This window comes from Rhineura floridana, chromosome 11, assembly GCF_030035675.1.
Source record: "Rhineura floridana isolate rRhiFlo1 chromosome 11, rRhiFlo1.hap2, whole genome shotgun sequence".
NCBI classification, from domain to species: Eukaryota; Metazoa; Chordata; class Lepidosauria; order Squamata; family Rhineuridae; genus Rhineura; species Rhineura floridana.
The window spans coordinates 61,898,081-62,186,438 of record NC_084490.1 but is presented as its reverse complement, the minus strand read 5'-3'; the positions used below and the strand labels follow the sequence as shown (position 1 = coordinate 62,186,438).

The 288,358-nt window shown below is 41.7% G+C and overlaps 3 protein-coding genes, 1 long non-coding RNA gene and 1 other non-coding gene across 11 annotated transcripts; 1 reads left to right on the top strand and 4 right to left on the bottom strand.

The window, feature by feature from the left end:
* Window positions 1–19,290: 19,290 nt before the first annotated feature.
* CENPC (centromere protein C) lies at window positions 19,291–68,551 on the bottom strand. Of its 2 annotated transcripts, XM_061590252.1 has the most exons (18): window positions 68,363–68,550; window positions 64,520–64,566; window positions 62,048–62,106; window positions 58,712–58,800; window positions 52,298–52,394; window positions 48,522–48,648; window positions 47,138–47,338; window positions 44,733–45,983; window positions 43,450–43,488; window positions 40,444–40,481; window positions 38,919–38,984; window positions 38,119–38,223; window positions 30,673–30,765; window positions 28,249–28,341; window positions 27,722–27,876; window positions 24,150–24,240; window positions 22,380–22,452; window positions 19,291–19,444 (listed from the first exon to the last, which is right to left on the bottom strand). In XM_061590252.1, the coding sequence occupies exons 1-18, from the start codon at window positions 68,372–68,374 to the stop codon at window positions 19,432–19,434; spliced, it is 2,649 nt and encodes an 882-aa protein (XP_061446236.1). In that variant the 5' UTR covers window positions 68,375–68,550; the 3' UTR covers window positions 19,291–19,431. The 2 variants fall into 2 exon arrangements, with proteins under 2 accessions (XP_061446236.1, XP_061446237.1); XM_061590253.1 differs by lacking the exon at window positions 43,450–43,488 and having other exon boundaries at window positions 68,363–68,551.
* A 4,770-nt stretch (window positions 68,552–73,321) lies between these two features.
* On the bottom strand, window positions 73,322–162,076 carry UBA6 (ubiquitin like modifier activating enzyme 6). Of its 4 annotated transcripts, none has more exons than XM_061588048.1 (34): window positions 161,820–162,076; window positions 156,138–156,197; window positions 152,250–152,344; window positions 151,554–151,582; window positions 148,827–148,921; window positions 147,114–147,225; window positions 142,534–142,614; window positions 138,103–138,225; window positions 136,859–136,982; window positions 136,311–136,414; window positions 135,421–135,483; window positions 127,450–127,526; window positions 123,598–123,664; window positions 122,636–122,728; window positions 121,282–121,425; window positions 117,465–117,532; window positions 113,209–113,287; window positions 112,583–112,663; window positions 111,810–111,887; window positions 102,408–102,589; window positions 100,240–100,345; window positions 99,368–99,457; window positions 99,085–99,165; window positions 98,321–98,449; window positions 89,179–89,230; window positions 89,028–89,091; window positions 86,118–86,187; window positions 85,163–85,234; window positions 82,410–82,527; window positions 80,055–80,248; window positions 78,866–78,993; window positions 78,358–78,445; window positions 77,620–77,714; window positions 73,322–76,788 (listed from the first exon to the last, which is right to left on the bottom strand). In XM_061588048.1, the coding sequence occupies exons 2-34, from the start codon at window positions 156,176–156,178 to the stop codon at window positions 76,653–76,655; spliced, it is 3,159 nt and encodes a 1,052-aa protein (XP_061444032.1). In that variant the 5' UTR covers window positions 156,179–156,197; window positions 161,820–162,076; the 3' UTR covers window positions 73,322–76,652. The 4 variants fall into 4 exon arrangements, with proteins under 4 accessions (XP_061444032.1, XP_061444029.1, XP_061444030.1 ...); XM_061588045.1 differs by having other exon boundaries at window positions 161,770–162,073; XM_061588046.1 differs by lacking the exon at window positions 161,820–162,076 and adding an exon at window positions 161,097–161,187.
* On the top strand, window positions 161,492–167,060 carry LOC133365799 (uncharacterized). The gene is made up of 2 exons (XR_009758321.1): window positions 161,492–162,119; window positions 166,861–167,060. It is a non-coding gene; the product is annotated as an uncharacterized LOC133365799 (long non-coding RNA).
* A 1,155-nt stretch (window positions 167,061–168,215) lies between these two features.
* Window positions 168,216–284,118, bottom strand: LOC133365798 (transmembrane protease serine 11E-like). Of its 3 annotated transcripts, none has more exons than XM_061588049.1 (10): window positions 283,846–284,118; window positions 267,683–267,804; window positions 263,835–263,953; window positions 233,853–233,920; window positions 215,017–215,180; window positions 195,349–195,387; window positions 188,828–189,017; window positions 186,756–187,015; window positions 180,211–180,353; window positions 168,216–168,553 (listed from the first exon to the last, which is right to left on the bottom strand). In XM_061588049.1, the coding sequence occupies exons 1-10, from the start codon at window positions 284,007–284,009 to the stop codon at window positions 168,392–168,394; spliced, it is 1,431 nt and encodes a 476-aa protein (XP_061444033.1). In that variant the 5' UTR covers window positions 284,010–284,118; the 3' UTR covers window positions 168,216–168,391. The 3 variants fall into 3 exon arrangements, with proteins under 3 accessions (XP_061444033.1, XP_061444036.1, XP_061444035.1); XM_061588052.1 differs by lacking the exon at window positions 283,846–284,118 and adding an exon at window positions 282,182–282,252; XM_061588051.1 differs by lacking the exon at window positions 263,835–263,953 and having other exon boundaries at window positions 283,846–284,005.
* Window positions 208,758–208,876, bottom strand: LOC133368091 (5S ribosomal RNA). The gene has a single exon (XR_009758583.1). It is a non-coding gene; the product is annotated as a 5S ribosomal RNA (ribosomal RNA).
* Window positions 284,119–288,358: the final 4,240 nt, after the last annotated feature.

Sequence of the window (288,358 nt, the reverse complement as noted above, 5' to 3'; positions counted from 1 at the left end):
ATGGAGATGGTCAGATGTTTATTGCTTGACTCTAATCTTCCTAAAAAAATTTGGGGAGAAGCTGTGATGACAGCAATATACCTGCTAAATGGGTTGCCAACCAAGGCAACAGGCAGGACACCCTTTGAACTGTGGCACTCAAGAAAGCCCAATATGGGGCCCATCAGAGTGTTTGGCCTATGCCCATGTACTGAAAGAGAAGAGATCCAAACTAGATGTCAGAGCTGAGGAAAGCATGATCATTGGCTATGAGCCAGAAAGCAAAGGTACAGGACACTGAACCCTACTACAGGGAAAGTGAGAAGTATCGTTTATTTTGATAAAACTGAGAGAATCAGCACAAGCCAAGCTACTGCAGAGTGCCCAACACAAGAGGTAGAACTCAACTACCTACCAGCAGGCAAACAAGTCAGAGAAGAGGAAATGGAATGCTATACCCGGGCAGAAGGGGGTATACAGCGAGCAGAGAGATGTCTGAAGCCAAAAGTCTCTACATCAGCAAATGGGGCTACTGAACAAGAATCCAGACTTGGTGTACAAGAACCCAGACACTCATCTTGACTCAACAGAGGAATCCCACCCACACAAGTGTCCTAGCTTCCAAAAGCAGCAACAGTACATGAGCCCTCAACATGGGAAGAAACTGAAAGAATCCCTGCAGCTGAAGCATGTGAGTGGAAGAAGGCTGCACAAGAATAAATGGCTGCACTACACCAGAACCAAACCTGCCAGCAGGCAAGAAGCCTATAAGATGCAAATGGGTCTTCAAAGCCTAGACAAATGCAGAAGGAGAGATACAAAGATACAAAGCAAGGCTAATTGTCAAAAGCTTTTCACAGAGATACAGAGAGAATTACAATTAGACATTCACTCCTGTAGTGAAATAAACCACAATAAAGATATTCCTAAGTATTGCAGCATCACACAAAATTGAGCATCTGGATGTAAAGACTGCCTTCCTGCATGGAGAAATAGAGGAGGGCTACATGGAACAGCCTCCTGGATTTAGAAAAACAAGAAACAAGGAACTTGTCTGTAAACTACAGAAAAGCTTTTATGGTCTCAAGCATGCTGCCAGAACATGGAATGGAAGCCTGAACCAGTTACTTATCAGAGAAGGTTTCAAGCAAAGGAAACTTGATCTCTGTTTTCACACATGATACAAAAATGGAAAATGGACTTATCTAGTAATTTAGGTTGATGATCTACTCTTGGGTTGTGGAAACAAAACTGTGAGGACATTGTACAGCACTTAAACCAAGAAACACAGATAAAATGACTGGACCTCACTCACTGTCTTGGGATCCAAATAGAAAGAGAGGAATGTGGGAATACCTAGGGCTTACAGAAGCTCATCCAATGGCAACGCCTATGGACACAAACTACCTGAAAGGGGGAGGAGACAGTGAACTCCTTTCACAGAATGATTAGTACAGAACAGCTATTGGAAAGTTGCTGTACCTGGCCACCACAACCAGGCCGGACATAGCCAGAGCAGTAAGAATACTGTGTAGAATCACCAATTCAGCTACAAAGACAGACTGGAGCACTGCAAAGAGAGTGGTCAGATATTTAAAGAGGACTGCACATCTGAAACTGAGGTTGCAAGCCACCAAGAGTCCCATACTAGTCACGTACACAGACGTAGACTGGGCTGGGGACACAGTAAGTCTCAAATCTACTAGTGGAACTTGTTCTTTGAAAACACAGCAATTGGCTGGATTAGCAAGAAGCAACCAACAATGGTGGCCACATTCATGGAAGCAGAGTACATTTCAGCTGCCTTAGCACAGCAAGAACTAAAATGGTTATCTGAGTTACTAAAGGACTTTGGAATAGATGAACCAATGCCAATGCACATCCTGGAAGACAACCAAAGCTGCATAAAGATTTCTCAAACTGAGAAAATCAGTGTACACACCAAGTACACATTGATGTGAAACAACATATAATAAGAAATGTGTAGAAAGGACTTATTGAAATGCAGTATTGACCAACGAAAGATATAATAGCAGACTGTCTCATTAAGCCACTTCCTAGAAACCAGTTTCAGCTTCAACGAGAGAAAATGAACCTTGTGGACTTTACCAAGCGTGGATGAGAAGGGGTGTTGGAATAGAAGACAACAGCACTTGTAGTTTGGTACCTGAACCAATGTGTGTGGGGGTGGGTGGGTGAGTAACGTTTGTGCTCCTCTCACTGACCCTCTTGTGACTTGTTTGTTTTTTGAGCCGCTCTTCCACCTTCTTCTCCAACCACATTCCTTCCATGTTGTGAGGACGTGCCATCCTTAGCTCTCACCCAGAATGGCTATGTATGCTAGAAATAAATAAACCTTAACTTTTCTTTCTCACCTTTACCAGCGGCTTTAACAGACTGGTTTGTTGCAACGGCTGTATAACTCTGCTGACTTTCAATGACTAGCATCTTGCTCAAAGTGCATTAACTCTGTCCATTTCAGCTGCTGCAGTTTAATCGGTTCACTTTGTGTTTCCTGAGCATGTGAGGTTCTCAGCAGGAAACGAATTAAAATGGCATTGTTAGAAACTTTCCCCTTCAACTAGCTGCATTTGGAGAAATAAAGACAGAAGCTATACATGTGTTCCGTAGATTATCAATATACTTTTCTCCATTATGCCCTCTCTTAAGAAGGCAATTCTGTGATACATATTTAAGTTAGTGTCTCTCACTGCCATGGCTGCCATCCTACATGACAGAAAGCAAGGAACTATTACTGTGAAATTGCCTTTACCTCTTCTGCACAGGAGGCAGCAACTGGCTAATAGTTTCTTCAGACAGCTTTGGCAGATGTGCCAGATTTCTATGCAACTGTGCCCTGCGTGTCAGTGCAATGCCTGAGATAGTCCCTTTTATTAATGTCCTGAGCTGTAATTAATCCCCAGCATCATTTGATACTGTCAGCAACACCATATGGGCTAAGCATGGTGTTCAAGGACTAGCTATTGAGCAATAGCCACACCAGAAAAATCAAAGCTCAATGCCTGATTGCTCTGCATCAGACAAGAGAAGGAGGGAGATCCCACAGCTACGGAGCTATTGACTTAAGCCTTGCTCCTTTGGTACAGGCATTTAAGGGAGTGTTAAGGACCAGGGTCAGCTCAAAACTTTTTGCTGCCTGAGGCAAAGGACAAGATCATCCCTTTACCATTCCACAATTAGGCACAACGAGACTGGCAACTGAATCTTACTTCAATGCTGGCTTCAATGGAACAGCATCCTCCCCCACATCTGAAGGCTGCAGACTACCTTAGATGGTGCAGGGCAGGCCATGTGCCACACATAATTCTGCCCTCCAAACTCCTCACCTCCACTTCCCTCCCCAGCATACACCATCTGAGGCAACAGTTTCTCTCTGTTTAATGGCAGGGCTGGCCCTGTTGAAAACATACCATTTCACAGCTACCTTGAACTAAGGGTGTAAATGACTTAACCAGAGCAGTTTTCTTCAGCAATATGCTCATCTTTCGTGTGTCTCTGTATCAGGTACCTCTCCCATTACTTGCTAATCCATGCCTTAAGATCTGCTGGTTAGGCTCTGCTGTTAGTCCCATTTTTAACTGTGGCACATTCCACAGAGACTGGTTCTCTGTTGTCATGTCCCGGCCCTGGAACTTCCTCTCATTAAAAATATCCTTGTCCCCCGTGTTGACATCTTTTCAATGTTGGATAAAGATATAACAGTTTCATCTGACCTTTGGAGACTGAAGAGATGGTTGGCCAGTTTCCATTGAATGTGACTTTTGTATTATTGCCATTTTGTAATTAAAGTGTGTTGGATAATTTTATGATTTTATGTTGCATTTTACTGTATTCTTTCTGTACTGTCCTGATAGCTGCTGCTGCTGCTTTCTTACCTGCCCTTCACCAGAAGGTCCCAGGACAGGTTACAACAATATAAAACTACAAGATTTAAGGTCAGTTAAAACAATTTACAATCAAAAGAATAGGGTGGGTCTGAAAAAAATGTACCTCAAGTATCAAAGGTCAGAATAAAAATGTGCGTCTTTAGCATATGACAAAAGTTACACAATGAAGGTCCCAGATGCTCCTCTGTGGGGGAGGGAATTCCACAGTTTAGGGGCTGCCCCAGAGGGCCCCCTCTGCTGATTTTTAATAACAACAATGTTGTGCACCACCTCAATCTCCAAGCGGTGAGAGATTTCCAATGGTCCCTACAGTTGCCCAGGGTTTGGTTTGCTTGGAAGAAGGTCAGCAGACTCTGTGGTGTCTTTATGAAATGTGGTTTATTTACACATGTTCACAGCCTGAACATAAGATGGAGGTGTTCAAAGTATTGGCAGTCCAATAGATCTCGCTTTTCCACCAGGCTTATAGGAGGCATCCTGAAGCCGTCTTGCAGGGAGCAGGCCTCTCTGTGTTCCCAGCTTCTCCAGGCTAGACTAAAAACACAAGCCTCTCTTTGGCTCTCGGATGGGGGAGGAGGAGGGCCTCTCTCCTGAAAAGAATTCCAGTAACAACAGCATCTCTCTGCCCAAGATCTATTCACCTGTTAATGGACACTTGATAGATCCATTAGCTGACCTGGCCACTCTATTAGATTAACGAAGGAAACTAGTCTGACCAGCAGAGCGGGTTTCTTCCTTTGCAGATCCCAAATCAGAGGTTAGCAAGAGGATTCACCAAAATCATCCACCTTGCCCCCCAAATCTCATAACAATAGCAATGTACTGTACCTCTCTTATTTATTTGATATGTGTCGCTTTGTGAGGGTATCGCTCTGAAAAGCAGCCTATAAATAATTTTGTGATAAAAAAAAGGAAGAGGGTTCCACCATGTCTCAACAGGCCTTGCTTCAGCATGTTCGTCACTTGGTAACGGTAGCACTGAGGGATGGCTTGCATGTGTGAATGAACTATCACAGAATAACCATCAACAGAAGTTTTGTATCAGCCTGCGATAAACTCAGGCACAATGACAAGTTTCTGTGGAGACAATTCATGGGTTGAGCTTTAAAGTTATAAGAGCTGAGTGAGTGAAGTGACTCAAATGAAATGGGGGCCATGAATGAGCTCTACAAAACTGTTTCTCACCACACATTCAAAGCATTCACTCTTTTGGCAACTGCAAGTGAAGGATTCCCTCTCAGGATGCTTCACAGAAACAAGCTGCCATGTGCAGACTGCTTGAGCCCTACATTGTGTGAAGGCTGCTTCATGTGACTAGGCATTTTTGCCTAGCATGTTACCACATATTTCCACTGCTCACCTTATGGAGCCAATGGGAAATTTCCCCCAAATAAATGCCAGCTTCAGAAAAGGGCTTTTCCTCTGGATCACAGCAGGAGCAGAAAGAGTTATATTTACTCTACATGCCTGCTCTGGTCTATTAATTCCCAGGTTCAGTCTCTGACATCAATTAACAGGATTCTCAGGAATCAGTAGGGCTGGGAAAGTTCTCTCCTTTAGTCCTTTGGAGATTTGCAGTCAGCCAGAACAGACATCACTGGGTTAGATGAACCAATGGCCTGACTTCATATACAGGCATATGTTCAAAGACCACTACTAGGAGTACTGTTACCAATTCGGCACATCAAAGAAATGTTTTTTTTAAAAAATGCTTGTATTATAGAGTGCCTTTTAAAGCCAGTTAAAATAAAGGAGTTGCAATCTCTTCAGTTGCTGCCATTAATATATATAATAAATACTGCACAAGAGGCGTTGTTTGATTTATCATGCTTTGCTATTCTCATATATCTTATTTTTTGTATGTTAAAAAAATCAGCAACATTATCCCTTTGCGTGGAATGAGATCCGGACATCTATATTTGTATTGCTCAGTTCCATGTCCTGTAAAGATGACAGGTCTGTTATAAAAGATTTGTTATTCCTTTGCAAAAAGGAGCCTATGCTGCAGTTTTCATCACAGTGCTCAGGAACTAATTAAGTATGTTAAACAACATAAATACTCTTAAAATGGGTGTGGGTGTTTACAGTAATATAACAGCTCAATACACTGGACTGCAAACTATCCCAGCAGTTTCTGAAAGTCTTCCATGCTGCAACTAGCCCAGAAAGCAGTTGCTGACCTTCTTATGTGAATGAATCGCCAGGAGAATGTTGTGTTCTCATGTCTGCACTGGTTATCTGCCTTATTCTGGGCTCAGCTCAAGTGCTGACTATAAATTACAACACTTTAAATGGCTTAGGCAAAACATCTTAGGGCTAATGCAGACATGATGCCAATGGAAGCTTCCCTTCCTGGACCAACATCACCTGGAGGGGGTACTGGTTTTGTTGGGGCCATGGAGGGGAGGAAAGAGGTAACCCCCACGTTGATCCCCATGTTATCATCCCAGCAAAATTCTCCCATGGCAACTCTGAAGTGTAAAAGAGAGAAGAGAGAGAGCTGTAAGTGACAATTTAAGAAAGAGAGCTTTAAGGACCGAACTAGGTGGGATGCTAGAGACTTTCTTCCTTGCATCCCATGATGATCTCTGAAATTCACTAAGGATCTCCTCTTAAGAATTCCATCTGTTGCAGGTTTCCCATGGGCAACAGGTTGGCCACTGTAAGAACAGGATGCTGGACTAGATGAGACATTGGCCTGATCCAGCAGGTTCTTCTTATGTAGGTGCACCAAACACATTCAGGAACTAAGGCATTTTCATTCAACCCCTCCTCCTTCCACCTAATAAAGACTTTCCAGTGCACAACTCTAGGACCTTTCAGAAATGTTATTAAGATCAATTTATTTTGGCTGGTCTTTCAGGTTCAAGGTTAATGTAGAGAGAGGTTGTGGGTTTTCACTGAATTGATCCACTCTATTTTTATTTATTTATTTTCTTATTTTTGCTTTTGTTTCCTGCCCTAGACCTTCAAAATAAATAAATATGTACTCCACTTCTCACAGTATGACTGCTACATGGGAACTTAAATACACCCCTTTGTGGCAGAAGCACCAATGGGCCATTTTGTGCATTTCTCAGCGATCAATCCTCACTGCATGCTTTGTCTCTCAGCCGCTGGTGCAAATGGCCAGCAGGGACATTTGGTAATGACATGGAGGCAAGCCATGTTAATTCAAGTGGTGATTCAATATATGGAGCTGCTTCATATGATATGTCCATGGAAACGGGGACCCAGGAAATTACAGGCTTGTTAGCTTAGTATCTGCTCTGGATCAACTGATGGAAAGCATTATTAAATGTAATATTACTAAGTAGTTGGTAGAACAAGTCTTGTTGCAGTAGGATCAGCATGGCTCTTGCAAAGTCCTGTCTTACCAAATGTTTGGTCAAAAGTCATATAGATTAAAGTGATTTGGAATATGCATTACAAGTGAACTTCCAAAGCGCATTTAGCAAAATCCCATACCAGAGGTTACTGAGTAAACATAGTAACCATGGGATAATGTGCAAAAATGGTTTTATTTTTACAGACTTTCTCCAAAAGATGAATTAACTTGCAGATGATAGATGATAGATAGATATGATGGTTTCATCTGTTTTCACTTGTTTTACTTTGTGTACCATTATGATATTTTGGGATGTTTAGCAGTTTATAAATATTCCAAAGAGATGAATAACAAGACCACTCTAATCATTTGGAAGTGGTTCAGCAACAGAAAGTAGAGGATAAGGCTGTGAGCACACTACTAGTCACCTACAGCAAAGTGCTTCTATTGGCCACACTTGGAAGGGCAATAGGTTGATCTGCTAATCAGTTGTGAAATCTGTATGAAGCTGAATTTTTTTTTAAAAAAAGCACTCAAGCCGTTTCCACCAGATTTTATAATAAAAGGGGGCAGGGTTTGACTAGTATAGAAAAGAGAGGTGAAAATGCACTGGAAATGGCAGAACAGTAAGTGTATCTCTATCCTAAGAGTCAAAGAACAGTTCTCACAGTGGAGAGAAATGAGCTGTGGTATCCAAGGATCTGGATTTGGGCAAGTGCTGTTTAATTTATCTAAAAATGATTTGGAGGTGAGTAATGGTGGCTAAATTTGTGGATGACACGCAGTTATTCAGGATGATAAAAACCCAAGCAGACTGTGAAGAGCTCCGGAAGGATTTCTCCAACGTGGGTGAATGAACAACAAAATGACAAATGAGGTACAATATCAGTAAGTGTAAACTGGATGGGAGAATCCCAAACTCCCCATATGTACTGATGGAACTCCAAGAGATCTTTGAGTTGTGGTAGATAGCTCAATAAGAATGTGGTTGCCACAAAAAATGTGACTTCAGCATTAGGGATGGGGAAAGAGATTGAAAAGTAACACCTAGCATTGTAATGACTTTATCTAAAACTATGGTGTTGCCACATCTGGAATACTGTGTGCCATTATCTTCAGCCAATCACAAAAATGATAGCTGGAAAAGTTGCCAAAAAAGCAACCAAAATTTTCAGGGATTTGGAGACTTTAAAAAATAAGATTTATAACATTGTGCATGATGTAGAGCACGCGGTATTTTTGGGATGCTTCAGACTGTTGCGATTTCAGTGTAATATATTTTTCCATTCCAAAATATTGACCTATATTGAATATTCATAAATCACATTGAGTGGAACTTCATGTTACAGAGAACATGGTGCTGCCATTTAAAACAGCCACACACCATCAGTTGCCTGCTCCCACTCCCTAATATCTAGTATAGGTTGATTCATCTCCTGACATCATTGTGTTTTTCCCTGCCCCCAGCAGTGGCCACCAATGATGTGGCACGGGGGTATATAGACAGCAGAAAGGGAGAGAGAAGGGAGCTTGATATGGGGTGTTCTTTGTAACTCCATCCTTCACAACTCTTGTTTCACTCAGGTCCTGATTGTGGGCTTCCTACAGGCATCTGATTGGCCACTTTGAGAAAAGGATGTTGGACTAGATGGGCCATTGGCCTGATCTAGCAGGGCTCTTCATATGTTCTTTTGTTATGTTTGTTTTCAATCAAAAGATTTCTACTGTGCATGAAACGGTGAAAGAGGGCTGAAATAAACTATTTGTAAAACTCTGCTTTTTACTATGATCTCACTAACATTTATAGTAGACTGATAATTGCTCCTCATTTTAGATTTTTAGATGCCTTGGCCATAAGGGTTTTCCTTGTTTGCTAAGTATGGTTGTTTTTCTTCCTTGGGTCTCAGCTTAGCTTTTAAGTAAGCTGCAGTACCATTATTTTGCAGGAGTTTGATCTGAACTGGAGCAATTGAAGGGGTGTCCTGTTAAGACCAGCAACTGTCTCCAACTGTCCTTGATCAAGGACAGCTTCATTTTATTACCCTACCCTGTGTGCTACCTGATTAGACTAGAAAATCTTTAATCGCTAAATGAATTAATAAACCATCCTTGATTTCAGTCATCAGCATTCTCTAATTAATTTTAAGTACTCCATGGGTGGATATTTTTAAATCAGTGAAAAAAAATGGCACTAACTAAATGAACTATGAAACAATATTAAACCAGATCATGGAATGGGTAGAGAGAACAATGGAAGACAACCTGTAGATGTTAGGAAAGATTCAGCTATTGGTCAAATCAAACTTGACCAGCAGCTTTGGGGTTAAATCTAGAAGACAGTATTAGCCAAGCTGACTAAGGTTTAACAGTGTAAGCTAGGAGAGTCCAATGAAGACTGAACACTGAGGTTCTGAGGTAGAAAACTCTTGTAGGTCCGATCACCTAGAGGAAGGATTTATCTAGAAGGATATAGGTAACTGTATTAAATCTAAGTGTACATACCATCAGGATACACATTTCCCACCTCAGGTGATTACAAAGGTATGAGGTGTGCAGATAGGATACAGTGTGGAAATGTCTGCTGGAGGTCATGCTTAATGAGTACTAATGTGACTACCATTGGTGGCAGTTCCTCAGGCATGGAGTTTCCTCCACGACAGCTCTAAGTAGGGTGACTTATTTAGGTTAAAGGTCAGGCAAGAAAGAACGCTATTTCTGAGTTCTCATTCCCCTCTGCATGGCTAGCAAGTTCCTCACAGACCGATATTAATCAAGAGCAGCAAATTCAGATAACCTCCTTGCCCTGGGTGTCTCCGTCCTCGGCTTCATATTCTACTTACAGGCAATGCGGAGATTTTTATGGAGTCAAAGTGCTAGGCATTGCATTCAATGGGACTTAACTTCTGACTAGACATGGTTAGGATTAGGCTGTAAGCTCCATATTAAAAAAAAAACCCTTCAGGTTGCAAGTACAGTAGGTACAGTAGGTGTTCACATAATAAATGCTCCTTGATATTAACGAAAAAACCTCCCTCTACATAGAAAACTAGCATTTCGGGTAGACATTCTTCCCCTTAAACTGGCTTTGACTTGCCAGCAGCGCAGAGGGTTCATGTTGGACTGCACCCTAGGCATAATGGTTAGGGAGATGGTGTCTGGAGCATGGATGGGAAGATCTGCCAAGTTCAGTTCTCTACCTTTCTGTTTTCCAATCTTAAATTCAATTCTCCACATTTCTGCTACAATTGGCAATTTTTCAAAAAACAGAAATCCTCATGAAAATTCTTCAGCATTTTAGTATGAATTTCTCCTAACACATTTTTTTTGTAGGGAGTTTTGACTCAAACACATTTCTGCAAGCCATTTCTTGTCATCGCATGTTATTTCCCCCCAAATAAACATTTTTATGCACGCTTTCCCCTATCTGCATTTTTGTAAATGTTTGGTTGGCAACTGCATTGTAAAATTCAAATAAATGCAAACTTTGAAGGATGGCTGCATTTTGGTTCTTATATTGTTTTGGAAAGTGCAAAGTTGATACATTCAAATTGAAATGTCAACTGAATAGAAATTGTCACCCATCTCTAGCTTTGAGTTGGGGATGTCAGGGTGAAAATACCTTATCAAGGTTTCCCCTTCTTCCCCATAATGCGTGCGATTACTTACCCTTGTGACATTATCATGTTGTGAGTTTCCTTGCAGCAGCATGCAACATGGTATGGAAGTGGCATTGCATGGGAAACACACTGCATGAGTCAAATGTCCCTGTGCTTTACAAGGGAGATGCACACATAACACAGGGGTTGTATTCAACTAAGTCCTGCTCAGAGTAGATGCACTGAAATGAATGAACCTAAGTTAGTCATGTTTGTTAACTTCAGTGGGTTTACTCTAGAGTACGACTAGCACTGAATACCACTCAGGGATGCTATTTTCAGTGACATCCTTATATTGCATGCAACATGAGATGCACACATGACATTGCTGTAGGTGTGCTCCTAATATATTTTTAAGTGTACACTTAAAAATGCAGGGTTGGATATTGTGAACAGAAGGAAGCCATTAATGGTAACTGCAGCTTGTGCAAAATACAGCAGCCAGATTGGTAACAGGGACCAGACGGTCCAAACATATAAAACCGATTCTGGCCCACTTGCATTGGCTGCCTGTATGTTTCCGAGCTCAATTCAAGGTGCTGGTTTTGACCTATAAAGCCTTGGGACCACAATACCTGATGGAACGCCTCTCCCGATACGAACCCACCCGTACACTATGTTCAAGATCAAAGGCTCTCCTCCGGGTGCCTACTCCAAGGGAAGCTTGGAGTGTGGCAACAAGGGAGAGGGCCTTCTCAGTGGTGGCCCCCAAATTATGGAATATTTCTGATGAGGTGCGCCTGGTGCCAACACTGTTATCTTTTTGGCGCCAGGTCAAGACTTTCCTCTTCTCCCAGGCATTTTAGCATGTGTTTTAAATTGTTTTTATATTTTAAATTTTAAAATTGTGTTTTAAATTGTTTTTAAAATATGTGTTTTAAATTGTATATTTGTTTTAATGTTTTTGATTGCTGTAAACCTCCCAGAGAGCTTTGGCTATGGGGCGGTATACAAGTGCAATAAATAAATAAATAAATAAATGCTTATGCAAGAGTTTGTGCAGTGCTATTGCATGTGAATTCTATAGCAGTTATCATGGCTCTGCAAAAGAGGCTATGGAAGCTCTTGTGGAAACAGAAGAAATTTCTTTGGATTAATAATCACTATTTTCATACAGACTTCCCGTACAAGGTGTAAAACAGCACTTCCATGAGCAGCAGATGTTTCCCACACACAGAAAGTCACCTTTGGACTAAACCCCTTCATTTATGAATGAGAAAAACATATCGTTCAGGCTCCTCCATCAGAACCAAGGTTCACTACAATATCCTGCAAGGATATAGTTGGGTACAATTAATTACTGATATGTGGATTGGCTCTTAAATACATTTTCATGGCAGAGCCTGGCACAAAGCATGTGTCCTTCAAGGCATTTTATCCTAACAGTGTTTTTTTTGTGTGGCAGTACTTACTGGTATAGAGTACCAACATCTTTTTTTGCTGCCCATGGCAGCCATTTTGTGCAGGCACCCACTGCACTTCAAGATGTGAGTACCGGCACCTCATTTATTACTCAAAAAAGTGGGTGTGACGGCCACACGCCTTTCAGTTTCCCCCCCTCTCAAAAGTCAATATTCCATGGACACTGAACATGCTCTGTCCTCACTGGGCTTTTTTTTGGGGGGGTGCTCCCCTTAGAGCTTTTCCTAATTTTTTTTTATACTCCTGCAAACCTCAGGTAGCCCCCCATCTGATGACACCTCCCTCTGATGCATGGATATTGCTGTTTTGGCTACCATGGCCAGCTTCATGATAAATAGCACTTTGGGTGAGCAGTGCCTTTGGCGACCCCCCAGTCAGCTTTGCAGGGCCACCCAGACATTTTATATTGGGCCCCCTGATTCTGCCCCTTACAAGGAACCATGCATGTGTGTACAAAGCTGGAGATCACATGCAGTTCAAAGTGCTGGTTTTGACTTACAAAGTCTTATATGGCTCAGGACCCTAATACCTCAAGAACCACCTCTCCCCCCATGAACCAACCTGGGTACTATGTTCTTCATCTGAGGCCCTTCTCCGTTTGCCCCCTCCGAGGGAGGTATGGCAGGTGGTGACATGAGAACAGGCCTTTTCAGTGGTGGCTCCCCACTTGTGGAATGCTCTCCCCAGCAACAAAATAATCAAAATCATGCAAGAACCTAAGGGAATGAAAGAGATCCCTTCAACAAGATTACACGCAGAATTTGCAAATGGGGGGGTAGTCAAGAGGAAGGGAAAGACGGGTAACAAGTGAATGGAAATTCGTTCATTTGTTGAGCGTTTTACAGAGTGAGGCTTCATGGACATGTCGAGGGAGATGGCACCACACAGGAATTGTAGGAGGCCATTCCAGACATAAAGGGCAGCAAAGAATGAGTAGAGTCATTTAAGGGAGATGAGTGGATAAGGATGGTAGAGTGGAAATCAAAGATAAAATCAATATATGTGAAATCAATAAAAACAAATGAAACCCATAAATATCTGGCATCATCTTCAAGTGTCCCTGCTCGTTCTTTGGAAAAATAAGACCACTGTGTATGAAGGAATGAATTGCTGCACACAGGACTAAAAGCCATTTGCTCTCCTAAATATGTATAGAATATCCTCTCATTTCTGCAAAGCTTGAAAATGTTGCCTATAATGGGCATAGAATATGCAGACTTATTTGTGGCACACAATCCACTGTCACAGGTTATGAGAATGAGGAAAGACACTTCATCTGACTTCAGCTGATTCTGAATGAGATGAGAGTCTTAACAGCAACCAAGTTTTTTCTTAACATTGTTCTACAAAAACTGAAAAGGGACAATAGGCAATTTAATTCCACTTCCATGAGAAAGAACCCCCCCCTTCCAATGTTGAGGTAGAAATTGAACATCTGAAATAAAATATGTAGGAACACAGAAAGCAAAAAAGGACTTGGCATTTTGCAGGCAAGTGGGACATTTGTTCTCTGACATTGTACTGTCCTCTAGTGGTAGTTTGGGGATATATTTCCAAAGGCTGAATTGCATTTGAAATACAGTAACAAATTCCAGATAATTTCCAGGTCAGCTACTTTAGCAAAACTAAGAGGCTATTGTAGCATCTTAAAATCTAACAACATTAATTTATATATCACCTAATTGCCAATCTAAGTGACTTTCAAGTATAAAACCAATTAAGGTAAAGGTGTCCCTGCACATGTAGTGCGAGTCGTTTCCGACTCTTAGGGTGACGTCTTGCGACATTTACTAGGCAGACCGTATATATGGGGTGGGATTGCCAGTTCCTTCCCCAGCCTTTCTTTACCGCCCAGCGTATGCCGGTACTCATTTTACCGACCACGGATGGATGGAAGGCTGAGTGGACCTCAACCCTTTTTACCGGAGATTCGACTTCCTCCTTCCGTTGGAATCGAACTCCGGCCATGAGCAGAGCTTCGGCTGCATTACCGCCGCTTACCACTCTGCGCTATGGAGGGACTCTGCGCTAATTAAAATGTAGAATAAAACAATTTCATCAAAACATTAAAATCAACATCCACAATTAAAATGTACAAAAAAAGCCAATTAAAACAGAAATTAAAACAATTTAAACCAGGAGAAGTGCTTGTCTATACAGGTGTGTCTTCAAAAGCCGGCAGATTGTCAGTGCTGATGGGGTCTCTCGTATTTCAGCAGGGAAATAAACCTTAAGCCACCAACAAAAAAAGTTAATTCATATATGAATTAACTGAACATAATTTCTAGAAAGGTTTATCTTCAAGAATTGGGATCTGGAACAATCACAGCATTTTGTGTGTAACCACCATTTTAAACACACCCTGCACTTTGTTTGCAAACTGCTTGGTAATAAATATTTTACCAAGCTTTGGGGGTGAATTAAAATGTATATCAAAAATTCATTAGATGAACTTTGCAATAGAAATGAGAACTTGTTAAACTTAGTCATGGCTAAAGGCATATTTTATTAAGGATTATGTAAGACCAAGAGGGAGGGAGGTATGGGAGCTCACCGGCAGCATTGGAGTGGCTCTCCCATACCTCTCCCTCCCCCTTGCAGTGAGCGGCAGTGAGCCACTGTGTTCGGCAACCAGGAGAGCAATGGTACCCCTCCCACACTGCCTCACCAGACACTACTGCGTATTGGGCTTCACATGGGGCTGCTTTTGAAGACTGTTTAGAAACTGTAGTGCAGAATATGTCTGCTCTGTTGCTGACATGCTCAAGGTGAGGTGATCATATAACACCAACCTGGCACTGCTGCATTGCTGCCTGAGGTTTTGACCTCTACAGGCCTGTATGGCTTAGGACCCCAATATCTTCCAGAATACCTTTCCCAATATGAACCTACCTGGACTCTTCATGTAAGGCCTTCCTCCAGGTGCCCCCTCTGAGAGGGTTATTAAGGGAAAGGGCCTTTTCAGTTGTGGTTCCCCACTTGTGGAATGATCTCCCCAATGAGGTCTGCCTGGCACTATCATTAACATCCGTTTGGCACCAGATAAAAACCTCTCTCTTCTCCCAAAATCCAATGGCTTGTGATAAATGTTCTGCTTATTATTAACTGCTTTTTGCTGTTGACTTGCTGGATCCTTTATGGGTCGTAATCTTTTCATTGTAATGTATTTTTTGTTTTTATGCTCTGCCTTTGGCTATTAGTCTTTTAAAAGTTGCTTAGAGACTCCTCTGTAGTGATTTATAAGCAGAGCTTGAAAGTAATTCATTACTTTTTTGAGGAACGAGTGGGTAATTCCTTTACATTTTGATTGTAATAGAACTTGGAGTAATTGTAATGTTTCCAGCATTACTTTGGGGGAGGGAGCAGGGGAAGTCTTCTGCTCTTCTGATTTGTGGATGAAAATCATGTGCCTCAAACTGGCCTTCTGTGCAGCATCACACTTCCCTCATGCTTTGTGGGTGGATAGGAGGCAACAAGGGAGGAGGTGGAGTGGAGAAAACATTTTAAAAAATGGATGGTGGTGGTGAAGAATGGAGTGGAGGGGAAAAAGGAGCCGGAGGATAAGAACATGGATAAAGGAGGCAGCAGCGGAATAGAGATAAAGAACTGTGGAGGTGAAAGATAACAATGTGTGTATGTGCTTGAACTTGGCACACAAAGTGGCCTCCACCACCCTCTCTGGCTACTGTGCTGCATTTGCAGTATTTAAACTTTTTTGCATCTCAGGGAAAAATGTCTGGTGGGGTGGTGGAGGCGGCACTTGGTTTGACGTGCAAAGATCTGAGTTGCGGCCTCTGCCTCCCTCCCCACCTCCTTTACCAGCAGAGAGATACCATTGGTATCTTATGGATAAAAAGAATTATTTTACTACCTCTGTATGTGTGTGTTTATTTTTAATGTTGTTTAGGCAACTTAGATGTGCAGCAGCCAAAGCCAGCACCTTGTAGGCGGTTTTTTTAAAGTAACTGAAATGTAATTGTAGTGATTACTTTTGAGAAAAAGTAATCAGTTACTTTCAGAGCAATCGTAATCGCAACAGTAATTACTACTTTTTTGGACCATGTAATTGTAATTTATTACTTTTTAAAAGTGATCTTTCAAGCTCTGCTAATAAGTCAAATAACAGTAACGTTGTTCTTAGACATTGTCCTTCAGATCAACAATTCTGCAATCATCATTTAATTCCCAGGAGAATATTCTATGTATACACTGACTGACATATTGTTCTAAACATCCCACGCAAGGACAGATTAAGAGAGCAGAGTAACACAACGTTTATAAGCGTGCCACAAGAAACCTCTCAATTTTCCAAATATATGTTTAGCTTGCCCTGAACATCATCTTCCATTTTTATTTTTTTTATTTTTATTATTATTTAACTTGTATAGCAGTTTATGTTTTAAAAAATCTCAGTGGTTTGCATTTCAACAAAAATCAATATAAATTCTACATTAAGTAGTTGCTAGTAATAAAAACAATAACCCATATTTTAAGTACCATAATTGAGCAATAAATCTGTAAACAATATACAGAAAATGAAAACAAGTTAATCATATACAAAACAAAAATTTATAAAAATTATAAAATATATCTAAAAATTCACGACTATTACCAAAAAAAAGCATTCTCGCATCTAATAATGCATATCAGGAATTCAAAAAATATATCCTGTTAGTTGTCTTGCACTGTGTTTTTAATATGGCTGTAAACCACTTTCAGGGAGGACAATGATGATCTGGAGAGAGCTGAGGTATATATTGGCAATAGATGCCCTGGTGATGCTCACAGTGGAGAGAAGGGGCTGGATAACTTTCCCCATTTTTAAGGACTAGTTTATTCACGTGGCAGAGTTGTATAGTCAAATGGACTGTACCATGGCAGCCTGCACATGTAGAATCACATATCTGTATTCTCCTTTGGATTAAAAGGGTCCTGCACGTATAAATTAGCAGTTAGGAACTGGATAGGTTCAAATGGCAGTAAAAAATTCAAACACAAACACAGGACACCCCCTTTCACCAAATTTGGTCTGAAGATGACAGGATCCTATAGCATATGTACAGATACCCACACAATGAACAGGTAGGGATCCTTGAGGAATTTGATCACTTACTGACCTGATCCACAACGCCTGGGCTAATGTGCATGTCTACCAAAAGCTTGTTTGTCGGGTGAGTGTCTTGATTTGCAGGCAGGCGATCCTTCTTAATCTGCAATCTTTTTTTTATATTACAGCTCATTTTAATGAGAACAAATGATAACTGCAAGCTACTATCAAGGCCCGCTTGAATTTTGACCTCTTCGTTAATCAGAGAATATATTCACATATTAAATCATTGAAACAGTTTAATTGTTTGCTCCCCCTGCCGGTCAAATGTAGCCCTGTTTGCCTCTCTGGAAGGTTTATTTACCTGTGGCAAGCCATTGTGTCTCCAGCTACTCGTGTGTCCCACAACTGGGATCTTTCAGCCTTTGAACAAGAGTGACTGTGGAGCTAATAAGATGCAGCCATAACAACAAAAACGTAAGAAAAAGCTTCCAAATCAAAAGGTTTCCTCTGCAAGTAACCCAACACTAAAGGAAAATCCTCAAGATTGGTGGGTTTCCTATGCATTTTTAGAAACAGATTGGAAAGAATTGGGATTATTTTCATTTTCTAAACTGTAGTTAGATGGTACACTATAGTATTAGCATCTAATAATTTAAGCACTAAGATACTCAATGTAGGTGAAGAAACTTACAGTATTTGTAAAAATTAGTTCTTAAAGTTGGAATGATGTAAAAATCCAAAACATTTGCAAGCTATATATTAGTTCCCACTGTCAAAGGTAAGTTGAAGAGTGGTCAGTTAATCCATACTAAAGCTGGAAGCTTTTAATGTGAAGTGTGCTGGAGATATGGTACAGAGAACTGGTCTTTGATAACATCCAAGTTGAAATAATCATTGTAAGAGTCCTCTGACTTTTGGAATTAGGCCAAATGTTAGAATCAAAATCTCTATCTTCTATGCAGCTGAAAGTCTTTGTCTTCATTCCCCATTATAACTAAGCCCAGGTGCTACAACTAGACTGGACACAATTTGAAGATCTAAATGGGCTGTTGCTGATCTTTATAGTGCAGTAGCTATAAGACAGCCTGAGAAACTCCCCATGACTCAGCTGACAAAATTGATTCCAGGAGAGCAGGGGCTCCTTCATCTTGACTGATGTTGCATTGCCTATGGAGCTGAGAGACGGCAAATGCAAGTCAAACATTTGACGATCTCTAAAAGCAAGTTAACAACATATCTGAACAACAGCATTTAATTTTAGGAATCCCAGCCAAAACATTATACAGCTGTTGGAATGGTGAATCCCAAGCCAGCTGAGACTAACTGGCTTATAACATAAACCCTTTGTATGATGTTCCCAGCAGTACTGACAGCCTATGACTGAAATTTGCAGAATAAAATGTTACGCTTCTGAAAATAGTACGACTTGAGGAATCAAACCACATCTGTATGATTACAATTTTATTAACATGCATAATTTATATACAAAGATTAACAAACGGACAAAAGGAAGGTATCTGCTTCATCTGGTGCTGTACTGAGCAGGTATGGGAAAAATGCAGGATCCAGCACTGCTATTGCTATACAGACACAGCAGATGCATCATCTATTATTTTCCCCCAACTGCAATTTAGGAGCCTTCAGAGTAGCCCTGTCTCTATGTCTAGTACTGCACTAGTATTGCATCAGCAAAACAGAGCAGCAAATTGCCTTGAAGGTTAGCACACCAAGTTCGGCTCCCCTTGCCCAGCACAGGGTGGTATTTTAGCTGCAGTAACACTAACCTTACATTATGCCACTGAAGCAATTAGATTCTGACACCCTGTCCATTCTTTCAAAGAAATCCTTCCAGATGTTGGCTAAAAAGATTTTTTTCCCATTTACGGTTATAACAAAATCAGAAGAGAGAACTTGTGAAATATAATTAGAAAAAACATACAACTTAGCTATAACAAAATCATTTATTTTGTTGTCTTGGAAACAGCATAACTGGAAAGCCAATTAGGGCAGTCAGAAAAGAGATTTCTTCCTTTTTTTCCCATGAAACAGTCTTTGCTCCAAGAAATAGTGATACAATGGTACGTTTTATTAATTTTCTGGCCTGAAATGAAATAAAATTGCAAATCTTTCACAAAACTTTATTTTCCAACTATGCCATTACCCTAACAAAATCATTAGGCTATAGAGTAATTTAGAACTTTACAGTGAGTTACCTGCACCAACTAAAAGTAAATGTGTACTCAATATGGCCTTGTGGCTAAGTATGAAACAGGCAGGAACAAAAGGGAACAGGCACCAAACTAGAGACGAAATGGAGAGGCAAGCTCTGGTGCCGAGTAAAATTTATTGTAGTGCTCTACGCGTTTTGGAAATACTTTCCTTCCTCAGGAGCTAAAAACATTCAAACAAACTCAAATTAATGTCGTGAAGACAACACCATGGTCTTAAACACAACCAGAGTACTTTTAGAGACCACATTCTGTATAAATCACTTAAAAAACATTTTAAAAATATTTCGTTATGATATATCCCTGACCATTGACATCAGACTGGCATCTTATAAAACCATACTATATGGCTCAAATTGAACACAATCTTGTAATGCCATTACAAAGCAGCTTAAACATAAAACTCCCTCATCCCCCCCGAAAAACACAAAAACACTGCCCTGTACTGACCTGTGGAGCTATATCTCCTTAGCTCTGTCAAAGCTAATTCTTTATCCAAGCCCCACACTGAATACAAACCAAACTTAAAGGCTGCTAGTATCCATACTAAGTATATAAATCAGCTCAGCTTACTATTCGGATACAAATATTTTGTTGATATGCTCCAGATAACAAGATATTCGCTTAAGTTTAAACCAGGGGAAGGACTCAATTTCAGACAATCCACTACTGTTTCGCTATCTTGGATTCAACATGGAGAGATTATCCTTCCTTTTCCCAATGCTTTAATGTGCTATTTATTATTTTATTATCATAATTGTGATTTCTAAGCTGCTTTTCAGCAAGATGTTATAGGTCAAGGAACATCTGCAGATTACGACAAGACAACAATAGGGAAAGCAGATTAATGACAAAATCTGTAGCAGGCTCTTGCCCTCCAGCTATCCCTTATGCAAGCTGCGAGCATTAAGTGGGAGCCACTGCACTGCAATGGTAAACAGGAATAGAAGTGGGAGATCAGGCACATCTCAAAAGCTAATACAGCATTTTCACTGGTGGCCTCATTTATGGAATTCCCTTTCATCTGACACTCGAGTCCTTTTCTGTTTAGGCAAGCATTTAGTTCACAAGCATGCTGAAAGATTAGCAATTTCATCTGAAGTGAAATTGTGAGATATTGTAGTGCTTATTAGCAATGCAGTATAGAATAGCTTGACCATTTCCCTTCCTTTACTTTTTGCTAGGGGAAAAGTTCATAGATAAAAGGCTTATTTAAAAAAACCCTCGTTTGCCTATGTAAAAAAAGAAACCCTCTTGTTTGCCTATGTAAAAACTCGCCTCCCCACAGTTTTCATGCAAGTTATATTTAAAGATAAATCTCAACAAAAGAAACAGCAGTGTTTCCTTTCCCCTTTTTAGATAAGTGAACCTCAGCTATTCCACACTATTTGGGGCAAAATAATTGTTATCGTAAGCTCAAAGTCAAATCACTAGGACTGCTGTCAAAGCATGGCAAAGGCACAGAAAGTGTAACTGATGCACTCGCCTGAAAAGTGCAGATTCTCTTACAGTAATATATGAATAAATATATCACCATCCAGCCATTTCACCCATTATCCTAGCCCCAATTAATATCCATGCATGTTGGATGAGTTTTGTAAGAAGAATTCCACGCTGCATCTGAAGGCCTTTGCTTGATGCAATCACTAAATGAAAGGTAGCTTCAAGTTTTTTGGCTTATGGCTCCACCTGCTGGTGCATCTTTAAAACATTTCTTTCAATATTTTCATTGCATTACATTTATTTCCCAGAGAGCCAGTGTGGTGTAGTGGTTAAGGTGTTGGACTGTCAAATCCCCACATAGCCATGAAGCTCACTGGGTGACCTTGGGCCAGTCACTGCCTCTCAGCCTCAGGGGAAGGCAATGGTAAAGCCCCTCTGAATACCGCTTATCATGAAAACCCTATTCATAGGGTCGCCATAAGTTAGGATTGACTTGAAGGCAGTCCATTTCATTTTCACATTTATTTCCCAACTTTCCTCCAAGGAACTCAAGGTGACATATATAGCCCTTTCCCCTATTTTATCCTCACGGTGCCAGAGCTTGGAAAAGTTACTTTTTTGAACCACAACTCCCATGAGCCCTAGCCATCATGGCCACTGTATTGGGCTGATGGGAGTTGTAGTTCAAAAAAGTAACTTTTCCAAGCTCAGCCACAAACACTAAAACAGTGACTGGCTCAAGGCCACCTAGTAAGTTTCCCAGCTGAGTGGGGATTTGAACTCTGTGCTCCCAGTCCTAGAGTCTTAACCTCTTAACCAGTATACTTGTTATGTACTAAAAAACAGTGATGCTTATTGAGAAGTTACAGATCCGCTTTTGCTTTTCTTTCTTAACAGTTATCTTTACAACATTGTCTACAATAAGTATTCATAAAACTGCTGTTGTCTATGTTCCTAACAATTGCTGTTCTGGAAATACAGATGAATCTTCACTGGACTGCTCCCTCTCCCACAAACAGTATAAAGGAACCAGATGTTTCTGTGCTTTAGATTTATAGTCTAAAAGCAGGTACTATTCACTTATGTCCCAGTATATGCCAACAAGCACTATGACTAGAAAAGGAACAATGAGTTAGATTTCTGCATGCCGGCTTCTGTGACAGAAACTTAGACCCCATAATGTGCTTGGGAGCAGAAACATCTGGTGGCAAGAGCATCACATAAAAGGTGGAAGAGAAAGGTTAGAGGCAAAGATACAGAAGACACTGTCAAAATTAGAAGGGGGTCTCATATTGCAGGTTGGGATGAAAGAGGAGTCATGTGTCTGAAAAAGTTGAAGAACCCCCCAAAATACATTTTTCTTACCTGCTTCCCTTCAGCTGTGTGAAAAGGACAACACATTCTTTATTCAAGAGATTACGTATGTTGTACACATTCCCTACAACCAAACAGAAGGTTTCCATTAACAGAAAAGGTCTACTGTTCTATACATTCAGAAATCAGATGTTTCATATTTCAGTTGTAGTTGAATATTTGTAGGGCATGCCTCCTAAATCTTTCACTATTAGGTGAATCTCACCACTTTGACAGAATGTTATCCAGTGCTTAAGAATACTGGAAATGTTTTCAAGTCAATTGCAAAGAGATCTGGTGTGAACAGAAGGCACCTCAAATGCATGTGGCCTCCCCCTCCCCTGGATGATTGCCTGATATTTTGACAGGTACATAAGGGGCTATCGTGGGAATGGTACTCTACTCACAGTTCTTCGGATACAAACCTCTTACTTGATTTGTATTGAGAAGTCAGAGTCTTCCACTAATCTTGAGACCCAATCTTCCTTCAGGGGTCCCTTCTACTGCCTACAACCCAAATCCAGTAAGGAGTGTGGTTGTGAATGCATATCGAGAGCTATAGGCTAAATACTGGTCCTAAACTTGTTCAAAGTGTTGAAAACAGAGTCCTACCCAATGGGACTGGATAGGGTGACCTCCCTTCAATTCTAAAAGTCTTAAGATCGTTTATATGCAGAGCTGTGCAGATGCTGCGATTCTGCTAGACTGCAGAAAAAGCAGAATGTAGTACTGATTGTAGAAATAATTTCCCCTGAAAATCCACCCTTTAATTAACAGGAACTAAAATAGGTTTCCATTCCATATGCTTAAACATGTGTGGGCAAAGTCTGTTGAAAGTTCAAAAGCCACAAGAGAGGCTGAATAATGTTTCTAGCAATGCAGAGAGGTCTTCTATGCCCTTGCACTGTCCCCTCCCTATGGCGGATTGAAGCAGAATTAGGCAAAATAATAATGTACATTTGCCTATGTCACTTAATTTACAGTGGATGGAGAATTCAGGTTCTCAGCATAGAATTCATACTTTTTTTTAGCATGGAACACACACAGCTCTTTTAATATGGTTATGCCACAACGTCTCATTCAGCTGTATTATGATTTAAGCTGAAAAAAGCCACACTGGAAGGGGAGTTAAGAGTAGCAGTTTTACCAATTATGTCCTGTCAGGATTCAAGTTACTCTACAGAAGTCATCTAACTCTTACATGATCCCTGTCTTGGATGTCTTATACCAAAGAATGGTTTAGACATTTTAAAAAAGAAATCAAACAGTGCTTGAGATATTTGTGTGTGTATTATTCAAAGGAGGAAGAGGCACCCCTGTCTGCACAAGTGGAACATCACAACTGGAACATCACAACTGGATATTATCAAAGAATTTTATATGAACTTTTCAGTAGCTATCAACAGAATGTTACTCTCCTCCTGAGGGAGAGGCAGTGGAGTGGCAATGAGGGTGAGTCCTCTTAGAAGTAGCAAAAGAGAAAGCATAACAATCTTCCTCTTGTCTGCTTCCAGGTGTTGTGCAGAGGGGCAAGGGAAAGGCACATTCTTCCAGTCCAGTGACACAACATGCACCTTTACTTTTTACATGAGACTCAGAAGGAAGCATTATTCATGCTTCTCTTGCTTTTTCTCTGAGTTATACATAACGCCTCCAACATTGTTCAAGAAAACAGAATTATTTTCTTCCGTAGATGCTTACACTTCCCCTTCTACATTCATCTTCATTTTAGCCCTTCCCAATCCTGAAAAGGCTCATTTAGGAGAAGATCTGCACACTTACCTGGTGGAATAAAGAAATAGTCGCCGGCAGTCAGATGATAACATTGGTCATATAGCGTCAAAAGAAGTTTACCATGAGTAATGTGGAAAACCTTCAGAAATTAAAGCCATAAACATTGCTTCAGTGGCAAATATTTCCTTTGAATTTTAAAACCTCTCTCTATAAAATATAAACAGGCCCTCAATATTTACAAAGGCTCATCTTTCTGCTGTACTTAATAAGCCCTGGTAACATTTGTCAAATCTCGGAACAGCAAAGGATTATCTTTCATACACAAAAATGACTAACAGGCAGGAGTAAATATGTTGAATGGTATGATACAGTTTAGTTGAACATTGGAATCTTGTATCCAGGTGCCTCCAGTAGCTCACTCCAGAGACCTCTGAAATTAGGAGTGTGCCAATTAAAATTGTCTCCCTGTTTTTCTACTGAAATATTTTACCCTGCTTGTGGTTTTAGCTAGGAAAGTGATTTTAGTGATTTGAACTGGTTTATTGTGTCTTATGTATTTTGTAGTTTTTTGGTAAGCCACTTTCCAGTTTTTTTATAAAGAAAAGTGGGGTTTAATTTTTTTCAGGATACCTGAAAGACCATCTCACCCATTATGTATGGGCACTGGCTGCCCATTTGCTACCGGGCCAAGTTCAAGGTTCTAGTTTTGGTGTACAAAGCCTTATACAGCTTGGGACCAGGATACCTGAAAGATCGTCTTATCCCTTATATACCCAGTCGATCACTGTGCTCTGCAGGTGAGAGCCTCCTGCAGAAACCATCTTATCAGGAGGTTCATTCTGCACAATATAGGAAACTGACCTTCCGTGCGGCAGCACCTACCCTGTGGAATTCCCTCCCTTTGAATATTAGGCAGGCACCATCTCTGCTATCTTTTCGGTGCCTTTTGAAGACTTTCCTCTTTCAACAAGCCTTTTCAGTTGAGACCTATCCCAGTCTGCATCTGTGTTAGAATTGCTTAATATGTTTTTTAATAATGTTTTTAACCCTTTTTTAAAGTTGTTGTTTTTTAAAATGTTTTTAACACTGTTTTGTTTTAATGTATTTTAAGATCTGTTTTTATGATGTTTTAAAGTGTTTTTAGCACTGTGTTTGCCGCCCTGGGCTCCTGCTGGGAGGAAGGGCGGGATACAAATTAAATAATAAATAAATGTATCTAGTCGATCACCTCACTCTGTAGACAAGGGTCTCCTGCAGATACCATATTACGAGGAGGTTCGTTCCACACAACATAGGAAGCGGACCTTTACTGTGGCGGTGTTGTGGCACCAATACTTTGGAATTTCCTCCCCTTAAATATTAGACAGGTGCCATCTCTGTTATCTTTTCGGCACCTTCTGAAGACCTTCCTCTTTCAACAAGCCTTGAGACCTTATCCCAGTCTGCATCTGTTTTGAAACTGTTTTTAAGGTGTTTTTAAAGATTTTAAAAAAAACATGTTTACAAGATGTTTTATTTTTAACATGTTTGAAGATGTTTTGTTTTTGAGATGTTTAAGAGCCAGTGTAGCGTAGTGGTTAGAGTGTCAGACTAGGATCTGGAAGACCAGGGTTCAAATCCCCACTTGGCCATGAAGCCCACTGGGTAACCTTGGGCCAGTCACTGTCTCTCAGCCTAACCTACCTCACAGGGTAGGATGAGAATAAAATTGGGAGCGGGAGAACAATGTTAGTACACCACCCGGAGCTCCTTGGAGGAAAGGTGGGATACAAATGTAATAAATAAATAGTAAGATGTTTTTAGTGTGTTGTCCTTCATTTGCTGCCCTGGACTCCTTCTGGAAGGAAGGGCGGGATAGAAGTTTAATAAATAACGTTAGCAATAATTAATCATATTGAACATAGTTCTAATGTTTTCCACTCAATTTAAGCAGTAACCAAGTAGTGATTACTCCTTAAAAGTAACAGGAAACAAAGACTATCAGCAGAGTATGACATACAAGATACTGATGCATTCCAAAAGGATTTCTGTGATTTCACTTCAGTATTCCTCTTCTGCATTCCTGGATATCATGTTAGTTTTTCCTTGTAAGCACATCAGACCTCCATATTTTCAACCAGCAGATTGGCAGGGTAGTAGTTCACTATTTTGGTCAAACATTACTTTATCTCACTCAACAAACAGCCATCAAGGTGTTCAAACAAATTTGTGCCTGCACAATTACCATCCTAAGCAGGTTAGAATTTGATGCTTCTGACCAGAACTAGACATTGTGGCAGAATGAGGTCACCAAAACAAGCAGGTCTCGTTCCGCCTCACCCCATGGTAATACCTAGTATGCATGATGTTGTTACACTCCTGCCTCTCTAAGCAGAAGCCAATAAATTAACTCATGTAAGGGTAGTGCGACTGCATTATAAGGAGACCAATTTTCAGTGGCAGCCTCAGGATTCTTATTATGTCTAGTTCTGGCTTCAGTTCATTTGTTGGAGAGGCTATCCTTCATGCAAGCTTCTTGTCTGGAGACAGTACAAAGCCACTCTTGGACTGGGGACATAAGCAAGCAAGAATTGGTTCTGCAGTAAGTCTATTGCAGTGGCAAAGGATTGCCATGCACTGCATCCATTCCATGAGCAAAAAGCTCCAGTGCTACTGAAGAATAGTGGAAGGAACCAATATCCTGAACAACATCCCTTGACAGATCTCTCCAGTCCCCACTACTCTGCACAGAATCAATACACTGGAGAGGCATCCAATCTCTGTACACCTTTACCTGCTGGCACTGCAGTATGAGAGAAAATATGTTTTCTTTTAAAGAAGAAATAAGCTGCAGCTGCTTCAAGGGGAAAATCTGTAAGTAATGAATTATTAATACAGCACTAGGTGCTTATAAGGATGAAAAGCCTGAGTAAATACATCACGCACTGCAGAGTGTGATGGATTCATTAACATGTACAGTAATTTTTGACATGTACTTATTTATTGAAATATTTTTAATCCGCACCCTGAAAATACAATATATCAAGGCAGTAACATGTAAATGAAAGGGGGAGGGGAACAGAGTTATCTTTGCCACATCCACAGCCTGAGACCCCTCCAGTACCTTTCAGGATTGCATAAAAGGGGGGGGGGTTTCCTATCACCGATCTACAGTGAAGGAAGGTGCCACACCTAGCAGTTTTTGCTCTTACACAGCTCATAACAGAATGTCTTGAACTGTCAATCTTAGAACTAAAACACAGAGTTCTACAATTCACAAATTATAAACAATCGTTACTTTTTTTTCACATTTAAGACAGCAATCAAGCATCTGCTCACACAATGGGCCTTGTCCTCTCTCTCTTCCCTCCTGGAGCCCTCCCCCATCTGCTCAAAGTATATTCAAGGATCCCAATATGCCCTTTGGAAACTTCTACCCTACACAGCCTTGAGGTACTTAACCATACAAATGCACAACATGTAGATCAACAACTAAGAAAAAATGGTTGCTTCCTCCCCTAAGGAGAACATTAACAAAACTGGCAAAGTACTGATATGATACTAAACATAACCTGGAAGAGCTTGTAAACAGAATCAATTCTATCATGCAAAAAACATATGGAATAGTTGGTAGTACTCACCAGTGTATCTGTGTGGGAATACTGGAATCCCTTTTCTTTTAATGGCTTTAGTATCATTTTGCCAGTAGAAAAGAAGGGGGTCGTCAAATGTTTATATATAGATACCATTTCATTACTAATGAAAAGGAGATGGGAACTACCACTGCTCACGCATTCTGTTATAAAACCAGAAGGTAAATACTTAATATTCATAGGAGATAGCAAGGTCAGATAATACATACTGTAATATAATATACACTTTTAGTCATATACAAAAACCTTATTTCATTGAAAGGTAATCCCACAAGATTCTGCAGGGCATCACAGCTGGCATCATAGACAATGTCACAACTAGAGATTTGTAATATTTGAGGATACGTATACTGTATTTAAAAAGTGAAATATGAAAAGCAGAGGTATGATGGAAACTGGCTTCTCACAGCAGGAATAGGAGCCACATGATCATCATGCTTCCTGGATGAACCAGGACTGGAATAGTTTCCCTATACTTGCCATAGAAATCTTTAAACCTGTGTTGTATCACTCACCTAGAAGAACCTCTTGATTGGTAGCTGTATCAAACACAACAGCTGGCTGAGAAAGATTTTTCAAGGAAACAGCTGAGTTATTGGGTATATTCTCTGGAAAACAGAAGTACAAACAGAACTGGGTCCCAGGACATATAGTGACTATCTCCTATAAATAGACAAGACTTAAAGCCAATCTCCTAAGCGGTGGCTCAGGGTGAAGACAGACATATTTAGAGAGAGGTCACAGTCAATTCTAAACCCTCAGTTTGCATAGTACATTCTATCAAGTCAAATGCTCAGGAAGTGTTTTGGGGTGAGCGGCACTTTTGTGACACTGTAGATGTTAGTCAATTATCACCATGCACAGCAGGTTTTATGCAGAATCAAACCTGCTTCTCCCCAAGCTCAATACCAGTGCAAGAAATATAGTAAATGTAGGAATGGCGCTTTCAAACTAGCCCCATTGCTACACAATGTTAAATTCTCATTACCCTGAGCCTCTTGGGATGGTAGGTTCAGCCAACCTGACAACACCTTTCAGTATTTATATTACACTAGACATCCACTCTTGGAACAGGACATTTTCAGGATTAAGTCCATGTAGTATATCAGTCTTCTCTGCAAGTCTCCTGAAATCCTCCTTTAACTGCAGATTACCTAAGCTACATCTCTCATCTTTTGCTCTGTAATAAGGTGACCGTCCCCAGAGCAGTGTACTACATCCAGATGGGGAAGTACTTGTACTGGGTGAATAGGTTCTCCCTGTTCAAGACAAATCGGACTCAGGGTATGAAGTTGGCCTTCAGAATACTTTTATATCTAAGGATATTAAACCCTTGGAATGACCTCTAGTGTTCAGATAACTATTATTATTATATAAATCATTTATGGACTGCCTTTCACTGTAAAAATAATAAGACAGTTTACAAAATAAGTAATACAATAAAATATACAAACAGATATGCAAGGTTCTGTAGGGCAAGTACTAAGGATCAGTGCCTGGGAACGCCTGTGTGAATAGGTAAGCATTTACCAGCTGGCAGAACACCTGAACCATTGCTGCCCATCATGCTTCTAAGGGGAGATTGTTCCACAATTTAGGGGCCACCACAAAGAAGGTTCTCCTTCGGGTTGTCATAAGATGCACCTCCACTGGACATGGCACAACTAGAAGGGCCTCCTCTAATGATCTCAGTTGATGAGCTGGTCCTTATGAAAGGAGGTTCTCTCTCATATATAGAACACAACTTTAGGTATTCTTCTTCTTGGCGATCACTCGTGACAGAGTAACATTGTCTTCCAAAATATAGTCTTTAACAATGGATCCATCTGAATCTGTATCCACCACCGATCTACCAGACCATGACTAAGGGCTTCTGGATTTCACAGTCCTGCCCCCATCGCCATTTGCCAATCGCCACGGGACTTTTGTTATGGAAGACGCCCGTGCGTGAATTTGTTTTATGTGGGGAGATCGGTGCACTACAATCAACACACAATCTTGACAGAAAAAGGCTTTGATCCAATGGCATGGGTACCATGACGATTGGAAGTCCTTTATCTGCTGCAGCCTTCATCTGCCTTCACAGTAAGAATGATTGTGCTGTTAGGAACATGGCACCCTTCCAGAATCTGTGGTTCTTGCCCTGCCCTTTTTGTTGCAAAATGAGAGGGGCCTATGGTTTTTTACTGGCCTTCAAATCTAGCCAACACCACACACTCTGAATGGCATCAGGATCTTCTTTCTGACATTCATCTTGAGCTCTGGAAATGTTCAGAAGCTCGCCATGCCTGCTGGATAGATCTATTCCTCCTTTTCTGTGCAGGAGCTCATTCCTTCACTTGTGCGGAGCTTGAAAGCAGTGGGACTGTCTATTTCTGCCAAAGCTAAGCAAAAGATTAGAGCTGAGCCCCGCCAATATCTCATTTTGGACTGAGACAAATGACAGAATAAGAAATACACTTGTCATTGACAAACGTATCTGTGGATCTCTGAAAACAGATCTTAAGCACTGAAGGACCATGAATCAATTGCAGGTTGACTCAGGTAAATTCGTAATATAGGTTAGCCCTTTGCCTGGTAGCCCAGTATAGCTCTAAGCTTACAGAGAAATTGCTTTGATTAATCTTCACTAATATTGGAAAAGTGGCTTAATAGCTATCTTTATCTGAAAAAAAATTATATCCACCATATTTTAATTAAGCATACCAGTTAGCATATATTGTGCAATATATTTATCATTTGGGCTTTCTCTTTAAGAAAAGGAAAAAGAGTTGCAAGGAAGGACCACTGTCTTTCCATTTGAGCAAACAGTGTTCTGTACAATTAGTTTTTAATACTAGTAGCAGCATTTGAACTATTACTATGGAGTATATTTTTGGTTTCTGTTATTTTCACTCACACTCACTCACTCACTCACACACACACAGTGATGACTATACCTGATTCCAAAATAGGTTTTATTGTCCTTTTAGGGTTTGGTTTTCTGGGTTCTCTCTGTTCAGGTGATATTATCCCACCAACCACAAAACCACCTGAAACAAAGAATTTAAGAAGTCATTGCTCGTAATAACCGGTAACTTTTTTTGTATGAGTCAAGGGAAAATGGAACAACTGGTGACCTACAGCAGATTAGTTCTTATCAAGACTATGAACTGATGAAGAAAGTGGCTTCCCATTAGGATATCTTACAGGAAACAGTCTGCCTCTAAGTGCTTCTTCCCAGGGCTGTGTCTATTTCACAGTTCCTTGATAACACCTCTCAAACTGATATTGGGCAAAAATGGCAGATCGTGAGATAGTTTTCTGGAGTTAAAAAGGACCCCACCTGTGGCAGATGAAGCCCTGTCTGAGAATTTCCTAATTTACAGTCCTGTACAGTAATGCCTCAGTTAACACAGTAGGTGCGTTCCTGGACATTACTTCTGTAACAAAAACTTTGGTACCAGAGGTAGGAATAACATGGAAAGAATAGGGATAGCTTCCTACACCCGCTCATAGATGGTGGGGACAGCTTCAACAGGGGTTTTAAAGGGTGCCTACCCAGCACCCACCCACTCCCCCACAATCATATTGCATCCTTCCCTCCCCAGCACTGGGAAAAAGCAAGAGATCTCTTTAAGGGAAAGCAAACACATAGTCTTGTCAGTTTCACCCTAGCAAAGCAAAGGCTTATCAATTTATTGATAGCAAAGACACAGGCTGGTCAGTTTCACCTTAAAGCAAAGGCACAGGCTTGAAAGTTTATCCATAGCAAAGCAAAACTGGTCGGTTTCACCTTAAAAAAGCCTTGGTTAAAAGGAGCTTCATTCCTGGAGGATTTGTTAACTGAACTATTACTGTACTTTGAAGTCATAGACTGTTTCACCTAAATGTATTAATTTCCCCTTCCAGCTGCATTCTCCAAACAAGCATTTTCTTCCTGAAGTACAAGGCACACAGATTTTCTAATCATTAGCACCTCTCTTTTATGCTCTAGCTTGATTACAATCAATGCAATAATTTGCAATAATTCTGATTAAGTTTGCAATAATTTTGATTAAACACACTATCATCAAAGTAAAAATAATATTGGCAACTGATAATGGAAACAGATGAAATACAAACAATTGCTATTTTAAACAGCCTCTCTGCATAGGAATTACGCAGACATGTTATCAAAACCTAAATTGCTACTTAATATAGTTTCTGATGCCTTTGAAATAAAAATGAGATGTTAATTTCTTTTTACTTTAGAAAACTTGTTTTTTTAAAAAAAAACATGTTTGTGGGTTGAAAATATGTTCATGAGTGCTGGCTTATCTGAAGAGCGAGAGCTTGGTGTCTGACAGTTTCTCTCTCTCTACCAAGGTCAGAAGTTTGAGTCTTTATTCTTTGTAGAGAAAGGAAAGCTGTGTCTTGTGTCGGTGGGGGAAATTTGGGTGTCTAAGCTGACCCAACACCTGCTATGAGACAATCTATCATTGCTTGTACCAAGCAGGCAGGGAAATCTGTGACACACCGCTTCAAGAAAGAAAGGTGCCCTGACTGGGGAGTGTTGCAAAGTAGAAATGGAGACATGGAAGATACACTGTCAATACCATATCAGTGCGTGGCTGCTGAGAAATTAGCAGTGTTCAGCAAAGACAAGGGCCATGCCATCAGTGACTTGAATGTGCTAGCAGCTCCCCATGCCTCCATCTGCAGTATCCTCTAAGTACGGCCATCCAATCCCTTGCACTTCAACTACTGCTCAGGAGTGGAAGCCTTTTAATTGGACCCCGATACTAGCCAGAGAATTCTGGATTCCAAGGATCAAAGTCTTCATTTGAATTTTTTTGAAAACAAAACAGAGGATCCTTATAACGCTTAAATTTGAAGTGTTATAGTCAAATGTCTCGTGAAGTCACAGAAAGTAGGTGAAGTGGGCGCTTACCCAAGCAGAACAAGGGTTTAACAAAAACAAATATATGCCAATATTCATCATTTGCTAATTTATACACATCACCGAATTTAGCTTTTCCTAGCACAGAATCTGGGTACCCCGGTATAGAATTTTGAGTGTTAAAAATACAGTGTATATATAAGCTTTTCTATCCCTTCACTATGATTTCAGAAAGTAACAGTTAACTTTGGCTTAACGTAAGAGCTGAGCTTCAAGTCAGATCCAATGACAATGACCCTCTTCCCATATCTCTTAGAAATGCATACTTGAAGCCAGCAAACTGGACCAGAAAAACACAGGAAATCTACTAATCTATAATTGACAACTGAACAAGCATCAGAAACTGGAGCAGACACTGTCAACAGGATCTGCAGAAGTACCAACGGAGAGAAAAAAAACCTTGGCAGTAAGTGGGCACTGGAACAATTTTGTGGTTGGAGGCGAACAGGTTACACTTGGCAGGACGCTGGAACAGCTACACCAGGAAGAGCTCAGTGAAGAGCATCAGCTGCAGTTATGTACTGCCTTTGGGGATCATAATGTTCCTATTCTTCTCTCAAGCATGATTAAAAATCAGAAACAGGTAGCAAATTACCACTCCAGATCCTTGGCTTCTCAGTTCTCCTTTTCTATGTAAATAAGTATTTGTAAGTCTTAACCACAGGTAAGCATTATATTGGCACCCATGTTAAGCATTATAAAGATAAAGCAGAGTTTTCTCTCAGGCAAGATTGTAAAACCATAAAAGCATAGAATAGTAGAGTTGGAAGGGACCTATAAGGCCATCAAGTCCAACGCCCTTGCTCAATGCAGGAATCCAAATCAAAGCATTTCCGACAGATGGCTGTCCAGCTGCTTCTTGAATGCCTCCAGTGTCGGAGAGCCCACTACCTCTCTAGGTAATTGGTTCCATTGTTGTATGGCTCTAACAGTTAGGAAGTTTTTTCTGATGTCCAGCTGAAATCTGGCCTCCTGCAACCAAGTTGAAGCTGATGAAGAAGGAACCACAGTTATCCTCCCCCTTTAGGATGCACACCTTAACATGGTGAGGGGGTTTGAGAGTGTTGAAGAAGCTGAGAGCAATGCCATCAGGAGTCTAGACCAAGAGGCTAGACTCCTAGCAGGGGCACCCATGGCGGAATGGTCAAAGCTGAGACACCAGACTAAGATGCATCTAAACTCAGAGGAAGGCAATGGTAAACCACCTCTGAATACCTCTTACCACAAAAACCCTATGAACAGAGTATCCAAAATGCAACACGAGATAGTGCTGGAAGATGAGACCCCCAGGTCAGAAGGCACTCATCGAGCTACTGGGGAAGAACAAAGGACAAGTACGAGTAGCGCTATGACTAATGACGCAGCTGGGTCAAAGCCGAAAGGAAGCCCAGAGGCTGATGTGCACAGATGCGAAAGGAGAGTCCGGAGTTGTACGATGCACACAATAAGAACATGGAACATGAGAAGCATGAACCAGGGAAAGTTAGAAATTGTCAAGCAAGAAATGGAGTGTATCAACATTACAATACTTGGTGTGAGTGAATTAAAATGGACGGGAATGAGACATTTTCAATCAAGCAACTACAAAAAATTTTATGCAGGAAATGAGAAATCAAGAAGAATCAGGGTTGCTTTAATAGTGAGAAGTGATGTAGCAAAAGCAATTAGGAGCTACAACGCAAGGTATGAGCGAGTGATATCAATGAGATTAAACGGGAAACCTATTAACATAACCATCATCCAAGTCTACGGTCCAACATCAAACGCAGAAGAAGAAGAATTGGAGAGATTTTACGAAGAACAGGAGGAAATTGATCACACACCAAAACAAGATATGATGATAATCATGGGGGGCTGGAATGCAAAAGTAGGGAACACAGCAGAACTAAGAATTGTGGGGAAATGGGGCTTAGGAGACAGAAATGAAGCAGGAGAAAGACTTAATGAATTCTGTGAAGCCAATGATTTGTTTCTTGCCACCACATTTTTTGAGCAACCAAAAAGACGACTGCACACATGGACATCACCAGATGGTCAATATAGGAATCAAATTGATTATATAATTGGAAACAGAAGATGGAGAAGTTCCATACTTTCTGTAAAAACAAGACCAGGAGCAGACTGCAGTACAAATCATGAACTGATCGTATCGAAAATAAGAGTAAAGCTAAAGAAGAAGAACAAAGCAATCATAATGCCAAAATAAAATTTAAATAACATCCCAGAAGCATATAAAGATCAAATAAGGCACACATTTGAGGCTTTAAACTTAGTTGACAGAGAACCAGAAGAACTATGGACGAGTCAGGGACATTAGCAGGGAAGTATGCAAAAAGACAATATCCCTAGTTAAAAAGAGAGAAAGACCTCAATGGATGACTGAAGAAACTCTTCAAATGGTTAAAGAGAGAAGGAAAGCAAAAGCAAAAGCAAACAGAAAATGGTCAGAACCCTAAATGCAACTATACAACGACTACTATGTAGGGACAAAGAAAACTATTACAATAGTTATTGTACAGAAATAGAAAAGGACAAAAAATGGGAAGAACGAGAGCCCTATTCCAAAAGATTAGAGAAATGAAAGGGAAATCTAAACGAAGTGTAGGGATGTCCTGATGCGTAACCTATACACTGGACAAGAGGCTACAGTAAGGACAGAATATGGAGAAACCAATTGGTTCCCCATCGGAAAGGGTGTGAGACAGGGGTGTATTTTATCACCCTATTTGTTTAATCTATACGCAGAACATATCATACGGAAAGCGGGATTGGACCAAGATGGTGTGAAAATTGGAGGAACAAATATAAAATTTAAGATATGCAGACGATACCATACTCTTAGCAGAAACCAGTAATGATTTGAAATGAATGCTGATGAAAGTTAAAGAGGAAAGCACAAAAGCAGGACTACAGCTGAACGTCAAGAAGACTAAAGTAATGACAACAGAAGATTTATGTAACTTTACAGTTGACAATGAGGACATTGAACTTGTCAAGGATTATCAATACCTCGGCACAGTCATTAACCAAAATGGAGACAATAGTCAAGAAATCAGAAGAAGGCTAGGACTGGGGAGGGCAGCTGTGAGAGAATAATAATAATAATAATAATAATAATAATAATAATAATAATAATAATAATAATAATAATCTTTAATTTGTTAGTCGCCTATCTGGCAATTAGAACTAGAAAAGGTCCTCAAATGCAAAGATGTATCACTGAACACCAAAGTCAGGATCATTCAGACCATGGTATTCCCGATCTCTATGTATGGATGTGAAAGTTGGACAGTGAAAAAGGCGGATAAGAGAAAAATCAACTCATTTGAAATGTGGTGCTGGAGGAGAGCTTTGCGCATACCATGGACTGCAAAAAAGACAAATAATTGGGTGTTAGAACAAATTAAACCAGAACTGTCACTAGAAACTAAAATGATGAAACTGAGGTTATCATACTTTGGACACATCATGAGAAGACATGATTCACTAGAAAAGATAATAATGCTGGGAAAAACAGAAGGGAGTAGAAAAAGAGGAAGGCCAAACAAGAGATGGATTGATTCCATAAAGGAAGCCACAGACCTGAATGTACAAGATGTGAACACGGTAGTTCATGACAGATGCTCTTGGAGGTCACTGATTCATAGGGTCACCTTAAGTCGTAATCGACTTGAAGGCACATAACAACCACAGTTATCCTTAATTAAGGTTAAAGTTGGTGCTTTCTAACATTTAGCTTAACTTGCAGAGCCACATTCTGTATATACTGGCAGTTCTCAAACTATGGTGTTAGCCTTTCTTGGGCGCAGGGGTGGGGTGGGGGATGATGTTCTAGCAAGCGAGAGGATCCTGCAGCAGACTTTTTGTTCCCCAGCTGCAGAATTTTAGCATTGCAGCCAACAATACTACTAAGCTAACCATGAAGCTGCAGGGAAACAGGGAACATACATGAACTTCTGGCTATAGCCATTTCTCCCAGTACTGTCTTCTTCCTTGGCTGAGGATTTTAGAAGGGAGTCAGAGGTGCCGTGGCCAATTCCTCCTTCTAATGCTAGTGTCAGACTAATGCACGCAATGACAGATTTTTGTTTTGTTTTGAAACACACCAGAGGGCTGCACACCTGTGAATTGTGTACCAGGACTCTATGCATTTGCCTGCCCAAGAGCGGTCCCCCAGTGGATTGGGAGAATAAGTTTATCAGAGGCCAGAGTTCAAGGTTTTTGACTAGCACTGTACAGATAATACTAAGAGAATGCTCGAAGTCCACATATTGATGTGGTTTTCAAAGAAAAATATAAGAAGGGTCTGCTGGATCAGACCAATCGCTCATCTAGTCCAGCATCCTGTTCTTACAGTGGCCAACCAGATGCCCATGGGAAGCACACAGGCAAGACTTAAGCAAAACAGCCCTCTCCCCCCCCCTGCAGTTTCCAGCAACTGGTAGTCAGAAGCATAATACTGCCGACAGTGGAGGTAGAACATAGCCATCACGGTTAGTAGCTATCAATAGCCTTGTCCTCCAAGCATTTGTCCAGTCCTCTTTTAAAGCCATCCAAGTTGGTGGCCATCTACCTTTTGTGAGAATTCCATAGTTTAACTATGCACTGTGTAAGTAGTACTTCCTTTTTGCCTGTCCTGAATCTTCCAACATTCAACTTCATTGGATGTCCCTGAGTTCTAGTGTCACAAGAGAGGAAGAAAAACTTTTCCCGATCCACTTTCTCCATGCCATGCATAATTTTATACACCTCTATCATGTCACTTCTTACTTGCCTTTTCTCTAAGCAAAAAGCCCCCAGTGTAACCTTTCCTCATATAGGAATTGCTCCATCCCTTTTTGGTTGCCCTCTTCTGAACCTTTTCCCATTCTACAATATCCTTTCTGAGATGAAGCGACCAGAACTGTACACAGTATTCCGTGTGATCGCATGCCGCATAATGAAAAGAACATCTAATAAGAGGAAAAATATATACCCTCTTCAAGCCTCTCACATGACAAGGGATGCCCTTGCCACCCTCCCAAGTGCCGGAGGGCAAATGTCTGCAGCAAGCAGCCTGTTGTGCTCATGTAGACTCCCACACAATTTAGAGACCTGCATGATAAGTGTTCTGCATTGCATGGGGAGCCTATGTGAGTTCAGCAGGCTTCCTTCTGCAGATGCCTGCTCTCCAATGTGTGGAGGGAAGCAAGGATGAGCATGACGATGCAACAGAGGGGGTGAAGCAAGCACATCCTCCTCCCTCCATAATTCTAATCATGTGAGGGAAACTACTGCTATATACAGCTATAGAAATTGAATAAAAATGAGAAATCCAAGTGATAGTCTAATGCCACATATGGCTATAGTATTGTATTTTACTTTGTTTTGACTTTCCCTTTGAAAACATCCCCACAGGAATGTAGGCTGCACTACATTTGCCATACCCAGATAAAATATATGTATCATGTAGAGAAATTAACACCTGAAGGTCTCGTCTTGTAGTCCACACGTTCTCCTCGCCAATACTCCAATGGCCTAAGCCGCATTCTTTTGGTCCGACGAACATTAGGCGTGTTGGTAGGCAACACTAACAAACAAGATATACACCAAAAGCAGATTTAAGTAAGGCAAGCCCAGAAGCAGAACAAGAAACATGAACAAGAATGAACATAATCTCTGGACCTCTGACTGCTGTAGGCCATTCCTATACAATACACCTTATAATGAAATTCAACAACTGCAACACATCCTCTGTCACTAACAAATTAAAATGTCTTTGAACACAAAATAGTTATTCTTATGGGGGGGAAGACATGACACATTGCTTTATCTCTGTCATTCTTTGTGTGGTCCTCTTTGTACAGTTTGTGGTATATGAACATAGCAAGTAACTTGTTGCCTCTGTACAGGAACATGAAGATTCCTTCTTGTTGGAGATATCCAGCAATGGCAGCCACACATTCTGTGAAGATTCTGGAAACTGTGGCCAGGACCAACGGCAGGACTCCAAATTGAAAACAATAGTCTCCGAAAGTGAAACGGAGAAACCAGCAGCATTTGGGCTAAATGGCTATATGAAAACATGAGGGGAGCCATTGTGGCCGTGCAGTTTGACTAACTGAACTGCCACAACAGCAAACATTTGCACCAGTTCAAAATAAATGCTCATAAATATTGAAATTTATCCCAGTTCTAGGAAAGGTGTTCTTATTCTGCCATATGGTAGAGAGATCACAATTCATTTTATTCCGTTTTCATTCTTTTTGAAAAAAGAAATCTTACCCAGTTTGTGCTTCAGTGTATTTGAAACAGATTCATCTAAATCCTCCTCCAAGTCTTCAGATTCACCTGAATATAAAATACAAATTCATTCATATTTTTATATCTCATCCTTCTCCCCATCAGCAGAGGGTGGCTAACACAAATTAAATAAAACAATTGTACAATAAAGTATCAGAACCTCATCAGTTTTGAGCCATCTACAAGTCTGATAAGAATTCCCTTTAGCCCTTTATCAGGGATAAAAATATTGAAGAGTATCAGGCTCAGAGCATTGCCTTGTGGAGCCTCACTCCAACGTGATGAGGAACCATTGATGAGCACTATTTGACTCATTTTCCAACCAGTTGTGCATCTACCTAAGGTGTGGGGAGCCTTTGACCGGTGGGCAGGATCCCTAATTTCCCCACTGCCTGCAGGCCAAATTTGACAGATGCGCAGAACAGTCCACCTGTCAATCATCTGACATCATAATTATGTTAGGTGATTTGACCTCATCTGAGTTTAAAGAAGGGTGCTGTAAATGCCAATAAGTAGTTATAGCAAGTTCTGTTGGAGACGTGCTTTCAGCACCACTCAACTGTTCCTTTGCAGCACACCCGAAGTTGTCCCATACCTGACATCAGATATATAATATATACCTGACATCATGGACAGGTGGGTATGGTTTCTGGATAATTGCCTGGTGGATCCAATTGGGACCTGCGCTGAGTCCAATTAGGTTCAAGGGCTGGATGTTTCCCACTGCTGATTTACATATTTATCTACAGAAGAGGTAGCCAATATGGTGCTCTCCAGATGTTGTTGGATTACAGTTCTCATCAGTTCCCGCCAGCATGGCCACTAGTCAGGGATGATAACAATTTTTGTACAACATCTAGATAGTATCACCTTGGCTACCCCTGCTGTACTTGATGACCTGGGCCTCACTGACTGACTCATTCATGGGGTATCAAAATGGTTCAAATACTTTCCTATGGTGTAGAGCCTTGATATTTGGCATGCATGTAGTTCAAGACACCCATATTATTGGAAAAATATAAAATACAAGTTGTATAGGTTTCAAGTAGGTACAATATGGGTTGGCATACATGTAGCCCAAGCCTGCTGAAAACACTGGAAATTGAACATTTTTGCACCAAATAATCAAAAGAGAGGATTACATTTACCTCATAATAGAGGCCAGCATAGTGCAGCCAAAGCCACACAGAAAACCAAATGTTAAGCAGTTGAGATTTCATTCACTCTGGGCTCCCACTGGGAGGAAGGGCGGGCTATATATCCAACCAACCAACCAGCCAACCCACTCACTCTTGAGGCTTAAGCCTGGGACCACTTCCAATATCAACTAGGAACATGCATTTACGCTTGCAGGATGCCAGCATCATTTGCTGGTATGAAATACAGATATAAATATCTATATCTAGATCTATCTATTACACAATAGCTATGTCTATTTATAATTATGTACACAGATATACAGGGAAAGAAACAGAGAGTGTACAAAGCCAACATTGATAAAACTTACCTGAACCTGAATCCTCCCTATGATTAGAAACTGGACCACTTTAAAAAAATTAGATGAGGTAAAATTATCACAGAGCAGAAAACTTCTAACAAAATTTTACAACACATTTTATTTGTCACATAAATTAAAAGTGTCATAATAGAAGAAAATGCTTGTAGAATATAGCACTCTTGAAAATATATAATGTCCCTTCTAAAAAGGAAGTACAAAATGAATGTCACAAGAGCTGTATTAGCAGACTTAGTCAGAGCTTGGAAAAGTTACTTTTTTGAACTACAGCTCCCATCAGCCCAATCCAGTGGCCATGCTGGCTGAGGCTGATGGGAGTTATAGTTCAAAAAAGTAACTTTTCCAAGCTCTGCTTAGGATATGTATTTGTTCCTCAAATTAAGTAATGCAGTTTTTAGGAAATGCCTCATGTTCCTACTGCTTGTCAGAGACAAATGGGCTCCTACTGGAAAGGTGGGATATAAATAAATAAATACAGAATGAGCAGAAAGGGTCTCTGGTTTGTGATGTAGCAAATCAGTCCCTTCTTATAAAATGCTGTTCTACACCACAAGATCTATATAAGATATTCCTGCCCAGCCTTTCCTGCAAAACATTAATGGAATGAGATACTGTTAACACCTTCTAAGGCAGTGTCAAGAATGCCTGGAAGGAAATGTCTTGCCTGAAATGGGGCCTCTGAGAAGGCCATGAGTTTGCAGTTCTCACGGCTGAAGCTAATTAATTAGTCTGCAAACAAGAATATCTGCTTATCAGTGGAGACTGGTACATCAAGGCCAAGCGGACTGGGAAGGTTGGTGAGTGTGGGACAGTTAGGCACGAAAGCTCCAGAAGGTTTCATCATCAGAAAGCCCCCTGATTGGCTAATTAATTCTTGGTTGTTGCTGGGCATTTTTTCCATAAGAATAGGATTCAGACCTTAGCCTTTGTCCCTCAATGTTCAGGGTGCTACCCGATGTTGAGGTTCCATATTCCATCTCCTATCCAGGCTATGCATCTCTGGGGAGATGTGGAACCATGAGGTGGTTTGCTGTCTACCTCTATTGCAAGTATAGATAAGGCTAGATGTTTTGTTATTTTTATCTGTGACTGTAACTCTCTGTATTTTACCTAGCCCTCAGGGGTGTGGGTTTTAAGGAAGTATTTTGCTGCTATATTTGTGCACTTATATTTTATTTAATAAAGCTATAGGTTCTAGTTTTGGTGTACAAAGCCCTACACAGCTTGGGACCAGGATACCTGAAAGACCGTCTTACCCCTTATATACCCAGCCGATCACTGTGCTCTGCAGGTGAGGGCCTCCTGCAGATACCATCTTATCAGGAGGTCTGTTCTGCACAACATAGGAAACGGACCTTTAGTGTGGCAGCACCTTCCCTGTAGAATTCCCTCCCCTTAAATATTGGGCAGGAGTCATCACTGCTATCTTTTCGGCGCCTCTTGAAGACTTTATTCTTTCAACAAGCCTTTTATGTTGAGACCTATCCCAGTCTGCGTCTGTGTTGGAATTGCTTTTTAATATGTTTTTTTAAAAAAACATTATGTTTTTTAACCCTTTTTAAAAGATGTTTTAAAAGCTTTTTTTTTTAATGTTTTTAAAGTTGTTTTGTTTTGGTGTATTTTAAGGTCTGTTTTTATGATGTTTTGGTGTGTTTTTAGCACTTCTGTTTGCTGCCCTGGGCTCCTGCTGGGATATAAATCAAATAATAAATAAATAAATCTACTTCTTATTTACCAGTGTGTGTTCATTGCAGGGGAGATTTGGCTCTAAATCCAGCACTTTGGCCAATTCGCCACAGACTACCATATATTTGGGCATTTTGCCAAAAGGCTCCAGGACAAGGAATGTACCTGTGGCTCTTGTCTTTGGAATCCTTGGCAGGTCTTTTTCTGGCACTTTGGATTTCCCCTTGGCCCAGAGTGGGAGACCAGGATTAAGGGGTGGTGGCAGTCTACCTACCTTGAAGGGTTGGTGTTAGTTTACTCAGCCCTGGTAAGGGAGGCACAGGTTGTGCCTTGCCAGGATCAATTGCCCTGGGTTTGGGAACTGAGTCCTGGGACTGAACTGGCGGCAGCGGTTCATGACAGGCAGTACATTCTATTGATAAATTGCTGTTAGAATTAAATATTTAACTTTTCTCTACTTCAAATCTGTTACTGCTTGTCCTAATCTTAGGCAAACAAAAACCAGCAATGGTTAATGCAAAACAGGTGAGATCTCAGTCTAGGATTTTAAAAGAGCTTCAAAGGGATTCAGATCTTGTTAGACATGCACTTTGGCTAACTTGGTGAAGACATAACAAAACATGGCTAAGAGTAGAAGGAATTTAGATGTAAGTGCAAGCCCTGCAACCCACTCTCAATCTCTAAACACTGCTTAAGAGGTCAAGGATGAACTGCAGGACTGAAACTCTTAATTTGAAGCTGGCTACAAAATCCTAGGTTAGAGTAAATCTGGGTTAAGAACTGGCTAATCTGTACCATCCTTCAGAATTTAGGCATAATTTTAAAAAATCTTAATATTTCACATTCAAAGTGTTTGCCGAGCTTTGTAGCTGCTCCTATTGAGATTGGATAGATAACTGTTGATAGTTGATTTGGCCCAGTTCCTGAAGCAATAGCTGAGCTATTGTGTGGAACATGGATCATTCACTCAATTCAGGGTGCTGGACATATTGTACTGATCCACTTCAGTCAGGCTGACTAAGGATAGACTGGGTACCATTTCCACAACAGAAATCACTTCTCCACAGAACAATGTCTGCACATATACATTCTCATCTCATTAATAGTGCCAAAGGAAAACTATACTATCACCCCAGCAAAAACAAGAAGAAAAAAATCCAGCTCTACCGCCAGGTGTATTTACAAAGCAATATTTAAATAGCCTCTCAGAAAGGTGGACATACACACACATAATATTAGTTCCCAAGTTACTGATACTTCTCAAAGAATTTCTAGGTTTAAAAAATAGACAAAAATAGAAGGAAAAAGTACCTGATATTATTCATGTTAACATCTGATGTACAAGAAACTCTAAAAGAAATTAAATAGTTAATAAGCATGCTAAGACTAAGTAACACCTCATAATCAGTATATGAAAATTATCACAGGCACAGGAGACAAACTACCCAGGTGCTGGAGGCCTCTGTCCTAAACATCCATCACTGCAAAGGCTGGGCCATAAGGATTTGAGCGTAAGGGTTTAGACAAACTTTCCCCAACCTTCAGTGTCCAGATGTTGTTGAACTGCAGCTCCCAACATTCCCAGCCAGCATGGCTGATGGTCAGGGAAGATGGACGTTTTAGTTCAACATCTGGAGATTTAGGGACAGTTGATTAACCCAAATCCATTGCCATCTGAGAACGCTATTCACGCATTGTCTAGTCAATAGAAATATTTTATTACTTATTTATTTATATCCCACCCTTAATCCCAGCAGGAGCCCACATATCTGCAACTGCTTGCCCAATCAGTGTCATCTTAGTTTCATGGCTCCCCATCTGAATGCAAAGATATAGTCTACCATAGCAGTGTAGCAGCTAAAATACAGCAGCAACAATTTTTAGAGGGCTACCCATGTTGTTCCATGAATAGCCTTGTAGCACCCTAAAACAGATTTATTGTGGTATAAGCCACTGGTAGCCAATATGGTACCCTCCAGATGTTAACAATTCCCATCATCACTGGTCATGCTGGTTGCAGAGTACTGTGTTGGCTACTCCTGGCAGAAATTTTCATGGATGAGTCCACTTCTTATACCACAATAAATGTCAGTCTTTAGAGTGCTACAAATCCATTGGCTTTCGATTTTAATGAACATCACCTTGCTGACTTTATTTTATTCATTTTAATTTTTCCTGTATGATAAAGCATTAAAAAGGCAAGTGGTGGAGAACTTGCTTCAGCCCAACACGCTGCTCAAAAGTTCAAAATGAAACCAGGGTTTGAGAAGGAAGCAGAGAATATAAAAATGGGAGGGGACTAGGCTGATCACCTTAGGAAGAATAAAAACAGCAGAAAAGTAAGAAGGGTTAAAAACATATTTAGCCTGAGGTTTAGAGGTTTTGAATACATCTGGCAAAAAGTACAAGAGGACTGAGAGCATTCTACTCTTTTCTCAGATATAGAGAGAAGTGGATCATATGCAAGCTCCCCCCCCCCCATTTTTAGAAAAAAACACAACCCATATAATACCAATGCAGCAAGAACGTATTAATTTAATATTTATGCCCCAAAGTCGTATTAATATACAACAAAAAAGGATGCAAGAACTTACTGCGATGAAGGTGTATTGCTGTTTTGTTGTCTCATAGAAGCATTTGACCTTTTTTCTGCCACATACAGTTCACAAAAATCCTCTGGGTAGAAGACACTTCCATTGTCTTCAGAACTTACTAAGTCAGTCTGTCTTACTTTCTGGGGCAATGTCTTCCTTGAATCAGTTATTTCCTCATGAGGACCTTCATCCCTTTCATCACATATGCCTTCAGAGCTCTCCTCTGAAACCAACCGCCTGGCTCTTCTTCTGGTGGCCCTAACAGCAGGTCTTCTAACATTATTCATCTGGGTTTCCAATTGTTTTTTAGATACTGTTGTTTTTGGAGGCTGTTGCCTGCTAACTGGTTTGTTGCGGGATGACTGTTGGGCTGTAGGTACAATGTACTGCTGGTGCTTTGAAAAACCATGCTTTGGAACAGGAACAGAGTCCTCAGAGTGTAGGTGTGTATTTGTAGACACTTGGCAATCTTGTGAGGGTGTGGCTACAGTTGTGTGCTCTTGGCTATCTTCATACATTTTTACAGATGGTTGCATTTTTGAATGTATTTGCTTCACAGTTTTTTTACTGCAAAGTAATTGCTCACCTTCAGACAATGGAACTTTTGAAAAATCATGGTCACATTCTAAAACAGCCACCAGATTTTCTGAGTGCACGTCTGTGCTTGCAGAATGTTGGCAACCTACACCGTACGTTTCCATCAGAAGCTTAACTTTTGAGCACTTCTGCTTCAGAGACTGCTTACTCTGAGACAACCGCTGCATTGAAAAATTACGATCCTTTACCAGTAAAAGTGGAAGATCCTTTGAGTGGTTTCTACTTGCAGATGCTTCACTGCATATTTCCTCACTGCATATTTCTATAGATTGCTTTTTCTTGGAATGCATTTGCTTTCTTGCTTTTTGGATGATATTTATATTCAACTGTGACTGGCCATCTACAACTGTGATTCTTTCATTAGGCCTTGAAGCATTCTGTAATCCATCAACAGTTCTTTCAGCAACATTAGTTAATTTAGGTTTGGTTTGCTTTAGTGGAGCTGACATTACATGTTTCTCTGATGCCCTTTTACTTTTTCTTCTTACATTCTGCTGCTTAGCTGCCTTTTTTCCTTCAAATGACGATATTAAACTAATGTTCTTTGGCTTTTGATTTTTTTTGGATGCTGAAATCCAAGATGTGGAAGGGACTCCAAAAGATTCGTCTATCAAAAACTCACACTCATCTTCTGGCTCCACTCTGGCTGAATTTCTAGGAAGGAAAGACAGGTGTTTGACTGCCTACATATCACCAGCAAAGGGAAAAAAATAAAACAACCCCACCCACCTCCAAATGTTATTCTCAGAGATGCTTCTATTTTGAGAATATACCCAGTTATTTTCCAAATCAGTAAACATTTGTATTAGTCTACGCAAACATTTAAAAATGTCTTCACATGTCTGGTACCATGGCTTCTGATTTAAATTTCTGCTAATATATAAATCCAGTTATTGATATTAAAAACCAGATGATGGATTGATAGCCCCAAATTTAAGCACCTGGTAGCAGCAAGAAAACTAATTCAGTCAGCACCTTTCATTTTTAAAAATTGTGAATGAGTCCTCCCTCCCATTATTAGTCAGAGAAATACAATATATCAAGCAATTTGCAAATGTTTGACACAATCAGATTTCCTAAGTTAAGGAAAGAAAAATACAGGTTCTTTATTTAACCTCGTAGAGCTAAAATTGGGAGCAGGTGTTCAGTTCCTCCACTTGGGCAATGGAGCAAATGCTTTCCTGCTCTGTTCTTTCTTCACTGCTGTAGAGATCACATCTTGCCTAAGAGCAAGGATATCTGTAGTAGGGAAGGTAAGCAGTTGTGTTGCTGTATACTAAGCAACTTGTCGTCTTTATGGTCTCTGAGCAGTCACACATAAGGGAAACCCATACGACAAGTACCTGGAGATGGGTGCAAGAATTAAGAGAACAAGCTGCACATAATGGTCTATGTGGAAAGAGGAAGTCTCTAGTCTGTGCTAGTTCCCATGTGCATGAATGTACAGAGACCACAAAGAGAAATTGCTTGAACTTCCCAGTGGCCAACATCAAGTTCTTTTCCCAAGGTACCCACACAGACCTCTCTTAGATGAAGGGAAGCTACAGAAGGCTTCTGCTCCATATAGGGACTACAGACTACCATGGTGTTGCACTTTGCATGCAGTGAAGTGGTGGGCTTAGTACTGGGACAGATCCAAGAGTCGCATCACTCCTAGCAACTGCCCAAACCTCAATCTAAATACTTGCCAGTTGCTTTAAATGCCACAACAGTAATTCAACAGCTGTGTTTCCAATTGTAAATGCTCTAATACCTTACACAAAACAACTAAACAGTGATCATATACTTTTAGTACCCCACCGTCTCACCGTTGTGTAAAAGTTCTTGTTACAGTTTCTAACAATGCTAAGGACTCAGGTATCTTTTTTTGACAGGAAGATACAGCAAAATTTTGGGGATCTTCAATGGAAAGTTCCTTTGTTTCTTTCCTTGCATGATGTCCCTCAGACTCTCTAGAATCTCCACTGCCCTGGAAATCTTTATCAATTGCCTCTTCATCAAAATGTAACCTACGTGGAGGGAAATAAAGCTTATATTTTGGTTTTCCAAGTTTATATTAACACTCATCATACAATCTTCTCTGTAACAGCATGCCTCAGAGGTTTTCTGGAGGGAGAGATCCTTACACACACATTACATTGTAAGCACCAACTATTGACTACAAACCCCCTTTCAGCCCAGCTGCATTCTTACCTGCCCCATATATAATGCCAGGTGAAGGGTAGGTTGGCTTGGCTGAAATGGGGAGGGCTGGATGCAGGTTTCCCACCACCCCTCTAAATTAATGTCAATTTCTCCTGCCCTTCTTTCTGTGACTTTTATAATTTGGCTGTGGTTTCTTAATTCTGGGTATGTTTGTACTGATTGCATATTGGTTTCATTTAGCTTCTGAGAGCTACCTTGGGGCCTATGTCAGCACCAAAATGTGCAGTATAAATATTTAACTAACTAAAGAAAAATAACTGTAAGTAGCTACTCTTGAGCTAAGGAGGTCCTTGTACAGTAAATAGATAGCAACTGAAAGTGTGGGTTAGAAGTGAATGTGACAGCAGTTATTTACATTTCATTAACTCTAAACCCAGAATTAGTACTGGACACTGGAGTTAAATAATCGGGGGGGGGGGCAACTAAGAATGCAAGCATCATTCTAACAATAGCCACTGAGCTTAACAAACGTACAGGGATGTGCAATATATAAGCCATGGGCTTGGCTCTACAACATTTTCAGTATGTGAATCAGAACGAACAAGGGCTATTAAACATAGGGGTCTACAAATGCATTTGTCAGTGGTGACTGATTTCTTTCTTCTTGCAAGATCTGGCTCCTATTAGAGATGTGAAACCCCAGACAAACCACAACAGAAAAATTGGGTGGGGGGGAGGGAATGGAAAACCTCTTGAACTATTTTCTCTTTTTACTCCCTAAAAATGTTTTCTAATAGCTATGCAAGAATCTACAGGACAGCTTCCTTTAAAAAAAATCATAGTTTTTTGGTACACTTGGACAGCCTCTGAAACTCATTGCATCATGACAGACAAGATCAACTCCCTTCTTTTGGATGTCTAATGAAGCCTACCAATTAAAAATAACCGCACAGTGGAAGTCGACCATTTATTTATTGATCAGTGAGAAGTTATGTGGGAATCAAAATATTGCTGTGCTTTATTTCACTTTCATCAGAATTAACTTACATTTCTCCACATGATTTTTCTTCCTCTTCTACGAGAAGAGCAGGTGATCCTAAGGACATCACATGAACATACTCATCTGCAGAATTCACAGGTCCGTTGCTTGGTGTTTCAACATCTTCTGATATATCTGTTTTGATGGTGGAACAAGCAAAATAAACTGAATAGCAATATATTTACTATTTCTAATGTGAGAACTATCTTCATTCAACACTATCACAACTTATAGACCAGTTTCACTACAGATTTTAAAAGGATGTTTACCGTGCCTCCTTTTTAAAAAAATGAATTTGCATTCTCCTGCTCTCCTCCAAGACAAGAGTGTAACATTAAAGCATATTTAAAAGCAAAAGTTGCAAAGATGATTAATATTTTCTCACTTGAGCAAAACTATACCGCTGATTAATCACCCTTCCCTATTCTTTGGAGGCTCTGTGCCTCAAATGGGCTGGCCCATTCTATTTCTGTCCCCAAGGCTTCCATGAATTTGTATGCCTTGATAGAAGCAACAAGATGATGATGTTGCCAGATGTGTTGCTCGTTTGTCTTTTGAGTAGTGGATGGTACATAATTTCTTTGTGGTAGGGGAGAGGAAGCATGAAGAGAGGGCTTGTAGCAACTCTGAATAGCCAAATAAGTAATGGGAGAGGGGGCAGCTGCATCTAACTAGCCACTACTGGAAACAGGATGCTACCATGGGTGACTATTTAATAATAATAATAATAATAATAATAATTTAATTTGTGGGTCGCCTATCTGGCCAATGGCCACTCTAGGCGACGTACAATTTAACAATACATTACATCATAATAAAATACATCATAAAATACAATATAACAATAAAACAATAAAACAGTTCCTGTACAGAGTAGTAGGCTATTCGTCGTAAAAATTTAACCCTCCCCGTAAGTCCCAAAGGCCTGTCTGAACAGCCAGGTCTTCAAAGCTTGGCGGAATACATTCAGGGAAGGGGCATGTCGAAGGTCATACGGGAGGGAGTTCCAGAGAGTGGGGGCCGCCACTGAAAATGCCCTCTCTCTTGTCCCCACCAACCTAGCTGTTTTAGTTGGCGGGATTGAGAGAAGGTCCTGTGTGGCTGATCTTGTTGGGCGGCATAATTGGTGGCGCTGGAGGCGCTCCATCAGATAAACTGGGCCGAGACCGTATAGGGACTTAAAGGTTAATACCAACACCTTGAATTGGGCCCGGAAAATAACTGGAAGCCAGTGTAGGTCGAACAACACTGGGGTGATGTGTTCCCGGCGGCGACAGTTTGTAAGCAGTTGAGCCGCAGCATTCTGTATAAGTTGTAATTTCCGGACCGTTTTCAAGGGTAACCCCACGTAGAGCGCATTACAGTAATCCAACCGAGAGGTGACCAGGGCATGTACCACCAGTGGGAGCTGATGAGCAGGAAGGTAGGGCTGCAGTCTACGAATGAGGTGCAATTGATACCAAGCTGCCCGGCTCACTGCCGAAATCTGAGCCTCCATGGACAGCTTGGAATCAAGAACAACCCCAAGGCTGCGGACCTGGTCCTTCAGGGGCAATTTCACCCCATCGAACACCAGGTCAACATCTCCCAACCTTCCCTTGTCTCCCACGAGTAGCACCTCAGTCTTATCAGGATTCAACTTTAGAACAAGTAAGGTTAATGTGGGATGGAAGGAGCGGCATCTAACTGGCCACTGGTGGGAACAGGATGCTACCATGGGTGACTATTTAGAACAAGTAAGGTTAATGTGGGATGGAAGGAGCGGCATCTAACTGGCCACTGGTGGGAACAGGATGCTACCATGGGTGACTATTTAGAACAAGTAAGGTTAATGTGGGATGGAAGGAGCGGCATCCAGCTGGCCACTGGTGGGAACAGGATGCTACCATGGGTGACTATTTAGAACAAGTAAGGTTAATGTGGGATGGAAGGAGCGGCATCTAACTGGCCACTGGTGGGAACAGGATGCTACCATGGGTGACTATTTAGAACAAGTAAGGTTAATGTGGGATGGAAGGAGCGGCATCTAACCGGCCACTGGTGGGAACAGACTAACCTACAAAAAAGTTTCTTCTTTTTCTTATTCGATTAATGTCCCACCCTTCCTCCTAGTAGGAGCCCAGAGTGGCAAACAAAAGCATTCAAAACACTTTAAAACATCATAAAACAGACTTTAAAATATATTAAAACAAAACATCTTTAAAAATTCTTTTTAAAGGTTTAAAAACATCTTTTTTAAAAAAAGGTTTAAAAATATCTTTTTTAAAAAAAACAATTCTAACACGGAGACTGGGATAAGGTCTCAACTTAAAAGGCTTGTTGAAAGAGGAAGGTCTTCAGTAGGTGCCAAAAAGATCACAGAGATGGTGCCTGTCTAATATTTAAGAGGAGAGAATTTCTAAGAGTAGATGTCACCACTCTAAAGGTCTGTTTCCTATGTTGTGCAGAACACACCTCCAGATAAGATGGTATCTGCAGAAGGCCCTCGCCTGCAGAGAGCAGTGATCGACTAGGTATATAAGGGATAAGATGGTCTTTCAGGTATCCTGGTCCCAAGCTGTATAGGGCTTTGTACACCAAAACTAGAACCTTCAACATGGCCCAGTAGCAGAAGGGCAGGAAAATACGCCTCAAAGAAACAGAAATTGCCCTTTTGTTCTCTCTTCCAATGACGTTTGGAATATTTTAGTGAATATTTCAATAAAGATTTTCTACCAATAGGTATTGAGGACATCTTACATTTCTAATATATTGTATTTCTGGTCTATTGACTGTAATATACACAAACACACCTCTCTATCTTACATTTCATTTAAAAGAATACAAAGATAAAACATCAAAATAAATCTAAGACCAGAAACAAATAAACCAGCAACAATAAATACCCAAAATGGAAAAGGGATCTCCATATTAGCAATCAAAGGCCTACAGGATAGGCTTACCCTGTTACCTATAAGTAGCACACTGTGTGAGTGCAAGGGAACATATCTGGGGAGAGTGTTGCAGACAGGCACCACCAGAGAAGGAGCCCTGTCCCTTGGAGCCACCTGCCTAACCTCCAAATGTATCAGGGCCTCAAGGGATCACCTCAGACAGATTAGTTTTATATATACAGGAAAACATGGTTTATACCGGAAAAACAGTCCTTCTGATAAAGATACTCAGGCTTTAGGTGAAGCTCCAACAAAGGCTATTCCATAGTTGTGAAGCAACTGTCAGTTCACACGTGGCCACTATGTAAGTCCTATAATCAATAGCTAAAAGACTGAACTTTCAGGATCTCACACTTGTACAGAATAGGTTATTCAGTGTGAATTGGAACTTTAAGCATGCAAATTTGTATGTAAATAGGCTGCTCCATTGGCCTCCCCCAACATCATTTTGAAAAGTAAAATTTCACACCACTTCAATGTGCTCTTTTCCCATTTAGTTTCTTCTTTATTGCCCTCAGAAATCACAGGCTGAAATGTGCTTCTCTTACATTTGTGTAATAAAACTCACCTCTCTTCCCCCCTTTCCTCACTTCTTCCCTCTTTCTCTTTCCTGCCTCAAGCAACAGGAGAGGAAAGCAATACCCACTTGGGGTATCCAAGTGCCCACTGGAGAATGGGGATATAGCAGAGACTGGAACAGTTGTTACTTTCGCATTTTAAGTGATGTGGAAATGTCCTACCTTTTTTTATTTTATTTGCACTTGAGAAAGCAGCAGTAACACCGATAAAAAGTCTGACATTTTTAATATCCTTATCCAAATGAATAACAGTTCAAAAATAATTTTCCCTACCTGAAGTCCTGTCATTTTTCTCTTGTGATGGTAAGGAGATGAAGGTATTAAAGACATTCTTCACATAGTTAATCTTATCTGGCTCTGGCTGTGCTTCCTGACAATCAAAAAGGCAGCAGTAATAGAAAAAGACACTGTTAATAACACAACAGTAAAAACAAGCCTTGTAAACAAAACACTGTTTCTCAGATTTGGGCTGCCTCATATATGATGGTTTTCTTATACAGGATAAAGCAGGAGAAAATGCATATGTTGTCAAGATCCACACTGAGACTACCTTGTTGTGGACAACTCTGGAGTTCATGGCCACTATCATAATCATGGAGCTGTCCCAATTTGTCACCAGTCCAACACATTTGGCAGGCCACACTCTTGATTTACAAAGGTAGATAGAGATCTTATATGTGATCACTATTTACCTCTAGTGAATTGCAACTAGAGAGAGCACCTTCTTAGTGATAGCACCCTATCTGTGGAATTCCCTCCACAGAGAGACTCATCTATAGCCAAGAATTATCTTTTTGGTGTTAGGCAAATGTTATTCTCCATGTTTTTTAATACAGAGTTTAAACATGCTGTTATTGTATTTAAACTGTCTGCTTATTGTGAATTGCCCAGGAAGTTTTGCTGAAAGGTGATATTTAAATCTTTTAAATAGAAACTTCTGTGAAGTACATCATGAGTGAAATTTTCTAAAAGTACATCAGCCAAAGCACACGGTAATTTCCCAATGAACATATTACCAAAACCAACACATACTTCACTTCACAAATAACTGTACACATAATTTTGTCTACATGGAAATAATCTCAATGTAGTAAGTATCATGTGTAAAACAATGATAAGTGATCCTTAGAATAATACTATGTGGCTCCCATCACTCTTTCTTACTTCAGCTAAAATGCTGACTATGAGTTTTGTTCCCTAGATCTTTCCACAGGATTCTGCATAATAAATGGTACAGATATCCAGAACCTAGACTGGAACCAGACAATGTGGCAAATGATTGGCACCCAGCTGACATGGGGAAGGGAGATCCCTTCAAGAAGCCACAACTGTAATCAACTGCTGTCAGTGGTAATCAAGTATCCTTGGGCATTTGCAATAACCTGTGGGCTCCCTAATTTCTGGATAGTACCTTTGAGGAGTAGGATTAGCATTTATCTTATTAGCACACACACCAGCCCTCCATGGCTTAGATCACCAAAGAGCCAGGCATTCAGTATTGTGAGGCTGATTTTGTGGAACTCCCTCCCAGCTAAGATCAGACAGACCCCCCTCCCTGTAGAACTTCAGCTGCTTTTTTTTCAGCAGGCATTTTAAGTAAGCTTTTCTGATTTTATTGTTAATTTTAACTGATTTTATCTATGCTGTATCTCTTGTATAACCACGCTTTACACGGCTTAGAAACAATGGTATGAAGTGGTATGTAAAATGTTGAAATAAAAAGACATAAATAAAATTTAACCTCAGATTCATCAAACCAGATGCTGAAGTGAAGCAAAGACTATTGAAAATATCTATGCATCGCTGCATTATGGATTCTGCTTCAAATAAAGTCAATGGCAAGTATTGTGACTTCTTAGGTGTTGCTTACACAAGAACAATCACTTGGTGCCCTTCTATGTCTGTCTCATACTTGTGTTCTAATCATTTTTCTTGGAATTCAAGGAGCAAGCACACCCATAAAAAGATAATAAATTGAGCCAAGCTGTGTACTCCTTTCTGGCCTTTAATGGCACAGATTTCTAACACCAGTCAAATATACACCTCATGTCTAGCAGGTGACAACTGAAACATTTCAGTTTTTATTACTTCATTTTTAACACCCGCTTTTCTGCCAGTGACATCTTATAGTACAATAAAAATACAATGAATTAGATACTCATTTCCCTTCCATAGCCAGAACTGAATTGTTCATGGAGTGGAATTTTCCTCTTCCCACTACATTCCCCTCAAAATCTGCTCCTGAGGTCTGAAGGACCCTTGGGAATTATCATCATCATCATTTATTACCTGCCCTTCATCCCAAAGTCCCAGGGTGGGTTACAACAATTTTAAAATACAACATTAAAAATAATTTAAAAACAATCTAAAATCCCCCAATAGGGTGGGTCCTAAAAATGTCTCAGGGGTCACCTAAGGCCAGGGTAAAGAGGTGCATCTTCAGCATACACCTAAAACTGTACAGCGAAGTTGCCAGATGCACCTCAATGGGGAGGGAATTCCACAACTTAGGGGCCACTACAAAGAAGACCCTCTCCCAGGCCAACAGCTGCCGAGCTTCTGAGGGTGGCAGAAACACCAAAAGGGCCCTCTCTGCTGATCTCAACACCTGAAAGGGTCTGTAGGCAAGGAGGCTGTCCTTGTTTAGGACTTTAAAACACTAGCATGAGCACCTTATATTGGGCCTGAAAATGAACTGGCAACCAATGCAGCTGTTTTAAAACAGGGGTTTTAGAATTTGGGTGGGAGAATACATGTGCCTGCTGTAGAATGAAAAGGTGGGGAAAACAGTGAAAAAGAATTATATTGTTCACAATGTTTTCCTTTTGTAAAGGAAAGGGGCTTCCTCTCTGCCCAGTGCCCGCCCGTCCAATCTCCTCCCCTCCCCCTGTCCCAGGTCAGTGTCACCTATCCTAAGCATGATTGCAGAGGAGTAAATCCCACTGAACTCAAAAAGACTACAAATGATCAAGCCTGCCCTCCTCACCTCCTCCCTATTCCCTCCCTCCCCCCTTCTGCTCCCCCATCCCCTTCCAATCCCCTCCTTCCCCCTCCCCCTCCCCCATGGTCAGTTTTACCTATCCTAACCATGACCGCACAGAGTAAATGTAATCCCGTTGATCTAAATAAGTATGCAAATGATCAAACCTGCCCTCTCCTCCTCCCTCCCTCCCATCACCTCCATTTTGCCCCTTCCCTCCCACTTCCTTCACCCCTCCCCCTCCCGTTCCAATCCCCTCCTTCCCCCTCCCCTTCTCCTCCTTCTGCTCCCATCTCTCCCTTCTCTCTACCCTCCCCTCCCCCCCCCATGGTCAGTTTTACCTATCGTAGCCATGACTGCGCAGGAGTAAATCCCACTAGTCTCAATAAGCATGCAAATGATCAGACCTGCCTTTCCCCTCCTCTCCCTTTCTTCCTCGCCTCCCTCTCCTTGGTCAGTTTTACCTATCCTAAGCATGATTGCATGGGAGTAAATCCCACTGAACGCAATAAACATGTGAAGGATCAAGCCTGCCCTCCCCCTCCCCCTCCCCCTGCTCCCATACCCCTCCTCACCTGCCCATCCCCTGTGGTCAGTTTCACCTACCCTAAGCATGATTGCAGGGGATAGATAAATCCCACTAAACTCAATAAGCATGCAAATGATCAATCCATTCTCAGCAGACTTGCACAGGATCTCATTTCTTACCTCCTGGATTAAAAAGCAGAGAAATTCCCTAATAGGCAAAAAACCTTGTGGTTTAAGAATATACCTATAGCCAACAGATGTTTTTATCATACTTTAAAAAGCAAGGAAATTGGGCAGCTATAGGTAATACACCAGGGGAGCAGGAGACCTGACCTCCTCTCTGCGATATTGTACTGCCCTACAAATTTGTCAAAATGCAAACACCATTTGGGTTGGTCTTTCACAGTCCAATCCACTTCCTGTGTAGCTTGAAAGAATTGGGTAACATGTGCCTCTGAGCATAGGGTGAGTGGTGGCAACACCTGCAATCAGCCCAAATAGAAACAAGATATGTCCTGTACTGATCTTGTTTTAGCAGGGAGGAAGCAACAATATTAAAACAGTTGATCTAGTTCAGATAGTCACTTTTAATATGTTTGATTTACTTTGCAATTTTAGTAGTTTCCTATAGTAAATCATTCTCGTTTGCTTCTGTTTCTGTGAATATGTGAACCATAGCAACACTTCGCAACACTAAAGAAAAGCTCCAAAGCCAATTGTGGAATAATGGCACTGACTATTCTGCAGAACAGTTTTCAATGGACATGAGGAGTTTGCACCAGATAAAACAGTGGGAGGTGAAATATATTCTAGCAAAATTCTAGCTGTGTTCTATGCTTTTAATTGACCATGCCCACCTTTCCTTAAATGGAGTAGTTTAAGCATAGCAAGCTAAAAACATGCATCTTGAGCAGGCCAAGTTTGTTTTTTCCAACAGCTAGAGTCATTGCTTAAGTAGCAACATATTGTAATCAGTCTGATTTTACATCAAAGTACAGTTTCAGATTCAACTGTTAATGCACCCAAAATAGAAATAGAACATAACCTCCAGTTTGAAACACAAAGGCTGTCTTCACTATCATATGACATCGACCAATAACAATGCTTTGAAATTGGTAAAAATAAATTTGACACAGATTTCTAGGATGAATAATGAGAGAAATATAATTTTCTAGGTTAGATTCTCTGTAGAAACAGTAGTAAAACAGGAAAGAAGCAAAGTAAGAACACCAACAAACATCCAAAAATGTAATTCTCCATCTTTGGAGATGGCGGGTATTGCTATCACTCACCATATGCTCAGAGGCACATGTTACCAAATTCTTCCAAGCTACATAGGAAGTAGATTGGACTGTGAAAGACCAACCCAAATTGTGTCTGCATTTTGACAAATTTGTAGGGCAATACAATATCACAGACAGAAGGTCAGGTTTCATGCTCCCCTGGTGCATTCACTATAGCTGCCCCATTTCCCTGCTTTTTAAAGTTTCATAGAAATATCTGTTGGCTACAGGTACATTCTTAAACTACAAGGTTTTTGCCTATTAGTGAGTAAGATTCTCTCTTTCCAAGTGGGAAGGCAGCTGCTTGAGCACACATCTCCAAAGTAGAGACACTATTTGCGCATCCATAAGCAGTGATGGATCTAAGAGTACCTTTAATCTTAACCTTTAAGAAAGTGTAATCCCATTTATAACAGTTTCTATACTGGCATTAGATCAACAGCTCATCCATAGTACCCCTGCCTTATCTGGATTCAGCTTCATTAGCCCCCATTCAAAATGTTACAAACTCACAGAGACAAAGAATGGCTGGAATTTTCTTTGAAAAGTAGCAGGGGCCCCAGCCTACTGGTCACTTTTTCTCAGATGTGACCAGTAGATCAAATGGGAGGAGGTCAGAAACATCCTAACTCCAAGAAAGCTGTCGTGGTCCTAAACCGGTGTCTGGCATCAGTGGTGGATTGGATGAGGGTGAACAAATTGAAGCTTAATCCAGACAAGACAGAGGTGCTCCTGGTCAGTCGAAAGGCGAATCAGGGAATAGGGATTCAGCCTGTGCTAGATGGGGTTACACCCCCCCTGAAGACGCAGGTTTGCAGTTTGGGTGTGCTCGTGGACTCAGCTTTAAACTTGGAGGCCCAGGTTTCTACGGTAGCCAGGAGTGCTTTTGCAGAGTTAAGATTAGTGCGCCAACTGCGCCCGTTCCTTGAGCCGTCTGATCTGGCCACGGTGACACATGCCTTGGTTATATCCCGTTTAGATTACTGTAATGTGCTCTATGTGGGGCTGCATCTGAAGACTGTTCGGAAACTTCAGCTGGTGCAACGAGCTGCGGCCAGAACGCTAACTGGGGCTGGATACAGGGATCATACAGCTCCACTGGCTGCCAGTTTGTTTCCGGACACAATTCAAAGTGCTGGTTATGACCTATAAAGTCCTATACGGCTTAGATCCAGGCTATCTGTCAGACCGTATCTCCCTATATGAGCCTGCCCGGGCCCTGAGATCCTTAGGAGAGGCCCTTCTCTCAATCCCCACATCTACACAAGTACGTTTAGTGGGGACGCAAAATAGGGCCTTTTCGGTGGCTGCCCCTAGGCTCTGGAATTCCCTTCCTAGGGAGGCAAGAATGGCCCCCTCTTTGCAATCCTTCCATTGGCAGGTAAAGACTTTTTTATTCCAACAGGCCTTTGGAGCTGACGGTTCCTAAGGTCATGGCTTGAAGAGGGTGCTGCGTTGTTATTGTTTAACTGTACTATCTTAAACTGAGGTGATTTATTAAGTGTATGTTTGAACGGTTTTAATATTGCAAATAGTTTAATCCTATTTATTTTAGACTATTGTATGTTCTTAATTACATGTATTTTTATCTGGAAGCCGCCTTGAGTTCCAGTTTGGAAAATAGGGCAGGGTAATAATAATAATAATAATAATAATAATAATAATAAAAGGGCTAAATAAAAACACCAACTGTCCTTGTATGAGTAACACAGGTTCAAAAGGAAACAATATTTTAAAACCAGCAACATAACAGATACTAAGAGAGAGAGAGAAAAGGCCACTTTTTCAACTAAACCAACTTCAGCTGACCAAACATGACTGGATTGGTTAAATTACACAACATGCATGGACAATCTCAAAAGGATTGAATATACTGAACTAACAGAACTAGCTTACCTCTTTCCTTGGAGACTGAACTTGATCATAGTCAGTGGATGAGGAACATGATGTGCTTGGGGAGTAGACTGTATATTCCTTGGCACAAGCTAAAGATGAAAAAGCTATATGCTGTTAAGTGCACATAGTACACATTACTATGCTCTTTTAGAGAGATGGGACATAATTATTCTAAGTTAAATATCCCTTTAAGTGATCCACTATCATCATCATCATTTATATCCTGCCCTTCTTCCCAAAGGAGCCCAGGGTGGCAACTGTGTCTGCCAATCTGCTGGCAGCAAAAATTTGACGATTCCTCAGAAGCAAAATGACTATGTATCATGAGGCTTACAGAACAATTCAACATACAGTTTGGCAAGCCCACTGATTTAGTGGGTTTAGGTACATCTTATTCTTCACAGGACTCGGCTGTTAGCACAGGAGCAGGCAGCTGTTTTTTGCAGCCCATGCATTGTGTTGCTGTTTGCCCAATAAAAGGAGGAAGAGGTACCACTACAAAGGTGGAGGTAGGAGAAAGAACTAAAATGGAGGGTTTTGTAGGCATACAGAATTCAGAAGCACTGCTTAGTCTAATATTGTCAGCAACAGCAGTAGCAGGAAGAGGCAGGCAGAAGCTTTAAAAATTGACATTTTGCAGCATAGGTACAACCAGAAATTGGGTTTGAAGGGAGGCTATGCCCCTTTGCCCAGCACCACCTAGTGGGGGAGCTAGGAAATGGAATGTTTTGCAACACCCATGCTTGCTTGTCCACCATTCCCTTTTCAAGCATGCTTCACTGCCAGGAGCTGCCTTCATGCTTGACACAGAAAATGGACAGACATAAGTTGTCAGGGGAATAAAGTGTACTTCTTGATGGCTGTGTCCTTAATAAATTTGCTGAGGCATGCGACACAAATGATTAAATCTAGATGTGTAGTGGAGAGATTCTAATTCACAACATGCAGATCAATCCTACAACTGTCTACTCAGTTGGGTACTTTTTCTGATTTGTGTTTATTTTGCTCAATTTAGTATCATAGGCTGTATTCAGACATCACACTAAACTTGTATAGTACAACATGAACAAACCTACACTCCTTATCTCACACAACTCAGAACAAGAGTTTGGAAGCATTCTTTTTTAGTTAAAGACAGCTTGCCATGTTGTCAGACCTAGAAAATTTTGAAATCTGATTAAATTATTTAAAAATCCGATTTAAAAGAAATCCAATTTTTAATTTCTTTTAAATCATTGATTTTTATCCACCTTAGATTTGGCTCACGGTTCTGACTTCAGGGTCTGATTGGTATAGAAACTGTGGCAGGTAGTATTGCAGTGGAATTGGACTTTATTCATTTATTTATTAGATTTATATACCGCCCGACTAGCAATAGCTCTCTGGGCGGTGAACATAAAATAGCATAAAAATACAATAAATAACAAAATAATACTAAACAATACAATCAAAAATCCAATACAATAACATTTTTAAAAGTAAATCAATTTAACTTAAAATGCTTCAGAGAATAGGAAGGTTTTGACCTGGCGCCGAAAAGAGAGCAGAGTCGGCGCCAGGCGTACTTCCTCGGGGAGACTGTTCCATAGTTCAGGGGCCACCACTGAGAAGGCCCTAGATCTCGTCACTACCCTCCGGGCCTCCCTGTGAGTTGGAACCCGGAGGAGGGCCTTCGTAGCAGAACGTAGTGTACAGGCCGGTTCATATCGGAAGAGGCGTTCCGCAAGGTATCGTGGTCCCACACCGTATAAGGCTTTATAGGTCAATACCAACACTTTGAATCTGGCCCGGAAACATATTGGCAACCAGTGCAGGAGGGCCAGAACAGGTGTTATATGCTCGGACCGCTTGGTCCTTGTCAGCAATCTGGCCGCCGCATTTTGCACTAGCTGTAGCCTCCGAACTGTCTTCCAAGGTAGCCCTACGTAAAGCGCATTACAGTAATCCAAACGTGAGATTACCAGAGCATGTACCACTGCTGTAAGGTCCTCTTTACTCAAAATAGGAACGTAGCTGGGCCACCAACCGAAGTTGGTAGAACGCATTCCTAACCACCGAGGCTACTTGAGCCTCAAGTGAGAGGGAAGAGTCTAAAGAGACTCCCAGACTACGAACCCGGTCCTTTAGGGGGAGTGTAACCCCGTCCAGGACAGGGTATATATCCACCATCCGATCAGAGAACCCGTCCACCAACAGCATCTCAGTCTTGTCTGGATTGAGCTTCAGTTTGTTAACTCTCATCCAATCCATTGTCACGGCCAGGCAACGGTTCAGCACATCAACAGCCTCACCTGAAGATGAAAAGGAGAAGTAGAGCTGCGTGTCATCAGCATACTGATGACAACGCACTCCAAAACTCCTGATGACCTCTCCCAAGGGCTTCATGTAGATATTGAAAAGCAAGGGGGACAAAACTGACCCCTGCGGGACCCCATATTGGAGAACCCGCGGTGTCGAGCAATGTTCCCCAAGCACTACCTTCTGGAGACGACCCGCCAAGTAGGAGCGGAACCACTGCCAAGCAGTACCTCCAACTCCCAACTCCGTGAGCCTCTCCAGAAGGATACCATGGTCGATGGTATCAAAAGCCGCTGAGAGATCAAGGAGAATCAACAGAGTTACACTCCCTCTGTCTCTCTCCCGACATAGGTCATCGTACAGGGCGACCAAGGCTGTCTCAGTGCCAAAACCGGGCCTAAAACCTGATTGAAATGGATCTAGATAATCGGTTTCATCCAATAGCGCCTGGAGCTGGCCAGCAACCATTCGTTCTAAGACCTTGCCCAGGAATGGAACATTCGCCACTGGCCTGTAGCTGTTAAAATTGTCTGGGTCCAAGGAAGGCTTTTTCAGGAGTGGTCTCACCACTGCCTCTTTCAGACAGCCTGGGACCACTCCCTCTCGTAAAGAGGCATTTATCCATTCCTTGGCCCAGGTAGCTGTTCCATTCCTGCTAGTTTTTATCAGCCAGGAGGGGCAAGGATCCAGTACTGAAGTGGTTGCACGTACCTGTCCAAGCACCTTGTCCACGTCCTCAAGTTGAACCAACTGGAGCTCATCCAACAAAACAGGACAAGACCGTGCTCCGGACATCTCACTAGGATCAACTGCTATAACTTGAGAGTCTAGGTCCCGGCGGATACATGAGATCTTATTCTGGAAGTGATCGGCAAACTGATTACAGCGGGCCTCCGATGATTCCACCGTGTAGCTGGCTAGCAGAAAATAATGGTTCACTACCAGTCAAAGCTGTAATTTGTGGAATCATGATCCCTCTACTTCATCAAAGTAAATCACATTTATTGTATATTGCATTGTAAACTATTGAGAACTTACTTTCAAAGCAATCCTGTATATATTTCAATACATTTTCTCCTTGTTGTATATCACCTTGTCTGGCAGGGGGGGAAAAGGCAAATGAAATGAGCCACTTCAAAAATTATTCCAATCTGCAAATATTGCCTTATCAGGAGTGCACTCGAAAACTTAGTCAATAATATTATCTGAATAAAAAGTGATAAGCTGCTTTCCATAAGACAGAGTTTTAAGCCCAAACTACAGTGTCTTGATTTCATGATGGGGACATGCAATAACTGAACCGTATTCAGAAAATGGACGTGCAGCCCTGGATTCAGACAAACTATCTACTCCTGTCCAACACATCCATGCCAGAAAAGACTATCTAGCAGCAGTTAGAGATTCTAGAAGGATGTGGGGAGGGGAAGTGGAGAAAGAAAGACTGTGTCAACACCCGCAGTTTTTCATACAACCCACTGCTGATATCCATGCAAGGAGATGATGCAGTTTTCACAGATTCCTGCAAATTTGCTTCCTTGTATATTTAATTAATACCTTATATTACTGTACATCTAAATATTCCTAGTTGGGTTTTTTAAGTTTTAAACATACAACAAACAGATTCATTAAATCAAAACCCAGTTAAAAGTGAGTGTATGACTGTCAATATGTTTAAAATGTCTTGTTGAATAAAAAATGCCTTGGCCTAGCATTAAAAAAATGTTAAAGTTGCTGCCAAGTGAACTTTCCAAGGGAGAGCATTTTACGATTGGGGCACTATCACAGAAAAAGTACCTCTCTTGTTAAGAGGGATAAGTGATAGCTGCAGCAGGGTGTTGACTGCTGATCTTAACACACATGCACTTTGCTGGTCAGCTGGTTTCCCCACAAAAAAGCAAGCACCTCAGAAAGGCATAAGCACCTTAATGACTGAATCTCTCATTATCCTCTTTCTAGCCATTGTTCTTTTTCAATACCAGAACCTATTTGCACTCTGTCGCATGGCATGTCAAAACCTGACTATTTAAATTCTGTCTGGCCACTCCATGAACTTAGAAATTGGCTTCATCACAATCCCATCTCAAAATCTTTATCCTCTTCCCCCCCTCCCCGACTTCCCCTCCCCTAACATACTGCATAAACTTCTTGCAAGCTGCTTGGGGGCACACATGCTGTGATGCTAGTTCAACCGTTACCAGTAAAGACCACCTCATCATACAATTCTGGAAGAGAGATGCACAGCACATTTCTGTACTTTTGTTCCCTATAGAAAATGTGAAGTTTCTGTTAGCGTGTTTGCACAGTCAGCGGGTAGAACAGAATAATAGCCAGTCATACAACGTAGAGCTTCAAGTAAGAAGGACTTTATTTGCTTGCAGCACAAATAGGTCCTATGGTAAGAGTTCAGTTCACTCACTTGCTTGTTCACCAGCACACACATCAAATTCCTTTCTCCTTACCCCCACACAGCCTGCTATCTCTAGTCCTCATTTATTACGCTAGGTGCTAGCAGATAATCTCCTGCAGCTGTGTCTCTAACAATTACTGAGAGTTACACCCAGTCTACTTTCTCTCCTGTATTTCTCTGAGGAGCAAAAAACCTTTAACTTAAAACTGAAAGTCATCATTACTATAGGTAACAGTTTCAGGCATAAGTATGAGTCACTATAAATGTAACACATGGAAATAGAAAAATAGGACAAGGTAATGTAAGCCCAGAACATAAACACAGGTGAGAAAAGAAACAAAAGGAGCCATCTAGAACCACATCAGAATAGCAATGCATACAGGGAGCCAGTATTTACAAGGGAGTGGGACCTGATGTTGTTCCCAGCTCCTATCAGCCCCAGGCAGCATAGCCATAGTCAGGGAACTGTAGGCCAGCAACAGGTTTCCCACCTGATATACAGAGGAATACTCATTTGCATCAGCTAGCTGGGCAATTCCTTATCCACAGAAGGAATGCAGTTATGGAGCTGTCCCTGGATTGCAATGAATGGGGCAACTCTTGGAGACAGGAGAGCTTCCCCATGCATGTATCAGAGGACACTAAGAAAATCACTACTTTGGGGTAAAGCTGTTTTCATCATAGATGATATGAAACAGCTCTAAAATCTCAGAGCACAGGTTTGAATAAAAATACAGATTTCTAACACTGCAATCCACACTAAATATAATATGTACTGATTACAGATGAGATCCAGTTACTTTAGGCATGCCCAATAAGATTTTTTAACTTTTTATTCAGACATTCCATGCCATATGACAAATTATTTTTAGGAGTCTCCTTGTTTTAAAAACAAGTTTGCTATTTATTAAGGGTGAGGGGATATGTTCAAGAAATATAAGCTCAAACATACCAAATTTCTTGAGTGTGTAGAACTAATCTCACAATTCTTTGGATCCTATCACATACTCAAGACAAACCTTACTAAATGAAAAATTATCTAAATTATCTACAGATAATTTACAGAATAAACAATCAAATTTTAAAAAACAAAAGTTAATTACCCTTCTTTGTAGCAGTATCTCAATCTGTACTTATCTTTTAAGTGATTCTGTTGACACAAAAAATGATTATGAAGATGCTTCTTGAAAAGGAAAATAAATTGAAATATTTTTATAGCAATTTATATACTTACCATGCTATATAACACATAAGGCAACACAAGGCTACACACAATTCACAATATAACCAAACAATAAGGAAGTGATGGTTTAAATCATCATAAAAAAGGCAAAATTAAATCTTCACTGATAAAAGCTGCCCTGCATTTGACAACCGACAGGGCCTGCCCTATCATTAGATATAGTCAGGCAGCTGCCTCTGGCAACTAGGGGCTCATAAAAGGGCATCAAATTGTTATTTCATTAATTATTGTTGTATTTTAATTTACAGGAAGGAGAAGCACTTGCAGAAAGTTCTGTCTCAGGTGCCAGTGTAACTTGACTGAACTTGTGGATGGGAATGTTATTTCCTGCTCTGCCTCAGGCTGCAAAATGTTTTGGAGTATATTATAATCTGTGCTAAATCAGCTGCTTTACTTTGAATATAGGTTAAATTTTCAACGACATTTAATCTGGAGAAGAGAACCAGGTAAGAATGTCCGCTTTCTAGTTTATCAGGGTAGATTAAAATCAGTGGTGTTTTTTAAACAAATTTGAAAAATAGATTTTTTAAAATTTAAATTAAATTTAAAATTTAAATAGATTTTTTAAATTTTACATTGGATTTAAATATAATATCTAGGATATTATACATCAAGGCATGGGGGTGGGGAAAAATAAATGAGATTTTTAAAGAAAATTATAGGAACAATTAATGCATGGCTCACCAATGCAGCACCTATGGGCACAAATATAATTGCAGAGACCTTCCCTGGCATCCACACATTTCCAATCACTCCACCACCACCACCACCCTGCTGAAATTAGCCTAAATGTGGTACAGAAAGAAATGGGGGAGGGTGTTTACAGCTGGGGAGAGTTAACTTTTCCCCTAACTGTGACTCCAACAAATTTTCCTAATAGAACAAAAACCCCTTTGTTTTAGAATCCTGTTGAGTTCAGGGGTTAAATCCTGTTGAGTTTGGCTTCACAACCAACTCAGGATTTAAGCCCATCCTCATGCCCATCAGATGACATGAGTGACATCAGCTGATGTGCATGGTTTTTGGGGAAACAGCTTTGTGGACAAACTTATTTTATTTTTAATTTATTATTACATTTATATCCCACCTGTCCTCCAAAGAGCTCAAAGTGGCATACATGGTTCTCATTCCTCTCCATTTCATCCCCACAACACCCCTGTAAGGTGGTTAGGCTGAGACTGTGCGTGGCCCAAGGTCACCCAGTGAGCCTCATGGATGAGTGAGGATTTGAACTCTGGTCTCCTAAGACCAATAGGAAAGGTATTGAAAATAAAACAGCCGATATCATAATGCCGTTGTATGAATCTATGGTGTGGCCGCATTTGGAATACTGTGTACAGTTCTGGTCGACTCTTCTCAAAAAGGATATTATAGAGTTGGAAAAGGTTCAGAAGAGGGCAACCAGAATGATCAAGGGGATGGAGCGACTCCCTTACGAGGAAAGGTTGCAGCATTTGGGGCTTTTTAGTTTAGAGAAAAGGCGGGTGAGAGGAGACATGATAGAAGTGTATAAAATTATGCATGGCATTGAGAAAGTGGATAGAGAAAAGTTTTTCTCCCTCTCTCATAATACTAGAACTCGTGGACATTCAAAGAAGCTGAATGTTGGAAGATTCAGGACAGACAAAAGGAAGTACTTCTTTACTCAGTGCATAGTTAAACTATGGAATTTGCTCCCACAAGATGCAGTGATGGCCACCAGCTTGGATGGCTTTAAAAGAAGATTAGACAAATTCATGGAGGACAGGGCTATCAATGGCTACTAGCTGTGATGGCTGTGCTGTGCCACCCTAGTCAGAGGCACCATGCTTCTGAAAACCAGTTGCCGGAAGCCTCAGGAGGGGAGAGTGTTCTTGCACTCAGGTCCTGCTTGTGGGCTTCCCCCAGGCACCTGGTTGGCCACTGTGAGAACAGGATGTTGGACTAGATGGGCCACTGGCCTGATCCAGCAGGCTCTTATGTTCTTATGACCTAGTCTGACACTCTAACCACTACACCACAAAATTGAACCCCTTGTCAGGGCAAGATTGACTAGCAGGCCGGAGGTTCCCCACCTCTGATACAGTGCATACTGCATGTCAAATCCATTTTAACATTTGAAAATGCCAGAAGATAAATTAAAAGAAAGAGCAACATGGACCTGCTTTCCCAATCCTCATTAAAACAATGAAAGTTATGTGGATAAATCACATGTCTGTACTGTGATCACAGCATGTCCTATCAATAGTGAGCATGATTATACTATCTGCAATATGGAAGGCAAGTAGCAGGCAGACCTAGCTGTAAACAGGCTAACTGCAAACATTTAGGCTATTCCTATTTACCACAGACATTTCTAATTCCTGTCTGTTATAATCACTTTCCCTAGTTTGCCTTTTTTTAAAAAATGTTAGTGTGTGAACACATACCAAAAGTCTTCTGTTTCAAACCCCTTCCCAGCATGTAGAAGTGGAACTGTGAGGTGCGGCAAGGTGGCACAGGAAGAGATACAACTTAAATCTAGTGCATATGCATGCAAATGCACAATAACTAACACCAAATACCAGAGAACAACTTCTACACACAAAACAGATAATAAAACTGATCAAGTTTTTATTATAGAATTATTAGCAAAATGTCTATCACATATACATCGATAGACTCCATTTATCAGGCATGCGCCCTATTTTCTGCTGCTTGTCTCTATATTGTGTGTGGTTGCTTTTAGCTACACCACTGTTCCTGCTTTGGCTTTTAGGGAGATGTCTATTTAAAAAGAGTGTACCAGTTTCCCTTTCAACCTCCTAAAGCTAACCTGTTATAATAAATGCAACTGAACATGTTTTGAGCTGGAGATATTTTACTTGAAACATGAACAACCTGATCTGTAGTGAAAATTAAGACATTCTATTAGTCATCCACAAGATTAAAAAATAAGAAACTGTTAGAGATTAGTTTAGTAATATATTTCCTTCAGAAGCTAGTTCAGGGCAGATGATTACAGCAAATTAACTTTTATTGTTTTAACCAAAGTAGCCAATTTAAGAGAATACAGAGGTAAATTAACAGAAAAACCTTTAGCAAAGGCAGGGTGGGTGGCTTCAGTCAGAGTATGATCCCTGCTGTAAAACAGGAATATATGAATGATATTTGATTTTTGTTTTCTCTCTTCCCCTGGAACATACTGGAGGCGGCAGCGAAGAGCAGAGATGGGAAACCTCAGGCTGGGGAGTTAAATGCAGCCCACAGATCTCCCTATCTGGCCCCTGGGACTCTCCCTAAACCACCCCCCTGTGCATTTGTCAGGGCAGAACAAACTCTGATCATGCCTCTTACTCTCCTGAACGGAAGATAGACAGCGGTGTCTGGGAGTCTATAGGAAGTAGCCTACTATACAAAGGTAAAATATACTCTGTCCACTTTTGCTTCTGGCCCCACCAACCCCTGGCATGTACTCCTCCTCTCCAGGTTGCCCAGACAGGAATGCAACCCTCAGGTAGGAAAAAACAACCTCCTCTCACAGCTTAGCAGGCCCAGTCCTAACCATGTTTTGACTTTGATACAAGTCCCACGGAAGTCAATACGCCTTGCCTTCTAGCAAAGAGAAGATATAACTACGGACTAGGGCTAAAAAAAACCCGAATAATTCTCCTCCCCCCCCCCGCATTATCTTACAAAATTCTTGAGGAGGCACTGGGACGCCCCCTCTCCCTTTTTTTCTTACCAGAGAGTCCATACAGTTGTCCCTCAAGTCGCAGGCTGCGACGACAAACAAAAACTAAAGACGCGCGAGACTAAGGCCCTCCTCCCATATTTGAAAACGTCGCTTTATCCCGCGGCGCACGCGCACCAGTAGGGGAGGCCTTTCATTGGCCAGGAGTCTCTTGGCGTCACAAAAAGGCGGAGGGGGAGGGAAAGGATAGAAGGAGAACGGAAGTTTTTTAAAAAGCTATACTTGAAGTAGACCAGCGCAGAAGATTAACTTGTGGGTTTACTTTGGCCGCCGGGGCGGAAGTGGAATGTGTCCATAGACAACAGAGGAAAAGGCTTGGATTTTAACGTGACCGTGATTGAACAGCGGCACGTCTTCACCACCCCAAAACAGCACTAAAAACAGCGGTTTCTGTTGTAACTTAGGACTTCCTCTGTATGAAAGTTAAGATTTTTAAAAAGAATTTTAAAAAATTGACGGGGAAGTCTTAAGTATATCTACTCAGGAGCTCTCATAGAAAGCATTCTATCGTGACAGCCAGAAATGCAGCGTGGCAGAGGGGCGGGGGAAGAACAGGCCCATAGCTCAGTGACACAGCATCTGCTTTTGATGCAGAAGGTCCCCGGTTCAATCCTCAGTCCCTCGGGTAGATCTGGGAAAGGCTCCCTGCCTGAAATCCTGTCAGCGTGAACAGTACTGAGCTAGATGGACCAATGGTCTGACTGCGTATAAGGCGGCTTCCTATGTTCCTAAATCAGAGTAGGGCTAGTCATGTGCCTTGCAACTAAGGGATCTGAGCCGCGAAAGAGCTCTGAGGGAGTAATTTAAGGAGACTGGCCTTTTCCGGCAACCTGAGGAGTAGTTCGTATCGAAGATGTTTGGCTGCGAATCCAAACCAGCCTCAGCCCCAACTCTAACTTGCAACATTAGCGGGTGGCTGCAGTGCAAGGCTGTCAAATCGCATTGCCCCCTCCCCAGACCTGCAATGTAGGAATAATGGGCCGAACTGACAGTTTAAGGGCAATTTTTTAAAATATCTAAACGCTTTACAGAATATTTTTCATACAGAAAAAAAGACCTGAATTAGAAAGAGCATTAACTCCGAAAGCTGCAGCTGATACAAAATGAGGCAAGGTATCATCAATATGTCACCCTGCTGCTGAAAGAATTGCGCTGGCTATCTATTAGCTACCCGGCTAAGTTCAAGGTTCTGGTTTTGATGTATAAAGCCCTATACAGCTCGGGACCAGGATACCTGAAAGATCGCTCACCCCTTATATGCCCAGTCTATCATTGCGCTCTGCAGGTGCGGGCAGGAGGTACCATCGTATCAGGTGGTCCATTCCACACATCATAGGAAGCAGACCTTTAGTGTAGCAGCACCTACCCTTTGGAATTCCCTCCCCTTAAATATTAGACAGGCGCCATCTCTGTTATCTTTTTGGCACCTACTGAAGACCTTCCTCTTTCAACAAGTCTTTTAAGTGGAGACCTTATCCCAGTCTGTCAGAAGTGGTTTTTAAGATTTTTTAAAGCTTTTTTAAAAAGTTTTTTTTAGATGTTTTAATATATTTTAAAGTCTGTTTTTATGATGTTTTAGAGTGTGTGTTTTTGTTTGCCACTGTGAGCTCCTACTGGGAGTAAAGTCAGGATATAAATTTAATAAATAAATAATAAACTCCTATGCTGGCTATGGGGGGGGGGAGGAAGGGGGGGGAGAGATTAAACACTGTTGCCCAGTCTCTACAAGGAGAAAACCCTGGATTTATCAAGTATCATTCATTAATTTTTCTGCTTTTTAATCCAGGTGTAAGAAATGGGTTCCTATGCAAGTTTGCTGATAATGGATTAATCATTTGCATTCTTATTGAGTTAATAAGATTTACTCCCCTGCAATCAGGCTTAGGATAGGTGAAACTGACCACCAGAGAGGAAGGGCATAAGGGAGGAGGGGGGAGGGAGCAGGCAGGAGGGGGACAGAAGGATGGATGAAGGGCAGAGAGGAGGAGGGGGATGGGAGCAGGCAGCAGCAGGGGAACAGGTTTCATCATTTGCATGCTTTTTGAGTTCAGTGGAATTTACTCCCATGCTCAGGATAGGTGAAACTTACCACAGGGGAGGAGGACAAAAGCGGCTGCGAGGAGGGAGGGAGGGAGGGGAAAGGCAGGTCTGACTATTTGCATGCTTGAGTTCAATGGGATTTACTCTCATGCAATAGTACTTAGGATAGGTGAAACGGACCATGGGGGAGAAGGGAGAGGAGGAAAGGAGGGTAGCATAGGTTTGATTATTTGCTGATTATTTGACTGTTAAACCACTCTAGCCACTGAAGGAGGGGATAGGAGCCTCCTAACAACTCTCAGCACCCTTCACAAACTATACTACTTAGGATTCTTTGAGGGAAGCCATAACTGTTTAAAGTGGAATAAATGTCTGGTGTGGATGTGGCCCCAATTAGCCAAGCCAAACAGCTGTTAGTCTGGCTTCTAGCACACGTGACAGTTGGTTCTTTCTGAGCATGCCTGCATTATCAGTCTAGTGTTAAATTTCTTAAATTAAAAATCAGCCATGCATTTTTTAAACTTTTAAACTGCAGAAGATGAAGGGGCAATGTCAGTAATAGGATTACAGCTACTCTGAATATAGCTGGTTTTTAATTAATTTTAACAAATTATAAGACCATTAACAGAAAAAAGTCAAACAGGGGTCTCAATTTTTTTCCTATTACCACCATGATGGCTACTACCATGATGGCTGTGCTCTGCCTCCACAGTCAAAGGCAGTACACTACTGAATACCAGTTGCTGGAAACTGGAGGGGAAAGTACTCTTACACTCAGGTCCTGGTTGCAGGCTTCCCACAGGCATCTGGTTGGCCACTATATGTGAACAGGATGCTGGACTAGATGGCCCACTAGCCTGATTCAACAAGCTGTTCTTATGTTCCTAAGGAACTCTGCACATGCTCAATAGCATATTATCCATTTAGATTCTTGTTCTGCTCAGGAAGAGGTGTTAAGCTCCGTCACATAGAATATTCCTCTATAACATGCTTCTCAGCCATGCTCTGGGGGAGAAGAGAGCACAGTGTCCCACATGGAATTGGCTGTCACTTACCTGCAATGCTATGGCTCAGGAACATATTATTATAGGATTGGGGGGTTGATATGGATTGTCTTTTGGTCCCCTCCAAGCCTATAATTCTGTGGCTGTAAGGATGGAATTTTTAGTGGAAGGAACCTGCTAAACTGGTCAAACCCATCTGTTAGGGTAATGGGTCTGGTCAAGTTCATCAAGTACCTTATTTGCATGTCCAAAGACTTGGTCAAGAGCAGACGTGTTGCCATAGGAACTAACTGAAAATGCTTTTTCTGTGTTGAATCCCAAGCTATAGCTTTGGGAACTCCCCTAGGAACCTAACGGAAGCTTCCGTCGCCATGTTAAGACCTTTTTATTTCGGTTAGCTTTTGAATTGTAATGTGTGATATATTGTATATTTTTTATAATGTTTTATAACTTGTTTGGTATGTTATACTGTACTATGTTGTTTTATTATGCTATTGTTTGCCACTTAGAATTCCTTGGAACTGAAGCGGGATATAAACTTTTTAAATAAATAAATAAATATCTGGAGTATTAATGCTGGGAACCATTCAATCTTAGCTCAGGTTGTATATGTATGTCTCTCATCGCTCAAAAATTATGATATGAACAATATGTCCCAGAAGCACAAGCCAGTTATCAAGATGGCTTTCTCCTCCCATGCTGGGAAACAAAACAGCTTCAGCTCAAAGTGGCAGATAGGTTACCTTTTTCTCCCTTGGCAGGAAGCACAATAAATCATGGAGTGTGTGTGTGACAGCTCAACTATGAGCTCTAAGAAGACTTACCTACTTGCCTGGCAGAAGTTGGGTAGCCCCTTCCCTTGGTATCCTAGCAGCTGTGCCTGTAGCTAAGAGGTGCTATTCCAGATGTGACTGACTTGCTCTTAGCACCTCCAGAGAAAAAGGATACTTCTAAAAGTTTTTTTTAAATGGCTTTGTTACACTGGTAGCTGGTCCAATACCAGCAAAACACAGAAGTAAACCCACAGCAGTCAATAGTGCAAGAATTATAAAGGAAAGAACTTCTGTAACACCAACTTGTATAGCAGGTGAGAACCTCTGGCCCTCCAGATGATACTGAACTCCAACTCCCATCAGCCCCAGCAAGTATGACCAATGGCAAGGGATGCTGTAAGTTGTAGTTCAGCAACATGTGGAGGGGCCAAAGTTTTCTCACACCTGTGAAGAGCATTCCTGGCCACATCCTCATTTACTATCTCTCACTGGTAATTTTCCCATACTATCCTAACTAAGACACCAAAAACATTGTGACTGCAGGAACAGCACAGTGATTTTTACTCTACCTAGTTTAAATACACCCCTCTCCCATGCTGGAGGATGACCAATGGGACTGATAGAACAGAAGGCAGGAAGACCAATAACAGATGGCACCACTTCCTGCCTGGTTGTAAGAAAGAAGACGGGTAAGTCAGAGTGAAGGTTAGTGGGCTAGTGCCCCATTTGCTCTAACGGATCAGCCTCCACTGCCTTCCCCACATACAAGGTCCAAGCACAGTCCTAGAAATAAATGACAATACTTCCCTTGAGACCTCCCAAGGCCCAGAATTCAAAGCATGCTTGTATAATTCACACACACACACCCCATAAAGGGTACAAGAACTGCTGGAATACTATACTATTTCTGCCCAGCTGCTTTAGATTTTTTTGGGTATAGAATTACCCTGTGAAGGCGTGAATATATGTTGTAATACCAGGGCATGATCTCAGTTTCACACATCTTCATAGAATGACATGCCCAGTTTTTGGCATGTACTGTTGATAATAAATGTATTTTCAATGAACCACACACTTCATATTGCAACATACCCCACTGTGAGCTACTGACAAAGCTGTGCACATTTTGATGATATGTTTTCAAATTATTTAATATGAAAAAGACAAAAAGCAGTTTTCATAACTGCTTTGACTGTACATCATATTTTGTGTACACAAAACCCACTCCCACTTCAAAATGTATTGAAATAAATTCATAGATAACACAAAATGTGGAAGTATAGAGTCTACATATATATTTCTTTAAACAAACCATTCTTTATTTGAGATCACTTATGTGAGCAGAGTAATCCTCAAGGTAGACTAAGGGGCTTCAAAACACGTAGGAGCATTTGTGTGTTGACTCTGCTACCTGTTCTCTAATTTTGTATACTTAAGATCTGCAAGGAAGACTTGCTGGAAAAGGTTCTTCGAGTTTCAAGCCTACTGATGTATGACATCAAATGCAATTTTGCAAATGCAAAGACAGTCTAGTTTTTACTTTTGAACACTGATTAGTAACACACCCCTAGTCAATTTTTTTTAAAAAAATGTTAGCACAAGAAGTGATCACATCCAGACTATTTAAAAAAACACTCATTATATTCCACTGGAATTTCATGACAGCAATTCCTTGTTTTATTTCTACTCATCCTATATAGCTTTTTGAGTTCACAGTACTTTGCCTTGTCTAAAACAAAAAGATGAAAGGTTGTATTTGAAATATATACCTCTATTGCCACTATGGCAATATACACAGAGACTTCAGAGCCCCTCCTCCTCCTCCTCCTATCACAGGGCATCTATCCTCCCTGCAACCCCCATTGGCTTTAAAAGTATTTTTTGTTAAATTAACCATCCAGTTGTTATATCAAATCCATTAAACTATAACAAATTATAAAATGTAACCTGTATATTTAAAAAAATGCAATACTTCTGTGTAGTTACTTTATTTTAAGAGTAATTCCCAAATATTGGAATAATTTTCTATTTCACAGAATAAGTACGCATTTGGTGCTCATGTGCCTACAGAAATAAGAAAACAAAAACTGTAGTCGTAATGTCAAAAAAATATTGATATAACCAGGTATGATGAAGGAACGTAGTTGGAAGCCATTGTAGACTTCTGGTGGTGTTGTTTTTAAAGAACTAAACATATTGAATGTGGATTTGACTTCTCTAGTAAGGGTACAATTCAAGTTGTATTTGCGCCGGGCTGGGGGGAGTTGAATGCAGCAGGCTCCCAGCTCTGCCGGGCTCCACTGACAGAAACCACTTGTCTCAGTTGAGCCGCGGCACTGCTGGAACCCTACTGGCTCAGCCAGGGATGGACAGCTAATAGAAGCCCCAAAGGACAGCGGGCACAAGCCCTGAAAACAGGGCATTTGGGAGCATGGCAGAGGAGCAGCCAGGAGGGGGGACTTCTGCGGCATCCAACCTCCCTTCAGAGCGCTTCTGTGGGTCCCAATCCCAGCAGTATTTCCACTGGGCAATAGGCTGGCAGAGTAAACTTATTTCAATGCCTGTCAATGAGGAGTGCTTACTCCCCAGTAGGGGTATTCGCAGCAGCCAGCTTTCACCTTCTGGGTTCTGCATGTGGCTCCTGATCAAGCCAGCACTCGACCAGCCTGGCAGCTCCCAAATAGCAAGTGGATGCTGTGGAGCTTCCCGCCGGCTTCTCCTCCACTGCCCCCTCTCCCACCAGCTTTCATGACTTGAATTGCTCTGTAAAGCAGGAAGGGGAAGAAAATATAATAAAGCAACAGCTACCCATCCAATACTACATACATGAGGAAACAAAAAGTGGACCAATTATATTTCTGTAGCGCACCATTATTTCACGCAAACTGCTATGGCCAAAGTGGTTTCTCTGTTTGCCTCCTAGTATACTTTATACTGGACTATTTAAATGTCTAAGTTGTTTTGTAATTAGACATTTAAACTGAATCATGATATTTGTACTCACATGCCTAACAGAACTACAATATTGGGGGGGGGTTGTTTTAAAAGAATAGACATCCCAACATAGAACTGATTACATTTAATGCTCTTGATCTGGGCTTAAGCATGTCAAGGTCCATGTTGGGTTATGGCCAGTGTCTGCAAAACCTTCAAAAAGCTGCCAGGAGCCTTATATTCAACCCAACAGCACCAGTTGCAGAACAATAGCAATGATGGTGTAATTCAGTTTCTTGGACATGTAAACTGTGTGTTTGAATCTGCCCTATTCCATAAGAAGAATGGGACATGGTGTGGGGGTCCAATTTTCACAACAAAAGAGGTGTGAGCAAAGACTGCAAAACCCTCTTCTCACCAGCTTAACTTTGTAAGTCTATGCCGTCAGATGCTTTTCTCCTGAGCCAAGCACCAATACAGCAAGTGAGCTTGGTTCAATGTAAATGCTTGGGGTGAGTAGCCTGCAGGAAGAAAAACAGAGGACGGAGATGGATGCACTCCATCATATATTCCTTTTGCTATTTAAATAGGACCCATCCCTTTATATGTATGATTGGGCCAGAGGTTTAGAAAATATGGGGTTTACCACCAAGTGTTCAGTTTGGCCGTACATGGCTAATATGTGACTGTCAGGTAAACATCACAAAGTTCAAAGCTGTCTGAAGGATGTGACAGTTAACATGCTCCAGCTAAAAGCTCCTCACTTGTATTTTCAATTCAGATCAAGGTGTCAGTCAGACTCTTACACAGCCTGAATCACCCAGCTTCTTTAAAACAGTATGAACAAGCAAACCAGTCCTGACAGCCTACATTGTTATAAACATGTGCCTAAAACAGCCCTGCATTTTCTTCATGCTGTGTCACTTCTGGTATAGAAGGAAAGACAGAAACTTTTTTGGAAAAACAGAAATCACTTTACAAGAGCTTAGCTTCCTCTCACTGTGAATCTTTTCCAAAGCAAATTACAAGTGTTTATCTGCTTCAGAAGGGAACAATAACAAAGAAAAGTCATGTTATTGTAATGGAACATCACCAGGATGAACTGGCTTAGGGGCCAAGATGCAGTAGGAAAAAAAACAAAAGAAAAAATCAGTTTTATGGTGATATAATTGGCAGTTTCTCCAGATCTCAATTGCCACCTCTTTTAATGCTCAATGTCTGCAATCAGATTTTATATTTGCAATTCTGATCTTCCTGCAGTTATTAATAAGTAAGTTTTCTTCAAAAAGAACCATCCTTTCCAGCAAGCTTCAAGTCCTCCTTAGGTATAGATACCTATGAAAATGCTACATACAAGTAAATTGTAAATCCAATTTGCTATAGAGCTCCACAGTACATCTCACCAGCTTCCACTGTTTGTTTCTGAATTAAGGCTTCACCAAGTATATAGTACCACTTAAAAATAATAAAAGGATGGTGTGCCACACTCCTTTCATGTGGTCCTGTTATACTGTAAACAGTGCACCTGCATCAGTTATTTTCATGAGCAAAATAGTATCTCACTGGTGGTCCTGGCAAATCTTCTTCACCATCTGTTTCTGGAGCAAATGACACTGTGAGGTCCACATATTTCTTATTTGCTGCTGGTTTCACAAGTTTTTGCATCCTACAAAATAGGATTCAAATATTAAGTAGAAGCAATATATCATAAATAAACCAAACTTTTCTGAAGGACCAAAAACAAATTCAAATTAGAATCCCCAAAGAGCATTTTTAAAGATGCAACAAATTCTGGATCAGGCAAGTCCACCATTATAAGAAAACATGGGTGTATAGGGATATACTAAGGTCAATTCTGAAAGGTGTTAATTAAAAGATAAATACAAAGATAGAGCAGTTCTACGAGAGAGATGAGAGAGCTTTCTTAATCCTTTTGGATTACCATTCCCATATGGAAGGAAATGCTGCATTTTGCTCAATGATTTCTCTACCGAGGAAGGGCTCCATGCTTCCTAGACCAGCCTCACAACAAGGAAGCAGATCTGTATTCCTAAGAGATTTCTGTTTTTAAACATGTATATATTTTTGTGAATTGTGGGGCTAGAAAAGGGTGCCTGCTTGGGTTAATTAATTAAGTTTTCTTAATTAAGTTATCTGTTTTTGCTTTGTTCTGTTTTTGTTATGTGTTTGGGCAAGTGATGCAACTGGGAAGGATAAGATGATGAGATTCAGTATGTACGGAGAGGGAGATATGGCAATGAAATCTGACTAGCAAAAAATAAGGGGGCATGCTGTAACTGCCATGCCAGGAAAACATTTGAGAGTCTTAAGGTACTACTCCTCAAAACACCAGATTGGTGAATTGGAAAACATCTGCCATTCAGAATCTGATTCTCAATCAACAAGCTGGCATAGTATGCATATGGGAAGAATCGTGTTATTTGTGAACTAACATACTGCATACCATTCTCAGCTTTATTATTTAGTTAATACTTACGTCAGCTTTAATCTTTTGACATGCCCAGGCATTACAGGAACATACAGCATTTTAACTCCCTGAACCACCATAGTTGGCTCAATTCCATATTTCTCCTGTAATACATATATGCAACAAGTTGGAAGTGAACCACACAGTAAGTGAATTAATTAGAAATTTAGGAGAAATCTTGATCCAGTAAGATTTTTTTTAACATTTGCATACACTTTACAGCAGCGACAGGCAGAAATAGATCAGGAGGTACTCTTAGATCTCTGGGTGAGTTTCAGCAGATTGGCAAAGGTTTCCAACTCCCAATTGCCTAGGAATAGTAACAAAAATGACTTTGCCCACCTAAATTGCTCAAATGAAAAAACACTAACTAGGAGTAGACTTTTGTGTGAAAGGGCTGTAAGCTCAGTTCAAGTTCTGGTACTGATAAATTCCTAGGCTCAGAATGTGCTCAGAGGAACCTGATCTTTAATTCCAACCATAAGCCTTTTGCCCCTGGCTATGGTTCATAGATTGAGATGTTCTAAAAAAAAAGTATACCTAACAAGCCCGAAGTCTGCCCACCACTGCTTGACAGTATGCTCATGTGTTTTCCCAATATACTAGTGAACACAAACCTCCATTGACAGGATGGATTACAGCTTTTGAAAATTATGGTCTCTACACCACACTGCAATCTGATAGAATATGAAAGAGCAACACTGTATTCCAGATGTCCCTACTGCGTATTTAAAACAAATATCTTACTTTGACAGCATTTATGAAGTCCAAGAGTGTGAAATCATCTTTCCCGTAAACAGTCCATCGATCCCAGATTGTAAAAGATATCCCATTTCTATTGCAGAATAAGAACGTAACATACTTTTTTTATCCAAGACATATTGCTGCAACACATTGTCAACCACTTAATATAAATACAAATTTAAAATGTAAGCAAGTTGGTAACCAAGCATACCAAAGGGGAGGAAACGTTGCTTGCCTGTAAATTCCCACTCTTGGGGGTAGCAGTTGGTATCCTAGCAACTTGACCCTGCCTATAGTGCAACAACTGCCTCAATCTGCCACCTCAGGATAATGAGTCAGATTTATAAGAAATCAGTTAACACAGCGTGTGAGCATTTCTTACATTTTTCCAGTTAATTAGTTTTACTGCAAATATATATTTTAGGGTTTGGATTTTCTTGGAGCACTAAATTTGACATTAGCTACCTGGAATACACCTCATTTTGAAAAATGATTCATTCATGCTATTTACCTTATTTCTGTTTTTCTCACTTCAGCTGCTTCTGTGAAGACAATTATTGGAATGGCCAAGTTGAAAAAGCAATTCTTATACGCTTGAAAAGGGTAACCACCCACAATTTTGATCAATTCCAAAGCAACCTGGGAAAGAAATGTAAGAGCTAGAAAACTTTTCACATATCGGAAGCAGTTGTAGCATATTCTGATCTGTACAATATGCAACATGAAACAAGTTATTTGGAATCAGTCTGTGGATAGTAGAAAAATATGAATTTAAGCACCATTACAGTTTGTCCCAGGAGACTCTTTAGTTCATTAACAGTTACAAAGGAATATAGTGATCCCCAGGAAAAACTGTAGTAAATATTGGTAGTTCTCCTGTCATGAGGACACAAGTGTTGTATTTCCAGCTGGTTTCTTTTGTGTGTTAAAAGGCCACCTCACACATGATGAAACTCCTACCAAAAGCCACTTCTGCATAAAAATTCAGGTGACAGATTCTAAGGCAGGTTGCATCTTAACACATTATAAGACCATAAAACACCGTAAATAGCTAAAACATCAGCTCAAACATAGAAAATAATAATATAGAGTAAGACTGCAGCAGACCATCAACAGTAGTCAGTGGAGCATTTGCTCAGCTGCCCCAAATTACATGAATAAAAAAAGGTGCATTTCTGGCAGCGTGGAAAAGCAATGTTGCCTGCCTTATTCCAGAAGTGTGCAAATCATGATAAACTGCACAGATGTTTAATAATATTTCTAATCTGTCACAGCAAAGTGTTGTGCATTCTGGTTGTTGTTCAGGTCCTTAGCTAGAAGGGTATTTATTCCATTTTCTTTTTTGTTTAATTATATAAACGTGAAAAGCCTCAGTAGAGGCTATTGAGCATTTTACTATAGTAACATGGACATGTGGATGTTTCAGAGTTCATTCCAGACTATAAGATATTGTCTGTCCCTTACCCCAACATACCTTAACATAACCCCAGTGAGCACACTATCTCCACCAGAGGAATATTAAGGCCAAGAATTAAAATGGGACTGCATCCTTGTCCCGTGGCAAGTTAAAGGATTTTTACTAACAGGAACAGAAGCACCTTCTGCCTATCCACCTTTGGCGAATACAGATCTAACAGAGGAGCTAGCATTCACAGTACTTTTAAGTTCAAGTAAGGAAAAATGCACCCTCACTCACTCACCAAACCAGAGACAGCTGCTGTAGAAGTTGCAATGGCAGGGATAATCTTTCCAGCAATCCGTTTTGTTTTGAGTCTATCTGCTGGGTCAATGTTATACATTTTGGCTCGCAAATTTGAAGCTGCTGTTATAAAATCTATGTGCCCATTAGTGTCATCATCCTTTTCAAAAGAAAGTTCCTTCATTTGTAAGTCATCTGTTCAAAAACAAAGCCATTTATTGTTTGGGAATTCCTGGTGTCTTTAGTTCATTTTACTGAAAAGCTTCTTTTCATCTTCTTTAGGGAAGTTGTGAGTAGATTTCTTGACTATTTCATTAACTCATCATAATACTGGGGCTGGAAAGAGGGTAAAAATCAATGGGGAATCAGTGGATGGATAAGGAAGGGATAGAACCCTCATTTCTTGAAAAAGCAAGGGAAGGGCTGATTTTAAAATGAAAGAGATAAAGGAGCTTCGCTGAGGCTATTATTACATTAATGTAAATGTACTGCCTTCAAGTCGATTCCGACTTATGGTGACCCTATGAATAGGGTTTTCATGAGGCTGAGAGGCAGTGACTGGCCCAAGGTCACCCAGTGAGCTTCATGGCTATTAAAATATTTGATTGGAGCTTTTAACAACTCTTTATAAACAGTATGAGGAAGAGAGTGTGTTGTAACGAAAGCTACAATACCACAGTGTATGAAGGGATGAGATTCCTTGGCTTTTCTTGTAGAAGTTCCCCCTCATATTTGATTGTTAAGTAAACCACCCAGAGAATTTGTTTGGATGGGCAGTTTACAAATGTAATAAATAAAAAGGAAAATAGTTTAAGTCTTACTCATCCTGAACTGTTTGGATAGATCAATCTATTAATATAAACATAGCATAAAACATCTACTCATTCATGTTTGGTCTGTTTTAGACAGGTTTAGCACTCTCCAGGAGAAACCAGGTTCAGAGTTTGGGAGGGCTTCTTTACTTGGTCTTGCTCCTGGATTCTCAGGAGTAAGCTGTGACCAGGAGTACTTTTGTCCAGCTTTGAGTCCTGTGTGAACAGTACCCATTCCTGGGCAAGACACATTAGGCCACAGCCACACATGCTCTAATTGCATCAAGGTTTGACTACTGCCATGTGCTCTACATGCAGCTACCTTCAAAAACCATCTGGAATCTGCAGCTAGTTCAGCGTGCGCAGTTAGACTGTTGATAAGGGTTAGTTTCTTGGAGCATGAAACTTTTCTATACCCACCTTCACTGGTTGCCCATGCTCATTTGTTTCCAGGCACTATTAAAGGGCTGTTTATTACCTCTAAAACTCGAGCTCCTAGCAGCCAAAAAATACAAAGCCGCCGCCGCCTAGGTAAAAAGGAAGCTGGCGGCAAGAACAGGCTTTGCAGCGGGCTCGTAATAGAAGGAAGCCGCCAGCAAAGGTTGCAATAAAAACAGCCGCAACGCGAGCTCCTAGCAGCCAAAAAAAATCACAAAGCCGCCACACCTGGGAAGAAAGGAAACTGTCGGAGCGGGCTCAGCAGACGAAGAAACGACTCCACCTGAGGGGAAACGGCAGCTACCGCTGCCCCCAGAACAAAGAAAAGGTGAGGAAAAGGTAGGGTGTGAAAAAATGGGGAAGACCAAAACAAAACCCCCAACTATATCAGAATAAGAACAGTGAAAGAGAGGGGAGGCAAAAGCGGAAGCACAAACTCGCAAGCACAACCCAGTCCCACACTCTCTCACGCACAACATTCACACACCTTAACTCAGCATGGATATAACTGCCTTGGACGAAGGCAAGAATGAACTGGAGTGGGCGGGGCTTGATGCCCCTGGTCTTGACTTCAATACATTCTTGCCTTCGGACGCTAGATGGCGCTGTTACCCACGTGATGGCATGCTACCTGGGGAAAACTCCTAACAGCATGTGACCAAGATACCCAAGGGATGGCCTCATCCTATATGAACCTGCCTGTCCACTAAGGTCTTTGGGAAAGGCCCATTTGCTGTTCTACCACCATCTGAGGTGTGGTTGATGGGAGGGCCTACTCTCTAGAACGCTTCTCCTCGAGAGATCCACACTGCCCTCTCTGATACAGTAACATTCTGCCATCACCTAAGAGTTTATTTTTGCTTCAGCACATGTTTGGCCTAAGTTGTGATTTATTTTCTTTTGCTGGCTGTTTTTCTTTTTCTTATACCTCTTGGTCTCCTGAACTTACATTTTCTGTTTGTTTGCTATCTTTTCAATTTGTTGCGAATTTAATGTGCTTATGTTCTTTAATGTTTATATTCACTGACTTGAGTGTTTCTATTTGAGCTAGTGGTTTTATTTGAGCTAAAGAGATGGGATATAAATATCTAATAATTAATACTCGCCTTTTTTAGCTTCATTGGCCAATATAGCAGTCTCCAGCTGGAGTACAGCATTCCTTTCATCCTCACTGCTTATTGGAATAGGATCTGGTTTCCTCACTGTTTCATCTGTTTGAACAACCTGAAAACATCAATAGTAAACAGAACAAACATTACTGCATAAATCCATTTATGTACAAGATTCTGATTTATTAAGGCAGATTGGATGATATGCTTTCCCTACATTGTTTAATCATCAATAAAAGCTATCTAGGGGCAACATTTTTGTCAAATAGAGCAATAAACCAACAGTACAGCATAAGCAGAAATAACAATTACAAACCTTGGGGCAGATCTGCATGTGCATTTAATACATCAGACTCTGTAAATGTGGTACTTGGCACACCTTTTACCTTTACAGCACATGCGTCCAATGATTTTTGGAAGCACACTTCCTAAGAACATACTAAAGGAGGTTTATGCTGAAGAAATATAGACAACTAAATTTTTATTCCGTTTTCTACTGTAAAGTGTGTATACTGTCTGAATGAAGTTACTCAAGTTCTTGACTCAATTTTAGCAACACGTTTTGAAAAAAAATACCTTTTTTTTATAAGAATATAACCAAAGAAGTATTACAGGATAAGAAATCATACAAAACATCAAAATTGACAGGAGTTATTGGGGTCGAGTAATACACATAACAATTTATTATATAAATATTACAAAATGTTAAACATCAAGAGATTCAAGTAATCCAAAGGGATTTAGCGGCATTAATATATGGTCTTGTACATCATTTTGTGCAACGTAATCAATAAACATCCACCAAGTGGCGCTAAAGGTTGAGGATTCACCAATCCCTATAGTAATAGTACTTCATCAGAAATCTTCTCCATAATTGCAATATGGCATATTATTCCTATACTATGCTGATTTATCAAATCCATCCAGTTCCTCCCACCTTTGAACTATATCGTCTATCTAGCAACGAACAGTAAATGGTAATAAATAGTAATACTAGATAGTAATAGATAAAGGTTTTGAATTTCAGATCTAAATTGACACCTATAAATAAAAATAATACAAACAAATTGGGAATGATGAACCGCAGCCCAAAACATGCTAACCTGAGGGCATACCCACCAAAGGTGAAAATATGTACCCTTGGTGCAACAGCCCCACCAGCAATAGGCATTTATAGATGAAAAATCTGAACTGGCATCCTATACCATCAATGAAAAAAATTTAAACTAGTCTTCCTAAGGGTTGCCGACAACGATTTATTATATTTACTAGAACCTTGGTTGATCCACTCAGGCCTATCTATCTCAAGCTGCAAATACCTACTCCTAGGAATAGCAAAATGCAGTGTCACATAAATGCACTCCAAATGTCTTACCAATGTCCACATGTACATGGGGAGAAATGCTGAAATGCATAAACCCCAACTTATCAATACTGAGCTATTCTAGTTCTATTTTCAGTGCCCCCACTGGTTCTCCCAGCATATCATCTGCATGCATATTTAACAAATGCTCTTCACACTCCCTCTGGAATCCCGATGTTTTTATTTTGATGTAATCATTCCACCAAGGGTTTCAGGTAGAGGGCGTAGGGCAATGGAGACACTGGCCAACCTTGTTTAGTCCCTCTCCTGATCAGAATAGGAAGGGCATCTAAATTCTTAGTGTGAACCACTACACTATTGTTGGAGTAAAATTTGGAGACAGAACAAAGAAAGTTTTCTCCTAGACAATATTTTGCTAGAACCGCCTCCAAGTATCCCCATTCCAAACAATCAAACGCCTTGGACGCATTCAATAATAACAAGGTGAAAGATCTTCCAGTTCAGGTGTCATGATGTATGACATCTAGCAACCTGCAAATTGGATCCAAACCATGCCTATGAGGCATAAATCCCATTTGGTCCATATAAACCAGATCTAATATATCTTCATTCAACTGAGATGCCAAAATAGATGTAAACAGTTTTTGATCTTGGTTTAAAAGAGTAATGGATCAGTAAGACCCTACTAGTTTCCTGACTCTGGCTGGGTTGGAGAGGACCACAATGCATGAAAAATAACTATTTTCAGGAACTGGACCTCCAGACTATATTGTTTTAAATAAAATGGTGATATGTGGAATTTAAGTGTTTAAATTTCTTATAAAACATACTATTGAAACCATCTGTGACCGGGCCTCTGTTAGGTCTAGGTTTCTGTATTGCCAACTGATTTTAGTAACACTTAATTTAAATGTTGGAAATATATATATGTTAGATAGTGATACTTTAGAACAGGGATGAGGAACCTGTGGCCCTCCAGATGCTGCTGGACTGCAGTTCCATTCATCCCTGACAATTGGTCATACTAGTTGGGGCTGAGGCGAGTTTGAGTAGAACATCTGAAGGGCCACAGGATCCCCACCACTGTTTTAGAGTACTCCAGGCCCTCACATACAGTATCTCATTTACAACCATCCTATAAGGCAGCTTTTTCCAACTACAATTCCCATCATTCATGACCCAGGCCATGCTGGCTGGGGCTGATGGCAGTTGTAGTCTACCAACATCTGGGAACCCAAAGATTGGGAAAGGCTGCTATCATGTAAATCAAAGGCTAAGAGAGAGTGATTTACCCTATGAATTCATAGGAACTGCTACAACAGGAAACTAGGAATCAGCCTACAGAACCTCATGCATAGGGCAAATAAATCACTAATCATCAAGAAAAGGGGAAGAGTGAAGAGACACCCTACTTAGCTGAACTTACTTTGTTAGAAGGTCGAAATTCTTGAATCTTCAGCCCGGAAATTATCTTTAAAATGATTTCTTCTGACATATCCTATGTTTTGTTAAAAATAGCATCAGTTGTTATGAAATGGATGAAACGAGGGGTCATCTACTCCTCAGCATTAAGCAAAAAAAAAAATTAAAAATCAACAAGTAAAAAGCTAAATAGAAAGAATTCACATTTGAGATTTACTTAATTCTGTTCACTTCATGATTATGAGAACAGCATGTACCCCAATAAACAATGAAGGAAATCTATAACTTATCAAGAATATGGCTCATGAACATTTCATAGTAAATATTTCTACAATATCTGAATCTTATACACCTTGCACACATTTCAAACAAAATTCATTTTCTAAAAATGCATGTGTACAAATTGTAATAATTATGGCTAAAATAACATACACTACTTTCACATGAGAAACATAAATATACACAAAGGTAAGTTAAATGGAGCAGGCCAGAACTGAACAGCTAGGTGAAAATTACACTTGTCAAACAAGGCAGGAAAAATGGACTGACACTCTGGGGAAGGGGTACCAGAGAGCTTCCTGCGGAGTGTTTTCTCCAGCCTTAAGCAACAGGAGGAACATATTGCCCACTTAGGGGTGTCCCAATGCTCACTGAAGAGTAGATTTCAAGTCATCTGCCAAAAGACATTGCAAGAAAGAAATTCTATCAATCAGGAAGAATAATTCATAATGGAGGGATATATGATTCAGTAAGTTGTTTGAAGCACCTCTGGACATAGTGAAGATTCCTGAGATCACCCACTAGCCACAAGTAGTAGAAATGCTTCATCTAAAGGCTGGATTTTGAAGTATAACTTTCCTCTACCTGTCACAAAAATGCCTCACTTGTCATAGTATTTTGAAAAGTTAACAGCAAGAGCTAGACAGTGCAAATACTAAATCCTCCAACTGGAGGCTTACCTTTTCTGTAAAAGGGATACAGTAAACTATTGCAAATAGTTTTGCTGTACTCAGTATGAAGCTGTAGTGCCTGGAGGAAAAATGAGAAAATGGTGTCGCTTTTTTACTCCCTTTTCCTGCAACCAGGTATACTGTAAACCTAGCTAATCTCCTCATGGCCAGTGACTTTAATGCCTATTTGGGACCTGATGATTCTGTACTAGCAAAATCTCGATATCTTCAAGGAATTGATCATATGATAGGCCAATCTCCCTATATCAGACATTCTGAAGATGTTACAAAAAATTTTGCTGGTGCGTGTTTAGGTTTTTTAGCATGCTTGCACAACAAAATAATTTTGAATGGACAACCAAACAGATAGTGATCATTAGTTACTTTAATAAAACCCTTTATCAATATTTGTTTTCTCACCGGACCTCCACTGCTGGACTTTTCCTCACTCGTTTGCGAGAAAAGGATTAAATGGGCAAATCTGCTTCTCTTACAGTATCCCTAGCATGTTTGCAACTTTACCAAAACATCTTCGTTTCAGCTGACAAAAAGAAGCTGTACTATTATGAGGCCCTTACCTCTGACATCCAAAGGACCCTAGCGGAAGACAGTAATTCAGCTGGTGTTAAACATCTTAGAAGCAAGAGTTCGTTTGCTCGTGATTGTGTGTTGCTCAAGAATCACATCAATCAAGTGTATTCCATCTATCATAGTGAAGGAGCTAAATGTTTACCCGAAGCTTATTATAAATTGAAACGTGAATATAAAACACTTATTAACACACACACAAAAAGCTGAAGAGAGGAGAAAATGGAACTTACTAATATCTGCAACTCAAAAGAAGGATAGCAAATTGTTTTGGCAGATTGTCAGAGGCCATGGCACATCCCCATGGATTCTCTGCTTATTGTGTTTCATCTTACGAGTGGGAAAGGTATTTTTCTGCAATTCTACATGATTTCAACAACACTTTTACGTGTAGTTTTCAACTATCTCCAGATGTTCCAGAAGGGCAACCTGTAACTCCTGGTGAAATCCTCGATTTGATTTTAGAGAAACTTGGGAAAGCCCCTGGGCCAGATTCTGTAACCCTGATTGGTCTCCGTTACTCTCAACTCTTTTTATGTTTACTAATAGAACTGGAAAACCCCAGAGATCTGGAGTAAAGCTGTTATAGTTCCTATTTTCAAAAAAGGTGACAGGACCAACCCAGCTAATTATTGCTCCATCAGCCTTCTCTCAGCAATTGGGAGACTTTATGCTAGGTATCTGAAATGTAAGCTTTTAACCTGGATGGAAGAAAACAGCATAACTGGTGAAGAACAGATTGAGTTTAAAGCTGGTTGTTCAACCTTAGATCACTGTTGTGTATTAGCTCATTTAGCTGAGAAATTTACTTTAGTTCCTGGTGGTAAGCTTTTAGGTGCCTTTATTGATCTCAAGTCCGCTTTTGATCTGGTTTCAAGAGATCTGTTAAGGTTTAAATTACAGAATTACAGTATGGACAAGAGTTTATTATTTCTTATTAAATTTCTATATAATCAGACCTCTAGTCAAGTTAGATGTGGGGAGCAGGGTCAAATCACTAATCCAATTTCTGCTACTAGGGGGGTAAGACAGCGTTGTATTTTGACCCCTTTTCTTTTTAATTTATTTTTAAATGATTTGGCCCCTTTTCTTCACAGTGTTGACTCTCACACTCCTAAATTATCTAATGTTAAAATACCATTGCTTTGGTATGCTGATGACGTCGTATTGTTGTCCAGAATAGGGATAAATCATTTATTATCCACGTTTGGCATATACTGTTCTAATAATAATCTGATTATTAATTACTGTATATCTAAAGTTTTAGTGTTTTCTAAAGCCCAGAAATAATACAAATGGATTTTAAATGGTAATGTTATTGAGCATGTTTATCATATAAAACGCTTAGGGATCCAAATGAAAAGTTCTGGGCTTTGGTCAGAACAACATAGGCAGGCAAATGATTCAGTGAGTTTTAGTCAGCAGCTATTCTTAAGATTCTTTTCTATGCAAGGTGGTCAATACATTCTCTCTGCTATTTAAACTTATAAAGCAAAAATCCTGGCCCAGCTCACTTATGATATTCCGATCTGGATCCTGGATTTTAACTCTCAAATGGAAAGAGAAATTAGGAAATTAGGAAATTACTTGGTTTCCCTCCTTGCGTGGGTAATGCAGCTATTTATTTGGAAGTAAGTATTTGTTCAGTTGCTTGTAAAGTTTGGATTGACGCCCTTAAATGATGGTTACACTTACACTTCTTAGTAGCTGCTGGTAGTTATCTTTCCTTACCACTCTTGGACTCCTTTGTGAGTCACTGGATGTGTGAGATGGAGAAGAAAATAACAAAGATGGGCTTCCCTGTAGTGTTGGGTAATTAGGGGCTTAAGAAGGCCCAGATCTCTGTTGTCCAAAGACTAATAGACCTAGATCTGCAGCATTTGAGAACTGCTGCTAATAAATCTTGCTCACCACAACTCTATGTTAACTTTAACAATTACGGAATCATGGCAGCTTCTTATTTGTCTTCACTGACTATTCCAAAGTACAGGAGAGCATTTAATCTTGCCCAATTTAATATGTTGCGATCAGCACTGTTGAAAGGACGATTTAATAAGATAACATATCTCTGGTTATATTCAAGGAAATTACAGTCAAGAGAAAGCAAGTCCCAAAGTTAGATATTATTTAATTTGGGTGGGTTTTATATTTCAACACTCAGAGCTCATTACAAATGTCACTGAAGTTTTGAGACATCATATTTTATGAAATCTTCTGATAAGAAACTTGTATATGAATACCAACACAGATGAGTCAATATGCCAACAGGCATATCATATAACATTCCTTGCCCCTTACAATAACAAAGTCTAAAGAGACACATTTACTTACAAAGGATCATTGAAATCAAACTGTATCGGAAAAGGTGGCCTCTTTGGAGATTGCCAAAATAAACCTGGTGGTTTGAAAGAAAGCATATTGAAACTAAAAGTAACAAAGTTAAACACATTTGAAAATTAATTTAAACATTTACGATACTTACTGCCATCTTTTAATCGTGTATCAAGGGGAAATGAATGAAGTAACTGGAGGGCCTACATGGGAAAGAAATATTTTCAATGTAGTCAGCTTATCACACATCAGCATTCTTTCACATTACTGCAGCCTTGGAATTCTGCTGCTCTAAAGCCAAGCTTATTTTTAACAGAAAGGCAGAAGGTAGCCTAATTAGCTATTAAAATATACAACTGCAGAACTCTTAACTACACAAAAACTGTTATGAGCTCAGTATCCACACTAGTAATCAAAGTGTGTCTAGCAAAACAAGATGGCCAACACAACTGACATAATTTCAATAGAAAAGATTATTTAATTCTAGCAAAACCACTGGGATCTTCCCCTCATGTTAAATAAGTTTAGACGACAGCTTAAGAATACACCAATGAGCAAAGTTATTCTCATTCTGGTCAGTCGATGGAGGTTATCCAGGAGGCAAAGCTATGAATGTGCTTGGTCCTCTGGAAGTGGGATGAGCCTGTTTTGTGACAAAATGCAGCCAAACTGACACACACAGACACACATGTGTCTTGGAATCCATTAACCTTTATGGCAGTAAATTATAAATGACTGGGTATTTTAACCTCACAAAAAAGAGAGATAAGACAAAATAGGAAGTCATCCCAGGACACAAAACTAATTTAAACTATTGATTCAGGGAACTAAAACACATCCTCAACTATGCTGCAGGAGCAAGATGGTCTTGACAAGAAGAGAAAAGGAACCCAACTTCCATCCACTGAAGAGCATAAACATTCAGTGTGACTGCAACATTCCTTTCTTATTCAATGAGAGAATGCTAAACAAATGGAGGAGACTGACAACAAAGTGGCTGCCTTTCAGGTATCTATGAGAAGTATGTTAGTTCCAAAGGAGACAAGAGGACCTGATCTCTAGAAGTTATGCATTGAGGCCGGATAAGACCTAACAAAACCATGCCTTATATCCCAAGTGATGTGGCTTTTATGCACCTAGCCATAAAAGTGAGCTCCCAGATTCATTTAATATGCAACCTCCATGTTAATATACAGTTGTTCACAGTGTGCTCTGACTTATGCCAAAAACTATTATAATGCAGTCTTTTGGCTGTTATAGAATAACGGACTGATCTTGGAAACAATCCCCAATGTGACTGAACAATGAAGGGGCATTGTTTCTTCCTTGCGGAAGGGTCAGATTATAGCCACCCCAAACAAAGCATTCACATGTAGAGGCTTACAGGATGGTGGCCTCTAGAAGCTATTTATAAGAACTCTTGAGAACTTTCTGCATATTTGTGAATGGCTAGGGGTCACCACCATGGTGCTTTCAGGCACCAGTGTGCCCACCATTACTGTCTATGGCACCCAAAAAAGGTCTCAGTAATTATCCCCTCAAAAATCCACAATACTTGAGAGGCTTTTTGCTCTTTCAGATCAGTTCTTATTTGCACTGGTGCAGCCTTTCCTATATTAAACACACTCCCTTAAACGTACCTATGTTTCCTTGGAGGCCAGGATTGGACACCTGCCTTCCTGTATGTTCTGAAGGGGAGGCACAAACAGCTTCCCTCTGAGCGTGAGCAGGCAGTTACTGACATACATGCCTTTTCCCTCACTGATAGGCATGGCATGCCTCTTTTTCAGTCACATGCCTTTTTGTGCTCTTTCAGATGAGGCAACCATTTTGTGATTGGCACCTACAGCATTTTCTCAAAATTGTGCCCACTGGCCTAAAAAGATTGGTGACTTCCTGGGTCCAGTAGAGAAGATCCTTTACAAGTGAAAATAACCAGAGATTGAAGGTGTTTGGATTAAGAACTTGTTCTAGAACTTTTCCAAGAAAACTTGTAGTTGTTACTGGCCAACTCTTTCAGAAGATAGAATATCCACTTCCCCTTATTATAGGAAAGGTATTGTAGAATAGGCCTTTCAGTCTTCAACTAGCAGAGTGGAACCAGGCTGAGTAACAAGAAGCCTTGGGATAGATGTTCAGGAAGAAATGGGAGCATCAATGAAGGATGAGAAAAAATGGTGCTCTTCTTCCTGATAAGGACCTACTAGAATTTCATCTGCACTGTACATCTATGGTTTCTGCTATATTGCAAATAAAAGTTGCAAAGAATCTATTGGTTTTGTTCCAGTTCCAGGTTTGGGGCTGAAATTGCTTTTGTCACTCTAGCAGATGACTTGCACCAGGAGGAGTGCAACCCTGCTAATAATCTTAAACTTTTCAGAAGCTTTCAGTGCGGTAGACCATCCTTTTGAATCACCTTTTTCCCCCTGCTCTTTAAATGTGTGTTTTCAATATTTGATGAACATGATGAGGGTAAGTTCATTTAAATTCAATCCAGGAAACCCAAAACTGACAATAGTTGGGAACTCTGTGGACTGGTTGGCTGAGGAAATGCATGTTCTGGACAGAATTACAATCACTTGTAAGAGTCAGGTTTGCAGTCTGGGGTTACTATGGGACTAGCATTGTTTGATGCCCAGATTGTAGCTGTACTGAAAAAAGACATTTGGTCTTACCATGAAGCAGTCTTCTCTGTGCGTATAAAGATGATCTCAGGTGGGTAACTACCTTCACCTAGCAGGCTGAATGCAGAAAGAGCTCTGTTCGATTTGCAGAGGCTTCCCACTCTCCCTGACTACATGTCACAGTTCTCTGATGACAAGCCCACTAGATGAGTAAAATCACAAACTGGAAAACACAAAGAAAAAGACACAGAACGGAACTCACAAGCTCTCTGCTAATAAAAGAAAAAACAGAGCTTGGCAACCCAGCACCTCATAGGGAATGGCCCTGAGATCATCTTTACATGTACAGAGAAGACTGTTTCATGATAAGACAAAATGTTTCCTCCTGTGCATGGAAGATGATCTCAGATGGGACATACCAAAGCTGACCCATGTAAGGTGGGAAAGAATGAAGACGGGCTGTACAATGCTATTTTCCTGGGAGAACGTGCTGTAGTACTCTCCTCCCAAAGGCAGCCTCTGCTAATGCGTAAGCATCTGTTTTGTGATGTTTGATAAAAGTGTTAGGGCTAGCCCAAGTTGCTGCTCTGCAGATCACATTAAAAGGAGCACTGATGGAAAAGGCTGCAGATGTCGCAGATGCACTGGTGGAGTGTGCCACTATATTAGAAAGTGGTGTTAATTTCAGAGAAGTATACGCTAAGGCAATGCACGCCTTAATTCACCTGGATAGAGTGGAAAAGGAAATGTTATTTCCTAATGAAGCTGGGTGAAATCAAACAAACAGGGCATCCGTTAGGCGGAACAGTTTAGTTCTAGATATAGAGCCCTCTGCACATCCAGGAAGTGTCATGCCCTCTCTATGGGATGAACAGCGAAAGGATAGAAAGAAGGTAAGACATGTTCCTGTTGACAGTGAAAGTTAGAGACAACTTTAGGATGGAAGAAAGGGTTAGTGCAGAGAACGACCCTATCCTTATGAAAAAAAATAGCAACTCTTGTCGACAGACAAGGCATTCAACTCAGACACTCTTCGTGCAGAGGTAACAGCTGTAAAGAACACAACTTTAAAGGAAAAGAGATGGAGAGAGACCATACCTAGTGGTTTGAAAGGGGGCGTCTGAAGGGCAGTTAGCACCTTGTGTAAATCTCAAGTTGGATAGCCTGCTGGGTAGATGGAGTGAATATTGTGGCTCCATGCAGAAAATGCCTAACGTACAGATGAGATCCAATTAGTTTCTCTGGATCTTTAGAAAGAATTGTTGACAAGGCTGAAGCTTGGCACCTCAAAGTGTTGGGTCTGAGCCCCATGGACAGACCATCTTGCAAAAAGGCCAGGATGTCAAAAAGGCCAGCCTTTCTAGGAATTAGTTTCCTATTTTGGGACCAAGTAGAAAAAAATTCCACATACCCTCATAAATCCAAACAGCAGAGGCACATCGGGATGCCATCGTAGTATCCACTACCAGTGATGATATGTCACTTTTCAATAATCTCCTTTTTTCTATCCTTCCCGTTCATCCCATAGAGAGGGCATGGCACTTCCTGGACGTACGGAGGGTTCTAAAACTTTATATATCATACGTGACAATCTAACCACCCAGGATCAGGATGGCTGAATTGAGAGGAATCTCTTCTGAGAGGAATTTTCCAAAGTAGTGTACTGTGAGATTGAAAAGGTCAAAGAACCATGGTCTTTTCAGCCAAAATGGAGCACCAGGAGGACCGCTGCCCTCTCATCACAGATCTCAAATCCATACAGGCATCCTGGGGGCCAAGGGGACATGAGAGCATCTACTGCCTCTGCTGATGAAGACACATAGTGGGAGAAGAATCTCTTGATCTGACAGTTGATGTGGGAGGCACACATATCTACACTTGCTCTGCCAAAGCAGGCTGTAATCTCTTGAAAAACTGCTGGGTGAAGCTTCCATTTCCCCTTGTTGTACAAGTAGCCAATCCACTTGTACATTGTCTTTTCCTTTCAGATATTCCATAGTGATCAATTCCAAATGAGTCGCCACCAACTGAAAAGTTCCAAGGCCTCCCATTGAAGTTGAGCTGACTGCGTGTCCCCCTGCCAATTCACTTGGGCCTTGGCAGTCATGTTGTCTGTTCTGACAAGCACTGCCCTCAATTGTCTCAGAGTGGTACAATATCTCAAAGCCAGATGGATTGCTCAGATCTCCAGGAGGGTGATAGAGAGTTCAGCCTCCTCCATTGACCAGAGCCCCTGCACTATCTGCCCCTCACATATGGCTTCCCAGCCCATCAGGCTGGAATCTGACATGTCCATGGAGGATCTTGAAGAGGAATGCCCTTCTGCAGATTGAATTTCTGTACCCATCACAGGAGAGACCAATGAACCAATGAAGGAAGCGCCACTTGACAATGGCATCTGGCAGCAATGTCATTCTGGAATGGAAGACGTGCCCACTAAAGTGGTCGAGAGTGATGCTGTGCCCAGGGGGTTGTCTGAAATGTTGATACCATCAACCCCACTGCTGCTGCCAGTTGCATACGGTCCACTGACTGAAAAGGAAGGATGGATAGTATCACTGACTGTAATATGTTCACTCTGTCCCGTGATAAGGCTATAATCCCTAGTTTCATATCTACTCTTGTTCCCAAGTGCGTAATGTGATAAGATGGGGCTAACTGGCTCTTGACACGGTTGACTATGAAGCCATAATCTTTCAGGCATGCTAACATCACAGAGACCATCCTAGGTCTTCTGCAGAGAGGCAGAATTAAGAGGTCATTCAGATAGGGATACACACGCATCCCTTGCAGTCTGAGGAACACCATCAGGGTAACCACTGTCTTTGTGAATACTCTGGAGGCAGACGATAGATCGAAGGGCATGGTGCTGTACTGGAAGTGGTTGTCCCCCACTAAGAACCTGAGGTAGCACCTGTGAGGTGGAAATATTGGAACATGTAAGTAAGCCTACTTTAAGTTGATGAAAGTGAGAAAATCCCCCTTATCTCAGGACCTCTTTGATGGATGTTAAATTTCCATACGAAACTTGTGTAGGAGACATACTTGTTCAGATTTTTCAGGTGAAGGACCGCCCTGTAGGAGCCATCTTTCTTTGGAACAGTAAAGAAGATGGAATAATTTCCAGAGAACCTCTCCCTGGGGGGCACTGGCTCTGTAGCTGCAATTTGTAGAAGATGGATAACGGCATCCTGAAGCCTGTCCCTTTTGTCCAGAGAGGAGGACGGGGTGAAAGGACAGACCTCAGTAGAGGAGAAGTGAACTCTAATCAAAGGCCATGATGTAAGGTCTATATTACCAAGCGATCTGATGAATTCCCTATCCATCAATGAGAGAACAGCTGGAGTCAACCTCCCACCGCAGCAGTGCTAGCGTGAGAACTGGTATTTATTTCCCCAGAACTAGGACCGGGAGCCAAATTTATTTGAAAATTTCTGCTGGCCCTTGATGGGATTGCGTTATCTGTTCCAGAAGCAGCAATTGGATTGACTATCCCCTCTTCCACATTGTCTGAAGCCTCAAAAGGGTTGAGAGTATTGGCAGGGATGAAATGACCTATGAAAGAATCTTCTGTCATCTCTTTTCCTGGTAGGGGGCATTGACTTCTTCTCCTTTGATTCCAGCACTCTGGCCAGAGTGACATCTCCAAATAATTTGCCTCCAACATAAGGCTCAGAGGCCAGATTGGAACGAGCAGTAGGGTCGGCTTCCCAGTGCCATAACCACAAAGTTCTCCTGGTGAGGACTCCAACTACCAATGTCGTTGAAGAAAACTGCATGGCATCCATGGCTGCATCTGCCATGAAAGTAACCACCCTAGAAACTTTTAGCAGATACTTACAGACTCTGGCCCATGTTGCAGCCCATCCATTAAGTCCTCCAACCACAGGAGACATGCTCAAGCAAATACTGAAGTGGTTGCTGCTGCACGGATCAATAACGCACTAGCCTCATGGACTCTTCTGAGACCCTGGTCCATTTTACACTTCACTGTATCTTTAAGGTGAGCATCCAAGTCTTTCAGGTTCAAAGATGGATTCAACAAGATCACAATGGAGGCATCCACGAGGGAACTTTCAATTGATCCATGAGGGAATGTTCAAGAATATAATATTTGTTTGCTGCAGGCACTGACTTTTTGAATTGTAACGGCGCATTGAACTCTGATTTAATCACCTTTGGAAGTAATGGAGGTAGTTAAAGGACCTTTGATTTAGGTTTTGTGCCCGGACACAATGCCGCCACACTGGAGGTCGAAGGAGGTGTTGATTCTTCTGAAGAATTCAGATTCAATGCCTCTATAGTCTTGCAGAAAAGGGGGAGAAAGTGAGCCTCTTGAAAAATCTGGTTAGTGGAAACCTTGTCAAATTCAGATTCCCTGCTCCATTCCTCTTCATCCAAGACAATTAACTCGTTATCTGTATCATCAATCTTTTCTTCAGGTGCAGGAGTGTGCCTACCCCAGGCTACAGAGTGAGGGTCTGGCAACTAAGGATGAAAGTGTACTTGTGGACTGGAGAATGAAGGAGGCTGAGCAACCTGCTGTGTCCTTTGCGTCCTGAGCGTGGTGATCTTGATGATGAGGTAGGAGTCAAGGGACAGCCCTATTAGTAGCCACTAGCTGCTGTGGCTGCTGCAATGGATCAGCCCCTTGCGCACCACTTTGTTGTTGTGGGGTAGCCCCATAAGGCATGGTAGAGGAGGCTGTCAGGTCTCTGGCAAAGTCCACAAATAGCGCATCCCTCAGTTGTTCTTTCAGTTGTTGCAACGTTTGTGGTGAAAACTGTATAGGTAATACATGAGAACATGAAGACTGACTTCCCATGGTCAATGGTGAGGTGGAATGAACCACCCATGGTGAATGAGTAGCTTGTACCGAATGTGCCACCTGTACATCTTGAGAGGGTGGCTGAGATACAGATGAAGCCTGAAACCCCAAAACTTCATCAACGAAGATCTAGTAGAGAAGATAGTTCCTATTCCCTCTTCCCCATCTGAAAGGGGCCCCTGATCGCTCTGGGATATGACATGCTGTGAGAACCTCTTGACAAATGATGACTATCAGACAAAATGGTGTCTCCCCCGGCGCTGCCCAGATTTCTCCAAGATCCCCACAGAGGCATCCAAACACCCCTCTTCCACCCTGCCCTGCTCCCTCCAATTCACATCCGTGCAATGAACTGATGAAGCTTGCATCCACGGAAGCCACCCTGCCTGCCACTGACAAGATTGCCTCAGCACCCTCCTGCCTGATATTAGAGGGGCAGATGGAAACCGCCTCCATCAATGGGTTCTGCAAAATGATGGTTGTTGGTGGCTGAAAAATTGACACAGGTGGTAATGGCAGCAACGGAGCTGAGACCGGAACCGTCGCTGGCTGTGCCAATTTAGCAGATGACTTCCCTACAGTGAAAAACAACCAGCTTGGCAGGTGTTACGAGAGTAAGCAGTGAGCAGGAGAGGCACTTGAGCGTTTGGTGCTGAAAAGTTCATGGAGTTGCAGCCACTCTGGAGGCGGGAGGGCGAAACCAGCCACTCTGGAGAAGGTGAGGGGAGAGCAGCCTGGTGAAGACAGTAGTCTGCTGAAGACTTGAGCACTTGGATATTTGCTGATGAAGTGCCCACAGAGCTGCAGCCACTCCAGAGATTGGGGGGGGGGAAGAAAGTCAGGGCACTTGGTGGAGAAGCGCCTACAGAGCTGTGGCTGCTCTGAAGCTGGGGGGCCAAGACAATGAGAGTGGCCAAAGGATGGTGAAGGAAGGGTGCTTGGCGATGAAGCGCCTACAGAGCTGTGGCTGCTCTGAAGCTGGGGGGCCAAGACAATGAGAGTGGCCAAAGGATGGTGAAGGAAGGGTGCTTGGCGATGAAGCGCCTACAGAGCTGTGGCCACTCCAGAGATGGGGGGAGGGGAAACATAGGTGAGTAGCAAACAAAAGCGGAGAACAATCCAGTACGTTTTGTTTTTGTTTTTTTAACGAAGGAAATACACTGACCAAACATAGGGAAAAAACAACAAGAGAATAAAGGACACAAGAAACAGAACCAAATACAGGCCTGAACCAAAGGTAAGCAGAGAGCAGAATCAACAGTCTTTTGTGAAGGCAGAAAGAGAACTGTAGCATATAGCCAGGGACAGCGGGAAGCCTCTGCAAATTGAACAGCACTCTTTTTGCTTTCAACCGCTAGGCGGAGCGAGTTACCCACCAGAGATAGTCTTCCTTGCACAGGAGAAGTACCTTTTATTGGCTTTGGCTGATTTACCAGTGTGCCCACTACTGTAAGATAAAGATATGGTGGCTGCTATCATTCATGTTTTTGTGACTTCTGGGTTAGATTATTATAATACGTTCTATGTTGAGTTGTCTTTTAAAATAATTCAGAAGCTTCAGCTACTGCAGAACACCACTTGCTTTCTGATGGATTTGAGTTGGCAAACATATTGTGTTTTGAAAAAACTTTTTGAAAAAAGTAGTATAAAACATTTTAATGAATAAAAATATTTAAGTAGCTTCAGTTCCTCAAGTTAGCCTGAAAAATATAGTTTCCTTCCTGTCACATGTATGTAGAATTGAAAGAGACAGATTTCTTTCAAGAAACACACATTGCATTTTCTTTAAATTGTCAATTGGTAACATCAGCTGCCAGATTAAAACTGATCTCAGTGCTCACCTTATGATTAAAATATTTCTCAAATTTTAATCTTGCTAATTCAACACACTGGGGCCAGCTTCTTGGCCTTCTACTAAGGCATTTAATCACTTGAAAAGAGCCTTCCAAACTCTCGCCAGACTTTATTCTCTAGGAAAGGGAAAAGAAAGGGTGAACACATACTAGTCAGCAAACACATTATTCTTTACAAAATATCAGCCAAGTCACAATTTAATTCTTGCTTTCACTTAAATGGGAATTAGAAAACTGCACCAACCTAGTATAGGGGTAGCCAACATGGTGCTCTCCAGATATTTTGGAGTACAGCTACCATTACCCCTAAAACTGGCAAAGCTGGCTGGGGCTGGTCAGAGTTGTACTCCAAAACATCTGGAAGGCACCACTTTGGCTACCCCAATATACTGGAATAATGTAAAACACAGCCAGTGCTTCAGACTAACAGTGAAACATACAGAGACTAGAACTGAAGTTATAAAAATGAAGATGCTCAGAACGCCCACACCAGGTCCTTGAAGTAATTCACAATAAGCTTAAATCACAATTTTTACCCCATTCACATTCCAGTTTAGATAGAATTAAGTAGCAACCCTAGTGCAAACCTTTGGCAATCTGCCTGGAACAGTATGAAAATATAAGGGTTTGAAATAGCATTTTACCACATTAAAATCTATCAATACCAGCTACCTACAAGATTTGTCACAGTAAAATTGTAAAAACACCCCGAGCATCTTCACATTCAATATGCAACATAAAGTTACCATTACCTGTAATACCTCTTCTGCTGATGGGTAAGTTTGCCAAAACTTATTAAACAGCGAAGGCTTGTGTGAAAAAGCACTTTCAAACTGGGGAAAAAAAAGAAGTTATGAGAAATTAGTATTGGATCTCCTTCCCATCACACCTGATGGCAGGGAGAAGGGGGAATCAGTGCCCTTACCTGAAATTCAGTGCATTATTGCACTTAATTTAATTCTCCTTCATTTCAGTACAAAATAATTTTTCACTGAATTGTGCCCATAATATATCATGTTTATTGTAAAAATTTACCTTGTCTCTTGCCCACTGTATTGTGTGTTCAGTGGCCGCTGGGAAAGACTTTAAAGTACAAAATGGTATTTCTTCTTCAGGTGGATCTCGCTACATATAAAAAAGAGAGGCATAAATTTATCATAAACACATACATTTGGATGTTTTATCTCTAGCATTATTTCTAATGCCAGATCAATTCCTTTCCATACTTCCATTCAACATATACTAATGATGCTACCTATATATCAGGGATGGGGAACCTGTTGTCTTCCAGATGTTTCTGGATTACAAGTCCCATCATCCCTGATAACTGGTACCTCTGACTAAGGTTGGTGGGAGCTGGATGTCTTAACATCTGAAGAGCCACAGGTTCCCCATCGACTATAAATACTTCCCTGGGTGTAAGTCCCAATGTACTCAACTGAGCTTACTCCGAGTACTCACGCATAGGCCTGCACTTTTAGTATAGGACTAGAGGGGCTCTGCTCACCAACCTTCCACTCCGTGCCACCCCCTGGGCAACCCCACTTCCCTTGTCAATCCGCTTGCTTCACCTGCTCCTCTACTGCTGCTGCTCCACCCTACTGCTGCTGCTCCACCCTACTGCTGCCCTGGTCAAACACTGCTGCCACCCAGTGCACCGAGGCCGCACATCAGACTTTCAAAAGTAGTAGGTGGTATGACACTAGAATTTGTCATTCAAAATTTAAAAACCTGGGGGAAGGTGGGCAATCACATTGCAGCCCGCAAGTACACTTAGAAGCAGCTCTCTGATTCTACAGTATATCTACAAAAATGTCCCAAAGGAACAGCCACTTTAAAGAAAATGAAGAGGAAGATTTATAGATTCAGCAACCCAAGTACATTGTATTTGTAGATGGATCACTTACATGACTGTTATAAGATTCTGTTAGGTGAGGCACAATGACTTCTGTATGCCCTTTAGTTCCCATGGTTCCTGAATCTAAGAGAGGACGCAGACTTGCTAGACAGCGGCTACCAAAAAAAAAAAAGAACAAATCAGAGTAGATGCCATATAGGCCCCAATGGGGCATAGGGGGAAAGACAAAACTATGATATGATCTCATGACATTGACAAGAATCGTTTAAAACGGGATTTCAGTTACTGTTGTGGGACCCAACTAATGGCAAATTCCTAAAACCAAAACCAGTATTATTTACACCCTTTTCATTGAAAAAAATATGCTTACAAAATATATATATCATCAACAATAAATTAAGAATTGCCACTAAATCCATTATAGATTCAGTGGGTCAGGAAAATATCTTCAACTTGACAGGCCAAACCCGGCCAAAAAAGGAAGGCCTTCATAAGGCAAGGGGGAAGATGAGCCTTCCTAGGTAGAATTCCACTGCTTGGACACAGCCTCAGAGAACTTGCCACACCTCCTCTTCCAATAGTGCAAGTAAGAGCCTCTCCAGTAGGTCTTAATGAGAACACAGGCTTATATGGAATGAAACAGTCCTTTAGACATCTTGGGTCTAAGCCCTTTACTGCCATACAGCATTATAAAACAACATTAAAGAAAAAAAGGTTAAAGATCAATGTTTATGTAACATAGACATGATTATCTGCCTCTCCTTCCTTTGCTGCTTTTTGGCACCAATTGAAGGTTTTCTCCCCATGCAAACTGCAGAGGCAGGGGCCAATCTGGATCACAGCACAGGTGAGACAAACAGTTAAATATTTGGCCCCCACTTACATCCCAATCCAGATTGGGGGCTAGCTGAATTGGTTAGTCCCCAGTTGTGCTGGCTATTTTCTCTTTTTAAAAACACCTATTCAAATAATGGCTATGTGAATGGTACTGCATCAAGTCTGGTCCTTAGATTTATAAACTGCCAATTCATTCATAGCTGAACCATATAGGATATACATGCAGTGAGGTTCTGGAGTGAGCCTTGGGCTTGTATGCCATAAGTATAAACTTGTTAATACAACATTTACTTACTTACTTATTTTATTGCATTTGTATACCGCCCCATAGCTGAAGCTCTCTTCGGAGGGCCTTTGATGTTGAGCGTAGTGTACGGGTGGGTTCGTGTTGGGAGAGGCGTTCCATCAGGTATTGTGGTTGTAAGCCATGTAAGGCTTTATAGGTTAACACCAGCACCTTGAATCGAGCTCGGAAACATACAGGCAGCCAATGCAAGCGGGCCAGAATCGGTTTTATATGTTCGGACCATCTGGTCCCTGTTACCAATCTGGTCACTGCATTTTGCACAAGCTGCAGTTTCCGAACTGTCTTCAAAGGCAGCCCCACATAGAGTAACTTACAGGTTACCAGAGCATGGACAACTGAAGTGAGGTTATCCCTGTCCAGATAGGGGCATAGCTGGGCCACCAACCGAAGTTGGTAGAAGGCACTCCGTGCCACCAAGGCTACCTGAGCCTCAAGTAACAGAGATGGTTCTAGGAGAACCCCCAAGCTACGAACCTGCTCCTTCAGGGGGAGTGCAACCCCATCCAGGACAGGTTGAACATCCACCATCCGGTCAGAAGACCCACCTCAGAAGTTCCAGTAAAACTACAGGACAATAATTCATAATAGTAAAATTTGCTTAAAGAAAGCTAATGCGGCATTTTCTCAAAAAACTGACATGCTGTGATCAACTATCTCCCAGGCATTTTAACAGCATTTGAATTGCATGTGTTTTTAACTTGCTTATCGGTTTTTATGGGTTTTAATGGTTTAAATTTGTATACTTGTTTTTAATGTTCTTAATTGTTGCAAACCGCCCAGAGAGCTTCGGCTATGGGGCAGTATATAAATGCAATAAATAAATAATAAATAAATAAATAATATATATATATAAAAATTTAAACACAAAACAAATTTATATAAACCAGGAGATTAAAAACATGGTTTGAAGTGAGTTTGTAAACCTCAATTATGAGACAATTCGTTTTGAATTAACCATAGCTTGCATTGATGTACATCCAACATAAACCCATGATCAAGAAAGCAAACTTAAAATTACTGAGGGGTGGCAAAAGCAGAGGCAATACAATGTATCCCTCAGATCATGAACCTACCTGTCAATGTATCTCCGTGCTTCTACATTGTCTAATGCAGTAACAACTACATCTTGCTCGTTGTAGAAATCGTCATTGTACATGTTCTCAGTTGCTGGGCAGACTTTGTTAAGGTATGGTTCTATCTTCATCTGAGGATTGATGTTAAGTGTTGCTGTCGCTGCAGTACAACTTTTGGGCTTCTAACCAAAATTAAATATTTTAATTTTGGTTAATATTCTTGCTGGGAACAGGCAATTGTGAGGCACCAGAAAACTTCAAATTACTGACACTGATTCAAGAACATCAGCTCTTTAGTGAAATATGAGTATGCATTAGGAGCAAACTTGAACAGAGACAGGGCACAAAACATTTTGCTTTACATTACACTCTTTAATTCTGGAAAGAACAACCTAGCACAAAAGTTAATCACAGTTCTATATTGAAGCTGGTGCAAACACTTCCTAAAGTAAAATATTTTGTGGCTCAAAAGCTCAGAAATCACTTATATAGTGTATACATGTGTATACCAAGCTGGTTTGAGACCAATGATGCGTTAGCTTCTGCAGTTGATGAATGGGAGCTATGCATGAAGAATACATTCCTGTTGGCTCTTGATACAATTAACTAGGGTGTCCTTGTGGACCATATGATGGGAATTAATCCTTGAGACATAGTTAGACAGTGCTCCTGGTTATTCCTGGAAGACAGTATTCCAGAAAGTATTTCAGTGAACTGTTGCTCATTTCTATGGTTTTTGGCATGTGGGATGCATCTTGTCCCCCACATTTAACATCTACAAAAGATTGCTAGGAAAGGCAGTCCAGAGATTTAGGTTGTAGTATCATCAATACACTAACGGGACCCGGCTCTATGGTCCAACATAGGCAAACCAACACACCAAGTGGGTCAGGTTTTCTACCATATTTTTCCTTGGTTGGTTTTATTAGTGAAAACGTAGTATGATGTTTTTCTGCTATGAATTCTAACACATGGTAAAAGATCAGGGCTTTATCAAGTGGCAGTGTTTTTCCACGTTTACTACTTGGTAAATTGGTTGTCTAAATTAGTAGCCCACGACAAGTAACATCGACTGGGGAAGATATTCCCCCAAGCTAGAGAGTCTCGTGGCTAGAGTTATTTTTATAGAACTGTTTGTCTTTTCCAAGTGTTTAAAAAAATTACATGGTATTTTAAAAATATTCACTTACGTTTTAGTGCATTTTTATAGGAACACCTTTTATTATAAAAATAATACTCCTATTCACTTTATTTGTAGATTAAGGAAACTGGCTGTTTCTTGCTGGCATACATTGAGCAGAAACTGAAAGGAATTGGGGGAAAAGTCTAAAGGTGGAGTCAGCCCATAATAGTAAGAGCTTCTCAATTTTACTCAACATTGGTCATGTGTGTGTTTGAGGGTTTGTTTTTAAGCAATCAACTATAGTCATAACTTTGAAGTTACACTTCCATCTGTGTTGTGTAATAAGGAGAGCTGGGTGGGTGGGATGCAGGTATATGATTAAACTTGATTCCAAGGGGTAAAATCTCACACAACAGGCTGTTTCACCTGTTGAAAAGAATACAGAGAACATCACAAATTTAAGAGCCACCTTATTTTTAAACAGCAAAACTTCCCAAACAGAGAATCTCTGAAACACCATCATCACTATGAATAAACATATTGAGATTTTGAGAATGTATTAACTATCTTCGTTAAACAAAGAAGTGGAAAATATTTAACAGTATACAGAGGGATTGGTCTTCACTCCAGAGTAACAGCACATCTTAGAAACTAGGGGTGAAGCAATAGCAGTCACATAATACTACAAAGTCAGCCATGATCATCTGTATCACTGGACTTTGGACTGTCTTCAAGTCAATCCCAACTTATGGCGACCCTATGAATAGGGATTTCATGGTAAGTGGTATTCAGAGGAGGTTTACCACTGCCTCCCTCTGAGGCTAGTCCTCCCCAGCTGGCTAGGGCCTGCTCAGCTTGCCACAGTTGCACAAGCCAGCCCCTTCCTTGTCTGCAACTGCCAGATGGGGGGCAACTGGGCTCCTTGGGACTATGCAGCTTGCCCACGGCTGCACAGGTGGCAGGGCACGTAACGAAAGCCACTCCCTGTGGGGGGTGATCTTTGGCTGGCCCTTAACACACAGGAGACACGAGCGGGGATTTGGACTCACAGACTCTGGACTCCCAACCAGGCTCTCCTCCCCACTGTGCTATCACTGGGCTTAAGCACACATTTAAGTTGTGGACAAGCACCCCCAACATTTACAATTGGCAATTTGGTCACGCTCTTTTCCACACAATTCCAGAGGGATGGAACCGTTTTACTCACCAGAAAGGTGTTTCTCAGTGGGCGCCAGGACACCGCCAAGTGGGTATTGTGTTCCTTGCTAGTGCTTGAGGCAGGAAAGAGTTAACACTCCAAAACGACCGTTAATGCGGCCCCTCCCACGGAGTGCTAGTTCGCCGTCTGGCCAAGCTTAAAATATAAACTTCTACATATCTAAAAAACTGTGACAACATTAACTGTAATTATCATGAAAACATACGTTGTACACTTAAGTTGTAAAAATAACTATACAGTCTCTACTCAGAGCGACTGCCAACTCCACTGAATGATACATGGGATAGGAGTGATCATTGACTGTTCAGTGTCCACCCGTTTTATTATCATGTTTCCTGTCGTGTGTATCCCAGGGTGGGCCTTGGCGGTGTCCTGGCGCCCACTGAGAAACACTTTTCTGGTGAGTAAAACGGTTCCTTCTCCAGTGGGCACCAGGACACCCCCAAGTGGGATGTTCCAGAGCTGACGTATTGATTGGGTGGGTACATAAATGTTCAATGATCACTCAGGACCTGCTGAACAACTCGCCTCCCAAAGGCTGCTTCAGCTGAAGCATAAATATCTATTTTATAATGTTTAGTAAAAGTATTAGGGTTTGCCCAAGTGGCCGCCCTACATATTACTTGAAGAGATGCATTTGTTGAATAAGCTGCAGTGGCAGCTGCTGCTCTTGTGGAATGAGCCATGATGCCTGAAGGTAATGGTATGTTGAGAGAACTGTATGCTAAGGCAATGCAGCCCTTAATCCATCTCGCCAAAGTAGAGGAGGACACTCTTTTACCGAGAGTAGTTGGGTGGTAAGAAACAAACAAAGAATCAGTTTGCCTTATTGGCCTAGTCCTATTTATATATACTTTAAGTGCTCTCCTCACATCCAATGAATGCCAAGCGTGTTCTAGAGGATGCGTTGGCGAAGGACAAAATGTTGGCAATACTATTTCCTGCTGACAGTGAAAGGCTGAATTAACTTTTGGAACGAAAATAGAATCTGTTCTCAAAATGACTCTGTCAGTATGGAAGATACATAGATGTTTTGCCACCGAGAGAGCTCCAAGTTCAGATACTCGTCTAGATGATGTTATTGCTATGAGAAATAATACTTTGAAGGAAAGTATTCGTAACGTATGGCAATGGTTCGAATGGCAGTTTTTGAAGAGCTGACAAGACCTTGTGAAGATTCCACGTTGGAAAACGATGATGGTGCTGACAATAGTGAAGCCCCTCTTAGAAATTGTTTCAGATAGGGATGAGCTCCCAGTGATGCATAAGAAGATTTAGACAGGACTGTTGACAACGCAGATGCTTGTCGCCTCAAAGTATTGGGTCTCAACCCATTCTTCAAACCAGCATTTAAAAAGGATAACACCTCTGCAAATCCTGACTTCCTAGGTGTAACATGATTCCTATTACACCATTTTAAAAAGGCCGCCCAGGTATACTGGTAGCTTCTTATTGTGGACTGTCTTCTAGATGCCAATATTGTGGTTACCACTTCCGTTGGTAATCCAGCCCTCAGCAGTTTGCCCCGCTCAATTTCCATGAAGTTAAGCTCAACCATTGGAGATCGGGGTGACGAAGCAGTCCTTGTAGCAGCAAATCTGGTTGAAGAGGCAGACGCCATGGGGGCTCGACAGACTAGCTCTGAGAACCATGGCCTCCTTGGCCAATCTGGTGCTAGTAGAACAACATTGGCCCTCTCCATCCTTACCTTTTTCATTACCCGAGATAGCAATGGAAAAGGAGGGAAGAGATACAGTGTTGCCTTCGGCCAAGGAGAATTTAGGGCATCTACACCCTCAGCTCTGAGAGATGGATAGCGAGTGTAATACCTCTTCAGTTGATGATTGACATCTGAAGCGAAAAGGTCCACATCCATCCTTCCGAACCTTCTGCATATCTGTTTGAACACATCTTTGTGCAACTGCCACTCTCCCGGCAACATCTCCTGTCTGCTTAACCAGTCCGCTTGGACATTATCATTGCTCCCAAATGCTGTAAACGTTGTTGAGGGAACAAATGACTCTTGGGGATGTTGACTAAGAATCCGTGATTGTGGAGAACTGCCAGTATGGTGTGAATGTCCTGATAAGCTGACTGTGCTGTGTGTGAACGAATCAGAATGTCGTCTAAATATGGGTAAAGATTCAACCCATGTTGACGGAGATGAGCGACAAGGGTCACCATAATTTTTGTGAAGACCCTCGGCACTGACGCCAAGCCAAAGGGCATTGCCCTGTACTGATAGTGTTGATTGTTGTAAACGAAGCGGAGGAACTTGCGGTGCTGCGGATGGATTGGCACATGTAAATATGCTTCGGTTAGATCTATGGAAGCTAGGAAGTCTCGAGGCTGAATAGCTTCTTTTATGGACACCAATGTTTCCATGCAAAATTTCCGGTATCTGACAAATAGAAATTTTAGATCGAGTACCGCTCTCCAATTGTTTCCTTTTGGGGGGGGGCACAAGAAAGAGAACAGAATAAACCCCTTGAAATTTCTGGTGCTGCTGAACCGGTTCTATGGCTGCTATCTGCAACAGATGTTGTATTGCCTGTTGTAGTAGCCTGCGCTTCTCGGGATGTGCCGACACAGGTGACGGGAGAAATCTGTTTGGAGGCGTAGCCTGAAACTCTATCTGATACCCATACTGGAGAGCATTCTTTAACCAGCGGTCTGATGTTGTCAGCTGCCAAATGTGTGCAAATTTCATCAGGCAGCCTCCCACTGGTATCTGCAATAAGTCAGAATTGTCTTTGTTGTCTTCCACCTCTGTGGGTAGCTGAGAATGTATTTCGTGCTGCTGATTGTTGTTGGTTGCGCACTTGGAATCTTGGACGACTCCAAACTTGTCTGTTAACACGGAAATCTCGCCCTCTGCCTCCAAACCTAGAGGGACGAAAGGACTGGTATGGCTGAAAACGGCGAAAAGGTCGCCTGTCATCTCGTCTTTTACTTGTTACTGGCATTGCCTTCTTCTTGTCTCTTGTTTCAACTAGTACTTCACTGAGCACATTTTCACCAAATAATTTCTTGCCTGCATATGGTTCTGTCGCCAACACCATGCGAGAAGAAACATCCGTCTCCCAATGACGAAGCCACAAAATACGCCTAGCTACACTTCAGCAGCCATGGCTCTAGCTGCGAATTGAGTAGCATCCATTGTTGCATCTGCAATGAAAGCCTGTGTCCTTGATACCTTCAAAATTGTTTTCCTAAGTCTGTCTTGGTCTTGATCTGGATTTTCCAAAACTTCATCTAACCACAATAATGCAGCCCTTGAAAACACAGATGCTGCTATAGATGCACGTACCGACAAGGCTGACGCTTCATGGACCTTTTTAAGTGCCATATCATAACTTTCATTCTGTAAGATCTGTCAATTGAGCATCCCCTTCTCTCAAAAGGAAGTTTCTAGAAACTAAGGCAGAAATTGGAGAATCAATATCTGGAGTTTTCAGCTGCTCCATAAACTCTGGGTCCAGTAAGTATAGTTTCTTAGCATACGTCAGTGACTTGGTAGACTGAACTGGTGAGTGCCATTCAGATTCCACTATTTGTCTGAGCAGTGATGGTACCTTAATGACCTTATCGGTAGACTTTGGTTCCGGAAGGACAGATGCACCTCTGGAGGTAGAAGGTGCCTGTTCTGTAACATCATTCAAATCTAAAGCCGCCATAGCCTTGCATAGCACAGCCATATAGTAAGTGCTATGAAACAACCTATTGGAGTGGTGCTCTTCCGGTTGTGAAGTATCACTCCATTCATCTGATTCGTCTTCGAAATCAAGCACTGAATCATCGTGCATAAACCATTGCCTAGCAAACTTAGATCTGTCTGGTCTGTCAGCTAATAAGCCCTGTGCTCTACCCCTGACCACATCATGTGGATCTGGTGATCCATTTGCAAGGTCAGTGTGGAGCTGCTGTTGCTCAACTTCAGGGAAACCTGCCTGATTCATCTGATCACTGCACTGTCGTATAGTGTGTTGCCAGTGACTTTGTCCTGGTTCATGACTGCGCTGTTGTGCCTGTACAGGAACCACTTGAAAAGATTGGCGAAAAGCAGCTAGTTCTGCTGATATATCACCCATGAGAGCCTTTCTAATATAATTTAATTCTGCAGCTCCTAAATGAAAAGACTTCACCTGTTGAAGTTCCTGATCTGAACACGAGGTGGCAAGAGAGGCCATCTGTGTGGAGTTGAATTGATGCTGGTTATGATTAGTTCTGTCACGCAAAACTCTGTGCTGCTGTTTATGACTGTGCCCATTAGGCGCAATATCACTTACAGGCTCTATAGCCCCAGTGCTCTGTGGAACCTCAGGGTGATGAATATTAAAACCTGTAAATTCCTCATCATTTTCCTCAGAATCTGAGCAAAAAAGGACTGAAGGATCTGGAATCTCCTCCTGCTGTGAGGGAAATTCAGCATTTACTGTACTCAACTGCTGTGATTGCTGTCCTAGATACAGCGCCCTTCTGGTTTGTAAGGAAGCATTTTTCTTATATTCTGTGGCTCCCTCAGCAGCAAATCTTCCTGATTGCTCTGTTGTATGGCTAACTGTATGTTTTGTTTAGTCATATGCTTGCGTCCTGATTGCTCTGCCACCGCAGTGCTGACAGGCTTTTCTGCACCTTTAACTGCTTCCATACTTTTACGTCCTGATTGCAGAGCTACCGCACCAGCTACAGGGTATGCAGTACCGTTAAGTGCTTTTAAATTTTTCCACCCTGATTGCTCTGATACCTCATCGCTTACAGGGGAAAGAGGTGCATGTTGATTAACGGCCGTTCTCTGTGCTACCGCAAGAGTAATTGGGCCGTGCGGTGCCTGTGAGGCTGTTTGATTAAAATGGCAACCGCCTTTGAGAGCGCTGCAACGGCTCGTCTTTTTTAACTGCTGGTTCATGCGAGCGAGCTGTAGGTGCTACCGCACCAAGCGCTGCAACCGTTCGTTTGGAAAGCCTTGAAGAGACACTTTTTTGCTCCTTAGGCATTTCGCTTTCAGCAGGAAAGACCAATTTATAATGGGAAGAAAACTACTGTTCAAATCAGGAAACGAGGGAAAATCACCCCAAAATTCATTAACGTAGGGAAATATCATTAACAGAAAAATCCACAGAGAAATTTATTACTGAGGAAAACCTCCCCGGAAATTCATTAAATGAGGGAAATAGTAACGGAATGCATAAATAGAAAATCACAGAGAAATTCATTAATGAGGAAAATCTACCCGGAAAACCATTAAGTGAGGGAAATATCACTAAGGGAATGCATTAATTGGAAAAAATCACAGAGAAATTCATTTCTGAGGAGAAACATTGTACCAATTAATCTTAGGACTAACACCTATATACAACACTGAGAGAAGAGTTAAGTGAACATTAACTGCTAATAAATAACATAAATAGAGAAAAAGATAAAGATATAACTCAGCCAGACTGAAGAGCAAGGCGAAAATCAGTACTGCTCAAGCGAGGCAGGAAAACGAACTAGCACTCCATGGGAGGGGCCGCATTAACGGTCATTTTGGAGTGTTAACTCTTTCCTGCCTCAAGCACTAGCAAGGAACACAATACCCACTTGGGGTTGTCCTGGTGCCCACTGGAGAATGTGAAGATTCTTAACTGTTGGATGAGATCAGAAGGTCTGGGTATGGGTGAACAAATCAAAACATGCTACAAACAAAACAGAAGTTATGTTGGTTGGTGGAAGGGTGGATCCAGCACTAGATAGCTTATTCTGGATGGGGTTACTGTCTCCCTTGAGAACCAGGTTCACAGCTTGCAAATACTCCAAGCCCCTGATTTGCTCCTGGATAGTGGAAGCAAGTGCTTTTGCCAAGCTTAAGTTAAAGTACCAAATATGGCTTTTCCTAGTGAAGGTAGTTCTTGCCAGACTTATGCGTACTTTGTTAGCATCCATATTAGGCTACTCTGGCATGTTCCTCTATATGTCCAAAATCTCAACTGGTGTAAATAATAAATACGTAAGGCATTCTTGGTGGTGGTACCCCAGTTGTGGAATTCCTTGTTCCAGAAGACCTACCTAAAGGTCTCTCTCAGTAACTTTAGAGGACACAGGTCAAAACTGCTGTTATAGAGATGATCTTTTAATCCAAGAATAAAACTGAATTCTTGTGCTTGCTGCTACTAATTTAAAACGGCTGTTATTATTTTGGTGCTCTTTTCCTGTTTTTGTTTTTAATATTATTTTACTGATGTGGTGGTTAGCTGTGTTGAGGATCCACTTTAGGGAAGGAAAAATGGAATGCGCCGTTATTTTTAATTAAATGGCAGCTGAGTACAGGCAGGCCCCGCTTATACGGCAGGTTCCGTTCCTGACTGCCACAGCAAAGCGGAAATCGGTGTAAAGCGGAACCCACTGAAGATAATGGGGCGCGTCGCACGAAAATGTCGCAAAAGGGCAAAACTAGCTGTAAAACGGGGAATTTCCCCTAATTGAAAGCTGCCGCATCAGCGGAACGCTAGAAAACAGAACGCCGGTAAGCAGGGCCCTACTGTACTATCTATCTGGACTGGCAATGATGCTCCAGATCCTCAGGCAGAGATCACTTGCAACCATGCTACTCAAGATTCTTTTAAATGGAGATGCCAGGGACCGAACCTCAAACTTTCTTTATATATAAAAAAATTACGCAGACTTATTTTCCAAGGAAATTCAAGGTGGCTAACAGATTAAATAATTATTAACTGTATAAATAATAATACAGTCCAAACTAAACTAAATCCAATTCAATCGAACAGGAATCAACAAATCCAGCCGTCATTAAGATAAACCCAACTTAAGGTAGTGCAAAAAATTATTTAATCAAACTTCTACATGCAACGCATGTGCTCTGCCACTGAGTTTTGGATGTAGACCTGAAGCTAATCATAGATTCAACAATAAAACCAATGTATTTGTTCTAGGGTTAAATATATGAAGACTCAACTCAGTAGCATTAAAATAGCTCTTGAAAAAGAGTTTATTCCACTATCACATTGCCATTTACTGAAAACTCCACAAATTATTTTTTGTCATCCCAGCTCCAACCTACCTGTATATGATGTGGACGGAACAGAAACTGTCTATTTAAGTTGGATTTTTCTATTAAGTCAGGATCTGTAATTGTAACCTATAGCAGGTTGGACAAATAGATGAAATTATAAGTAAGTAATTTATGATAGCTTTTGCAGTGTGAATCAGCCCTGGAAGCTCTCAGCTTGGCTACCCACATATAATTCTTAACACAATATTCCCAGAGTACTCTGTGTGCCACCATGTGCCCTAAACTGTGCAATCTCTACTGGGAGGAAGGGTGGGATATAAATCAAATAATAAATAAATAAATAACTTCTCCTATATCAAGTAATCTTTTCTGTCCAGAATTGGATTCAAAATCATAACTATTTCCAAATAACAAAATTACACAATGATATGAATTCAGGCTTACTTTTACACTTGATAAATTACTACATAAAAATTTCCAATAGGGATTCACCAAATAACCTATACATGTATCAAAAGTGTTATGGTAGTTCAATACTACCTAGAATCCTGAAATCTGATAAACACATACTCCAAGACATCATGATTTCTGAAAGTGTTCAAGAACAGCAATCTCTACATGGAATTATGAGATTATATAATGCAAAATGTGTATTCTAACAAAATATCTATAATGTGGAAAAACTATCAGGACAGAGTTTTCCTGCCAAGTTCTATTACACCCAAGACATATCTGATCTCATGTTAGAAAGATCACAGCAGAATAAAAAACATGCAAATACAGTAAAAGGAACTGAAATCAGTATGGAATATAAAACCTACCATGCCCCTTTCTCGGCCAGTGCCAACACCAAGGAGTGCAAAATTTTTTAACATTTCACAGCCTATTGCACCGCAACCAACCTGCAAAGTGATAGACATATGAATTTCCAACTCTTATGTAGCTAAACTTCTAGTTGGGCTTCTTTTGTTAGATAAAACTTGAATACACACAACTCTGTAAAAATCCCTAAATTGTTGGGGCCCTAAGGACATAGTGATGTGATTAGTCATATCTGTTGGCTGGAAATATATACAGCCTTTCAAGTGTAATATGAAAGTTAGTTATAATCCCCCCCTGAAGTTATCTTCCATCTGAAGGATCTGAAGTTAACAAGTATTGCACTAAAATTCATGAAAAACTGTACAGAGTTGCCAACTCATACTATTCAAGGTATCACTATGATCTACGTGGGTATTTTGTATATACTACTACTACTACTACTACTACATGATGATCTAAGCTTTTAGGAAGAGGTAGTTTTAACTCCAACTAATACACAGAACACTAATTTCAAAAATATTTGTCCACTGGATTTTGTTGCCACAATACATCAGATTATTAAACATATTCATTTTTTAGAGTTACAAAATCATAATGACAGACATATCCTGCAAGTCATACTTACTAAGAAAACATTCAGATTGTACAGCTTCTGGCACAAGGAGTCTCCAATACAGGCTCTCAAGGCGTCGTATCTATCTCCTCTATTGCAGACAAATGTACAACAGAGGAGGAGGTAACAATGACAGAAAGACAAAAATATTTCAGAATTACCTATATTGTGTACTCATTTACAGTATAAGAGAATGAAAATGCTCATATTTCGCTAGCATACCCTTGTCTTCCTTTCAATATCTCAAGTTAAGACTTTTATATTACACATGCACAGTTGCCAATTGAATATAACATTTTATTCATCTGTTAAAGTTGGCTCTATTTTATGCTTATGCCACAAAAAGTCTAATCAGTCTTATTGTTAACGTTTTCTTATAAAAAATTACTTTTGCTGTAAACAGACCAGCATGGCCAGGAAGAGCCAATGTTCAGCTGTACAACAATGCTTTGCATGAAAAATGTCACAAGTGCAATTCCTGGCATCTCTAGGTGGTATGGGGAAGACTCCTGCCTGAAACCCTGGAGGGAGACAGTCAATACTAGACAATACTGAGCTAGATAGATCAATGGTCTGACTTAGTATAAGACAGTTTCCTATATTATACAGCCATGAAAGTGGCTGTATACTATAGCCAGCATGGATTTTCACATTCTACAATGTTATATTGGAAATACCCCCCATGCAATTCTGCTGCTTCCCGTAAGCTCATTTCAAATCAAAACCTTACAAAACGTATAGCCCTGAACTCAGAAACGCTTGCTTAACAACCCTCTAAATTTTCATAGTGATACACAAAACACTCAGAAAGAATCAAGAGTTCAAAGTATAAAAAAAGAAGAAAAATCCAGACATCTGTTAAACGTTTCTGTCGGTGGTCTCATAATTTGTTGAAATTAACTAAAAATCAGCCATGTTCATGGAGCACTTGAAATCCTATTACTGACCTTGCCCCATACTCTGACCTTCACCTTCTGCAGTTTAAAAGTTTAAAAAATGTCTGGCTGATTTTTAATTAACTTAAGAAATTTGCCTTTGGAATCAATGATAAGCACAGCCGGCTCACTAAGAACTATCTTGCCAGTTTTCTAAAAGCCAGACCAACAGCTGTTTGGCTTGGCTAATCAGAGAGCCACACTCAATCCAGACATTTATTCCACATTAAACAGTCATGGCTTCCCCCAAAGAATCCTGGGAAATGTAATTTGTGAAGGGTCTTGAGAGTTGTTAGGAGACTGTGGGCTTATCCACACTGGAGCAAAACACTGTAGTAAAAACATTGCTTTTACCTTTGTTATCTGTTTGCACAGTCCACATAGGGGGCTCAAAGCCAGCTGCAAATACAGTGCTTTTCGTTCACACTAAAGGGAAAGGATCAAACATGCAGCTTCCTAACGACCAAGCAGGCTTGCAGAACGGGAGCCAGCAGCCAATCAGGAAATGACATGAACAAAGGGAGGAGGAGGGAATGGGCATGGAGAGGGGAAGAATTGGATTAAAGCGTCTACAAACCCCTAGAGATACAGAACTGGAGACATTTTTACCTTCCCTTTTCGGATTAAAATAGCATGTTTTTATTTTGGATTTGAAGGGGAAAACTGAGTTTTAGCTGCTGATTGCCAGTCATGTGAACCATGCAAATTAAAAGGGGCTGTGAGTAGCACCAGATCCGCATGAAATCTCTGTGTGAACCAGCCCTGTTATTCCCCTGACAGCTCCATTAGCCAGAGTGGTTAAACCAGCCTTTCCCAACTAGTGGGCCACCAGATGTTGCTGGACCACAACTCCCATCAGCCTCAGCCAGCACTGCCAATGGTCAGGGAAGATGGGAGTTGTGGTCCAACAACATCTGGTGGCCCACTAGTTGGGAAAGGCTGGGTTAAACAGTCAGCCCCTCTTTCTGGGGATTGTAGCTCTCTGAGGGGAATAGGGCATCTCCTAGCAACTCTCAGCACCCTTCACAAACTACACTTCCCAGGATTATTTGGGGGACACCATGACTGTTTAAAGTGAAATAAAGATCTGGTAGATATGGCCAGTGACAGCTTTCTACACGTGCCTGCTGTAGAATTAAAAGGTAGGGAAAACCCTTAAAAACGACGATACTGTTCACAATGCTTTCCTTTTGGAAAGGAGAGGGGCTTTCCCTCTGCCCAGTGCCCACCAACCCAATCTCTTCTCCCCCTCCCTTCCCCCTTCCTCCCTCCCCCTCCCCCCCTCACTGCCCCTCCCCATGGTCAGTTTCACCTATCCTAAGCATGACTGCACGGGAGTAAATCCCACTGAACTCAATAAGCATGCAAATGATCAACCCATTCTCAGCAAACTTGCACAGGATCTCATTTCTTACCTCCCAGATTAAAAAGCAGAGAAATTCACTAATAGGCAAAAATACATTGCAGTTTAAGAATGTACCTACAGCCAACAGATATTTCTTTCAAATGTTAAAAAGCAGGGAAATTGGGCAGCTGAAGTGAATGCACCAGGGGAGCAGGAGACCTGATCTCCTCTCTGAGATATTGTACTGCCTTACACATTTGTAAAAATGCAAAGACAATTTGGGTTGGTCTTTCACAGTCCAATCCACTTCCTGTGTAGCTTGGAAGAATTTGGTAACATGTGCCTCTGAACATATGGTGAGTGGTGGGAACACCTGCAATTTGCCCAAATAACAGAAACGAGACATGTGCTGTGCTGAGTATGTGAAGTACAGCAACACTGCATAACTTGCACTAAAAAAACTCCAAAAACAATTGCGGAATAATGGCAGTAACTATTCTGCAGAACAGTCTCCAATGAACGCGAGGAGTGTCTCAGATTGCACAAGATAAAACAGTGGGAGGTAAAATATATTCCAGCAAATTTCTAGGTGTGCTCTATATTTTTAATTGGCCATGCCCACCCTTCCTTAAGTGGGGTGGTTTAAACACAGCAGACTGAACACATGCATCTTGGGCAGGCCAAAGTTTTTTTTTCCTCCAACAGCTAGATTCATTGCTTAAGTAGCAATATATTATAATCAATCTGATTTTATATCAAACTGCAGTTTCAGACTCAATTGTTAAGTAGAACTAGAATATAACATGCACTTTGAAACACAGAAGGCTGTCTTCACCATCACATGACACTGACCAATAAAAAGGCTTTGAAATTAACAAAAATAAATTTGACACAGATTTCTAAGATAAATAATGAAATATAATTTTCTAGGTTAGATTCTTTGTGGAAACAGTAGTAACACAGAAAAGAAGCAACGAAAGAAGAATGCCAACAAACAAACAAAAATGTAATTCTCCATCTTTAGAGATGTAGTCCTGATTGCAGGTGTTGCCACCACTCACCATATGCTCAGAGGCACATGTTACCAAATTCTTCCAAGCTACACAGGAAGTGGATTGGACTGTGAAAGACCAACCCAAATTGTCTTTGCATTTTTACAAATGTGTAAGGCAGTACAATATCTCAGAGAGGAGATCAGGTCTCCTGCTCCCCTGGTGCATTCACTATAGCTGTCCAATTTCCCTGCTTTTTAACGTTTGAAAGAAATATCTGTTGGCTATAGGTATGTTCTTAAACCACAATGGTTTTTTTGCCTATTAGTGAATCCCTTTGGAAGTGGGTAGCTTGAGATGGTTTTGTTTTATAGAAGTGCCTCATCTTCTCTGAGCAGGGTCTGCTTCATTGGGTTAAAACAGTTATGAGGAATCCTTTTCTGTTCAAGAGCCTCATTCTCTCATAGAGAAGCATCTGGGGGCTGCATGCCAGTGGTGGGCAGGGCTAGCGGCATAAGTGGGCTGAGCAATGGATGTACTCTTCTTACCTTACCATCCAGGCAAGCAAAAGGCATTTGAGGAGGACATGGAGGATGACCAATGAGGAGGGCTTGATAGAGGTCTGGAAGGACTCCTAAGCCTGAGGGCCCCAGCACTGGGTTAAAGAAGTACATGCCCAGACACTTTTAATGTAAAATCTTTTAAAAACCACACTGCATGCTACAACAGCAGCAAGATGTAGTGTTTAGCTTTGGACTGGGGGGATCTGAATTTAAAACCTTACTCAGCCATGAAGTTCACTTGATGACCTTAAGCCAGTCACCATTTCTCAGCATGCCCTACTATACAGAGTTGTTATTGGACAAAAGGGAGGGAGGGATCATCTACAGTATTCTGAGCTCCTTGGAGGAAGGGTGGAACATAAATGTTAAATAAATTAATTAATTAAATGGAGGAATGGAGAGCACACAAGCAGATTTACTGTGCCATTTTTACCTTGGAAGGAATTCTTCACGACTGTTTTTTTCTAGAAATGTGACTAATTCTAACGCGTCTATGTACAACTAGAGAAGGAGAAAAAAAATGATGCATAATGTCTTAAAACGTTTAAACAACACTCAAAAACACCAATAATATAATACAACCTGGAAAAAATTATCTGAATGAGATAGACAGACGTGGTAGAATTCAGGGCAGTACCAATTCAGACTGCAGATGTGTGTGTCTGTCATATTAATTATTACTCCCTCTACATAAAATGATTCCTGCAACTAGCAGAATAACATCAGGAAGATGGTTATACTAAATTTCCTCCTCAATGCTTACTACAAGCACGGAGTACTTTGTTTTCTAAGATGAGGAAGTCTACAAAAATGAATTCCTCCAAGTAAGAGTATAGTGCAAAGCTTTATTACATTATCTTTAACATAAAAATCAGCTCTTGCTTTCTTCAAGGAACTTTCTGGTATCTGTGCAACAAACCTTGTATCTATAGCATGCTCTGCCATTAGAGTAGTACTGGATATTACACTATTTCTCAATTTAAAGTGTTTTTCTCCAAACAGTACCAGTCTTTGATACTGTGAATTTCAGTGTCATGACAAGACTCTTCATACATGTATCTACAGCAATTTAGAATAATAATGGTAACAACAAGGGGAATGCCTTGATAAGGCTACATAGAAGCAGTGACTGGTGAGGAGGAGCATGACTGTGCACCAGGCTTCCTGGAAGCAGAGTTGCTGCTGTTTACCAGGAGGAAGAAGGGCGAGGCAACAGGGAAGATGGTACACTGGACTGACTCTGCTGATGTGCCCACACAGCGCTGACCTTCCCATCACTTCGCCCCTCTTCCTTTTAGTAAGCACCCATGACTCTGCTGCCAAGAGGCCAGATGTCTGTTGCTACCTTCTTCACCAACTGCTCCTGCCACATAGGCAGCACCAAGGAGGGGCAGGGTTGATAAAAATCAATGTTTTTTTTAAACAAATTAAAAACAATAGAATTATTTTGATTTAAATCATTTTTTAAAATTTAAGTAAGATTTCAAAATTTTCTTAAAACAATTAGTAAAAAAGAGCCTAGGTCAAAGATAGCATCATGAATACTAATTATACAATTTCTAATTGTGTTCTATGAAAATGTTAGTCACAGTTTAGGCAGATGGGTGATAACCTGTTCAGTTTTATTGTGCAGGTGGTGTACATGAAGTGCACGCTCTCTCGCTCTCTAGGCCTTGCCTCTCTCTAAGTGCAAAAAAAACTAAGGCCTTGTTCAGATCTACTCCCATCTCCTCAAATTCTCTATTCACTGACTGTCTCTATTTTTGCACTTAGAGAGAGGCAAGGCCTAGAGAGCATGCACTTCATGTACACCACCTGCACAATAGAAGTGGTAATCCAGCTCTTAACAAAGTAGCCTCCTCTGCAGTTGTAGAGATAATTCTTTCTACCTTTGAACTAATTCATTTTAAATTGAGAAATAAGTTGGGACTGAATATGCAGTATGAGTTGGAGGAGGGTTTTGCGCATACCACGGACTGCAAAAAAGACAAATGATTGGGTGTTACAACAAATTAAACCAGAACTATCACTAGAAGCTAAAATGATGGAACTGAGGTTATCATACTTCAGACACATAATGAGAATACATGATTCACTAGAAAAGACCATAATGCTGGGGAAAGCAGAAGGGAGCAGAAAAAGAGGAAGGCCAAACAAGAGATGGATTGATTCCATAAAGGAAGCCACAGACCTGAACTTACAGGATCTGAACAGGGTGGTTTACAACAGATGCTACTGGAGGTCACTGATTCATAATAGGGTTGCCATAAGTCATAATCGACTTGAAGGCACATCACACACATACACGCGACTTGGTTGAAATTGCCTTTTATTTTTTAAACAACTTTATTTAAGAACTTTATCTATAAACTGAAATAGTTAAACATTCAAAAATCTATGTGCATGTTTTGTTCATGATGTTCTATTGAAGAAAAAAACTAACCAAACTAAAAACAATCCTATCAGTACAATTTAAAAGCTTGTTTGGTGGTGATGATTCTCGTACATCATCACAAAAATATCATGATTAATTGAACAATTGGAGCTGGTTCATCTCCTAAACAACTTCACAAGTTCATTCTGCTTTAGTACTAAAATAACAAAACTATCATCCCATTTTTTGATGAAAATTAATCTGAAAATAAATAATTCCTTAGGTGTACCTACCTACTAATGAAACCTACATCTCTGAATATGTTTTAAAGTTATATTAAACAAAAAGGTACTTATACAAAAAAAGATTAAATAGAATCTTCCTCACTAGTGATTTAAACTGTGATTTAAATAATTAAAACTGAGTTCTTCAGCGAAGCGATTTAAATCATGATTTGATTTAAATTTGATTTAAATCAAGCCAACTGTGGGGAGGGGCCATCCTGTCCCCAGACATCCCCCATCTCTCAGGTCCTGAGCCTGTGACTCCTCGAAGGTAAGTCACTTTCCATATGGCTGTAGTTCTAAGCCTTATTTGAAAAATTAACTTACTTGAAAATTAACTCCACCAAAATCAATAGGTCTTACTTTAGGGAATACATGCTTATTTCTCTTTGAAATTTGACACATGGGACCAAAGCTTACCCCTTTCCCAAAATGCATTTTCCCCTTCTTCGCCCTCCAATATTATTTTTAAGGGTGTTAGCAATGAAAGGTAATGGCAGACAGTGATTTCCCAATTTCAGAATAAGTGAGGAACTGTCGAGAGGGGGAGAGAGGGGGAGAGAGGGGGGGAGGGGGGGAGAGGGGGGGAGGGAGAGAGGGAGAGAGGGAGAGAGGGAGAGAGGGAGAGAGGGAGAGAGGGGGAGGGGGAGAGAGGGGGAGGGGGAGAGAGGGGGAGGGGGAGGGGGAGGGGGAGGGGGAGGGGGAGGGGGAGGGAGAGGGAGAGGGAGAGGGAGAGGGAGAGGGGGAGGGAGAGGGGGAGGGAGAGGGGGAGGGAGAGGGGGAGGGAGAGGGGGAGGGAGAGGGGGAGGGAGAGGGGGAGGGAGAGGGGGAGGGAGAGGGGGAGGGAGAGGGAGAGGGGGAGGGGGAGGGGGAGGGGGAGGGGGAGGGGGAGGGGGAGGGGGAGGGGGAGGGGGAGGGGGAGGGGGAGGGAGAGGGAGAGGGGGAGGGAGAGGGAGAGGGAGAGGGAGAGGGAGAGGGAGAGGGAGAGGGAGAGGGAGAGGGAGAGGGAGAGGGAGAGGGAGAGGGAGAGGGAGAGGGAGAGGGAGAGGGAGAGTTTTAAATTATAACTAATAATTTTCCCTACTAATAACAGAACGTAGGCCACCTAACCAGTTCTACACCAATGAAAGTTCAGTTTGTCATTTCTTGGATGACCATTAATTCTAAGATTCGGACAAACAGACTTGTGAATCCACAATCCAAGCAGTTCAGTGGCTGCATTTAAACAATCCTAGACCATGGTGGGGGATAATGAATGAGCACTGTGCTCAGGTGTGAACTCCTCCCTTCGCACATGACGCTTCCTGTTTAGTCCAAACTGGCAAACAGTTTGAACAATACTGGTTTGGAAGTCTCACCCAAACCAAAGGTTGCAAGTTTGGACATAAAAATAAAGTATGGTATGTTTAAAGCAGAAAAAAATGAATTAAGGGCTGAATGCAAGGAAGAGAGAAGATGCACGCACAAGTGTCACTTGCTATCCTCCCAACCATGGTTTGATGGATCATCTGAATGCAGCCTGTATTGTGCTCATAAAACAGTACATTCATCTCTAAAGTTATGTAACCTAATGCAAAACAAAGAAAACTGACCCATTGTTGCAGGGGAGAAAATTTTCCTGTCACTGCTTTCAAGACTTCTTGACTGGCAACACCACCAAGTGCTGCTGTAAGGGGTGCCAATGATCCCTGAGCCATCCTTGATAGCCATTTCACAATATCTTCATTAACTTGATGCTACAATTTAAAAACAAAATAGCAATGACCTTTGTATAAAAAAATCTTTAAAGTCTTTAAAATTAGTAAGTCTCTGACTAGGTAAATTGGTGCACAGTAAACATGGGAAATAGAACACATTAGGGATAAGAGCTCATTCTCAATTGAAATTCAGCTGTCAGCTACTGTGGTACTCATAAATTAGTAAACCAGCTTCTCACTACATGAGGTAGCCATGGCAGCCCTAGAAAATATAATCACCTAAAATGCCTGTCAGACTGAGGACCTGGTAAACTGCAGTATATTTTTGCCTGAAAAAATGTTGGCACAAGAGCTGCTGAAACCAAAAGGAACCTAATAAAGAAAACATTGGTGAATTTACATTATTGTTTGCACAATCCTCGCTGGTATAGCCTTTCTGGTCTCCCTAACTGTTGCTCAAAAATTATCTAAGAAGCTCAGGCAATTTCAACTTGCTGCTGATGTAAAAGCAATACTTGGGGAATCAATGTTGCTTCCTTTTCATTTAAAATAAGCCTTTATGTAGACTATGCATTAAAAGCCAGAAATATAAGCGCCTTTTCACATCGCAATGACATAAAGTGCTGTCTCTGGATATAACATCAACACAATTCAATCATTGTGCCAGTTTTTAAATAAGAAGCCACATAATAAAAGGTTTGGGTAACGTTATCCACATGATATAAGCAGTATATAAATTATCAAAACCAATATGGTTTGGTAATATAAATTACAGCACTCTCAATTTTTAATTATTTCACAAAACAGAATGCCACTTTTAGGAATTCTACAGGGCAGGAGTGGCAAGCCCACAGGTCACTGAGCCATTTCAAGTGGCCTGCAAGCCCACATCCTCTTCCCCATCACATCACTCTTCCAGGAGGAGAGCATTTGTACTTCAAAAGATGGACCATGGCACATTTCATCTATACACTTTTTAAATTGTTTAAAATTTTAACTATATAAAAAGAAAACTTTTGAGAACAAAGCTTCTCAAAAGGACTCCATTTATTTTATATATGAATCAGAAATTCAATATAAAATTTATACAAGACCTTTCTGTTGCTGTCATAATATATATGGATTTATTGGCAGTAGGGTGAGTGTGTAAGAGATTAACAGAGCAATTCTAACTACAGAAAGTCAGCTTAAGTTACTCAGGCATACATTATATCTATACCAAACTCCATTTAGGAGGAATTTTACTTACAGCACCCTTTTTGGCGGCTAAATTCTGATGGATTGCTAAGCCATGTGAACAAGCTGAAAAGGTGCAAGTCTCTCCTTGCCCACCCCTGGGCTCCTTCGGGAGAAAGGACAGGATTATTAATTAATTAATTAAACTTTTATATCGCCCCATAGCCAAAGCTCTCTGGGCGGTTATTATTATTATACCTCTGTCACACACCCTTTTGGGGACTTACACAGCTTACGTTACACAGATTGAGCCCCAGTTGATCCAGGGTGTGGGACTTACACTGGTGTAGTATCTTCAGCTAAGCTGGGGCGGGCAGCTTATGCCCCAGCTCAACTGGGAAAGCTCAAGATCAGCCAAATCCAAACTCTCCCATCTTGGCAGATCTTGGGTTTGGACTGCACTGTAAAAAGTATATGAGTGATTTCTACGTTTCATACATTTTGAACATGAAACATTTACATACAATTGTGTATTTAGTCAATATTAATGTTTTCTACGTTTATAGTTTAAATTTACTGTTTTTTAAATTTAAAACAGTAAAAGCCATGTTCAGATTGGCACGTGCTATAGTCCCTCTTTTGAAGTACAAATACTCAACATAACGTATTCAGCTTAAGCACAGTTTTCTAGAGTAACAGTACTGAATGCTCACTGGATCGCTAAGTTGAAGCAACTATGGAAACCTGTATAGTGTTCTTGGGAGAGCTGAACAGCCTTATTCAAATTTCTTTATAGTTTGAGTGATAGTTTTTAACTGATGCAAAAGAAGGTATTGTAGTGCATTGCAAGATACTCACATGATGAAGATATAAACCTAAAACATATAAGAAAGCCAACAGTGACATACTACAGAGGAAAATGGAAATGAGGATTCTCTCATGATACTCAGTGCAACATTTAAATGCACTGTATTATATAAATACATGCATTACTGCAATCACAGTAAGTATATTAGACAGCACAGAATTACTCACTTTGCCTTCCAGTGTTTTGCTTAAGGACAGTGCTATCTTCAGCATCTCCTCAGCATCCTGAAGGCACCTACAGCCCAAACAAAAAGTATATGGAAGCTCAATACGGTACTTGAATGAAAGCTTGAAATACAATACTAAACCATGAATACCAACCATGTGTGCTACCACTTTTATAAGCTCCTGAAGAAAACAATACCCCTGGGGTATTGTTCACCTATGCATCGATGCTATCAATGAAAAAAATCTCTCCCTACCCATCCTGAAGAGCACAAAAATTGTTTTTAAAAGATATGTTTTAAATTTGTATTTTTGTTTTTAATGTTTTTAGTTGCTGTAAACCGCCCAGAGAGCTTCAGCTATGGGGGGTACACAAATACAATAAATAAATAAATAAATAAAAATTAACAATTCATGCAATTCCCAGTATTACACCTGTGTAACATGCAAGCCTGGAACCTGCCTGGTACATTTTATTTATTTGTATTTTACAGAACAGAATTGTCAAGAAATAGTGTTTGGCTGAGCATCTTGTCAAATATACATTTAAATATTTCTATTTAAAATTTGAAAATAGGAATTTAACAAATTAACAAAAAAGAATTCAAGCTTTAAAAACCAACATTCTTTCCTAGTGAATTTATGTTCTCCTTATAAACAAGAAGTCAATTCAATCTTGGGCCTGGGACAGAGACAAAGCCATTTCCTGGGAGGCTGGATCTTCCTCTGACCCTCAGATTTGGCAAACGCCACATAACAAGGTTACAAAGTCTATTATTACTAGACATGACTAGTCCAGTCCATCTGTAGAGACTATACAAACCAGAAAAAAGGTTCGCCTGTCAAGGACTTGTGTTACTATGCAAGGAGGCCAGAATGACCTATGTATGAAAAGAACAGAAATTCACTAGACAGAGAATGACAGTTTCTCCACGCAAAAGTCATAATTCAACATCAGGCTGTTCAAAGTTGTACATCCTAGGACAGAATAAATTTCCCCTATCTCCAAATCCTACAAAATCCTGGCAGACACTGTGCCCGAGTGCTTACTTGAAGACAAGCTAGAGAATGCTTGCTCAAGCTGAAGCTATCAAGCTGAAGGTAGTGCCTTTTGAAAGCTGTGAGCTAAGTCCCAGGTGGCAGCCTGGTATAGTTTTTTTATTTACTTATATGCTACTTTTAGGCTTCACACAACAAGTTTCTTGAGTGCAATCATTATCTCAGAAAGTGGTGAACTCAGCAATCTGAGTGAGCCTGATTATTTGTCAGGAACTGACAATGTGGAAGAAATATGGTCAAGGTAAACCATATTTATCCTCAGTCAGCTACAGAGTGTAGTTGCAGAAACTTGTAGCCCTAGAAAATTTAAAGCAGAAATAAAGAAGCAGGCTCCCTCCCATGTTGTCCATTTCCTTCAAAAGGCTTCACCTTGCTGTTACTACTTGACTATCATCTCCAAAATGGACGGAGCTCTGCTGCCATCACCACCTAGTTTAGAATGTTTAATTCTGCTCTCCAAACACCTGAGACCAAGGACTGCTCCCACCTTCCTCTGTAGCTTTTTAAAAGGGCTTGCTGTATTGCCGGTAATTCATTGTTCATTCTTTTATCTTTCAAAATTAATGTTCTATTTATTCTTGTTAATATGAAGCTGCTGAGTGAATTGTTTTTATACTACAACATTTTGAACAGTGATTGCTAATGCATATTTGTGGTTCTTGTTCTTGTCATGCTTTGTCGTGAACCCCTGTGAGAGCATCAGACATATGGCGAAGTGGAATACAAATAAAGTGACAATGATTGCTGGTGCAATCAATATAAAACAACTAGAGAGTGTCAAGGAATGCCACTCCAGCTCCTTGGGTGCAGACAAAGAAAAGCAGAAGGATGTTAGAACAAACTCTTTTGCCACACGAGAATAGCTTGTGATGCATAATACATCCAGTTGGAGCGTTACCATGTCACTGAGAGATCCAGAGCTCTTGTTCACTGACAGCACTTCAAGTTAAGATGGCAGCTATAACATCAGCACAGAAATGAAAGACAGGATCTTACAGCCAGGATAGCTAACATTGTGTCCTACAGATGGTGGTGAACTCCCAGCTCCCATCAGTCCCAGCTAGGATGGCCAATGGTCAGGGAGAATGGAAGCTATAGTCCAACAACATCTGGAGGGCACACAGGCTACCCCTATCTCAAGGAGTGAGGGCTTTCAAGCAGGTTCTCCCAAGGAAGCTGAAATAGCATTCAAAGAACCACAATGAGGCTCTATCAGGGGAGTCAGTGCATTTGCGATGTAAAATTAATGAGGCAATATGACAGGATGTGGTTTCCCACTGCTACCCTTCTAGTCTTTTTTCCCCAGCCTCTTGTCTTTTTGCATTTTATACTGTTGTTAATTGTACTTTTACGGGTGGGGTTGTACTTCTTACTGATATGCTTGCTTTTGATGTAAACGGCTTTGTCATTTGTGACCAAAAGAGGTATGCAAGAATGCAAAATCAAATAAATAATGCCCGAAAGCACTTAAATGTATGATTTAAGTATGTATAAGATCACAGGCTGAGACCCAAATTGTCTTCTAGAAACACTAAGGCACCAGAAGACATCACAAACTACCCCTGAGAATAGTGGGCTTGACCAAGTCCACCATTCTAGGAAAGTCTTCTATGTATTGTTATACATTCTAATACTGGAGTACTTCCATGGTGCCAGAAAGGAAAACTTGTGGGTGTTCTGCCTTGGTGGGAGAAGAGCAGGCCAAAGGAGGTAGCTTGTGTTCCCAGGACAAAGGCAAGGGCAGAGGAACTGGATATACTTGCCACCAAGACACTCCCATGAGCCATGGTTCTGATAAGACGTGATGCACAGGTTCCTTAGCAGGAATCTCCCTGCCCCAAAACAGGGAGGACAGCTGTTCTGCATGGTGCTAGGGATATGCCTGAGAGGCAGCTACCAAAGCTATGTGTTTCTCAGCCCATCCCTTCCAAGCTGGCCACAGAGATAATGAGGAGCAGGGAGAATTCAAGTTACCAGTTGGCTAATAAATGCTGTGGTTCTGCTGCCACTTGAAGATATGATAGAGAACAGGAACAGAGGGAGGGAGAAAGGACACACTGTCTATCCAAAGCATGAAGAAAACCAGATACCAGAGGAAGATCTCTTTTCCAAAGGAAGTGGCCTTGGTCTTATCTTCTGGTCCCAGGAGGTAGGACCTTACCCAATGTTCAATGACAGTTGCACAAAATATATTAATGAACACAAAGTGCTCACCTTTAGTGTTCATTAAAGCAGAAACCTTCACAAGAGCTGGTGTAGAATAGTGATTAAAGGACTGAGCTATGGGCCTAGAAATCCCTGGTCTGAAACTCATCTCTGCCATGAACTCACAAGGTGGTCTTAGTCAAGCCCCCTCTCTCTCTTTAGCCTCATTCAACCCCAAACACATAAACACCATACAGGGAAAATAGTACAGATTCATCTTACATTGCTGTTATAACCATGTGTGAAGCACAAGATACTCAGAAGTGCTATGTAAAGTATGTCATCATAATCATCATAGTCTATTCTCACTGAGCCAACAGCTGAAATTCCTTGTACAACTTGTACAACTGACATAACGAATTGATTCTCTGTCCATGACTCTCCCATGTAGCAGAGATAAGAAAAATCACACATTTAGAGAAGTTAAATCCCAGTGAAGTCAATCCTGAATTGGGCACAGGATTTCAACTCAATTAATTAAATGGCCTGATGAGTCATTATCAACTGCTATTGATACCAACCTCTTTAACAGTATTTACACTGTACTCACTAACTATAAAGTTTATGTAGCTTTTGAAACAGATGTATTACCCAATGTTTGGCATACGATCAAAACTTTCTTGAAACTGATTCAAGGCAAGCATGGCAATGTGAATTTGCAGAGGTGCCTGCAAAGAGAAGAAAACAGTGAATGATCCAAAACATACAAAGTAATCATGCAACCAGGAAGAATTCTGCCTAGTATATATTCCAATGAGTACCTATATTGATCTGTTGTAGCAAGAACAAGAGCCTTGTGACACTTCAAAGTCTATGACGTTTATTATGTCATACGTTTTCACCAATTAGAGGCCACTTTGTAAAGTGGCTGCATAAAGTGGACCATTGGTCTCACCTGAAGGGTGATTTTCCTATGAGTACGGACATCACAGCGGGTTTCAGCTCCACCTATCGTGCGAAGGCAAGAATGTCTTTGAAGTCAAGACTAGGGGCGTCAGGCCCCTCCCACTCTCCAGTTCATTCGCAGCGAGTCTAAGGAGAAATATCTAAAAATACAAGAACAAGGCCAACAGGCCTGGCAACAGGAAAATAACACAATAGTACCATGCATAGTAAAATGACTCCAACATAGCGGTATAACAGAACTAGAAGTCTTGACTTCACTCTTAAATTTAAATATAATAGCGTAACAGTAATATATAACACATTAGAAAATATATAGTCATCCTCCAACTGGGAGGGTCGTGATGTCCGTACTCATAGGAAAATCACCCTTCAGGTGAGACCAATGGTCCATTTTCCCTATGAGTCCGGCCATCACAGCGGGATGTACCACAGCAGCCCATACAGGGAGGGACCACCCACGTGTTAATCCTCATTAAGAACCTGTTGCAACACTCGTCTGCCGAAAGATGCGTCAGCAGAGGCATAACGATCAATTTTATAATGCCTTATAAACGAGTGTGGGGTAGACCAGACTGCAGCCCTACAAATATCGGCAACAGGAGCATTAGTGGCAAAAGCAGCCGAAGTGGCAGCTGACCTGGTAGAATGAGCCGTTATACTAGCTGGGACTGACAGCTTCAGAGACTCATATGCTAAAGTAATACATGCCCTTAACCAACGGGATAAAGTAGGATTGGAAACTTTATGCCCCATAGACCTTGGATGAAAGGATACAAACAGAGACTCCGTTCGTCGAATCTCTTGGGTCCTAGACAGGTAGGTCTTGAGAGCCCTCCGGACATCTAACGAATGCCAAGCCTTTTCAAGAGGATGGGTAGGATTCGGGCAAAAGGAAGACAAAACAATGTCCTGGTTGCAATGAAAAACTGAATCGACCTTGGGACGGAAGGAAGGATCAGTCTTCAGCACAACAGAGTCCTTATGGAAGACGCAGAGGTGTCAAGCAGAAGACAATGCGCCCAACTCCGAAACGCATCTGGCAGATGTGATTGCGATCAGAAACAAGACCTTGAAGAACAGTATACGTAGGGGCACAGTTCTGATGGGTTCAAACGGAGGGCGTTGCAAAGCCTGCAGAACTTTCGGCAAACTCTATGAGGGGAACCGATGGACAACAGCCGGAGAGCGTAGGGCGACTCCCCTCAAAAAACGTTTGATGAACGGATGTGAGGAAATATGATCTCCAGGAGAGGACACTGAGAGAATGGACGACAGAGTAGACGCATGTCGACGTAGAGTGTTGGGTCGAAGTCCCCTCATAAAGCCGCTATGGAGAAATTGGAGCACCTGATGCACAGTGGCCTGGGATGGATCATGGTGGTGGGACTGACACCACTTGGAGAAAGCCACCCAGGTATGTTGATAAATACGAGTGGTAGATGGTCTTCTCGAGGCCAAAATAATATCAATCACAGCGTCAGACAGTCCAGCTGACCTCAAATGTCTCTGTTCAAACGCCACGCTGTTAGATTGAGCCAAGTAGGGTCCTGGTGCAGTACTGGACCCTGGGATAGGAGGTCTGGCATTACTGGAAGTGTCCAAGGATCCATCATTGACATTGCCAGAAGATCTGAGAACCACGGTCGGCGTGGCCAAAATAGTGCTATCAGAACCAGCTGTGCCCTTTCAGTTCGCGCCTTCCTCAAGGTTTTGGCTAACAATGGTATGGGAGGAAAGGCGTACAATAGACCGTCTGGCCACGGTGTTGTCAGAGCATCCACTGCTTCTGCTGTTGAGTCCAGGTATCGGGCAAAGTACCTGGGAAGCTGGCAATTGTGACTGGAAGCAAACAGGTCGACTGAGAGGGCGCCGAACCGACACTGGAGGCGATGGAAAATGGCTGGATGAAGTTTCCATTCTCCCGGAAAGACCTGTTGTCTGCTGAGCCAGTCTGTTGTCACATTCCAAATCCCTCTGAGATGTTCTGCTTTCAGGGATTGTAGATGTTGTTCTGCCCAGACAAAGATGAGGGAGGCTAAGTCCTGCAGAGGACGAGACCTGGTGCCCCCCTGTCTGTTCAAATGTGATTTTACACACGTGTTGTCTGTTCGAATGAGCACATGATGCAAAGGGAACAGAGACTGAAAATGACATAGAGCTAAGTGGACAGCCTTTAGTTCCAGCCAGTTGATGCTTTGAGATTGCTCTGCGTTGGACCAAACCCCCTGAACGTACTGGGAGTTGCAGTGGGCTCCCCAACCTATGAGGCTGGCATCTGTGGTTACAACGGTTCTGCGGGGTTCTCTGAACGACGTGCCCTTGGAGAGGTGTTGAACCTTGGTCCACCAGCGGAAGGGGAGGCGCAGTGCGGGGCTCAAACGAACTTTGCGATGGTTGGAGCTGGCAATGTCTTTTTGAAAAGGCAACAGAATCCATTGAAGGGGCCGAGTGTGGGCTCGAGCCCATGGCACAATGTGGATTGTAGAGATAAACATCCCGAGCGCTCTGGCGAGAAGCATGACGTCTGCGGATGTTTGTTGCATCAGGGACCTTGCGATGCTTGTGATGGCAGTGATGCGATCTGGAGCCAAGAAGACCATTGCCTGCAGGGTGTCCAACATTGCCCCTAGATGTAGTAGGCGTTGGGTTGGTTGGAGATGGCTTTTGTCGAAGTTGACAAGCCAGCCGTAGGCCTGCAAAACATTGAGGGTGATCATTAAATGATGATGAGCCAGCTCTTCAGACTTGGACCGTATTAGCAGATCATCCAAATATGGGTAGATATGAACCCCTTGGGTCCGGAGGTAAGCCACTAGGATGAGTAGCACCTTGGTAAACACTCTTGGAGCAGAGGAGAGGCCGAATGGCATCGCTCTATATTTAAAGTGTTGGTGGCCAAAAGCAAACCGAAGAAACTTTCTGTGGGCTATGCAAATGGGCACATGGAGATACGCTTCCTTAAGGTCGATAGAAGCCAGGAAGTCTCCTTCATGCAGACTCTCCGTAATGGAATGGAGTGATTCCATTTTGAATCTACGATATGCTACAAAACAGTTGACAAACTTGAGGTCCAATACCGCCCTCCATGATAAATCTCGTTTTGGCACAGCAAATAGGAGGGAGTACACCCCTTCCGACCTCTCAGTTGTGGGAACTGGCTCTATCGCCGCTATGTCCAAGAGGTGGTGTATAGCTGTCTGCATGATGTTGTGCCTGGCTGGTGCCCTTGGGCAAGGAGACGGATGGAATCTGTCTGATGGGGTTGCCCAGAACTCTATGGTATAGCCATAAGTGAAAAGGTCCCTGATCCAGGAGACCGTAGTAAGGCGCAGCCATCGATCTCCAAAATTAAGTAATCTGCCACCTATGGGGAGGGCGTTAATACTACTTGAGTAGGCGGGGGCCTCCCTTATATGAGGACGATGAGTTGCCCCTGCGCCCTTGGTACTGACCTCTACCCTGGACAGGTTCAATCTGGCTGCTGAATCAGCTTGCCAGTGGCGAAGCCAGAGGGTGCGACGAGCGACTATTTGAGTCGTCATGGCTCGTGCCCCTAATTGAGTGGCATCCAAAGTGGCATCGGCCACAAAAGCTGCTGTCTTATGTAATTTCAATAGTGCTCTTCTGAGGGCGACAGGATCAGGGTTAGCGTCCTCTAGAAGGTCATCCAGCCACATCATAGATGCTCTGGAGAAGATGGAGGCTGAAGCGGAGGCACGCATGGCTAGGGCAGTGGCCTCGTGATTCTTGCGGAGGGCGAAGTCTATTCGTCGCTCAGTAGTGTCTTTTAGGTGGGATTCCCCTTCCCTGGGCAAAAGAGATCGTGAAACGAGGCGAGCGATTGGTTCATCTATGCCAGGGACATCTAACTTGGTGGCAAAGTCTGGGGCTAGGGCGTAAAGTCTGTCAGCCAGGTTCTTGAAGCGTCGAGCTTTGAGTGGATGAGCCCATTCTTCAGAGGCTAATTTGGCAATTGGGTCCAGCACCAGGATGTAGTGTTCAGCAGGTGCAGGGGATTTGAGGACCTTGGCCCCTTTGATAGCTGGGGCGGACGAAGTTGAAGGCGCAGTCTGGAGACCAAGGGTATTAAGTACCCTGCGTGCTAGCGGCTGATAGTCTGAGGTATTAAACAAGCGATACGATGTATCCTCCTCATGATCTGAATAGTCGCTCCAGTCGTCTCCTTCAACATGGTCAGTGAAAGTTGACTCCTCCGCATACAAGGCTTCGTCCGTACATCTGCCTCTGGCTACATCAAAGGGATCTGGTGAACAGGAAGAATGAGCTTCATGGCACGCACATTGGTCCATGTTGAGTGGAGGTATGGCAGGAACTTGTGGTAGTGACTGCATTTGGGTGAAAAATGCCAGCATGGCTTGAAGTTGGGAGAGGAAATCAGGAGACAGCTGCAGACCAGATGTGGCAGATGTGTGTGCCTGAGGAACTATTGGAACAGATGTTTGGGGCGGTAAACCGGAGGGAGGATCGTTAGGCGAACACTGAGCGGGAAAGCCAACAAACTCTTCCTCGTCAGAGGCAGCAGCAGGGGAATGGAGAATATCGCTTATGTGTGCCTGTGCTGTGGTGGTGGTTGGCACAGAGACATAACGTGGACGCTTTGGTTTACTATGGCTGGAAAGATGTTTTGTCTTAGCCAGTGCTTTGGCATGTCTGGTCTTAGTCGTGTTAGGATGTTGTGGCTTGGCTGATTGTGGCATGTCTGGCTGATCTGGCACCATATGGGTTGATGGCGATATGCCTGGCTGTTCTGCCATCTTATATTAACTTGGGTGCAGTACACTGCCACGGAGGGGGCAGGATGTAAAGACCCGAACTGGCACAGCGTACGACCACGGAGGGAGTAGAATACACTGGCAGATGGCGAAGTGCACTGCCACAGAGGGGGCAGGATGCACTGAGGTATCAGCGTTAATATAATATAGGCTGTTTTAGAGTTGGCACACTCAGATTAGTGCTGTAGGCTGGGTTTTAGGCTTGGTTCACGGCCCCAGAGGGGGCAGGATATGCAATATAAATCAGGTTTAGTACAAGTCAGCCACTAAAAGTAAAGCTCCAGCCTTGATAATATAATCCAGCCCACTAGGATTGGAGCTCCAGCCTTGATAATACAATCCAGCCCACTAGGATTGGAGCTCCAGCCTTGATAATACAATCCAGCCCACTAGGATTGGAGCTCCAGCCTTGATAATACAATCCAGCCCACTAGGATTGGAGCTCCAGCCTTGATAATATAATCCAGCCACTAGGATTAAAGCTCCAGCCTTGATAATACAATCCAGCCCACTAGGATTGGAGCTCCAGCCTTGATAATATAATCCAGCCACTAGGATTACAGCCACAGTAAAATTGTGTGTAAATCAGCCCTGTGTAAGTCTGTCTGCAGCACGTATACAACACACATACGGATAGATAGCCTGCAGGGGAGGTATCCGATGGTTAATAAGGGTAACAAAAAAGGTGGGAAATTTGAATTAAAAAAATGGCGCCCGGAAAAAAAGAGCGGGAAAAAATGGCGGAGAGAGAAGAAGCAATGGCGGCCGTCTGGAAGCGAACTGGGGGAAGGGCTGCCCAGCACAGTCTCGCAGGAGGAACCGCGGGGCCGAAAACCGCACTAGCGGCTCTAAAAAACCCCCAGGAGGGAAAAGCGGCAGCTGCCGCAGAGAGAGCCGCCGTCGCCGTTTGCAAAGCCCTTCGCAGTGGGAAATTAAAGCCACGTAGCGAGGGTGAGCTGAGGTAAAAGGTAAAACTCAGGTAAAGGCACTAATGAAGTAGCCGCAGCCACAGGTTTCAGTGGGGAGAGAACGGACCCGGGCAGGCTAAAACGAGTGACGGGGTAACGGTGGGAGCCGCAGCCGCAAGCTCCCGCTGAGATCGGAAGAGCCGCAGCCGCGGCAACAGAGCCGGGGGGGGGGGGGAAGCTCAAAAACGGTCAAAAACAAAGAGAACCGCAGCCGCGGTCTCTGAGGGAGCCCCCAGACAATGGATGCAACAGAGCCGGGGGGGGATCTCAAAAATGGCCAAAAACAAGAGAACCGCAGCCGCGGTCTCAGAGGGAGCCCCCAGTCAAGGAAGGAAAGTAAATTGAAATGAATAGCTCAGGATTGGGAAAAGAGCGAAGAGAGCCGCAGCCGCGGTCTCTGTGGGGACCCTCAGTGAGCTAAACACAAAACAGAAAAAGGATTTGAAGACAAATACACAAACAAATATGAGAGACTTAGCTAAATGCTACGCTAGAATTCCAATCTTGTTCGTACGAAGGCAAGAATGAACTGGGGAGTGGGAGGGGCCTGACGCCCCTAGTCTTGACTTCAAAGACATTCTTGCCTTCGCACGATAGGTGGAGCTGAAACCCGCTGTGATGGCCGGACTCATAGGGAAAATGGTATACCTTGAAGCACGCACACATCTGACAAAATGGACTCTAGTTTAGAAAAACTAGTATCATAATAAATCTATTGATCTTGAATGTGCCACAAGACACTTGGTTGGTTTTGCCAAGTATGTTTTCTCTGAAGATACTGATAAGCCTTAGCAATCTTGCAGAATCTATTATTTACTGTCCTCATAAACAAGGGTAATATTTCTGCTTTATGGCTTCTCCTTATTTTAAAATACATTTGGAAAAAAAGACAGAAATATTTGCCAAACTCTGTGAAGGGTGGTCATATCCTTTCAGCAAGCAGTTCAGTATTGTTAACTGAACAAGCAAGTTAGTTTTTTAAAAAAATATATCATGAGCATGGCTAAAGAAAACTACAATGGGTATGACTGCACTCTTTATTTACTTTGGAATAAATCTCTGAACTCTGAAACTTACTTCCAAAGTAAACAGGTTCAGCTGCAAGTCTCTTTTAAGATTTCCCTCCATATTTTCCACAAAGAAAAAAAACCATAAACTGGTATTATAACTCTAATGTACACGGCAAATGTCACAATGAAAAACAGTTCTCTGCATATTCCTTTTAACATAACCACATTCAGTCTCAACAGGATTAGATTTCAGTGCATGGTTTGAGGGCAATGCATCTCAACTTGTTGAGCTATGCACAAGCCTTGTGTTTGTATGTGCTATCTATCCTCAGTGCAGTACAATTTAAGACTTCCTGGATTAATTGACCATAGTTTCACTATACTCCCATCCTAGGAAACTACAGTTTATCAGGTTCAGAGCCAGCCAGGATCCAAAACAATGTTTATGAAGCTTAGAACCAGGCAGGATATGAAACCCATAGTTGCCCAATTTGGGAATAACAGGAAACTATGGTTAATTAACCCAGGGAGTCTCCAATCATAGCATGCTGAGAAGAGGAGAGAGGATGGACGACATTAATATCTTAATAAGCAGAAATAGATTATGTCCAACCTGGCCTATATCTCATTTTTATACCAAGCAGAAATTTAAAAATAATTACATCCAAGCTCCACAGATTGGTTTGAAGGTGCCCAGTAACAGTTCCAACATGTTCTGAAGCTAAATAGATGCAAGCATGCCCAGTACCCTGATACAAGACTACCTGAGCACGCCACACACAGTGCTTTGCCCCCTTTGAGGGAAAGGCATAATACAAATGGCCTATAGCATTTTTTTTTAATTGAAGTGATAATTGCTATATTAAAAACGCCAAGAAAAATAACCTCAGGCTTGCTGAAGTCTGCAACAAGGCATGTTGGGTTAATCAATTGCTTCCCCAGCTGTTCCTAGAAGGAAAAAAAGATCAATTTGCATACACTTTCAAAGAAACAGAACTAAAGAAAGTACATATAAGCAAGCTTAATTAAAATTTCCCACATCTTTCCAGACTTAGCTTGCAAACTTTAGCAAGGAGAAGCAATAGGGTCTTATCAGTCATCATGCTAAGCTTCAGAGGCCCTTGGGGCTCCCATACTTGGGATGATTCTCTGCATTATTGGCTGGAATACATCCATGTTGCATTGCACTGCACATCTAAGGTTCTAAGAGCACCTCCAAAGTCCCCAAATGAGGGGACACAGAACTGTTCCTGACCTTGTGCTGTGCTTTACAAGCACCCTGTGGCAAAGGTTAAGCAAAAATGTGTAGATCCATGCCTTGATCAAAGGGATTCATGCACCTCCCAAGCTCAGCACAATGTCAAACCAAGGGAAAAGAACTGTCCCTGTAATTATGCATCTGAGGTGTTGCAAACCTCTCTGAAGTACAGCACAACTGTAGTGACACTCCTCCTGTACTCTCTCTGCAACTCAAGAACATGAAGAAGGTAAGATCTTGCTATGACCACCAGAGAAAATGAGGGACACTCACCATGGTGAGGGCACTAAGTGAATTTATGTATCCCTAGATTTTATGTTCTAAACACATCAGATATTTCAACAGAACCTAAGATAAGCCTGGCCCTTTTAAGAACAGGCAAGCACTTCTTATGGAGCAAGGCTAAGATTGTTATTCATAAAGTCAGAATTCTGGCCAAAGCTTCACTTCAATGGGTCTATGGAAGTCAAAATAGATGCAAACATTGTTAACTATTGTCTTTATGCCAGACACTTACAAAATGGAATATTTTAGGTGTCTTTACTTGGATGGCTATGCCACCATGTAAGTAAGGTTCCGTATCTGCAGTATTCCCAATGCTAAAAGAATAAGGTGATACCACTGGAAGAGAGGAGAGAGAAAGTTTAAATGACTTTTAACAAAGTTAAATGAAATAAAACTATGAAAAGAGAAGCAAAAACACTTTGATTTTAAACAACATCTATAAATACAATAGACTTTCAAAGAGTTAACGCATAATTTATTTTATTCCTGCAAGTCATGAGGAGGAACTTAGCAAGGTGCTGAAGCTCTGCTCTGCAACTATTTAACACCTTATTTAATCCTCCTTCTAGCTTTAGGATTTGATGTAGGCATTCTTACAGACAGTTTCAAGCCAATCTGTGCAGCATGTCTCTGAGCTGTTGAGCATCAACACTGTGAAGTGGTGGCAGCGCAGTTAGTGCTGCACACACAACAGAACAACGTGAAAGGAAATTGCATTTCCATCAGTTTCTAAAGAGATGTCTGCACATAAGCAGGAAACCTATACAAAACATGGCTTACCAGTTATTTGATGAGTAGATCCATTTAAACACTGCATTCCATTAATTTCCCGGAAAGTTACGAACTGTCCTGTTTCAAGCTTATGAGGATTATTATCAAGGCAAGTGATGATACCAGGATTGGACTGAAATTGTAAGGGAAGAATTCATTGCAAGTAATACCCACAATGATTCTAATTCAATAGCTTTTGTATACATAACTGATTGCCGCTCTGGGCTCCTACTGGGAAGAAGGACGGGATATAGATCAAATAAATAACTGACATAACTTCTAGCTCTTCACACCACTCTTTCTAAAACCAAACACAATGCATACAATCAAGCCAATACTGAGTGTCTTCACAGACTGTGTTTTGATTTTGCTTGTAATGACTGTTGTGAAAACACACTACAGAACAAAGAAAATATCCTGCTAACTCTCCAGGGAACAGAAACTAATGACCGGGTCTCCATTGCTGAGAATGTTGGCAACCATCTCCTTAGCCTGAATATACTTCTATAAAGGAATCCGTTGCCAGCAAAAATTAAACCATGCATGGAGCAGAACTTACATATTTATTTTTATTTCTTAAAATATTTATAACTCCTCTTTCAAATAAGCAATGAATCACAAAAAAACACAGAAACAAAATAAAACAGACAACCATAAAGTGGCAAGGTAGAGCAATAAAAACATCAAGTAAAGACAACTGGGTTTGATCTAGAGGTGCATGTTCCTAAATTTAAGGAAGGCAACCTGCTTCACAGTAATTCACCAACTAATTCTTGTAGGCATTCTGATGGTGATCATGCACTGGATTGCTAGCAGCGTCAGATGAAGATTCTCAACTGAAATGTTTCTATTTTTTTAAGTGTTTTAATTTTATCATCTGACATAAATACATAACATAGATATGTAAGGTTCATTTTCTTGGCTCAAACAACACACAGACCCAAATGAAAATCATTACCATTGCAGCATGAATGCTGCCAAACGTTTACTTCTGTGGCTAAGTCCAAGGTGTCAACAGCAGCATCTTTGGTTTTCAAAAAGATCTGACACTTTTAAGTTATATTTAAAGAAAGGGCAATTCTCCTTTCTTCAGCACTTAAAGATGTAACAATCTCAGACAACAAATCCAAGCCTGAGATAGTCTTTATTATATTAGCACCAAGTCTTTATTAGTTAGCCAAAGGCCATCAATTACTTTATTACAATGAAACTAAAAGTGGGAAGGACATCTGAGACTGACACTTTGTCCTCACCTGAGATATGTTTGAAATGAAGATTTCTTTTGGTTCTTCTCCTGTGGTGTCCAGGACTTCAAATTCATCACCAAAGTCACAAAACAGACGTGCCCATATCCCATGCACATCTGCACTTATAAACTGTAAGAAATTTAAATAAGTTAAATAAATTTCACAACCTTCATCTAAATATTTGTTGCCAATTCAAGCTAAGAGAAAATGTAAGGGGACACTCTCAATAACTACCAAACAATTCCGTTCCCAAACATTTGTTTGATTGTTCAAGTGTAGTTTCCTGTGGAGGAACCTCTATCTCACACAGATACTCAAGTATATATTTGAAATCATGTAGTCTGGATGCAGTTCTCTCGTCCTTGTAATTGCATGAGGTTTGAAAATCTTATTTGCTGTCTCTTGATGATTCAAACACTAACTAATCCTTTCTTTCACTGACTAAAAAGCTCTTTTGCCCATCTTAATTGGATCAGTTTTTGATGCCAGATTTTAAAAAATGGGCAGTTCAAAAGGAAAGATTATCTTTGTCTAGAAAGCTTTCAGTTGGTGCAAATTAACCATGGAGTAGACCTTCTTTTGTCTCAGAAGAACATATAGTTCTCTCTATTTTAACAAAAAGACTTTTGGAAAACAATGTAAACTTTGGAGAAGCCTGCTGTCATTACATCAGCTACACGGAGTAAAATGAAGGCCAACTTGCCTGAGCAATCTCATCTTTTCTACTTTATGTATTTTGTCATTTAGACGCTTCCTTTACTTTTAAATACCATATAAATTCTGGTTTTCCTTCTGGGAGGAAGGGTGGGAATTTTTTTAAAAAAATGTATAATATTTCTTTTGGTTTCTTCCCTAACAGATCTGGCCAGCATATCACCTGGTGTGGTCCCCAGATAATATGGGGAACCTTTCTGTAAAAATATTTTAATCCAGCATTCCAGCTGCTTGATGAAAGCTAGCCCTTGCCAGTCATTCAAGGTTCATGTGGGAGGAGGCACCCAGGTTCTGAGCCACTTAGGGCTCAATAATAAAGGTTAAAATCAGCTAGTTGAACTCAGCTCAGAAACTGATTTCGAGTGTTGTTATTTTAAAACTGGTGAGATCTGCTGATTAGGCATGTGAACATTCTAGCTGGTGTATTTTGTATTAACTGTAGCTTCCAACCAAAGCAGTCCCAAACAACATTTTGCAACAATCCAAAGATGTTACCAGAGCACTGATTAATTGTAGGCAGGCTCTCTCTATCCAGGAGAGGTTGCAGCCAACAGACCAGTCTCAGGGGTGAAAGACACGTCATGCCATACAGGCCACTGGGGTCTCCAAAGACAAAGCCGGATCTAGAAGCAGCCCCAGATAGTAAACCTGAACTTACAAAGGGCATGCCACCCTGTTCAGAAGAGGATGAAACCACCTCTCTGGTCAGACAAACCACCCGCCAACAGCACCTCCGTTTTGTCTGGATTGACCTGTTTTTACTAGCTCCCAGCCAACTGATGACCAAATCCAGATAGCAGTTCAGCACTTTCACAGCTTCACCTGATTTTGATGAAAAGGAAGGGTATCAGCAGCACACTGATTTTATTTATTTATTTATTTATTATTTGATTTATATCCTGCCCTTCCTCCCAGCAGGAGCCCTCACCTCACTTCAAATCCCCAAATGACCTCATCAAGTGGTTTCATGTAAATGTGAAAAAACATGTCAGACAAAATAAAGGGCCCTGCAGAACACCGTAGCGTAACTGCCTTGGAGCAATCCCTAGCCACCTTCTAGAAATGGCACCCTAATCACATCATCAGAGTGGAACTCCTGAAACACAGTCCTCCCGCCATCCCCATCCATAACAGAGCACTGGTCCAGAACAATACTATGGTCAGTGGTGTCAAACACTGCGGAAGGGTCCAGGAGAATCAACAGCCACACTCACTGTTTCTCTCCTAACAAAGTGCAAGCTGTGTCTTGCTGAACTCAAACACAAACTCTGGCAAAAGAAATGCAAGAAGACAATAAGGGATGCTAAAAAAGAATTTGAGGAGCACATTGCTAAGAACATAAAAACCAACAACAAAAAATTCTATAAATACATTCAAAGCAGGAGACCATCTAGGGAGACAATTGGACCCTTGGATGATAAGGGAGTCAAAGGTGTACTAAAGAACGATAAGGAGATTGCAGAGAAGCTAAATGAATTCTTTGCATCTGTCTTCACAGTGGAAGATATAGGGCAGATCCCTGAACCTGAACTAACATTTGCAGGAAGGGATTCTGAGGAACTGAGACAAATAGTGGTAACGAGAGAGGAAGTTCTAAGCTTAATGGACAATATAAAAACTGACAAATCACTGGGCCCGGATGGCATCCACCCGAGAGTTCTCAAAGAACTCAAATGTGAAATTGCTGATCTGCTAACTAAAATATGTAACTTGTCCCTCGGGTCCTCCTCCGTGCCTGAGGACTGGAAAGTGGCAAATGTAACGCCAATCTTCAAAAAGGGATCCAGAGGGGAGCCCGGAAATTACAGGCCAGTTAGCTTAACTTCTGTCCCTGGAAAACTGGTAGAAAGTATGATTAAAGCTAGATTAACTAAGCACATAGAAGAACAAGCCTTGCTGAAGCAGAGCCAGCATGGCTTCTGCAAGGGAAAGTCCTGTCTCAGTAACCTATTAGAATTCTCTGAGAGTGTCAACAAGCATATAGATAGAGGTGATCCAGTGGACATAGTGTACTTAGACTTTCAAAAAGCGTTTGACAAGGTACCTCACCAAAGGCTTCTGAGGAAGCTTAGCAGTCATGGAATAAGAGGAGAGGTCCTCTTGTGGATAAGGAATTGGTTAAGAAGCAGAAAGCAGAGAGTAGGAATAAACGGACAGTTCTCCCAATGGAGGGCTGTAGAAAGTGGAGTCCCTCAAGGATCGGTATTGGGACTTGTACTTTTCAACTTGTTCATTAATGACCTAGAATTAGGAGTGAGCAGTGAAGTGGCCAAGTTTGCTGATGACACTAAATTGTTCAGGGTTGTTAAAACAAAAAGGGATTGCGAAGAGCTCCAAAAAGATCTCTCCAAACTGAGTGAATGGGCAGAAAAATGGCAAATGCAATTCAATATAAACAAGTGTAAAATTATGCATATTGGAGCAAAAAATCTGAATTTCACATATACGCTCATGGGGTCTGAACTGGCGGTGACTGACCAGGAGAGAGAACTCGGGGCTGTAGAGGACAGCACGATGAAAATGTCAACCCAGTGTGTGGCAGCTGTGAAAAAGGCAAATTCCATGCTAGCGATAATTAGGAAAGGTATTGAAAATAAAATAGCCGATATCATAATGCCGTTGTATAAATCTATGGTGCGGCCGCATTTGGAATACTGTGTACAGTTCTGGTCGCCTCATCTCAAAAAGGATATTATAGAGTTGGAAAAGGTTCAGAAGAGGGCAACCAGAATGATCAAGGGGATGGAGCGACTCCCTTACGAGAAAAGGTTGCAGCATTTGGGGCTTTTTAGTTTAGAGAAAAGGCGGGTCAGAGGAGACATGATAGAAGTGTATAAAATTATGCATGGCATTGAGAAAGTGGATAGAGAAAAGTTCTTCTCCCTCTCTCATAATACTAGAACTCGTGGACATTCAAAGAAGCTGAATGTTGGAAGATTCAGGACAGACAAAAGGAAGTACTTCTTTACTCAGCGCATAGTTAAACTATGGAATTTGCTCCCACAAGATGCAGTAATGGCCACCAGCTTCGACGGCTTTAAAAGAAGATTACACAAATTCATGGAGGACAGGGCTATCAATGGCTACTAGCCGTGATGGCTGTGCTCTGCCACCCTAGTCAGAGGCAGCATGCTTCTGAAAACCAGTTGCCGGAAGCCTCAGGAGGGGAGAGTGTTCTTGCACTCGGGTCCTGCTTGCGGGCTTCCCCCAGGCACCTGGTTGGCCACTGTGAGAACAGGATGCTGGACTAGATGGGCCACTGGCCTGATCCAGCAGGCTCTTCTTATGTTCTTATGTTCTTTAACTCCAGCCTATTTTAATTCAGTTTCAGATTTGGTTGATACCAATAATCTACGAGTGTTTGAGTTTTCTGTCCTCTAAGTGCTTGATGCTTGGATTCCATATGCTTTCACACATGTGCCTAGAAACTCTCCTAATACCCGCCGTTTTTTTCTAGCTACTCATTTCTACTAAACTCTGGAGGGTTCCAACCTCTGGAAGGAGATCAAGTTACAAGCTCTTCTTTGGGCATTTGGAACCAGCATATGCCTAGGAACCAAATGAGGAACAGCACTAAAAGTTAATCTTGCATGGAAATAATTTAGTCTTGCATTTAGTGCATGAGCAATAAAAAGTTTTAACAGATGAGAAAAAATTCTCAAAAAGAATAAACATGGAAAAATGTTAGCCAATATATTATTATTTTTTACTGTTCAGCATTACCTTAATAGGTGGGTGTTGCGCATGGCAAAACTCATTTATCTTCTTCTGTAGTGACAGCTTCATCTCAGTTACTATGACACACTATTGAAAGAAAAGTTCCACAGATAAATCCTAAATTATCATAGGCAGATTACAGATTATTATAAACCTTCTTGCCAAATATCCCAGTTTCTTCAGTTTGTAAACTATATAGCCATACCCAGCTAAGAAGGATTTAGATGTTTCTGACATTAAACTATCACAATAGGAACAGCTATTACAAAACTTCAGATGAACAAGCCTAAAATTTATGCTTTTTGAAGAACTATGAAACAGATATACAATCTTTTCAAAACATTCATGCTTTCTATTATAAAAGGAATATGCCCATTTATGTGTCAGGCCATATCATTGAAACTCCCTCCTGTGGTTCTCTACCTTATCCTCTTATTTCCTCTCTTACATAATTGCCTCTTGGACTTCTTATCCCTCTACCTATTCCATCTCTCTGATTTCATTACCCGATTGATTTCTTTTATTTTTGTCACTGACCAGCTCATGTAAAATACAAAACTTAAAATCCAAAGCAATATAAAATACAATACAATATAGTGCAATGTGAAATAAATATAATATAGTATAATATAGAAGCACTCAGATCCCAGTGCAGAAACCTTGGTAAAAATAAAAATAAAAAAATATCATCAGTCTACAGCAGGCTGCACAGAAACTAGCCACTTAAACAGTAACCTGGGAATTCTGATTTGACAGAAGACGGGATAAGCAAAATTCATCAGATTTGCCAGGAATTTTTTGTAACACTGAGGTAATAAAAGTAAGTTGGATATCACAATAAAGGTACAATATAATAGCACGTGTCTGTTTTCAGTTCTCCCATTTTGCAAGGACATACTCATGGTAAATAACCCTCCTGAATCTTCCTTCCAAAAGCGTGGATGGCAGAACTTTGAGTCTAGCTAATATGAATGAATGCTTTTCTGAATTTAGGGATAGTCAAGTTTGCCAAATAATTTGCAGGTGCAAATGCCCACCCATTATCCTAAAGTCAGGACATAATGCATCCATACTTAAGTGATTTTGCAGTCCTATATCCCAAATTCGCTGTTGGTTAGTAACTTTAGCTTTGGTATAGCCAAGAAGTAAAAGAGCACTAGGAGTGAAACCAAGATTTCTCATACAGTGCCCTTTTCCATTTTATCTGAAAGACATCAGAGTCAGTGGAGCCAGTCCCACAGGGAAGAAAATCAACAAAAAAATTATCTTATGCACCCACGCATGGGCCTCTACAGAAATTTGACCCACCTCTAACTGCAAGATTGGGCAAACAGCTCAGGACTCCAAATACAGCTCTCAGAAATTTAGTTGTATGGCTTCAAAAGGGGCATAGTTGTCATAAGCACATAACTGAGAACCATACAACATCTGGACTAAAACCTTAGCTGTAATGCACTGGCTCCCTTTGGTGTAAAAGAAGCAAAGCACTGCCTTTGCATTCCTCTGAGCATTCACTATAGCATTTCTTATTTGTGTTATTTGTGACCTGATGTCACAGTGGGAGCCTGCCAGTGAATTAACAAGCAGTCAGATGCCAAACCCCATGGCTGCATAACTGAAGCCCAAGACAGGCAAGAAATGTCAAGTTCCTTCTGACTGCCACTGACTCTGCTGCTCTGATGTCACAGAGGGTCTTGCAAGCCTAGAGACAAATAGCTGCCTGCTTTGAAATCAATAGGATTTACTTCTGAGTAGACATGCATAGAATTACACTTTATACATAGCATAAATACAAAATGTAAATACTTTTGGTTTGTATTTCCAACTTATGAAGCACTCAATAAAAACTAATGAAGACATTAAGACAATTTATACAAACAGACCCTCAAAACAGGCCAAATCAGCATCAGCCATAAAAAAGAGGCAGATTTCCTCTCCTACTTTTCTTAGCCTTGGTATCTCTCCTCCTGAGACAGATGCTCTGTTTGCTCTCCTCAGCACCGTGTCAACCAAGGTGCAGCTGAAGTAACTGAAACAGCTACCATTGTGCAGGCCATGATGCAATGAGAATGTCTTGAACACAGAGGCACTGCTGGATCTCCTCAGCCGTCTCTACAGCAAGTTCAGTCTCAACTTGACAATCTGAAGAATGATTGTCTCTGACTTCCTGTCCAGTTCAGAGCGAGAGCCACCAGTCGGAGACGAGGGTGCAATCAATTCTTGTTTTATTAAAGTAATGGATACATCAAAGGCTGTGTGCCTCGTAGAAACCCCTATGCTAACTCACTACAATCCCTAACTGCACTCTCGACATGCTCTGCAACTTGTGAGGAAAGTTGACTCAGAGCCCACTTCCGGGCACGGTAGCCTCAAATAGGAGAGGTCTTGGGGTGTAACCTCTCACTCCATCACACACACGCCTCCTTCTGCCCTGTCTGCTTCTCCCGACGTCGTGAGCACAGTGAGGGGGGGCGAGCCTCCGAGGGCTCATCGGAAAGCACAGGTTCCTGATCGGCAGGCGGGAGAGCGGAGGGCGGGGAAGCGTCGGTCGTTTTTAAGATACTGCTTGGTGAAGGAGGAGTGTCTGCTCTCTCAGGAGCATCCCCCAACAGTCCCGTGGGAGTGCTGAGGGGCTGAGCGCTCTCCCATTGAGGGGCAGGACCAGCCATGGGAAATGGCAGGGCGGGCGACTCTCTCTCTTCCCCAAGGTCAGGGTTAGACTCAACAACAGCTGGATCATCCATGCTCCCTAACGGCTGAGGCTTCTGAAACTCGTGCCTTCCCCCTCCTTCCTCGGGAAGGAGGCTGGGTCTGTCACCCCTGGGCTCAACACTTCCTCAGATAGAGAACTGGGGATGAAGGAAGACAGGCAGGGCATGGCAAGGATGGCTGTGCTGAAGACAGCTTGATATAACCATCCAGTACTACTCTGTATACACTTAATCTGGGAGTAAGTCCCATTGGACTCAATGGGATGCATTTCTAAATAGACATGAATAGAATTAGGCTCCAAATCTATTAAAGTACAGAAAGTTCTCTGTTATGTTTCTCTAAATTAGCCACCTTCTTTCTCTCTGGCACAACAAAAATCTTTGCTTGTGTTTATATAATATAGTCTTGGACTCCACAATTGGTATTTATTGATCGCAAGCTGAATATGAGCCAACAGTGTGATGTGGCTGCAAAAAAGGCAAAAGCTATTTTAGGCTGTGTTAACAGAAGTATAGTTTCCAAGTCGTGTGAAGCATTAGTTCCCCTCTATTCAACACTGGTTAGGCCTCATTTTGAATACTACATCCAGTTCTGGACACTGCACTTTAAGAAGGATGCAGACAAACTGAAACAAGTTCAGAGAAGGGCAACAAGGATGGTCAGGGGACTAGAAACAAAGCCCTATGAGGACAGACTGAAAGAACTGGGCATGTTCAGCCTTGAGAAGAGAAGACTGATATCATTTTTCAAGTACTTAAAGGCCGGGATCTCTTCTCGATTGTCCCAGAGTGCAGGACACGGAATAAAGGGCTCAAGTTGCAGAAAGCCAGATTTCAATTGAACATCAGGAAAAACTTCCTAACTGTTAGAGTAGTATAATAAAGGAACCAATTACCTAGGGAGGTGGTGGGCTCTCCAACACTGGAGGCATTCAAGAGGCAGCTGGACAGCCATCTGTCGGGCATGCTTTGATTTGGATTCCTGCATTAAGCAGGGGGTTGGACTCGATGGCTTTATAGGCCCCTTCCGACTCTATGATTCTACTAATAAGACAGCAAAGAAAGTAGTTTGTTCTAATTTCTTTGGCTTTCTGGAGGTCCTGGGGGAGGAGAAAACATTGTGAAGCATTTGTCCCTTCACAGGAATTGACTTAGAAGGGGTTTGGGGGTAATAATGAATGTGGTTAATTAACTGAAGGAGTTTGGAGGATTCTAGGTGGGAAATATATTGGGAGGTAAATTAATTCATTAGTATATTATTTGGGATGAGGTACAAATTAACTGAAAAAAATTATTTAAGAGTAATCTGGCTGAATTATTAATAGGAAGTAAAATTTATTGAGCTGTAATTGATTTTGACAGGAAATTAAGTTTTCCTTCAGTAAAACTGGTGTTTTGTTACAGTAGCAAATACGAGATATATGTTGGTGTTTGGGGCACAGATCCAAATCTATACTGGGTTTGTGATCTTGGGCAACTCACTTATTTCTATTTAATCTAGCAGTCTGTAGCAGTGACCATTAAAACCATCTTGCTTTTTCTAATTGCCTTCAAAGTACACCCAAAAGTGATAGAATGATCACACTTCTCCTCTTCCACCCAAGTACTCTGGAAGGTGGGAAAGGGGCTGATTCTCACTTAGTCCTGGGCTTGCAGATACTTGGAAGAAGCAAGAGGGATTGTCTTAAGTACCTTCAAATCCCAGTCACACAAAGGTGAGATAGTGAGTCAATCGCTCCCGCAAGTACTTGCAAAAGGACTTTGGGAAGGGGAGGCAAAGCAGCAGGAATGGTCACAAGTGATGTCTAGCTACCAAGGTCAGCCAAAATCTGACCCCTGGAAAGTGAACAGATGTTTCAAACACATGTCAAATACCTGGTACTGTCTGAGGAAAGAGATGTCTGTAACTTCATTTAAAGGGGCAGTTGATGACATCACCTGGACATATGGGTTCAGCTCTGCAACGTGGTGAAGTGATGCCTCAGCTCTGAAATACATTTTCCAGTTATTAATAGGCTAAACTTAAAAGCTCAACCTTTTCAATACAGGGCCAAATGTTACTAGACCATCTGCTGATATATATAAAGCCAATCATTATTACTACACCAACTGTCTAGGGGTTAAAAAGAAGAACTCGTAATTACACTAATTCAGAAAACGTCCCTGTCTGGTCAAGATGTTACTTATACAGACAACCAGCTATTTAGATGATTGTATCAACTCAGTAAAACATGGTCCACATTTCAGAAGTATGAAATGATCGTGACAAGTCTAATAATGTTACCCTAGTACCCTCCAGAAGTTGTTGAACTACAACTCCCATTATCCTTATCATTGGGCATCCTGGTCTAATTTAACCAACATTAGCTGGTGAAGCCAAGCCTTTTGCTAAGTGACTTGCTTCTGACTCAACTTTACCTATAATGAAGGTCAAGTTAAAACACAACACTCTTCGCAAAAGATCTTTGCAAAACGTAACAAATTTCACTGATTATCATTTTAATTGCAGATTTTACACAGAACTATTTAAAATTGTTTTAGTCAGATTTGTCCCTCTGAAAGCTCTTCCATGCTATAAATCAGGTAATGGCATTATTTACTGAAGAAGAAATATTTCATTGATGAAATTATAGATATTGCAGAAGATTTCCACTGCTATTTTTTTTACAGAAATTTTTCCAATTTTAGAAATGCATTTTTCATTGAGTTACAGTAGGGCCCCGCTAATACGGCAGGTTAGGGACCAGGCCCCTGCCGTAAAGCGGAAATCGCCATAAAGCAGGGCCCCATAGACTATAATGGGCCGTGTCGCGCAAAAATGATGTCAAAATGACGTCAAAATGGCGCGCAACGGAAAGAAACCCGCCGTATTAGCGGAACAAGCGCTGTAAGAGCGGGGCCTTTCCTTAATTGAAAACTGCCGCATGAACAAAGCGCCATAAAGCGGAACGCCGTAAAGCGGGGCCCTACTGTAATTAGAGTACAATTCTATAACACAAATTTTTCAACTGAAGGGTAAGATTGATGAACCTGTGGCTCTGCAAGATGTTGGACTAGAGCCCCCTGATCATTGGCCATGCTGAAGCATATCATTCTGTCAAATAATGTTTAAAATACACATAATTTTAACACATTTAGTTCAGTTTGTGTTTTAAATACTTGATTATATGTTGAACTAAAATATCCTATTGTTTTCCTGACCTTCATACTGCTTTCTACTGAAAAAGGGATACACACAAGGCTGCTACAGTAACTCCTTGGCTCCCATACTGAATATACGGTCTGTGTTTTCTCCTTCAGGAGAATACCACAATTCTGTAGGACAATCGCACATATTCTTTTTAAAAAAATGAACAAGAAATGCTTTCCCAGCTTCTCTGCTTAAATGTACAAAAGTTATATCCACTCACTGCTTTAATGCTGTTAATTTTAATACCTCACATACAATAAGCTAACAAGAATCAATCCAATCTTTTTGAAAACAAACTCCAAAAGTGACATTAAATTTCAAAAAATAAAAACAAAATTGGTATACAGCAAGACAAAAAACTTAAAAAGCTTACAGTACTGCTGAAGAACTATACAAACCTGTTTCTCAATTTTAGAACATCATCTTCACGAACAAAAAAGTTTGTTCCTAAATCCCATGTCTTGCACTGCTTGGTATCATGGATGGTGAGAGCCTTTGGAAAGGATTAGGAATACAAAAATTAAAATATATTCTACGTGGCAATTGCATAATGCTATGCATACTACCAGTTTTACGCAAAGTTAAGAAGATGTCTGTCTGCAATAGTTGATCTTTGTTTTTATTGTATTTTTAATGTTTTTTTTAACTTGATGTAAATCACTTTGATGTTTTTAACAAAATAGCGGTATACAAATGTATTTATACATAAATATAAATAAATAATGAATCATGCAAATTTATCAGATTTATTGCTTAGGGCCAAACTAGACATTACATTTGTGTTACACTGAAGGAACTTAAGACTGACACCAAGAACACCAGCCATGTGTCTCACTTCTCCCTTGCCCTATGTAACATCTATTAAAGCTTACCCAGATTCTGATTTCCCTGCTCCTTGCCAAGCAATCATTTGAAGGGAGATGGGAAAACACAAACTATGGTGACATCATAGCATGAGTTCTATTAGAAAGGGAAACTAGATTCACTGCTGCTTGTTGTGGTGGCGGCTTCGCATTTAATATGCTGTCTAATTTTGCCCTGTGATTTTTGAGGGCATTCACATCCGTACTATAAATATATTCCTCCATTCTTACATTTCATTGGAGTAACAATTGTTTGTTAAATTTCTTGCATTTCCACCAAATAGTGTCCAAGGTGGCTAACAAAAAATACAAAATAGCAATCAATACATAAAACAAGTAGGTGTAAAACTGGGGAAAATGCAACCAGTTGAACAAATTGCAACATCTACAGTAACCATACAGAGTCAGCTTATAAGACCAAAGGACTGTCTGCTGGCAGGTCACGAGACAAGGGGCTAGACAGGCATCCCTTGGCAAGGAGTTCTACAAGTTCAAGGAGCTTGGGAGCAGCCACCAAGACAACCTGTTCTATAGTTCCTGACAAACATGCTTCAGATGTTAGCAAGACAGAAATGAGGGCTTCTAGTAGAGATTTAAAAACCTAGGCAGGAACCTAGTCCCAAATCATATACAACTTTATGGGTCATAACCAGCACTTTGAATTGTACCCAGAATGGCAGCAAGTGATGGATGTTGAAACACTGGGGTTGAATGTTCCCTTATAACCAGCCCTAGGTAATAGTTTGCCTGCAGATTCTAAACCAGCTGAGTACTGTTGTACCAAAATAACAATTCTGTTGACCTTTACGTGTGTGCATGCATGTGCTGCACACACAGACAAAACCATCCAGGTTCTGAGATCCATGCCTTGTTTCTTCAACACGGACATATCAAAAAACAGAAGGCACAAGGAATGGCTCTCTTCAATATTCTATCATATGACCCCAGATACCCAATTATCATTTAGAACCATAGAAGTTAGCTTTTACTTTTAAAGTACAACTAGTTATTAACAACTGTATGGGTGATATTCAATGTTAGTCATACCCAGAGTAGACCCACTGAAATCAGTGGACTTTCAACAGGTGTACTTTAAGTATGACTAGCATTGGGTATCACTCTGTTTAAACAAGAGGCTCTTCAGGGGTAAAAGATTATTTTTAAGGTTGTTTTAAATACTGTATTAAGTTTTTGCAGTACTTCTTTCATAGTACATTGTCCCTCATGATTCTTTCTACTCAGATATTTTATTTATCTATTATTTGATTTATATCCCGCCCTTCCTCCCAGCAGGAGCCCAGGGCAGCTAAGTATATTCTAAGTATATTAAGAAAGCCTACATCTCTTGAGTTCATATCTAATAATGAAAACTTATGATTTGCAAAAAGTATATAGTGAAGAACCATGAAAAAAGTCATTCAGCTACTGCAAAGGACACTGGAATGAAGTGAAGAGATTTCAAATACAGAAATTCTAAAAAAGACTTCCAATGCTCAGGTATGCTGGGCAGATATTTAATTCCATAAGAGTCTCAAAAAAGCAGACATTTCCCACTGTCTCCACACAGGACCATTTTCTTCTACTTTGACCCATCCTTTCTCTTCATGTGTCCCAATGTTTATCTATGCCAGATCCAGCTACAGCATTTTTTTTAAAAAAGTGTAATACACTACAAAAATATATGTGCAAGTTCTAAATACTTAAAAAGAAACCACAGGTATCAGGTATGTTTACCTGCCTCCCAGCACTGCTGAAGAATAACATTTTTTAAAACAATATTATAAAGTTCTTTATTAGAGGGCTAGCCACCATCTTACAGAGACAGAACTCCTAAAAATAATCAATGTTTTTCAGTTGTTTTTAAAGCAGAACTATAATAATAGATTTATTGAATCAAATTCCATGGAAAACAAAAACCCAAAATTCCTCTTGGAGAAAAGTCAACAGCCCTATCCTACAACTTGCTGCTCAAGGCTGCAATCCAAAGTACACTTACCTGGGAGTAAGTCCCATTGAATCCAATGGAGCTTACTTCTGAGTAGACCTGTATTGTACTGCACCCCAAGTGCTTTGGGGGGGGTACATAAACAGTTACTCTCACAAAAATGACTTCATCTTGGCACTCCAGTCAAATCTGTTAGCACACCACATTTAGGATAAAGATAATAATGTGTACTGGAAAAATGTTAGTGAAAGGATCATTAGTTATTCATGGAAACATTAAATTTTGTTTTAAAATTATAATAAACTCATTCTCCTTACCTTGATTCCTGCAAGCACTATGTTCTTAGCTGAAAAGATGAACATTATAAATTTTACTTATTTATTAGAAAATTCTGATTGGCAAGAGTTCAATTTGAGTTTCAATTCTAAATAAGAAATTCTGCTTTACGTATAATCTATAATAAAGATATCAGCCATATTAATCTATCCAATTCAAAACAACACGCATTAAGATGTGGCTGCTTTCAAAAGAGGCTGACTCGCTACACGCCATTAGCAGTCTATTAGTCACACCTGGACTATCACCACCTCGTTCATTCTACATTAACTTACCATTTATTCCTATCCTATTATCACTTCTGTTTGTCAATCCAGTTCCAATACTTTCACTGCAACCGCAATTCAGTAACAGAGGCTGATGATCCTACAGAGGCTTCCGCTATCATATGCTTATATATGGTATATTCAGACAGTCCCTTGCAATAAAGATTCCTTAGATAAGGTTCACAGAAGTTTCCTCCCCAGACAATAAAACAGATGGTAGAATACAATTACATTTCTTATGGGCAGTTCTTGTGATACAAACAGCATCTCCATATTTGATATATCTACTTAGCAGAGGATATAAGAAAGACTTACAGCTTAGTACACTATAAATTATACAAATTTTAATATATAAATCTGACCCTTATAAAATATATACCAGAAAAAAATAGTAAGGGTTCCTTAACGTACCTATCTCTACTCCAAGCCCACCCATTCCACTTAGGAACACATGGGACTGAGCCATCTTCTGCATTGCTGTGTCTCCAAGAACATACCTCTGTCGACTATGTACAAGACAAGAAAAAAAGAGTAAACATCCACAAAATAACCATTCAGTGGCATAATCCCATCTACGTATCACCTCATATAAAGATGATCCAAGCAGAAAAAAAATATCTGGCATCAAGAAATCACTATGAGACAGTGACATTTGGATACCACCCATTGTTTGCAAGGTACACAGATTCAACATTAAATAAGAACTGCTACCAAGAACTTTCAATATACTGCAACATACAGTTGTTGTATACTTTAACATACTTTTCAAAATATTTGGCTTTCCTTTAAACTCTTACTAAAGACAGTACTAAGCACAAAGGTTACAATCCTGTGTGCATATTTATTTTATTTTATTCGATTTATATACCGCCCACAGCCCGAAGGCTCTCAGGGCGGTGCACAACATAGGATAAAATACAATAGAATCACAAAAACAGTAAAGCATACATATTAAACAATTAAACAACCTGAAAAACATTAAAAGCTAAAAAGATAGATTAAAATGCCTGGGAGAATAAAAAGGTTTTAACCTGGCGCCGAAAAGATGAAAGAGTAGGCGCCAGGCGCACCTCATCAGGGAGACTGTTCCATAATTCGGGGGCAACCACTGAAAAGGCCCTAGATCTTGTTACGACCCTCCGAGCTTCTCTATGAGTCGGAACTCGGAGGAGGGCCTTAGATGTTGAACGTAGTGAATGGGTAGGTTCATATCGGGAGAGGCGTTCCGCTAGGTATTGTGGTCCCGCGCCGTGTAAGGCTTTATAAGTCAAAACTAGCACTTTGAATTTGGCCCGGAAACAGATAGGTAGCCAGTGCAATCGAGCCAGAACAGGTGTTATATGTGCGGACCGCCTAGTCCTCGTCAACAGTCTAGCAGCTGCGTTTTGCACTAGCTGTAGTTTCCGAACTGTCTTCAAAGGCAGCCCCACATAGAGCGCATTGCAGTAATCCAATCTAGAGGTTACCAGAGCATGCACAACTGAAGCGAGGTCGTCGCTTTCCAGATAGGGACGTAGCTGGGCTACCAACCGAAGGTGGTAGAACGCGTTCCGAGCCACCGAGGCCACCTGCGCCTCGAGAGACAGGAATGGATCGAAAAGAACCCCCAAGCTACGAACCTGTTCCTTCAGGGGGAATGTAACCCCATCTAGAACAGGTTGAACATCCACCATCTGGTCAGAGAAGGCACTCACCAACAGCAACTCGGTCTTGTCAGGATTGAGCCTCAGTTTATTAGCTCTCATCCAGTCCATTATCGCGGCCAGGCAACGGTTCAGCACATTAACAGCTTCACCTGAAGAAGATGAAAAGGAGAAATAGAGTTGCGTGTCATCAGCATATTGGTGACAACGCACTCCAAAGCTCCTGATGACCGCACCCAGTAGCTTCATGTAGATGTTAAAAAGCATAGGGGACAGGACCGATCCCTGCGGGACTCCACAATGGAGAGTCCAGGGTGTCGAACAATGCTCCCCAAGCCCTACCCTCTGGAGACGGTCCACCAAGTAGGAGCGGAGCCACTGCCAAGCAGTACCTCCAACTCCCAACTCCGTGAGTCTCCCCAGAAGGATACCATGGTTGATGGTATCAAAAGCAGCTGAGAGATCAAGGAGAATCAACAGAGTAACACTCCCTCTGTCCCTCTCCCGACATAGGTCATCGTACAGGGCGACCAAGGCTGTTTCAGTGCCAAAACCGGGCCTAAAACCAGATCTAGATAATCGGTTTCATCCAAGAGCACCTGGAGCTGGCTGGCGACCACCCGTTCTAAGACCTTGCCCAGAAATGGAACATTCGCTACCAGTCTATAGTTGTTCAAATTATCTGGGTCCAGGGAAGGTTTCTTCAGAAGTGGTCTCACTACTGCCTCTTTTAAGCAACTAGGGACCACTCCATCTCTCAAGGAGGCATTTATCACTTCCCTGGCCCAGCCGGCTGTTCCAACCCTGCCAGCTTTCACTAGCCAAGAGGGGCAAGGATCCAGTACAGAGGTGGTTGCACGCACCAGTCCAAGCACCTTGTCAACGTCCTCAAGCTGTACCAACTGAAACTCATCCAATAAATAAGGACAAGACCGTGCTCCGGATACCTCATTAGGTTCAACTGCCATAATACTGGAGTCTAAGTCCCGGCGGATGCATGAGATTTTATCTTGGAAGTGCCAAGCGAACTCGTTACAGCGGGTTTCTGTACTAGCGAGGTTGATAATTCCATCAAAATCGTGCTTGGGACCAATTTTTTTTTACAAAATCCATGTCTACTCTCTTTGAGGAACAATCCTGAATCTTCAGATTTTCACTTTTCCCCCCCAACACTTTACAGAAAATTAACTGAAAAGCATTGTCTTCCCTATTTTAAGAATTAATACTACAGAGATTAACAGGGAATCCTAGAGTGTCTCACCTACATGAAAGAGACATTCTAGGACAGCATTTCCCAACATTTGGGTTCCCAAATTTTGTTGGACTACAACTCCCATCAGCCCCAGCCAGCATGGCCAATGGTAAGGAATGATGGCAACTATAGTCCAGCAACATCTGGGGACCCAAAGTTTGAAAAAGGCTGCTCTAGGATTCCCTTTTAATCTCCAGTATTAACCCTCTAAATGCTGTAGAAGGGAGGCGAGGCAAGGTGTGCGAACAGATTCATCGCAAGCTCTCTCTGGAGCATATGGAGAACAACCCAGGATATTTTTCCCCCACCTCCCTTGCACCTTTTTAGCTTCTCCTCTGGTTTTTTTCTGGCTTCAGACTTGGGTGGCCAGTGAGTAAACTTCAGCCAGCTCTCTCACTTTTCCCTTTCTTCCTTTAAAAAAAAAAAGATCTAAAAGGTGGCAGGGGAAGAGAAGCAACAATAGAAGCTGCAGCATGGCCTTGCTGGGCCTCTCTGCAGATTCCTTAGAGGAGAGTGAGGGAAGCTGGATCATCCACCAAGGGGGATCTGCCTCCCCAGCCCAACCAACAGCATCCTCTGCCCTTTTCTGGCACCACAGAGATGGCCAGGGGGATCGGGAGAGCCTGTGCCACCACAGGGTGCCTGGCAAAGCCAGAAGTAAGCTGGGAACAGGAGGGAGAGGAAGGTCTGGGGTCTCTACTCTCCATTCCCTTGGAAGCTCTTCTCATGACACAATGCATACTTCTTGTTCCTAGTTTCTATTAAAGTCCCTTCACATCAAACCAGAGCAAAGCAGAAATTTGTGGAAACAAAGCAACTCAGGATGGAATTGCATTTCAATTTGACGGAATGAGAGTGAATTGGGCCCAGTTAGTGGATTCCAAGCCTAATATGCACTACTTAAGCCCATTAACTTGAATGGCATTCCAGCTGTCTGTGTGGAAAACTGCAGCAAAAGAAATCTACGGCATTGAGCCAAGAAAACTGGAATGTTTTAATTTCCAAAGTGGACCACTGTGTCTGCACATTACTATATATACATAATATCTAAAGAAGAAAACGTTATTTAAGTCAAGGGCAGAAAATAATTAGGGAATTCCTTAAACATAGCTTCAGAGGAGATAATGCAAGGTTCTTTCAACATAGCACAAAAGATTGGCCAAAAAGATTGGCAGCACCTATTTTCCAAACGCTATTGGAATTTGCTGTTCAGTCACCCCAACAAAGGTTATTCAAACTGTATGGAATAGCAAGCTGAGTTAAAATTAAAACACCATTAAAGAGCAAGAGTCATGACAGGTATTACGTGTTCCCCACTAGATCATAATAAGCAAGCCAAATCCACAATTACTACTATTATGAAAGCAAATATACTATGGATCAGTATTTTGTTAAATTACTTACCTGTACAAAGCATCATCAATTTCCATAGAATCTGCCGCCATTATGATGTATTTGCTTGGACTGGAAGAAAAAAGATAGATGTGATCACCTATAGAAGAACAACACACAGTTCACCTTTGTTTTCTCAACTGAGGTAATATATGAAAATATATGAAATACATGATAGAAGTATATAAAACTATGCATGCCATGGAGAAACTGGATAGAGACAAGTTATTCTCCCTCTCTCATAACACTAGAATTCATGGTTATCCAATGAAACTTAATGTTGGAAGATTCAGGACAGACAAAGGAAAGTACATCTTCACACAGTGCATAGTTAAACTGTGGAATTTGCTCCCACAAGAGGAAGGGATGGCCACCAACCTGGATGGATTTAAAAGAGGATTAGAAAAATCCATGGAGGATAAGGCTATCAATGGCTACTAGCCATGATTGCTATGCTCTGCCTCCATAGTCGGAGGGAGGATGCTTCTGAATACCAGTTCCTGGAAACCACAGGAGGGGTAAGTACTTTTGCATTCAAGTGCTGCTTGCAGGCTTTCCTTGGGTATCTGGCTGGCCACTGTGTGAACACAATGCTGGACTTGGTGGGCCACTTGCCTGATCCAGTGGGCTCTTCTTATGAATAGAAATGAATTGCATATGATTATGTGCAGAAATATAAATTAAAATACAATTAAGGAAAAACCAACCATTAGTAAACCCAAGACAATTCACTAATAGCCAAAAAACCTTGCGGTTTAAGAATGTACCTATAGCCCACAGATATTTCTATCAAACTTTAAAAAGCAGGGAAATTGGGCAGCTATAGTGAATGCACCAGGGGAGCAGGAGACCTGACCTCCTCTCTGAGATATTGGATTGCCCTGCAAGTTTGTCAAAATGCAAACACAATTTGGGTTGGTCTTTCACAGTCCAATCCACTTGCTGTGCAGCTTGGAAGAATTTGGTAACATGTGCCTCTGACCCATCGAAGAATTTATAACTGAAAGTGAAATATTATGTCATAAAGCTAATAATATTGGAGAATTGTTTTATGACCTGGTCAACCCTCTGTACAATGCAGTTAATTGATTGGGGGGTATTGCATTGCCAAACACTGCTGAATCTTTATTTGAAAGAAGGGAGTAGTAGGCTAAATCCTAAAAAACGTTTATTCTTGGACACTGCCCTGGTGGGTGATGACAATTATTGTTTTGTTATGATGATTCTATCTCTTGGTTTTAGCAGAATTTGGAGTAAGGACATGCATTTATTACTGTTTCTGTATAAGGTGTATGATCCTGGTCCAGTCCAGCCTAAATTCAGAGAAAGTCTATGCTATTATTTTCATTTATTTTATTTGAAGTCTCATAAGCCAGTATAGATCTTATTACTTTGACCCACAGATATATTTGGGTATCTTTTGATTTGGCTTGCTCCTTGTTCAGAGTTAAGAGCTATCTATGTTTCTGTTTTATTAAACTGGAATGCAGCGGTTTATGCAAAAACACCACAGATATCATAAACCATAGGAGAACCATAGGAGTGCAGGGGGTTATAGAACATGAACTGAGCATTTCATGGTTCAGGTGTGTGATGTCTTCTCCTGTTATCTGGTGAATACTCAACTATATGTAAAATAAACTCAAGGATGAAAATTCATCTCTTAGAAAGTCCTGGTTAGTCGAAACAAAGCAGATCATTTTTAATTAATACACGGTTAAGTTAATGGAGGTCCAGATTAAATTTCAGAATGTTTTATATGATACTCATGCTTTGCTCTTTTATGATTTTTTCCTGATTAGAGGTAGAGGCCTTTACTTTGGGCAATTAAATCAGGAAAAGAAGGGGACATATTTACAATCTCTCCATCAGAAACCTAATGGTATCAAGATTGCCTTTCCTGGTTTGGGCATTATTTATTACTTTGTTTTGATATGTCCACCCAGAGTCTTGATGGAAGGTCTAATTGTTTTGTAATAAGGAGAAAATTATTCAGGGGTATAGCCAAAGAAAACCAATCGCAGTTAGGGTGGAGATTTGAAATAAGAGGGGTCTTTATATTAGGAACACACAAAGAAAGATGACTTACCTTATATTTTTATCCTCCTCTCGCTTCCTTTTTTACAGCCTTTAGCTTACATTTCCTCCTCTCCCCCCCCCATTTCTTCCTTGAAGGCGTGCTGGCTTGGTGTTTTGGGAGATGGAAAGCATATGTGATTTTTGCATTTTTACCTTCAGCCTTTACCCCAAGCCATTCTCTTGGACAAGCTAAGAAGAGACCTGTACTCGTCCCATGACAAGCCTAATAGAGACTATATTTTTCTTTTGTTTTTTTCCATCTATTTGAGATTTTTCCTAATCCTCATGGCTGATTTTTGCTCAGAAATCTCCCTGCTGGAATCAGAAGAACTCACTGTACCAGGTCTGGTAGATATGGAACTTCTTACTGATATTTTCCCAATTTAAAGTAATTTATTTACTCATTTAGCCAGTGTGGTGTAGTGGTTAACGTGCTGGACTACGACCTGGGAGACCAGGGTTTGAATCCCCACACAGCCATGAAGCTCACTGGGTGACCCTGGGCCAGTCACTGCCTCTCAGCCTCAGAGGAAGGCAATGATAAACCACCTCTGAATACCGCTTACCATGAAAACCCTATTCATAGGGTCACCATAAGTTGGAATCGACTTGAAGGCAGTCCATTTCCTTTTCATTTACTCATTATTCCCCAAAGTACTTAGGTCTGTCTCAATAGGCTACATCTTATTTACTCCCACTAAAATCTTAAATAACCTTTCCTCTAATGTTTTAGTATACTGGATCTATAATATAGTGAAACATTCTTACTGCTTTTGCTCTTAAATTAGCTAGACTGGAAAAAGAGTATTACAATAATTGCCTTCTTATATTTCATCTTTATGATTTCTTGTTATTTAGTACTTGTAGTGGTCCCACTGTAATTGGTTCATCTGTCATACTGTTATCATTTTTATAATGTACTGTTTATTATGTATTATGCTTTCAGTGTTTCAAATGAACATTTACAGTCTTTTTAGTGTGGTCCTGGCTCTTACTTCTGAGTAGACATGGTTATGATTGCACTGTAAGTTAGCTGAACTTGCAGCCCATTGAAATCAACATGAAAAGTAATAACTAACATTTCAACGACTGCAATGGGAACAAAATGAAACTAACCTAGTCTGGATTAAACCCAGTAATTTCCAGAATATATGCAAATATTTCTAGATCTGCCCATTAGATTGACAGTTATTATATGCAAGAAAAGCCCTATTGGCTCAAACCAAATGTCCATGAAGTCCAGCATCCCGTCCTCCATAGTAATCAACCAGAGACCTCTCAGAAGTCCACAAGCAGGGCAAAAAGACAACAGTCTTATCTCACTGTTGCTCCCTACCAGCTGGCCTATTTTCCTGTTTATCTGGAATGCGACAGAACACCCCAACTTTTGGAAGCATCCATTTGGTTGCTCCTCATTCTAGAGAATCTGCATAGCCATTGAAAGACTCCATGTATTTGTTCAATCCCCAATTATTAGTAAAACATTCCAGGAAGCCATGATGCTGATGATTCCTGAAACATTGGCCTGCTGCTTACTTAGCACAACTGTAAAGTTGCCTTGGCAGGATTTATATCTTGACAGGCAGGATATAAATAATATTTATTTATTTATTAAATTTATATCATGCCATTCTAGAAGGAGCCCAGGTCAGCAAACAAAAACACTAAAAACACTATAAAACATATTTAAAAAAGGACTTTAAAACATATTAAAACAAAACATCCTTTTTAAAGAAAAAAAAAGCTTTGAACAAATCTAACAAAGTAATTCCAACACAGACTGGGATAAGGTCTCTACTTAAAAGGCTTGTTGAAAGAGGAAGGTCTTCAGCAGGCACCAAAAAGATAACAGAGAAGGTGCCTGTCTGATATTTAAGGGAAGGGAATTCCAAAGGGTAAGAGCCACTACACTAAACGTCCGCTTCCTATGTTGTGCATGAACGGAACTCCTAACCAGATGGTATCTGCAGGAGGCCCTCACCTGCAGAGCACAGTGATCAATTGGTTATATAAAGGGTAAGATGTTCTTTCAGATATCCTGGTCCCAAGCTGCATAGGGTTTTGCACACCAAAACCAGAACCTTGAACTTGGCCTGGTAGCAATAATAATAAATGCATAGCTGTAGGCTGCCCTTGATATTCAAGTATAAAAGCCAAAGAAATATTTTTCGTATTTATAAAAATATTTATCAAAACCTTACCTAACACTGTAAACACTATAATATTTTAGTTGATTACTGTGAAGCAATTAAAGTAACTAATTTATTGTTGCAATTAGCATACACATCAAATCTGAAGATAAAATTGTATATTTAATTGTTCTAATCAAAGGTCATGCTTTAAAAATACTTGACTATTATGACCTGGGAGACCAGGGTTCGAATCCCCACACAGTCATGGAGCTCACTGGGTGACGTTGGACCAGTCACTGCCTCTCAGCCTCAGAGGAAAGCAATGATAAAACCACCTCTGAATACCGCTTACCATGAAAACCCTAAGTTTTCCTAAGTCGGAATCGACTTGAAGGCAGTCCATTTCCATTATTTGACCAGTCAACTGACCAAACCTTTTTTAACCAACCAAAAGCCCAACCCTCTTCTGTCTTCAGAGGCATACTCAATGCAACAGAATGATAGCCACTGCTTTTCTTTTCAGCCTGGGGGCAAAGCAGAGAGCAAGAGCAGTAGCAAGTCAGAAAGATGTTACCCCTTAAGGGCATTTCATAATGACACCCCCAGATCTGGAAATCCTTCCCCAAACTGTTGATAGTTATGGCACCATGCACGTCATAGCCTAGCTCCTCAATTTTTGTTTGAGTCACTGTTCTGGGTAATATGCCCAACAAAAATGCAAGCCTGGAGGAGCAACTCAGGCACAGATACAGCAGCTTACCTGCCTTCAAATTTTAGAGGCACACTTAACGGCACTGCTGTCGCAAGGCACACAGTCGGGAAATCTCTACTGCCCTAGCTCTTTGATACGTGAGGAGCGAGTATCAATAACCGAGTGGCGCACACGGCACAGTTACAATTATTCTTACTTCATATCTTCCAAAACAACAAAGAGACCTGTGGCTCCTTACAGACTAACACAATGACTATGGGAGCTGAAACCTGGCACTGAAAATAGAGGGTATTTTTAGAAGAGTTGGCGCTGATCCATGGGAAAGACATCACAAACCCTGCTGCTCTCGCCCTCCTCATACATTGAGCAAAAATGCCATGTGCGATGTAGCACTGTCATCCTTGCTTTTCTCTCCCTTCCTTCCTGTCCAAGTGTAAACTGCAAGCTCCGCGGGTGCAGGGGCCATTCAGGCCTGAAGGCACTCTCCCCCCCCGACTCCTCAACAATACCTCCCTGTCATTTCCTCCTCACACACATTGGACTTTCCCCTCTCCTCTGCAAGGAGGGGCGACGTGAAGGCGGTAGGCAGGTTCCCGCGGAAACTACCTCCGGCTGGCCTCTATCAAAGAAGGCCCCGCCAGGCAGGCGAGCCCTGCCGGCTTGCCTCACTAGAGGCTCGTATCGCAAAAGCTGCCCTCCTATTTTTTCCTCCCTGCCTCACCGGCTGCGGCCGCCTCCAGTGTCCGCCACGCGCTGCCTCTTCGTCCTCACCGTGTCTGCTCCGGTCCGCTCCGTAGGCCAAGCAGGGAGGCGGGCGGGAGCTGAGAGCAGGCGCTCCTCGGAATGGAAAAGGAGGAACAAGCACCAGCGAGGAGCCGGCAAGGGAGGAAGCGGGGAGAGAAACCACTAGTCAACCAGCCGGTCCCGCCTCGTACTCCCTTCCCGGATGGAGGAAGGCCGAGCCCGTGACTCAGGCAGGCCAATCCCGAAGCCAAGATGAGGAGAGCCGACTCTCCTCTGACAGGCGCCCTCAGAAGACAGCCTCCTCGTCACTGCACGCGTTCCCAGCAGGTACGGATATTGTTACTCAATAGTTTCTGTTATTTCCCAGCCGACGGAGTGTTTTATAGTAATAATAATAACAGGAGTATAATCATTTTTATAGGACTCCATAGTGTTCAAGGCGTTTCTCATTCTCGTAGTCGTGCTTTCAACGCTTCTAGAAATAGCACAAGTTAGAAGCGTTGATAATTATGTTTTGTTTTCTCCACCACCACTTCAGTGAAGTAATTTAAGGAAAACATTGTGCATACACCTTTTTCTTTTTCCTTATTTAACTCATTAAAAAAAAATGCAACAACAAAGCATTGTTTCTTCCTTGTTACCACTGGGAAAAGTATCTCTTGCTTTACTGAAAGTCTTGCATATTTTTCTTTCGAGGATTGGATAATAAAAGAAAGAGAATATGCAGAAGTCCTCAAAAAAGTTGAAAGCTTGTTTGGTAACAAGAAACCTTCACAATGCCAGCAGTTGCCTGACCAAGGTCTAGTTACCGGCTGAGGACAAATGAGGCCACCACGTGGATCTGGTCAGTGCCCAGATGGATGACCACCTGGAAACCACTTGTACACCACTTTGTGTGGAAGAAAGGTGGCATATAAATGTAAACAAATTTATTTATTTATTTATTTATTATTAAACTTGTATACCACCCCATAGCCAAAGCTCTCTGGGCGGTTTACAATAACTAAAAACAAATACAATTTAAAATACATCTTTTAAAAACAATTTAAAACACAATTTAAAAATTTAAAACAATATAGAATGTATGCCTGTATATTTAATGCAGAGGATCAGACAGTATTCTATCATGATACAGCCTCAACATTCTAATCATTCTAAATCACATGGCACAGAGAATCTATGCGGTGAACACTATACATTGAATATTTTTTTAAAAAAACATCTGTTAAGAAATGGCTGTGATACAGTAGTTTAAAGATTTCCCATTGATATGCACATTTCTCAATTTTTATGGCCCCTTAGCATATCTTCCCGTTTTCATTTTGCCACATGCAAAGGGAAGAATGCCCCCCAAAAGACAAGGAAATTTTAGAGGTCTTGACCTTCCTTGTTTGGTGAAAATGAGGTGTTTAAGGCTGCAATCCAATACATGTCTACTCAGAAGTAAGGTCCAGTGGGACTTACTCCCAGGTAAGTATGTATTGTATTGCAGCCTTAGTCAGTCATTTAGTAAGAGCAAGTCATATTGCAATGCATGCTTCATGTTAGGTTTGACTCTTCCTGGATGGCTTCTCTTCTGTAAAGAAAGATGGCTCCTGCAAGACTGAAGAGTCTTGAAATTGATGAAACCAGGAAATCTGGGAAAGAGAGGGTTAGTGTTCATGTACGTACCTGACTGATTGTATAATGTGCTTGTGTGTACATGGGAGTTGGAAGCAGATTGAGACTGAAAGACTAAGGCTGCAATCCAGTACATGTCTACTCAAAAGCAAGCTCCATTGGATTCAGTGGAACTGAGCTATTTTCAGTGAATGTGTATTGGATTGCAGCCTAAGGGAGGTGTAGGTACAAAGAGGTTTATGTTTTAAATGAACAAAATATGTGACACTATAACTTGCATGCCATGTAAGTAATACAGGACAGAATGAATTTACTGCTCACATGGCATGCACATTAAGATTAAGGCCTTAATTTACCATATCCATGTTTTCTGGTGCATGAGTGGAAGTTTAAACATCAATTTATTTATTAAAGATTTTTTAAATTATGTGTAATATCTAAAATTTATTCCATGGCAAATTCCTACTTTTATTATTCTCCATGGCAAGTTCCTACTTTTGATTGTAATCTGTAATCTCTTGATTTAAACTGCCCTTCATATTGTATTTAAATTCTTGTAACCCACCATTATTATTATTATTATTATTATTAATTATTCTATCCTGCCCTTCCTCCTGGAAGGAGCCCGGGGCAGGTAACAATGAACAACAACAACACTATGTTGCCCCCATATGTCTAATGCCCAGGGAAGCATAAGATCAGGTTTGCATGTGTGAAACACCCTTAGGTGGACAAGGTACTAGCGATATTTAGTAGATAAACAATATGAAAATGATTTTTTGTGAATATCAATGCAAAATTAACATCATTCACCAAAAACACAGGGAATTTTAAAATATATATTTAATAGTACTTGAAACAAGTTCTAATGTTTACATTTCTTATTCACCAGATGTAGTTTAATGATAACATAAGCTGTGTATAAGTTAATACTGAAACCCAGTTCAGTCAAAAACAGGCTGAAAAATACATTAGCAATTTATCAATAACTCCATTGGGATGACTAGCAGGTTAGATAGGTACTGAACATAACACAGCAGATCCAGGAACAGGATCTTGAAATCTAGCTTGAAACCAAACAATGGAGCCTAACCAAATCAGGCTATATTTGTTTTTCATTAGTAAATTTGGAAATAATGTAGACTCAAATGTATTTAGTTGCTATTTTAGCTTAACATTATAGCACTTGTCATTTTAACTGAATGAATCCCAATTTCAAAGATTCAGGCTGTCAAGAAGAGTGGTATGGGATTGCACATGTCTTCCCTCCTCTCCTTTCATTCAAATTCTCTCTCTCTGACACACACACACCCACACACACTCATGCTTGTTTGTCAATACTTACAAATATCACAACCTAGATTAAAATGAACCTTTGTATTCTAAACTCACTTTGAAAGCACATTTTTAAATATGGTGGGAGAGCACATTTGATCACATGATCTACTACTGCTTCGTACATCTGTACAATGTTTTAATCTAAACTTTAGATTCAAAAGAGTAGGCTACTATGTATTGGTAGATCCTCTTACAAGAGGGCTGGGAAACACTGCTCTAATTAATCTTAGCAACAAGTATCAAACTGATTAATCTGCTAATTGCAATACCATGTGCTTGGTTTTCACCTTTTTTGCTACAGCTGCTGAAACAGTATGTATTTCAGGAATAAAGTGCTTCCTCAAACTTTCTGGTTGATTCCTTAGTGTGCTATACAGTATACCAGTGATCTTTCTAGGAGACAAGTCAATTGCTCCCTACTTTTGGTCATTATCAGAGGTGTGGGCTATAAATGTTCTCAAATGCTGGTCACAGAATTGAATCCAAAACACAGTGACAGCTTTGGAAGGATGTCCCACTTATAAGAAATCTGCCTCAATCTTCTATAGATGAATAATGGCAATCCATGATGAGTTTAGGCAAATATCTTACACAAATGGAAAAGAGCCCTTTTCCCACTCTGAAATAGCATTTCTTAATTTGCTAGGATACAAAATATAAACAAGTTGAAAAATCAGGATAGAAATACCAGAGTTTAAAAAGTGAAAAACACTGCATTAAAACATGTATATTTGGCTATACCTAGAATCCTCAAATGTCTAAAGATTTTTTCAAATGTTACCACGGACAAAATGTGAAATATATTTGAAAATGATAGTTCTTCCAAGTATGGTAAGAAAGTAAAACTTTTGCATCTACAACCCATCAAGTGTTACCATGTGTATCTGAAGCAGAGTATGTGGTACTGAATGAAAGGGAAGCCACAACACAATAAAGAGATGGCTTTGTAGAGGCCTTCAGCAGTTAGTATTGCAGCTGTAGGTTTAGTAAGATTCTCCATACAAATTCTCTGAAACCCCACCTTCTGCCTATGAAGGTGACTTCTTCAAGATGAAAGGAGGGATCTCTTCACCTGTAGTAGCAAACATGGACTTTAAAGATGGAAGCTATATAATGCTTAACAGGACTTTTCCCCCCCATGCCACACCAGTAAAAGAGTATGCTGTGCTTGTATCCTTGTATACACAAATCCACAATCTGACATGGAAGTCTGTCATTGTACTTCTTGTGGTTTCATATTTTTGTTGTAAGCAGAGAAGTCAAAAACTACCAATGTATTTCAAGATGTATAAGAAAAGGGTTTAATGATTGATTTAGTGAGAGATATGTAGAAAAATGACCAAACAGACGTTATATGGTGAGAGGTTATTTTCTTCCATTTAATCTTAAAAAATAAAGAAGATCCTTTTTTCCATTTTCAGTGTACTTATACTGAATTATTAGCACCAATATCAGATAGTTCTTCTGTTTTTCAAATATAGTGCACTGAGAAACAAGAATGAGCTTATAAAATGAAATTCAATGATAGATTAAATTCCAAAATTCATATTAAAGCAGTACTTCTATTAAGCCAACCAAAATGTCACAGAAGAGTGTGCAAGCTTTTGCCTTCTCAAGAACTCTTTCAGGCTAGTTGAAGAACAAAGGATGGGGGGAGAAGGGAAAATGTCTGGTGTTGTAGCCATCTACAGCTGGTAAGAATCTTAAGATGGAGTGCTGGATAGCAGACATTCACATGAGAGGTGCTATGCATGTTTCAGGTTGCACCAAGGCCTCCCAAAAACAAGAAATGTACAGTGGCTTATTACCCATCTCTGGAAATATAAAAGCCAGCTGTTACCCCTGAAATAATTCAGATATTACTGAAAATGTTCAGTAGTCTAAAGAAGAGAAAATGAATTCTTTATCCTCACCAGCTTAGGTGAAGGCAATAATATTCATAGCTCAAGGTATTATCATTTGCATTACTCAAGGGAGTTACTTTTTTTGTCTTGCATAATCTTTGGATGCTTTTTGGATGATGGCAAATGTAAACTTTGTAGGAGTAGGAGAGAGCTTCCAAAACATATTTAGTCCTTTCACTCTAAATGTACCCTTTTTTTTCCTCTAGGGTTGAGCTCTGAAAATGCAAGTCTTGCAAGTTTATAGCAGCTGGTAACTGGCAGGCATCCACGGTGCTAGCAAGAAACCTCCCTGCCTCCTGTTCTTCAAACATTTTCACTTAAACCATTTTTGGATGTTTTTTTTAATCAATAAGGACAAATTAACGTACATGCAGCAAGTAGAAAAATAAAGGTGGACAAAACTGAAGCCTCAAGTGGCATTTGATGTGGTAGCATCTTTAATTTCAGTTGCAAAGCCAGAAGGAAGCTCGGCTTGCAACTTTTATAGCTTGGCTGTGAGTCCTCTCATTAAATTACACTCATCCTCACACTAAGGGTTCTTCCAGTCTGATGCTGTTTTTAGATGGGATTCAACCACATTCCAGCAAACTCAAATTGTGCAATTAAAATTGATTTGGAGGTCTTACACAATAAACCTGCTTCCCCCTCTCCCCCCCATAGACTTTTTGTGACAAGGAAAGTGACAGGAAAATACACTGGAAAGTGTGCTGTAGCATTTGCTTGACATAATGTGATCTAACCTCCCTGCAAACAAGTCAGACTGAATGTTCAATAAATAGCCAATGCCCTCTAACCTCCCCATAATATTTGTGCAAACAGATAAATGAATGCTCAATAACCAGGTTGCCTGGAAGTGACCTTAGATTCTTTTTTCATGTTGTTCTTATGCGTCTACACTGATGCTTACAGCTCCTTCAGAAGAACTAAATCATCAGCATGAAATGCTGAAGAAGGTAAGCAGGAGCTGACAGAAACAGAGTACAGTATGTGGAAAACTTTATGGAGTTAAAGAAAAGCTTGGCACCTACATACATCAATGGGCTTAGTGTGTCAGCAAAACATAAAGAGGAATTCTAAAAAAAATGTGTCGTTTGCCTTCATTGCTGATTGGAAGTATCCAGAACTCTTACCATAACATTCCTATAAAATAATGCAGCCACAATAGGAAAAGGTTTTGCTAACATGTTTCTGGATGTAAGGCAAATAGGAATCTATCAATGATGTTGCATGATAAAATCAAAGGTAATAATAGCCTTGTCTGGCTTGCAGTGAGACACTGCTGCTTTTCACTCCCAGGAACTCTTTGCTCCATCTCTAGAGAGAATGTTCCATATTGTATAGTCCTCTTCAGCTTTTCTGTGAGTTCTGTTGTAGCTGCTTGGCGACTGAAGAAGAAGATGAGGCCTTCCTTATCTGAACTCAGAATGTCCTTCACTAAGACACAGTCTCCATGATGGCAATGGGAAGGGGAGAATAGAGAACAGCTAGGAAGTGAAGGGAATAATTCAAGCTATGCAAAGGCAGAGTTACCCTGATTTCGTGGGAAAAGAATGTCTTACTATGGCAAAATAAATACTTTTTAATGGTCTGCATCCATTACTTAACATGCCAGACCAATGCCAGCAATTTTGGAAATAAGGCAGATACACTCACACATTCACTGTACTTTTGTGCAAGTTACAAACAAGTATGACCTGCATACCACCTATATAGTTTTAAACACATTCAACTTTTGCATCAAAGTCCAGTATGTTTAGTAATCCAATCCCGAAAGTAAATCACTCGTGTGTAAACTCCAGGCTTATTTGGCTTTGCACACTCATCCCCCCAGCTCACTATGCCAACAAGATACCACATGTTTCTTGAATCAGGTGTAACCAGTGGACCACCAGAGTCACCCTAGAAGGGAAAAAATAGTTTTAAGTAGGAATAAAATATTCTTTTAATAGTAGCAGCAGATTATTTAAAGGAACAGCATCAAACTAAAATACATTTGTCAGTGTTAAAAGTAGCTTCAGGCATTGTCATCCTCCTTACCCATGTTTATGCGTTTTGCAAAAACAAAAAGATATCCCAAAAACTAGAGGCAACAGGATAACTATTTGAAGATTTTGCAACAGTTTGATCAAAGAGCCATGCATTTGCCAGGAAATGCACTGGGTTCCAGGAATCAAATTATTGTTTGTGAATTGCCTACTACACCATAACTAGGCACATAAAAGAAGGCAGTGCATACAGTTCTTAAAATTGAATCTCTGTATCTAGAATTTGGAACTGCAATTCATAACACTGGATTAGAAAAACCATAGGCAGTGCAGAATACATTTTGGTGAGTGGACTGAATGTTTGTGTGCCCACCATCCTCCACAGTATAAGAAGGGCAAAGTCTGGATTCAGGCCCCTTTCTTCTCCAAAACAGGGCAACTGGTGTGATCATTTTGACAGTGCCAGCCATCTGTTGGGTGCTAGGTGCATGCAAAGATGCATCTCTAGTGTTCAGGCAACTCACTCATGTGTGTATCTCTGGATCAAAGCCAGTGAGAAAAAATGTAGACTTATTAATAGGATATATTTGTACATTTTTAAACAAGAACCTTTAGTCACATAATGGTTACTTATTCTAAGTGTGGGCCCTTGAGGTGAAATAAGAGTAAGGAGGTTCCATATGGCTATGTTTATAAGGGCAATTACTTAAGACTGGATTTGCAATTTAACTGGTATTCTGCAGGTTTCAATAGGACGCTTCTAAATTAGAATTAGATCAATACTGTATTAAAAGAAATGGCTTGAAAAATAAGTTATGTATCATGCCTATTAGTGGTGGGGAGTTTGCCCACATAGCTTAGCATGTCTTAAAAGATTTCTGTTCTGCCATATACTCACTGATGTGTGGAGAGAAATAAAACAGAAATGGCAAAAGCAGGAAAAAACAAAGGAGAAGAATAAAAACAAACAAAAAATGCAGGGGAGAGGCCTGATGCGAGTCCCAAATGCTCCTGCTGCTAAGGCAGACAGAAAGAAAATAAGTGGGAAGGTGCTGGCCTTACCCTTTTGAGCATGGGCTCTGCTCTTGGGGTAGGTCTTGATGCAAACAATGTATGTTTAGGCTCCAGATTTTAAACATTGCTGTGCACAGATGCAGAATCCATATGGAGGATTTCACAGAGAGCATAAAAAAGCATGCTTGGGGTGGTATTCATCTAAGTCCTACTCAGAGTAATCCCACTGAAATCAATGAAGCTAAGTTAGTTGTATTGATTAACTTTTGTAGGTTTACTCTGAGTAGGAATAGCATTGAATATCACCCATAGGGCATGTTTATCTGGTTAATTTAAATGTTTGTTCAGTGACTCTTAGAAGCCAATCTATACATTTTAATATTTTTTTAAAAGTTGAAACGTGTTCCAGGTAGTGAGGACTAGCATTATGATTGCCACAAGATCAAGTCAGCCTTCTGCTGGAGACAAGATAAATTGACTGTTCTCATGTTCAATTCTCTGACCAGAAATGGGTAAGTGAAGATCCACAGCAGGGTCCTAAACTCAAGTTATGTATGTCTGAATGTAATATTAGACAGTTGGGATATGATGTTTTTATATACCATGGGTAATGACGATTATACAGTAATGGGAGAAAATACTGTATTTTAATGTGTATTTTGAAAAAAAGCAGAAAGCTCGAAATACATCAATTAAGCAAATGAAATCAACTGGATATTTCCTCCTGGTGTTTTCCCTATAAAAACATAACCATGGGAGGATTTTATATGGATTCTTTATTTTGTCATTGTAAAAAGAACATGTAAGGTCCCACTTGGATGCAGATGCCGGATCTTGATAATTTTAGAAAATAAATGTATATGCACAGATCTTTTATGGTGTCAAAATTTGGGGGGGGGGGGGTTATAATTCAACAAAATTGGATTTTTATTTAAAAGAATAAAATTTCACATTTTATCTTGGTAACAGTGGGTTGGACTCGATGGCCATATCATTGGCGATCACTCGTGGCCGAGTAAGATTGTCTCCCAGGGTAAGGTCTTTAACAGTGGGTCCGTAAGTGACTGTGGAGGCCAAATCTGGATCCACACAGCTTCCCAGTGAGGACATAGGTTTCCAGATGGAAGATGGTCACAATGAGAATTTGCTTGACATGCCTTCCACTTAGCTCGGTCCCTTTCACCCTGTACTCGTGCTTCTTCAAAGTCCATAACACCTTTGGTAATGGCCGACCTCCTATTGGGAAGCTCATGGGCCAAGGCTTCCCAGTTCTCTATGCTCATGTTACATTTTTTTAGATTAGCTTTGAGAACATCTTTAAACCTCTTTTGCTGTCCACCGATATTCCGTTTTCCATCCTTAAGTTGGGAGTAAAGGAGCTGCTTTTGGAAGATGGTGATCAGGCATTCGAACAACATGGCCGGTCCAGCGAAGTTGGTGTTGGAGGATCATTGTTTCCACACTGGTGGTCTTTGCTTCTTCCAATACACTAACATTAGTCTGCCTATCTTCCCAAGTAATTTGCAGAATTTTCCAGAGGCAGCGTTGGTGGAATCTTCCAAGAAGTTGGGGGTGGCATTTATAGATGGTCCATGTTTCACAGGCGTACAGTAAGGTCGGTAGTACAATAGCTTTGTAAATAAGCATTTTGGTCTCCCTGCAAATATCCCGATCCTCGAACACTCTACGCTTCATTCGGGAGAATGTGGCACTCGCAGAGCTCAGACGATGTTGAATTTCAGCATCGACGTCAGCTTTTACAGAGAGATGGCTGCCAAGATAGGAAAAGTGGTCAACATTCTCCAGCGTCGCACCTTTAAGCTGGATTGATGGTGCTACAGAGGGATTGGTTCGCACTTGCTGATGAAGCACTTTGGTTTTTTTGATGTTAAGCGAGAGGCCAAGCTTTTCATATGCTTCTGCAAAGACATTTAGGATAGTTTGAAGATCTTCCTCTGAATGTGTGGAGACTACATTATCATCAGCATATTGAAGTTCTATGACAGAGGTTGTAATTACCTTACTTTTTGCTTTCAGCCTACTGAGGTTAAAAAGCTTTCCATCTGTTTGATAGGTGATTTCCACGCCAGTGGGAAGTTTCCCCTCAACAAGGTGTAGAATCATGGCGTTGAAAATAGCAAATAAGGTCGGAGCAATGACGCATCCCTGTTTGATGCCTGATCCCACTTTGAATGGATCACTTTGAGAGCCATTGTTATCCAAAATTGTCGCCGTCATGTTGTCATGGAGGAGTCACAAAATATTCACAAATTTATCAGGGCATCCAATTTTCAGAAGGATGGCCCAGAGAGCAGTTCGATTTACAGTATCAAAGGCCTTAGTCAGATCAATAAACGCCATATACAGAGGTCGGTTTTGCTCCCCACATTTTTCTTGAAGCTGTCGTGCAGTGAAGATCATGTCCACTGTCCCCCTGGAAGGGCGGAAACCATTTTCGGATTCAGGGAGGATGTCTTCTGAGATAGGTAGGAGGCGATTTGAGTGGATCCTTGCAAGGATTTTACCTGCGGTATCTAGAAGAGAGATGTCTCGGTAGTTCCCACAATCTGTTCTATCACCCTTCTTGAAAAGTGTGATAATTATGGCATCCTTAAAGTCTTCTGGGATCTCCTCCTTCATCCAGTTTTTTTCGATGAGCTTATGAGGTTGTTGTGTAAGTTCAGGCCCACCTTCTTTAAAGATTTCAGCAGGAATCCCATCAGGTCCACTAGCTTTGTTATTCTTCATTTGATTAATGGCTTTACTGAATTCATCCAAATTAGGGGGTACTGCAAGCTCATCTCTAATTTGTTGTTGTGGGATTTGTGAGAAGACCTCCTCAGCCACAGTAGAGTTACGATTAAGGAGGTCGTGGTAATGCTCTTTCCAACGCAGTGCAATAGACTATTTGTCCTTTAGAAGTTTGGTACCATCTATTGAACGTAAGGGATTTGTACCATAATTTGTTGGTCCGTAGATGTTCTTTGTGGCATTAAAAAAGCCCCATGCATCATGAGCATCTGCAAAATGCTGGATTTCTTGAGCTTTCTTTATCCACCAGGCGTTCTTAAGTTCTCTAGTTCTTCTTTCGACCTCAGCCTTTGCACTGGCATAGATTTTTTTCTTAGAAGCACAGTTAATGTCTTTTTGCCATATCTGGAAGGCTTTCCTTTTCTTGTCAATGATATGTTCAATCTCACTATCATTCTCATCAAACCAGTCCTGATGTTTCTTAGTTTGGTATCCAATAGTTTGTTCACATGCTGCAATAATGGAAGTCTTTGGTTTAATCCAGTGTTCCTCAACGTTTTCAGGGAGTTCCATAGGTAGATGTTTCTTGAGAGTTGTTTGAAAGCAAGCTCGCTTAATAGGATCTTGAAGGGCGTGGATGTTCATTTTATTTCTTGGTTTTCTTCCTTGGAGCCTAGAATTCCATTCAGGTTGCTATTGCCAACTCATTCTTTCCTAATGGTTTCTGGCCATAAATCAAAATCACGCCCAACTCTTGCATTGAAATCACCCAGAAGGATAAAATCCTCCTTAGGTATCTCTGATAAGATGGTGTCCAGCTGGGTATAAAAATTTTCCTTGATGTCTTCATCAGCATCTAAAGTTGGTGCATAAGCACTTAGAATAGTTGCCTGCTGGTTTTTGGCAAATTTTAATCGGATAGTTGAGAGTCATTCATTAATGCCAGTAGGAACTTCTGACAAGAACTTCACAAGATTATTTTTAATAGCAAATCCTACTCCATGTATTTGTCGTTCTTGTTCAGGCAATCCTTTCCAGAAGAAGGTATAACCTCCATTTTCTTCCTTCAATTGTCCCTCCTGCTCTTCGAGTTTCTTGGAGTGCTGCTATGTCAATATTAAAACGTCTCAACACCCTTGCAATGATGGCAGTCCTGCGTTCAGGACGTTCACTATCTGTATTGTCCAGCAATGTCCGTATAATCCATGTTCCAAAGTTCATTTGTCTTTTGTGACCGCTAGGTGGTGACCCCACTGGACGCGGTGATCCAGTCAGGGAGAGAGATGAGGCAGACTATGTTTAGGGCACCTTTTCTAGCCTCCTCCCCATATGGGGTGAGCAGAGTAGATCCTGAATAGGACTGCTCAGTCGTGGATATAGCTGCCGAACTCCTCAACTGCCTCGGTGCTTGAGCCAGGACGACTGAGTCTGTATCCACCGCCCATGTGCTGCTCCATGACTAGCGGCTTCCCGATTTCACAGTCCTGCCCCCGGTGCCATTTGCCAATCACCATGGGACTTTTGGTTTGTTTTGATTTGGTTGGAAGATGCCTGTGCGTGAATTTGTTTTATGTGGGGAGAACGGTGCACAATGATCGACACACAATCTTGACAGAAAAAGGCTTTGATCCAATGGCATGGATACCACGATGACTGGAAGTCTTTTATCTGCTGCAGCCTTCATCCACCTTCACAGCCGTTGTAACATACACATTGTTATCCTCCGCCTGTTCTGCTGTTGAGGAGTTTCTTGGATCGTTCTTGTCTGGTTCCTCTCCCTTGACCTTACCACCATGGGTGACCCTGCTGGGAGTACATGACTCCCAACAGCATTGCTCACAGGGTTCATTGGAACACTCAAGCCCACTCACCACTGCAAGGTGATGATCCAGCGAGGGGGATGGCCATATACGTTCCTTCCAACTCTACAATTCTATGACTCTTTGTCCTTAGAAACATGCATGTCCCAAGGAGCATACCTTTTGTCATGTTGAGAACAAAGAGAGAAATGCTTCCAGTTCAGATGAGAACTTATATTTTACTTCTAGCTTAAAATATGGCACATACCAGAAACTAGATTGCCCATATTGTGAATCTCAATTGATTTTGTCTAGTTCAAGTCCCTGGCTCTACAAAACTGGCATCTGATATAAACCTTTTCCATTAATTATTTCAATGGAAGGCAGCAGTTAAAGGATAAACTGGAGTTTAAATAGCACATCAAACATATTTTTGTAGAAAGGGACTTGTCTTTATTGCCTAATGAAAAGTCACTTCCATGGTACACAATTATAAAATTTCACCATGGACTGGAAACTTACTAGACTTGTATACATTTGATTTAAGGAATGCTTTAACCTTACTGAGATTCCAGCAGATATCCTTGCCCATTTTAGATGGACAGTATATAAAAATATATTTCACCTCACAGATAATTAGGAAGCATTTTATTATTGCTTGTTTGCATTCTGTCTATGATCCAGTGCAAGTTTACATACAGAAAACCACATTCCTTGAAGGAACAGGTTTCTAGTCCATAGGTGTGTCTTGATCCAGCACTGTTGCTGGACACTCAGATAGTCTTACTGGCAAGGAGTGCCTTTCTCAAGCTATGGCTGGTTTGCCCACTATGGACATTCCTGGATAGATATAGCCTAGCCACTTTGATTCAAAAGCTGGTAATCATGTGACTAGATTACTATGATGCTCTCTAAGGCTGCATACACACCGTACATTTAAAGACTATCCTTGCCCCCACCAAGAATCCTGGAAACTAGCTTGTTACGTGTTCTGGGAATTGAACCTCTGTGAGAGAGAAACTCAGTTCCCAGGACTCTTGGAAGATGGGTGTGCTTTCAGTGTATGGTGTGTATGCAGCAGTTGTGGGGGTGCCCTTGAGGATGGTTCAAAAGCTGCAATTACTTCAACATACAGCAGCTAGGGTGCTGACTGGTTCAGTGCCTTGAGATCGTATTGCACCGATCCTGACAGAGATGCACTGGCTGTCAGTGTGCTATTGAGCCAAATTCAAGGTGCTAGAAATGACTTGTAAAGCCCTAGACAGCTTGAGGCCTAGATATTTTTAAGAGTGTCTCCTCTTGATATCTATCTGCTCTTGTATTAAGATTGGCAGTTAATGCTCTCCTGGTTGTCCTGCTTCCAAAGGGCATCTATGATGCAGCCATTAGGAAGAGGGATGGTTCTGTGGTGGTGCTCCGTGATGAAATGCCTTTCCTTTTGAAATACAATTAGCAATGATGCTGATGAGTTTCTCTTGCCTATTCCATTGGGCCTTTATGTTGGGGATGACCATCTGGTCAGATTTTAATTATTCCTTTTACTGCTGCTCCTGATGTGATTTTATGTACTACTTTTATATTTTTCTATTTAAGATTGTATTGAGAGATTTTAATTTATATTATTGAACCCCACCCTGGAATCACATTAATTGAAGGGTGAGTTATAACATTTTAAATAAAAAATAATTTTCAGGTTTAGTTAGGTGATCTCATATCAGCCAACAGTGCAGACAGGAAACTTCTTCAGATGCAAATGCCTAGGCCATTGCCATACCAAGAGCTAGGTGACTAGGAGTCATGTACATAATGATGACTCCCCCTAGAATCTTCAAGGGGAAAAAACAGTGAAAAGTTGGGGAGGTCAAAAACAACAGCCTGGTTCACACATCACAGTGAGCCAAACTATGACTTACCAAGACTGTGCAAACGTGTGGGGCTCCGAGAGGAGATCACAACCCCTTTGCTCCTCCCTGGTCCTTTTTAGTATTTATCATTGTTGTTTATTTTATTTCTTACCTGCCCTTCAACCTAAAGTACTAGAGCAGGTTACAACAGCTTAAAATTCAACATTTAAAACAGTTTAAAACAAATTACAATCACAGGAATAGAGTAATTGAATTTTTGCTCCGGGGCAATGCTAAGCTTAGCCAAGATTTGGCTTAGCATGTTGTCTGAAACCATGTCTGAGTTAAGTTCTCTCCTTACTAACCATGAACTGTAACCAAGGTTTGTTCATGGCAAGATAAACATGGTGATTTCCTCTACAGGGGGCTACTTATGCCCCAGTGGTTGAGAAGCAGCAGCAAAAAAAATGAGGAATTTTATAAGAACATAAGAAGAATCTGCTGGATCAGGCCAATGGCCCATCTAGTCCAGCATCCTTTTCTCACAGTGGTCAACCAAATGGCTATGGGAAGCCTGACAGCAGGACCTGAGTGCAGCAGCATGTTCCCCACTTGTGAATCCCAGCAACTGGCATTCAAAGGCATACTGTCTCCAGCAATGGAGGTAGAACATAGTCAGCATGGCTAGTAGCCCTGGATAGCCTTATTCAGCCCTTTTTTAAAAGCCATCCAAGTTAGTGGCCATTGCTACTTCTTGTAGAAACAGATTCTATAATTTAACTATATGCTGTATGAAGAAATACTTTTTTTGTCTGTCCCAAATATTTTAATGTTCAGCTTCATTGGATGTCAAAGAGTGCTAGTGTTATGATAGAGGGGGAAAAGCATTTCTCTATCCACCTTCTGCACACCATGCATAATTTTATACAACTCTATCATGTCTCTTCTTACTCACATGAAAAAGCCCAAATGTTGTAACCTTTCCACATAGGAGAGCTGGTCCACCCCCTTGATAATGTCGGTTGCCCTTTTCTTAACCTTTTTGAGCTCTACAGTATCTTTTTTGAGTTGAGGCAACTAGACTGGCACATAGTATTCCAAGTGTGATTGCACCAAAGGTTTGTATAATGGCATTATAAGATTGGCAGTTTTATTTTCATTTCCTTTCCTAATGATCCTTAGCCTAGATTTTGCTTGGGTCAACATCTTCATTGACCTGTCCAGTAAGACCCCACATCTTGTTCCTGGTCAGTCACTGCCAGTTCAGACTCCATGAGCATAAATGTGAAATTAAGATTTTTTGCCCCGTTGTGCATCACTTTACTTTTTACTTTATCATTACATTTGCAGCTGTCGTGAGCAATGCTAGTAGGGGATGTACCAACACGCAGGACAGGGGCGAGGAAGACTTGGACTGAGACATTCCTGTCAGAGAAGGGCCCAGCAGAGGGGGAGATGTCAAAACAGCCCCTGCTTTGGATGCTGATGGGTCCCCACCAGCCATCCCAGACCCCCCCCAGGACAGACCCCCGGACCAGCCACCCACTCCACCACCTGACGCAGTGCCCCCCCTGTGCCTGCACCACTGCAAGACAGCTCTCCCCTCGCACAGGGAGTGAACGGGACTGAAGCTGAGGCCCCGCCTTCACCCAGGTCCAGGAGGCGGATGCAGCAGGAGTTTCAACAAACCCAGCTCAGAAGTCAGCGCTTACACACCTCCAACTGTGACTCAGCGTACACATAAGTGGAGGGGCGCCCAGCCCTATTTAAACTGGGCAAGGGGGAAGGGTTAGTTGCTGAGTCAACGTCTTATTGCCACCAAGTTGTGCCTAGTTAATTAGAGAGGGATGCTGAGTTCTGAGTAAGCCATAGGTAGATTCATGAATTGCTCTGAACTGAAATTTTCAATTACAGTACTTCAATGAAAGAGTCCCTCGAGTTCCTGCAGGACAGCAGCTGAGTGTTATTTGGAATCAGACCATTATTCTGTGAGACTCCTTTGTATAAAGTACGGGCCCACTTTTCAGCGTTCTGCTAATACGGTGCCAGCGGGGAGATCATCTGTAGCATGGGGAGCTTCAGGAACCAAGCACTGTCAGCTGGAATGCGGGGAGCTTCAGGGGACAAGTGCTGTCAGCTTCATTTTGCACAACCTGCAGTTTCCAAACCATCTTCAAAGGCAGCCCCATGTAGAGTGCATTGCAGTAATCTAACTTGCAGGTTACCAGAGCATGGACAACTGAAGCCAGGTTATCCCTGTCCAGATAGGGGTGCAGCTGGGCCACCAACTGAAGTTGGTAGAAGGCACTCCGTGCCACTGAGGCTACCTGAGCCTCAAGTGACAGAGATGGTTCTAGGAGAACCCCCAAGCTACGAACCTGCTCCTTCAGGGGGAGTGCAACCCCTTCCAGGACAGGTTGGACATCCACCATCCGGTCAGAAGAACCACCTGCTAGCAGCATCTCAGTCTTGTCTGGATTGAGCCTCAGTTTATTAGCCCTCATCCAGTCCATTGTCGCTGCCAGGCACTGGTTCAGCACATTGACAGCCTCACCTGAAGAAGATGAAAAGGGAAAATAGAGCTGTGTGTCATCAGCATACTGATGGCAATGCACTCCAAAGCTCCGGATCACTGCACCCAATGGTTTCATGTAGATGTTGAAGAGCATGGGGGACAGAACTGACCCCTGCAGAACCCCATACTGAAGAGTCCAGGGTGCCAAGCAATGTTCCCCAAGCACCACCTTCTGGAGCCAACCCGCCAAGTAGGAGCGGAACCACCGCCATGCAGTCCCTCCCACTCCCAACTCAGCCAGTCTTCCCAGAAGGATACCATGGTCGGCAGTATCGAAAGCCACTGAGAGATCAAGGAGAATCAGCAGAGTCACATTCCCTCTGTCTCTTTCCCGACAGAGGTCATCATACAGGGCAACCAAGGCTGTTTCTGTGCCAAAACCAGGCCTGAACCCACTGAAATGGATCCAGGCTATGTGGACATAGAATGAATTTAAATCAATACCAGCCTGTTAGGCTGATGGAATGCTTTCGAACCAGCACTGGCCAACGGATCCCATCCCTAGTATGAGGTGTGAAGGCCATAGGGTTCCTGTCAGGGAAGGATGCAGGTCTGGTGGTGTATGATATAACATTGACATCAGTACAATCCAAAATAAAAGGAAACAGGAGAAATCAAGGGGCAGAAAAGGAGAGGAGATGAACTGAATGAAAGCTTCTCTAGAGAAGCACACACTACAGAAGGCTGATATGAGCTTGGGACCTTCCAGTCCTGGAAATGCCTTGAATGGAAGTGCAGGCTCAATTCAGGGCTCACTGGTTTAAGGACTTCCACCTCTAAGTCCTCTGTTCTTTTGTTTTTTTTATTATTATTAAATTTATATCGTGCCCTTCCTCCCAGCAAGGGGCCCAGGACGGCAAACAAAAGCAGTAAAAGCACTTTAAAACATAAAAACAGACCTTAAAATACATTAAAAGAAATCAACTTTAAAAACATTCTTTAAAAAAGCTTTAAAAACTTCTTAAATAAAAAGGGTTAAAAAAAACATATTGTTTAGAAAAAAAATGTGTTTTAAAAAAAATATTAAAAGCAATTCCAACACAGACGCAGACTGGGATAAGGTCTCTACTTAAAAGGCTTGTTGAAAGAGGAAAGCCTTCAATAGGCGCCGGAAAGATAACAGAGATGGCGCCTGCCTAATATTTAAGGGGAGGGAATTCCACAGGGTAGGTGCCGCCACACTAAAGGTCGGTTTCCTGTGTTGTGCAGAACGGACCTCCTGATAAGATGGTATCTGCAGGAGGCCCTCACCTGCAGAGCACAATGATCGACTGGGTCTATAAGGGGTTAGCTGATTTATTTGTTTGATGGTGTATTTTAGTACATATTGCTCTATTATATGATTTGATTGGTTTTTGTTTTGTGTTTTGTATCTGTATTAACGGAGAGGTTATAAATATTTTTAATAAATAAAAATAAGTAGAGAGGCTTGATTATGGTCTCCATACTGAGAACAGGATGATGCTTCCTTATACAGAATCTTCCTGCAGAAATGTCACCTCTGTTTAGAGGGAATTAATTTTAGCAGATGAGATTATTATGAATTGAATGTATATCCTGCCCTCCTTCCCAATTAGTCTACACATACCTGACAGGAATCTACTCCTCCTTCCAGGTACCCAGCACACAGCATGTCAGGTGTTATGGCCCCATTGTATATTTCTTTTCTATTACAAGTGTTGGAGTCTATAAGTTTCACTGTTGCTTCCTGAAGAACATTAGGGGTTTTACCTAAACAAAAAAATTCATTAGTACATCCAATTATTTGCTTTATGTTAGGCAAGACACAGAATAAATTTAAGATTAACCACAGCTGCTAAACCTGAATAAAGATTCTGTCAGGATAGCAGTAGTGATTGCAAGTCTCCTGCTAAGAGATGGGAAAGGAGAAGGTGGGGAGAAGAGGGGAAAGATATTTGTGTTTGTGCAGCTGAGCCATTCCCCTTGCTGTTTCCGTTCTAGGCTCCATTATTTCTCCTTCCACTCAGGTTAAAATTTCTTCCTTCTGTTCAGCCTGCATTCCTCTCTTACTTTGTCCCTTGCTACTCTGATAGTTTGGCAATTTCATTCTCTTCCTTACTCAGCATTTTCTCATCTCCACAGAAATCAGCAGCTCTCAGCAGCCTGTCACTCACTCTGTTATCCCTGACTAGCCACTCCCTGTACAAGGTTCAAAAAACCATATGTAGAATTGGATGGGGATAGGGGGCAGATAAGAGAAGTGTGCACATGCATACACAATTTCAGCATAGCCCAAAGAACAGTTTCAAACTGGCAACTGGTAGTTTAACTTCTCGGTCAGTGGAGGAGTGGAGCAGACAAGAATGGGTTAACTCCTCCTGGAGGCAGAGTCAGCACTATAAAAACAGTTTAGTTGGTGACCAACCAGAAGGAGGAGGAAACCTCCCGCTCTCATTTTGGACTGTTCAGCGAGCAACAGAGTCAGCCTATTCCTCCTTGGTCCCCATAAGAGAATCAGAAACAGATTAGTTATTTTCTCTGCTCTTCTCAGAGAGTTTATTGTCATCAACTGGAGTTGCAGTGCACAGACTTCTGCCCCTCCCTTCTTTCACTTCCTGCCCTAAGTGAATAGGCAGATTTGAGGGAGGAAGAGAGGGATTGTTTTTCTGAAGTGGCGCGGGAAGCGCCAGGGCGCAGCAGAAGCCAGGATCTGTCTCGTGCCCCCCTGCTGTCCTTTATTGGAACACTGTTCTGCGGTCCTAAGGAGAGGGAAGCTTTCAGGAGCATTGCCACTTAAGAACCTGGGAGGAGCAGGGATTGGTCTCTTGCTATCCAAGGCTTTTTGTTGATTCAGAAACCCCCTGGGGCAATGGGCTTCCACAACACGCGATTGGCCTCCTTGCCACCTTGTTTTCCAGTAAAGCCACTCAGCTTTTCTTATTGGGGGGGGAAGCTCCAGCCCAGCCTCTTCCCTTTTCAGCTGCGATTTTAACTATGCGTGGGGGAAGAGACAGCCCATCTCGTGCCTCAGCTGGTTCCCTGAGCAGGGGGGAATCTACTTCTCAGTTAAGCAATCACATAGTCATCCTCACCTCAGTGGCAGGTAGCCTGCAAGACTCCCTGCCTGAAATAGTTTCATTTTCTCAGCTCCCTTCTACTCAGCCAGGGGGAGGGGAAGATGCACATGGTACTCCGGCAGAAAAAAAAAGTGCTCCAAATCTCAACTTTACCTCTTCGGCCATGCTGGCCAGGCTTAACAATGCCATGAAGAGGGAGGCGGGGGCTTCCTTAGCCAAGTGTTGGGCCCATGCACATAGGGGGGAAAAGCTCCAAACACTCCAGTGCACTCTGCCATGATTACTGTTGGAAGTGTGGCAAGAGCAACTCCTGTTTTCTTTTTATGTTCCAGAAGGGAGATAGAGTTCGGGTCATCCAGATGGATAGGCTTGATTACCTTTACCTTTATGCTCTGACTGACTTCCTTCCATTGTTAGACTGATATGTCTAAAGGGAAGCTTATGTGCCCCTCCTCCTTCCACCCTTTCCTCTCTTCTCTTCTTCGACTGTCAGAGAGAGAGGAGACACCTTTGTCTCTGCTCTCTCCTAGCCATGAGGGCAACTCCCAAGCCTGGGCGCTGCGCCTCCAACTTACTTAGTTAGTTCGAACTAGGTATGCCTTTCCATCTGCTATGTCATTTTTTCATTGACGATCACTTGTGGCCAAGCAAGATTGTCTTCCAAGATAAGGTCTTTAACAGTGGGTCCGTAAGTGACTGTGGAGGCCAATTCTGGATCCACACAGCCTCCCACAGTGAGGACATAGGTTTCCAGATGGAAGATGGTCGTGATGAGGATTTGTTTGATGTGCCTTCCACTTAGCTCGTTTGTCCCATTCGCCCTGTATTCGTGCTTCTTCAAAGTCCGCAGCACCTTTGATAATAGCCAACCTCCATTGGGACGTTCATGGGCCAAGACTTTCCAGTTCTTGATGTTCATGTTACATTTTTTTAGATTCGCTTTAAGAACATCTTTAAACCTCTTTTGCAGTCCACCAATATTCTGTTTTCCATCCTTAAGTTGGGAGTAAAGGAGCTGCTTTGGAAGACGGTGATTAGGCATTCAAACAACATGGCCAGTCTAGTGAAGTTGAAGTTGAAGGATCATTGTTTCAACACTGGTAGTCTTTGCTTCTTCCAAAATGCTAACATTAGTCCATCTGTCCTCCCGAGTAATTTGCAGAACATTCCGGAGGCAGCGTTGGTGGAATCTTCCAAGAAGTTGGGAGTGGCATTTATAGATGGTCCATGCTTCACAGGTGTACAGTAAGGTCGGTAGTACAATGGCTTTGTAAATAAGCATTTTGGTCTCCCTGCAAATATCCCGATCCTCGAACACTCTATGCTTCATTCAGGAGAATGCGGCACTCACAGAGCTCAGACGATGTTGAATTTCAGCACTGATGTCAGCTTTTACAGAGAGATGGCTGCCAAGATAGGGGAAGTGATCAACGTTCTCCAACATCACACCATTAAGCTGGATTGATGGTGCTACAGAGGAACTAGTTCGCACCTGTTGATGAAGCACTTTGGTTTTTTTAATATTAAGTGAGAGGCCAAGCTTTCCATAAGCTTCTGCAAAGACATTTAGGATAGTTTGAAGATCTTTCTCTGAATGTGCAGAGACTACATTATCATCGGCATATTGAAGTTCTACGACAGAAGTTGACATTACCTTACTTTTTGCTTTCAGCCTCTTCGATACATGATTTCCACACCAGTAGGAGGTTTCCCCTCAATAAGGTGTAGAATCATAGCAATGAAGGTAGCAAATAAGGTAGGAGCAATGATGCATCCCTGTTTTATGCCTGATCTGACTCGGAATGGATTGCTCTGAAAGCCATTGTTGTCCAAAATTGTTGTTGTCATGAAGGAGTCGCAAAATATTCACAAATTTATCAGGGCATCCAGTTTTCAGGAGGATGGTCCAAAGAGTGGATCGATTCACAGTGTCAAAGGCCTTAGTCAGATCAATAAACACCATATATAAAGGTCGATTCTGCTCTCGGCATTTTTCTTGAACCTGTTGTGCAGTGAAGATCATGTCCACTGTCCCCCTGGAAGGGCGGAAACCATTTTGAGATTTGGGGAGGACATCCTCTGAGATCGGCAGGAGGTGATTTGCGAGGATCCTTGCAAGGATTTTACCGATAGTTCCCACAATCTGTTCTATCACTCTTCTTTAAAAGGGTGATAATTATGACACCCTTAAAGTCTTCTGGGATCTCCCTCATCCAGATAAAGTAGCTTTTCTTATTTTACTGTCTTAAGTCTCAGTGATCTCAAGGCAAGGTAAAAAGCCTGCTTTCTTAGGTAAACACACACACTGGCACACACGCATTTCACACTGCTGTTGTTCTCTGCTTAACAAATACACAAATTTACACAACAATTACTTCTCATTTTTCTCCCCCTCTTCCTCCTCCTTGGATGCCAGCCCAGATAGAGGAAGGGGGAAGAGCAAAAGAAGGGGCTCCTTACAGAAGCCTAAACCTCACAAAGATAAACACAAAAGATGCTCCAGTTCTGGGTTCCCACCTGACTGCCTTTCCCTTAGCCCAAACTCCTGGGGGAGGGTGCCCCCCATCATCTGCTGCATCAGACTCAGAGATGGAAGAGGGGGAACTCTCAGGGGAGGATTCCCCCATGCCATCCCTGGTGCATAAAAGATTGTATTCTCCTGACTCCTATCCTATTTTGATTTCTAAGGCTATGGCCTGCCTTCAGCTAGACCCTCCTAAGGAAACTTTTCAGGAGGGTGAACTAGAGAAAGGGGAACAGGGATCTTCAGACGTCTTCCCCAGATCAGGGGATAAGAAGGTGGCCATTCCCTTTCCAAAGTTCTTCAAGGACATTGTTAAGGAAGAATGGGATCATCCAGCCAAATCCAAAGTTCCTCATGCCCTGACCAAAAAGCTATATGAATTTCCTGCCACGACCATGGCAACCTTTCAAGTCCCGGCCATTGACGAGCCTGTATCTGCCCTCAGACCCAAGACAGCTATCCCCAAAGAAGGAGTGGATACTCTTTCATACCAAAGTGACAGGCGCAGTGAGGCTATCTGAAAATATGCACATGAAGCATTCACATTGGCCATGAGAGCTTTGGCACCCAACTCTTGCCTGGCACGGGCTATGGTAAAATGAGCTAAAGCACTTCTAACAGAAGTGCCTCCTGACGCCAGGCACGTCAGGGAGAGGCTACACAAATTGGCAAAAACAGCTGAATTCCTAGCGGATCCTTCCTTGGACAGCCTACAGTACTCAGCATGAGCACCTGAATATGGAGTGGTAGTAACACCCAATATCTGGCTGAAACAGTGGGAACTGGACCATCACTCCAAAGCCAGCCTTGCAGCTCTGCCTTACTTGGGTGTTCAACTTTTTGGCAAGTCTCTAGAGTACCACCTGGTGGAGACCAAGGATAAAAAGAAGGCTCTTCCTTCTGCTCCCAGGAAGAATAACAAGTCCAATAAGAAGACTTCACATTCCTTTTGCCCCAAGGACTATCCAACTACCTACAGGACTACTCGACAGTTCCATGGGTCCTAGAACTCTTCCTGGAATTCCTCCTGTCAGTGCACCCATTCCACACTCTTCTCCAGTGGAGGGAGAGGCAACAAACATCATCAAAACCTCAAGCCCAGTGTCAAGTAAAGCCAAGCATGACACCAGCATGGCCTAGGTGGGGGGCAGGCTTCAATTTTTTGCACATGCCTGGGTGGCCGCTACCTCAAACAAGTGGATACTGAGCACCATCCAGTCTGACTACTCCCTAGAGTTTGTCACCATCCTGCAGGACAGATGGAGAACAGCTGCTCAGTCACATCAGCCAGAGATGATGCAGAGAACCCTTGATGCCATCTCTCACCTCCTCAAGATAGGCACCATAGAACCTGTGCCCGAGCATCAATCATCCTAAGGAATCTTCTCTGTGTTCTTTATAGTCCCTAAATGCAATGGAAATTACAGCACCATCTTGGATTTAAAGTTCCTGAACTGCTTCCTGTGGACAAAGAACTTCAAGATGGAGACTTTCAGGTCTATTGCAGAAGCCATTCAACCAGGGAACTTCCTGGGATCTGTAGATCTCATACAGGCATACCTGCATGTCCTCATTCTCCAACAGCACCAATGCTTCCTCCACTTTGTGCACGGGCACCACCAGTACCAATACAGGTCCATGCCCTTTGGCCTCGCCTCGACCCCATAGGTGTTCACCAAAATCATGGTAGCAGTAGTGGCACACTTTCACACTCAGAGAGTCCACGTATATCCTTACCTGGATGACCTTCTAGAGAGGGCCTCCTCAGCGATGGTGCAACAGGCTCTTGAGACGACCATCCATTGTCTGGAGAACCATGGCTTCATCATCAACAGGGACAAGAGCCATCTTATCCCCACCCAGCACCTTCAAAATCTGGGAGAGGTCATCGACATAGCTCAAAGCAAGCTCTTCCTGTCCACCGAATGCACGGACAAGCTCCTGTGCCAGCTGCACACGTGCCTGCAAGGCAGCCAGGCTCCTCTGATGGCATTGGCACAGCTGCAGGGCTCCAGGATAGCGGCCATAGACTCAGTGCCACGGGTGTGCTTCCACTCAAGAGCCCTGCAGTGGCTGCTACTTCCATATCACCTCTCCAGAAACCCTCAGGCGACCACCGCTCACACTCTGGATAGCGCAGTAAGGGCCCCCTACGTCCATTCCTGACACTGTCTGCTGATTTGTTAATGTTTGTTCTTATTCTAGCCGCTGTTCAAGGTTCAAGTTCATGTAGGTAGAATGGCTGGCTGCTCAGTATTCGGTTTTTTACAGCTGTGTCACAAACTGGAGGACAGGAGAAGGTTTCCTCCTTCTGGCCGGCCACCAACTAAACTTTTTTTATAGTGCTGACTAGGAGGAGTTAACCCATTCCTATCTGCTCCACTCTCCGCTGACCTTAAGGACACTTCACAGTAAGTCCAACTTTCCGATCAGCTCTCATGCAAAAAAGAGTCCCCACCCCATCTTCCCTCATAAGTATCAGCAATGATGAAAAATAACTCCTCTTCTCCCACTACCAGCCATTAATGTTATCATATAAAATACTGTCTTCTTCTAAGTCGATTTGCTTACCATCATTACTAACTGCTCCCCATCCTGTAACAACAGCATCTATATCGTATGGAAAAATCTCGCTTGAATCTGGAAGGCAGACCCGATGAACAGCAGTTGTAAACTCCACACGTTTAGCCAATTGCAGAACAGCAATGTCATATTCATGGGCTGGATAATGGTACTTTTCATGAACTATAATAGTTTTGACAAGTCGTACCATTAACTGAGGCCTTAAATACGTCCCAAAGGTAACAGACCATATGTGAGGATTTCTTGCCCTGAAAAAGCAACAAATCATGGTGAGTAACATTATTGAAATTGTTCATGCATAGTCCACAACAGAAAGACTACTCTTCACAGTAGAAAGCACATGGGAAGGGCTACATATATTCTAGCTCCTATGGAACTATTTGAGATGTACCAGTTGGCATTTTGAGATTCTTGGTTGTCTTCATTTTAAAAAAAAAAAAGCAACAGGCTACTGTCCTCATGGTTGTGCAAGGCTCTGGAAATATGTTACTGTGTCTGGTGAAGACCCAGACACAAAAGGAGGGTTTGGGCAGGACCTCCACTTGAGTGGGTGGAATGTTCTTTCCCTGTACATGCTGCTACTTATCCCTCTACCATTGCTATTAATATCTGTCTCTCTGATTCTACTGAGTTCTTTGTCAGCACACATGCTCTCAAAGCGTATGTGATGAGCTAATGCAAATAGTGGAAGGGGATTTTCAGAAAAGCATCAGGTTGCTTAAACCCTCCCCATGCCTGCTGATTTTTCTCCACAAATTGGATCTGCCAGATGAGAGTCCAGCTAGGGAAGAGCTGTATAAATGTGGGGGGGGGGAGATGTTGCTTACAGGATAGGATTCTCAAGTGGGGCAAAGGTTAAGCATCCCACTGATTCTACCCTGCAAATATTTACCCCCACATCAGTGTTATGAAGAAAACACAATATTGGGAATCCAGTGTTTGCTCGCTACAACATGTGTTTCTGGCTAAAGCCAAAATCTTTAGGCTCTCCCACCCTCCATCAAAAAAACCCTACATGAAAGCAGATGAAGCTGCACAAAGTAGATACGTGCATACAGTATGTGTTTATATCATATATTCTGAATTTGAGTTACAGTGGCATGGAGTACTCTGCTCTGGATAAGAGCCATGTTTCAGATATCAGTTGCGCCCAAATTACTGGATTTCCCCCTTTTGTGGTGATGGCGTTAAATCAAAACCAGTTGCAGAGGCTGAAGTATTGAATGAAAGACCAGCAAACTGGGGAAAGGGCTACTTAATGCTTTTGCCTCCATTCGTTGTTCTTTCCCAGCTATCGCAACACGTAGGTGTCGGAAGCAATGTGGGCTAGGATCAAAGATGAAACCCTGCAGCTGCTTTTCGTAAAACAAAGTGGGGGTGGGGATTCATGCAAATACACTTCATTTGCAGGTTAGGCCTCAGCTCTGGTTGCAGTAGCGCATCTTAGTTTTCCTGATTTTTATAAAAACTAAAAAAATTTCTAGAAGAATATGCTGTGGAGGAGCCATAGCTCATGGTAGGTCACATGCTCAGCATGCATAAGGTCCCAGTTTCAGTGGTTGGATCATGCCATGTCATAAGAAAGACCACTGCCTGAAACTCTGGAGAGCTGATGCTAGTCAGACAACATTGGGCTATTTATTTTATTCAAATAACTGATATACCGCTTTTTATTTCAAGAATGCCAAGATAGTTCACAAACAACAACAATAAAACCAACTCAATAAAACAAAATTAAAATACCAGTCACAACAAACATTAAAATATCACAGTAATGAGGAATGCCAGGAATTGCTATTAATGCCCAGGAAAATACCTGGGTAAAGATACGTTTTCAACTGCTGACAGAAACAACCCATACTTATAGCTCATGTGATCTCTCCATGGGAAGTTCATTCCACAAGGTAAGCTCGATGAGCAGCTCCATACTGTGCTCAAACAGGTCAGCAAGAAATCTCTGGATGTCATCAGAGAGTCAAATATGCTTAATATTATACTTCAGCCAATATCACGACACATAAGTCAATGCATACTGTATCTTATTCCAGTTTGAAACTTACTCTCTGAAGCAATGAGCTGCAGACACAAGCCACGTGTTACTGATTAGTGTTGCACCACAACGATGGATGTTATTCTGCTGTAGACTGGCCTGCCATGGCCATTCTCCAGACCCTGAAGTAGCAGCTGAAGTAGCAACTCCTCCAGTTATTCTTGGTGATACTGTCGATCTGTTATTTCGAAGCCCACAAACTGTTAATGTCAAGAAAAAAGTAGGTGTTGAGATTTATTAGATATGCCTGCTGATATGCCTAGAAATATATTGATCATAAAGTCATTCAGAAAAAAGATATCCATCCTCTGGAGGCCTATCCAAACCTATGCTAGTTTTGCCATGAACCCTTAATTCAGACTCTGTATGGTTCAGTGGACTAATGAAACCCTAAACTTCAGTGCTCTCCAGCTTGCTTGAATCAAACTGGCACTGAATTTCCTCTCATTCTTGTTAGGCTGTGCAGATTTGCCAGCAATTTCTCATAGTCAACATGCATCGTCAACACCTCATCAAGCCAAACACTTAGACCATGACGGTCTGCTCATCCCATGCAGAAACTATATCCTGCTCATTTTGTGCATATGGCAAGTTGGCTTCATGTACAAAAAAGGGCATTTTTTACTATAAATTTGAATATTTATTTGTAATATTTATATTCCACCCTTCCATGAAAAGCACAATGCTCAGGATAAATTAAAAAAACACCCATGAAAAGAGCTCATAAAAATTAGCACATATATCAACAAAACCAGGAGACAGTCACAACAGATAAAACATCTTAAACTCAAGGGATCAGTTCACTAAACTCCTCAATCTGATAAGTCAGATGCTTTCCAGAACAAAAACATCTTGGAAGGCTATGGGAAAAGGGGTCAAATGGACCTCCTCTAGAGAGGGAGTTCCACAGCCTAGCTGCAAATACAGAGAAGACCAGCTTTGGCATCCCAGCTAACTGCACCTTCAACACTGAGTGCAACACAGAGAAGGGCTTCCTTAGAGGAACAGACAGGCTCATATGGGAGGAAATAGTGCTTAAGGTATCTTGGAACAGTAATGCTCACTGGATCAATAAATATATTCAACTAGGTATCTTGGAACTGAGGCATTTAAGGGGTTACAGATAATAACAAACATCTTACATCATCCCCCAAAATGAACTGGAAGTCACTGCAGCTATTTATTTATAAAAAAATATTTGTATACCACAATTTCATTTAAAAACAATCAGAGCAGTAACAACAATTACAATAAAAAACACACCAAAATTAAAACAGATCACCAACTGACTATTATGGAAAGTGTTTTTCTTTTTTTGTCTGCATAAGCAAGCTTTTGAGATATAGGTGTTACACATTCCCAAGAGCGAACACCTAGAAACAGTCTTCCTGCTACATTCTAGACTAGCTGAGTCTGGAGACTCTTCAAAGACAAGACGACGACACATTGAGCACATTTCAGTAATCCAATCCAGGTGTAAAATCAGGGCAAGTGACCTTCCATCCATCTGACCTGCTATATCATCCTAAGCTGGGTAAAAACACACTTAGCCACAGATGCTTCCTGAAATTTCTGTTCTTTGGAAAGGCAGGGGTGCATTCACCATCCTTATTAAAAAAGAGAGAACCAACATTACAATAAATTTAAAGACAGATGGGCCTTCATCAATCGTAAATGAGCAGTATCCGTCAGGGTTGGTTTCCAGTAGGGGTCAGCCTCAAGATTGAGTTCAGATCCCAATGTGACATTTTGTAATACAGTGCTTTGGCTCAGATAATTCAGAGGTTGCTCAATTTGGGGATCCAAGACCTCCTCATTTACCCTTTCCCCATTCACTAGTAGGAATGTTTTTTTAAAAAAAGTTATAACTTTTCCCCCTTTGACTGAAGTGGATGAAATTTGCAAGCATGGTAGTACCTCCAGCGTGAATAAATCTTGCTAAATCACAGGCAAATAGATCCTGGGGATTTTATGCTAGACACTTCTAAAATGTGATATTCCCCCCTTTTGAAGATTTAAAATTCTTCATCACTGGGCCACATGGTTCATGGTACTGATAATTCCCTGAAAGGAAGAAATATTACAGAAATATTGAGGTAGTGAGTGGTCTTTAGCTGTCATTCAAGTGTATTCTACATTTGTTTTTAAATTGCTTTTTAAAAATTTGTTTTTTAAAATTTGTATATTTGGTTTTAATGTTTTTAATTGTTGCAAACTGCCCAGAGAGCTTCAGCTATGGGCAGTATCTAAATGCAATAAATAAATAAATAAATTTGTTGAAGAAGCAATAAAATAAGTTGCAGTCCAGGAAAACTTGTCCTATATTTACTGGAGGATTGTTTTGTTGTCCACAAGTGTCATACTGTTTGTATATTTTTAGTATTGTTCATAGCTGTTTTTATAGTTTAATTTACTTGTACTGTATTGTTTGGACTATTTCAATATTTGTCAATATTTCAATGATTTTGTTTGTTTTCTTTATTCAATTCAATATTATTCTTCATGTGGTTCCTATGTCTCCATTTTTTGTATGCATTAGGAACCCCTCCTCTGTTTTCTTTCCTACAAGAGCATTCATTATACTTTGGGGTGGATAAAAAAGGGAATAATGTAATCTCTCCTAGTGTTTTGTGTTGGCTTGTGTGCGTTGTTGTGTGAAACAGCATACATTACGTTGGAGTTAAGTTGAGCAAGAAACATCCTCAGAGCATGTTAAGAGTCTTTATTAAGACATTAAGGCCCGAGGCTTAAGAGTAAATACATGTAGAGATTATTCAGTCACCCCCCTTCTGGTACATCTCTCTCCATAGATAAACACAAAAACACAGCCTCTCAGCTCAGAGGCATAATTCAGAAGAGCAACAACTCACATAGACTCTGTTACAACTTTCCCAGCTGTTATCAGATGGCTACCATAGCAACGTCCTTCACTGTCCGTTCCCAGACTGGCATAGCCATAACTCACCCCTTAACCACAGTTACGTCTTCAAACTTGCAGGCTTCATGGAAAACTACTAGAGACAGTGATGCCTACTGGTCACCAGCCCAACAGCCTCCCTTTTTTCCATTAAGACTGCAAAATACACATGAAATACATCTCCATAATACATAGTCATACAGTCATACATTTCTACAATACCTCTTGCAATACATTTCAGTACATTGCATTTTCAGTTCAGTACAGTTCAAACTTACATCTCAGTACATAGCAGTACATTTCAGAAACTCTCTGTACATTTAGCTAAAACGTTGTTCAATCAAACTTTGGTTCAACACATGTCAAATAAAGTGTTTCAGGATCCATTTCTACAAGTTTATTCATTCCAGGACTTGTTATTAATCCCACAGTAAATCTGTCAGGCGGTTTGCCTAAATTCGCTCTTGTGGAGCATCTTAAAGGAACCAGAGCCTCGGCTCTCTCTGCCCCCCCCCCCATTTGTGCTTGTGCTTGGCACAACCTGCGCAGGAGCTTCCATTTCCTCTGCTTTTCGTTTCTTTGATCTGCGTTTTCCAGAAATGAGCTCATTCAAAGCATCTCTGAGAGGAATTTGTGTACCTTCCACTTTAATGTCAACATCTGGCTGAAATTTCTGTGATGGTGTTCGTGTTTGTGTTTGTGTGTCATTTGTTCCTGTAAGAAGGACTGTCTCTCTTTGATCCCAAGGCTTTTCTGAGACTTTAATGCTTCTGCTCAGAATTAACTGCTGTGTTTCTGGACACCAAACTCTGAAATATGCATTCTGAAATCCAAAAACAAAACCTTGCTGTGCTCTGGGCGCAAGCTTGCCCCTCCTTTTTCCCTGTGGAATGTGGATCCAGCACCTTGCCCCGAATTTTTGAATGTGCTGTATTCTAGGCTTTCTGCCAGTAAGTTTCTCATAAGGAGACATTCCAATAGCACTATGTAACACCCTGTTGTGAATATAATTCGCATAAAGAATTGCCTCTGCCCAGAAAGAATTCCCTAAACTGCAATCCAGCAGCATGGCTCTCATTGCTTCCCCAAGCACCCTATTTTTTCTCTCAGCAGTTCCATTGGAAAACGGGCTGTGTGGAGCAGTGAAATTCTGGTTTATTCCCTTACTCTCCAGAAAGTCACTCAATGCTTTACTCGTAAATTCCCCACCTTGGTCCGAGCGTAAAGCCCCCACCGTGACCAAGTGTTGAGTTTCGATTCTCTTAATGAACAGTTTCAGCTTCTGCTCAGCTTAACTTTTATGCTTTAACAGAAAAACATGACAAAATCTTGAAAAATCATCTACCAGTACCATGTAGAATTTCACACCTCCTCGTGAAGCATTTATTGGCCCTGATAAATCAACATGTACTAGCTGGTAGGGAGCTGTTGTGGTTCTCTCAGCCTTCCGGTTTATTGGTGCAATAGTCATTTTAGCTTGATTACAAGAATCGCAATCCATTATCTGCCCGCAATCTTTCAAACGCATGTCTTCACTGTGCAAAGGGGTTTTTCTTATAGTGTCAAGGTTTGCATGCCCCAGCCTTTGATGCCATTCATGGACGCAGCCCTGATGTACCTGTGCCTCAGCGTTTAACACAGCACACCCTGCTTGACTGCTCTTTATTACAAACTGTGAATCTTTAAGGCTTCCCTGCATGCACACTTCATCCCCCCTCATTATAAAACATTGGTCTTTGTGGAACAAAATGGAATAATTACAACTTACCAGTTTGCCCACTGATAAAATATTATGAGCCAAATCCGGAACAAACAAACAGTTTGTCATAATTCCAAGCTTGTCAAATTTAATCAGACCTTTAGCTTGCACAGATTTCCGTGATCCATCAGCAAGTAAAACAAAGTCCTGCTCATTTGTAGACGTGTAAAACAGGCTCCTGTCTTTAATTAGTATATGGCTTGCTCCGCTATCGAGCAACCAGTTCACAGGTCGTAAATCTTGAGAGTTCTGTTTACAAACAAAGTTCACACTGCCTTGCTTCAAGCCTCCATCCCTGGAGTTTCGCTTGACTGGGCAATCCCGCTGGAGATGTCGACGATCTCCGCACACAAAACAAGCCTTCAGCCTCTGCTGCTGCTCCTGTTTATTATCCTTCGGCACGGCATTTTTCACCTCTTGCTTCCTGACAGCCTCCATCGACTCGGCTCTTTTCGCCTCCTGTCTCCGCTGCCATTCTTGGGTCAGTTTTTCCTCAATAAACGCAACGTTCAAACCTCCGTCAGGCATGGCTTCGAAAGCCATGACCATATTATTCCAAGTCCCATCAAGTGAAGCCAGAATCAGATAGGTCTTCTGAAGTTCAGAGTGTTCGACGCCTCGGTCTGTCAACTCAGCAAACAGGCGTCTGAATTCCGTGAGATGCTCACTCATGTCGCACTCACCCGTGAAGCGCATTTGATAAAGCTTCCGTGCCAAACACAATCTAGATCCCGCGGTCTGTTGCACATGAATGCCTTCCAACCGGTCCCACATCTCCTTGGCGTTTGTAACATCTCTCACGTGTAGCAGTTGAGAGTCAGATAGAGCCAGAAGTATAAAAGCCTGCGCCTTCTGCTCTCTACGCGTCCAAGCCGCAGTCAGTACCGCCGGAGTGGGTCCATCTATAATGTCCCATAAATCCTCTTTTATCAGCAAAGCCCTCATCCTCGGCTTCCAGCTGGCAAAATTCTTCTCATTAAGTCGTTCCATCGGCAAGCCTCCCCCAGACAGGTTTACAGCCATGTTGCTCACCTCCGTCTGGTTCAATCACGCTGCCCTCTCTGGAACTCCGTCTGCCTTTCAGACCAGCAACTTACTCCGGTGTAATGCGCTGTGGAGCGTAACCATCCTCTGCTACCACTGTTAGCTTGTGTGCGTTGTTGTGTGAAACAGCATACATTACGTTGGAGTTAAGTTGAGCAAGAAACATCCTCAGAGCATGTTAAGAGTCTTTATTAAGACATTAAGGCCAGAGGCTTAAGGGTAAATACATGTAGAGATTCTTCAGTCACCCCCCTTCTGGTACATCTCTCTCCATAGATAAACACAAAAACACAGCCTCTCAGCTCAGAGGCATAATTCAGAAGAGCAACAACTCACATAGACTCTGTTACAACTTTCCCAGCTGTTATCAGATGGCTACCATAGCAACATCCTTCACTGTCCGTTTCCAGACTGGCATAGCCATAACTCACCCCTTAACCACAGTTACGTCTTCAAACTTGCAGGCTTCATGGAAAACTACTAGAGACAGTGATGCCTACTGGTCACCAGCCCAACAATTTGAACATTGCAGGCATTAGAGGGGTGTTCCATGGGTAAGAAAGCTACCTAATTGCTGACAAATGGCAAAGGGGCTTTTGTGCTAAGCACCTGTTTCTTAGTGCATGAGAGGACCAATTCCCAGGGGATAGAGAATGTCCCTCCACCTCTATCGGTAAATCAACCATATGGTCTCATAGTAAGCCCACTTGTCTGGATTGTCCAGTAAAACCTGATCACTCTGACTAGCTTAGAAACTTCTTCAAAAGGTTATTGAATGTTTTTATAACTATCATGAGATATTTAAACTTACAATCACTGAAGATATTTTCAGCCATTTGCTTCCTCATATCTGGAAGAAAGAAGCAAACAGGATTAGACAGCACTGTAGTGATGGTGTTATCTTATTTTCAACAGAGCTATCTGAAATTAGATTTCATAGAAAGATTACATTACAAGAATGACATTTTTCCTATTCTTTTCCTCATGCTTTTGTTAAGGCACAAAAAGGATTGATTGATTTAAAATTTCTGTATTCCATTTTCTAGCATAAGTGATCTCAAAACAGGTTACATATAGCAGTGAAAACAATATCACTGCAAGTCAAAAAACACAATTAAAACATCAGCCACAAAACTATAATTGTGGCCTGAGGCAGTAAATTAGTTCATATTCAGATTAGGGTTTTTTGTATCTAGTCATCTGACCATTGCAAAACAAAAACTTTCACCACATGCAAGTAACACAAGATAATAGCAAGAGAAGTTAACTCAGACCCGGATAAAACTACATACAATGTAAACTTAAAATGTGATATTTGTCTGGCAGATCACAATATGCCCTCTTTTTTTAAAAAAAACCCCTCATTTAACAAATATTAAACTAAAATGAATATACACAAATCCAAATAAAATTATGTAAAACCTATATGAATAAAAGCATGGAAACAAACTTCTAAATTTCCCTGACAAGACATAGTATTTGCTCTTAAGAATTTTCTCTTCTCATTAGTTACTATAGATAGTAAATGTACAGTCTTCACAGTTGCATATCTGTCTACCCAGTAGATAAATATAGAGTCATGGTCAGACATCTCCCCATCTCTCCCTAAAATGTGTCCCTAGTATTATCCTCTCAGTAAATTATACAAAGGACAATGCACATTGCATTTTCCCCACAAAAAATAAGGGAATGGTATCATAAAGTGCTGTGAGTGCCAGCACAAAATGGTTGCCAGGGGAAGAAAAGAAAAAAGAGGTGCAGGTACTCTGTACCAGTAAATTCCATCTCACACACACACAAAAGCACTGACAATACATAACCTGGTTGAAGGACAAATAGGATCAGAATATTGCATGTTTCTGAACCTTCCTTCTAAAACAACTAAGGTTTTAATAAATACTCCTATTGCTCAGTTTCTGCAAATCCTTAAAATAACAAGGTAGTAAAACAGAAATTATTACACAGTTGTGCTGTTTTAGAAACTGATACAGGTGCTCCGTCCATCTGAAGAGATATAATCCAGCAATCTCTGGGCAGTGGATGGGCATGCTCATCCTCATCTACATGGCAAGAAGGATGAGAAGGGGCATTCTAATCCCAAACATGCACTGCAGCTGTGAATGACACTCGATGCCTTACTTCTGCATTAGAGCCATGTGCTTGTCCTTCCCTATCTAGCAAGGGGGGTTGCACAATGAATCCTGTTTCTAGAAATGAATCACACATTGGGGGTATAACAATCAGTGCTTTTTCTGGTAAAAAAAATTAGGTGCCAGTATTCATATATTGATAAAAGTACCAAGGGTGTCAGCACAAAATGGCTGCCAAGGGCAGCAAAAAAAGAAGACGTGATAATGCTCCATACTGGTTGCAGTGGAAAGCCCCAGATTATGGCTTAAAATATGCATATGATGTGCTGAAATCAATTACATATGCTTAGAAGATGCTTAAGAATTATTGAAATAGTGTATAAACTATGTAGTCTTATTTTATAACTCCCAGCATTATGTTTTATATTTGTGGTCAGTTGACTGTAAATAAAGACTGACTGAGTGTATAAACTCTGCTGTATACATAAAAGCCAAATAGCAAAACCGGAGTAGTTTGAAACTGTCCTTCTGACTACAGCTGTAGTTTTCCTGAGAAACAACTGGAATCAGGGCCAGTTCTAAAGGACGGCCAGGTGGGGCAGTGGCCTGAGGGCCCCGGAGCTACAGGAGCCCCTGAGGGGCCCTCCGCTCCCCTTCTGTGATACCCAGCACCATCTGCGGATCGCAGTGCAGGAGCTTCCGCCTGCCCACCATTCCCTTGCCCACCTACCTGATGGGTAATTTTATATATACATACATGTATAGCTAATGGGGAATTCAGTATACATAAACAATAAGCAAAATGTATTCTCCTATAAAGCTATAAAGGTTCATAACATTTTAATAGCTTAGTAGGAAGCCAGATCTTTTTCTTCTTGCAGCTGTCCCCCTGACTATGCTGGTTTGTTTGGAACTATTTGTACTCTGAACAATTGATAACACTGAACAAACACTGAACATCCCTGTACTCTCCAAGACGTAGAAAGGATTGCATTAACTAAAATGCTTAGCTCACTGTGAAAGTGTACTTTCATGTGAAGTACTGAACATTGCCAAATTCACTAGAACACCAAATTCACTAGAACACGATGCAGAGTACAGTACCTATGCAATGCCTATGCAAAATGCCTGTGTAATACTATCATGTCTATGTCATTCTGATGTGTTAAATCCTGACTGGTAGATGCTAAAGTCTTTGTCCTGAAATGTATAAAAACCCCAGGCAAACAGTGCCAAGTGGCAGTTCTCCACTCACTAGGAGGGAGACTGACCAAGTGTACACTTGTCATCCAATAAAGGCCTACCTTTTTGCTCCAAGCCTGTGTCTTCAGTTTTATTCATGGACCCCCAGCAAAAGAACCCACAGGAGAAATACAAAATTCTCCAACATACCTGTCTCCTGCCTTTTAGCATTGCCCTTAATGAAGATGGCAGCCGCGGCTTCCCTAAGGTACTGTACGCGTAGTACAGTAGATGCGTGCGTAGCATGCACATGTGCCATCAACAAAGATGGTGTCCTGTTCAGAGCGGGATTCACGAGGCTGAGATGCAGGTGCAATTAAATCTTGTTTTATTAAAGTAATGGATACATCAAAAGCAGTGCGCTTCATAGAAACCTCTATGCTAGCTCACTAGAATTCCCTAACTGCACTCTAGACGTGCTCTGCAACGTGTGAAGAAAGTTGACTCAGCAGGTCAAACCAGAGAGCTGCAGTCTTAAGTAGAGAAAGTTGTAGATCCTAATTTCTGACTTCTTCGCAAGTCCTGCCTCTGTCCCGTCCGTTTCTCGCGGCGTCGAGAGAGGGGTGACGGGGCGGCGCTTCCAACTGCTCGTCCGAAAGAAACGTCTCTTTAGCAACCAGCTTGAGGTCATGGGGTGGTGACATGCTTGAAGCATCCCGAGAGCCGCTTGGTAAAGGGGGAGTCAACACGCGCTCTGAAACATCTGCCAATGGCTCATCCAACCTGTCTGGGGCAGCGCTCTCTCCTCTTCAGAGTCCGCTACATCCGTGGGAACTGGCCCGGACTCAACCTCACTCCCTCTCCCAAGGTCTTGCTGAGACTCAACAACTCCTGGGTCTTCCGTGCCTTCTGACAGCTGGGAAACCTGAAACTCATGTCTTCCACCTCCCTCACCCTCGTGGGGAAGCGGAGGCTCAACAGATGGTGGCGGAGGCTTCATCCCCTTAGGAAAACCGTGGCCACCATCTTCATTAAGGGCAATGGTAAAAGACAGGAGACAGGTAGGGGGGCGTGGGGGTTGTGCACGCACGCACACACTGGGGCCCAGGGCAAGCTGATACCCAAGGGCCCCGGCATGACTGGAATAGACAAAGCATTATTTTCTCATGAGGCTGAGTACAGTACAAGATAACAGGTCTGGGCAGACAAAAAGTGTGTCATGTAAACAGTAAATATGAAGGACGAGGAAATCCTTATATGGTGAGGTTAAGCTGAATAGTTGAGAAAGAGAGACTCCACAGGAGCATCTGATGAGAGCCCGATGAGTAGCAAAAAGCAGATAAGGTCATGGGAATATGCCTTTCCTTAGAAGAGAAAAAGGCCAGGTTTTATAGCACTCGGGGCCCCTCAGCTCTGCTAGAGTGTGGGGCAGGGTCAAAGAAAGCAGGAGAACCATCATCTATTCCATCCATGACATCTATTGGGTGATGTATCATGACATGTATTTCTATGTACTTTGTACTTTGTCTCTGTGATATGACTTAGAGTTTAACTTAGTCCTTCAACTATTGTAACTTGTTTTAACTAAGATGTGCCTTCAGAGTCTTATCCTTTGATGTTAAATGGATATCCAGCAATTTCTTTCATGCTGATATATATATTTCTGTTTCTGGTTAAGGTCACCCAGAATGCATTTTATTAGTTGTAGTGTTCAAGCTGTGAATAAATAGCATATACTGTAAAGACCGTTCTGCTGTCTGAAGTCTGACTCCCAATTAGAAAATTTCTGGCACCTCCCAAGACCCAAGAATTCTTGAGTGGGGTCTCCTCTATTCTTCGCCTATACTAGATGACTGCTGTTGATAACCTGTGAGCTTAGCTGACCTAGCATTCCACATACTCTGTGTAGACATGGAGGAAGGGAGAAAGCAAGAACCCTCAAACCTATGCGTTGACTGGTAGTCTTGCTGGTACCAGATGGTGCCCAGCGTGGGACTTGATGGGACAGCAGCAATAGTGCCCTGAAGAGGAAATTTGATAAACTGCAGCAAATCAAATTTTCTATATATTGGCCTAAAGTGTTTACAGAACTTTAGTACCTACAGAAAAAACTCGAGTGACCTCAACCAGAGAGGTGGGAAGCAGGGAGAGTAGATATAGATACCCCTGTACCTCAAGGCATGACAAGTCTTGAGAAGACACATTTTAATCATGGCACAGCCATTGGCTGAAACATGTGAGTGGAAGGGAACCCATGAACAGAGAATACATCTGTGAGATGACATGGTAACTGGATGACAAATAGTAACAGGATGACAATAGTAGAGCCAGAGCCAATTAGAGCCAGGAACGCATTAGACCCAGAAAGCAAGAGTGGCAGCTTTGTTGGGAGCCATAACACAGCATCCTCCTGGAGTAACAATATATGGGCCAGTGGCTGTAAGAGCAACAGATCCCTGGGTTGATGAAGGTAGATACTACTCCCCGTTGACAGCAGAAGAAATGTCAGGAGTAACCACCAGGAATGAGTTGGCATGAGACTATAAGATCCTAAGACAATATTTATTGCTAAGAAGATATAGCATATTTAAGGAAATGTTGAAAGGAGAAGCTGTAATGTTAGCGGTGAAGACAACTATACCTGATGACTGCACAAGAACACGCGTGCTGAAGAAAGTGATTGAAGAAGGAGAAGAGGATACACAAAGGATGCACAGAGAAGCAAGAGGAAGCAGCAGCTCAGAGGAGCTCCAATGAAGAACAAGAAGGTGTGTGAGAGTATCATCAGATGAAAGCCTTAATGAATGTACCACCATACTATCCCATATTTCGTTTGGGAAGCAAGAGGACAAGTGCCACTACCCCACAACGAGGAAAAGGATGCTACTCAGTCACCACACTGTCAACCACAACTGAACCAAGCTCACCAAGTCAAACCACAGAAGCAAAAGCTGTGTACAGCATACACACAGCGCAGCCAGATGAAGAGGGTGAAGAAGGAGCCACAGAAGATGAACAGTTTGCCTGAAGAAAGTTCAAGGACTAACCTAACATGAAATCAAGTCTCACTATCACGTTCTACACGGTCCTTCCCTAATGAATAATGATAAGTAAATGAAAAGGCACATTGAGTGTCTGAGGACAACTAACAAGCAATTAAAAATAAAGCCATGATTTAAAGTGATGTAATTTCCAGGGTCTAGAAAACTTATCAAAAGCACCAGTACCCTCCACAGCCAGAACTGAAAACCTAAAAAGATATATAAAAGCCACAGAGAATCCTGCACCATCATCAATGGCAAGTAAGCCTCTGTGTAAGGAAGATATTAACCTGAATGTTAATATATTTTAATTGGCTGTAATAGTTATCTCATATGATGACATCTGCTCCCTTTGGATGTATAAGATTGTAACCCACCTGGTCCCTAGTGGTTGTCACCAAGTTTTCTCACCTATCTGTCGAGCCCCAGCTCCCTCAAGAGGATCAAGGAGGGGGGCTGGATGAGCATCAGTGCCGGCTGCTAGGGCAAGGGGAAGCATCAGAGGGTGCTGAGACTTTCGAGGACGAGGCCTGGGTGTGTGTGTTTGACACAGTGCCAGTTCCCACAGACAGTTCTCCCGCCAAAGTAGACTGAGCTCAGCTTCCAGATGCCCCCACAGAGCCATTGGGGGATGTCTTGGCGCGTGTGCCAACTCCACCCCCCCCAAGCTCCCCCCTTGGCACATCAAGCTCTTCCCCACCTCCTGAAACCGAGTCAGCACCTATCGAGGCTGTGTTGTCGGACGAGCAAGCAGAGGCACCCCCCCCTTTCACCCTGCACCAGACGCTGGGAGAAGCGCTTCGGTCAGAGGGAGGGTCTTCGGCGGTGTCAGAGATTACGGGAGAAGACCAGAGTGCTGACTCAACTTCCTTCACACGCTGCAGAGTTTACTTAGGTAGCCTAGTTAGGGATTGCAGTGAGCTAGCATAGTGTGCCTATGAAACATATTGCCTTCGATGTTACTTTAATAAAACAGAAATTGATTCCATCCTCGTCTCCATCTCATGAGTCTTGCTCTGGGCAGGACACTATCTCATTGAGCATGCAATTCCTGATCCTCCCTGGTGGAGTCAAGGAGTTTGGCTTGTCATCATACCCTTAAAGTGCACAAGGATGTAGTGGGGAAACTATGGGGTTAACATGAATTCTTGCTATGCTGGCCACTGCTGGGTTCCTAGAGCGACTTCTAAAGCCTAAACCGAGTGTTTGGAAGCATAAAAGTATATTTCTATCTATGTATGTTAATGTAAGTGTTTATAAGTGAATATCAAGTTTAACAGGTAAAAGCAATTTTATATCCTGTTAGCATATAGAGCAGAGTCAGCTCTGTAAAATTGGCTGCAGAGGTCAAATCTAGAGAAAGAGGCTCCTTTAATTTCTTGAAAAGAATCACCAAAGTGTTCAAAGACAAATGGCTGAGAAAGAGTCCTGTCCAAGTCCTTAAGAGAGCCTCTTCTAGGCAGTGTAACTGATATACTGTGTACGATGGGGTAGATGAACCAATGGCCTGATTCAGCATGTCAGTTGTTTAAATGCACTGATACGAAATGTCCACAAGGTGGTGGTCTATAAAAGAAAATTATACTTGATTTTTATTTATTTCAGTATCTCCAGCCATTCAGTTTTGCAATGTTCAAAGCAGCTTATAATACAGTAATAAACGTTTATAAGAGCAAGACAGGAAAAACAGATCCACAACAGTGGAATCAGCATCTTAATATAATTGTAATTAGCAGAAAAATCAGCTCTGATTACGTGCTGAAAAGCCTGGGCAAACAATCAAGTTTTCACCTGGTGCCAAAAAAAGGCATATGGTTCAGTGCCAAACCAGCCTCTCTGGGGAGAACATTCCATAATAGGATGTCACAGCTGACCTCCCCCTTCCCTGGTTGCCATCCACCTAACCTCCAAAGACAAGGAGACCCTGAATAGGCCCTCCAAAGATTATCTTAGTATTTTGTGGGCTCTCCAATTCTGGAGGCATTTAAGAGGCAGCTCGACAGCCACCTGTCAGGTATGCTTTCATTTGGATTCCTGCATTGAGCAGGGGGTTGGACTCGGTGGCCTTATAGGCATCTTTCAACTCTATCATTCTGTGATTCTATGTGCAGACTTACATGGGTGCAGTCAGTTCTTCAGAGCCCCAGAACACAAAAGATGTAGGATTTGTGTGCAGAAATGGACCAACAGCCAGTGACGATGCTTAAGAACTGGCAAGATACAATCCCAGCCAGCAATCTGATAGCTGCATTTTTAAATAACTGAATTTTCTAAAAGGTTTTCAAAAAGTAGCCCCATGTACTACACATTGCAGTAATCCAGTATTAAGAGGATCAGAGGATGAAGTAGGCCCAGCACCAGCAGGTAGCCAGGTCAGGCTCTGGCTGAGGGCCCTGGGGTTGGGAGGGTGGAACTCCCGTTCCGTGATCCCCACTAGCATCGGGTCGCAAGCCATGACCAGATGGTGGCATGGATTGTGGAGCAGGAGCTTCCTTTTCTCAGCCAACATCACACACATGCGCACAGGGAGCCAGTGGATGCTTAAATATGCCCCTGCTGCCATCTTGGGTGATGGCAGGCATGCACGCTGACATGCAAGGTGAAGTGACCAGGGGTATTTAAGTGTGTGTACATGCACATACACAGGCACACACACACACAAGGCAAGGCAGAGGCCCACAGCAGACTGGTGCCAGAGGTATAGATGAAGGCAAGTGTTAGTGTCTAAATGGTGCAGCAAGACTCTAAAAGGTCTTGTTCAGGAGGAGAAACAGAGCTGATGTCACTTCCAAATTTCTGTGTAGTCTTACTCAGCAATTTCATGTGCAATTCATAGAAATTTTAACAGCATGTGCCATGGGTCAGAGTTATAAGCTTCCTGGAATACATTCTAGAACCAAATAGTGCCTAGGCAGAAATGGAATTGCTGGACATGTTGCCTCCAATTTTGATCCCAGGCAGCTTACCAGGGAAACACACAATGGTCAATTGAATGAAAAGGCACTTGGAAGTCCAGAAGAATTAATACAGTCACACTCCCCCTGTCCTTCCCTCAGAACAGGTCATCTGTCAGGGAAACCAATTATGTCTCCATGCCAAACCTGATTGAAATGGATCCAGATAATCAGCCTCATCCCAAAGGGACACAGTTTTACACTCACGTGTTCACTTCATTAGCAAGACAAAAACAAATCCTTACAAAACCTATAACTTACTTAGCACTATTAAAATGATTAATTCAAAAAGGAAGAGGCCTTGTGCATTACTGATACTGGGCACGATTCTGTCAAACAGTTTTAAATAGCTTAAAAAGCAAAGGTAGCCATATTGGTTCGTAAGAAAAAACTAGAAAAATTAGGCTAGATGTTGTAGCCATATGGTTAACTTGCAGTTCCATGACAGAAATTGTGGATTGTATCCAGTGTTAGCACTACTCAGAATAGACGCATTAAGAATAATGGACAAAACTAATTTAGGTCTTTTAATGGGTCTGCTCTGAGTACAGCTTAGTTGAATACAACCATGCACTTTTAAGTGTTATTGATTTCAACAGAAGAGTAAGGCATGTGTTTAATTCTCCCTGAAATAATTAAGACTTAAAACAGTTTAACTTTTGGATGGGCTGGACCACACCATATCTTGTTGCTGTTACACATTTCTCAGTAATTAGGGATGAGAAATTAGACATATCTTTGCCCATTGTTTGAACTGGAGTCCCATACAAAATTTATTTTTCTGCTTTACTTTCTTTTGAAATCAGGTGAGACTTGTTTGGAATTTCCCTTCCCACAGGTAAAATATTATTCTCATTCTCATTATCCTATCTAAGTAGTAAAACATTATCTGAAGTTATAGTATTTCTAGCCAAACTCCTATGAAAAACCCACAGGAAAAAGCACATGACATTTAAGAGGTACTGAAAAAGCACAAGCTGTATAGTTAAGTGATGCCTACAAATTTGCCATCTTAACTATAGTAAATTTCACCCTAAGATATTCAAAATATGAAAATGTGAGTCCTACTTTCTGTAGGACTCCTGCAACCATGACATTAGCTGATTGATTGATTTCCTCAAGGCAACTGCTTCAATACCCATTAATGCCAGGTTGGATTGGGAGTTTCCATCTAAAATGTAAACCGCTTAAAGGTCTTTACGTTCAAGCGGCATATAGATTTTGTTAAATAAATAAAAAAATTAATATGACACCAAATAAAAGCAGGGATTTGTCTGCACTACAGACTTAAATTGATTTAACTGTTAAGTATGCCTCTAATGAACCCTGGGAAGTATAGTGCTAGGCAAGGTAGTGGACTTTGTAACAAATCTTAGCACAGCTGCAAAGCTACAACACCCATGATCCCCTGAAAGACGCCACAACAATAGTGTTGATGTAGAGTTCTTTCACTCTCTCACACAACACAGAGCATCTTCCAGTCTCTTCTGCTTTCCGATGTATCAAAGAAATAACGTAAGGAAATATAACACGGATGTAAACTCCATCGTTAGTAGAATACAGCAGAGCTTGGAAAAGTTACTTTTTTGAACTACAACTCCCATCAGCCCCAGCCAGCATGGCCACTGGATTGGGCTGATGGGAGTTGTAGTTCAAAAAAAGTAACTTTTCCAAGCTCTGGAATACAGATAGCTTGAGAATTGTCTGCATGTCTAATTGTGCACTTCCTAGCTCAGCATCACCCAGAATCAATCCCTGAGATATCCCAAGAGAAAAGAGGTTCCTGCACTTTTGTTAGTGAAGATACTTAGTTTATCTGAGGAATCCTGAAGCTCATACCATACTTGTCAAGTGGTAGGCAACTGTGGGGATGGGAGAAAGAATGGTATGTGTCATTCCACTCAGTATAACTGAATTTCATCTTGGACATGGTACAGTTACATAGAGCTGCCAGCCTGAGGCAGTTTACTTGTTGTTGATTCAGTTCCCCATACATATTCCTGTGGCATCATTTACAACACATTTATATCCTTACAAGATAGCAGGAACAATCCATGCCTATGTAGCCATAAGGTATGTTTGGAAGTTTGTTTATTTACCATGTCAAAAGCTACATTTTGTTTTTCTTTTTAATTTGTATACATGGTGCCTTCAGGATGCCGCTTTTGATGCTACTTAAAATTTTTGCATGTTACCAGAAGTAACTGAAGAAAATGTTGGCTGTCCTCCCTTCATTGAAATAATTTGCTTAGTTTTTCTGATATTGTTTTACTGGGTTTTTGTTGTTGCTGTTGATTTGTATACTGCTTAAAATTTTAGAAAAAGTTATTGCGCTATGCCTACCAAAGCAGTAGTCAGAATTATAAGACCAGGTGTCAACGTTCCAATTCAAATTTTACTTTTCCCCTCCAGGTTGCTCCCACTTTAATACCAACAGTGATGTGTGAGATGCCAAGCATATGCCTTGAGAAAGAATGTGATGATACAGTCATCAGCAATTCAGGTCAGATAGCTATCAGCATGGCAGCTAAGGAGCATCTGATAAGGGGGAGAAAAGAGAACCTATTTTCCCTGTTTGGGAGTTTTTGTTTGTTCTCTTTAAAAAAAAAAGCCAGAAAGATTTTGACTGGTCTAGAACTTGGCTGCAGTTGTATTTGCCTTCCTGCATTGGGAGAAGAAAGTGTACTATAAGAAACTGAAGCTGCCGCTAAAAGCCAGCTGGACTACTGGGAAGAAGGTATAAGCTGTAGAGAAGACGGAGACAGGATGTTATGAAACACTGGTGGGAGGTTCAGACAAGAAGGCTCAAGTAGCTCCATCTCATTCCAATTAATTTGGGATATATGCCACATTTTTAAACAGGCGGATTCATTTTAAATATTATTTCATAGCCTTTGTAGGAAACTTATCCAGACTTAAAAAGAAAATAGTCCTTGATTCAGCTATGTTAATTTATACTTTGCCTAGAAGAGAATGTTTTATTAACACACTACGTACCATCAGCACTAATTCCAGGATTTGAGGAGATAACCAGCAGGAAGCATCATTGGATAGACAATGGGTAGAAGCAGGCAGGAAAGCTACAAGCTCAACCCAGAGTACTCGAGAGTGTACATGCACGATTCAGGCCCCCTTCACCTTCATTTTCTGTTATGCAAAAGGGTGGGGATCTTGCCTCAGAGGATCCTTTAGAAGCCATATGGCACTAGGAAGTATCCAGCTTTAGTAAAATGCCAGCACTGGCCATGCTTAACTTCAGCTTTTCCCACCTATTTAAATAGTAAACACTTGGGATTAAGACCATCCTTTGTTGCTTGTTCATACAGTCCTTGGAACAACTAGACCAGTTCATTAGGGGGTCTTCCTTTAAGCAATCAAACGGCATGAAAGGTTAGAGCCAAAGTAGGTATGAAGTTAAAGCATTTGATTTGGCAGGATCACAGCAGGAAGGGAAGGTTCAAACTCTCCCTTCCTATCTGCCACATTCCTGATATTGCTTGTCCTCAGGGATGCCTTGTGGCAACTAGTTACGGTAAAAACCCATGCATGTTACATGTAATAAAGCATATATGGGCATGGGTTCTTAGTGTAACTGGTTCTCACAAGGCATCCCTGAGCAACAGCAAGATCAGGAATGTGGCAGATAGGAAATGGAAATGGAAATGGACTGCCTTCAAGCCGATCTCGACTTATGGTGACCCTATGAATAGAGTTTTCATGGTAAGCAGTATTCAGAGATGGTTTACCATTGCCTTCCTCGGAGGCTGAGAGGCAGTGACTGGCCCAAGGTCACCCAGTGAGCTTCATGGCTGTGTGGGGATTCGAACCCCGGTCTCCCAGGTCCTAGTCCAACACCTTGACCACTACACCACACTGGCTCTCGGCAGATAGGAAGGGAGAGTTTAAACCTTCCTTTCCTGCTGTGATCCTGACAAAAATCACATACACACCCAAAAACTGCTGTTTACATAGGAAGAAAACTCTGATTAGCACCATTCTCTTCCAATGCAAATAGTATCAGGGGGTGATTTTCATCAGGACTGCAGCAAGGGGGAGGGATACACTCACCCTCTCAGCCCATCATGTTTTTGATTCTTCTCAGGAGGGCCTGTAGCAGCTTTTTTATACTAAAAAAGATGTACATATTATTTTATATTAAATGCAACATATCATTTCATATCACATCGAGTTTGACCCTCAGCATGACTTTGAAGATTGCAGAACTAACTAACTGCATTATTTCCAAATGTAGCAAACCTTCCCACATTTGATTTACTAATAGGAGCTATGGTCCTATCTATGTCAGTATCATTTTGGAATGAATCCATGAATGCCTCTTTCACGAATGTTTCACTCCCAAGTCATGGGTTTAGGGAAACTTGGAAGCTAAACTGCTTCAGCAGTTGAGAGAGGTGCGTTCAGTCTTGTGCTCAGCTGATCTACTTGTGGAGACTGGTCATTGTGTGTTTGGAGAATTAAACAGATTAGCCAGATAATTCTCAAATTACCTTTTTTAAGAATACTTGGCCTGCTTTCAGAGTTTTAAAGGGCAATTCTAGAGATATAGGAAGCAGGCATGAGAACATTAAAAAAAAATAGTGACACCCTTCCCCCCCCCTTAGAAGCAGCTTCAGTTCTGCTCTCATATCAAGCATCTGAAATACAGTATTACACAATGAGGCATGATCAGTATTGGACAATAGTTACAGAGGGGCGTGTTCTATTCTGCCTCATCAGATCTTCCTAAAGGGATTTGCTATTGAACACTTAACCTGGATTATTAATAAGTGTTAGTGATAGCACAAAACCACCTGCTTTTGATATACCTAGTTGTTGTTATATGTCTTCAAGTCGATTATGACTTATGGCGACCCTATGAATCTTTTTTGGATATATTCATAGGGTCTTCATGGTAAGAGGTATTCAGAGGTGGTTTACCATTGCCTTCCTCTAAGCCTACAGCACCCGATATTCTTAGGCGGTCTCCCATCCAAGTACTAACCAGGCCTGACCCTGCTTAGCTTCCAAGATCAGACAAGATTGGGCGTGTTCAGGGTAGTATGGCCGTAGGCAATATACCTAGTAAATAGACTTAAAAACTTGGATGAGGAGGAGCAGGGAATGTTTATCGAGTTTGCAGATGATATAGAATTACCCTGGAAGACAGAAATAAAATTCAAAGTGATCTTGATAGACTGGAGCATTGGGCTGAACACAACAGAATGAAATTTAACAGGAATAAGTGCAAAACTCTACACCTTGAAAAAGAACCAATGCACAGTTATAAGATGTGGGATACTTGACTCAGTAATACTACATGCTATAAGGATTTAAGATTGTTGATCACAAGCTGAATATGAGCCAACCTTGCAATGTGGCTGCCAAAAGGCAAATGCTATTTTAGGCTGCATTAACAGAAGTATAGTTTCCAAATCACGTGAAGCTAGGGTTGCCATATTCCAGTTCCACAAATCCGGGCAGGTTAATTTGCATATTATGTAAAGTATTTGCATATTATGCAAATTATTTGCATATTACTTGCAAATTATGCATATTATTTGCATATTAAAATTTGGATTGTCCAGTTGTTTTGTTTTTGTGCCTAGGAATTACCACCAAAAACTGGGGGAAAGATGTCAGAAATCTTTTTTTTAAAAGCAACATTTTCAGCCTTAAATGCCTAGACGCTAGTTTCCAACACTATGGAATATTTATTGATTGATTAAGAGGATTTATATCCTGCCCTTCTGCTGTTAAAAACAGAGCTCAGCACAGCTTACAAATATAATAAAAACAATAAAAATACACAATCAATATAAAAACATAATAAAAACACAAAATAGCAACAAACATAAAATAAGCCAGGGCAGCAGTACGGTTAACCTTTGCTGGTCATTGACCGAAATAAACTTATTTACATTTTTTAGTATGGTTAACCATTACATATATGATATATTTCAGAGATGTGGTGGGTGGAGAAAAACAAGAAGCCAAAATGTTAGGAAAAGGAGTCTTTCACACCACATGCTCCGTTCTAAATACTGTTGCAACAAGTTTTACAAGTTCCTCCAGTATTCCACCTGCACTCAGACATTCAAAGTATCTGTATGTTTCTTAGGTTTTATAAAAGCAGAGCTTTGCTTAACTCAAAATTTCTTCTCCCTTTGATCAACCACATCTACACAGGTTTCACCTCCATACTCAAAATGAAACTGGGCCTGGAAGTGTGCAACAACCCCACACATACCTTGCTACTTAGATTACCAATGCCAGGATGTCTGTCTTATGACTACTCTCCTGCTCCCCCCCCCCCCGGGCATCATGAAAGACCCAGTCCTGGGCTCAGAAAGAAAATAAATATCTGGTCCTCTTCAAAGTATTGAGAAGCCTCTTGTTTTAATTGAAATAATAATTATAAATTCTTGTTCTTATCACTAATGGGAGTTAATTATCTTGCATATGCTGCTGTTGCTTCTATGGCTGTAACGGAGTGAGGTTAAAGATAAGTGAAATGCAAATAGGAAAAAAAAACACAAAAGGCAGTAACACTTTCCTAAATGTAATACCATACCAACCACAACAAGATTCCTATAAGTAAGGCAGAAAACTAAGCATCTCACAACTACTCAGGATTCCTAACCAAAAACCAAAAATAGGATAAATGAAGAAATATTTATATAAGCATGACTATCAAATATATTTATTAGTTACACAAACTGTAAAGATATTTATAGTGCAATCCTAGGTTTATTTATTCAGAAGCAAGTCCCAGTGTATTCAGTGAGGCTTACTCAAACAGGGATAGAAATGCAACCTCAAGTGATAAGCAACTTCATTCACACAACCCAAAATTCCAAATCATGCCACTTTACGCTGTTTTGCAACTGTTTATACTTGTTTTATGGTTATTGGATTTTAAATGGCTTTATTTCTTGTTGTGAGCTGCCTTGGTTTCCAACCCTACCTCACAGGGGTGTTGGAAAGACTACACACACACACTCTCTGCAGATGTATAAATACATACAGCCCATATAATAGTTTATTGTCAAACTAGTTAGTCATTGCAGAAAAATCAGTATTAGTTTTTAAAAAATCAGTATTAGTTTCCTACAGAATAAAAACTGTAATACCTAAGTAAGCCCTGTCTACTTGCTTTAAAATAGGACTGGAGGGGGGGGGACAGAAAGAGAACACAAACACAATTCTTTCTTACATTCACTCCAAAGTCCCATTGATTTTCAGCACATTCATAACCATGTCTACTCAAAAGTAAATCCTATTGAATTCAATGGGATTTACTCTGGGCATATGGGATTAGCAATGCTTTTACCCCCACAAAAGCAAGTATTGGGAAGGTTTTCAAAACACTGCCCAGGATCTGACTCCTGCACACAAGAGGAAAAAAACCTGAAATGTATATACTTACCCAATTTATGAGATTTTCAGATAAATGGGGGGGGGACCACCATTTTCTGGCATTGCAATGAGATTTCTAGACACTGCCACAGGTCAACCAAACACTTCACTGATTGGCTGCAATCCTGAATGGGCGGGGTTAAAGCTATGAAGTGCTATACAGTAGTTTAAAAAAAGATTTAACAGTCGGGGGGCGGCTGACGTTTTTACGTATATCTTGACAACCAGACCACCTAGAAACTTTTTTTTATTATTATTAAATTAAAGCTGAGAATCCGGGCCACCTAAGGGGCAAAACAGGCGCTGGGTGACATGCAAAGAATCCGGGTAAAACCCAGCTAACCAGGCAATATGGCAACCCTACGTGAAGTACTAGTTCCCCACTATTCAGCATTGGTTAGGCCTCATCTTGAGTACTGCATCCAGTTCTGGTCTCCGCACTTCAAGAAGGATGCAGACAAACTGGAAAGGGTTCAGAGAAGGGCAACAAGGATGATCAGGGGACTGGAAACAAAGCCCTATGAGGAGAAACTGAAAGAACTGGGCATATTTAGCCTTGAGAAGAGAAGATTGAGGGAAGATGTCACAGCACTCTTCAGGTACTTAAAAGGCCATCACACAGAGGAGGGCCAGGATCTCTTCTTGATTGTCCCAGAGTGCACGACACAGAATAATGGGCTCAAGTTACAGGAAGCCAGATTTCAACTGATCATCAGGAAAAACTTCCAAACTGTTACATCAGTATGACAATGGAACCAATAACCTAGGGAGGTGGTGGGCTCTCCAACACTGGAGGCATTCAAGAGGCAGGTGGACAGCCATCTGTCAGGTATGCTTTAAACTGAATTACTGCATTGAGCAGGGAGGTTGAACTCAATGGCCTTATAGGCCCCTTCCAACTCTACTATTCAATGATTCTATGCTTTCCATCTGCAGGCAAGAAAAATATACTGGAGATGTCCTTAACAAGTGCAAGGACCCCATAGCCATAGGTGTGTTCATAACCAGTCACTTACTTTTGAGTCTACCCTAGATCTTCCACACAGCTTGCCTCTATCCCAGTAGGTTTTTTAAATAGCCTGTGTTACCTATTTTGTTCATTAAGCTTCTGTGGGAAGATCTAGAGAAATCAGGGTGAAAGGATCCTTGTTTAAGTGCCAGCTAGATTTAACTTGGAACATTTGGGGGATTACTTATAACTCCTGTAAATTTTCAGTTCTTGGAATAATGTGATTAAATATACAGTTAGTTACCTTTAAAACCCATCACTATATTTTTTAACCCTAAGTATTAACACTAGCAGAGAAATTTGAATATGCTCTACCTAAGTAGAATAGTGTTGTGCGCCTCCCCAATCTCCGAGCGGTGAGATCTCAGGGTTCCTGCGCTCATCCAGGGTTTGGTTTCCTTTGGGAAGAAGGTCAGCGGAGACTGTGGTGTCTTTATGAAATATGGTTTGTTTATTTACACACATTCCAACCTGAGCTTAGGATGGAGGGGGTTCAAGGCATCAGCAGACCAATATCCAGCTTTTCCATCTGTATTATAGGAGGCACCCCAAATGTCATGGTGCAGAGAGCCAGTCTCTCTGCCTGCCTCCAGTCACCAGCCTTTCTCTCAACACAACTAAAAACACAAACCTCTCCTAGGCTCTGGGGGGGGGGAGGAGACTCTCCTGAAGAGTTTCAATGACAAAAGGATCTTCCTGGCTCATTCATCAGTTGCTGGGCACCTAATAGGCCCATTAACTACCTGGCCACTCTATTTGTTTAACAAAAGAAATTCATCTGGCTAGCAGAGCCAGCCCCAAGGCACAGTATTCCAGATCAGAGGCTGGAAAGGGGACTCATGGGGATTATCCATTCCAATCCCCATGCTCATAACAATATAGTTTAAATTATTTAATTAGACTAGCTTATATGTATTGCTTTACACAATGTTGCATGGACTTTTGGTACTTATTGATATTATGATTTATTATTGTTTCTATGATTAATAGATTTTTTCATATATTTTTGAATTGTTATACAGTGAAAGCTCATTATAATGCAGGGGTCAGGCAACAAAGGAGGAATCCACGTTATACAGCTTCTATGTTATAATGAAAACATCACCAGAAGGGCTAAAGCCAGTGAGTTCTATTGGTTCATAGAGAGGCAAAAAAAACCCAACAACACGTGCTGCTGTGGCTGAGGAACAGATTGGGAAGGAAGAAGCAGGTAACAGAGCGGGAAAAATAAGTTAAATAAAGCTCCACAGACAATAACAAAAGAACTCAATAATTTAGAGAAAGCTCAAGAGGTAAGCATCCCTTAGGGAAAAAACACCAAGAAAGAAAAGAGTGGTAAGAACAGAAGAACATAAGAAGAGCCTGCTGGATCAGGCCAGTGGCCCATCTAGTCCAGCATCCTGTTCTCACAGTGGCCAACCAGGTGCCTGGGGGAAGCCCGCAAGCAGGACCCGAGTGCAAGAACACTCTCCCCTCCTGAGGCTTCCGGCAACTGGTTTTCAGAAGCATGCTGCCTCTGACTAGGGTGGCACAGCACAGCCATCACGGCTAGTAGCCATTGATAGCCCTGTCCTCCATGAATTTGTCTAATCTTCTTTTAAAGCCGTCCAAGCTGGTGGCCATTACTGCGTCTTGTGGGAAGGGAGAGTGACATCAGAAAATAGTTTTTTTAAAAAAAAGCTGAGAGGAAAAAAGACTCAGAAACACCCAGGGGAAGCAAACTGAGGACTCACCAGGGCCAAGGAGCACTGAGGATGAAAAATGAGATATAGCAAACACAAAAATAAGGCATACAGTATTTTACTCAGGGGACATGGTCATAGCCACAGTATATCCAATTCTACAGTATAGTGAGACACGTTATATCGAGCTTCCAGTGTACTTATTGTTCTTTTGGTATGTTGTGAGCCACTCTTGTGGAAACATAGCATACAAATAATCAGATTAGGATGATAAATCTAAACATATCTCTTTTTAACATAAAATGTATTCATGGCAGCAAAACAATTCAGTTCACCACTTCTGTGCATACTGAGCAACCAGAAATTTTATTTGGCACCACCTAATAGGCTAAATCTTTACTTATACTTGAAATAGGACCATGCTATGGAGTTGCTGGAACTATTTAGCTTCACATAAATTAACAGTGTTTCCCAAACATATTCTTCCACCCTTCCCCTCCTAGAAACTCACTGCTAATGGAACATCCTCCAGATGCTTCATGTATAAGTTGCATCAGATGCTGTTATCATTTGTTTGTCTTGAAACTACCCTTGCAAAATAAAATGAGCACACAAATAAATAAGCTAGCAAGCAAATGAGAATTTCCCAGGAAGGAAAAGTGGAATTCCTGAGAGACAGGAAGTTAATGCATTTCTATGTTCAGACCGATCATATGATTTCAACATATAATAGGTCTCTAGTCACCAGCTTTAATTCATTTCTGATTATTATATACTGAAGCCTGACCTAAGGGAGAAAGCTGTTCCTACAAATGGTTTACTCATTGTACATTGGAACTTCAGTTCTTCCATGAACTAGAATATTATGAGTGGCTATTCTTTTATTTTAGGAGAAAAGGTAAGTTTGTGGGAGTTAAGCCATGCCAGTGGAATGCTGCCCACATGAATAAACCACTCGTATGAGTACCCCCCCCAAGATGGCCAGTGAGTTTTGCTCAAAGAACTTTTTTTTTAACAAAGCTGGCAGGGTTGAGTAGGAATACAAAAAGCAAAATATAACACACAAAGAAACAAGCAAAGGAAGAAAAATTCCAGTTAATGGCACCTGTAAGAGTGGTAGATGAGAGGTCAATGCGAGTAGACCCAGGGTACATCTTCAGCCTCTGCTGCAAAATCCTATTGATGGTCAGTCGCAGTGCTTTGTTATCATCAGTAGAAGAGAAGAGAAACATCAGCACAACTTGTGCAACAACTCCACCTGTGTCTGGACTGAAAGAGAACCAAACCACAAAAAAGGTAATTAGCTTGCAGGTGTGCATATGCGGACATAGTTCTGCCAGTAGATTCTTCAGTGGTGGTAAATTTCAAAACACTGAAAGGGAAATAGGGTCCCTGTTATGCCCAAGAACAGGAGTTGCATAAAAGAAAAAAAAGACAAGACGTTGGGGGGTAGGTCTCTTTCCCAAGACATGATCTGTGAACACATCACTGCCATTTTGACTCAACTGAAGATTAGTAGGATATCGATGTTTTAAATAAAATAAATGACTAAAACAAAGGTGGTGCAATTGGGTGGACAAAACTGAGCATAGGGAGGGTAAACAAAGAAACTCAATCCAGGAAAATAAAGATAATTAAGGAAATAAAATTAAGTCTTGAGAAGTCTGGATTCAGGAAAAGAAACAGCAGAATGAACATCAGCAGGCAGACAATTCCAGTTTCAAAGATAAAGACCAACAACAGAATGTGAGATGTGGCTTAACGAAGAGACGTACCAAAATAATGAAACAGAAGATGAATCCCATATTAGGATACTGTATGAGGAAAAAAGATGACTGCATCCATAGGTACGTGGCGCTGCCGTTTTTCTCTCTGCACAATTCCCCAGGAAGGGGTGTTATGCTGTACAGTCACTTCCTGGAAGCATTTTAAAATATACTTTTAAAATATATAACTTCACACAGACATGGTGAAGTTACTACCCGTTCCAATCAGCTGTGTTTAAAAAGAAAGAAGACAGCCCTTGGACCACCTCGCAAGTATTGTTGAGTTGTTGGACTCATGCGGGTATTGGTTTGTAGATTAGGCATAATTTGAAAAACTGTTCAAGGAAGCAGGGGAGGTGCCTTCATGATTGTCACAAAGACCCACTGCTGCATGCAGCCCTTTCACATGTGACAGGAAGAATAGAGTTTCCCTGAGCCTGACGATTAAGGGAAGGTTGTATGTCTGACCAAAACAGGTTAAGTGAAGTTCCATAGCAGGCTCATTGCTCAAATTATATATATCATTCTAGATGCACCCTAAGGCATGCAACTGTATTTTTGAGAGCATATGGATTGTACATGAGAATAAAGGAATACTCCTATTGATGAACAGCAAATCCCAGCCATAAATCATTTGCCTCCTCAAGACTGCTCCACTTGATATCTGAATGCTTCATATTTCTTAAGGGAGTTTAATGATTTCTCTAAGACAATGAACAGATATTTGCTATCTTAATTTGACAAATGGAGAGCTAGATCGTATTACATTACCAAATCAAACACAAGAGTAAAGGCTTGAACCTGTATGCCCTGAGAGCTAATCTTACCACTGAGCAGTTTTTTCGTCCTCTTTCCTCCTTTTTTTCCTTCCTCCTTTTCCTAAACACACTAGGGCAGCATTTAAATTTATCTACCATCTACTGGGCTTTCTGAAATATCATGTAGCAACAAATTGCAAGAGGAGGAATAATAATCTCTGCAGATCACTGCCTGATCTGGTATAGCAGGTTTTTGAATGACACCCCCTTTTTTCCTGTTCTTGCCCATTGTGGTTAAATGTCATAGACAAGAATGGCTGCAATCTACTATCACTGCTGATGGACAATCTCCACACATATCTGTGGGCTATGAGTAAACCCCATTGAAATGAATGGAGCTTCCACAGTAGTACTGCTTGAAGAATATCTGCCTGTGTCTTCTTCCCCATTTTGGTTTATTCTCCCCACCCAACTATGGTTGCAGCATGCCACTGTTGGCATCAGAATTGCTCCATGCAAATTTGCAAAGCCACAAACTGTATTTGTGCCAGTGCTGGCTGATTCAGGCAAGAGGAAGAGAAGAAATGAGTGTGCTTATGTCTACACACCTTCATAGAGGCAATTTGCAATGATGCAAAATGGCAAGAGAAAATAGCCAGGAAATAGGAAGCTTTTACAAAACTAAGGCAACTAGGGTTGCCAGGACTCCAGTTTTTGCCCAGAGATGCTGGATTTTTAGGGTCTTCTCCAGGTCTCCAGGTGAGTCACCTTAATCTCCAGACTCTCAGCATTCATTTTTTTAAAAATTAAGTTTCTAGGTGGTATATACCCAAATGTCAGCTGCCCACCACCACCACCATTTCTGTTAAATGAGCTGGTAGCTGGCTGCTCTAATCCTGCCTTTTCAGGTTTGTAGCCAATAAGTGAAGTCAGGGTTGTGATTGACAAGGCAGTAGTGATTGCCACCCTGGGCTCCTGCTGGGAGGAAGGGCGGGATACATCTTTGACAGTCATGCTTATATATGTTCGGTATTATAAAAATACACACACAGAAATAGGAACTAGTTTCGGTTGGTCCTATTTCTTACCAGAGTTGTAAAAATACAAGCAGCGGAATGAGAATGTAAACCAGCCCACCTTTCTCTATATAAATAACAACAGACACAATCCTTTAGGTAAAAGAAAAAGAATGTTTACTTACAACCTTTCATATGTTTAGAAGAACATAGGCTTTAGCTTGGAAGAAAGAAAATATAGGTCTCAGTTCATCTTGGTGTTGGTAATGGATGCTCTTAGAGAGAGCATCATGCCATGCGGCCTCTCTCAAAGGTAGGAAGATCAGCAGTAATGGAGAATATTCAAAAATCCCCCAGGACAAAGGAGAAGGAAGTCAGGTAACTAAACCCCACCCATTAGGAAGTTACATTATGGTAAACAGGTACATGGGATATTCCCCAAATATCCCTTAAAGTGACCATGCAATATTTGTTTACTCTAACAATATAAATATTTCTTCATACCATGTCTTGATAAGTATCTGATTTCACACTATGGTTGTACATGATTATTTCCTCTACATTTTAAGTGTGCCCTTCTTCCTTGGGGTGGTCATGGTTTCCCTCTGTTGTTTCATCCTGAGGGGCAGATTAGGCTGAGAGATGGTGAGTAGCTCATGGTCAACTAGTAAACTTTATAGCTCATTTCCATTTTAAAAAATTCATTGAAACAGTTTATACGCAGGCAAATTTTATGAAGTAGATCCACACAATAGCTAAGATTTCTATCTTAATTTCCAATCAGATAAATGTTTTTGTTTGAATTGTATGCACCAAGCAACTGTGATTGATACTTAATGTATCATGCTTAATGACATCACTTGGGCCCACCCCTATGACATCACTAGGACCCAGCCCTGAAATCTCAGGGTTTGAGATGTTTCTGACCTGGCAACCCTAAAGGCAATCCATCCCATCATGAACAGTGCTTGAGAATAATCTCAGAAGGGCTGTGGGGAGGTGTTCAGAAACAAATTCTTCCAGTCTGGAAATATCTGAGCCATTACAAACTGAGCCTAGCCCACAAGCGTTCTTATCTAAAAGTTCCCTCCTTCCCCACTCTTTCCCAATTTTATCAAGGTGTGGTGGGAGAGGGGAAGAGAGCAAAATAGCAGATGAGACAGCTTGCAAAAGAAGAGGGCTGTTTTTGAGCTCAGAAGTGTTCTCTGCAGGGAATGAGGAAAAGCTTACAAAGAGCTCTTGATTGCTGCTTTTGTTCCCCCCCCCCCATTCATCACAGCTTTGTAAGTGCAGGAACATGGGTGAGGAAGGAAACTGGCAGAAGAGAGAGCTGATCGCAGTGGAGGTACATGCCACCTTGAATCTTTTTGAGTTTTGTAGAATTTGAAGGAAAAGCCTGAGCTTTTCTCTAAGAAATTTTCAAAAAGCTTCAGAAAGACCCACTCCATTCTGAATCAAGAAGGGGGAATTTCATTCACCAAAAATCATAAATAGGGTCTCTCTCTCTCTTTTATAAAACAAATATGTTTCTTCTGAGCTGCCAGCAGAGCAAAGTTTGTGCCGAGAAGTCAGCTTAATCATCTTAGTAGCATTCAAAATGCCTTCACAACATGAGATCAGTTGGCACATACATGTTCATCACACATTGCCGGTATATCATGGAATGATTTGCACGTGCAAATAGGCTCTCAACATTGTATTGGAAAGAACTTCTATGGTATCTAATGCCAACTCAAACAGAATACTTTTCAGTGGAGACAGTTCACACATTCTGCTGAAAGTCATCAAACGGGTAACCAAATTATATACATATATATGTGAACCAACCTTTTGTAAAGCATAGCTCTGATTTTATGGAATTTAGAATACTGTATAGCTCTAAATATGTACTCCCAAAGGCTGTTTTCTGTACCATCAGCCACCATGTTATTAAATATGACTAAATCTAAGTGCAAACCATTATCCAATTGTCTATACCATGGGTGTTAACGCTGCACATTCCAAGCTATCACTCTCCTCACCCATACCCCACCCTTCTTCTTGTGCTGCACCACACAAATTAAACCAGTCATTCCTCTCATCCTTTAATAACTCACTCTAAAATGTATGTTAACGAGCTAGTGCCAGGGATGCAATCAGATATGTTGTGCACCCTTTCTTGGCAATAAATGGTATAGTTAGTCACTGAACTAAAACCTTATTCTGAGTGTTACTGCAGAAAGCAACTTGTATTAGGTAAAACCAATTTAGTAGAGAAGGGGAAAAGAATATCAGCTGTACAGAAGGAAGACTCTCTTGTATTCCCATCATGCTCTGAGGATAGCCACTTTTCAAGGATAAGATTTGCAAATCTAACATCCACTCAGAGATGTTAACTGAAAATGGTCTAAGGGCAAGTCAACAGTACAGGCTTAAATGGGTTTAATGGTCATTCCATCTCCCCTGGAAATACTAGAAACTAATGGAAGGGGGAGGCTAAGAATCCCTAAGAGAAGCTATAATATTTAAGCTGATAAAAAAACACATGCTTGGAATACTGTGTCCAGTTCTGGTTGATGCACATCAAAAAGGATATTGCAAAGCTGGAAAAGGTTCAGGAAAGGGCAACCAAAATGATCAAGGGCATTCCCCTATGAAGAAAGATTACAACATGTCAGGAGGGACAATGCAGAGGTATATAAAATTATGCCTCGAGTGCAGAGAGAGAACTTTGTCTCTCATAATATAAGAACCCAGGGTCATCCAATGAAAATGAGTGTTGGAAGATTCAGAAGAAACAAAAGTACTTCTTCATACTGCACATAGTTAAACTATGGGAATTGCTACCGCAAGATAGCCCCCAACTTGAGTGGTTTTTAAAGGGAATCAGACATAATGGAAGCTATCAATGGCTACTAGCCAGAATAGCATGTACTCACTCTAATGTTGGGGATAGTATGTCTTATGGCTCATCCAGACAACTGCAAAATGTGTGACATGCCTGCTATGTGTGTTCATTATTTTTCGGTCGTCCAAATGACGTCTTGCACTGTTACGCATTTTAGCGGGTTAAATCCACTCCTTGCAATACCGGCAAAAATGCGATTTGCTATTTAAAATCGGAAATCATCCACTGTGCCTTCAGGAGGTTGGATGCAATACTGCGGACTTTACAGCTGATGGGTGGTTCTTGGGCGTTTCTCCTTGCCCCTTCTCCTCATTCCAGCCAATCACATATCTGCACTTTTGCGCATGTGTGAGAATAAGCCTGGGGAAATTGAACCAATCATCGCAATGGTGGGGTGTTGGGGGGGGTCTGTAACTACTGCGCAGATGCATTTTATTTTCTGCCAGCCTACAAACTGGGCGGCCGCTCTGGGTGAGATCTGCAATGCACAGCAAGCGAGAAAGGGGCTGCTGGTCGGTTTCACGCCTGCCTCCGGAAAGCTTTGTCAATTTCATTCTACTCACTGGGGTTTTTGTTTCAAATCATTTCACCATGGGAAGGAAAGGGAGAAGGAGGGGTGTGTGACATGTTTCTTGCTTTTTTGGAAAAATAAGTGCAATTGCCAGCGTGTGTATCTCCTTAAATATCCATAAAGTTCCCCATTATGTCTTTTTGCTCTCCGTCGGCCTTGAGTGAGCAGCCTTAATCTTTACAAGATAGCTGGGCAGTAGAAGAGAGAATTTGCATCAGAGTGCAAGAGCCTCATGAATTGCCAACCCAGTGGATAAGTTCGAGATGTTGGTTAATTCGAGGTACAATGATTTGGAAATAGAAAAATGCTGCAGGGGTATCTCAGATTTGATTACCGATGGCCGCCATCTTGACTATATCCCAGAAGGATCTTCCTGGCCCATTCACCAGTTGCTGGGCACCTGACAGACCCATTAACAAACCTGGCTACTCTATTAGTTTAACAAAAGAAACTCATCTGACCAGCAGAGCAAGTTTCTCACCCCAGGCACAGGATTCCAAATCAGAGGCTCGAAGGGGACTCATAGAAATAATCAATTTCAACCCCCAAATTCACAACACTACCCCCTTCCCTGACAAAGGTCTGTCCAAGACCTGCAAACAAACTACAGAAAACAGCTTTTCCTACAAAGAAATAACAGATACAGATTAGTAAGACATTGAAATATACATCATTAAAAGCATAGTCAAATTACAGTCTCAGTACTGGATCTCCTTTGTCTTGCCTTGTGCCACTGCAGCACAGCAACCCTCAACCACATGCACATTTTCCCTTGCTCCCCAAACAGTTGTACACCCACCCACAATCTAACATACATAGAATAGTAAATCTTAAACATTAAAACTTTACTGCAAAAACCTAACAGCATAATTTCTAAAAAATCATTAAACAGCTCATATCCCCACAAGTATGCATAATGCACAAATCAACAGCATTTCAAAAGGCAATACTAAAACCATCAGAAGAATTCCTACAGCAAATCAGTACACAATCCCATATGCATAACCCCCACCCGCAAACCATGCGGTTGCCCACATGACCCTTTGTCTTGGGGCTTCATGGAGTTCCCAGTCTAAGCTGATCCCTGCTGCTGCCTGCAGGGTCTTGGGTCTCCTCTCCACTAACAGATTTGTTTCTTCACCAGTACAGCGCAGGCTGTAGCCATTTTCTTCCCACTTTCTGCTCTGGGAAAAGTCTTTAAGCCAGTCCACTTCGTCTCCTGCCCCAAACTGCAAATCCAAGGCTTGCCACAAGCTCCTCTTGCACACACCCCTCCAACTTTTCCTCCTGCAGTTCCTCTTCCACAGCTGGCACACACAGGGTGAAGAAATCCATTAACAGCTGCTTCTCCAGCCTCTAGTTCGCCTTTCTCCAAGGCCTTTTCTTCCTCCTGCATTACTTCTTCAACAGCAGGCACACATGGAGCAGAGAAATCTATCAGCAGCATCTCTTCTCCAGCCTCTACCCCACTTTCTTTCGAGGCATCTTCCTCTTCATTTTCCAGCCTGTCCTCCTTCAAATCTTGGGGCTTTACTTCCAGTTTTCTGGTTTCTTCCCCCCTGGCAGGCTCCTGGACAATCAAAGCCTCTTCTTCCTCTTCCGCTACTGACTGCAACTCCTTACATTCCAAACCCTCCAGCTTCCCATCCACTTTCTGCATCTCTTTAGCCACCCCAGTCTGGGTGTTCTGCAGCTGGACTCTTGGGTCACTCTCGACTCCTTGTAGCAGCTGATCAGGCAGGGGTCTCACCTCCTCACGTGGGGACTCCTTTTCCCCTCCAAAGGTACTTCCCAATATCTCCCTCATTTGTTGCCTGTGCTCCTGGCACTCTCATTGCCTTTGTTGCTGGTCCTCCTTGCACTCTTGTTGCCTTTGTTGCTGGTCGTCCTGGCACTCTCGTTGCCTTTGTTGCCGGTCCCATTGCCTCTGCTGCTGGTCCTCCTGGCTATACTGCTGGAACATCAATTTTATCTGTTCCAGGAGGATTGCTGTTTCTCCCTTCATTTTAACTCAGGCACACCTTGCTCCCAATGCTTCTTCCAGGAAACTCAATCCCACTTCTAACACCAGTGTTGCACGCCACCCCAATCTCCGAGCAGTGAGATTTCTGGGAGTCCCTGCGCTTGCCCTCGGTTTGGTTTCCTTGGGAAGAAGGTCAGCGGAGACTGTGGTGTGTTTATGAAATATGGTTTATTTATTTACACACATTCCAACCTGAGTTTAGGATGGAGGGGTTCAAGGCATCCACAGTCCAATATCCGGCTTTTCCATCAGGGTTACAGGAGGCTTCCTAAAGCCATGGTGCAGAGAGCCAGTCTCTCTGCCTGCCTCCAGTTCCAGCCTTTCTCTGACATAACTCTGCAAAACCAGCCTCTCATCGTCCCCAGGAAAGGGGGGGGGAGGCTCTCCTGAAGAGTTTCAATGACAAAAGGATCTTCCTGTCCCATTTGCTGGGCACCTGATAGACCCATTAACAAACCTGGCCACTCTATTAGTTTAACAAAAGAAACTCATCTGACCAGCAGAGCGAGTTTCTCACCCCAAGGCACAGGATTCCAAATCGGAGGCTCGAAGGGGACTCATAAAAATTATCCATTTCAACCCCCAAACTCACAACAATATTTATTATTGGCCACATATTCCACAGAAGATTTGGTATTTACTTGTTATGGTATACAATTAACATAATAGCATGAATGTAAATTGTATCCTTGTTTTTGCATATTGTTGTTTTAAACTATTAAAACTGAATTATGTTCATTTAATTAAAATTGTAATATATTGTTGTGATTACTATTGCACACAGTATATGCTATATACGGTACCATTCACCATTTTTCTGGACAAAGCATTTAAAAACATGTCTGATCTTGTTTAATAATATGAAACACATTGTACTTTCACATACAGCCTGCATGTGATGACTGCTTATTTATTAGCTATGTTTGTATCCCACCCTTTCTTGATCTTGTGAAAGGTCCTGCAGGAAGATACAGTGTGAGTTTCTGCATCCTGAAAACCTACTTTTCTAGCATTTCAGAATGCAGTGTTTAGCTATTTTGTCTTAGGGAAATTCTTTCACATGGTTTCATGGTTATATGAAATGATCCAAACCAATAACTCAAACACCATAAATAATCTGTACCAATGTGTCACTCCAGATACATTTGATGCAATCAGGACCAAAGTACCTTTTACCTCCTAAGGAGAAAAGCAACTGGGTTTTTATGTAGATTTTGAGCAAACAGCTAGGGGGAAAAGGGTTAACAGCCTCTGTCCCACTCTGGTCCTCCACTCCACCTGAAACTACCTTCTAAGATGTATTCAATTTCTTACTAAATCAAAAGGTAGCAAGGTTACGAGCAATACTGTTCTTCTTTGCCTCCAGATCTTTCAGACAGCAGAACGATCAAAAGCCATATATCATTATGCTTCTCAGAGCTTGTGTTGGAGACTGCAAATGCAGGGACACTAGGAGTGATCAGCTGCTGCTGGAAGGCAAGCAGCACCTAAGGGTTCTGTCTCTTTTTCTCTCCTCCCCACCCTTCTTTCACCCTGAGCTTTGCAAGCAGTAGCTGAAGGAAAAGCCTACTCATTTCCTTCCTTTTATTTAGACCAATGATCAGAACAGCTAGGCAGGTCCTGTCATCAGAGAGTGGAAGTGAGGGGAAGGGGATAGCATTCCTACTAAAATAATCTTCATTAGCCATTTGCCTTGATCCACACATTCTCTCATGTAGCAAAATGTATGCCACTGGGCACCTCCGGACTGTCAGCATTTTGCTGGGAGGGATTCAATTGCACACCGGGAAATGTAGGCTTTCATAATTAAAGTGGATTAAAATACTCTGTTGCCCTAAACTTTTGCAACACGTACACTTGTAAAAAGAAACAGAATTTTTGCAGTTAGAAAGTGGTGGAGAAATGCATTGAAAAGTGTGGAATGAACAATGATTAATGGGAAGACATATTAATACCCAGCAAGCAAATCAGGAGGCATGCAGGACAAATGCTCATTGTCATATAAAGGCTATAATCTAACCGTGAAACTTCATGCAAGCAAATCCAGATGAATGGTCAATTCATAGGTTGTCTGGAGGAGCCCACTGAGTGAAGGAATCCCTATAATCACCTGCCTGTCATTTGGCATGGGGTTACACAGTTAACAGAAAATGGAATTAGTTTAGACAGGAAGCCCTTTTATTTGTTTGTTTGTTTGATTGTTTAATATCCTGCCCTTCCTCCCAGAAGCAGCCCAAGGTGGCAAACAAATACACTAAAATCACTTTAAAACATCTTAAAAACAAAAGACTTTAAAAATGTTAAAACAAAACATCTTAAAAACATCTTTAAAACATCTTAAAAAGCAGTTCCAGCACAGACGTAGACTGGGATAAGGTCTCTACTTAAAAGCCTTGTTGAAATAGGAAAGTCTTCAATAGGCACCAAAAAGATAATACAGATGCCCCTATCTAATATTTAAGGGAATGGAATTCCAAAGTGTCAGGGCCACAACACTAAAGGTCTGCTTCCTATGTTGTGCGGAATGGACCTCCTGATAAGATGGTATCTGCAGGAGGCCCTCACCTGCAGAGCGCAGTGATCGACTCGGTATATAAGAGATAAGTGTCTTTCAGGTATCCTGGTCCCAAGCTGTATAGGGCTTTGTACACCACGAGTAGAACCTTGAACTTGGCCCAATAGCTAATGGGCAGCCAGTGCAATTCTTTCAGCAAGAGGTAACATGTTGGCAATACCCCACTCCAGTGAGTAGACATGCCACTGCATTTTGCACCAGCTGCAGCTTCCGGACCAACCTCCAAGGGCAGCCTCACACAGAGCACATTATAGTAATCCAGCCTGGAAGTTATCGGTGCATGGACAACAGTGGCTGGGCTATCCTGGTCCAAGACACTCCTAGCCACTGAGGTCACCTGGGCTTCTAGCAACAAAGATGGATTCAGAAGCACCCCCAGACTACGGACCTGCTCGTTCAGAAGGAGTACGACCCTATCCCAAGCAGACAATTGACCAATTATCCAAACTTGGGAACCACCAACCCACAGTGGCTCACTCTTGCTAAGATATAGACTCAGTTTATTGGCCCTCATCCAGCCCACCACCGAGTCCAGGCACCAGTACAGGGCTTGCATAGTCTCTCCCCATTCAGATATTACAGAGAAATAGATTGTACTGCTAACATCTCATCCTAAATCTCCTGATGGTAGCTCCCAAAGTCTTCATAGATGTTAAACAGCATTGAGGATAAGATGGCACCCCACAGCACAACTGCAGGGGGTCGAAAGACCATCACCCAGTGCTATTCTCTGAAAACAACCCTGGAGATAGGATCAGAACCAATGTAAAATAGTGTCTCTGATACCCATTTCACAAAGTCGGCTCAGAAGGATACTGTGGTCTATGGTATCAAAAGTCACTGAGAGATCAAATAAGAATATCAGGGTTGCACACTCCCTGTTCTCCTGATAAAGCTCCACTGGATGACTACTTGAGGATGTGATGGAGGCAGAGAAGTAGGCCTTCTTCACCACCTTCACCACCACACAGTATGCATGGTTACGATGTTTTTCACTCATGCCCAATCAGGCTCACTCAAGGATTATCAGTACCTCAGCACAGTCATTAACCAAAATGGAGACAATAGTCAAGAAACCAGAAGAAGGCTAGGACGGGGGAGGGCAGCTATGAGAGAACTAAAAAAGGTCCTCAAATGCAAAGATATATCACTGAACACTAAAGTCAGGATCATTCAGACCATGGTATTCCCGATCTCTATGTATGGATGTGAAAGTTGGACAGTGAAAAAAGCGATAAGAGAAAAATCAACTCATTTGAAATGTGGCGTGGAGGAGAGCTTTGCACATACCATGGACTGCGAAAAAGACAAATAATTGGGTGTCAGAACAAATTAAAACAGAACTGTCACTAGAAGCTAAAATGATGAAACTGAGGTTGTCATACTTTGGACGCATAATGAGAAGACATGATTCACTAGAAAATATAATAATGCTGGGAAAACAGAAGGGAGTAGAAAAAGAGGAAGGCCAAACAAGACATGGATTGATTCCATAAAGGAAGCCACAGACCTGAACTTACAAGATCTGAACAGGGTGGTTCATGACAGATGCTCTTGGAGGTCACTGATTCATAGGGTCACCATAAGTTGTAATCGACTTGAAGGCACATAACAACAACAAAATCAGGCTGACAGAATGTCTTTCACCTCTTGTGTCCTAGGTGTCATCCAGCCTGTTTCATTGTCCTTAGTCCACTAGTGTACCAAAGTGTAAACCGGGTTCCACAATGTCAGAGCAGGCACTAAAAGGCAACTGCATTAACAGCTCAACACATCTCGTTCCACAGCATACCAAGGGCTTCAATAGGGTCACCTGCTCTATCTACTGGAAACTCCCCCAGGGCCTTCAGGAATCCTATGGATTCCATTAGTCTCCAGGGTGGATCATCTTAATCTGTCCACTACCCCTTCAGGGGAGCATTGGAGCCGTAAGTCTAAACTTCACCAGGAAGTGGTCTGACCCTGACAGTGGGGTGACATCCACCACCACCCATCTCCAGATCACCCTTTCCCCCATCTGGAGCAAAACCCAAATTTAGGGTGTCCCCTGCCCCATGTGTTGGACCGGTGACAACTTGAGACAGTCCCATGGTTGTCATGGAGGCCATGAAATTCCAAGCTGGAACACTAGGGGGAGCCTCAGCATGGACATTGAAATCACCCAGAACTATTGTTCTGGGCTCCTCTAATACAACAGCTGTGATGGCCTCCACCAGCTCATTCAGAGAAGCTGCTGGGCAACAGGGTAGATGGTACACCAGCAGCAATCCTAGTTGATTGTCTCCTTGGCCTGACACCAGCTGCAAGCCCTCACAGCCAGCTCCAAGACAGAGTGGATTCCTGGTGACAGATTTCTGTAGACCACAGCAACCCCTCTACCCATCCCTGCAGCCTGTGCTGGTGTTGCACTGAACATCCAGATGAGCAAAGCTGGGTCAGGTCAACTCCATCCAAGTCTCAGTAATGCACACCAAATTGGCACCCTCGTCCATGATCAAATCATGGATGACTGTGGTCTTATTGTGTACTGATCTGGCATTGAACAACAGTATACTGCAATGCGCTCTACGTAGGGCTGCCATTGAAGACGGTTCGGAAGCTACAGCTTGTGCAGAATGCGGCGGCCAGACTGATAACGAGGACCAGGCGGTCTGAACATATAACACCTGTTCTGGTCCGCTTGCACTGGCTGCCAATATGCTTCCGGGCCAGATTCAAAGTGCTGGTTTTAACCTATAAAGCCTTATACGGCGCAGGACCACAATACCTGCTGGAACACCTCTCCCGATATGAACCTGCCCGTTCACTACGTTCAACATCGAAGGCCCTCCTCCGAGTTCCGACTCATAGGGAGGCTCGGAGGATGGTAACAAGAACTAGGGCCTTCTCAGTGGTGGCCCCCGAACTGTGGAATAGTCTTCCCGATGAGGTGTGCTTGGCGCCAACGTTGTTATCCTTTCGGCGCCAAGTTAAAACCTTTCTCTATTCTCAGGCATTTTAGTCTTTTAATTTTTAAATATGTTTAAATTGATTTTAGATTTGTGGATCTCTATTTACATGTTTTATACTGAATTATAGGATTTTTATTGTGTATACTTATACTTTTCTGTTGTACACCGCCCAGAGATCTATGCTAGTTGGGCGGTATAGAAATTCAATAAATAAATAAATAAATAAATAGTATACACAGGCCAGTGGACACAGCATATGAGAAACCATTTGTGGGAGGAGTGGTAGCAAGGAACATGGCATAGATACTCTTGCCCTCGTCTTCCATGGTAGCCCATTGCCTCCTCATGGCTATACCTCCCTCTACCCATGATCACTGAAATTGGGGTGGCATTACTTATGTCCCTCCTTCCCAAGACTCCTCATAAACACACATGATATAAATAACAACAACAGCCCCCAAATAAAACCCATCAGAACAGTTATCCCAGATTGCCTCTGAGAGAATTGGGAACAGTATCATTATGACAATATTACTGTTAAAAGTATAGACAAAGAGGAACACTGCCATAAACTCATAGGAATACAAAAGAATTAGGGGGAAATACAATTATCCCAAGCACACAGTCAAATAAACTTTCCCCATCAAAACGGCCAATTACGGTTAAACTAATATTGTGAGTTCCATGGGCAGAAAGCATTCACCCATAGCTTCTAAGCATGCCACTGCCCAAGCCCTTAATGTATACAGCTTATGACAACTTAATTGTGCTCATTTCCAGATTAAAACTAATGCATCTGCAATTGTGTCACCTCAGGGTGCAAGGAAACAACCTGTCAAATATAGCTATTAAGGGCTTATGGAAGGTGCTGTGTCAATGGCCCCTGGGCTGAAGCTTTGAAAAGAAGAAAGCAAAGCAAAGCATCTTCCTGGTATATGTGCAGGGGGATCAGGGAGAATGATATTGCCAGTGCAAGGAACTCCAGAGTTTATAAGCACCTAAGAACAAAACTGACTTTAAACAGAACTACAAATTAAAATATAGTATCCAGATTCATGACCTGGAAGGGAATATACACTCAACCACATCCTCAATTCCTTAAAAATATGACAGCAAATTATAAGTGTTGCTTTAAATAGTACACAGAAGCAAAGCTGTGTTTGAGAAGCCTTGGCCAGTCTTAGTTTCCTGGCAACTAAGTCAATATTGTGCAGGTCTTTATAGACATGGGTTTGCTCCCTTCATAGACACTAGTATATCTAAAATAATTTAAATAAGTTTTGAACTACTCTCAAAAAGAACTGGCCCCACACTAAATAAATGGAAACTTAGGAAACTTTGGAAACACTCTGTCTGAGAAATTAAAAATCTTCATTTGAAGTGCTGCACAAACTGAAAGAACTAGGTGCCTCTCAGCAATAATTTGTAAAGAGCAAAGGTCACAGTGATTAAGGTGGCTCATATGGGTTGAACCAGGGTTATCAACTGGCCAAGTGGCTTCTTTAGAGTTCAACTAGACATGACAGTTGAAATCATTCACGGGTCTGCTCTGTTCACATATTGATTAGCAGTCCAATTTTTACATCAAAAGGAGTGCATGGGGAGGGGAACTGAGCCCTTTCATCTGTCCTTCTTACTTCTCCACACTCTATTGCCTCAGGAGTTATTTTTCTCTCAAGCGGGCACCAATGCTAGCAGCCAGAATACCAGAAGCAAAGCAAATTGGGAGAAAAATGCCTGAAGCAATGGGTCACAGGCAGGTAAAGAGGAGGATGGTCAGGATAGGCCCATAAATAATTTTTAAAAATGGCTGCTCTCATGATATCTAGTCTGAACCTCAGGCAAGTCTCTATCAGACTTAGCCTTAAGGCCCCACTCCCCACCGCCGCAACATGGGGATAATCCTACCAACATACTGGAAAAGGTCATTTTTCAACGTACTTAGCCAATGTACATAAACTGTATGAACACACTGCAGTGCTACAGAAGTGCTATGTATTTAGGGTTGCCATATTCCAGTTCCACAAATCCGGGCAGGTTAATTTGCATATTATGTAAACTATTTGCATATTATGCAAATTTTTGCATATTATGCAAATTATTTGCATATTATTTGCAAATTATGCATATTATTTGCATATTAAAATTTGGATTGTCCAGTTGTTTTGTTTTTGTGCCTAGGAATTACCACCAAAAACTGGGGAAAGATGTCAGAAATCTTTTTTTTAAAAGCAACATTTTCAGCCTTAAATGCCTAGACTCTAGTTTCCAACACTATGGAGTATTTATTGATTGATTAAGAGAAGTTATATCCTGCCCTTTTGCTGTTAAAAACAGAGCTCAGCACAGCTTACAAATATAATAAAAACAATAAAAATACACAATCAATATAAAAACATAATAAAAACACAAAATAGCAACAAACAAAGTAAGTCAGGGCAGCAGTACGGTTAACCATATATGATATATTTCAAAGTTGTGGTGGGTGGAGAAAAACAAGAAGCCAAAATGTTAGGAAAAGGAGTCTTTCACACCACATGCTCAGTTCTAAATACTGATGCAGCAAGTTTTACATGCTCCTCCAGTATTCCACTGGTGCAGGCACTCAGACATTCAAAGTATCTGTATGTTTCTTAGGTTTTATAAAAGCAGAGCTTTGCTTAACTCAAAATTTCTTCTCCCTTTGATCAACCACATCTACACAGGTTCCACCTCCATACTCAAAATGAAACTGGGCCTGGAAGTGTGCAACAACTCCACACATACCTTGCTAATTAGATTACCAATGCCAGGATGTCTGTCTTATCGACTACTCTCCTGCTCCCCACCACCACCAGGCATCATGAAAGACCCAGTCCTGGGCTCAGAAAGAAAAAAATATCTGGTTCTCTTCAAAGTATTGATAAGCCTCTTGTTTTAATTGAAATAATAATTATAAATTCTTGTTCTTATCACTAATGGGAGTTAATTATCTTGCATATGTTGCTGTTGCTTCTATAGCTGTAACGGAGTGAGGTTAAAGATAAGTGAAATGCAAATAGGAAAAAACAACACAGAAGGCAGTAACACTTTCCTAAATGTAATACCATACCAACCACAACAAGATTCCTATGGGTAAGGCAAAAAACTAAGCATCTCACAACCAGTCAGGATTCCTAACCAAAAACCAAAAATAGGATAAATGAAGAAATATTTATATAAGCATGACTATCAAATATATTTATTATTTACACAAACTGTAAAGATATGTATAGTGCAATCCTAGGTTTATTTATTCAGAAGCAAGTCCCAGCATATTCAGTGGGGCTTAAACAGGGACAGAAATGCAACCTCAAGTGATAAGCAACTTCATTCACACAACCCAAAATTCCAAATCATGCCACTTTATGCTGTTTTGCAACTGTTTATACTTGTTTTTATGGTTATTGGATTTTAAATGGCTTTATTTCTTGTTGTGAGCTGCCTTGGTTTCCAACCCTACCTCACAGGGGTGTTGGAAAGACTCCATACACGCACACGCACACACTGCAGATGTATAAATACATACAGCCCATATAATAGTTTATTGTCAAACCAGCTGGTCATTGCAGAAAAATCAGTATTAGTTTTTTAAAAAATCAGTATTAGTTTCCTACAGAATAAAAACTGTAATACCTAAGTAAGCCCTGCCTACTTGCTTTAAAATAGGACTGGAGGGCACAAACACAATTCTTTTTTACATTCACTCCAAAGTCCCATTGATTTTCAGCACATTCATAACCATGTCTACTCAAAAGTAAGTCCAATTGAATTCAATGGGATTTACTCTGGGCATATGGGATTAGCATGCTTTTACCCCCACAAAAGCAAGTATTGGGAAGGTTTTGAAAACACTGCCCAGGATCTGACTCCTGCACAAAAGAGGAAAAGAAACTGAAATGTATATACTTACCCAATTTATGAGATTTCAGATAAACAGGGGGGGGGGAACCACCATTTTGTTTTCTAGACACTGCCTCAGGTGAATGAAACTGAAACACAATCCCTGATTGGCTGCAATGCTGAACGGGCGGGGTTAAAGCTACGAAGTGCTATAGTACTGTATACAGTACTGTTTAAAGAAAGATTTAACAGTCAGGGGGGGCTGACGTTTTTATGTATATCTCGAGAACCGGACCACCTAGAAACTTAATTTTTTTTAAATTAAAGCTGAGAATCCGGGCCACCTAAGGGGCTAGCCGGGCGCCGGGTGGCATGTATAGAATCCGGGTAAAACCCGGCTAACTGGGCAATATGGCAACCCTATATGTATTATTATAATCAGTCTGGTCTGTCCATGATTATAGGTAGTTTGTGGACTTATCCTTCCTGTCTTGTTTTACTGATGAACCCAAAATGCTTGGGAACTGGTCTTTGCAAATTGTTGCAGAAAGGTGCATAAGCCTTCCAGTTTGGTGCAGTAAGTTAGGACATTTTATTTCCTAAGAAAAGAATTTCCAAAGGCACCTAAAGCTGAAAGATGTATAGTCTAGGGACATCTTGGTTCTCCTAAGTCTCTACTGATGTGGGGTCAGGGGTGTAGTTGTTCGGGGTCTCAGGGGGTCTTAGACCCCTTACTTTTTTGGGAGCAGAGTCCCAACAGTGTCCCTATGTCTCCAGCATCCTACAAGCCAATAAGCATGAAAGGAGAGTGTGTTAGCCACTGAGAAGAGTCTTCCAACATGCTTGTTGTCCTTTCCTGCTGAGCCAATCAGTGAAAGGAGGTAAGTCAGCCACTGATAAGACTCTTCCAAGTAGCTACCATTCTCCCCTTCAGAATCATAGAAAGGTAGAGTTGGAAGGGGCCTATAGGGCCACTGAGTCCAACCCCCTGCTCAATGCTTATTGGCTCCTAGGGGCAGCTGTTATTGTGGGGCAGTGGATTGTACATTGCCATGAAGGCATTAACAAGGATCTCATTCTCAACACAGCAGGAAAAAAAAGTGGGGAGGAGGGTGTGTGGCTGTGACTATCATGAAGGAACCCTGCACTTCTGAATTTACCACTACACTACTGAGGTCGTACAAAAAGGTGCCATACATCTCTATAGGATGGATAGAGATTAGCAGTTTATAAATTTTTTTTAACCACACACCTGTACCTGATGCTTGATACACGTGGCAAGATAATTCAGAGAGCTGATACAGATGACAAAGTACCATGGGGTAAGCTATCAGTGGTCATTTGAACTATTCTGATAACTGATATGGAGAACTGTGCAGCTTTGTGGAAAATATGGTAAAATGTTCATCTGTAATCAGCTAGACAACCAACTTAATATCTGGTTACACACACACTCCATGATAAATCCACCCACTGCTTGTGTCACAGAAGAGATTATTTTTGCCCATGTCTTTGGACTGTGATTTTACATACCTCACTTTGACAAGCCGTGAGCCTCTATATCTGTCCCTTAAAATGGAATTGTGAAATGTCTCATACATCTGTTGAAAGAAAGCAAACAGGATTTTTAGCAAGAAAATTTGGGATTGACAAAGGAACACCTGCTCATCTTATATCTGCAATCTGGAATGCAGCTCTTAAATATCCTCCAGAATACAGAGAGAACAATTTTCATTCAGTCAGATCATACCTGCCCCTGGCTCCAATCCAGCTGCACCAGTGCAAAGCAGAAACTTACATCACAAACAGCTACCTACCTCTTACCCAAAGCACGAACCAGGGAAAGTTAGGAGCTACAACGCAAGGTCTGAGTGAGTGGCATCAATGAGATTAAATGGGAAACCTATTAACATAACCATCATCCAAGTCTACGCTCCAATGGCAAACGGAGAAGAAGAGGAATTGGAGAGATTTTACACAGAAGTACAGGAGGAAATTGATCACATACAAAAACAAGATATGATGATAATCATGGGGGACTGGAATGCAAAATTAAGGGACAGAGAAGAACTAGGAAATGTGGGGAAATGGGGCTTAGGAGATAGAAATGAAGCAGGAGAAAGACTTATCAAATTCTGTGAAGCCAGTATTTGTTTTTCACAAATACATTCTTTGAGCAACCGAAAAGATGACTACACATGGACATCACAAAATGGTCAATATAGGAATCAAATTGATTATATAATTGGCAACAGAAGATGGAGAAGTTCCATACTCCCTGCGAAAAAAAGACCAGGAGCAGACTTCAATACAGATCATGCACTGGTCATATCAGAAATCAGAGTAAAGGTAAGAAGAACAAAGCAATCATTATGACAAAATACAATTTAAATAACATCCCAGAAGAATATAAAGATCAAATAAGGAACAGATTGAGGCTTCAAACTTAGTTGACAGAGAACCAGGAGTGAAGTCTGAGACATTATCAGGGAAGAATGCAAGAAGACAATACCTCTAGTTAGAAAGAGAGAAAGATCTCAATGGATGACTGAAGAAACTCTTAAAATGGTTAAAGAGAGAAGGAAAGCAAAGGAGATAGACACATGGTTAGAACCCTAAATGCAACAATACAGCGACTAGTACATAGGGACAAAGAGAACGATTACAATAGTTATTGTATAGCAATAGAAGAGGACAACAAAAAGGGAAGAACAAGAGCCCTATTCCAAAAGATTAGAGAAATGAAAGGGAAATTTAAACCAAGTGTAGGGATGTTGAATAATCAACAGCGGAACACACTGACTGACTGAGATGAAATAAAAGGAAGATGGAAACAATACACTGAAGAACTATATAAAAGAGATGCAAGGATGACAGATTCATTCATGGAGGAACTGTACGATGAAGAACCAGAAATTTTAGAATCTGAGGTGAAAGCTGCTCTTAAAGTACTTGGAAGAAACAAATCACCAGGAACAGATGGCATACCAATAGAGTTACTACAAGCTACTGAGACTGGATCGGTCCAAATTTTGAAAAAAACTGTCAACAGAGATGGAACAGAAAGCAATGGCCCACAGACTGGAAGCGTTCAATATATATCCCAATTCCAAACAAAGGGGATCCCAAGGAATGCAGTAATTTTTGAACTACTGCCTTAATATCCCATACAAGTAAAGTAATCTCTCAAGATTCTACAACATAGGCTCTTAAAATATATGGAGCGAGAAGTGCCATATGTCTACAATGGATTTAGAAAGGGAAGAGGCACCAGAGATCATATCACAAACATACATTGGATAATGGAACGGACCACGGAATTTCAGAAGAAAATCACCCTGTGCTTTACAGATTACAGCAAAGCCTTTGACTGTGTAGGTCATGAAAAACTATGGAGTGCCTTAAAAAAAATGTGGGTGCCACAGCAACTGATTGTCCTGATGTGCAACCTATACTCTGCACAAGAAGCTACTGTAAGGACAGAATATGGAGAAACCGATTAGTTCCCATTTGGAAAGGGTATGAGACAGCGGTGTATTTTATTACCCTATTTGTTTAATCTGTACACAGAACATATATGGTAAGCGAGATTGGACCAAAATGAAGAAGGTGTGAAAGTTGGAGGGAGAAGTATCAATAATTTAAGATATGTAGATGATACCATACTCTTAGCAGAAACCAGTAATGATTTGAAATGAATGCTGATGAAAGTTAAAAAGGAAAGCACAAAAGCAGGACTAGAGCTGAACGTCAAGAAGACTAAAGTAATGAAAACAGAAGATTTATGTAACTTTAAAGCTGACAGTGAGGACATTGAACTTGTCAAGGTTTATCAATACCTTGGCACAGTCATTAACCAAAATGGAGACAATAAAGAAATCAGAAGAAGGCTAGGACTGGGGGGGACAGCTATGAGAGAACTAGAAAAGGTCCTCAAATGCAAAGATGTATCACTGAACACTAAAGTCAGCATCATTCAGACCATGGTATTCCTGATCTCTATGTATGGATATGAAAGTTAGACAGTGAAAAAAGCGGATAAGAGAAAAATCAACTCATTTGAAATGTGGCGTGGAGGAGAGCTTTGCACATACCATGGACTGCAAAAAAGACAAATAATTGGGTGTCAGAACAAATTAAAACAGAACTGTTACTAGAAGCTAAAATGATGAAACTGAGGTTATCATACTTTGGATACATAATGAGAAGACACAATTCACTAGAAAAGACAATAATGCTGGGGAAAACAGAAGGGAGTAGAAAAAGAGGAAGACCAAACAAGAGATGGATTGATTCCATAAAGGAAGCCACAGACCTGAACTTACAAAATCTGAACAGGGTGGTTCATGAGAGATGCTCTTGGTGGTCACTGATTCATAGGGTCACCATAAGTCATAATCAACTTGAAGGCACATAACAACAACAACAACAACAACAACAACAATGTATTCTTTGTGGGATTGACTTTGAAAATGGTCCAGAAACCTCTGATAATCCAAAGGTTAACTGCAACTGGATGTTTTGATGATGTTACACCAGTACACACCTGCTCAAATTAGTCATCTAAGTATGAATGAAGCCACTGTAGTTCAGTACCACCATATCCAGCTCAGCCTATTCAGAAGGATACCATGATCAATGGTATCAAAAGTTGCTAAGGAGTCCAAAAGAATCAATAGGGTTTTACTCCACCTGCCTTTTTCTTGACAGAGGACATCCCACAGAGTGATCAAGGCAGTTTCAGTTCCAAAACTGGACTTGAAACCTTATTGAAATGGATCCAAGAAATTAGCTTCTTCCGTGAGTGTCTGGAGCTGTCTGGCAACCACCCACAGAAGCACCTTGCCCAAGAAGGGAATGTCAGCAACTAGCCTATAATTTACTTCTTCTGGGTCCAGCTTATGTTTCTTCAAGATTGGTCAAATCACCACCTCCTTCAAAGAGTATAGTACCACTCTCATCCTCAGGGGGACATTAACAACCTACTGGACCCAAGCAGACAATCCCTCTTTATTAGATGTAATAGCCACAATGGACTAGGAGGATCAAGTATACAAGTGGTCAGCCAGACATAACCAAAGACCTTGTCCACATCCTTAGAATAAAAGAAGAATATCCATAAAAACTGAACCTGCTGGTGATCTGAACACCTCTACTGACTGAACTGCATTAAGTCCAGAGTCCAGATCATGGCAAATGGGAGCAAATCTATGAATGCATCTTGCAAATAAGTCACAGCATACAGCATTCCACTGCATTTTTCCCTGCCATGAACCATTCAGAACAGCTCCACAGGAGGACACTGAGAAGATGCAAAGGTGGTAGAAATAAATCCTTCTTTGGCACCACCACTGCCACAGAGTAGGCTCAATATTGAGCTCACCTCTAACCCATTTTATTGAACTTGTCACAAGTCTTCATCCATATTTTAACCTTTGCACTTGGGAGTGATCATATGAACCATTTGGATCATCTCCATATCCCACAGAGCAACAAATAGTGGTAACGAGAGAGGAAGTTCTAAGCTTAATGGACAATATAAAAACTGACAAATCACTGGGCCCGGATGGCATCCACCCGAGAGTTCTCAAAGAACTCAAATGTGAAATTGCTGATCTGCTAACTAATATATGTAACTTGTCCCTTGGGTCCTCCTCTGTGCCTGAGGACTGGAAAGTGGCAAATGTAACGCCAATCTTCAAAAAGGGATCCAGAGGGGATCCCAGAAATTACAGGCCAGTTAGCTTAACTTCTGTCCCTGGAAAACTGGTAGAAAGTATTATTAAAGCTAGATTAACTAAGCACATAGAAGAACAAGCCTTGCTGAAGCAGAGCCAGCATGGCTTCTGCAAGGGAAAGTCCTGTCTCAGTAACCTATTAGAATTCTTTGAGAGTGTCAACAAGCATATAGATAGAGGTGATCCAGTGGACATAGTGTACTTAGACTTTCAAAAAGCTTTTGACAAGGTACCTCACCAAAGACTTCTGAGGAAGCTTAGCAGTCATGGAATAAGAGGAGAGGTCCTCTTGTGGATAAGGAATTGGTTAAGAAGCAGAAAGCAGAGAGTAGGAATAAACGGACAGTTCTCCCAATGGAGGGCTGTAGAAAGTGGAGTCCCTCAAGGATCGGTATTGGGACCTGTACTTTTCAACTTGTTCATTAATGACCTAGAATTAGGAGTGAGCAGTGAAGTGGCCAAGTTTGCTGACGACACTAAATTGTTCAGGGTTGTTAAAACAAAAAAGGATTGCGAAGAGCTCCAAAAAGACCTCTCCAAACTGAGTGAATGGGCGGAAAAATGGCAAATGCAATTCAATATAAACAAGTGTAAAATTATGCATATTGGAGCAAAAAATCTGAATTTCACATATACGCTCATGGGGTCTGAACTGGCGGTGACTGACCAGGAGAGAGACCTCGGGGTTGTAGTGGACAGCACGATGAAAATGTCGACCCAGTGTGCGGCAGCTGTGAAAAAGGCAAATTCCATGCTAGCGATAATTAGGAAAGGTATTGAAAATAAAACAGCCAATATCATAATGCCGTTGTATAAATCTATGGTGCAGCCACATTTGGAATACTGTGTACAGTTCTGGTCACCTCATCTCAAAAAGGATATTATAGAGTTGGAAAAGGTTCAGAAGAGGGCAACCAGAATGATCAAGGGGATGGAGCGACTCCCTTACGAGGAAAGGTTGCAGCATTTGGGGCTTTTTAGTTTAGAGAAAAGGCGGGTCAGAGGAGACATGATAGAAGTGTATAAAATTATGCATGGCATTGAGAAAGTGGATAGAGAAAAGTTCTTCTCCCTCTCTCATAATACTAGAACTCGTGGAGATTTAAAGAAGCTGAATGTTGGAAGATTCAGGACGGACAAAAGGAAGTACTTCTTTACTCAGCACATAGTTAAACTATGGAATTTGCTCCCACAAGATGCAGTAATGGCCACCAGCTTGGATGGCTTTAAAAGAAGCTTAGACAAATTCATGGAGGACAGGACTATCAATGGCTACTAGCCGTGATGGCTGTGCTCTGCCACCCTAGTCAGAGGCAGCATGCTTCTGAAAACCAGTTGCCGGAAGCCTCAGGAGGGGAGAGTGTTCTTGCACTCGGGTCCTGCTTGCGGGCTTTCCCCAGGCACCTGGTTGGCCACTGTGAGAACAGGATGCTGGACTAGATGGGCCGCTGGCCTGATCCAGCAGGCTCTTCTTATGTTCTTATGTTCTTAGGTTCACCTCTCCCAAGCATGATTGCACATGAGTAAATCCCACTGGACTCAAAAAGCATGCCAATGGTCAAATCTGCCCTCCCCTCCTCCTCCCTCCCTCTTGCCCCTTCCCTCCCCCTTCCTTCACCCAGTAAAAGAAACTCCCAAAACAATTGTAAAATAATGGCACTGAGGAGTGTCTCAGTTTGCGCAGGATAAAACAGTGGGAGGTGAAATATATTCTAGCAAATTTCTAGGTGTGCTCTGGGTTTTTAATTGACCAGTTGCCCATCCTTCCTTAAGTGAAGTGGTTTAAGCATAGCAGGCTGAACACATGCATCTTGGGCAGGCCAAGTTTGTTTTTTCCAACAGCTACATTCATTGTTTAAGTAGCAACATATTGTAATCAATCTAATTTTACATCAAACTGCAGTTTCAGATTCAACAGTTAATGCACCCAAAATAGAAATAGAACATAACCTCCAGTTTGAAACTTAAAAGGCTGTCTTCTTCATCATATACCACTGACCAATAAAAAGCTTTGAAATTAATAAAAATAAATTTGACGCAGATTTCTAGGATGAATAATGAGAGAAATATAATTTTCTAAGTTAGATTATCTGTAGAAACAGTAGTTAACACAGGAAAGAAACAAAGTAAGACCACCAACAACAAACATACAAAAATGTAATTCTCCATCTTTGGAGATGTAGTCCTGATTGCAAGTGTTGCTACCACTCACCATATGCGCAGAGGCACATGTTACCAAATTCTTGCAGGCTCCACAGGAAGTGGATTGGACTGTGAAAGACCAACACAAATTGTGTTTGCGTTTTTACAAATTTTTAGGGCCATACAATATCTCAGAGAGGAGGTCAGGTCTCCTGCTTCCCCGGTGCATTCACTATAGTTGCCCAATTTCCCTACTTTTGAAAGTTTGATAGAAATATCTGTGGGCTATAGGTACATTCTTAAACCACAGGGTTTTGTTGCCTATTAGTGAATTTTTTTTCATTCAAGATGTAATCACACTATGAGTGTAGCAACATAGATAAGAACATGAGAAGAGTCTGGTGGATCAGGCCAAACATCCAACATCGTGTTCTCATGGTGACCAAGCAGATCACAACAGGAAGCCCACAAGCAAAGCCTGAGTGAAAGAGCATTCTCCCCCTGCTGTGGTTTCTAGCAACTTGTATTTGGAAACATACGGTCTCCACCAGCAGAGATAAAACATAGCCATTGTGGTTAGCCATTGATAGCCTTATTCTCCATGAATTTGTCTAATCCTCTTTTAAAGCCATTCATGTTGGTGACCATCACTGCCTCTTGTGGGAGCAAATTCCACAGTTTAAGTATGCATGGTCTTGAAGATGTACTTTCTTTTTTCCATCCTGAATCTTCCAACATTCAGCTTCATTAGATGTCCCTGAGTCCTTGCATTATGAGAGAGGGAGAAAAACTTCTTTCTCCACACCGTGCATAATTTTATACACCTCTATTATGTCTCTTCTTATTTGCCTTTTCTCTATACTAGAAATCTGCAAATGTTGCAACCTTTCCTCATACGGGAGTTGCTCCAGCCTCTTGATCATTTTGATTGCCATTTTTTGAGCCCTTTTGAGGTGAATATGACCAGAACCGTTCACAATATTCCAAGTGAGTTGCACCATAGATTTGTATAACAGCATTATGATATTGACAGTTTGATTTTCAGTCCTTTTTCTAATTATCTTATCCATGGCATTTACACTTTCACAGCTGCATCATCTTCATCAAACTATCCACTATGATCCCAAGGTCTCTTTCCTAGTCAATCACCACCAGTTCAGATGTGTAATTAGGATTTTTTGCCCCAAAATATGCATTACTTTACACTTGCTTACATTGAATTGCATTTGCCATTTTACTGCCCATTCACCCAGTTTGAAGAGATCCCCACATTGTTTGAGCCTGAAATTATAAGCTGGTGGACCTCCAACACATCTCATTTTAATAATAAAATCGTATAAGTTTCAAAAAGTCTGTAAGATGTTACGTTGTTACACAAAAACTCAAAACTTTAAAAAAAGACCATCTGCCCCTTTTCCTCCACTTTTCCCAACACAGTTTTGAATCCTACTCTAAATACTATCTCAGGCTTATGATACAAAAATAGAGATACACAAATTAAAGAGCTCATGGTAAGGTTATAAGAAAATTATTTCTCCCTGGTTAGCCAATAGTATGCCATAAGAACATAAGAACATAAGAAGAGCCTGCTGGATCAGGCCAGCTGCCCATCTAGTCCAGCATCCTGTTCTCACAGTGGCCAACCAGGTGCCTGGGGAAAGCCCGCAAGCAGGACCCGAGTGCAAGAACACTCTCCCCTCCTGAGGCTTCCGGCAACTGGTTTTCAGAAGCATGCTGCCTCTGACTAGGGTGGCAGAGCACAGCCATCACGGCTAGTAGCCATTGATAGTCCTGTCCTCCATGAATTTGTCTAAGCTTCTTTTAAAGCCATCCAAGCTGGTGGCCATTACTGCATCTTGTGGGAGCAAATTCCATAGTTTAACTATGCGCTGAGTAAAGAAGTACTTCCTTTTGTCTGTCCTGAATCTTCCAACATTCAGCTTCTTTAAATCTCCACGAGTTCTAGTATTATGAGAGAGGGAGAAGAACTTTTCTCTATCCACTTTCTCAATGCCATGCATAATTTTATACACTTCTATCATGTCTCCTCTGACCCGCCTTTTCTCTAAACTAAAAAGCCCCAAATGCTGCAACCTTTCCTCGTAAGGGAGTCGCTCCATCCCCTTGATCATTCTGGTTGCCATGTTATAGATTTATATATTTCTTAGGTTCACAAACCTCAAGTAAGTTTTTACATTTAAAATGTCTTAAATTTATACAATTTGATTCTCAAAAAAAGGCACATTGCTCTATGAAGTAATTTAAAAATTAAGAAGTCTCTAGCAAACTGTGTGATCCAGTTCCTAAAGAAGTCAAAAAGTATTTTAACAAATTAATAAAAAATAGTTGGGTGATGTTTTCTCCATCACCCCATTCCTAAAAAAGTGATCTCTTCCCAGATGCTACTTTTGACAAGGAATTCAGGATGACACATTTCCACTTCTACATTATCATCATTCCTCCAACTGATTAGAAGCTTCTAGGTTATTTGGATAAAACATTATTATTGCCACTAATGAGGTTGTGGTTTTGTTTGTGAGATAAAACATTGTTTAGTCAGATAATGCTACATTGTGCAGATATAACCTCTATTTTGAATGGCATCTGCCATAGGTCAATTTAGGGCTCATCTACATGAGAGCATTTTTTCTTCATAGCAAACACACTGCATTTACCTTTGTTATAGATTTGCACCATCTGCAGTTCCTGCTCAATGTTAGCTGCCAATCGGTTTTTCCCATTCACACAAGTAGGTGTTCCTCTGGATTAGTCTCACTGTTTCCTTGTGGCCCCACCCTCTAATTATACATTTCCATTCCCTCGGGTTGCTAGGTGACCAAGCATGCTCAGTCTGTTCTACCAGCTGCAGTAAGTTCCTTTAAAAAAAAAACCCAGAAGGGCAAATATCTGTGTTTTCCATGCCTATGCTTGGTAGGATACAGCTGAAAAACAAATCTTTGTTTGAACAGTGTTATGCTTTTGTGCAGAAGTTGGGAGGGGAGAAAATGAAGGCGCCATTTGCAGCAACATAAAAAAAGCCAGCAGAATGGAAGAGAGCAGTCGGAAGTTGCTTGTCAGCCCACAGAAACAAAATGAAAGAAGGGAGGAGGAGATAGTGGGCGTGGAGAGGGGAACGAGTGATACACCCACCTAAAAGCATTGGAGCAAAGTGTTTCCAAGCACTAGAGAAACAGATTGGATGGTTTTTTCTCCACTTTTTGTATTATCAGTGGATTGGGTTAGTTCAGATTTACAGGGGCAAAACTGTGTTATAGCTGTTTGCTGGTAACCTCATCTGAAACATGCAAATTTAAAGGAGATGTGAGTAGCATCAAACACACAGTAAAGGGTGTGTGAAGGGTGCTGAGAATTGTTAGCAGACTCCTGTTCCTCTGACAGAGCTCTGACGATCTGAGTGGTTTAATAGTCAGCCCCTCTTCCCAGAGAAGTCTGGGAACTGGAACTCTGTGAGGGGAATAACGGTCTCCTCTCAGAACCCTTCACAAACTACACTTTCCACAATTCTTTGGGGGAAGCCATGACTGTTAAATGGAATAAATGTCTGGTGTGGATGTGGCCTGTATTTACAGATTTTATTTTTTTTAATCCTTGGTTAGAATTTCCTGAGAGATCAATTTGTAACAATATTTTGATACTTTTAACACACAGTTTCAGAGGAAATCATGATATGGCAACCTGTTTATTAACAGCAGTAAAAATTGAAATCTGCAAAACCCGGGAAAATCCTCTTCTGAAGAACCAGCAATTTATTGATGGCAGAATTTGGAAAATGGCTTATATGACTAAACACACAACAAGAGTTAAAGAAGGCAACTTTATTGAATAAATTAGATTGTTCTTTTTATTTGAATAACAAAGTGCAAGAACAAATAAATTTGTATCTGTTATTAGGAAATATATAGAAATATGAAATTTTACTTTATCTTAGAGCAGACTATGTATTTTACTGTGTCACTCTAAATAAGTTAGAAGAGGGTGATACATTTATATTTATCAGGTTAATATCTAGTCAGTTAAGTTATTTAAAACTAAGCATTATCCCAGTTGTCTTGTGAATACTTGTTTTTCTTCTCCTTGATTTCTGTATATTATCTTTGAATTAAAAAGAAAACAAAATATTTAGGATTACCAGTAGCTGGAAATTTCACTGCAAGTAGAAGCTAGAAAGCTTGTATTGAAATTGAATTGCCAAACTGGTGGTAGGTTACCCAATCAGCTTAGCTCACAGCACTGGGTTGAAAGGCATGGAGGAAAGTGCCATCAATGACTACTAATCATAATGGCAATTATACCTCTTCCAGGAACAGAGGCAACATGATCTTGAAAACCAGTAATTGAGGAACATCAGCAGGAGAGGACTACTGCCCTCATGTCTTGCTTGTGGGTTACCCATAGCCATCTGGTTGGCTACTGTGGGAAACAGGATGCTGGACTAGGTAGGGCTGTGGGCTGGGTCCAACAGGGCTCTCCTTATGTTTTTAGGTCAGGCACAGGTGATTAAATGGGTAAAGCACACGATGGGCTAAGCCACTGTTCTTCAACCTTGGGTCCCCAAATGTTGTTGGACTACAACTCCCATCATCCCCAGACAGCATGGTCAATGGTCAGGGATGATGGAAATTTTAGTCCATCAACATCTGGGGACCCAAGGTTGAAGAAGAGTGGGCTAAGCTACAGTATACACTATGCAAGAGATCTGTGCCTGGATCTTCCTACATTTTCTTTTCTTTTAATAAAATGTAACTGGGGTGGAGGAAAGCTGATAATTGGATCAGAACAGTAGTACTGAGGGAAGGGAGTGTTTAAATCTTTCCCTGTGGGGTGTTTTTGTGATCAGCATTGCCTTTCCACGGGTTGCACATTGCCATGTCTGTTGAAAAGGCATTTTTCCCAGTTCAGGGCAAACAGCATCCTCTGTGTGATTTTGATCAACAGTGTAGGAGGAAGAGTTCCAGTAATCAATTTAGCAGGGCCCCCCAGCTCCATTTCATTTTTAAAAAAGGAGATCTTATCACCAATCTTCCATATATTCTGTACTTTGGGCCTTAAATATATGCAGTAATACCTCAGTTAATGAAGTACATGCGTTCCTGGACATTTCTTCTTTAACAGAAACTGTGGCACCAGAGGTAAGAAAAATATGGAAAGAATAGGGATAGGTTCCACCACCACAAAAAGGAAGAGCAGTTCAACATACTTCAGCAAACTTTTTATTCAAAACTAACAATATGCACATCTGCAATGAAACAACCAGGTCTGGTAAGCCTTGCATACAGACCACTTGAAGGCTTCTTCCAAAATGCATCTAGGGATGCCTGCCTTGCCTTTTTTCTTTTATCATGTAGCAATCTAAAGCTTTGAGCACAGTTCTCCTTTCCTTACACTACCTCTGTACAGGCAGGCAAGGGGCAGCCACCGCCACCACTATCTTGCGCTTGGTCTCTCTCTCTCTCTCTCTCTCTCTCTGCCATCCTCCCCTACACTCAAGTAGACATGTCTGCAGTAAACAGTGCTTCCAGGGCACCCAAAGCACTGTTTACAACAGAGGTGCCTGTGCCATATGGCAAGGATTCCAGCCACGTCTGAGAGAGCTGCCTTTAGCAGCCACATTCCAGTACACAAGGAGCCACATTCTGACTATGTCAGGTGTGTCCCCCCCCCCCATGCCTCCCACACCCAAAAAGACTTTGTTAAAAGGAGCTTCTTTCCAGGAGGATTTGTTAACTGAGGTATTACTGAGTAACAACTGAGGTATTACTGTATGTATGTCAGCTAAGAAATATATGTCACACTCTACCCCCAAGATAATTATTTAGAATGGCCATGGTCGTATAGGTATTCCTAAATCATGTATATTATTAAATACGGATGAACATCTACCAGATGTTCTTGAGAAATTCTCCCTTTAATTAATGGAAACTAAGGCCATGCACAACTTCTCAGGATATTACTCTGAGGTAGCAGCAGCAGAATTTATTTGGGGATAAATGAAGCAATATTCTGCCTTATTATGCGTTTGAAGAAAATGTACCAAACTGTAGAATCAGACCCCATCAGTATTCAAGCATCATTTATCTGGACCTAGTACAATTTTTTAATAGAGAGGAGAGGAATGTGCTGTCACAGAAGAAGAGATTACACTGTGAGAGAGAAAAAGGTGAGAGTAGATTGTGGCAGCTGTTACAGGGTCTTCAACCCCCATCGCCACTCTATACAAATTAAACCTGAATAAGCTACATAAATTGTCTCTACCTACAATCTCAAAAATACCTTCAAATCTCAAAGGTTTTAAATATTCCATGATTTTCCTTTTGTCTTCAAGGTTATTTTGTGAGCAGCAGTGCACACAATTCAGTCAGCGTTAACAACCAATGTGACACTTTCCTACAGAAAAGGATGAGCTGTAGAACCTAGTCAGCCCTATAGACAAGAGAACCATCAACATTTAGTCAGATTTATTGGCAAATCTTTCAAATGCACACACCAACTTTTCAGACCAAAAGTCATACACGACTATTGATATATTGTTTGTTTCATTTTTATCCTGCCCTTTCTCTAAGCAGCTCAAGGTGCAGTTCTCCTTATTCTGTATCTACAACAAGCCTGTGTGAAGTAAGAGATAGTGACTGGTCCAAGGTCACCTTATTGGGCTAGATGGGTGGGGATTTGTCCTTGGTTTATTAACTCCTAGTCTGACACTTTAAGTATTATACCAGTCTTGCCTAACCTGGTCCCCTCTAAATGTTTGGGACTACAATTCTCATAGTCCTTAACCATGGCCATGCTTGCTAGGGCTGAGGGAAGTCCAACAACATCTACTAGGGACCAGGTTGGGAAAGGCTATGTAATACACCAAACTGGCTCTACTATAAGCTAAATACATGGAGTAGATAGGGGTGGCAAACACAGGGAAGTTGGGGGTGGGTCCAGCACACCCACCCTCCACCACCTATGTTCTATTGGCTCGCTCTTAAGTGTTCAGGCTAGAGATGTGAAGGCTTGGAAAAAGAACAAAAATATGGGGGGAAATTGGGTTTTCCATTTTTTTCTGAGGACTTCTTTTGTTCCAAAACAGTGGGGGGGCGAGGGAAAAAATGAAAAAAACCCACCCTATTTTTTTCCAGGCCTTCATATCTTTCGTTCGTACTGAACACCTGAAGAGGGCAACAGCATCTTAGGCTGCAATCCAATATATGTATAGTCAAAAGTAAGCTCCATTGGGTTCAATGGGACTTACATCCACCCAGGTAAGTGTGTGAACTAAATTGCAGTTTAGTCATCTGATCAGTTCTTGTAAGTGCTTGAGAAAATTTAGGACAGCACAGGGCATGAAAAGTCGGCTTTATTCCCTGTCACTCACTCAGGAGTTCAAGATTTAGAAACAATTTATGCAATAAGATGGATGCCTTGAATAACCCTGAGATTCTTCCAAGAATCTGTGTGATGTTTTGTTAAAATATGTCAGTCATGTTGCCCATCACTGCTTATGTTGGCCAAGATTTCCATGAGTCTGCAGTGCACTGTGTTTCTGTCTTATTTAAATACCTACAACATTTTTCTTTTGCTTGTCTTACGAAAGTAGGACTCCCTTGTTTTACACTTGTTGCAGAATATAACTAGACAACAAAATTACACTTTCCCATTCACATTTTCTGACACACACACACTATATCAGTATCTTTCTTGTGTTTTCCCTATGCCCAAGCTGAACACTTTTCATACCCTGATTGTTTTAATTGCCCTTGCTTGCTCCTTTTCTAAGTAGTACAACAAGAACTTCAGCTTTATTCGAGGTGTGGCGAACATAATTAACTTATATAGAATATTGTTACAATAGTGTCACTCTTCTTTATGTCAATGATGTTTGCCCCACAGTAATGCCAGTATTTTTATAACAGTATTTCCTAGTTTTGTTCTTTTTATTATTTTATTTCTTGATGTTTTACTTTTCAATAGATGGTTAATTGTGTTCCAGGGGAATTATCTACAGCAGCTCAATAATTTAACTCAGAACCCAATACTATTTTGTTTTGGGGAAAATGTTCCCTCAAATGCTTCAGTTTGGACTTGAATATGAATTTCAGTTATCCTTCTGTTGCATACTTTTAAGCTGCTATCCTATACACATGTACCTAGGAGTAAGTCCCTTTGAACAGAAATGTTAGCAGGTGCAGATTGTAGTTTCATCTACACCTGCTGAAATTGTTCCTTCTAACGGTGATGAGCCCTGTCGTCTTTTTCATCTGACTCCTTTATTTGAAAGAACAACGGCAATTCTAAGTTAAACATAATAGTTAAAAATAAATATATTTATGCTTTAGGGCAACATGGAAAGCATGGTGTTCATCAGCAGTACACTGATGATACCCAGCTCTGTTTCTCTGAAACATCTGAAATGGGAGAGACCTTGCAAGGATGTGGGGGGCCGGATGTGAGCCTGAGGGTGGCCGGTAGGGCAGAGACTGGGGCGGGATGGGTGGTGATGTGGACGGGTTGAGATGGGAGGGAGGCAAAAGAGGAGGGGGGGGAGCTGAGTCTGAATCTGAATCCTAGCAACAGAGGGCTTGTGGGTTGTAGATCTCGAGTTAGATGACTGGTCATTTATCTTGCTTTGGATGGGGTCGTACTCTCTGAAAGAGCAGGTTCATAGTCTCGGGGTGCTCCTGGATCCATCTTTGTCACTAGCGGCCCAGGTGACCTCAGTGGCTTGGAGTGCCTTTTACCAGCTGGTAAAATGTGCCCATTTCTGGACTGAGATAACCTGACCACTGTTGTCCGTGCACTGGTAATCTCCAGACTGGATTACTGTAATGCACTCTATGTGGGGCTGCCCATGAGGTTGGTCTGGAAGCAGCAGCTGGTGCAACATGCTGCAGCGTGACTGCTCACTGGGGCAGGGTATTGCCAACATGTTACCCTACTGCTGAAAGAACTGCACTGGCTACCCATTTGCACTGGCTGTCTAGTACCTACCAGGACAAGTTCAAGGTTCTAATTTTGGTGTACAAAGCCCTATGCAGCTTGGAACCAAGATACCTGAAAGATTGACCTACCCCTTATATAACCAGTTGATCACTGCACTCCACAGGGTGAGGGCCTCCTGCAGATACCACCTTATCAAGAGGTCTGTTCCACACAACATAGGAAGCAGGCACTTTGGAATTAGCTCCCTTTAAATATTAAACAGGCACCATCTCTGTTATCTTTTTGGTGCCTATTGAAGACCTTCCTCTTTCAATAAGCCTTTTAAGCATAGACCTTATCACAGTCCGCATCTGTGCTGGAAAGGCTTTTTAAGTTGTTTTTTCAGTTGTTTTATAAAGATGCTTTTAAGATGTTTGTTTTATTATTTTTAAAGTCTTTTGTTTTAAAGATGTTTTAAAGTTATTTTTTGTTTTTGTTTGCTGCCCTGAGCGCCTTCAGGGGAAGGCCAACGTATACATTTAATAACTAACTAACTAACTAAAATTATTTCCAATAAGTGAGAGCACACCATCCATTCTTTGATTTACGGATTTGTTTGTTATGCCAAGGAAGAAATAGCAGGAACAGAAAATGAGAATGGCTTTCGAAAATACTATAAGCAAAAACAACATACTTCATTGTTGTAGATTTGCTCAAACTTAAGAGCACCTCAGGAAAGTGAGTGTTGAAGCTGGTCCACACATGATTATTAACCACATGATGATAATAATAATAATAATAATAATAATAATAATAATAATAATAATAATAATAATAATAATAAATTTAATTTCTGTGTTGCCTATCTGGCCAATGGCCACTCTAGGCGACGTACAACAGTTAAAACATAATATGATAAAATACAATACAATGATACAATATAAAAACAAGATAAGAACAATACAGCAGCAGACAATAATATTAAAACTGGGCAGGAGGCATTTCAGTTATAACAATTAACCCTCCCTGGATACCCCGAAGGCCTGTGGAAAGAGCCAGGTCTTTAAGGCTTTACGGAATACATTTAGGGAAGAGGCATGCCGGAGATCTTGTGGGAGGGAGTTCCAAAGAGTGGGGGCCGCCACTGAGAATGCCCTCTCTCTTGTACCCGCCAATCTGGCTGTTTTTGTTGGCGGGATTGAGAGAAGGCCCTGTGTGGCTGATCTTGTCGGGCGGCATAATTGGTGGCGTTGAAGGCGCTCCGTAAGATAAACTGGGCCGAGACCGTATAGGGATTTAAAGGTTAATACTAACACCTTGAATTGGGCCCGGAAAACAACTGGAAGCCAGTGTAGATCGAACAACACTGGGGTGATGTGATCCCGGCGGCGACTGTTCATAAGTAGTCGAGCCGCCGCATTTTGTATAAGTTGTAGTTTCCGGACCGTTTTCAAGGGTAACCCCACGTAGAGCGCATTACAGTAATCCAAACGAGAGGTGACCAGGGCATGTACTACCAGTGGGAGCTGATGAACAGGAAGGTAGGGTTGCAGCCTTCGTATGAGGTGTAGTTGATACCAGGCTGCCCGGCTCACTGCCGAAATCTGAGCCTCCATGGACAGCCTGGAATCAAGTACAACCCCAAGGCTGCGGACCTGGTCCTTCAGGGGTAAACTCACCCCATTGAACTTCAAGTCAACATCTCCCAACCTTCCTTTGTCTCCCACAAGCAGCACCTCGGTCTTATCGGGGTTCAGCTTCAGCTTGTTCCTTCCCATCCATCCACTCGCGGATTCCAGGCACTTGGACACGGTCTCCACAGCCGACTCTGGTGAAGATTTAAACGAGAGATAGAGCTGAGTGTCATCTGCATATTGGTGACACTGCAGCCCAAATCTCCTAATGATTGTCCCTAGCGGCTTCATATAAATGTTAAACAGCATGGGAGAGAGGATAGAGCCCTGTGGCACACCACAGTTGAGAGGCCAAGGGTCTGAAACCTCCTCCCCCAATGCTACTTGTTGATACCTATCGGAGAGAAAGGAATGGAACCACTGTAATACAGTACCTCCAATTCCCAATCCGTCCAGGCGATGTAAAAGGATACTGTGGTCGACAGTATCAAAAGCCGCTGACAGATCGAGGAGGACAAGAAAGGTGAATTCTCCCCTATCTAATGCCCTCCTCAAATCATCTACCAGAGCGACCAAGGCTGTTTCAGTTCTGTGACCAGTCCTGAAACCCGATTGGTATGGATCCAAGTAATCCGTTTCATCCAAGTGTGCTGACAACTGGTTGGCCACCACTCGCTCAATGACCTTACCCAAAAATGGTAGATTCAAAATTGGGCGGAAGTTATTGAAAACTTGGGGATCCAAGGAGGGCTTCTTCAGGATGGGCTTTACAATTGCCTCCTTGAAGGCTGATGGCATTACACCCTCTTTCAAGGATGCGTTTACCACCGCTTTAATCCCCTCACCCAATTTCTCTCTCCAGCTCATAAGGAGCCACGATGGGCAAGGATCAGTTAGACAAGTGGTAGGCTTCACAGTTGTAAGCACCTTGTCCACATCCTCAGAAGGGAGAAGCCGAAACCGATCCCAACTTACCGGCATGCAACTGGCCAACTCTGGTTCATTCACTGAATCCACGGTGCACGGAATCGAGCTCCGCAAGTGTTCGATTTTATCAGTGAAGTGCTTTGCTAATATGTCACAGGAGTCTTTTGACTGTTCCAAGGGTTCCTGAGCAACTGGACCGACCAGGCTTCGGACCACCTGGAACAGCCTCCTGGGACAGCATTCCGCAGACGCAATAGAGGCAGCAAAGAAAACCTTCTTTCCTGCCTTTATTGCCACCTGGTAGGCAGCTACTGCTGCTCTAACCTGTGTCCGGACATCTTCGGAGCGGGATTTCTGCCACCGGCATTCTAGTCATCTCACCTCCTGTCTCAGACTACGCAACCGCGGTGTATACCATGGTGCTAGTTGAGTTCTATTCAGAGGGAGAGGACGTTTCGGAGCCACCCGGTCTAGTGCCCTGGTGATCCCATCATTCCACTCCTTCACCAGGGTTTCGACCGGGCGACCTTCAGCAGGTTCCAATTCCCCTAGCGCAGTCAGGAATCCATCCGGATCCATCAGGCGCCTGGGGCGGACCATTCTAATAGGTCCTTCACCCCTGCAGAGGGGGCATGGTATCGAGAAGTTCATGTTTACCAGGTAGTGATCTGACCATGACACAGGGGTGGAATAAACCACTCCCAACTTCAGACCACTTCTCTCCTCTCCCAGGACAAACACAAGGTCAAGAGTATGACCGGCTACATGGGTGGGCCCAATATTACTAAGGTGCAGTTCCCAGGAAGCCATGGTTTCCAGGAAATCCCGAGGGGCTCCAGTGAGAGTGGTCTCGGCATGCACGTTAAAGTCACCCAGCACTAACAATTCTGGGGACAATGCCCGTACAGCCGAGACCACCTCCAGCATCTCGGCCAGGGAATCTGCTGTGCAGTGGGGTGGGCGGTACACCAGCAAGATCCCTAAACTGCCCTTCGGGCCCAACCTCCAGTACATACAATCAACGAATTGAGTCCTATGAAGAGGAGGTCTGGCAAAAACCAAGGATTCTCGATAGATGACTGCCACGCCCCCTCCCCGCCTTCCCACCCTCGGCTGCTGTGCATAACGGAAACCTGGTGGACACATGGCCTCAAGAATGGGAGCAGAGGCTTCGTCCAACCAAGTCTCCGTAATGCATGCCAGGTCTGCCCGCCCATCCAAGATCATGTCATGGATGAGTGAGGTCTTCTGCGTTACAGACCTGGCATTACATAACAGCAGTCGAAGGTCGGTAGGAACCTTGCGTCCCCCAGTTTCCGTCTGGTTCTGAGCAGACCCGGAACATAGGATGGATATAATGCATCTATCCCGTGTTCCCCTATTCCAGCATGGTCTGCCAGCGTATGTAGATATAACATCAAAGACAGAACTTTCATTTAATCTCAGACTTGAACTTTTTCCATGGGGTCAAGTCACAAATTTAGCTGCTGATCGTTATGGGTCAGTTCAGACAAGACTTAAGAAATCCAATCTGGGTCTAAGCATAGACCCAGCATACCCACCATGACTGTGTTGTCCACATGGGGTAGGTGAATCTGGATGGGACTGACACACAAAGAATTCTACATATGTAGCATAGACCCAGTTCACCCCATTCAGCTAGCCATCTTGTGGGAGTAGCAGAGGTGTGGCTAGAAAACCAACACACGCACACACACAGTGCAGGCTCAGATGTGTCAGGTATTATCCAAACTTACCTAAGAGTATTGAAATCAAGTGATGCACAGCCATGTGTGAACCAGCCCTTGGAAAAACAGAACTTGGGAGTCTCATCTAATATTAGCATCTTGCAGAGATGAAGGCTTGATACTATATGCATGCTTAACTGTGAGTAAGTCCAATTGGCAGGCTTCATTCTGAGTATATATGCATAGGACTGAGCTACATAAATCTAGTGTCACATCATTCTCCCTACTCCGTGAGAGCAGGAACTCAGAAGAGAAGGAAGTATTTATCCAGATCAAGAAGATTTATGGCCAAACCACACCATGTTAAATGTTTCTGTGCATTAAAGATGGGTGAGAAATTTGATTCGTTTCACATTTCAAGTCGTATCTATCAAATTTGAACTTTTTGAAACAATATGAGAACTGAAGCACAGCCATCCTTCGAAATTCACATTTATTTGAATGTTGTGATGCAGTTCACCAATCAAACAATGTTTACAAAAATGCATATGTTAGGGGAAGTGTGCAGAAAAATGAATATATGAGTGAAAATAGCATACAAAAATACATTATGAGAAATTGATTGCAAAAACGTGTACATTAGTCAAAACTGCTTACAAAAATGTGTTTATTAGGAGAGATTTGCACTAAAATGCTGGAGAATTCTCATGAGGATTTTTTTTTTAAAAAAATTGCAAATTGCTACAGAAATGTGGAGAACTGGATTTAAGCCGGGAAAAATGAGAAACAGAGACAACTGAAATTGACAGATCTTTCCATCCCTACTGTGCTTTGATCCTATAGGCTTTTAAAGATGCAGATAGAATCAGCTGGGGAGGTAGGTGATAATTACTAGGATTGTCACAGACATCTTCTGCTGGTGCAATTCTGAGTAAAATCCCTCCTCTGAAGCTGGTATTTGCTTATGGAGAAATCCTCCATGGTCCCAATGGATTTTTCCACAAAGCAAATACCAGCTTCACAGAAGAAGTATATTTCTCATGACTGAAACAGAGAATGAAAGGGTTAAACCCCCAGCCATGCCTTCTCTGCTCTGATAATTATCGTTTCTCCCCCCCCCAGCCGATTCTGTTTGCATTAAATACAACAACAACTCTGAACATCAAGTGCAAAGGCACATTTAATCCCATGTCTGGTTTGGTCCTTGCATAAGCAACGTGGTGCCATCTAAATAGGAATAAGAGGAGACTGCTGCATTGTTAAGCTTACAGAACTCAAATGATTAGGAAATGTGAAAGTTTTCATCATTGACTCCTCCTCTTGTCTCAGCTCCACCTAGGGAGCATGTCCAGATTTTAAAGTAGTCACTGTAAGCTGATTGGTACACATAGTTAATCATCCTTCTGGCAAAAATCCTGACATTCCTGCCTTTTCGATATGATAAGGAATTTAAAAGCATTATTTGCACTCTGTGTTTAGGTGTTCACTGGGGAAGTCTGGCATGTAGAATTGCATGCTCTTCTGCTCCCTCAGAAGCCATTCAAATGATTCTGCTCTGTCCGGGTCAAAAAACATGCTTTCTTCTTGTGCCATTTACAGGCTACCATTAGATAATGTACCCAAACAATTTTGGTTGAGAACCTGAGCAGAATTTGGATTGGTTTCAGAATTACACTACTTGAGATGCTCGAGAAATTCATTCTTTGCAAACTCTAGTACTAACTGATCTGACCTACAACTCCTTGACTAATGTGCCAGTCTGAATGTAGTTATTTTTGAATATCACAGTATTCTGAATTTTGTAGTTCTCGGCTCAAAAAATGTATCAAGATGCATTTTAAGAAAGATAAACTATATTGAGAAATGTGGACTATGTGAGAAAATATGTTCAAAAATACATACTTAAATGTGTTTTTTGTGCTGATTTTTTAAAACAGATCAATGCAGAAACAGGATGGAACAGCCTTATGAATGAACCCAAAATAGACCACAGGCAGTCACATAATACATTCAATTTTTGACTATGACACTGTGAAGCAGCAGTTTTACCCACATGGAACAATTTATAGGAAACTTTAGACCTTTTCAGAAATTCTGACAAGGACTTAAAGAGACATGTGAGAAGAGGAGAGTGTGTACAGATGCACTAGCTTCACCCCCATCCTCATCACCACTGACTGGTGGTGACTGACTGTAGTGGGGAAAAATACCCTCAGCATATGGAGGCTTCCACACATTTTGACATCCTGGAAAAATGAGGGTTCCAAAATGTATTTTAGCCTCCATGTATGGAGGCAGCTTCCCCACTGCAGACAATCACCCTGGAACACGCAGAAGCAACTGGATGGGGAAAGTAAAGCTAGTGCACTCACGCACACTCTCTACTCCTCAGATGTTCCTTAAGCCTTATTCAGAACATCTTAATAAGGCTTCTGTGCCATGCCAAACGCGGCAAAGGTAATAATGCCCTAAACAGAAGTTATAAATTTTAGAATGGAAAGAAGCAAAAATAAAAGACCTGAACTTAGAGCTAGTGGAGGGTACCGGATAAGAGTGTAATCTCTCAATCAGGAAATCCCCATTTGGGACATTATTCAGGTGAAGGCAAAAGGTGGGTCATGTTTCAGATTCTATATGATTATTGCTCAGGATCACCTATAGTTTCAGTCACTCACTGGCATAAACTATTGTTAAAAAACAATTAAATGATATGTGTACTAGTTATGCATGCCAAAGGTAGAAATCTCTTTGCTTAACAAAAGGGTGTGGGTGTCTGTTTAATTAATGTTGTTAAGCTATACATATAAAAACACTAAAACAACCACATACATACACTTCCTTTTTACAACATAATCTTGAATGTACCTAATAGCAGGTATTTCAATCTTCACCACCCTTATTCCAACACAGTCTTTAATCTTCATTCCCCGCATGCCATCACATACACAAACCTACTGAGTAGTCTCCCCCCTCCCCACTACTGAAATGACACTTCTGGTTCCCTGGTTTTACCTCAGCCATGGACTCACCAGGTGGCCTTAAGCAAGCCTCTATTCCCTCACCCTCAATCCCTCACCACCATTTGAACTACAGGCTTAATAATACTGGCCCTACCTTAGGGGCTGTTGTGTAGGGGGGCAAAGTCACATATTTGAATCCTTCCACTGTGCGTGTGTCTGCATACACAAAACTGTCAGAAAGAAGGCTAAGTCAGAACTCTTTCTTCTGTCTGTAATAAATTAGGAGTTTGCTCCCATGAAGGTAGCACCACAGTAGAATTAATAAGTTTTACTGACATACAGATACTGTTGCCGAGCACATAGGAACATAGGAAGCGGCTTTATACTGAGTCAGACCATTGGTCCATCCAGCTCAGTATTGTCTATACTGACTGGTTGTAGCTCTCCAGATACTGTTGCCAAACACAGCTTCTGCTGGAGCTCCTCTCTGAGTCTGTTTGGGGCTCAACCTCTACCTCCTTTTCAAGGATCATCTCTAAACTCTCATTTATATGCTCTCTTTGAAAGTCTGCTCTGAGTAAAGATTAGACCCTAATTTTTCCAATGTTAACACAATTGCTTCTCCTCTGCAGCAATGGCCTCTTCTTAGGATCCTTCCACAATCTTGTTAAATAAGGAAGAGGCCCATGATATCCAGATTAAGTGTCCTAGTCAGTACGTTTGGGAACCTAAACATATTGAACAAGCAATGTTTAAAGAAGAATAGAAAACTGAATACTTGTTTGTTGCAGTGACTAAAGCAGCATATAGGCCTCTCAACAAAGGTGTTAGGTAAAGTTGGTGCCCTGTATGTCACATAGATGATAAAATCAGAGTCTGTAAGCAATTAAGGTCTGTAACCATAACCAATTAAGCTTTATCATCATTATCTACAGTCAGGCAGCAAATGAACACATCAGTGGTTCATGTGGCTTAAAAACAACCAAGTTCCAGAAGGCAACAGAACTACCAAAAGCTCTTATATATCCAAAATGCACAATCCGTTTTGGGTACAATAAATGAGAACTTTATAATTGCATGTGGGCTCCTTCTGGGAGGAAGGGTGAGATATAAATTTAATAAATAAATAAATAATGCCTTTTTGCTTTGTCCTCTAAATTGCACTTCTGTTGTAGATATATTACTTTTCCCCAGTACTGAAACCTCAATATTTTGCACAGAAAAAAGTGTAATTGGTCCCACATAGTACATTTATTGATGTATGCTAGTATATGAAATGCAGGACTCATCTAAAAACTACACAAAATTTTCATGAACATCTTCAGCAGCAGCAAAAAATGTATCTCTTTTTCAATGTTTTTTCAGCACTTGCAAACATGTTTGCTTACACTTGTTGGACTTCAACTGGCACCTCAACCTGCATAGCCAATGACCAGGGTTTATGAGAGTTGGAGTCAACAACATTTAGAGGGCCACAGGTTCCGCATGTCTTCCATAAGAAGTCCATATACATCATAAATCCTTTCATTCAAATAAACACCACAGCACAGACCCATACCAGAGACACAAGTCTAGCCTTCACCCCAATTCAGTTCCTTACTTGATCACATTCAACAGACTTATCTGTGAGATGGGCAATGTATGCTAGCAACTGACATGATGTGGGAAGGAGGTATTGGGGAAGGCAATACCCTATCATTCTTTTTTCCCCTAGAACTGACACTATTGAGCAATGAGGACAGGAGGAAAAATAGGATAAGAAGATCATCTACCATTATTATAATTATAATTATTATTATCTTTATTTATACCCCGCCCTTTTTCCAAACTGGAACTCAAGGCGGCTTCCCGATAAAAATAAGTACATATCATTAAGAACCTGTAAAAATATAAAACATATAAACATATAAAATCAGCATTAAAACAGGATTAAACTATTAAGATGTTAAAACCAATTAGATATACACTTAAAATACTGCAACCCAGTTTAGAAGCATACAAGTAAAACAATAACATACAGCATCCTCTTCAGTCACTACCCTTAAAACCTTCAGTTCCAAAGGCCTGCCGGAAGAAAAAAGTCTTTAGCTGTCAGCGGAACGACTGCACAGAGGACGCCATTCTTGCCTCCCTAGGGAGGGAGTTCCAGAGCCTAGGGGCAGCCACCAAAAAGGCCCTACTATCGACTAGTCTGAGAGAAAGATCTGGGAAAGCAAGGCAGGCAGGGAGGCAAACAAGTCTCCAGAACCTGCTCCAGCTGGACTGTCCTTCACAGGGCCATCTACCACCAATTGCCCTGTAGCAAGGATAATAATAATAATAATAATAATAATTTAATTTATGTGTCGCCTATCTGGCCAGTGGCCACTCTAGGCGACGTACAACTCAGTTACAATAAAATACATCATAATAATACAATACAAACAATAAAAATTATAAAACAATGACAGTTCAGAGTAATAGGCAATTAGTCATAGAGATTAACCCTCCCCGGAAGTCCCAAAGGCCTGTCTGAAAAGCCAGGTCTTCAAGGCCTGGCGGAATACATTCAGGGAAGGGGCATGCCAGAGATCATACAGGAGGGAGTTCCAGAGAGTGGGGGCCGCCACTGAGAATGCCCTCTCTCTAGTCCCCACCAACCTAGCTGTTTTAGTTGGCGGGACTGAGAGAAGGCCTTGTGTGGCTGATCTTGTGGGGCGGCATAATTGGTGGCGTTGGAGGCGCTCCATCAGATAAACTGGGCCGAGACCGTATAGGGATTTAAAGGTTAATACCAACACCTTGAATTGGGCCCGGAAAACAACTGGAAGCCAGTGCAGATCGAACAACACTGGAGTGATGTGCTCCCGGCGACGACAATTTGTAAGTAATCGAGCCGCCGCATTTTGTATAAGTTGTAGTTTCCGGACCGTTTTCAAGGGTAGCCCCACATAGAGCGCATTACAGTAATCCAAACGAGAGGTGACCAGGGCATGTACCACCAATGGGAGCTGATGAACAGGAAGGTAGGGTTGCAGTCTACGTATGAGGTGTAATTGATACCAAGCTGCCAGGCTCACTGCCGAAATCTGAGCCTCCATGGACAGCTTGGAATCCAAAACAACCCCAAGGCTGCGGACCTGGTCCTTTAGGGGCAGTCTCACCCCATCGAACATCAAGTCAATATCTCCCAACCTTCCCTTGTCCCCCACCAGTAGCACCTCGGTCAGTTATAACAATTAACCCTCCCTGGATACCCCGAAGGCCTGCTGAAAGAGCCAGGTCTTTAAGGCTTTCCAAAACACATTTAGAGAAGAGGCATGCCGGAGATCTTGTGGGAGGGAGTTCCAAAGAGTGGGAGCCGCCACTGAGAATGCCCTCTCTCTTGTACCCGCCAATCTGGCTGTTTTTGTTGGCGGGATTGAGAGAAGGCCCTGTGTGGCCGATCTTGTCGGGCGGCATAATTGGTGGCGTTGAAGGCGCTCCATGAGATAAACTGGGCCGGAACCGTGTAGGGATTTAAAGGTCAATACCAACACCTTGAATTGGGCTCAGAAAACAACTGGTAGCCAGTGTAGGTCGAACAACACTGGTGTGATGTGATCTCGGCGGCGACTATTCGTAAGTAGTCGAGCCGCCGCATTTTGTATCAGTTGTAATTTCCGGACAGTTTTCAAGGGTAACCCCACGTAGAGCGCATTACAGTAGTCCAAACGAGAGGTGACCAGGGCGTGTACCACTAGTGGGAGCTGGTGATCAGGAAGGTAGGGTTGCAGCCTTCGTATGAGGTGTAGTTGGTACCAGGCTGCCCGGCTCACTGCCGAAATCTGAGCCTCCATGGACAGCCTGGAATCAAGCAGAACCCCAAGGCTGTGGACCTGGTCCTTTAGGGGTAGACTCACCCCGTTGAACTTCAGGTCAATGTCACCCAACCTTCTCTTGTGCCCCACAAGTAGTACCTCGGTCTTATCAGGGTTCAACTTCAGCTTGTTCCTTCCCATCCATCCACTCACGGATTCCAGGCACTTGGACAAGGTCTCCACAGCCAACTCTGGTGAAGATTTAAACGAAAGATAGAGCTGAGTGTCATCCACATATTGATGACACTGCAGCCCAAATCTCCTGATGATTGCCCCCAGCGGCTTCATATAGATGTTAAATAGCATGGGAGAGAGCATAGAGCCCTGTGGCACACCACAATTGAGAGGCCAAGGGTCTGATACCTCCTCCCCCAACGCTACCTGTTGGTACCTATCGGAGAGAAAGGAATGGAACCACTGTAATACAGTGCCTCCAATTCCCAATCCCTCCAGGCGATGTAGAAGGATACTGTGGTCAACAGTATCAAAAGCCGCTGAGAGATCGAGGAGGACAAGAAAGGTGAATTCTCCCCTATCTAATGCCCTCCTCATATCATCCACCAGAGCGACCAAGGCTGTTTCAGTTCCATGTCCAATCCTGAAACCCGATTGGTATGGATCTAAATAATCCGTTTCATCCAAGTGTGCCGACAGCTGATTAGCCACCACTCGCTCAATGACCTTGCCCAAGAATGGTAAATTTGAAATTGGGAGAAAGTTGTTCAAAACTTGGGGATCCAAGGAGGGCTTCTTTAAGATGGGCTTTACAATTGCCTCCTTGAGGGCTAATGGCATTACACCCTCCTCCAGGGATGCATTAACCACTGCCTTAATCCCCTCGCCCAATTTCTCTTTGCAGCTCACAAGGAGACACGACGGGCAAGGATCATTTAGACATGTGGTAGGCTTCACAGTTGAGAGCACCTTGTCCACATCCTCAGAAGGGAGAGGCTGAAACCAATCCCATTTGACCGGCTTGCAACTGGCCAACTCTGGTTCATTTACTGTATCCACGGCGTACGGGATCAAGTTCCGTAAGTGTTCGATTTTGTCAGCAAAATGCTTTGCTAATTTGTCACAGGAGGCTTTTGACTGTTCCAAGCGTTCCTGAGCAACTGGACAGACCAGGCTTCGGACCACTTGGAACAACCTCCTGGGACAGCACTCTGCGGATGCAATGGAGGCAGCAAAGAACTTCTTCTTTTCTGCCTTCACTGCCACTTGATAGGCAGCTATTGCTGCTCTAACCTGTGTCCGGACATCTTCGGAACGTGATTTCCGCCACCAGCATTCTAGTCGTCTCACCTCCTGTCTCAGATTACGCAACCGTGGTGTATACCATGGTGCTAACTGAGTTCTGTTCAGGGGGAGAGGACGTTTCGGAGCCACCCGGTCCAATGCTCTGGTGATTCCCTCGTTCCACTCTATCACCAGGGCATCGACCGGGCAGCCTTCAGCAGGTTCCAATTCCCCAAGCTCAGTCAGGAATCCTTCTGGATCCATCAGGCGCCTGGGGTGGACCATTCTAATAGGTCCTTTTCCCCTGCGGAGGGAGTGTGGCATCGAGAAGTCTATATTTACCAGATAGTGATCTGACCATGACACAGAGGTTGAAGAAACCACCCCCAACTTCAGAGCACTTCCCTCCCCTCCCAGGACGAACATAAGGCCGAGAGCATGACCGGCTACATGGGTGGGCCCAATATTACTAAGGTGCAGTTCCCAGGAAGCCATGGTTTCCAGGAAATCCCGAGGGGCTCCAATGACAGCGGTCTCGGCATGTACATTGAAGTCACCCAGCACTAATAATTCTGGGGACAACACCCGTACAGCCGAGACCACCTCCAGCACCTCGGCCAGGGAGTCTGCTGTGCAGCAGGGTGGGCGGTACACAAGCAGGATCCCCAAACTGCCCTTCGGGCCCAACCTCCAGTACATGCAGTCAACAAACTTAGTCCTATAAAGAGGAGGTCTGGCAAAAACTAAAGACTCCCGATAGATGACTGCCACTCCCACTCCCCGCCTTCCTACCCTCGGCTGCTGTGCGTAACGGAAACCCGGCGGGCACATGGCCTCAAGAATGGGAGCTGAGGCCTCATCCAGCCAAGTCTCCGTAATACATGCCAGGTCATGGATGTGTGATGTTTTTTGTACTACAGACCTGGCATTACACAACAGCAGTCAAAGGTCGGTAGGAATCCTGCATCCCCCAGTTATCATTTGGTTCTGGACAGACCCGGAACATGGGATGGGTATTAAGCATCTATCCCCTGTTCCCCTAATCTGGCCTGGTCTGCCAGCAGTACCATTCCAGCGTCTGCCGCCCACGTTTTCTATAGTTTGGCCCCTCACCCTCCCTGTTACATCCCCCCCTGGCTTGCACATGCCCCTATCCCCGTCCGTCGATCAGACAGGCCACCCACCCTAAAACAATAATAAACCGGAGACCCGCCTCTATCACACTCTGCAACTGTAATTTAATTTAAATTAAAATTAAAATCAGTGCAATTTCCATCACATCCACACATCCACACATCCATACACACCCCACAGTCAGAAATCAACATAAGATTCCTTTTCCATAGTCAACAACTAGCAATAATCCTAATAATGTCAGCGGTGGCAGTAATGAAGATGACATTCATATGCAATGGCAAAGCAGTTCGCAGATAGTGCTTGCAGATAGAATTCGAAAGTATAATATAATCAGAGCTGTAATGAACTCAAAGCCAAAGCCCACAGCAACAAAAGCTGGTGACAGCGATGATACAGCAGCTGGTAGCAAAAATAGCAGCACCTATAGTCAATAAGCAAGGGCAGAAAGTCCACACTCCAATAGCAGCCGCATTCCAGCAGATGGCAGGAGACAGCAACGGCAGCCGCAGCAACAGGGCAGCAACAACCCGAGACAGCACACGGACCGCGGCCCCCTGCACCAGGCAAGACCGCGGCACCCAGATCCAATGGCGATCCAAGGCCGCAGCGCCGCAGTCACCCAACGCGTCCAGCCACAACGAAACAACGGCCCAAGAGCAACAGAATGGCGGCGGCTCCACCCGAACAGCAACCGGCAGCAAAGGTCCAGGGCAACGCAGGCCACAACAGACCAGCGGCACCCAAGCCCAAGCAATGACGGCGGTCCGAGCGGGCCCACGGGCGCGGTGCGGTGCGGCACGGCGCGACCATCCACACCCAGCCGCAACAGCAAGGCAGCAGCAACAATCCAGCAGCAACAGTCCAGTCCAGGAGGGGTCCAAGGGCGTGGCGCCGCGAGCATCCGCACCCGACCACAACACAGAGCGGCAGCACCCGAGGCCGCGGCACCAAAGGCCGCAAAGAAGAGCGCGGCGTCCACGTCCAGCCAAAACAGCAATGACCGACAACAACCATACACCCACACCCGTACCAACAAACGATGGCATCGGCAGCACAGGTATGGTGGGGTGGTAGGTGGTAGGTGGTAGGCAGGAGATGGTAGGCAACAGATGGCAAAATTTAAAAGGTAGAATACGGAGCTCCTAATTGACTTCCTAATATTTTGATATCATTTGTTGTGTATTATCTTAAATGCAGTTTTATGTTACTTGTCAGCCATCTTGGAAGGATTTGCATCCTGATAGTCGGATATAAATAATGGCAATAAATAAATAAAACCCACATACCAGTTTTTCAATCCAATTTCCTACATCTCTAAACCTATCTGAGGACTTTTGAGACAAAGCAGTGTTGTACTGGACACCAATGATTTTGAAGTTGCCGCTGTAATAGAATAATCTCTGATCTGTAAAAGAAAAATAAAGGGGGGGACGATAAAACCCTTGTTATGTTAGTCCATATTCCTCCAGAATCACCAATAAACACATACCACTGAATACCCCAAAATAAGTACACAGTGAAGCGGTAAAGTCCTCCCCCTCTTGTCATATCCTACTTTTCACCATTTTCACTCAGCCCAGTTAACTTCTGGTATCGGACCTGGGCAGGTGTAACTAACCTGGACTGGTGAAAAATGGCTTGCTGCCCGAACCCACTGAAGTCAGACACGAACACGGAGATGTGCTTTTTTTAGAGTAGGTTTAAAAGAAAGTTTCAGTTCAGAGTGCTTCATGAATCAGCTTCCAGGTTACGCAGAATTCAGAATTCATCACTAGGAGAAACTAGGCATGAATACACTACGCTAAGATGTTGTTGCAGCAACTAGACATGCCCCCTCACCATGCTTAAGTAAGGATGGGCGGGCACCCTCCTTGCATGAACTGCGCATCACTGTTGAGAATGTGCACACACATGAGCACTCCTCTTCAGAGGGGCCTCAGGGGCTCCCTGAGTTTGCTGGCGCCACAGCCTCCATGCATGAGGTGAGGGCAGCTGCTCTGCTTCAGCAAGATCCTCCCATCAGAGGGAGGGGGGCTGCGCTGAGGCGGCAGTGAAGCAGACTTTGGAAGGGGGTGAACACTGAGCAGAGAGGCAACTGTCGGACTGGGCTGAGCCTCCTCGCTGGTAACTGGCACTATAGGGGCACAGCTGTCACTGTCCATGGCACAAGAGCTTTCAGAGTCCAATGTGCCTGTAGGCCCATCACTGGAACCATCATCCCATTCAAAGGCCTCCTCATCCTCATCCGTGCCACTCCACGTCCTCCTACGTGTGCAGTCTACCAATATAAGCTTCCATTTGATGGTGGAATTCCATTTTAATTCTACTGGATCTGACTGTTACCTAGACCTCATGGAAAAGCAAAGTCCACACATGCATAGTTTTTTTTTCTGCCATTGGTGGGTTGGCAACCTGAAGAATGAAGCCCATGGTACTCTTTTAAAACTCCAAATGTGCCCATAGGCTCAAGATGATTAATGACTCTAGTCAACACATTATACAGCCACGAGAGTGACTGTATACTATAGCCATCATGGATTTTTCATATTCTGCAATGTTAAATTGAAAATACCCCCATACCATTCTGATGCTTCCCATAAGCTCATTTCAAAACAAAACCTTACAAAACTTATAGTCCTGAACTCAGAAACGCTTGCTTAACAACACTCTCAATTTTCATGGCGATACAGAAAACAGTCAGAAAGAATCGAGAGTTCAAAGTCTAAAGTGAGAGAAGAAAAACCCAGATCACTTTTGGACTTTTTTCTATCAGAGTTCTCATAATCTGTTGAAATTCATTAAAACTCAGCCATGTTCACAGAGTACCTGTAATCCTGTTACTGACCTTGCCCCATAGTCTGACCTTCGTCTTCTGCAGTTTAAAAGTTAAAGAAATTCCTGGCTGATTTTTAGTTAATTTAATAAATTTTCCATTGAAAATGATAACGTCGGGCACACTCAATAAGAACCAACTGTTAGTGTTCTAAAAGCCAGACTCACAGCTGCTGGGCTTGCCTAATCAGGGGGCCACACCCACACCAGACTTTGCTTTCATGTGAGACAGTCATGGCTTCCCTCAGAGAATCCTGTAGTTTGTGAAGGGTGCTGAGAGGAGACTCCTATTTCCTTGACAGAGCTCCAGTGGCCAAAGTGGTTTAACAGTCAGCCACTCTGATTGAAGCTCTGTGAGGGGAACAGGGCGTCTCCTAGCAACTCTCAGCACCCTTCAGTACCTACACTTCCCAGGATTCTTTGAGAGAAGCCATGACTGTCCAAAGTGAAATAAAGGCCTGGTGTGGATGTGGCCAGGGACCGCTTTAGTTTAAATTTGGGTGGCAGGCTACATGTGCCTGCTATAGAATAAAAAGGTGGGGAAAACGCTGAAGAGCAATGATACTGTTCACAGTGTTTTCATTTTGGAAAGAAAGGGGCTTCCCCTCTTCCCAGTGCCCACCCACCCAATCTCTTCCCATCCCCCTCCTGCTACCCTATCTGCCCTTCCCCTGGGTCAGTGTTGGACTACGACCTGGGAGACCAGGGTTTGAATCCCCACACAGCCATGAATCTCACTCAGTGATCTTGGGTCAGTCACTGCCTCTCAGCCTCAGAGGAAGGCAATGGTAAAACCACCTCTGAATACTGTTTACCATGAAAATATTATTCAAAGGGTCGCCATAAGTCGGGGTCAACTTGAAGGCAGTCCATTTCCATTTTCTAACATTATTGCACAGAAATAAATCCCATTGAACTCAAAAAGTATGCAACTGATCAAAAAAAACCCTTCTCCTCCCTCCTATCCCCTCCCTCTTGCCCCTTCCCTCCACCTCCAATCCTCTCCCCTTCCTCCTCCCCAGTTTTACCTATCTTAAGCATGATTGCACGGGAGTAAATACCATTGAACCCGATAAGCATTCAAATGTTCAAGCCTGCCTCCCCCTTCCTTTGTCACTCCCCTTCTTTCCCCTCCCCTCCTTCCACACTCCTCTCCCCTCCCCCTTCTCCTGCCCCATGGTCAATTTTACCTATCCTAACCATGATTACATAGGAGTAAATCCCATTGGACTCAATGAGCATGCAAATGATCAGACGTGCCTTTCCCCTCCTTCCCCTCTCTTCTCCCTTCATGTTCCCCCTCTTCCTTCTTCCTCCTTCCCTGTTCACTCCAGCTGTCTCTCCCTCCCCTCTGGTCAGTTTTACCTATCCTAAGCATGAGTAAATCCCATTGAACTCAATGAACATGCAAATGATCAAACCTGTCCTCCTCCCATCCCCCTCCTTTCTGCTCCCCTCCCCCTCCACCCTTCCTCCCCTCCCTTGTCCTCCTCCCTTCCCATCCCCTGTGGCCACTTTCACCTATCTTAAGCATGATTGCAGGGGAGTAAATAATCATGCAAATGATCAATCCATTCTCAGTAAGCTTGCACATTTCTTTGGCACATGTTACCCAATTCTTCCAAGCTACACAGGAAGTGAATTGGACTGTGAAAGACCAACCCAAATTGTGTTTGCGTTTTGACAAATTTGTAGGGCAGTACAATATCTCAGAGAGGAGGTCAGGTCTCCTGCTCCCCTGGTGCATTCACTATAGCTGCCCAATTTCCCTGCTTTTAAAGTTTGATAGAACTATCTGTGGGCTATACGTACCTTCTTAAACTGCAAGGTTTTTTTGCCTATTAGTGAACAATAAACGTTTGCTGTGGCAGCGCAGAGATGAATGTTGTAGTTATATATGTGACAAATTTATCTCAATTTGGGAAAAGGAAAACAATCTTCACGGAATCAAAAATAATAATGGCTATAACCATAACCCTACACACATTTAATAGGCAACAAGCCTTATGAAACACAATGGAACTTACTTGTGAACATAGGATTATATGTCCACAAATAAGTTATGCAGGCATTCATGAGATGCAAGGTCCTCAAGCAATTGTCCCTAGGTTGGAAAGGGGGTTGGGGGAATCAGGTACAGCTAGCATGCTGTTTATTTCCTGATTGTCTACTCAGCTTGGAAAATAAGCCAAGTTATTTCCAAGTTAATAAGATAGTGCAGTGTGGTAAAGCTCATCCATCTCTAATGCAAATACAGATTTCTGTTCATAAAGCAGCTCTACAAACTGAATACGATATTTACCGTATTGTAAAACATATGCAATGAGACCAATGGTGATTGCTGCTGCAAATGCAATGGCCAAAATGATGACAGTGATCTTCCATGGTTCAAAGTCTCTCGGTCTTGTGGCTGACTGCTGTGCTCTGGGGGGGAAAAATCAGCAAAATCATTCTATTTAATAAACAGAAACAGAGTCCTCATTTTTTCCTTCTCTCTTTGGTATGCATCTTAAATAAAATTAATTCTATCAGCAGTGTCAGTCTCAAGTTTTGGACTGTGTTAAGTGATAAATGACTTCAATTAACCATGAAATTGACCCCAATAAGACTTTGAACTCTTATCTGTGCAGTGTAGTTGTTAGAGTAGTGGTTGAGAACCTAACAAGCAATCTGGAAGGTAGGGATACAACCAAATACCAATGCTTACAAAGGGTCAGTCTTATGGTGCTCACAAATATAATCCAATCACTTTACTTTAATACAACATCCAGCATACAATGAAAGACAAATAAAGCTTATCCAATCAGTGAAAAGAGGTATTTTTCATATAAATTAGCAGTCTTTCATATATGTGAATCTCAAATAGAGCTTTAATAAATCATCATTATTATTGTTAATTGCATTTCTAGCCCAGCCTTTCTCCGAAGAGATCTGGGTTGCATAAATAAGTCTTCTCCCCACATCTTCCTATCCTCACATTTATCCTCACAGCAGTAATACGGGTCAGACAGTCCCACATTTGATTGTAAAAATCCACTTACCAGTGAGAACTGAGAGCTTGGGTCAAATCCCTTCTCAGCCGGAAGGTCCCCAGGAGACCTTGGGCCAGTCTCTCAGCATAACCTATCTCACAGGACTGTTACAAAGATAGGAGCATGTGAGGAAGAGATCATGTATGAATCCTGAGCTCCTTAGAGGAAGAGCAGGATAAACATGCAAGTATGTAGCTAAAACAGCACCATCCACACACACAAGGGTATCTGCAGGCTTGGGTGGACAGCAAGATTTGCAGAAGTACGGGACATCTTGGGAGGGCAAGCCCTATGGTTTAGCATGCTCAGTGGTGGTCACAGAATGCTGACTGATTGTTGAGGGAGGGGAACTGGCCCTAGCATTAGGCAGATGTAGGTGGCCTCCTCAAGCAGCAAGATGCTTGGAGGCACAGGGCAGCAGCGAAGTGTTGGGGACAAAGCACTGTGTGTCACATGGCATTCCCCTATGACGTCTAAATAAACCAGCTGCTCTCAGATGCATTGCCATGTAGCCAATGTTTAAAGTAGGATTCAGTGCCAGTCCAGTCAACTTATAAAAATGGAATGCAAGGGGCACCATCTTGTCTTCAGAGTGGAATACCAGGGATGATGATGGAATGAAGTATCTTGAAAGGGGCATGGCTGGCTGGCATCCTGAACAAGAGCACCCCACAATGTGCCCTGCTTGGTGATGATATAAGGAATAATTCAGCAGCAAATTCTCCCATTTCAGCCCCATTGGCATGATTACGAGCTGTACAAGAGCACTGCTGAAACTGCAGACGTGTCGGTTTTGGCAAGTTACTATTGCAGCCTTCAATTTTTAAAAAATGGGCATCTTGAAGGTATTAAGATCTCACAATCAAAATTTATTTTATTTATTTATTTAATTTAATTTAATTTATATACCGCCCTAAACCAAAAAGGCTCTCTGGGCGGTGTACATAAGAGATAAAACAAGCACAATATATAAATACAATAAGTATAACAAAATCAAAGATCAAAACAAACAATAACAAAGAACCAACAACGTCAAAATACAACAATAATGAAAATACTGATAAAATACACTATAAAATACAATTTAAAATACACTTTAAAATGCCTGGGAGTATAAAAAGGTTTTCACCTGGCGCCGAAAGGATACTCTTTAATATAAGTTGTTTAAAAAAAACCCATCAAATTCAAATTTCAAAAGTGAAATGTGAATCTTTTCCAGATTCCATTGCTGTCTTTGAGATGTTGCCAAATGCGTGCAAAAACAGTTTTTAGAGGTTTTTTAAAAAAAGGTTATAAAATGATTAATAAATACAAGTTTATTATAAAAGGTTTTAAAAGTGACACTGTGAGGCTGCATTATCTTTCCAAGAAGCTCTGCAGGAATGGGATTTTATGCACAAAGAGCCCCATGCAGCTAAAAGCACATGTGGGGCTTTTTAAAATAGTTTAAATAAAATAAAAAGAGTCCTCACACCTCATAGAGTTCCTAAGATAAGCACAGCCTCTCCCCCCCTCTACCCTCCATCTGTTTTGTTATTTTGCTGAAGTTCTCACAATCCTTACAAAGGAGGAAGAAAAAAGAATGCCTCTTTAGCGGGGAGCAAAGATCTTTGCAAAAAATCAAGCAGGGTTCAACACAGCACCAGCCACTATAATCATGAAAATGATCTAGTTTTAAACAAAATCCTGTGAATTTACTTTTTGAAAAGTAATAATAATTGGATAGTCTGTTTTTAGGAACTGTAGCGGGGAATTGTATTGTACTTCTGTTTAAATTATAGTAATTATTTCTAAAGTTGCATCTATTTTATTTATTTATTTATTTAAAATACTTCTATCCCGCCCTTCTACCCTGTAATAGGGCACTCAGGGCAGCTTACAAAAATAAAATCAAGCACGTACATAATGAAATTGTAAACAATAAAATCACAAAAACATTAAAATAAATTAAAATACAATTAAAATGCATAAAATACAATACACACACACACATACATATATATAGGGAGTGGTACTAAAGGGGACTACAAGGCAAATATTTATCATAGAAGCCATAAAATCATGCATATAAATGAGCATATACACATTTTACACACATATATATCCTCTTGTCCTGGTAATGCATTATCTCATTTTTGGTGACGTGCCAATGGATGTGTAAACCGCCCAGAGAGCTTCGGCTATGGGGCAGTATATAAATGTAATAAATAAATGGCCACCTTAAGCCTACTGGGGTGGATACCATCATCCCTTTAAAACTTTTTTTTAATTAACCTTTTTTTGGCGGCTGTGCTCAGGCCAGCACTCAGCAGAGCAGAGAAACACCAAGCAAAGCATCTGCCAGTTTTTTTTTGTTGCCCCATAATACCTCTGGGCTATAATGGTCCGGAAATTACAACTTATACAAAATGCGGCGGCTCGACTACTTACAAACTGTCGCCGCCGGGAGCATATCACCCCAGTGCTATTTGACCTGCACTGGCTTCCAGTTGTTTTCCGGGCCCAATTCAAGGTGTTGGTATTAACCTTTAAATCCCTACACGGTCTCGGCCCAGTTTATCTGATGGAGCGCCTCCAACGCCACCAATTATGCTGCCCGACAAGATCAGCCACACAGGGCCTTCTCTCAGTCCCGCCAACTAAAACAGCTAGGTTGGTGGGGACTAGAGAGAGGGCATTCTCAGTGGCGGCCCCCACTCTCTGGAACTCCCTCCCATATGATCTCCGGCAGGCCCCATCCCTGAATGTATTCCGCCAGGCCTTGAAGACCTGGCTTTTCAGACAGGCCTTCGGGACTTCCGGGGAGGGTTAATCTCTATGACAAATTGCCCATTACTCTGAACTGTCATTGTTTATAGTTTTTATCGTTTGTACTGTATTGTTATGATGATCTCTTATGTACACCGCCCAGAGAGCCTTTTTGGCTTAGGGCGGTATATAAATTAAATAAAATAAATAAATAAATAAATGTATTTTATTGTAACCCAGATGTACGTCGCCTAGAGTGGCCACTGGCCAGATAGGCGACACATAAAAAATTAAATTATTATTATTATTATTACACTACTCTGAGTGAGTGTTGCTGCCCATCATGGCTGTTCCCCTTCATGACCACGCAAGTGGGGGGGACAGGCTGTAGGCAGCACTGGGGATGGGCAGCAATACTCAGCACAGAAGAGAAAACAAGCGAAGAGACAGCAGCAACTGTTTGGCAGCCCCCTCAGGGTGGTGCTGGGGAGGGTCACCCGGACGATGCTGGGGGAGGGGGGCTGCTTATCCTGGGGCCCTTCAAACCTGTTGCTGGCCATGGATGGTAGGCTACATTTGACTTGGCAGACCAGAACTAATGCAGCCCCTGAGAAAATAAATTCCAGTGTCATTTCCTTAAAGCACAAATTTTCCAGGGGCATTAATTATCCCTCATATTGCACTTGGCGCAGAGCACCTTTATTTCTGTCTAGTCTAGTTCTATACCCTGAACAGTAAAGTTATTGTTGCTAATGAAATGGCTAATGGACTAGGTATGCATTTCATAACTATAAATCTCTTTACTCCAGAAGAGAATGCTTCTGATAACAATGCTATGCTTTTTAAAAATAACTGAAGTTATAATCATTATTTACAGCAAATACTCTTAAAATACACATCTTTCTGAAAAATATAATTTAAGAGTGAATGCATCCAAGGGGAGGCTTTGCTGAACTCTATTACCCCAAGGAAAATCTCTTACCCACCCCACTCGAGAACAATACAGTATATAACGGTGTGGTGTAGTGGTTAGAGTGTTTGATTAGGATTTGGGAGACCAGACTTCAAGTCCCTGCACAGCCATGAACCTCACTGGATGAGCTTGGGCTATACACTGCCTCTCAGCCTAACCTACCCCAGAGGGTTTTTCTGAGGATAAAATCGGGAGGAAGAGAGAGATGTACGCCACTTTGAGCTCCTTGGAGGAAACGTAGGATACAAATGTAATAAACAAATAAATAGCTGCAATTCTATACCTCGTTTCCTGGGAGTAAACCCCACTGAGCCCAATGTTCTGAGCAGATACATATAGTATTGTGCCAACTGGTGTTAAATTTGATGTGGGAAGATATCTCATACAGAACTAGTAAACTGAGCTTGCATTCTGCAAGCAGAAATATGGCTATAAACACACTAGTTGTGTCAAAACCAGTAAGACCATTTTGTCTGGCTGCAGTTTCAAAGGTATTTGCCTACAGCTGGACACATCTCCCTTCCCCACTACTGATTAGGATCATCCGCAGCAAAGCGTTGGGTCAACAACTGTGCCTGCCTGAGCCTACAGCAAAGCATTTTCATTGGACACACCTGGAATGGCGTTGGTGATTGATGGCCAATCAGTTTTGAAGAATGTAATTTTTTTTAAAAAGTATGCATGACAATTAATATTCTTCTTCCAATTGGCTACAATGCATATGCTAGCAGCAACCAGAAGATTAATGAAAAATTAACACAAAAAGAGCCCTGCTAGATTAGGCCAAATGCCTGATCTCATATTTGCATTCTGTTCTCACAGTGACCAACCAGATGCCTGTCAGAAGCCAGCAAGCAGAACCTGAGCGCAACAATACTCTCCCCATATGCAATTGCCAGCAACTGGTATTCAGAGGAATATTGCCTCTGACAGTGGTGGTAGAGTATAGCCATCGTGGCTAGTAGCCATTGATAAAAAAAAAGTAAAGGTGTCCCCGCACTTATAGTGCGAGTTGTTTCCGGCTCTTAGGGTGACGTCTTGCGACGTTTACTAGGCAGACCGTATATATGGGGTGGGATTGCCAGTTCCTTCCCCGGCCTTTCTTTACCCCCCAGTATATGCCAGGTACTCATTTTACTGACCATGGATGGATGGAAGGCTGAGTGGACCTTGACCCCTTTTACCGGAGATTCGACTTCCTCCTTCTGTTGGAATCGAACTCCGGCCATGAGCAGAGTTTCGGTTGCGTTACTGCCGCTTACCACTCTGCGCCATGGAGGCTCCATTGATAGCCTCCATGAATTTGTCTAATATTCTTTTAAAGTCATCCAAGTTGGTGGCCATCACTACCTCTTGTGGGAGGCAATTTCTGTTGTTTAATTATGGACTGTGTGAAGAAGTAGCATTGAGAGAGGAAAACTTCTCCCTATCGACTTTCTTCACACCATGTATAATTTTGTACACTTCTTATCATGTTCCACCTTACTTGTCTTTCTCTAAGCTAAAAAGCCCCAAATGATGTAACATTTTTTTAATAGAAGAGCTGTTCCAAACCTTTGATCAGTTTGGCTGTGTACACACCATACCTTTAAAGCTCATTCAAAACACACCCACACCCAAAGAATCTTGGGAATCATAGAATCGTAGAGTTGGAAGGGGACCATGAGGCCATCAAGTCCAACCTGCTGCTCAATGCAGGAATCCAAGTTAAAGCATTTCCGACAGGTGGCTCTCCAGTTGCTTCTTGAATGCCTCCAGTGTTGGAGAGCCCACCACCTCCCTAGGCAGTTGGTTCTATTGTCATTGTGGTCTAACAGGACATTTTTCCTGACATTCAGCCAAAACCGGGCTTCCTGTAACTTGAGCTCATTATTCTGTGTCCTGCACTCTGGGATGATAGACAAAGAGATCCTGGCCCTCCTCTGAGTGACAACCTTTCAAGTACTTGAAGAGTGCTATCATATCTCCTCTCAGTCTTCTCTTCTCCAGGCTAAACATGCCCAGTTATTTCAGTCTCTCCTCATAGGGCTTTGTTTCCAATCCACTGATCATCCTTGTTGCCCTCCTCTGAACCTGTTGCAGTTTGTCTGCATCCTTCTTAAAGTGTGGTGTCTAGAACTGGACACAATACTCAAGATGAGGCTTAACCAGTGCCAAATAGAGGGGAACGAGTAAAATAGCATTTGCCTTTTTTTGCAGCCACATCACACTGTTTCCTCATATTCAGCTTGTTATCAACAATTCCAAGATCCTTCTTGCATGTAGTATTGCTGAGCCAAGTATCCCCATCTTATAATTGTGCATTTGGTTTCTTTTCCCTGCGTGCAGAACTTTCCCTTCATGGCATTCATAGCCATCAAGTTTGCAACTGGGGGTAATCAAGTTCTTTGTCTCACCCTCAGGGCCGGCTCCAGGCATGCGGGGGCCCTTGGGCATCAGCTTGCCCTGGCCCCCCGGTGGGTGTGCACATGCGTGCATGCGCACGCCTTCCCCCCCTGCCCACCCCCCACGGCCCCCCTACCTGTCTAGTCTTTACCATTGCCCTTAATGAAGATGGTGGCCGCAGTTTCCCTAAGGGGAATGACTAATAATAATAATAATAAAACTTTATTTTTACCCCGCCCTTTTCCAATAGGACTCAGAGCGGCTTACAACTAAAAACAACACCATTAAAACATACAGAGTATATTATTAAAAAAGAATTAAACTATAAGGGAAAATTAAAAACTATAAGATAAAAGTTAAAACAGCGAACAATTTAAAATAATAAAATCATATAATATGATCACCAAGCCTATAAGACATTAATCCTGGTCGTTCTCTGTCCCAAATGCCCGCTGAAATAAAACAGTCTTTACTTGTCGCCGAAAAGACGGCAAGGAGGGAGCTGATCGTACCTCACTCGGGAGGGAGTTCCACAACCTAGGGGCGACCACCGAAAAGGCCCTATCTCGTGTCCGCGTCAAATGTGCTTGCGAAGGTGTAGGGAACACAAGAAGGGCCTCACCTAAAGATCTCAAGTCCCGGGCAGGTTCATGTACGGAGATACGATCTGTCAAATAGTCTGGACCTGAGCCGCATAGGGCTTTGTAGGTCAAAACCAGCACTTTGAATTGTGACCGGAAACAAATTGGCAGCCAGTGGAGCTGTTGTAACAGGGGAGTTGTATGGTCCCTGTAACCAGCCCCAGTTAGTACTCTGGCTGCAGCTCTTTGTACCAATTTAAGTTTCCGAACAGTCTTCAAAGGCAGCCCAACGTAGAGTGTGTTACAATAGTCTAAGTGGGATGTAACCAAGGCATGCATCACCCTGGTCAGATCAGGCAGCTCCAGGAACGGGCGCAGCTGGCGCGCCAGTTTTAATTGGGCAAATGCACTCCTGGATACTGCAGCAATCTGGGCCTCCAAATTCAAAGCTGAGTCCAGGAGTACACCCAAACTGGGAACCTGAGACTTCAGGGGGAGTGCGACCCCATCCAGTACCAGTTGAACCCCTATTCCCTGATCTGCCCTCCGACTGACCAGGAGTACCTCTGTTTTGTCAGGATTTAATCTCAACTTGTTTACCCTCATCCAGTCCATCACTGATGCCAGACACTGGTTTAGGGTCTGTATGGCTTCCTTGGCTTCAGGTGGAAAAGAGAAATAGAGTTGAGTGTCATCAGCATACTGATGGCACCGAACACCAAAACCCCGGACAACCTCTCCCAGCGGTTTCATGTAGATGTTAAATAACATGGGGGACAAAACAGAACCCTGAGGGACCCCATAGGTCAATGGCCAAGGGGTTGAGCAGGAGTCCCCCAGTACCACCTTCTGGGTTCAATCCTCCAGGAAGGATTGGAGCCACTGTAAAACAGTGCCCCCAAGTCCCATCTCAGCAAGGCGGCCCAGAAGGATACCATGATCGATGGTATCGAAAGCCACTGAGAGGTCCAGTAGAACCAGCAGAGACACACTCCCCCCGTCCAGTTCTCTGTGTAGGTCATCCACCAAGGTGACCAAAGCCGTCTCTGTCCCATAGCCAGGTCTGAAACCAGATTGAAATGGATCTAGATAATCCATATCATCCAGGAATCTCTGGAGTTGGGCGACCATCTTTGTTGATGGCACACATGCATGCTACGTGCTCACATCTCTGCCATCAACTAAGATGGTGGCAGCGGCTTCAGTACCTTAGGGAAGTACCTTAGGTACTTAGGAAGGGGAGCGGAGGGCCCCTCAGGGGCCCCTCAGGGGCTCCGGGGCCCTCGGGCCAGTGCCCTACCTGGCCACCCTTTAGAACTGGCCCTGCTCACCCTACCCCACCCCACATGATCAGTAAATAATGTTATTAGGGGTACTTCAAAAAAAGAATGGTAGATCAGCACTCTAGTATATAGAAAATACGCACTTTCCCTTTTGCTGTATTTTCATACACAAACACAAGCTTTGCGTACTTAACCGAAACATTAAAGTACACTTTATGGCACATTAATTTCAGTGGGAAGAAATTAAGTAAAATAACTCTCCCATTAAAATCAATGAGTGAAAAATGCAATGCTTCAGCTCATTACATTCAGGAAGATATTTTGTTTGTTAAATGCTGTTTATAAAATTTATGTTGAATTTACACTTTTTATTTAAATTATGAATTATGTGTAGAGAAATATGAGATATGTATAAAGAACAAAAGTTTATTTGAGAACGTTTTATTACTCTGGTTCAAGATTTTAAATGTTTTAATGTATTGGATGTTTTATTCTGTACGTCACCCAGGATGGCTGGATAACCAGCCAGATGGGCGACTAATAAATTTAATAAATAAATAAATAAATACTACTCCCACCCCCCAAAAAGCAGGCTAATGTAAGTCTCATTACCATAGATAGTGCTGTCCTCATACCTCCCCTTTGCCTTTGGGCTGGCAAGCAGAAACCAAGAGAGTACTGCTCAAGGCTCAGATGACATTTAAATATTCTGGCATGTCCAAATGGCAGAGTTTTGCATGAGAGTGCAGAATTGTATTCAGCCTTGCAGCCTCCTCTGCCTCACAGAACTGGGTGAGAAGAACTGGGAAGTATAATTTGTATTCACTAATAGGCAAAAAAACCTTGCAGTTTAAGAATATACCTATAGCCAACAGATATCTCTATCAAACTTTAAAAAGCAGGAAAATTGGGCAGCTATAGTGAATGCACCAGGAAGCAAGAGGCCTGACCTCCTCTCTGAAATATTGTACTGCCCTACAAATTTGTCAAAATGCAAAGACAATTTGGGTTGGTCTTTCACAGTCCAATCCACTTCCTTTGTAGCTTGGAAGAATTTGGTAACAAGTGAAAAAAATGTCTGGCGTGGGTGTGGCCATCTGATTAGCCAAGCTACTGTGAGTCTGGCTTTTAGAACACTAATGGTTCTTACTGAGCATGCCCAACACTATAATAGACTTCTATGTTAAATTTCTTAAATTAATTAAAAATTAACCAGACATCTTTTTAAACTTTTAAACTGCAGAAAATGAAGGTCAGAGTATGGGGCAAAGTCAGTAATAGGATTACAGGTACTTTGTGAACATGGCTGATTTTTAATTAAGTTCAACATATTATGAGACTACTGACAGAAAAAAGTTCAACAAGGTCTGGATTTTTTTCCTCTTGTTTTACACTTTGAACTCTCAATTCTCTCTGAGTGTTTTGTGTATCGCTTACTTAGAGGGTTATTAAGCAAGCATTTCTGAGTTCAAGCTATACATTTTGTAAGATTTTGTTGTGAAATGAGTTTATGGGACGTAGCAGAATGGTATGTGATGGTATTTTTAATTTAACATTGCAGAATGCAAAAGATCCATGCTGGCTATAGATTACAGCCACTCTTGTGGCTGTATAATTAATTATGTGCTAGATGTTCTTGGCTCTGATGAAATTGACTTGAGTTTTACATTTTACTTCATCAGGGTTAGAAATTGATTTCTGGTATGGAAAGTGACTGTAAGGCTGCATACACACCATCCATTTAAAACACAGGGCTTCCCCCAAAGAATCCTGGGAACTGTAGCTCTGTGAGGGGTGAACTACAGTTCCAAGGATTCTTTGGTGAAAATAACGTGCTTTAAGTGAATGGTGTGTCATTCATCATTGGCGATCACTCATGGCCGAGTAAGATTGTCTTCCAAGATAAGAACTTTAACAGTGGGTCCGTAAGTGACTGTGGAGGCCAATTCTGGATCCACACAGCCTCCCACAGTGAGGACATAGGTTTCCAGATGGAAGATGGTCGTGATGAGGATTTGTTTGATGTGCCTTCCACTTAGCTCGTTTGTCCCATTCGCCCTGTATTCGTGCTTCTTCAAAGTCCACAGCAACTTTGATAATAGCCGACCTCCATTTGGAACGTTCATGGGCCAAGACTTCCCAGTTCTCGATGTTCATGTTACATTTTTTAGATTCACTTTAAGAACATCTTTAAACCTCTTTTGCTGTCCACCGATTCCGTTTTCCATCCTTAAGTTGGGAATAAAGTAGCTGCTTTGGAACATGGTGATCAGGCATTCGAACAACATGGCCGGTCCAGCAAAGTTGATGTTGAAGGATCATTGTTTCAACACTGGTAGTCTTTGCTTCTTCCAAAATGCTAACATTAGTCCATCTGTCTTCCCAAGTAATTTGAGAGACTCCTCAGCAGAAACACAAGTGAGGGCAGCACAAGGGTCAGTCCAAAGTCAGAATTTGCGAGACCTCACCAGGCATGATAGAATTATGATTAAGGAGGTCATGATAATGCTCTTTCCAACACAGTGCAATAGATTCTTTATCCTTAACAAGTTTGCTACCATCCATTGAACGTAAGGGGTTTGTACCGTGATTTGTTGGTCCATAGATGCCCTTTGTGGCATTAAAAAAGCCCCATGCATCGTGAGCATCCGCAAAGTGCTGGATTTCTTGAGCTTTAATGATGTGTACGCAGCCTAAGTTTACACTCCTGTCCTCCTTTTGGGAGGAAAGGCAGGATATAAATTTAATAATAATTTTAAAAGGATTTTTCATTCCCCCACCCCCAATAAGTCAAAGCAGAGCCACTCCCTCTGACATAAGAGATCCACATTTGATTGGAGTGTTCCAAACTGCCAGTTTAGCACAATGCAAGAGTCTTCCTCCCACTTTCTAAAAAACTTGAAATAAGTTTTGTGTGTGTGAGAGAGAGACAGTAACTCACTGATACCGAGTACCAGCACCTCTTTTTTAGCTGCCCATCATAGCCATTTTGTGTTGGTACCCACTGCATTACCAGCACCTTATTTTTTACCCCCAAAAAAGTAATATATCTGGTAGCAGAAAGGTTCAAGTAGTAAGCAGCCATGTCAGCATTTTCCAATGTCTCTCTGATAGTCATTTTATCCTCTAAAACAGGAGATGGTCAGTCATGGCACCTTAGCTCCCTTGGAATTCAAAGTCCTTATTTTAACAGGACATTTTACCTTCATTTCTCCTCTGAAATCATAAGGACTAGAATCCTCTGTTTGAAAAGATCAAGCATGTCGATACACATTCTTACTATTTCATCACAGGTTTTCCAATTTTAAACACGCACTCTGGAGCTGCACGAGGGTGTGGGGTGTAGGGGCCAGCTCTGCTTTGCGTCCTCCTGTTAGCTACTTTTCCTGCTGTACAAGCCTTAGCTGCTGCCACCATATTTTTTCATCCACCCACTAAATGGTAAATTGGTACACACAGAATGTCTTCCAAATTACAACTTTTTCCCAGTCATTTGCAATTGGCCTTCTGTTCTCACTCAGAAAACCAATCCTCAAGCCCATTTCTGTAGTTCAGTCGTTTAGGACTGCCAACTTTTTATCTTGTCAAGGGATCAGTGCCCTCAATAGCTGTGTGACAAACAGAAATTCAGCAGATGAAACCTCTCTCCAGCCTGAACATGCAGTGATAAGAAATACTTAATTGGTTTTCTATCATCCTATTGTGCTGCTGTCAAAAGCACAGAACACACTATCAAACAGAAAGCTGGCAGCCCTCATTCCAAAGAATGTTCTTGAGCAAGACATTTTTGGATTGTGACACAAGCTTGATTGTCTCCAAGCATGTTGTCTCCAACCTTATTGGAGTTACCAAGTCTTCAACCCTCCAAAAAGTAGTACCTGGGTGGTCTTTGCAGGCAAAATGTGTCATACAGGGGGTAAAGCCCAGAGCAGCTCTGGTGGATCCTGGGGTGGTTTTTAGTTTGTGTGCGTGCTTGCATGCGCACGTTGGAAAAATACCCAGCAGTTTCAGGGCTTCTCAGGGAGGGGGCAGAGCCCAGCACAAAAGTTATCTCAGGTGTACAATGGGGAGGGGGGGTAACATTCTTTCCTTGCTTTTCTGGCAACTGGTTTAAAAGCACACAAAATAAAAAAATGTCCATGTTTTATTATTGTTATTGGCAGCTGTAATGCATGTAGACTACTACTCCACAAAAGTCCATCCTGCTGGATATTCCTCAGGAAAGTATATGGTAGGGAACGGTGTACTAAACTAATACAACTGTTGCCTTCTCCTACCCCCTCCTCTTGTGTAGCTTTGTGCTGTTAAAAGTTTGTGACAGGTCAACCAGCGCAGTTTCTCATCATTGTTTCACTATTCAAGGAAAACATTTGTACAGTTGTTACAGGAACAGAGTTGCTGTCAGGAGAAAGTGGCAACCCTGTGTGATTTGCCCAAAGACTACAGCTGAGTCAGAATGAGAACTAATTCCACTCAGATCCAGCATGCCCATTGTATTGAGCGGGAGTTTGCAACTCTAACGTGAACAACTGCACAAGAGATTCTCATTTCAGTGAGGATTGGGCAGAATACTTCTGAATAGATTGTGCTATATACCTACACTACGCATAAATATAAGAGCTTCCCTCCTGATGGTTTTAGATCTGTTAGGAAGTTCTTGTGAGGACTTACACTCAGTTTAGGAATTCATTCTGCTCATATATACTGTATATTAATATGAGAGAGAGAGAGAGAGACTACACACATGGAACAACCCAAATCAGAGATATTTTAAGGTCTAATCCAGAGATTTACTATCAGGGGGGGCGGGGTGTGTGTGTAAAGTTTTCATACAATTAGTTCCTTTTCTTTCTGAGTGGATATACAGGGATTAGGCATGAACTCAGAGTCACCTTGAAAACTGAGCTCTCTGGCACCACTTCTGATTACAGTGCTAACAATGCTTTTGTTATCTGGGCAATAAACAATGATGTATTGCCTATCAGGGCAATAAACAATCGTTTATTGCCCTGAAAGGCAGCACCATGATTCTATCAGTCCTTTATTATGTAAAATCCACAAAGTCTTCATTATTCAAGATCATTCTGCTGCTTTGTTTTCATAATGAATCACAAATCAAAAATGTTTTGTATACTATTACTGATAAAAAGTTGGAAATCCTAATGTCAAACGTTTAATAGGGCCAGAAGCTGGACTCACTCTCCTCTTTTTATCTGGTTCTAAAAAATATTAGAGCCTCTGTCCCTTGCACATGTTTTAACCCACTCCCATCCATCCCTATTCTATCCCTATTATAGGGGACATAAAACATCTTAACCACTGGAATATCTTTGTTTCTGGGCCTATTTAGAAGCATTAGGATATCCAGTTTTGAACAGTGATAATACCAGTCTCCCTTCCCATACACAAACACACCAAGAACTCACATTTCAATACTTCGCTGTTCAGAATTATAACCTTGTCATTTTGCCACTATTATTTTGAGATTTACATTTCTTTACCAGCTAAGAGGCAATCCTGATACCAGCGAGATTTACTTCTAAGTAAGTATGCTCAAAATTGCGATGTAAACTGGATGAGCAATCACATTTTTTAATATGAGGCAATATGAGGCAAGGCTCAACCCTTAATATGAGGCAAGGCTCAACCCTGTTTTCTCCTGCCAAAAACTAGGACTAGCAATATGTGTAAATAATAGTAAATAAAATAGTGCTTCTGAACATGTACAGATTGCTTTTCCTTCAGTACTCAATTAGCATAATGCCCCCACCCTCAGCTGAGATTAGGGAGCATTCTTACTTCCAGGCTGGCTTCAGATACCATAATAACACCCATCTTGTTTTCTTTTTTGAGGAATTAAGCCACGAGTCTCACAGGAAAGGGTTTATTTCTTAGTTTCACTTCATAGAGCTTCAAAAAACTTTGCAAAGCCAAAAGCATTGTAGAAGCGGAAGGAAGTTATCACCTTTGTTTCCATGTTCATGGTACTAATTCTGAAACAGACCTGTCTCTTTCACCTGCTTATAGCTGTCAAATAAATTCCTCCTGCTCCAATAAGGCTACTTTCACACATTGGGCTGCATTAAAAAGGTAGAGTTTTGTCTCGATTTCTAAAATCCCTCTCACACTGCAGTACCTTTTGCATTAAGGAACAGGAGCTTTTTCAGCCAATATACCAGCATTTCGTGCAACTGTCTTTCACACAGCTTGTTTTTGTCGCTCACCCTTATACACATGTGCACTGTTCCCCACTGTGTAGGAGGTCTAAGATCTCGTCCCGTCGCCAAGCAAGCTCTGTCCCTTTAGGATCTGACTTTTAAAATTATTTTACTTGTATTGACACAGGAGTTTGTGGGGAAAATGCTGCTGCTATCTATGTCGATGCTGGAATACCAGTACAATTTTTGTCAGGCAAAAAATATCTGTGCAACTAAAGGGCGGGAATGCCCTGCATGCTGGGAAGCCTGTCATGTGAGCAGCTGCAGCTAGCGAAGAACTTCCGTGATTTTCCAGGTTCCCAGCCTTGCTAATGGATTATTTCTGGTATCATTTATCACGGATATTTGTACTAAACTTGCACTATATTCCACTAGAATTTCAGCTTGTACGGCGTGTGGAAGATCAAATATAATGAGCAAATTACCGGGTAAGAAATCATCACAATAACGGAATAAAGTGCAGTGTGAAAGCAGCCATTGCCTTACCTCCTACTACTTTAGCCTTCCCCGCCTTACTCAACGTATTATTTGCGATCTGTGACTTTACAAAGTTTCTTTCTTTCTGTTACATTTGTATTACCAAATATGATCAGTACATAATACACCATAGAATAACTCAAATAACAGATATTTGGATTATAACAAGAGAATATAGGTAAAGATTATTCTACCCCTACAGTTGCCAAATTCTAACCCAAACCTTTGAAAACAAAGTGCTTTTTCTGAAAAAGGAATAATCTGGCAGGAAGACACCTGGAAGGTGCAGATTTTTCCATCCCACTGTTGCAATGATTTTTTTAAAAAAATCCCTACTGAACTTTACCTTAGTCAGATGCTTTTTAAGTAGAGACCTTATCCCAGTCTGCATCTGTGCTGGAATTGGTTTTTAAGATGTTTTTAAAGTTGTTTTTAAAGATGTTTTTAAGGTATTTTGTTTAATATATTTTAAAGATATTTTGTTTTAATATGTTTTAAAGTATTTTGTTTTTAAGATGTTTTAAAGTGCTTTTAGTGTTTTTGTTTGCCGCCCTGTGCTCTTTCTGAGAGGAAGGGCAGGATATAAATTTAATAAGTAAAATAATAAATAAAATCCCATAAATTATGGCAGAAGTTTACAATTTGGGACTGGAGGAAAAAGGATGATTGAGAGCATCCCTATAGGGTCTACTCAGAATTTGCAAGCCCAACGTCCTTGCAACCAGCATTCCTCAGAACAACAAATAAAATTGAACTCACGTTACCTACCTCTGATGGCCCCAAGGACCATGATGATAGCGCTGGTAGCCAATGTGGGTTCCAGACACAGGTTGGATGAAATCATGAACACATCTAGCATGTTGCTGAAACATGTAGCTCTCACACCGTCTGGTGTGACAGGCAGGGTAGACTGTTAATGGAAGGTCCTTCATTGGGATGTCTGTGGTGCAACACCCAGCAGTGTGTGGAAATGCAAACTGTGGGTGAGCTAAAGAATAAATCAAAACACCAGAGAGATGTCAGCATGGAGAAGATGATAAGACTCTGTCCTTCTGATAAGCACCTTGGAAATGCTCATTTAGCTGTAGAGAACATCAGTCAAACCAGCCACAGATGAGAAGGACCTCCAAATTTTCCTAAATGGACATGTGCAACTACACTGTGTCTTAACAGCTAGCACTCTCTGATGAGATTTTCCATCACTATTGCTCCTTTAGGTTTGTCCACAGCAACCAAATGGAATACTGAATTAAATAAGCAAGTGATGTAAAGCTAGTCTAGTTGCCTTCAGCTGCACACTCCTCCACAGATATCCCTGTCATTATCGTTATAGCTACAGGTATCTAATCTCCTAATTATGTGTTAGACTCCCCAGACTGGGAACCTCCTATGGGAGGTGCTTGTCATTCCAAGAGGCCACCTTCCAATTTGTAGCCCCTTTTCTTCCAGCGCAAGAGATTATTTTCACAGAAACTGCTTTTACGGTGTTCCTGAAAAGTAGGAGTTGAGAACTGAAGACCCCAGTGACAAAGCAGGCTCGCTGATGAATACTTGCTGGGCCTCCAATTACCAACCCAGATGCAAGACAGTTGTGCAGAGGGCGTGTGGCTACAGGACTTGCAGTAACTGACCTTGATGGGATGGGATGGGATGGGATGGGGTGTTGGTTTTCCATGTAGTTTTGGCTGGTCTCATGATTTGAGCTGAGGTTTCAGGAGTTTAACTCTCCTCAGGATCTTCAGGAAGGACTAAAATAATGGGGAAGGACTAAAATATCTGCTTGTTTGATGAGAACTTTTGCTATCTGCTGTACCTGAATAAATAATAAATTAATAATAAATAATAACAAATAATACCTCCCCACTTCCCCTGGAACACCCAGCAGAGTCAGGACCCTGCCTCTACCAAACTCTCATCTTCTCTGATCTATCCTATGATTTAGCTCTCCTCCCTGAGTGTCAGTTTCTGCCTTTGGCAACCCCCATTCTCCATCCCAAGTGCAGAGAACGTTTGGCCCTCTGGACATTGCTGAACTACCTAGTAAGAGTTCTTTTTGGTTCCCTGTTCTTTTTTCATGTTTTCATGTTTGTTTTATCTGAACTACAACTCCCATCATCCCTGGCCATGCTTGCTAAGACTGATGGGAATTGTAGTTCAGCAACGTGCGGAAAGCCAAAGGCTCTCCACACCTGCTCTAGCCCCCTCCTCAAAGCAGCCTTTCCATAAAACCAGTTGTCAACTAGGACTGGGATCTAATTAGAGATTAACTAACAGTCATAGTTAAGATGATGTGGACTGATGTGTTTGTTCTGAAGTTGCTAAGGGGGCAATAGACTTTTAGGCTTGGGTTGCAATCCTAGATGCACTTAAATCTGCTCAGCAGGACAAATCAGGGACAGCTTTACCATAAGGTAGAGTGAGGCAACTAGTTCACATGGCAGATTCTGGACAAGAGTGTCCGCAGACATTTTTTTTTTAGGGGGAAGATCTATGAATTGTTACTACTGGTCATTGGCAACCCACTCCACCTACCATTACATTTAGAATTCCAGGGGGAGACAAGTGTCCCCCCCTCCCCGCAGACACCCTTGATTCTGGGGTAGGGGGCGAGGAGCCGCTGCACACTATTGAAGAACAGATCTCTGTGTGCCTCATGGCTTGTCCTGTGCCCTTTAAGATAGCTGCTGCCCTCAGGTGCAGTGGAAAATGCTTCTGCATTGTCAGTGTTGAAGGAAGATTCAACTGCCAATCCAGTCAACTTCTGTACATAACATGAGGGAGGAAGGGCACCCTGGGCCTTTGAAGGGATCTACTTGAGCCTCAGAGTCAAAGACCAAAATGTGATAATAGCCACTGCCAGCTTAAGGAGGCAAGAAGTGGAGGAGAACTAAGAGACAAAGCTGAACACAACAGAATTTGGTCATTGCAGAAAAGTGGGTCTGACTCCAAATGCTTTTATGCTGTTTCTTTTCCCCATAATTCCTTGGGTAACTGTAGCTTTTTTTAGTTAGCCTGAAAGTTTTATGTTGTTCGCTGGTAGCCATTGCCTTTTCCTGCAGCAGACACATTAATCAAAATGGGAAATCAACCTAACAGGTAATAAATAAGAGATAACATTTCATGATGACTCATGCCTGCAGTCTGAATGCGTGAAATCATGCCAACTCATCCTCAACTACTGTTCGCTCTAGTGCCAAAGTTCCAGATGAGACACAACAGCATAAAATCTGTGTTTTTTTATGATGGAACTGATGTGATCATATGAGGGTTTTTCTCTCTCTTTTTTGTCTTTCTTTCTTTACTCTTAAAGCATTTAATAAGTACTCCAGGTTTCTAATGTAGAATATTTATTGTAAGATACAACACTTTACTTGAAGGATCTCATCTACATTGCCTGGTCTGCCCAATGCTACTTAATGCTAGAAGGAGGGCTTACTTAGATCTATTTCCCATAACCATATATTTGACTCACGTTACACTGGTAAACCAAACCTGCAAATAAAAAAAGGTAAAAGCAATTTAATCTTTAAAAGGCTCTAAGAAAAGCTATACAACATAAAGGAAGAAATGCTTGTTTTTTAACTGAAAAAAATCACTCAAATTTTAATGGTTAACTAGTATGAGAATCTTATCTCCTTCCTTAATATAAAGATAAATCATCTGAGCAAGAAAAGGGATAGATTCTGGAGCATGTCCAGAAGATTAATCACATAGTGTGATAACCTGTGGCATGTGGGAACAAATTCCAGATCAAGGTATGCTTCCAGGAGCTCCATTTCCTTGCATTTTATTTATTACTTTGATATCCTGCCCTTCCTTCAAGGAGCTCACAGCAGTTTGGGTGAGGTGTTGTTGTCCCATATATTTCTCAGAACAATCTGGTCAGCTTCATGGTAGTGTAGCAGTTTGAATCCTGGCTTTCCTGGCTCACATTCCACACCCTCTCCATAACAGCACACTGACATAGGGAGATATCGTTATGCTCACCCCACTTTTCTGAGCAGTGAGATGTTCCAGGGCTACACCTCTTGTCCAAGTTTGATTTCCTTTGGGAGGATGTCACTGCAGATGTATAATGTTTTGTAATATTTGAGTTTGTTTACAGATTGAACTTAGATACAGGTTGAGCACAGATGAGGGCACAACACTCCAACAGACTGCCAAATCCATAACGTCATATCGGATGTCTAAGCAGCCTTTCCCATCCAGTGTGCCTCTAGATGTTGTTGGACCACAATTCCCATCTTTCCTGACCATTGGCAATGCTGGCTGAGGCTGATGGGAGTTGTGGTCCAACAACATCTGGAGGCACACTGGTTGGGAAAGGCTGGCTCTAGAGAGAGAGAGAGCCCTCAGCCTCAAAATGCTGACAGTTTATAGATCTGATCTTATTCTATCCTAGTCCCACTTGCTAACTTCAGTCTGTTATTTGTTTCACACACAGCCACTATTGTTATACTCTTCTGTATGTGGGGGAAGACTGCTTTTGCCCCATTTAGAAGACTTGAGGAAGGTAGTCTAACTAATAGTTCCCATGGAAACATATCTTCTATAATTTTGTTAATAAAATATGTGATAACTTTGACAGAGCTAATAATGAGTCTCCAGCAGTACTTCTGATGCCATTCAGCCTCTCCTGTTCAAATTTATTTATTTATTTGTTTGTTTGTTTGTTTGTTTGTTTGTTTGTTTGTTTGTTTGTTTATTGCACTTGTATACCGCCCCATAGCCGAAGCTCTCTGGGCGGTTTGCAGCAATCAAAAACATTAAAACAAATATACAATTTAAAACACACATTTTAACAACAATTTAAAACACAATTTTAAAATTTAAAACAATCCCATATCAATGTAGTTCGTATTATTAGTCTCCTTTCTCATTACACCTACTCCTGTGCTAGGTTTCTCAGGATATGCCTGCATTAACTTTTTGACAGCTAACATTCACTTGGAACACTTGCATCTTACAACTGACTTCCCTGTCAGAGTGACCTGTACACTAGAACATCCACTAGAACTTTGGGAATCAGGAGAGATTGGGAGATATTAATCTTGGGTTTAGTATCATCTTTTATATGAGAGAAAGATCACTGTGTCTAGAACATAAATGACCTTATTTAACATGAGCAAATATGCAGATATGAGGTTCTTTAAGCAGTGAATTTAGTGGCCAAACTGAATTGCTATGCATGCTTTTATGAATATAAACATTTCCATTATCACTGTGATAATTTTATCTAGAAATATTTATGATATGTAATAGGAGTGCATGTATGGATGAA

What these genes read in the sequence shown, in the direction of transcription:
- CENPC (XM_061590252.1), bottom strand. An exon ending in TATACAGGATTGCTTTGAAA is followed by an intron (nt 58,801 to 62,047) that starts GTAAGTTCTCAA and finishes TTTCATCTTTAG; the next exon opens with CTTGTGCCAAGGAATATACA. An exon ending in TTCAGTCTCCAAGGAAAGAG is followed by an intron (nt 52,395 to 58,711) that starts GTAAGCTAGTTC and finishes TTTGATTGTCAG; the next exon opens with GAAGCACAGCCAGAGCCAGA.
- UBA6 (XM_061588048.1), bottom strand. Translation starts at nt 156,178, where the DNA reads ATGGCGGCAGATTCTATGGAAATTGATGATGCTTTGTACAG. An exon ending in CGCAACACCCACCTATTAAG is followed by an intron (nt 138,226 to 142,533) that starts GTAATGCTGAAC and finishes AATTTCTTACAG; the next exon opens with TTTATAAGTGCAGATGTGCA. An exon ending in TAGCCGCCAAAAAGGGTGCT is followed by an intron (nt 121,426 to 122,635) that starts GTAAGTAAAATT and finishes TTTAAATTGTAG; the next exon opens with CATCAAGTTAATGAAGATAT.
- LOC133365798 (XM_061588049.1), bottom strand. Translation starts at nt 284,009, where the DNA reads ATGAAGGACCTTCCATTAACAGTCTACCCTGCCTGTCACACCAGACGG. An exon ending in TCACGGCTTGTCAAAGTGAG is followed by an intron (nt 215,181 to 233,852) that starts GTATGTAAAATC and finishes GTTCTCTTTCAG; the next exon opens with TCCAGACACAGGTGGAGTTG. An exon ending in GCAGCTCATTGCTTCAGAGA is followed by an intron (nt 187,016 to 188,827) that starts GTAAGTTTCAAA and finishes TTGCTTTTTCAG; the next exon opens with GGCAAGAAATCCTCACATAT.